The sequence below is a fragment of the Ammospiza caudacuta genome, chromosome 14, assembly GCF_027887145.1.
Source record: "Ammospiza caudacuta isolate bAmmCau1 chromosome 14, bAmmCau1.pri, whole genome shotgun sequence".
In the NCBI taxonomy this organism is placed as follows: Eukaryota; Metazoa; Chordata; class Aves; order Passeriformes; family Passerellidae; genus Ammospiza; species Ammospiza caudacuta.
Genome location: NC_080606.1, coordinates 12,818,445 through 13,048,724, shown reverse-complemented (window position 1 = coordinate 13,048,724; position 230,280 = coordinate 12,818,445). Strand labels below are relative to the sequence as shown.

General features: G+C 45.7%; 1 protein-coding gene and 2 long non-coding RNA genes across 3 annotated transcripts; all 3 read left to right on the top strand.

Moving 5' to 3' along the window:
* The first annotated feature begins 41,370 nt into the window (after positions 1 to 41,370).
* Positions 41,371 to 42,857, top strand: LOC131564084 (uncharacterized). The gene is made up of 3 exons (XR_009275356.1): positions 41,371 to 41,499; positions 41,956 to 42,055; positions 42,817 to 42,857. It is a non-coding gene; the product is annotated as an uncharacterized LOC131564084 (long non-coding RNA).
* A 49,094-nt stretch (positions 42,858 to 91,951) lies between these two features.
* On the top strand, positions 91,952 to 217,545 carry HS6ST2 (heparan sulfate 6-O-sulfotransferase 2). Its single transcript, XM_058814116.1, has 2 exons — positions 91,952 to 92,548; positions 214,723 to 217,545. Exons 1-2 carry the CDS (start codon positions 92,037 to 92,039, stop codon positions 215,423 to 215,425), a joined length of 1,215 nt encoding a protein of 404 aa, XP_058670099.1. The 5' UTR covers positions 91,952 to 92,036; the 3' UTR covers positions 215,426 to 217,545.
* Positions 217,546 to 219,644: 2,099 nt separating this feature from the next.
* Positions 219,645 to 226,426, top strand: LOC131564120 (uncharacterized). Its single transcript, XR_009275359.1, has 3 exons — positions 219,645 to 219,692; positions 225,582 to 225,709; positions 226,150 to 226,426. It is a non-coding gene; the product is annotated as an uncharacterized LOC131564120 (long non-coding RNA).
* Positions 226,427 to 230,280: the final 3,854 nt, after the last annotated feature.

Sequence of the window (230,280 nt, the reverse complement as noted above, 5' to 3'; positions counted from 1 at the left end):
GTGACACATGGAGGGGGGGAAAAGGAGAGCATGTAATGGGACTGTGATCAGAGTTTCTCATTTTGTGTTGTGTTGGTGCCCCCCAAGTCAGGACAAATGGCCAGAGCAACAAGAGGAGTCTCCACCCTCCAGGGCACGGTCCTGCTCTTCTCCTGGCTGAGCCAAGCTGGGTTTGTCCTCACAGGCAAGGTGAGGTATTCATTCTGGAGAGTGCAACCTCTCAGAACAGTGGTCATTTCTTGGACAGATGGTGCTATTGTTCCCATCACCATCCTGTAATTGCTGTGATGTCTGGCTGGACCAGGCCAGCCCTCTGGTTTGGTCCTGGCTCCTTCCTCATCGTAGCATCTGGTGTTGGGAACCTCAGAGCATGGCACATAAAAATCCCTTCTATCTGTTTGGATGCTTTTACTTACCATGTGTCCTACAGTAGTTGCCAGCCCTGTTTGTCACCTTTGTCACAATGTCACTCTCCTCCCTCCTGTGTGCAGCCCACGTAACCAGATCAGCAGCTGCTGCTTGTGCCCCTCACTTGCCAGCACAAAACCACAGCATTTTCTCCTGTCCCTGGGGGAGCCCATGCCACTGACACATCCCCACAGCCTGGAGGGGCAGACACCCAGGTCTGGCCAGTGCAGACAAGCCTGGAGCATCCTGGAGACCCTGAGAGCCAAAGACTGGGGGGTGTGTGTAAGCTGGTGGGCATTGCTGCTGCAGGATATCAGAGGCTGGATAAATCCATATGTTTATTGGAGGAAAACTTGTGCTTTTGGGGTTTTTTTAATGCTGATGGCTTTCTTTTTCTATGTAAGCTCAACTGGGATAACTGCAGTGTCTCTGCCAGATGTGATGGCCAGGGGACACCTGCCTGCAGTGGTTCATAAGCCAGCACTGCAGCTGTGGCCAGGCTATAGTAGGAGTATTGCCTGACCTCTGCTGCTTCTCTTCCTCAGAATGTTCTCTGGGACTGGTGGTAATTTAAAAATAAATGTAAAATGTGTAGAATGGGGTGAAAATTGATGCAGAAACACTGCAATCCTGATCCCAAATGGTGAAGTGTTCTGTGCTTCTTGGCATCTCTCAAATTGCTGGGATTTAATCGTTTAAGATAGTTGGAAGGCTCAGGTTGGTTAGAGATGATGCAAAAGTGGTGGTTTTAGACCACCTGAGTGTGAACTAACCCTAGTAATTTCTTGATAATGCTGTTTCAGGAATCAGATTTTCTGGGTTTGGTTTGCTTTTCTTGTTGCTTAATCCTCTGCTGTGGTTTATTTGATTGCTTGTAGCAGTGTAAATTGCCTGGGAAGACACGGCTCTTTATGGGCTTGCTGTAATGCTAGGTTAAGTGTGCTCAAATTGCTGTAATTTGTATCTAATGGATTACATGGATTGAGAGCCCTTTTATAACTGTTGGAGCAAGGAGGGGAGCCAGCCCTGGAGGAAGGGGAGGCATCCTGGGCACGGCCAGTCCCTTTGTCCCTCTGCTCTGGGAGAACTGTCCCTTCCTGATCCCAGGGGCTGGACAGCCTGGCACAGCTGAGCACCCAGCTGGGGGCAGGAGGAGCAGCAGCTGTGGCCAAGAGGCTTTTGCTGAACCCAGACTGTTTTGGGGGATGCTGATGGTGTGGTGTTGCCTTCCTCTGTTACTATCCCTGTGCTGTTGGGTGGGTAACTGCTGGAGATGTTTTTCCTCCCTGGATCTGCTCTGCCTTGACCAAAAGGAGATCCTTTTGTCTTTTAGCTTGCTCACTGCAATTTGGCCCCGTGGTTCCTTGCTGCCCTTTGCTCTTTGTGGTGGTTCCTTTTGTGCATTCCCTGTGTCCCAGCAGGAGCAGAGTGGGAATGCATCCCACCCATGGACCTTGGTGGTCTCCTTTGCAAGCCATCTCCACCCATCACCAGCCAGAGATTGCTGCAACTGCTAAAACAGAAGTTTTGAATTTAAAACCAGCTCTTACCTGCATCAACAAATCTGCTCCACTTTTTGATATGGTTTAGTGGTTGAACTGGCATTCCTAGGTTAAGGGTTGGATTAATATTCTTAGAGGTCTTTCCCAGTCTTAATGAGTCTATAATTAATTTCAACAGCCAGGTAATGTCTGTTTCCCTGATGGTTTCACAGGAGCTGAGTGGGGAGCAGCTTCAGCCCCATCACAAAATCTGGGGTGCCTGTGCCCCTCATTGATGTATTGCACCAGTACAATTCCCTACAGAGCTGTCCTGCCACACTGTCTCCCTCTATGGGCACCATTAATTTGTGTAATCCCATGCAAATCAATATGCTAAACCCCTCATTAATTGGGTTACTGATTTATACTAATGAGACTTAAAATCTTGGAGAAGTTTGAAGGTATTTGTTTCTCCTCTGACAAGCTATTGTTAGCCCCACAATGGCTGGCCCTTGGCTGGGCTGGTAATTGCCTCGTGACTGGATTTGCATCCACATAATGGCAAGGATGCTAGCAGGAGCTAAGACATCTTTTAGTCTGAGCAGGAAAATTCAGGATTAGCAAGGTGGAATGCGTTTGCCAGCAGTTCCTGCAGCCCAGTTGTGTAGGGTGGCTTCTCTTCACCTATAACTTGGCTCTGTTGGTTGTTTCCATTATTAACCTGCTTTTCTTCAGAGCTTAATAAGCTCAGCCATAAAAATCAGGCCTGCCTGAAAACTTGGCACAGTAGGAATTGGCCAGACTTTAATTTTTTCTGGTGGGAAGAACTGATGATTATTTTTAGAAGAAATTGTTTCGTCTGTGAAGTTTAATGGGTTGAAATGCTGTTTTGGCATTCACAAGCCTTCAGACCAGCTTTTTTGAAAACCCCATTTAGCATCACCAATAACACAGCAATGCTGAGGATCCCCAGGGACAGGCCACTGAAACAATAGCCGGAATGGTACATTTTTAAAGCTAATTGTTGTACATGTTCAGCCACTTCCCCCATGCCACTGCCACACACGCTCGCTGTCTTGGGCAAGATGCAGATCTGAGGACAGTTAAGTCCTCAAGAGGAATTTCACTGACGTTTACAGGAGGTGCATCTGCATTTCCAGGGACTCTTTAATGAAAGCAAGGTCACATAGCCACTGGAGTCCTGCAGCAGAAAGACAATTCTGATTAAACCAAGATTTTTCTTTCTTTTTTTTTTTTTTTTTTTTTTTTTGTTTGTTTGTTTTTTGTTGTTGTTGTTTTGGTTTGGTTTGGTTTTTTTTATGGCTGCCTTTGTTTTTGTTTGTGTCTTCGTAACAGAGTGTGTTTGTATATAATTTCCTGTGTGGCAGGGCTCTGGAGGCAGCTCTCAAGGAATGTGTCTTCACACCTTTGGGTGAGCAGCCACCCTGCCTTATTTGCAGGTGAGGAGCTGGGCGCCCTTATCAATGGATAGTGGAGTAAGAGAGTAAGTGGCTCTCACTTGGACAGTCCTAAGTGACTTTGTTGTTTGCTCTGAATTTCCTGTGTACTAACATAGGCCATGCAGTGTTCCAGGAGGGTGCTTCAGGTAAAATGCCTCTCAAAATGAGACAAAGTAGTGACTTCTGAGTGGCTCCAGGGCCTTTCATGTTTTGGGGCAAGTGGAGACTTTGACTGGTGTGTCACAACCTTCTTTGTCATAAAAAAAACCAATACAAATTTGGGTGAAAAAACCCAAACCCATGATCACTCTTTATGCATTGTTAAATTCTTTGGATGGTTGTGCATTCAAAACCACTTGAGTATTGAAGAGGAATTTGTGCTACAGAACAGTGGTGGGATTTTCAGTTTTGAGCAGGAAGAGTTGGGGGTCAGTGTTTAGTGGGTGAGTGAGGGTTCTCAGCAAGCCAGGGGCCAAGAGAGTCAGTGGTACAAAGAGGCTCTTGTCTTTGACAGGGGGCTTCTGGAGCCTGGCTAGCTGAAAATAATTAGCCAAATAAATTAAGTGTGCTCCATGCTAAGTAATTCTGACATTTGGCTTCCTAGGGGAAGGGGTAATGTACATGCAGAGATACCTCAGCTTGTCCTTTGTTCCTGGGAGAAGATGGGGCTGTTCTTTGCACAGATAGGAGCAGCCAGGAGAAGCTCTCAAAGCCTTGTGCTGACCAGAGGGATGGGGCTGGGCAGAGCTGCCCTCCTTCCCCATGCAAGGATGTCCTGCCACTGAGGGAGGGCAGGTTTAACTGCAGGCTGGTGATTAAAAACTGTAAAAATTCCACTCCATGAAGGTGTGCTCCATCATGTTGGTGCAGGCACAGCATGGGCCTCATCCAGGAGCTCCCAGAGTTGTGGGACTGGCCTGGGAGGTGCTGGTTGGAAATGAGAGGGAGACAGGAGCGCTGTGGGCAGCACCTGAGCTGTTTCACTGCCATGTCCTTGTTTCCTGTCCTTTGTTTCACTCTGTGGTTATTTAAAGTGCATTATGTGCATCTCCTGGTGTTGTATGAGCTGCTCCTTCCCTGAGAGGGGCTGGCAGCAGCGTCTTTAGGCCCACATTCCTGTGCTGGGTTTCTCTATCAAAAGACAGTGGGGGTTTCAGATTTTTGGCCACCTTTATAATCCAGCATTGCAGAGGTGTTTGCTGGTCACGCTCCCAACAGAGCCATGCCCACCCCATTGGGTTTTCACAGAGTGTTTTAATCCTGCTGCAGGGTGGGAGCAGAGCCGGTTTTATGGAGCCTGGATGGGAGAGAGATGCAGATGGCAGCCAGTCAGAGGAGCCAGGTTTGTATGTGGGTTTTGAACTGCATCCTCCAAGTGTTCACAGGAATCCAAGATAAATTTGAAGCCTCTGGAAGGGAGAAACTTCCCCCATTACAATTGCACTGCATAGGGTGGTTTGCTCCCTTCCTCGTGTCCTGCCCTTGCTGCTCACACATGGAGCATTAAAGAAGCAGGAATCCCAGCTGTGAGGAGTTGTTTAACCCATACAGTTGTGAGATGCCTGGAAAACATGAGTAAAACCATGACCAAACCTGTATATTTATCCTATCTCAATGAATAGTGAAAGCAATGGCTTCCTCCCTTGGCTTTCAAGAACATTAAAGGGAGAAAAAAGCCCACCAACACCAAAACCCCTCCAGCCCACCAGGGGTGAAGGTTGTGTTGGGGCTGCAGATCCCAGGAGCATGGCTTGGAGCTGAGCACAGAACAGCCCTGGCTGTGATGAACCCAGACTGCTGTGACAGTGAGCAGTGAAATGATGTCTCTGCCATGAGAGTGAGAATCCAGGCTCTGTGCAAAGCCCCTTCCCTCCAGGAAGAAGGGATTTCCAGGGTCTGTGTAAGGAGCCCTGTGGCTGTGGTGGTACAGACCTGCAGCACTGGCAGTGCCTCAGCTCATCCCTGCTCAGGGCATCCATGGCTCTTCTCTGCTGGGCCCTGCACTGAGACAGCAGAGTGGTTTTAATGAGAGCACAAAAGTTAAAACTGGGGTTTTTCTACTTTTAAAAATTAGTGGCAGACTGTGGCTGTTCAGGTTGCTATTTTAACTGCTCCAGATGTCAAGCATGGCTCAGCCAAGATCAATGCGTAATGCGAAGGAAATACTATTAATTTCAAAGGAATGTGGTCGATATTTAAATATTTTGGATCTTTTTAATATGTAGCCAGTGGTAGTGGTCTAACTGGGCTTATTAACTCTGCTTTTGGAGCAGTGATTCTATTAGCATGAATTAATGCCTATTAACATTATTGATTTCCATTTATTTTTACATGTGGGCCCGTAACGACGCTGGTTATTTTAGATACTCTCCGAGGCTGTGCTGAGTCGGGAGCTGTTGGTTTAAGGCCTGATCCCACAAGCTTTTATCCTTCCAGTTCCTATTTAGGGTCTGAGTTAGCTCCAAGCCTGCAGAGTGGCTCTGCTGCCTCCAGCACAGTCGGGCTGGGCCTGCTCGGCTCCTGCTCCATCCAGCCCCAGCAGCTTCAGCTCCAGCTGCGCTGGGGCTCCTCATGTCCCTGCATGGCCAGGCTGGATTTAACCCCTGGAGCACACTGGTACGCACTGGAATATCCCCTCTGCTTTACCCCCACAGCACTGTGAGAGCCAGTCTTGGCTCTTGCACCCAGCGGCAGTGAGTGGGTTGGACCTGGTCTATATATTAAATTCTATTTCTAAATTAAGCCCAGGTAGACCCATTTCCCGGCTCCCACCACCTCCTCTGACTTTTTATGCCTATTAAATGTGTAAAGCACTCAGAAGGCAAAGGGTTTGTAATGAGGAACAGAATCTTCCTGAATGTTTTGTTAAAGGTATGGAAAATACAGAAAGCTTTGAGAAAAACTTTCTTTCCTTTTAATTGGATTGAAGAACAACTTAAAATAACAGTTGGAGAATGAGCTGTATCTTACAGAGCTAGAAATGGACTCATTTTCAAACAAAACACAAAGTCCATAACTCATCATTTTCTTAACAAAGTATCTGTTTTCAATAGTTGTTGAAATATTTTCCTTGTAGAGGTCACACATTTTTAGTGAAAGACGTATCGGATTTTGGTTAAAAATATTTTTAAAAGCCAAATTATTCCCCCTTAAAAAAAAAGTTTTAAATCACTGGTGAAATTACAGAAAAGTTGCACAAGAATAAGATTATGATCAGCCTGATATAATTTTTTTTAAAAGTAGGCACTCAGGAAAAAAAAAGAGAGAATGCCACAGATTTTGGTCTGCGTCAGAGAATGCTCTCATTAAAAGGAAACCTTCAGCTCCTTTGTCTGAAGAAACCTCACCCTTTGTTCATGTTTGAGAGAAATGGTTCTAGTTACTGAGAGAGTGTTTGCCTTGCTCAAAAAAAATGTTTGTGTGGGAGATGTTTTACATTTGAGTGACGCCAGAGAGCCAAAATGTGAAGCTGTATTGGCAGTAATGACCACAGGCTCGTGGAGCTGGAAAAATTCAGCTGAAAGCCTTTGGGGAAAGGGGAGGATTTCCCCTCCCTCCCTCTCCAGAGAAGTGGGATATGTGGACAAGCCAAGCTCTTTCTGGGGCAGGCACTGTGCAGGGCTGGGGTGCCCTGGGCACATCTGGCTGCACATCTGGGCCGTGCACACCTGCCCACCTGTGGCTCTGTGCTGTTTCTGCCTGCATGCACTAGATGGCATTGCCAACTTGGCTACAGGGACTCTGGCTCCCGCTGGGGGATCCTTTGTGATGTTTTACTCCTGAGGTTCTGTGCAGCAGGGACAGCAGGGCAGAGCTGCGTGCCTGGCACGGGCAGCCCTGGTGCCTGGGCAGAGCTGCTGCCCCTGCAGGCAGGGCTGATGCCCACCTTGTGCCCATCCTGGGCACCCAAGGTCCATCCTGGGACCCTGCTTTAGGCAGGGGCTGAGCACACAGCAAAATATGGACTTTGCTGCTGCCAACAACTGCTACAAATGAGGGGCACAAGTGTGAGAAAGGCCAGGCCAGAACGAGAAACCTGAACACCAGGGACATCAAGGGTTCAGCAGTGCCTCTTGATTCCCTGTTCAGGCTGTTTATTCTCTTTTGTGGTCTCCAGAGAGAGCCTTGCCCCTGTCCTGCCTGTCCCCATTTCTCCCCTGGCTGTGCATGCTGGGCTGGGATCAGTAACACTGAGCCTGAACAGAGCTGTGCACCTGAGGGGCTGTGACCTGGTTCCTTGTCTGCAGCAGCTGGCACTGAATGCCTGAAAAATATGAAAGCATGCCAAAAATGGAAGAATTGTAATCCAGAGAGCCTTCCCAAACTGTCACTTGCTCCTTGAACTCTGAGCTGCTTTCTAAAGGCCAAAGGTATACCGCTGGCTTTTTTATAGCCCAGCACCCATTTGCAGAGAGCAAAGCAAGTCAATAAAATCAAGAAAGAGTGCCTGTGTTGGCTCTGCAGCAGAGTCATGTCCCTGAAAGCAGGAAGCCCACCCCAGGGCAGGTTCTCCAGGGCATCTGTGCACTCTGGAATGCTGAGCAGTGTGGGAACAGGCAGCCAGGGCTGCTCGGTGCCCCTCGTGTGCTCCAGGACTGGGAGCACCTCCTGCCCTGCCAGTGCCAGCCCCAAGGCTGCACCAGGACAAATGTGGCATTGTTTGCTACCCTGCCTTGCAGTTTCTCTTGAAAGCTGAATCCTGAGCAGCATTCAAGCACAACAGAGTTCCTGCTTTCCTAGATGGCAGCCAGCGAGGAACACGCTCCCCTAGAAACGTCTGCCATCTCCATCTTGTGTCCTCGGGCAGGCTGACAGCTTGTTTTTCATTCAGAGTTCCCCTCAGCTGCCTGGGGTGTCCTTCAGGGCACTGGTGTGCGGCTGCCAACAGATCTAATGATCAGCAGGAGTGTTATTTGTGTTGTGTTAGCATCTCAAAGTATCCCTGTGACTTTCCGTGCTGCTCAGCCACGTCATCAGTGCAGAAAATGCTCCTGAAAAATGTTCAGGGTAAATCAGCCCCTGGTTCCTCCTGGAACCTGCTAAAAACCAGTGATGTGGGAGACTCCATGATGCAACACTTCCCCTTCAGAACACTCCTCTATGCATGTAACTCAGAGTTTGTTTGTGGGGAGAGCTGCTCACAGCACTTTGGGCATTCAAGTTTCCATGGAGAGGGACCTGGCTGCCTTTGCTGCCTGGAGATGCAAGGCTTGGAGTGGAGCTGCTCTTGGAAAATGAAGCATTTGTGCTCAGCTGAGCCTCCCGGAAGGAGGACTTGGCCTCAGTGTGTTGTTTGGGCCATCTCAGGACTGTCACTCAGCACTTCTTGGTTTCATGCCTTGCTTTGTATGAGGTATTTTGTAGGAGCTTTGGCAAGTCTCTTCTCTATCTTTTACCCCCTCAGAGGTAAACCAGAGAACTGAGCTGGCTGTGAGCTGGAGGTGCTGCTGCAGGGCTCTGTGCTCCCATTAACCCCCTGATTTACTGCCCTGCACCGAGGGCCCCACCAGTGCCATGTGTTGACATTTCTGATGGATTGTGGCCATTCTCTTGTCAACATGAGCCACCCTCGTGTGCCAGATCTCCTGCTTGGGATGCTGAGCAAAAACTTGGTGGTTCATATTATAAAACTGAGCTGAATTTAAGTTTTGTTTCTCTTTTAGGCAAACACTGCCAAAAATTCTGCCATCATATATAAATTTATTGTTGTCAACTTTTTAAACTAACCTGAAATGCAACTCACTTTTTGGTACTCCTGCAGGCCTATGTGATGGGACATATTGAGAGAACATCTGTACCAGTGACTGTGAGGTGGACAGGAAATGTGTGTTTTTACTGCTCACATAGGGAAGAAATCTCATTAGATTTATGTGATCTCAAAGCAGTTGTGTTCCCTGTGCAAAACCCAGGCCTCCAGCAGGGCAGCCTGTATCTTTAACACAATGAAAATAAACCAGCAGCATCTGTAATGTCCTTCTTAGTGGGATGAATTAGGAGGAATGTGCATGGACACAATCCTAGAGACTATTCTAAGCATAAGTTATGGAAGGAGGGTAGGAGAGCGTGTCATTCTTCAGCTTTATTAAAGAAGCTGGTTATGCACATGCATGACTGGGAATGCCAGTCTCCAAACATTCTGATTACTGCAGACCCTCCAAGTGGAGTTCATCTGCCAGGTAAATAACCAGGGAGATTCTCATATTTATAACTGAAAATTGCCTGAGTGTTCAGATGGCCCTCACTCTGCCAGGCTGGATTTTCATTGCACTTTACTCATCATCAGTGGCCTGAGAAAATCCCTGGCCAAGACTTGCCTTGGAGCTGGCAGGACCACACGTGACTTCACTTGGAAAAGCAGGTTAGGAACTCTTCCCGAAGGTCTGACCCTGAGCTCCTGTTTAACTCAGGCAATTCCCAGTAAGGTCTTTCCCAGTCAGAACCACTGTTCTGGTAGCACAGGGTTATTTGTGCTGATTTTTAGTGATCCATTGCATTTCTGCTGTTCTGTAAGGGTATGAAACTGCATCATTCTCAGAGGATAAAAACTGCTTTGCTATGGATATGATTTTGTATGGAGGGGTAGTGTCCATTTGCTACTAAACCACATCCCCCTCCCTTGCTCCCACCCCTACAGGCAGGGTTTCTGAATGGGATCTGAGCAGGTCTGTGCCCTTCTGGCACTAGAATTAAAGAGAAAAGAGGTCTGATCACAAACTATTCATTTCTAAAAGCAATCTCCCGAAATGAAGTAATAATGCCTAAATTATCCCAGTGATGAGCAAACCTGCAAGTCCAGCTTGCAAACTGGCAGAGGTTCCTGAAGCCATATGCTGCAGAAGGTTTTCCTTTTTTGTGATTTTTCACCTATATCAGTGTGATTAACTCTGTTGTGAGAGCCAGCTCTATCTGAATTTGGGGGTTGATGTTAGTGCTTTCATAAGACTTAATACCTAAAAGTGTGTTTTCAGAATATGCTCAAGACATGATCTGTCTCAGTATGTGAGCTCTATCTTAGAATTACAGCTAAACCTCTGCGGTTCAGAATCTAGGTGAAGGTTTGATTATCTAGGAAGAAAAAAGAAAACCAAACAAAAACTCAAGTATATGGTACTGAACAGTTTTATCTCAAAGGATTTTGTTCATAACCTCCTTGTGGAACTTAACAGAAAATTAGATCTCTGCCACCAAATTCTTAAAGGCATTAGAAAACACTGTGGTGTAGACCTTGCCTTCCATCAAATTCCACTCCAGTGACTTTTAAAGAATGCAGCTGTTTCACTCATTTTGAGTTCTTGCAGACTTTTCCATAGGGGATATTTCTAGTTTTGCAGTTTCCCATCAACTCAGCGAGGAAGGAGGGAAAAAAAAGAAGAAAGGCATTTTGTCTTGAGGAAAATCTTGTGTGCTCAGCTGGAGCCTTTCCTGTGAAGCTGCTCTCCCAAGGCCCAGGGAGCTGCTGGAAGTTCCCAGGGCTGTTCCTGTGCTCTGTGCACTCCAGGCTCAGAGATGCTCTCCTGGGTGCAGATAATGTGGTTTTGTTGTGCCACATGTGCAGGAGCAATGAGGGTGGATTCCCAAGGACCTTGACCAGCAAACCTTCCCCATGCCCCAAAATCACCAAGTTTACAAAAGATAGAAGAAAAATTTTTATAGTATTGCAAGGAATATGTTGAGTACTTATTTTTGGCTGGTGCCAAAACCCAGCATTTTTTCCTTTCCAGCCCAGGAAAGCCTCTTTGGCTAGATTTTGCCACAGTCCTTGCTGTGGGTGATGAATAGATGTCCCTTCTTCCTCTGTGACCACCTGGCATGTGTGCTTTGCTTTGAGAAGCTGACCCTGGGGCTGAAATTTTGCCATATTTAGTTCTAACCAAAATGTTGTAGTCCAAATCCAGCCAAAAGTATTGGATGAGGGAGAAATACCAACGCATTGGAAGGTGTGCAGCTGGGACCATCAAGGAGCTTGCTGAGCTTGGGCACTGGTCCCTGGCCTGAAAGCCCAGACTGGGACCATGGCTGTGATGTTTTGCCATACCCAGGTCCTTTTTTGGCTCCATAAATCATAATCCACAAAGGATTATGACACTTTGTGTGACTCTGACAGCTCATGATGTTCAGCTGGGGCGAGGAAAAGTGGGGTCCAGTGGCAACAGTATGAGGAGCAAGGTATTTCCTTGTGCTTTTCCAAAATAGCTCTGTGTGATGCTGACTATGAAGTTAAAATGAAAGATGTCTTGTGCTGTAAGTTTTTCCCCCTTTCTTTAAATAAATCCATAGATATGGAGGAAGGAGAGAAGAAGAGAAGGAGGAACTTTTGGCTGGTGGCTTTGGGCAAACAGAAGATTGACCCCGCAGCGCTGCTGGCAGGGCAGGGAAGCTAAATGGAAACAGAATCAAATTATTAAAACAAAAACTGGAGTGCAGGAGAATCATGTTTCCTGCAGGGTTTTGCCTCTCCTGGGTGTGGTGGTCTCTCCTGGCGGGGTGTCAGGCTGAGCTCAGCGCCGGGCGGTCACCGCGCACCGCTCTGCTCTCAGGGTGGAGCCGTTTATTTAACCAGAAAACTCAGAGCCCCCGAGGGCTCCAGGGCTGCTGTTTATCCTTCAGAGTGTCAGTGTTGGTGCAGGGCTTCTCTCTTTTATCTGGGATATTTTTATTTAGTCACTGCTAACCAGAAGTACATGCTTTCCAGCTTCCCTCTTGCCAATACCGTGGGGTTGGTTATTGGGCTGGCAGGCAGGATAAGGGCAAAGTGAAGCTTGGGGAATGCTGAGCTCTCACCTGCAATGCCCTGGTGCAGAGTTTAACCCTCTGATCTGGGGACCAGATTCTTGGAACACAGGGATGTTGGAAAAGGCAGCTCTGATATTGCCAAGCTCCTGGAGCAGAGGCTGTTGTGTAATTTCTTCTCAGTGATTCTCATGCTGCCCCAGATGTGCTCTGGGTTTAATTCCGGTGGGAGTGCTCAGAGCTTAGGCCTGAAAAAATGGGCATTTAATGCAATGCTGCATTTTATTAACATCAAATACAACTGGGCCTTGATGTGAGCAGTGAGTCACAGGTCTGGAAAGGTGTGGGTGTCTCCAAAGCCCCCAGTTCCCAATGAGGGCCAAACACCTGCATCGTGCCCAGCCCCTGGTGCCCTTCACTGCAGCAAGGACAGACTTCTGCACTCTGCCAATGGTAGACACAGCAGCTCTGCAGGCACACAGGATCCAGAGATCAGCCATAACTCCATGAAGGTGCAGTGTGATGCTTCCTCATGTGTCTAAGGAAGGGACTTGGTGCTTTCATTTGTTTTCATAAGAAAACAGTGCTTGGATAAAAAAGGGAACACTTTTAGCTCAATTGCCTGATTCCAGCCCTGCTTGACATGTGGGTTGTTATCCCAAAGAGATCAAGCTTTTCTAAATTTTATAAAAATAAGCAGTAGAATGGTGGAGAAGGGCTCAAGCTGGACCCTTGGCTGAGAAGGCTGTAGCATGAGACTACAGTTGTTTTCAGAAAACCCACAGGGGAAAGCTGCACTAAACTGGGTTTCCTAAGTTTAACTGTTCACAGGTCTCCTTGTTTTTCTTGTATGGGTGCCTGCAAACAGACCTACATCTATCTTTCCCTCTTTCCATTTCACACATTTTCACCTTGTCTTGAAAATGGGATGTGTTGCAGGCAAAGCCCCTGCCTTGCAAAGGGACTGACTTGAGGGTAAATAAATGAGAGCAGGAGAAGCTGGAGATAGCTGGAGGAAAACCTCAGGTCAAGTCCATCATCATGGATGTTCTGTACATTCCCAGACAGGAACAGGGTGGTGTTGGGGCATATTTGGGATTCAGTTGTCTCTGAGCTATTTAGTACCTTGTGAGATGGCACAGAAAGACTGTTAACAATGAATCTGCTGCCATTCAGGGCGGCCTTGAGTCATTGTGGTTTAAAAAATAAATTATCATATAAATAGCTGCTTAGGAATCTCAGCCTGAAGACCACAAAATCTCACCAGTGCATAGCTCTTCTGGCTTGTGTAGCACCATGTGTACTTGTGGAATATTTTGGCTGTGTGTTGTGAAACCACTTCCTATTTTAAAAAGAGTATTATAGGAAAAGAATAAAGTCTATTGTCAGTGACAACTGCTGGTGGTTTCCCAGTGCCTCTCATTCCAGGAGGCTGAGCACATCATGACTGGATTTTTCCTGTCTTTGCTGAACCCGCCCCAAGATGCCTTGTGGAGAGCAGAATCCCCTGCCCTGGGTACCCAGAGGTGAGCAGGAGCATTCCAGGGCTGGCTTAAGACACTTTCTGGGTGGTTTTTGTGACAGGTTGGTGGGTTTTGAAAAGCCAGAGGAGAGTGTGGTGGTGAACAAGCTAACAGTCATACTCCTGCAGCTGGAAATACCTCTGGGATTTTGGATATTGGAATTCCCACCTCCTCCTGCTGACTGGCATCCTGCTCTGCTGTCCCAAAGAAAGGCTGAGTGTGACCCATCCGAATTTTGAGATTTTATAAAGTGAAAAAGAGCCAAGACTTTTGATGTAGGCATCTCACGCTCTTGCAGTGCTGTGGGTTGTTAATAACTACATCTCCACTGACTTTTTTTGGAGCAGGATCAGATACCAAGAGCGAAAATCCTCCTAAGAAAATTGTTCTGAGTGAACTCCAGCCAGTCGGCTCAAACAGAATCCATCCTTGGGTTTTCCCACTGCACTGGTTCTGGCTAATAAACTGCCTGTTCCTTTTAGTTCTATTTTGTGTTGTTTGCTTTCTTTGCTTATTTGTGACTTCCCTTTGGGGACCAGAAAGAACAGGCTGGGAAGTTCAGCAGTGCCACCGGAGGCTGTGGGATGGTGCACGTGGTAATGGTCCTTTCAACAGGTTTTTTTCTCAGACATTCAGCAAAAGTTTGCAGTCCCAGCACAAAATGTGAGAATGATGACTGTATCACAAAGACATTTTCCCAGCGTGCCTGAGCTGTGATATGAAACAAGCTGATTTTCTCATGAGAGGGGAGTAAATCCTTGGAAGTGTTATTTTTCTAAAGTTTTATTTGAAAAGTACTAGCATGACCTTTTCTTGATGTTGCTTTTTCTTTCTCTTTTTTCTTTGTAAAAATCCTTGTAGGATTGTGATTAGCAAGATAATGAATACCATCTGCTTTTAATCAATTCCTTCCTTTTCTCCCAAACCTTCCTAGCTTCTAATATTAATGGAAACAGATTTGAATACTGGAATAGACTGCTCTGGAGAGTGCTTGGGTATTTACTAGGTGAAAAGTGAAATTGCACAGGTTTATTTCATGGGGCAGGGCATTTGACAGGTGCAATTTTTCTTCTAGATGTGTTGCATGCCTGTTTTATGAACCAAAATTCATTCTGACACATGAGATTATAATTCTGTATTGGAGGGAAATTTCAAGAAGAGGAGGGTTTGAGCCCAAACTGGAGCTGCTGCCCAAGCTCCTTCAAAGAGATGATGCTTATTTACTGCCACAGTGACACACTGAGGGATAAATGAGGTTGACTGGGAAAGCTGGGAAGCAAAGGATGCTTCCTATGGGGAAAGCAAAGCCCATGGCATTTTGAGTGTAACTCCTCTGTTAGTTTTGTAAAATACATAAAAGCAACTTGCTAACACAGCTTTCCCCAGTGCCTATGCATTCAGATTTATATTTATATTATATTTTATATTATCTTATTTTATATTTATTTTATATTTATATTATTTTATCTTGGAAGACAAAAGAAATTTGAATTAATTTTCTGTCAAGCCTTACCTCAGATCAAACCTATTTTTTTCCCCTGGATAGGAATCAGTTTGATTTGTGCATTTCTCTTAGGTTGGAATCAATCATCCTGCTCTGATTTGAATGACCACTTTACCCCTCCAAAGGTTCACATTAACAGGCCTTCCTGGGATGTTTTCTTGATTGGGTTCAAGGCATTGTGTGTTCCCATCTGTCCTGCCTGATTACAAACCAGCTCTGCCAGCTAATGTTGGCTGGGAAACCCTTCCTCTCCTGCATTGCTCCAAATTGGGTCCTGAGAGGAGAAATTGCTGTTTCCAGCACAGGCATTTGTGACAAGGTGGTCCTGGCTGGAGGTGCTGGTGTTCTGCTGAGCCCTCTCATGGGGTGGATGCATGTCACATTCATATTCTCTGGAAAAATCCCCTCGCCCAGGATTTTTCTCCTGGGAAACTAAGAAGCCTCAGAGAAAAAATGGAAACAATAATTATCTCATTTGCTTCTCCTTTGTTGTGCTCATGTGGAATGTGTTTGGAGATTGTTTACCCACAGGTGATTGTTTCATTCAATTCTGGTGTGAGCTGTTTTGAGTCTTTGGCCAATCAGTGCCAAGCTGTGTCAGGAGTCTGGAGAGAGTCACGAGTTTTCATCTTTTTAGCCTTCTGTAAGTATCCTTTCTGTATTCTTTACTATAGTTTAGTTTAGTATTCTTTAATATGTTATAGTATCATAAAATAATAAATTAGCCTTCTGAGAACATGGAGTCAGATGCATCATTCCTGCCTTCATGGGGCAGCCCACAAATACAACAGATGCACAGAGCAGAGAGTGCCAGGGCTTGGGGTGCCAGGAGTGCTCTGTCCCAGAGACCTCTGAATGGACAAAGCAAGAGGGGCTGAGAAAGAGCTGAATGAGGATCCTCAAGGGCTTGGCATCTGCATCTGTGAGCAGTGAAGACTCTGGGCCAGCACAGGTGCTGTGTGGATGTGACAGCCTGGTCAGAGAGTGAGAAAATAGATAAGTTTGATCACTTATTATTATAAACAACCTGCAGGTGTTGTTTTCCTACACTCTATTTTCTTGTTTTTCTCAAAGATTGTTTATAAGAAAGGCGTTTAGTTAATTAGCCAATCAGGTGAAATGTATTGACTAATTGACCAATCTGGTCTGGCTGTATCCGAGCAGTGTATAAAAAGGGAGAATGCAAGGTAGAGCAGAAGTGCTGTGCCAACCAGGCTTCTGGTGGGTCTGTGGTGTTTCTTACTCAACAGCAGCAGTGCTGAGCTGCTTGGGTTATCTGCCCAAACAGTTCCTACAGGGAGTTGGATCACCATGATGTGAGTGGCTTTTGTGGATATTTTCTTCCCTTTTTTGTGAATTTTATTTACCTTTTCACTGAAACCCTGAATGTTCATTCTGCTTCATGCAATACTTGGATTTTGGGGGGCATGGGCCAGTGCATGCCTTTGAGCCTAGATGGGGACAGGCCCTCCAGTGCCCCTCATCAGGACCGTGGCCCCTGGATATTTCAAGGGGAATGGGCTTGTTTCCATCACACTGGGTGTTCTGAGTGCTGCTGCTGAGGGATCCTGCCTGCCTGTGCAAGTGTCTGAATTAAAGCAGGACTCTTACCATGAGGGAGCATGACGTGTAGAGGTGCTGTGTCCTCAGTCTGGCAGGGGTTCAGCTGGGGTGCCACATTTCTGCCAGCTGCTCTCATCTTTGCAGGGCTGTTTGGTGAGAGCAGGGCAGAGCATATCCTGAGCACCCATAGCCTTGGGCTCATGAGGTAAAGCACAGACAATGCAGCCTCTTTTCAGGAGCAGGCTGTAAACATCTTGAAACTAACTTCCAGTGAAGAGTTTTTGACTTCCCCAGCCTCTCCCCTAATCCCTTGTTACTGGAGCTTTTGGGGTGAGACATCTGAAGTCGCACAAGGACACGCATGTAATGCCTCTGATTAACTCACACAATTGCAGGAGTTAAAGCCTGGTGCTACCAAACAAGGCACCCTTGTTTCCTTTCTCCCTTTACAGGGCCTTGCTGGCGTAACATCTTACATTTCCCCAGGATGTGGAGCCTGGAGGGAGCGCGTGGGCTGAGATAGAGCCAGGGAGTGTCTGGGGCAGGGATGCAGATATTGCTGGAGGGCTCCTACAGGTGCCTGGGTGCTGTTCCCCAAAGGGAGGATGCTTTGCTCTGTGCTTTGCCATGTCCTGGGGGTCTGAATGGGCCAGACCTTCCTCCTGGAGCTGTCACTGGGAGCCCAAGGTGGGTGGAATAGCAGGGAACAATATGGAATCAATAACAGTTGATCCTGTTTGCCCCCAAGAACATGCACATGCTTTGTCTGGTCCTTGGGACTTCTGAGAGGCTCTGGTTATGGTTTGGAGAGGGCACTTTTGGGATGCTTTGGGAAAATGCCACCCCCTGGCTTGGTGCTGAAAATATGAATATGGCAGCACTTAACGGTGAAGGGAGGACCAGGCAAAAAAGGATTTTGTTTCCTTTTGCCATCAGGAGTGGCAAAAGCTCCACATCCATCCCTGCCTGGAGGATCGTCCCTGCTCTTCCTGTTGGCACCCACCTACTGCCAGCCCTGCAGCCATGTGAAGGTCAGGCAGGAATAACAGCTCTTTTTGCAAAGCTGACTTAATGAAAGCAAAAGGTAGGGGGTAGAAGGGAAATAAAATGGCTGTGGTTTGCCAAAATCCCTACATGTGGCACCTACAGATTGCTGACAGGGGCAGGCAGAGGCAGCAGTGGCTGAGGAAGAGACCCCTTACTCTCAGCAGCTGTTTCACATGCACAGGCTTTAAAAAGCTTCCTTGCTGCCCCACTCTGCTGCAGCAGGGCGGGTGTGGAGCTTGGAGATGGTTCAAATCCTGCGTTTCTGGCCCCGTTGAGGCTGCTGAGGGCGATGTCACCGTGTGGGAATGCGCTTCCCCTGCGCTGGGACAGCCCTGGCCAACACCAGATACCCTTCCTTCCTGCCTGCTCCCATGGTGGGGATTATTGCTTTTGGCTGCTCCTGGCTTTGAAAGGCATCCAAAGAGCTCAGCTCTTGCAAGCTGAGAGCAGAGACAGAAAGCCTCTCCCTGCCTCACCTGTTTGTGGTTATTCAGCTCCCTCCCTTCACGCTTTGGCACAATAATGGCCTGAAAGTAAAACAAGAGGCAAGTTCTCCCCCCGGCTCAGAGCACTGAATGAAACCCAGCCAGCAGGGCCTATTGAGACAGCATCGAGACAAATGTCAACTTTAACACAAAGAGGCTTAAATGACTGACACAGAAAGGAATAATCTCGGATCTGTTTTCCAGGCTGCTCCCCAGCATAGTTGTGCTGCAGACGGAGACAATTTTCAGTTCCCCAGGGAGATTGTATAGCCAAAAAAAGATACTTGGTGGTGATATGCTATAAGACTAGGTCATGAGAATGGATGTTTGGAATAATGACAGAATTCATTATAGGCAACCTAAATTAACAGAGTGTCTTGAGAAACATATGGGGAGGAAATTGCCACTGAAGCCCTGCAAAGTGCAGCTTTACTTCTCATTGTGCTGGGTTCTCCCAAGGCCTCCATGAAACAGGACAGGGGGTTATAGAAGTCATTTTGTGGCAGCTCTCTGAATCTGTTGCCTTTTTGTTTGCAAGATGGCTTTTTGCCTTTGAATCTTATGAAAAAGTAAAAGTAATTAAAGATCATGAATAATGGCATTGAAATGAACATGCAGCCACCTCTCCCCAGAAGTAAGAGAGAAATGATGTCCTGGTTGGTGTCCTGTTGACCTTGCTCAGACCTTATGAATCATGGGGGCTGCGCTCAGCCATGCCAGGCACCCAGAGCACCCTTCCCTCCCCTGCCCTGCATTTGCCTTATCAGGCACTGAGAGCATCCTCACCACCCCGTGGCACCTCCCTAAGAAGTTGCTAGCCCAGCTGCCTGTGGCTGCAGAGAGCTCTGATCCCATTGCAGACCCTTTGGGGAACGTGCTCAGGGTCTTGCCAGAGGCTCCACATCCTGAGGAGCTCCCTGGAGACCCTGAGGGAGAGGTGTGGGATTAAAGAACCCTTGGTCCTTTCATCAGAATTAATGAATCCTCAGTCAGTGTCCTCCCCAGGACCTCCACTGCCTGCAGAACTCACCAAAAAATGTCATTGCCTTTTGCAATTATCAGTTCAAAGATGTCTGGTGGCAGCTCCAGGAAAGGTCCCTGTGTCTGAGGTGTCTCCATGGTGCTTTTGGGTGGCAAATTCCTGAGCAGAGACCTGGAGCCATGGCTGTGGCTTCCGGCAGGGAAACAGATCTTGGTACCTGATTTCCATGCCCCATGGAAATGTGGAGCACTTGTGCCTCTGGACTATGTTCCTCTGTAGAGGAGAATGCAGGACTGTAGCAAAGAACTTTTAAAGTCAGTGAATCAATGAACAGCTAGAGTATAACAGGGTAGTGTTTGGTAGAAAAAAAAATCGGCCTGGAGAAACTCAAGATGAATGATTGAATAAAAAGAAATTTAGGGAGTTTTGCATTTTGTATTTATATTTATCCATGCACATGTATGTAACACTTATATGTAAGTGCCTGAGAAGTAATGAGGGAATGTCACAAACCCAGAGCAGTGTGGCACAGGAAAGGCAGGAGGATGCTCTGCAAGCCAGCACTGGTTAGCCTGGCATGTGACCTGTGCTAAGCAATGGCAAATATGGCCCCAGATTAAATTAGAAAATAATTAAATTGTTGAATTTAATTAATGTGGAGCATTATGAAAATAGTCTTTTATTCAAAAGAAACCTACTTCTATTCTTTTTCTCCCCAGGATCTGTAAGTCAAGCTGAGTGAGGCATGACACATTTTGAAAGATGTTTAGCCTAATATTTCAGGAGGTTCCAGTGGTAGAACGTGGCAAAGAGCTTAAGAACAAGGTAAAGGAATAATCTCAATCAGGAGCTTAACAAGCATCTACTGCAATGGCCTCCCTGGGTCTGGAAGAGAAGAATTGAAGTTTAAAAAAAAAGTACTATTGGGTTTTTGTTGTTAGCTGGTTGGTTTGGATTTTTTTGGTGGTGGGGGGTTGTTTGGTTATTTTTTGGTTTTATTTGCTTTTGGTTTTAATTTTTCCTTGAAAGCCCTCTCAGATGTGGAAGGTTTTGGGGCTTAGTCTACTGGGAATTAAAAGATAAAGATAGATATATAGAAATCTGTATATGTGTATATGTATATATATATATAGATATATATATGTATGCATAGATCTATATAGATACATATTTACATAGATATTAATATGTGCATGTATATATATATATGTATGTATGCATATATATATATAATATATTTATCTTTTTTTTGTAAATTGTTGGCATTTAACTGCCCCTGAGCCCCAGCCCTGTGGGGACAGCTTTGCCTTCTCCTGGGTGGTTTGGGGAGTGGGGCCGGGGGATGAGACAATGCACTAACCCCAGGTTTTCTGCCTGTGCTTAAAAGGATTTTCCCTCGCGGCTGGCTCCGATACGGTGTGGAAAAGGAAAGGGACAGGGAAGCTCAGAGGAGCTGACAGGGGCAGAAAAAGGGTGTGAAATTCAGCCTATCTGGTGTGTCCCCTTTGATGTGTCACGCAGAGATTGTGCCGGCGCTCAGACGGGAAGGGGTTAACGCGTTTCTCAGTAACCATTGAAATGGGGGCTGTTATGGTCTATTTAGGCAATGATCTGTTACAATATCAATGGCATTTTCGATGGCAGTGTCTCCTATTCTTCTATTGAAATCACAATAGCTTTGGAAGTTCACGGCCATGGCAGTCTCAGGGACAGATTTCTGTTCATTTTTCTTTGTTGTGAAGATTTTTCTTTTTTTTTAAGAAGTAAATTAACTCGCACAAATGCGAAAGAAGCTTCAAGTGTGTGACCTTTAGACAAAAGCCTCAGATTTGTCATTCTCTCTCCTTAACTTATGCTGTGCTCTCAGCAATGCCTGGACACAATATCCAGCCCAGCTTGGGCTACCTGGCCACAAATAGCTGGGCAAGGCTGGAGTGACAACGTGAAATCTCCATTTCTATGCTGTTGTCAGCTTCTAACACTGAGGGGAAAAACGTCAAAGTTGGGGAGAGGTTTTAGCTGCCTGCCTGCCATGCATTTAGATATAAAGGGAGCCTCCTGGCTTGGCCCCTCTCTGCTTCTTTAGAAACCAGGGGCTCATGCAGCCCCAGGACTGTCTGCAGAGGTTACTCGCCCAGCCTTCACTTTGATGATTGATGACAGTGGAGAAACTAATGATATTTTATTCACCTGTCAAAAAAATTCCTTGCCCTGGGCAAGGCTAGCATGGCAGAATCTTAACGCTGCTCTTTTGACAAAAATGCAGTTATCCCATTTTCCCTCATATATTATCTCAAAGGGAAAAGTGCTGTCCTGCCGAGCCGGCTGCTCTGGGGTGCTGGCCAGGGGAATCTCTCCAGCCTACAGAGTGCCTTGAACTTTGAACAAGCATTGGGAGCATGAAACAGGCATTGCAAGTGCATTCCCAGTGGTTCTGCCCCTCAGTGCCCAGGCAAGGAAAAATCCCCAGGGCCAGGGGTGTTTTGAAATATCTTCCCAAAAATGCAAAATATCTTTAGATCAAGAGCACCCCCTTCCCAGTAAGTTCTGTCTTAAATGCAGTAGCCCCATCAGACAATTTTCTGGTGTTTTGCCCCATTTAGGTGATTTGGTTTTACTCTGTGTTTATATTTCTTGATTCCATGTTATTATACTCTCTTCCATGCTAAGGAGGAAACTCAGTATTACCTGTTCCTGCAGCTGCCTGTCAGAGGGCTCTTCCTAGTCCAGGTAAACTCTATGTAATTGTTAGAAAAACTGTTATTTTCCCTGCTTCCTCTTAGGTATAGCTGGCTGTGAGGCTGTGTCCAGCTGCACCAGGCAAGACACCCCAAGGTTCAAAGAGGGTAAAATATGTTGGAAATTAGTCCAGCAAAGTCATGGAGGGTGTGAATAGGCAGGGGTTTTTTTGTGCATTGTTTATCAGCAGATTGCCCTGCTAGATGTTGATCTGTGCTGTTATTTCACAAGGCAGGGAGGAATTGCACTCCAGGGCCAGCTTGGCTGCAGTTGGAGCTGCAGGCAGCCTGGTGGCATGGCTGGGAGCAGTGAGTGCAGGATGAAATGGGGCTGTTCCAGGTGCTCTGGGCAAAATGCTGCCTCCTGGGCAGGGACAGGAGGAGCTGACCATGGCAGCAGCAGCAGCACAGCTGCTCCCATGGCTCACAGTGAGCATCTCCTGCACCTTCAGTGCCATTTCCCTCAAGCAGAAACGAAAACAGCGAAACGAAAAAATGGGACCCAATGCTCAGGGTCCGATTGTGTTTGCCCATGGCAGTGCACTCCTGGCTGTGTCTTGGCATGTCCTCCCGAGCCTTCAGTCATCCTCAACTGTGGCAAAATGTTTCCTCAAGGAGCCAATTGATAAAGTGGATGAAAAGGGATCTAAGTGCCTAGGCAGGCTCTGGCTCTGAAAATCTGGATTCCTGCAGCGCAGCCTAAAGTGCAGAGGTATGAAAAGGAAACATTTCCTGGTGATGCCAGGGCAGCTCGAGCTACTCAGATGGGATGCCAACTGCTGTCAACAGCTGAATTAATCTGAAGTGCCATTAAAATGCATAACAAAGAAATCCACAGCACAAGAAATGTTTTTTTAAAATAATTTTTCCAACCTATTTCTGACCTTGCTGTGGGGTGCTGCCATGGTCCTGTGGGCAGCATGAGGAGCCCCTCATCATGCAGAGAGCAAGAACCTAAAAGTCCAGAACATCTCTGTGCATGGGCAGGGAGGGCTTCTCCTGCTCTCCCCAGGATGGCATTTTAAGCTATGCAGGGCAAAGCAGAGCTACAGCCTGATCCTGGTGTGACAAGGGAGCCAAAGGAGTTCAGGTACTGCAAGGAGATGGAGCTGAGGTCTCCTTTGTCTGCTGGATGTGAGAGGGAAAGGCAGGAGCCAGTGCCAGCCTATCCTGCTGCCAGGGCTGTGCTGGGTTACTGCACAGGAGATGTTCCAGGTGCAGGAGAGTCCTTCAGGTGACTTTGCAATCTGTACCTCTGCAGCAACTGTGATTAGAGTGAGAGGTGAAATTGAGGGCTTAGGTGAAGTTTGAATATTACCTTTTATTTCAACTTGGCTTTTTTTCTTTCTTTTTTTTTTTTAATTAGAAAACGTGACTGTCACTTTGAGTTCAGGGTCTGGTTACAAGGACTTACCTCTATTTCACAGCAAGAAATTTGTCTTGACAGTAATCAATGCAGGTTATAAAAGAGAAGAAAAAAGAGAAACTTCAAGCATTTGCAATGTGAAGGCTCCAATACACTGTAATTTCAGCTCCTTCTCTTTCACCTCCACGGAGAATACAAAAAAAATAGTTCTTTTTGATATCTCCAGTGCAATTATTGAGAGAGAAATGAAACTTATGGAAATGAAAGTTGGTGTGTCTTAGGTATGCCAGACTTTGAGCACAGAGCCCCTACAGAAAACATGCAAGTTTCCTCTTTTGCAAGTCTCACTTGGCTTTTTAAGATTCTGCCCTGGGGTGGTAATTGCCTGTTGCTGTTATTGCCCCCTGTAAAGTCACAAAGCCATGATTTATTTTCACTGTTTCCATAGGAAATGTTGACATTTCAGCAGAAACTGGAAAATGCAGCTGTTTTGCTCCGGAGGAGCAGCCACAACAGTGCAGGCAAGAAGGAGCTTGGACACGTCCTCACCTCTGGCAGGGAATCCCCATGTGCACAGGGCTGGGGTTTGTGAAAGAGCTCCCTTTGCTTTGCACAAGTTGAGTTTTCCAGCAGGAACCTGCAGTTTATTTCCCCCCAGAAGGCAGTTCCTTCTCGGGGTACCCTGAGACCTGCAGAGCTGTGTCTGCCTCGCTGGGGATGGAGATGTGAGCACCTCCAGCCTGGCCTGGTCCTGCTGGACACCACCAAGCTTCTTTTATGAGTTAAAGCACTGCGAGGTGGACTACCTCTGTGATGGCTGTGATATTTTCAATGCTTTTCCAGTGGGATGGGATTTTGGCACATTACTCATAACCTGTGGAAAGGGTGTTGGGTGAAAAGTGAATGACTGAGCAAGCAATTCCCACAGCCCTGGGAAGAGTCACTGGAATTCCAGCCGGATTTGCAGGCTGTGGCTTTGCCCGAGCTATGACTTTGCGTTGCCACTAAGTGGCAGCCGAGTAAAAAACATGGTAAAATGAAACTTTCCCGGATAAATGTCAACGCGAGGTGCAGGAACAGAAAGGGAAATTTCTAAGCTGGCGTTCCTCAGCTCGGCAGTGCCCTGCTGTTTATCCTAGGAAATTAAACCTTGGGAGGGGAGAGAGTGATACAGATGCTGTAGGGATGCACAGAGGGAAGCTGAGTGTGCAGGAGACCCTGGCTGTGCAGATGGATGCATCGGGGAGCAGATGAGCTGTTCAGCCCAATTCTACCTCCTGATTTGGCCAGTGTGATGCTGAAAATTTACAGAAATCATCCAGAAAAGGGTTGGGACATCAGTAAGTAGTATAAAATGTGCAGGGTGGGGGTAAAAGCAGGGAATTGGGCTGTAGAGCTCCCTACCCCCACAAATGATGCCAAACTGAGCTCCCCATGTAGCCAGCCCCTGGGTAACGTTTGGCTCTGATGCATTATTAACCATTTTAATTTTTAAGTGGTTTGAAAGATACTCAGGTAAAGCCTCCTGAAAGCAAGGCAGAACTAGGTCAGACACAGAATGCGTTGCCTTTAATTAGTACCCGTGCAGGATTTTTAACCTTTTGTGAAATTTGGCACCTCTGGAACCTCCACTGCTCTGCTCTGGAGCCAATGCAGAGATGACCTCTTCAGGGAGAAACAGTAATTGGAAGTGTCAGTTATCTGAAACTTTCATCCAAAAAGACAGGATCCTGGGCACTGTGCCAAGGTTCTTGCACTTGGAATATTTTACAATATTTGAAGAAAGTAGCATGCATGGCATAAATTTTAATGTTCAAAGGACTCCTGAGATAACTTTTTTTTTCCAAGCGTAAAGCAAATAGTAGAAAGGGAAGATAACTATCACAAAGTCATCTAAAAATGCCAGGGGGCTTCTGTCTCAGACACCAACACAATCTGATGCTGTCGATCTGCTGAATTTCAACCAAGGCCAGCCCAAAGCCAGGGCCACAAATGCTGGTTCTGCATATGGTTTTTGTGCTCCACACTTAATTTGTGCTTAAGTCATGCAACATCAATCTTGCAGCTCCCAGTCTTGCCCAGTGTGAGGCCCTGGAGATGCTGCACTGCAGCTGCAGCAGTGAGGATGGAGGAGGGCTGGGACACAGCAATGCTGTCCCTGACCAGAGCAGTGACCCCAAACAGGTGTGGGGTGGGTCAGGGTCTCCCCTTGCACAGGATTTCCTGATGTGCTTTTCCACCTTTCCAGAGCATCCTTGTGTTGGGAGTCCCCTGGGGAGGTTGTAGCACCAACTCCACCTCATTCTGACCCATGCTAACCTAGAGCCTTCCTGAGGCTTGTTTTTCCTCTTTTATTCCCTTCACAGGGCTGAGCTCACTCCCTTGGACGTCTTTTCACCTGCAGATGCTGGTACACTTTTAGCAGGAGGTAACCCCTGCTCTGTGCTTGCTGGTGGATCTGAAATGCTCCTTGTGGGGTCAGTACCCATCCAGAGGCCTCTGTCACCCCTTCCTCCCCTTCTCACCACCACTGCACCTCATTTCCATGGGGTAAATTACACATGGGGTGACATTCTGGCAGAGCATTGCCCCAATATGACCTAATTGCTACAAGCAGCCCCAAAGGAGGCAGGATTTTCAAATTCTACTCAGGCTGCTATGTTTTTTTCAAAGGTCATACCAAGTGACCATGTTTTCAGCTTTGAGCCCACCCATTTCCAATGCCACCTTTGGAGGGGAATGGGGGAAAAAAATCACCTTGCTCCAGTAGTGATGTTTTTGGAAAAAATTAAGAAATGCAAGACAAAAGCTTGGCTGAATGTGCAAGATGTGCCCAGGCGTGTGAGCCAGGCTTCCCCAGAGGGGATAAGGAGCTGTTTGGGAGAGCAGCATTTGGAATGCTGCTTTCTCCAGAGGCTGAATATTCCCAGCACAAACCTGTGCTGCTTCCAGCCTGCCCTGGAGCTGCAGCAGTGCCTGTGGGGCAGCTTTGGGATGGAATGGGATGGGCTGCAGCACATCCAGGTGCCCTGGGAGGTCCCTGCTCCCAAGGGGATGGATGGAATGGGCTGCAGCACATCCAGGTCCCTGCTCCCAAGGGGATGGATGGGATGGTGCTGCCACCCAGGGCTGGCTCCGTGGAGGTCCCTGGGTGTGAGGTGGTTTGTTCAGCCACAAGCCCGGGGTTCAAAGTGCTGGCAGGGCTCTGTGGAGCTTTATCTGTGCTGTGCAGATGCTGCGGCCTGGTCAGAGCCAAGTGCTGGATGAGGGCAGTGTGGTGCTGCCAGGGGACTCCTCACAATGTGCTGCTGGACAGCTCGTCCTGTCCTGCCAAAATACCTCCCTCTGGAGCTGCTTTACTCAAAACCTGGCATGTTTGCTTTACAGAGCACCAGGGCTCATTCCAGGTGGTGATCCTGAGCTCCTCTGCTTCCCTTAGGGTTTTTCCCCTCACCTGCAGTCCAAGTTTGCAGCAGCTTTTCCTCCTTTTGAACAGAAACACTGTACACCAGACTAATCTATTTATTTCTGCTCTCTTCTTTTCATGTGCCGGTTCAGACATGAGGTTTCCTCTGCAGTTCATCTCGGGCTCCTGTCTGTGTTCAGTCAGATGCTGGGTCCTGCTCCCCTCAGTGAACAGGCAGTGGTTGCTCTGCCCAAACATCCTGAAGGCATCCAGGTAAGCACAAAGCTGGAGCTGTTTGAGATGTGCTTTTGGAGTGGATGGCACCTCATTTCTCACCAGTTGTGCGCCCAGGATTTAGAGAGGAGAGTGGAGCTGTCCCAGGGTACATTGTCTCCAGCCTGTGATGTCTCCTCAGTCCCCATTTCTCTCATGAGCACACCCCAGAAGCAATGTGCTGCCCTCAGGCATTTCTCCTGCACTCTCAGGTTCCCCTTTATTTGCTGAATGTGTTCATTTCCTTGGAAATCAAATGCTTGGCAAGGAACAATTTAGCCCATGTTTGGATTTCTCCTGTCACTGGTTGCAAAATCAGATTATCAAATACTTTCTCCTTAACCAACATCTCAGTAGAAATTAGTTACATATGAGGGGAAAAAAAACCCCTCTTTTCTGAGGGTGGCACAATAAATTTCTGACTGTTTTAACCTTGTCAGTGGAGTACCAAATGGATTGACTGCTGGAAAGCCTATGGCACTATTCTCTGCTGCTGAGCACAGAAGGGGAAATTGCCTTCCACTCTTAAATCTGCAACTTTTGCCTTTTGTGTGATGGCAAACAGAAATATTGCCAGATCATCTTTAAACTCAGGCATTAAGGACTGTTTTTCCCAGGAGAGGAAGAAATGTTTAACTTTAGATGTGTGATTGCCCCATTATCTTCAAAGGCAAGGAGCTGTAGCTGAAGTTAGGCATATCCTGAGGTCCCTCTCTGAAATAGAGCCTGACAACAGAAGGAATGTGAGGAGCTCAAATTTGCTGTTACAGTGCTGAGATTTTTCTGTAGGCAGCTGGGGAATTGGGTGCACACAGGGGCTGGTGCTGTGTCCCTTTCCAGACACAAGCTCAGGGGCACTCACCATGAACAGAGGGTAAATACACAGGCTCAGATTCTCCAGCAGAAAATTTTGAGGTGTTCTGCTGACCACACTAGGTCTGCATTGATGTATATCCAAGAAAGTCTGCCCTTGAAGGCTTCCAGGAAAGAACAACCTACGGATTTTATTATTTTTTAATTGTTGAGGTATCAGTTTGGTTTTGCACTGTAATATTTATTTTTGGGGCATGTCTCCTGGCTAAATGGCACTGAATGTTGGGCTGTTAGTTCATGCAGTTGGATTGATTTATTTGGGGTTGCAGTGGTCTCATTCATAGTAAGGTTTGTCTCCTCTGTTAATACTCAGGGTTAATTTTTGTGCATGTGTGTGTAGGAGATAATAAGGGCAATGTTCATGTGGAGGAATGACTTCTATAAACACAAACATCAGAGAACTCTCAGAGGTCTCCTCAGCTGGCAGCAATAGCTGATCAATCCCAGCAGGCAGAGATTCCCTTGCTGAGGAAGGGCTGTGCTGCCCCAGAGACACAGCTCCTTTTGCCACACACAAAGTGCCCTGAGATGTGACAAGGTTAAATAATGGTGAGTGTTCCCCTGCATCTAATGGTGCAACAGCACAAGGCAGGGCTTGCTGTCCAGCAGGAGACATCTAAGCATGAATGCCATAATGAATGCCTGATCTTCAGCTGGTCTCCTCCTCCCTCAGGTGCTCATGAACATGAGTGGTTTGGGCACCACAGGGTCCCAAGGCAGCTCTAATCCCCCTTGCTCAGGTATCCCCATGCAGGATGGGCAGTAGGGAGAGGAATTTGTGCCATTTTGGGGAGCTATGGATAAGATTTAGTGCAGGGAGTTACTTTGTAATTCATGGCTTTAGAACCAGTTCAATTAACAGAAGTTTACTTTTGGATGCTTTTAAAGGGAAGGATGCAGATGCACTGCTTGTGCTGCTCCCACATGGCTTTATTTTTGCTTTTGCAAGTTGGATTTACAGATTTCCTTTCTCATTAAAAGTGGTGGCAATATTAAGCCTGGGAATCCTTGATGGATTTCAGATTGAATGTTGTGAGTCTTGTATTAATGCAGGCTAGCTGCAAATAAATGAGGAAACCCATTAAGCATGTGGTGTGCCTCATAAATATTCCATAACACAGAAGTGTTAATGTAATGATGAGAAAGGAAAAACAAAGGTGTAGGAGTCAGGAAATGCCACTGTGATCATCTCAAAGTTCTGCATTAACCCTTCAGATGATGAGGGTCATGCTGGACCCCTCATGGAGCAGTGCACATTTATGATTATTTTTTTCTAACAAAATTTTGGAGTCTCATGCAATTTTTTTTTTTTGTGACAGGCCAAGTTTGAGTGAGACAGTGAATCAAATGTAACACTGAAAAACAAATCATTGCAACGTAAATAGGGATGACTTTAGTGAAGCTGTGCTCACTTTCTGACTGTGTGCTTGTCCTTTGATGCACAATTGGGTGATTGAAGCTCAAATATTGAGCCAGCATGAGTTTTGCACTGTGCTCTGCAACCACAAAAAATACACAGGAGCTGTGGTGTGACACCACAAAGCTGTGCCTTGTGTTGCATGGAGACCATTCCAAAGTGTAGGTGATTACGAGAGCTGTGTTGGAAATCAATCCAATGCATCTGCCTTGGAGTCTGAAACCCTGAGCTGAGCATGGGGAGAGCTCAGGACAAACACAGAGAAGTGCAGTGTGTCACTGAGGTGTGGATCCTCTGCCAGCCACAGAGACAAATGTTCTGGCTGGGTTTTAACAGGAGCATCCATTACTTGTGCAGTGGTGCAGGCTGAGCAGAGAGAGCCCAGCAGTGCCCACCCTCCTGTGTGCTCAGCCTGCCAAGCTCCCCATGGCCAGCACTGCATTCCCTGCATGGCCAGGAGCCATGCTCTGCTCTCCACCCCGTGCACCAGAGGGTTTTCTTCTGGATAATGCACAGTGAGCTATTTTCTCAGCTTGTTCTAGTGAGGAGCTTGGCTCCTGGTGCTCACCCCCTCCCTTCTGTACAGTTTTGTGACCTGTGTTGTCACCTTGCAGCTCCTGGCAACCCCCAGAGTGGTACAGCACTCAGTGTGAGCAAGGCAAGGAGGCATTTGTGGTGATTTCCAAACTCTGCAGTGATGGAGGTGGGTGAGGAGGTGCAGCCAGACCTTGGCAAGCAGCTCCTGCCTGCTGAGGTGTTTCTTGAGCTGGCAAGCACCACACAGAGGGGAATTTGGCCAGGCAGGGGGCCTGGTGGGGCAGAGGGAGTGTCTGGCTGTGAGACACACACCTTTTACCAGGGTTCTTCTGCTCCTTGGGTGTGAGCAGCACAAGAGCTGGGCTCTGGGCTGGGGTGTGCAGGTGTCACTTGAAGCCTCCCCCAGTGCCCCAGCAGGAATGCTGCTGAGTCCCAGGGAGAGGTCACAGAATTCTGGAATCATAGAAGGGGTTTGGGTTGGAAAGGACTTTAAAGCTCACCTGCTTCCAACCTCCCTGCCATGGGCAGGGGACACCTGTCTGAACACCTGGGCAGGGTGCTGTGGATTTCTGCAGGCAGCAGTTGGGCTTTTGGACAGGAGTAGGGCTCTCTCCTGCTTGCTCCAGGAATATTTTCAGTTTGGTTTCTGGTCCAAGCTGATGACTGGGTGTCTCTTTAGAACCAGGTGTTTGGAGTGCCATCTCACTTGGCTGAATGAACTGCTGACATCAGGTTGGTTGGAGGAAGCTATGAAAGATCATGTCATGGCTTGCTATAGATAATCTGAGACCCACAATCATCTGAAAGATGGGCAGCAAGCCCATGATAACCTAATCCATTGGATCAGCTCAATATTGGGTCCAGTGGTCTGGTTTTCTGCCAAATGGGAGTTGTTTATCAACTCTAGTGGAATGGGATCTTCTTTTGGAGCTTTTGTCGGAGACAGAGCTGTAAGAGGAAAAGTCCCTGGCATGGGGGCAGGTGGAGATTCCTTAAAGCACCTCCTCAGACACCACAGTGGAAGAGGAGAGCCTGTTCTCAGTGCATGAAAATGCAGCACAGTTTTATCTGAGTATCAGGCTTGCAGAGGCAGCCAAAGTACTCAGGAGTTTGCAAACCTCATCATGTTCTGTAAAATTCAGCTGTCAGATGAGGAGAGTTCTGTCTCTGAGTTAACAAGGCGCAGTTTTGAATATCCAGGGGAAATACCAAGGAAGGAAGGTTTTTACCCCTGCTCTCTATATGTTAAACCTGCCCTGTGGCTCTGTGGGTGCCTTGCTGGGATGTGCTGGCTGTCCTGGCCTCTCTCAGCACTCCTGGGCACCCTGGTGAAGGTGTGGGGATGTTTGCTGAGGGTTTGGTGTGCTCAGCATCAGGATCTGTTGGAACGTGAATCTGATCAGAGGGGGAGCAAGGGGCTGTGTCCAGTTGTGGTCTGGCTGCCTGGACAGGCTCACACACAATGACAGGCAGAGTTTGGATGTTGGCTCACGTGTACATGGCAGGCACGTGACATTTACCCTGACCCTGCAGGGCACAGACCCTTTGCAGACAGTGTCATGGAATTAGGGCACAAGCAGGTGGCCTTTCAGTCCCTTACACAGCACAGATGCCACCTCTCTCCTATAGCTTTTTTTCTCCAATAAATATTTATTTCTGCCCACAAAGCAAGCCAAACCAGGTTTCCCCTGCCTTTCCCTTTGTTGCTGCCCCTCTGTGGCTTTTGAAAGTGCTCTTGCTTGCTGGATTTGGGACATTCTGGTTTTCAAATGTCTCCAGGCTATTGAGCACCAAGGGATGAAAGGTGACCTTTCCCTTGAGGATGCTTGTGACCATGTTCACAGGGGTCTGAGGATGAGGGAAGAGATGAGGATCTGATTCCATGTTTCAGAAGGCTTGATTTATTATTTTATTATATATATTGTATTAAAACTATACTCAAAGAATAGAATAAAGGATTTCATCAGAAGGTTGGCTAAGAATAGAGAAAGATGAATGATAACAAAGGCTTGTGGCTTGGACTCTCTGAGTCAGATCACTGTGATTGGCCATTAATTAGAAACAACCACATGAGACCAATCCCAGATGCACCTGTTGCATTCCACAGCAGCAGATAATCAATGTTTTCATTTTGCTCCTGAGGCCTCTCAGCTTCTCAGGAGGAAAAAATCATAAGGAAAGGATTTTCCATAGAAGATGTCTGTGACAGATGCTCATCCCAGAGCATCACATCCATACAAGGCTCCAAGTGCTGCCTCTGTTTTGTGCCTGGAATTGTGTGAGGGGCAGGAGGGCAGGTGGTGCTGCCCTGGCCTCAGCAGAGGCAGAGCAGCAGGAGCTGCTTTGTGAGACTCCTTGAGCCCTGCCTGTGGCTCCAGCTAGTTTCTGCTCAATTCCAAAGTGTCTTCATAGAGTGTAAAGAAATTCTGTACAGAGAGATAAAAATGGTCAGATGTCCTGCACTCTTGACTGAAACACAGCTGCAGTACACAGCTAACAAAAAGCTGTGCAGTGTGATGGATAGCTATGAAACATGAAATGTGACAGGTTTCTTTGGCAATAACATTAGAAATCCTTGGTTTATTGGTATGAAACAAAAGAAAATAATATAAATCCATCTATTGCAGAGTTTTCCAACAAAAAAGTCAGTAGAGCTTTTGCCATATGTGCTATTTCTACATAACTGACACTTCCTTTCCCAGAAGGAAAAGTTTTTGTGTCTTGGTCTTCATTCTGTGCCCAGAATCTGTGTGGAAATCTCATCAGATGTTGCATCAAAGTTACTCAGTAGTAGAGGAAGAGCAAAGTTAAAACAGGGAAAAGTAGCAATGGTTTGATAACTTTGCAGAGTGGAAGCTGCTAATTTGTGGTAGATCAATTATCAAAGCATCAGGAACGGGGATGCTCCAGCTCAGTTTGCTAAAAGCCAGCCAGGGTCCAGGCTCATCATGTTTGTCTCTCTCTGAGCATTTAGATTCCTTCTCTTAAAGGACATTTTTCCAAATGACACTGTTTAACTAATGCAGAATTCCTATGTCTGAAGGACAGTCTGTGATCCAGTCCATTGACTCCTGATTTCATTTAAACTGCAATTCATTATTTTGTTCCTGTGCTCATTCAAGAACCCATTGTTCATTACTCTTTCATCACTCTATGATTGGAACAATTTGTATCTGTCGTTCTTACATTGGCCAGATAATGAAATAATCATTTGTGCATCTACACTGTGTTTTACATTTATTTTTCACAGTGTAATTCACTTTGTAGGGTCATTTTATCATTCTGGAACAAACTGTGATTTTGTTTAAGCATTTGCTGGTTGGTAACAATCTGCAGCTGCCAACATCAGGAAGTGTGTTGGGATACTGCTGTCTGCAGACAACAGTGGTGAAATTACTGCTGATCCTGCAGCTAACAAAACCAGCCCACCTCCTAGGAGGAAGGATTCTGATGTCCAAAGTACACTGGTTTTACTGTGAGTAAAGTCCTGCACTCTTTCCCAGGGTTTGGTCACCCTTTCAGAGAGAGATAATAATAAGGGGTAAGATTACCTTAATAAAATTGAAACTAGATGATAATGCACCCAGAACACAATTATGGTGCTATTCAAATGAGCTCCCATACTCAAGGAGGTCAGCAAGGTTATGATTTCTAGAGGGGTCAAGAGATTACGAGAATAAACTAATTATTCTGACATCAAATAGATAGAAAAGTGATTGCTGATTGGTTAATTCATTTTTCTTCTGTGAATCTATTTCTGTTCAATTAATTAAAATGACACATATGTTATACTCTCCAAATATCACCCACATTATTATGTAAAGGTTGAGTTAGTCATTACATTGGAAAAGGTCAGGGCTTGAATTTAATGCTGGAGGGAGATACTTTCTTCCATTTACTTGTCATCATTACCATCCAGTTCCTGCTTGGCTGTGGTTTTCAATGAACTTCCTTATCCTAGGAATGACTCCCATTTCAAGTTTCCTGGCAAGGTGATGGTCTTGGTGCTTCTGCTTAATGGGTGTGTGGAGTTGGATCTTCAAGGGACTCTTCTGTCCTCATGGGCTCTTCCTGCAGGGAAAACCAAATCTCCTACAGCTGGGGAAGGTCAGATGGATATTTACAGGCCTTGTAAAACAGCCACAGAATAGTCCAGGTTACTGTCACATAAATAGTTTAAACATTTGTTTATGCTGTTTGCAGCAGGAGTGACTGAGGGGACATGTGGCCATGGGATTTGCCAGAGTCTGTAAACATAAATCTGTGGTTGCATTTATAATTTTAATGCTTTATGTGATACATTTGACTCTAATTTTAATGGTCTAGAAATATAAATTTTTTTGTAAATATATTAATTCTTCTTAGTTATGCTCCATTAACTGGCGGTTAGTTAACATGCGTGCAGGCTGTATCAGCCCTTCTCATAGAACAGGATGGGGAAGAAACGCTCTAAGACACAAGCTGGCATCAGATTCATCTGGAGAGACAAAATATGAACAGAAACAAACTGTGGCAGGATGTTAAAAAATCACCTGCTTCTTAGGGGAGATGCAACTGGGTAACGATCCATGGAAACATGAGCATTTTGGATTCTGTGTCTCCCATTCAAATTTATGAGCAGCTGTCAGGGCGCCGGTGCCGCTCGCTCCACGAGGGGGATTGCTCTTTGCCAAACCATAATGAGCAGATTACGGGTGGTAGAAAAAGTGTGGGACTCTCTGAGAAATTGCAGTGCATCATATTAACTTCTCTCCGATGTTAGCAATTCCCCGTCATATTGTATTACCGATCACTGTCACTAATATACCATGAAATTCAGATGTATAATGTAGTGTACAACTCAACCTCTCATTTCAGAGGTTTGTTACCCATAATCCTGCATGAGCCATTAGCAATGTCACTGAACAGAGGAAAACTCATTCACTCCTTACAGGGCTTCCCCTGCTGGCAAATAAGTGACATATTGCACATGGGCACAATGCTTGATTCTCCAGAGAGTTTTGATTGTGACTTTGTGGAATGTGGCCTCTCTAATGGGCAATCAGGCCTCCACCATCTCCAGTCTATGGGCCCTGCTGGATGGCTGAGCAGCTGGGTACTCTCATAAAGCACCTATTTGCTTTTCTTTAAATTATTTATCAGTTGAAATGTTGTTTATGGTATTTTAAAGGCAGTATCATGCTAAAAGGTAAAAACATAGGCTCACCAAAAATGAAAGAACTGAAGGGCAGGGTTAAAATGTGGGAAAGAACTTTGATTTTTAGTAGGCTCGGTCTCACTTGCAAAAGGTTTGTGGCCCGAGTTTGGGGATGAGGGTGAGCACCCAGGTCCCTCAGGAACCATCAGCACAGGGCAGGAGTGAGGCTCAGCACCATCCATCCACAAATGGGGCACAGATGAAACCCAGCTGCCACTGGAAAAGCTCTCTGTTTTAATTGCAGGGAGAATCTCTCAAGGCAGGCTCAGCAGAAGGTTTCACAGGGAAAGGGACTGCCTCATCTTCCAAGGAGCAAAGGGATGACTCTAAGGAGCCTCCACCTTGGGTTGTGATGTTCCACAGGTTTTTGTTGACCTTCACCATGGGGATGTTGGGTGAGGTTTTCTATCTTGAGCTGTGATGCTGTTACCCTGAGTGAGGAGCCCCTCTTTCAGCCATGCATTTGCAGTTCTGACAGCAAACCATGGGCTACAGGACAGGGCTGTGGTTGACACTGAGCTGCAGATAATAACTTTGAGAGTGTAGTTTTGTGCTAAATTTTCACTTAGCTTCCATTTCCTCATTTTGCTTGTGTGAAATTTAAATGGGATGGTGTCACAAGCCTTCCTGAGCCAAGATGTATCACATCTACCTCTCCCCTTTGCCTCTGTGCTAATTATCTTGACAAATTGGTTTGCTGTGATTTGCTTGGAAATTCTGCTGGTCTCTTCCCACACTCTTACTGTCAGACTGCACCTGTAGTGCTTGGCTGTTTTACCTGGGGTCTTCTTGCGGGTTTGTCCAGAGGGTCTGTGCCTCCTGCAGTCATGGGGCAGCATCCTCCACAGAAATTCAGAGAATGGGGGGGTGGGTGAGCTTCAGAGCTGCTCCTGTCCCAGCAGGGAAGGTGGGATGGCAGGTTAGAGCTGACAGAGGAGGAGAGGGAGCTCTGCATCTGCAGCCTGTGTCTGCTGAATGCCAAGGTCGTGCTTCCTTCTGGTTCACCTTGTACCACAGCCCAGATAAAATGTCTGGAAATGTCACTCCCTTCCTGACCTCTAGATCAGAAACACGTTAATAGGTTGCCTATTTGTTCAGTTTCTTGTTTAAATTAAGTAATTACTTTTACACATTTTATTTTTAGTAACATGTAACAGTTTTCCTGTATGGTTTTTTTTGCTATTCTTGCATCAAGACCAAGGTCAGGCCAAGAGCTTTTTGGCTGGGAGGTCATTCTGTTCAAGAAGGCACTCTGACACATTGATGCTGCAGCCTTTGAGGCTTTTAGAGAGAAAACACACATTTAAATGGCAGGTGAAACACACTGCAGGCTGAGTGGCAGCAGGGCTGTAACATCACCCATCAAGGTATGGCTGAAGTTTCTTAATTTTGCCTGAGCTGGGCTATGAGGAGGTGAGGCTGCAGCTCCAATTCCAGCTCTCACAGCTAACAAGGTGCTTTGTGGGTTCTCCCAGCAATGGTGTGACAGGCCCAATGGTTCCTGTATTGTCAGTTCAATACTCTGCCATTCCCAATTTATTTCATGTATTCTCTGCAATCTCCATGTTTTCTAATGTCACAATGGTGATGAATCTATTTCTGTTCCTGAAAGGATGCAAAAGAGGGACATGAGAGCCAGCACAGCTCTGTTAAATACCTTGTTGTCAGGACATCTCAGAACTCCAGTCTGGCTTTTAAACACAGCTTGTTGAAAAATCTCTTTAAGGGAGTACACAATTATTAGGAGTGATGCTTGTGACAGTAACACACATGACATTTTAGATGTTTCCCTAAATGACCTGGCTGAGTGCTGGTTTATGACCTGATTTGCTCACCAATAGTTTTGCCTGTACAATAACCAGGCAGCCAGACTCAAAGTGCAATTAAAAATGAGGTCCAAGCTGTTACCAGTTTAAATCAGAGTAAGGACATACCAGCCTAGGAATGATAAACCGTCAGTGACACTATCAGTAACTTACAGTGAATTAACTTTTGCAGCTTGGCCTGGGCTGTGTCACAGAGCAGGAATGTTTTATCTGGCAGAGGCTGTGAATGCATGTCTGGATCCTGTGTGATATGGAGGGATAGCCAGAAACTTTCAGCAAAACAATTTCTCATCAGAAAATATTAGTTTATCTGGCTCACAACTTTTGGCAGGGAATTTGAGCTTCAGCAAAGGTTAAGGCAATTCACCAGCCTTGTTTGTTATCTAAACCTGATTTTCTGAAGCTCTGTGTGAGTGCTCAGATTTCTGAGACCCAGGCTACACTGGCTGACTCTCTCTCAATCCCCTATTCTTCAAAATTCAATTTTGACACTTTTGAAGTTTTGGATCTATTTCTGGTCACCTCTGCCAGTGTATCCCTGCTTGGTGCTTAAATGGCAGGTGAAACAGCAGAGAAGCCTTCCCTTCAAATCCCAGTTCAGCTCAGCACTTCTGTATATTTGAAAATTTGCATAAAAACATCAAGTCTCTCCTGCAGTTTCTAAATTGGGCTTTAGGAGAAAATGATTTTAAAGAACCTGAGAGTGGAATGGAGGGATGTCTACAAGCCTACATACATCTCACATCTACATGCCTGCTTTTTTTTGTTGACATTTTTAAATCCAAAGCCCAAAGGGCCTCAGAGATGTTCAGGTAAGCAAGATGTTTTGTTTTGCAGCTGTGGAGTCCAGGAGAAAGTAGAACATGAGCCTAATTTTTAGTCATTAATGTTAATATGAGTCAAGCTGGCGTTCTGGTCTTGTTCTTCCATCTAACAAATCTTCCTGCCCTGAAGTTGTGCAGATATAAGAGAGGCCACAAGGCTGGGCTTCCTTTGGAGCTTGAGGACCAGCAAGGGAAGGGGGGCTTTGGCTGAGTGCATGGGGGTTCTGCAGGAAAGAGTGAGCTCAGCTGCAGCTGGGGACCAGCACAAACCAGTGAGCTGCTCCTTCTCCCATCAGGCTGCTCCACTGTGGCACTCATCACTCCGGGAGGCTGGGGTGGCCAAATGGGGCTTAAATGGTGCAAGAAACAATTAGATGGATTCATGGCAGAGGGATGCAGAAGGGCTGTTAGACACCAGGGGACTGCAGAAAGTCTCCAAGCTTACAATATTGGGGCCCATCAAAGCACCCCAGGCAATTACTGTGAGTTTGTCCTGCTCCTAAGCTTTTCTGCAGGCATACACAACTGTTTGGTCCTAGAGATGGTGCTGGGCTAGAAGGACTGGTGATCAGAGCCAGCCTGACCATTCTGATAAAGCAGAAGGAGATGGCTTTGGACCCCTCTTAAAGATGTGATGTCTGTGGGGTCTCTTGGGTAAGTGATGTGAGTTTTCAGCGTGTCTGAGAGCTGTTTCTGCTATAAAGAACCTAAGCTCTCTGTTAGGAGACAACTCTGAGGAGGCTGGCAGTGATTCCTGTGTCCTGCTGGAGAGCATTGTGTCTGTGCTGGGCTCTGTACTGGCTCACATTATTAAGGAGAAGAGGGTAGAAAGATATAAAAAAGCAACAGAGGCTTATTTGGCAATTCCAGTGTCACCAGGATCTGATCCCAGCAGTTCAACATAATCACTGAAAGAGGAGAAAATTGAGGAGATTTCACTGGAACTGAGCAAGAGCCTGACAGCTGGCAAATGCTAATGTAAGTAGGCAACTGGGAGTGCGGGTGGAGGGAGGGTGGTGTGGCTTAGCATCACTTACAGAAGTGCCATTTAACTCTGAAGAGAGCCTGTAGAAAGCATGTTCCTTTCTGCTCAGCTCCCTGCCCTGTCTCACGTGTCTGCCTGCCCAGTCCTGCTAGGCCTTGGGCAGTTTTGTGCTTGTGAGTTCATCTCATGCAAAGCATCTCCAAAGCAGCCTCAGTTCACCCAGGCCAAGGACACCTGGTTCTCCATGGCAGGAGTGGCAGCACAGGGGCTGAACCTGAGTGGGAGCATCATCCTGCTCTTGCTGATCCCCTGGTTTCTGCCCCAGGGATGGGAATGTGGAGGAGAACCAGTGGCTGATACAGGCTGGCATGGAGCAGAGCTGGGTATGCAGCCTTAACATACCAGCATGTTTTTCTCCTGTGAATTGCTCCTCAAAAAGCCAATTTCTTCCAGGGGACTAAAGGCTGATAACATCTCTGTGTGGCTGTTGTGCTTTTTCTACTGGCAAAGTTCCCTGGTTCTAACCACTCATTGGTTTCTCTGGACACTCACCATCCAGTTTCACTTCTGTCTACTGCCCCTCTGGGCTTCTGGCAGGACACGGTCACCAAATGAAGCCAAATCTCTTTTTGGATAGTGGCAAATGGGGCCATTTTTGTTGTATTAGAGGTATAATTCTCACATGAACATCACACCCAAAGCAATGTTCTTGCAGTAACAAGTCAAGTGTCCATGCTGGTGTGTGGGTGAGGTGTCCTCCAGTGCATCAGGGTGGAGTGCACAGCATCCATCCAGCAAAATTCTCTTCTGCTCCTAGGAGCATTTTTCTGGCTAGTCTTCCTTCCTGTACAATTAACTATTTAGCACTTTACTGCTCAGAAAATTTGATTGTACTCTAGCAATGGTCTATGAGCACCTTCCACAACCTGATTTTCCAAATTGCTCCCTGGCCTCTATTTCCACCAGTATTCTCCAGAAACAATTGGGCCATGTTTCATTGTAATGTCAAAATTGTACTTTTCTGCATCTAAATGATAATTTTGTTGTCTAAGGATAAGGTTTTCTGATTTAGAGTTGCTGCTTTGGTGTTTTATCTCATGTTAAATATCCATGCTGAACACTGTGCTTTCCTAGAGGGATACAAAAAATAGTGAAGGTTGCAACTGCAAACCACATTACTTTCTGATTTCCTGAATGGCATTGGGCTATTCAGAGTTTGAGATATCACAAGTAGAGGTCCTATCACAGACCTTATGTGCCATGGGATACACTCCGGTAATTCAGACTTAATACTGAACAGATAAAAGTAATGTTAAATAATCACATTTACAGGAAACTGTTTTGCTTTGTTGACTGTGCTAATAATAAAGTTCTGCAGGGCGAGAACATCTGGGTTTCTGTAATCCAGCCTGCTTTTGTTCAGGTTACTTTTTGTTTCCTGGGAAATGTTCAGTCTTAAAGGTCTTGATGATGACTTGTATTTGGATGTTTCTGCAGTTGTCCCTGAAGTGACACCCTACAATGATAGGCTTCAGGAGCTCGTGGGTGTGTTAATTTGAATTAATTATAGCAGCTTTGACTTGCCTTTGCTATGAAATTGACTTGCTTAATTCACCCACTAGACACTGTCACTATTAAATCCAGAAGGTTTATGAGGATAAAGGTTTTGGGATTCTGGTGACTCTTGCAAACACTTAATCAGAATAGAGCTGAAGTCATTCAAATGCAATGTCCCATGCCTGCATTTAGGGTTGATGGTCATTCATAAATTCAGGGCCATGCAAGTCTCAAATGTTTTTATTTGATATTATTCTAATTTGGAAGGTGTGGGGGTCTCTCTCTTCTGGGGAGCTGCATTAACCATGGATTTTCACTCTCTGTTCCCAAAACCAGCAATAAGTGGTCCTGGCGGGGAGAAGAGAGATGTGTGTGATAGTTGTCACTTCACTAAGTGAGAGCCACGATGGGGACAAGTTCATCAATGACAGGATGGCTCTGGGGGTCTGGGCTGCAGCTGGAGACCCTGGGCTGGCAGACCCTCAGGACAAGCACTTATCCCATGGCACAGGACCAGCTCCAGCTGCTTTGCTAAATTAACATGTCCAGCACTTTTCACAAGACTTCTCAGCTCTTGGGATATCCCAGTCTTGGGCAAGGGGGAGCAATCTTGTGCTGGGCTTGGAGGCACTGGAACACCCTGGGCTGGGAATGCTGGTGTGCAGCTACAGAGCTCTTCCTATGGTGTGACAAGGAAAAGCCTTAATCAAAGGCAACACATTTCTAAGGGCTCTTTTTTACCTTGTGTGCTGATGTTTCCCTAAGGAAAATGCTATGTTGAAATAACAGTGCTGAGCTAGCAGTCTCTGTTTGTGCCTTTTAAATCTGAAATCCAGAGGGGATGGCAGTCAGTGTTCATGGGAGGAGCACATCAAGGGGGGTACAGTGGCAGAAAGAACGGCAATTAAAATATTACCAAATGGAAATACAATTTTAAAAGGAGAGAGAGAGCAGGAGTCCTGTGTGCTTTCCCTGGGCTATGCTGGCAGGAGTGTGCCCCCGCAGATCCACTGCCCTTTGTGCTGGAATAATCACCCAGCTCTTGTGCAGTACTGGCAAAGGTCTCCATTCAACTCTTCCACCTATTTTTTTTTTTCCTACCTGAAGAATAAGTAGAGCAGGAAAGAGAGATGAAATTCTGTCGGCAGTTCCTGGATGAGCTGTAATGTGAGGCTTTTTGCCTTTCAGTGAGAATCAGAGAATTATATACTGCCCTGTCGAGCCAGACTCCAATATCCTGCACACACAGGGGCATGGATAATTTCTCTTTTTATATTCTTAACATTAAGACACTTCACCCCAAGATTAAGACTGCTGGTAAGTCAGCTTCATTGGTGCCTGGAACACTGCACTATGTACGCTGAATTTTTGTACCTAATACATGGAAGAAATTTTTTGTCTTTTCACATGTGCTTCTCTAGGGCTTTGTCTTCAATATTCTCTGAGTATGGCTGGAATGGTAAAAAAATCTGCTCCTCTGTCCTGAGCACAGCCAGGAGAGTTTCATGGAAGCCATGCTGCAGTTTTCCAAAGAGCTGCATTTCTTCTTCAGAATTAAATGCTTGATTAACAAAATGTGTTAATTTAAATCCAGTTGGAAATTAAATAAGTGATGGGAAGAACAAAGTGCCAGTTCAAAATACATAAGAGCAGTTTTGGGGACTTTCTACTGTATAGAAGGCACAGGGGTTTGCAAATGTGATGTATGAAGCTCTCACGGATCTGTGGTGAAACCATCTCATCCTCACAATGATCGAATTATCTGTGTGGCAGGGACTGTGCATAGAAGAGATGGGCACAATCTGAATGGAATAAAAACTGGAAACAGTTCATTGAATCCTCAGGCTCTTTTGCATGTGGTAAGGATACTAAGGTAAGAGCAAGATACCCTCTAAAAGGGTTAATTAGAATAACTTAAGAACAAGCTATGTTTTCCATAATAGTATGTGGTGTTCAGTCAATGTAGTGTTGAATAGTTTGGCTGCATCCTGTTTTAAACAATCATTGTGGATCAGCCTGGAATTTAAGGACAAATAAGCCATGGGAAAATAGAATCAAAGAAAAAAAACTTCAGTTAAGTTCACTGAAATTGAATTGACTGGGAATAGCATGGAATGGTGGAATTCAGGATGGATGAAATGTGATAAATAGGAAGAGCAGCCTGAGAGACCTCACTGAGCTCCTGCTCCTCTGTGGCAGGGAGAATGCAGACCTGAAAGTATATCCAGGGATAACTTTGCAGAAGCTGTTCCTAGTGATAGCTTTCCTTGAGTCTTGCTGTATCAATTAGTAATGATTTGTGGTTAGAGTAGTTCCATATTTCATTTGTTGTGTTTATTGTACAGGGCATTAACATACTGAGTAATGAACCTGGAGCAGCTGAGTGATTCAGCTGAGGGTTTGCTCACATGATGGAGCTGGTTGGTGATCAATGATGTTTTTGTTGTTCAGGAAAATGCTAGTTTTTACGAGCATTCCTTCCTCTGTGTGTAGTTACAGTGGAAAGCAGCATGCTTTAAAATGATTGTATCCTAAGTAGTCCTAGAAGTCCCAGTATTGAAAAAATGAAGCCTAAAAGTTATGTTTCCTATGGGGTTTTACATTCACTTTAATCATATTATTCTTCCTTTTAAGGAGCATCTCCAGGTGGTCAAAAACCACAGAAATTGATATAATCTCCTCTGACTACAAGTTTACATGGTAAGTCATTAGATATAGAATTTGCCTGTTTCTTTATGAGATTTAACACCTGACTTTGTCTCGGCCCTAAGAACATTTTCCACAACTCTGCACATAGAGACAATCCATTCCCTGCTCTGTGCATCCTTCAAACCTGTCAGAAATGCACATACAAATCAGGTGTCAGATATCTCAAGATCAAATCAAATAACCCCACAACCACATGAATGCAATTAAGATAAACATGTTCACAAACCCCCAGCAGATTCCAGCCAGCTCAGCCAATATCCTGGATGATAATTAGCATTAAAGGTGGGTACTTGGCTGTAGTCTGTGTGTTTTATATAAAATTACTGAGGTTTTTAATTTCTGGGGGCTTTTTCTTCCAAATTTCTTTTAGGTGTTTGGTGTGCATCAACTCGTTTTTTCTTGTCTTAGGAGTTTTGTAATTTTGCATGTGTTTTTGGCTGTGTGTCCATGAGCTCCTGGGCAGGCACACATCCATTCCTGATGAAGATCTTGTTTTCTTTAGGCTCCCCCAGCAGCTCCACCTTTGGCATATGGAGCTTGTGTTAATTAACTACCCTGCTGGCTGTAAGAGAAATACCCCTGCAAATCCAGGCTGATAATCCACATGAAGAAAAACAATGCAAAGAAAAGCTTACAGATACAATGAAGGAAAATGCAACTCAAATTTGGTTCACAGGAATGAAGCAGTGGTTTAGTTAATGACTAATTGCCAAAGGAGCTACACATATATGCATAGATGACCAAAACCAATATAGTTGATGAATCCCCATTCTATTTTACAGTCAGAGATAATTCATTTCTAATGACCCTCAGTATTTATGTCTGTGAGCATCAAATAAGAGAAAGGACACTAACTGTTCCAAAAATCTGGTTTATGCAGAAGATCAGAACACCTGTTTCTTATTGTTGGGGCTTTCTGAACTCTCAGAAATGTAAGAGAAAAATTGAATTGAATACACAGTTGAATTGCAAAAAGAAAGACTATTTTATGTATTAAAAAGTGCTTCTAATGACATCTATTTTCATAATAGTGTTTTGTGGAATGAATGGCTTGGACAAAAGCACTGGTAAATCGCCTGAAACAAAACTGCCTGAGAGCTGCTAATGGTAGGTAGCTCCTTGACTCCTTGTTATATTTCTTTCCTGCATTTAATCCTTCTCAGATCATTATGCAGAAGGACACTGCTTTGCTTAAAGGGTTATCAATGTCACCAGGCACTGGAAAAGATATGGGGGGCACTTTAGCCACCTTTTTGCAGATGTCCTTTTGAGAGCAAACAGAGTCTCACTGAGGCTGGAAACCCTCAGACAGGATCCCTGGAAAGGCCTTTCCACTCCTTCATGGTGGTGAATCTCCCTGGGTGGGTGATCAGCAGTGACCCCATCACTAACCATGCAGGAAATTTTCCATTTTAACTCCTATTTTTGCAACTTTTCCAGTGAAATTGTATTTACAGAGAGGGAGTTAAAATCTCCCTTAATCTTAACAGTATCTTTTGGCTCTGCTGCCCCAATCTCTCCTTGCCTCCATTGGGTGTTTCTATAGCAACTCCCCAGGGAGTTTTCCTGTTATCTGGGTGAAGTTAACTGGAAACAAGTAAATATACTTGAGATGAAGTGGTGTTGGGGAAGACTGATGAGGCCTTCAGAGCATGATCTGAGAAAGAAGCTGAACAATTTGCAGAACCTTCCTCGCTGTAAGAAGCTTGAAGCTCCTGCAGTCAAAGATTTTACCCAAAGTACACTTGTCCTCGGTTGTGCCAGCACAGTCCCAGGTACAGGAAAATTTTTCTGCATTAGTAATAAAGCATATGGAGCTCAAACTGGCCAAGCCTAGAGGTGCCTTCTGGGGAATGGGATTTTCACAGGCAGTTTGAGAAGATCGATTGTCCCTGTTCCAACCAAATTATAACAAACCTGGTGTCATGTCTCATTAGCAGGCATTTCTGTGTGGTTTCTGGGGGTGAGATCCATCTCCCAGATCATCCAGGGTGAAGCAGCACCTTCACCACCATCCATCAGCAGCATGGGGAGCCAGAGCCAGCAGTGCTGGTCAGAGGAGGGGGAGGATGGGCCTGGCTGGAGGGATGCTCTCCAGGGAAAGAGATCCTTTCTGCAGCTTTCTCTATTTAGGGAGCTTGGTAGCTGTTGTGGCAGCTTTTCTCTGAATGAATAACCCTGATTACAGAGTCAGAAGGTTTGTGTCCCAGCTGAAAGCCCATTCCCTTCACTCCACCTCCTGCTTTCCAGGCCGTAGACCAGACTTTCCCAGGCTAGTGGTTGTAGCTGATTTTAATGGGCTTTTCCTTTGCATTTTAGACAACCACAGACCAAGCTGTTGGCAGGCCAGCGGGTATTTGAGAGCTGCCAGACCTTTGCTAGACGGTGAGCATCTCTCTCTGAGCTTGATGAGTGTTTCCTGTGGGCAGCTGTGACCTCCTACTGCTGTCACCCTGGGGAATGGAGACCCTGCCTCCTGTGCAGCCTGAGCTGCAGAAACCAGCCAGCTCCTTCCCCTGCTTTAATTCTTTGGATGCTAGCCTTGTGTTGCTTATCATTGGTTCTGATCCCTAAAGCCAAGGTGCTGATTCTTATCTGCAGCTTCAGCTGGGCTTAAATCTTTATCTTCACTCAGTGAGTCTGAGCGCTGAGTGTGCAGAGACATTATTAGATTATTAAATCAATGACACTCAGGTTATTAGTCACACTCATCCGCATTACCTGACACTGTAATGACGTTCTATTTTTACTTCCAGCCTGCTAATGTCCCAGAGGTACTGAAATTATGACCAGAAAATTAATTTCTATACATTTGAACAAGGAATAGAAGTATTGGAAATAATCCCACATCAACAGGATAAATCCTAATGGAATTGTTCAGGAAAGCAACAGGGAAATGGAGAGGGTGGAGAATGGAGTCTGACATGAAGCCTTCCCTCTGTGCTGCCATGCCAAACTGTTATGGGTATGATGGTTGCTGGTAACTGGGCCAGACTATTTTAGCTTGTAATTCATTCAGGGCAATTAGGACTTCTGAGCTGGCATCAGTGATTTTCCTCACTCAGCCAACACTTTCTTGCAGAATCCCTCCACCAGGATGATGCAATAGGCTTGTTTCTCAGGCGTGAAATCAAACCCTGTAAACAGAAAAAGGCTAGCACATGGCAAGATGTTGTTTACATTTTCAAAAAGGACTCCTTAATCTCAGGCAAATCACCATCCCAGTCCCCAGGCTGAGCTAAGAAGCGAGGTCCAATCTGATGACTCTTGAAGATTGAATTCAATGTTATTTCTGCTTTGCATGACTAACCATCTGCAAGCTGGGAGGAATCTGTCACGGTGGAAAAACACCACGGGAAGCGCTCGAAGTCCGGCCACTCCCTGGTACAGCAGAGCAGTGCTGGGCTCCTCTCTCCCCTGCAGCCAGGGAGATGCAGAACTGGGGCTCTGAGAGCTCTGCTCCTCACTGGGAGCTGCTGTGGCTATGGGTGCTGCCAGGGTGGCTGGGCAGGGGCTGGCATGGGCACAGGTGCCCAGGGCAGGGACTGGCATGGGCGCAGATGCCCAGAGCAGGGGCTGGCATGGGCACAGATGCCCAAGGTAGGGAGAGGCTGCAAGAGGCAAGCTCTGTGTGGGTACCACAGCTCTCAGCCAGCAGGGACAGCTTCTGTGGGGGATACAGAGGGGAGCAGATGGTGAAACACCCCACAGGGAGAGCCGTTCACACCCCTTCCCCGTGCCGCCCACAGCCCCAGAAACTTCCAAGCTCCCCGAGCTTATTGATTACCAGGGACAAATCTCCATATTGCTTAATTATAACTCGGTTTTAATGCACGTCTTCACGCTGTATTTATTTCATGCTGGCAATTAATTCCGAAGTGCTCGCTGTGCCAGAAATGGTGAGCACTTTCTGAGATCTTCTGCTGAGGGATTGCCACTTAAAAATGGAGAAATACATGCAAGTATGGGTGTGGGAGTAAGTATTGGTGGTACCTGCTAAATGCATGTTGCAGGATGCTCTTGAGAGCAATGTTTGTAGTAGAATTATAATGAGCTGACTTGTTTAGGTGTAATTAAAAGATGGGACTGAGAACTTGCATGGAAATCCTTTTCTCTAAGCTTTGGGAAGCCTGCTAATAAGATATAAACATTTAGCAGCTCAGCTGGAGTATGGTGTGCTCTTTGGTTAAACATTAAAGGGGCATTGTTGAGTGGTTTTAATTAATTAGCTATGTTTTAAATTAAATCAAATCAATTTGGAGGAGTTAGGCTCAAAATTAATGTTGTTTTCAACTGGTAGGGAATGTCCTTTAAATTATGAACATCTTAAAGACAATGAAAATTAAAAATGCCTTTAAGAAATCCCATCCCCATGGTTCCCTTTTCTCAGAGAATGGTCAGTATTCTGATGATCTGGCATTGCTGTCATTGCTAGAAGAGTAAAACTGGAGCCTTTTAGGCTCTGTCTGCTACAACCAACATTTATACATCTTTTGGATGTGCAACACCCATGTCAAATCTGGCATGTAGAATCTTGAATGTACTGTTTTCCCTTTTCATTAAGGCTTATCATGGTGCAACATAGAACTTGCACTACCAGGTAAGGAAGGTGGGCAAGAGAGTTGGTTTAATATTGAGTGCTGAACAGAATTGGAATTTGGGTATTGTACATTCAGCCTCCAGCATCTGTGAGATTCCTGCCCAGTTTTAACCACTTTGGGCAGTGGGACAAAGATCTCAAGGTTTGTAAGAACTCCTACAGGTGTTGTGAAAATTCACAGATGGGACAGGGAAGGCGAAATGAGTGCCTGCACTGAAGGGAGATGGAGCACAGTGAGATCCAAGGGGGAGGTGATGGAGGCAATCCAGTTCTCTGGTTTGTGGGGGAAAGGGGTTTCTGTTCTTATTGCTGCCTAGATGCCTTAGGTTAGATTTAGGTGGGGGGAATCAACACAAACTCCCCATGCCACAATAGGCTGGAACTGCTGGAAGTTATGTGCTATTATGTGAAGCCTTTACAGTCTATTGAGTAAATAATCTACAGATTAAAGCTTTCTGAGTACACAGTGACTTGATAGGTAACCAAAGAAGCCATTACAATATGTCATGTCAATAAGAGGAGGATTAAGGTCCCTCACACTTGCTGCAGTGACAGAGTCTATCTGCTGCCAACCTCTGTGAGACAAAAGCCATCACCTTTAAACATCCTGCAGTGCAGGTGTGCTCTGGGGCTGGGGAGCAGCCATTTGGACAGGGGCAGCTGTTTCTGCTCTCATTTATTGCTACCCAGGGATGCCTGAGCACATCAGTGGTGTCCTGTCCCCAGCCTCACCTGCTGCTGTACCCAAGGGTGGCTGCAGCCAGGGCCATCTGCCATGGAGAGAGGAACAAACCTGTGGGCTGGGAGCAGCTCCCAGTTCTCTTTATGTAAATAAAGCAGAGTGTTTTCTGTCTGAAATCCAGGAGCAGTGTGTGTGTGGAGAGCTGGGCTGTGGGGCAGCAGGACAGGAGGATGGAAAGCCCTGCCAGCCCATGCAGGGGGAGATCAGGGTGCTGGGAGGGAAGCCAAAGGTTTTTCCTAAGGCCAGAGAGGTTTCTGCCTTTCTCCCTTGGACATCCATCCACCCACTCAGCACCCTGGCCACCCAAACCTCCCCTCTCCTTCACTGCTCCCAGCTCTGACCTTCCCCATTCCCAAGGGCACCCCAGTTCCCTTCCTGACCCTCCTCCTTTTGCAGGGCCCTCCTGGCTCAGGCACATCCAGCATCCTGCCTCCCCCCACAGCATTAATTACTCCAGGTTTCCAGTCGCTCTGGTGAGTTTAATATGAGCTATGTAAATTCCTCCCAAGAATGATAGGATTTTGACAGCCTGATTTGCCTCACAGGCATCCTCAAACCAGCTCATTTTCTCTTCTCTGGAATTTTTGAGTGGTCGGGTGGCATTTGATTATCATTGGCTGGCATATCTGAGCTCTGGGGTTGAGCATAAAGATATTTTAAATTTAATAGGTTTAAGATGTCATTATTTCCATGCTGATGAATTTATACTTGTAACCAGAGAAACTTAGAGCATTTAATGAACTTATTTAGATATCATGGTGCAAGCTTTAAACCCAATCCCCAGTATAAAATTAAATCATGTTGGATAAAAACTAACACCCAGAAGCAGAAACTGAACTGGGTAAATGGACGAATTTCAAAAGACAGAATAAATACAGATATAAGGCACCTAGGGGACAGATTTACTAAGAGTTTTTGCACTATTTTCAATGGAGCTTGTAATAGCATAAAAGTATTAAATCTGATTTACTAGAAAGGATTTGTGTAGTATTTCACTGCCTGTTTCCCAGTGCCATAGCTCCTTCCCATCTCCCCCAGGTCTCTAACAGGAACTCTGGACACAGACAAACACTCAGTGGAGTGTTTGTGGAGTGCAGCACTCTCCAGCTTTGCTGAGGAGCTTGCAAGCAGCCAGAGATGAAAATCATGCAGCCACTCAGTGATCCCACAGGATTAACAATGTGATTCTATGGAAATCAATTCTCATTCCAAACAAGTCAATAGAGAGAAGCCCTGCCAGGCTGGTTGGGAGGTGGATGGAGAACACTCACCTGGGACAGTTCCCATGTTGTGGGGCTTGGCTTTGCCAAGGTGAGTGTGAGATCTCCTTCCTCATGCCAGGGCTTTGATCAGGATCTTTTAAATCCTACATACTTTCAGAATTTGTGTGAAGGTAATGTCCTGCCCTGAAAGGGAGACTTCAGTTTTCACCATAGTTGGTCATGACACGTGGGGTGATCACTCACAGACCACGTTTGTAACTACCATAAGTATCCTCTTTTTCTTTTTTAGGGGGTCAGACATCAGTTAGAGAGCACAGGTGAGGCGGATCAGCTCTTGATTTATTCCTGAGGACCTTATTTGAGATGTAAGTACTGATGAACTGCTCTAGTACTATCTGTGGTTATCAAATTCAGCATCCCTATGGAAAAACCATCCTACCACAGATACATTTCATTTTAAATGAAGAAGCTGGAGGAGAATGAGGGAACAGATTTAGATGAAATGGAAAGGGATTAAATTAAAAAGTTTAAAATAAACCAAGACAAGTGACCTTTACTACATTACCTACAAGCAGAGATTGTCTATTTAATGCTTCCAAAAGCAGGCAAATGCACCAGAAAGCAGCCAGCAGGGCTAAAGCACAGAAGAGAATCACTGAAAGGGCTTAATGGGACTAGATTTTCACAAGATTAATCTTCTATGGACTGATTACACAGGTAGGAAACAAGGGTTAGGAAAAATGTCCTATATCAATTTTAACAGTGTGTGGAAATTAGAATAGCGATCCCGCAGGTGCCTGTGCTGGACACTGTCAGCATATTCCAAAATGACCTGGAACAAAGAGATAAGTAGTGAGATGGTGAAGTTTGCAGCTGGCACACATTTGTCCAGAGTAGCCAGACCTAAAGCAGAGGTTTGCAGAAGGATCTTACAGAAATAAGTATCAGGGTGATATAAACTGGCAGGTGAAATTCAGTACTGCTAAGTGCAAATTAATGCCCTTGCTAAAACAGGTCTGCCCACATACCCAGAATGATGGGCTTTGAATTAGCACTTGCCCTTAAGCAGGAGAATGTGCTGGAGCCTCTGCAGCTGCTCCTCTCCAGGGGCTGGCACCATCCCCATGGCCATGGGGAGGATGGAGGAGAGCTCCAAGAATGGGGAGCACCACTGGGCCAAGGCTAAATCCCTGCACACCACACCTCTGGTGACCCATTGCAGAAAGACTGCAGGAGAACAGGAGGAGGAAAAGGGAAGGCAAGAACTTTTGGGCATAGGAACCCCCTCTGTGACCCAGAAAACTCCATATGGTCAGGGCTCTTGCTTGGAAAGGGCGTGGCCAAAGGGGACAGGGGGAAAGACTGCACCATCCTGAGTGATGTGAAGGTGGATGGGGTGATCATTGCTTGTAATTAATGAAGAGAAAGACAAAGTCCTCTTTGGGGAGGAGAGGGCTTGTTTATTTATTTCTTGTTTTATTCGGAAGCGCAGCACTCAGCTCAGAGTGTGTCCAGGGGAGGGAAACCAGGATGGTGAAAGGCTCTGAGGAGCATCTGAGGTCACTTGGTTGGTTCAGCCTGGAGAAGAGCAGGCTGAGGGGAGCCTCTCCACAGTCTGCAGCTTCCCCAGTGGAGGGAGAGCTGCAGCTGTAGGTCAGGAGGAAACGTGAGGAAGCTGTGCCAGGGGAAGTTCAGAAAGGAAAGGATTCTTCACTAGGAGGTCAGCCAGGCCCTGGGACAGGCTCTCAACACCAGTCCTGTCAGAGTTCAGGGAGCGTTGGAGGATGCTCTGAGTCCTGTGATGCAGTGTTGGGTGGTCCTGCAAGGAGCAGGGCTTGGACTCAATGACCCTTAAGGTCCCTTCTGATATAAATCTATGGAATTATTCTACAATCAGCAGCCAGTGAAGCATGTCAACAGTTTTCCATCAGAATAGTTTCCCCAGCTATTTCTGTTGGAAACACTGATTCAATGGCATCAAGATGCTCTGTGGGAACACATCAATGCCACCAAAGCCAACAGCAGAAGCCAGACATCTGCCTGGCCTCCTTGCCTGCTGCCCAGCTGGCTGCCTCTCTGGGACAGCTGGGCCCCTGCACTGCAGCCAGCAGCCCATTTGATTTTTCTTTACTCCATCGTTATTCTATTTATATTGCATTTCCCCCCTACATTTCCATCTTTTTATTTTAAATCTAGTGTAGCTACAGCATTAAAAAATCCCCTGTTGCCCATCAGAACATCAGGTGTCAAATCAAAGTGCAAGTCACTCAATGAGAATAATTTATATTATAATTTAAATGAGTTTTAAACACTCATTTTGTGGGATGAAAAGATACAAAAAATGAAGAACACATTCAGGAAAGAGTTGGGTTTGGGTTTATTTGTATATCATACCATATCATATATTAGCATGAAGTCATAATTTCTGACGTACAAAGATTGAGCCCATGAAACCAAGAGGATACTTTATATTTAAATCTTTTAAATATATATATCTTTATATATATATGTATAATATATATATCTTTATATTTAAATCTTTTCTAACTCACTGGGCTAAATGGAAATGGCATTTTTGCAGTATGCAGTTTCAGAATTTCCCTCGCTGTGCAATTTCACCATTTTGCAGTGTTTGGTTGCTTCGTTTCACAGATGTTTCCATAAAGAGGAAAGAATGGATGCTCTCCCTGTTTCAATGGAAATATCTGTTCTCAGCTGAATCAAGGGTAATGTATTGCACAAAATGATGGGCTAGATTTTAGAGAGGTAGAAAATCCCATATCTGGGGTAAAATGAGCAAGGAAAGCCCTTTTCCTAGTCAGCATGTCACTAGTGCAGCAGTGGGAGAAACTATGTAGAATACTCATCTCTGTAACCCATGGTGGGAAGAAATCAGTAGAAATAGGTCACTTTGTGACCTGGAATTATTTCCAAAATTTTTTGTTGTTGTTTTGCCTGTAACAGCAGACAGCAGAAACCTTCCCTAGGTGAATTTTGCTATGGATTGGATTGCCTCTGGCTGCTGGTGGTACAAGCTCTCCCATGAGATAACCAGCCTTTGCTCATAACTAGATAAACCACTCCTTTTGAAAGGCTCTGCATGCTCATTTTCATTGGAAAGCCCTAAGTTTGGCCCTACAATTTCATGAATGATTTGAAATGTTGATTTAGAGGTTGTTTTTCTGGAGAGCTGATGATGCTGGAACAAGCCAGGGCAACTCCTGTGTGCAGTGAGCTGCAGGAGGGCCTCTCTCTGTCTGCTGTCCTCCAAAAGCTTTTGAGACTCCCCTGCCCTCAGGTGTTCGTGGTGATGGAGATGGTGTTTCAGGTCATATATGATAAACCACACTGTTGTCCCCGGAGCTGATGGTCACCACCAATATTTTTCTCTTTCTGGGGTGAATATTTTCAATAAACTTGAACAATAGGCTGAGAACTTCAGCACAGGGAGCTGCTGCTCCACGGGCCACCATTAGCAATTAAAATTAGATGAGTAATTAGCCTGTGAACTTGGCACTGGGATGACTGCTGCCTGGACAGCTGCAGGTACAGCCCAGTGCTCATGGGGTCAGAGCAGTGCTGTGGGATGGGATGCATGGGATGCCCAGAGCCAGCACCAGTGAGGGGACTCCAGGATATATGGTGTTATTTATTATGCCTTCAGCTGATTTTTCTTCTCCCCTTCTTCATCAGGGCACTGGAAGGAACAGGAACATGATATCTAATTTCCTAATTTTCCTGTCAGCTTTCTGGTTTTCAAAATGATTGCAGCAGAAATCCATAAAATGAGGATGAGGGAAGCAACCTTAATACCATTGTAAATCTCCAAAATGGATGCAGAAACACAGTACTCAAATAGGAGTAAATAAAAGCAAGGAGAGATTCATTCCAGTTTTCTCCTCTGTAAACCTACTGGCAGCCTGGAATTATTCAGAAAACAACATTTAACTGAGGAAAAAAAAGGAACCCTGTAAAATAGTAAAGATTGTACCGTAAAGCTAAGCACCCTCCATAAATCATGGCTGGGAACATTGCTAAGTTATAGGAACCTGCAGATGGCTGTCATTAAAGGGAAAGAGCCTCTCCCAGCTTGGCAGGCCCTGCTGTGTCCTGTGTACAGCTACAAATCGAGCTGCCTTCATGGGGGAGCTGCAAAAGTGGTTTTAAAATAGGAATTTCATGCAGAAGCTGGATGAGCTGTTCAGCAAGGCTCAGGCTTATTGCAAATCCACAGTGGTAATTTCAGGCCTGATTTACAGGGGATTCTAATAAACCTCCCCTATTTAAAATGATACAGCAATAGTTTATCACTAGTGCCTGTCTGAGGCAGGAGGAGAGGGTGTGGGGCATGGTGCCTCCAGTTCCAAGCTGGCATTATCTCCACCACGAACCAGTACAACCCCTGGCTGGCAAAGACAGGGTGAGCTGCTGTGGGTCCTGTCTCCAGCTGGTGTTTGGGAGTGAGTCAGGACAGACCAGTGGGCTCTGAACACGTTTCCATGTGCTCACCTGGGCCAGCGCTGTTTTCCCTTTGGGATGAACTCGTCTGGGGCTTCAACTCAAGGAACAGCAGGAGAGATGCTCAAAACAAGCCTGCAAGGCTGAAAATAGCACACACCGGCTGCTGCTGCTGCTTTCAAGATAAAGATGTCACCAGGTGAGCTCTTTTGGGATTATACATTAAGCCACACTGTGATGCAGCATGAGGACACTCCAGAGCCCCAAGCTGAGCAAGGCAGGTGTGCAGGGATGTCTGTGCCGGTGCTGGGGGGCCCTGGGGCTGTGCTGGCTCCCCAGGAAAGGCTTTGCTGTGCTTCCCAGAGGGAAGATCACACTATCTGCTCTCTTGCCAGAGCCTCTATGGAGGCTTAATCCTCAACACCACCCTGAGGCACAAGCGCTCCCTGCCGTGGTCCTGCATGGCGGGATTCAGCTGCAGGTCTGGCAATTAAAATATCCAGCATGTAACAAGACCTCCAGGAGCCTACCCTTCTTTGGAGGTTGGAAATGTTTTGCCCAAATCAGCCACACTTACCAGGGTTCATGGTGCTTCAAGGTCACCACCTCTAACAAGGACCTGATAAAAAATGGCACAACAGCTGATGGCACTGATTTTAAATATCCCCACCTTCAACCTTCCCATTTCTGTTAGATCATTCTGATTTTCTCAGCATTTCTGCAGGACCATACCTGCAGGTGCTGGGCTCACTGCCCACCAGGCCAAGGGCTTTCCCAGGTGCTAGTAAGACTCCCTGCAAAAGCTGTAGTCAATGATTTCCAGAAATGAGGCCAGGAGGAACTGGATCCCACAGTATTATTTTTCTTTTCTGTCTCCGGGTGAATTGAAGAACTGCTCACTGCATCTTTAACAACTGTGTTTAGCTCCTTGTCACGACCTCCTTTGTACATCAGTAGAAAAGGCATCACCAGCAGATGCAATTTCTTTCAGAGCTGGAATTGTATTTATTTTACTGGAATTGTACTCCATTTGTCTGGTGGCAAAGGGACTGAGCAATTTATACTGGCAGCACTGAATGTACTGAGATTGGCAGTGCTTGGGCACTCATGGCTTGTTACCCAAGGAAAGTTCAGAGCATACTAATTCATCCCACCACAGAGCAGCAGTACAGGAGCTGTGCAGATGGTATCAATCAGTCTTACATTAGTAACACTCCAAACATTTTTTAAGATGGTAAAAGATCCAATATATCTGCTTTATTCTGTTTCATTGTGGGGTCCAGTTCTTCCTTTCCATCATACAAACAACTTCCAGGTAATGGAAAGGATATTGCATTCTCTATTCACAAATCACAGTTTGACCTATTATTTGTAATTTTCGGTGCCTGCCTTCTTATGCAGTGCTCATAAAATGAGATTAGAGTGATTTACAATAGTGAGAAATGGAACAAGACTAAGAGGAGATGTGACTCATTAGACATAATCCCGAGGCTGTTGGAAGGAGCCTGCTTCACTCAGGAAGATGTGCTGCAATTTTCCAAACCAGTCTAGGGGACTTAGATGTACCTTTGAGGGCTTTCAGCACTGAAAACATGACCCAACAAACCCACCAGTCCTAATCTTATATTTCATATAATCTATCAAGAAATTCAGATGGAAAGCTCCCAAAAGTCCCCTCTGACACTCTGGTTTGCATGATGTTGTTGTAAAATAGTGTCCTTTAAATACTGTGTCACCAAGCTTTTCAAAATGGAGAAGATATTTTAATGTGCATTCAAAATGAGGAAACTATACCTTGGGTGTAATTTGCAGTGCTTCAAAATTATCAATATTAGTTATGGCCTGAGTGCTTAGCTGCTGTATCTGGACTTAGAAAATGCTTACTTTCCTAATCCAAACCAAAAATCATCTGTCCTGTTAGCAGGTATGAATTGGGCTTCACCAAGCATATTAACAGAAATAGGGAGAGCATCCAAGGGTTTGTTTTAATGAGCAAGGAAATGAACTCCAGCAGAAGCCAGTCCATCTCCTGGAGTCATGGATGGTGTTGGGAACAGGTGCTGGGCTCCTGTTGGGCCATTTGGAGATTGCTAATAGCCCCTCTGGTTTAGTATCTCCCACTGCTCGGTTTTCTTGAGCACCCACATATTTCTGCCAAATTGTTTAGTGCATCTCCCTAAAAAAAAAAAAATATTGCTTGTCAAGAAGCAGTGCTTGCTTCTGCTCTCTTGGAGCAGACAGGATCTGTAACAAATGACTCACATGCAATAATTACAGTCTATTTCTCCCTATCTTGCATTGATTATTCAGATGTGGAAAGAATAGCTCTCTCTTGAATTAAAAAAAGCTCTGAAGACCCAAACACTGGATCGCCGATTTTATATTTTTTCCGGTTTTCCCCCATTTCTTTGTTTTTCAAGTAATATTTACAGACATGGAATCCTGAAGAGATGAAACATTTATAAACAAAGCCTCCTGTCAGAGTACTTGTAGTTTATGTTTGCTTAAAGGACAATTTTGTGTCACCTCTTTGTATTTTAATAGTCAAAATAAATTTTGCATAATAATTCAGCTTCTCTCTGCTGCCTGTAATGACTATCTGCATTTTTCTGATGGATGTTTGTATTTGTTTCCTATGATTTACATGACCTGACATCTCATATAATGAGCTTCCCAGCGCAAATGCCATTTGTGATACTCCATGCAGCACTAATCTATCATTTGATGACCTTACAAGTGCTGGGGTCATGGATTCAATCAGTAAAATGTTTCAGGGTGTAATTAATTAATTTCCCCCCTCCCCACTCTACAACTGTTCACTTAAAATTTGATGAAAGGGATGTTTTTCTGTAACACTTCTCCAATACATACGGTTTGTTTGTGCAATCAATCACGCTAAGTTGGGGAGTTCTTAGTATTCATGGCTTTGTCTTGCTCAAAACTTCCAAATGTTTATTTTCCAGCATAATTTAATAGTTTAATTAACCAAAAAACTAGCTACTGTACTTTTTAAAGTACACTCAGGTTGTGATTTAATGGCATGGTTTTGTCTTTGCTAAAGCAGGGCTGGATTGCTCCGCACAGGCTGTGGAGCTGGTCAGGCTGTGAGTGACACTGCTGAGCTGGCTGTGTCCCATGCCAGCCTTCCAGGACACTGAGCTGTGCTGTGGCAAGCCCTGATGGAGCTGCTGGCTCTCTGCTTTAGGCTTCTCATTAAGCAAAAAGGGAATTTTGTGGTCTTGGTGCTCAGCATCCTTTGCCTGCACTCGCGTTGCTGAAGAGCTCAGTGGGCATCAGGAGGGAGGGCTGTGGGTGATGGGATTTTTCAGGCCACCCTCTGGAGATGTATGGCTCTTTTCAAGGAGTCTGTGTGAAACAGCTAGCAAAAGGTAAGCTTAAATTCCTGGAATTAGCATCTTAGAATCATAGAATCATTAATGTTGGAAGAGACCTCTAAGATAATTGAGTTCAATTGTTCACCTAATGCTGTCAGGTCCACCACTAAACCATGTCCCTAAGCAGCCCATTTGCAGGGTTTTTGAACACTTCCAGGGACAGTGAACAGCCTGCTCCAATGCCTGACTGCCCTTTCAGTGAAAACCTTTCCTAACATCCAATCTATACCTCCCTGGTGTAACCTGAGGCCATTTCCTCTTGTCCTATCACTTGTTACCTGGAGAACAGACTGCCTCCTACTCATCTGCAACCTCCTTGTATGCTGTGCTTTGTAGAGTTTTTCTAGTAACAGCAGCAGGTGTATTTTTGTGCGTAAGCAGTCATTTTTTCACCTAATAATGAGAAATTCTAATGAACAAGTGGCCCTGGAACAAAGTCCTCCAGGACCCTGTTGGGAGAATGAGATTTGATCTTTGCCATCAGCACTCAGGGCTAAGGCTCTGAGGCAGCTTGGAAGGAGCAGAAAGCCCTTGGTGGCTTTGAAATGAAATCCCTGAGATGTTCTTATTATGTTAACAAGTTTTCTTTTATCCTGGCAAGGTCTTAGGGAGCCTTTCTATTGACCATTAAGGCAAAGCAAGACAAAATATGCTGAAATTGAGAACTGGATGCTTACAGACAGAAATCCTATAACGTTATGATTCAATTTCTTTTCAGATAAATATGATTGTTTCTGCAATCCTGCTGCTTGGCTTACTGAAGCCCAGGAAAGAACTTGGAGGGAGAGAAGACACAGACGTGAAGGAAAACATAAAAATTGGGACAATATTACAAATCCACCTGACAAATTTGGTTCGGAAGAAGCACAGGTATTTCTTTAAGGAACCGTAGTAGAGTTTGGAAATAATGCTCGTGGCATCTCCCAGAGTTTTATGGCTTCTGTAAAGGGTTACACACACATGTTGGATGAGATTAGGCTCTAACACAGTTCCTGCTGTTTGCTGGACCAGGGTGGAGATGCCCCCCAGAAGCCTGGCCAGTGGTGGAGGAGGCTTTGGGAAGAAGGGAGCATGGGCACAGCCTGGGAGGTGATTCCCTGGCAAGGCTTCAGTCACTGCTTCCACAACTTGCTAGAATGATCTTTCTCACAAATGGTGTTTTCTTTCCATGGTTTTGAACACAGTGTGGGTAGTAAATCCCAGTGCTGCTTGGTTGGAATAGTGGACTGAAGTGGTGTGGCAGTGTGGTTTGCTCATAGTCTGCGTCCATTCCTTTGATGGAAAACAGGGAATGCAATGTTCCAATGTGCTCTGGGCTAGCAGGTTAGACACATGTGTGGCTCAGGTCTATAAACACACATCTGCCATTTGCAGAATTAAGGTTTAATGTGATATTTTACTGGGAACTGGCTGTATCCAGCGTGAGACATGGTCAGTATTGAGAATAATGCATGCAGCTCTGCTGTATAGGCTACAGTGCAAAAATTGCTGCTGCTGTGCACAGTCTGACTGCAGTGGTGTCTGGGCTATGTTGGCTATGGAATGTTAGAGGACAGCAAGGACCAGTCCTAGCAAAGAACTAATTGCCTGGAGCAAAATTTCTTTATAGAGAGAGAGAGTATAGAAATAGTATCTGAAACTACAAGAAAGTTACTGTGCTTTTTGCTATATCAGCAGACTTTAATGAAATTTTAAGGGGGAAAAAATTGCTTCTTGGCTTAAAGCATGAGCTGTGTTACTAATCTCTGCAAAGGAGTTTTATAATTGAAATGCTGATGGAACAGCAGCTCTACTGACTCAAACAATGACCTCACAGTGTCTAACATAGGCATACATGGAGCTGCATAATTCTGTCGGGATCATGAGTTCTGGATAATGCAGGCAGGTTGGAAACTGGGGGTTATACTCTTACCTAAATTCGGTTTCTTTTAAATTGTTTTTCATGATCATTATGGCATCTGGTTTCTGTGTGACACTGTAAGGACTCAGACTGGCTCACAAAGACACCTGCTGCAGGCTTGGCTTTGGGAGGCACCTGGCATGGCTTTGCTGCTGATTGGGAACAGCATTATCCTGGGCTGTCATTATGAAAAAAAAAGGATTTTGAAAAGAAAAATTATTTTAGTACTTATCTGGACAGTGTTTGTGGTCTCAGGTGGGTAGCTGGCCTTTAGGAAAGACAAGGGTGCTCTTCATACTGTTCTGCTCAACCTCTCTGCCAAACTGTGTGTTTGAAAGAGAGTTTCTCAGTCAAGTTAGCTTGAGGGCCTCTGAGCCAAGCCAGGAGCTCAGCTTTTCCCAACTTATCCCTGTCTGCATATTTTATTTTGGGGTTTTGTTCTAGTTTGCTGGTTTTGCTCAGGTTTGCACAGCCCTGAGGAAACCGGGACCTTGCAGGGCTGGCACCCTTGGGGAGACCTGCTCAGATTTGTTCTCTGAAATGTAGACATCTAACGCTAATTTTTATTCTGATTTCTCTACATTTTTCTCTTCCTGATGCTTAAAAAAAAAAAAAAAAAGACAGCTGTGAAGAAAGAGACATATAAATTACCTGTCTCAGCCTGTGCCTTTCCATGTGTGTTTCTGACGAATACACACCAACATGCCTTCATTATCTCCCAGTTTTGTACCTACCTGTCAGATACGCCAGTATCAGAAAATCTCATCTTCTTTTTCCCTTTGTTTGAAAGTAGGTGAATGTATAAGCAAGGTATATGTATAAAAGCACTGAAAGAAATAGCTTTGGGGTTTTAGACAACAATTTCCTTCTCCAAAATGGAAATGCCAGTGTTTAAGCAGACAGAAATGCATTGTGCACTCTTGCTGCCTCATGTTTTTCATCCAGGCACTGTGGAAACTTTAGGAAGGTAAAGAGGAGGTGGGGCAGAAACCCATCTTGGAAAGGAGGCTGGAGGCCTCAGGGAGCACCTGGCTGGTGGGAAAGGCAGGGGAGGGCACTGCACAGGCAGGCAGGAGCTGCCATGCTCCTGCAAGATGTGAAACAATGCCAATCATTGCTGGCATTGCCAGGCTCCCACCTTGGCTCTTTCGGACTATCACTTCTCCTTAAACACAGCTCATGTTTCATTCTCCAAGTGGATGCATCTCCGTGTAAAGGACGGTGCAGGGCAACCAGACCTTCTGTGGTGCCACAGAGCATCCTTGCTCCCACTGCCAGGGTGTTTCCCCATGGAATAGTGCTCTGATTTGGACTCCTTATGGATGCTCAAACCACTCATCCTTAGAGATATTGAGGAGCCATCAATGTCACAGAGACCCACGTTTTGCTGCTATCTCCTGATCCTGACAGCTTATGAAAAATGATGTCCTGGTTGTATTCAACTGGTTTAATATTTTCACTTTATATTTATAGTACACACAAGTCTTTCTGTGCCTTTTAAATGTTACATTAAAATACAGATTGCCACTAGCTTGAAGGAGCTGGAGCACAAAAGCACCTTTCCTGCTCTTGTCTCCTATTGTGAGGAATTCTCAAAGCTCTCAGGGAGGCTCTTGAATTATGGCTCTTCCTCTTCCTCATGATGCATGGAGAAATTAAATGTATTATTAATCTGCCCACTGTCAGAGATCTCTGCTCTCTCTCCCTCTCTCTGTCAGTACACAAGGAGACAGATTGACAGGAACAGCAGACATATGCAGGATTGCTCAGGCTGGTGAATCACCACATGCTCGGGGTGATGAGATGCTCAGTCTGAAGGGGGTTGTAGAGCCCTGAAGGGGTTTGGTGTAGGAAGGAAACCAGGATAAGGGTTTGGTCCTGGGCAACACAGTATCCTTCAGATGTTTGCAAGAAGCTCTTTCCTTAATTTTTGAAAATTTTGATTTTTTTATTAATGTTTTCAAAGCCTGCTGGTTTGAGGGAAGGTGGCTGCAGCACATTTGGGAACAGCCTGTCTGCAGTGTGTGGATGCAGGGGAGTGGGAGCGGGGTGGGTGCAAGCCCCAGCACCTGGTGGTGATGCCAGGAGCAATGTGGCCCTAAAAATCTTGGGGAAAAGGAACATCCCATCCCTTCCTTGGTGTGTGCAGAGCAGCACGGTGCCCCTGCATACCCACCAGCTGGACTCAGCCCTCTTTTTGCTTCAGACCAAACAGTGTGGCTCCATGCCACTGCCTCCATGCAGGAGCAGGGCTGAGTGTGCCTGGGATCTCACAGGGACTGAGGAGAGCAGGAGCCAAGGCAGGAATCCGCAGACATGAGATGTCTCAGTGTGACTCAGCCCCGTGGGATGGAGTCATCCCTCCTTGGGGAAGCCCAGCAGCACAGAGCACACTCCTGTGTCTTGCCAAGGCTCCTGCTGAGCTCTGCCTTGGCTCCCAAGTGAGGAGGGATTTCGTGAGGATGTGTGAGCATGGGCTTTCCCACAGGGGCTGGGAGGTGCCTCACCTAAGAGGAGTTTTGCTGAGAAAAGAAAGAACCTTGGAGAAGCAGGGAGTGACTTTCTAAGGTGAAAACCCATGGCTGGAAGGTGAGACCCAAACTGTCCCAGCTGCTGGGTGCCCCTATAGAGGAGAGAGCCCTTGGCCATGCTCTGTTTAGACTGTCCATATCCTTCTAGCTCGGGGCGCTGGCACTGCCCAGTGACATCCATGGGTGTCTCAGCATGGAGATGCTGTTTGCTTGCTCTGCTGTCCTTCTTCCTCCCATATGGAGGAGGGTCCCCCATCTATGCCTATCTCCAGTGAGAATGTTCTCACTCCCAAGTGATACTCAGAAGGAATGGTTTCATATTATATCACTCAGCTCCTCGGTGGTTTGATTTTTGCAGCTCCCTGAGTTTAGCTGCGGGGATTTACAGCTTCTAGAAAGACTAGATTTATCTTCAGGCAGTATATCTCACCTCCCTACTCCCACAGATTGGAATATTTTCTATCAAAAAGCCTCTTGGAGTGTCTGGGGGTAAAGCACTGCCATGCTATGGCAGCAAAGGTGGCCACATGCGTCACACCTACAGTGTGCAATGGGATTTCAAGAGGCATCCAGGGATCTTTAGCATCTCCCAGTGCCTGTGAAGCAGACATCCTACCACCTTCTCAGCCCTCCCCTTTATCATACAAGAGTTTTAGCTCTTGATTCTGGGTTCCAGGCAAAGGAAATTTTGCTTGAGTGCAGGACAGTGACTGCAGAGAGTTTGGTTGCAGTGGGGTTGGAGGAGCCAGGTGTGGTGTTGTGTGCAACCCTGACCAGGCACAAAGGAGGGAGAAAAGCTGTGCTTGCCACATGAATCCATAATGCTGGATTCACAGCATTATGGATTCACTCACACTCATTTTCACTAAAACAGAGCCATAATCCATTATGGCTCTGTTTTAGTGGTTTTGTGCTGTTGTTATTCTGCTGGTGCTTTGTTAGTTCTGTTCAGTGCTCAGTGAGGCCCTCACACTTCTCAATATGTGCAAAGAAATTGTTTTCTTCCAGAAGTTCCCATCTGTGTTTCCTCCTGGTTTTGGAACCCGTTTGGAGGACACTCAGGGTCTGTTCCCTCCTGAGCACCACGGGGTGTGGAGAGGGAAGGTCGTTTGTATCTGTATGAGCAAGTTAACAGTCTGGAGACATGTATTGATGCTAATTGATTTCCTGTCTCTTTTCCATGTCCAAATGATCTGCTATATCACTGCTATAAATATCAATAACCTCCTGGATGAAAAACATGGCACAAAGTCGTAGCCTTGGTGCTGCATGTGCAAAGGGCAAGAGGAACTCCAGTGCTGATCATCTCGTGGGTCACGCACCCTCGAGTGTCATCAGAGGCAAACAAAACTGCTGACCCTGTGCAGACTGAAGTTTAGAAGGAATGCAACATATGAGGGATGTGAGAACACAGCATGACTTGTTGTGAGCTGTCTGGAAGCCCTTTTCAATAGGTGGGTAAGGGTGAGAAATGCCTGGGCTTTAGATGAGAGCCCTCTTGGTAGTTTGGTCTGCTCTGGAAATCCCAGGGAGAGGATGGGTCCTTCCACTGGGCCTTGCATTGAACCAGATTTCTTGTGCTTGGCCAAGAAATTACTTGACATCTCTTGAAGTGAAGCTGTAAGGGTTAGGGACTCACCACAGCCTTTGAACTGGCTGGTAATGACCATACCTATTAAAAATAGCTAAGAACCACAGAGCTGCTTGCTCAGCCCTCCAGCAGGATGGTGGGGAGAGAATTGGAAGGGGCTGACATGAGAGCAGCTAAATAATTTAAGCATAATAATAATAATAGCAATAATAATAGCAGTAATAATAATGGTGATTATTATTATAATAGTAACAAAAATTGTAGTGAAAAGGAAAATAACCAAGAGAGAGAAATAAACACCAAAAAAGACAAGCAACACAAATGAAAACAATTGCTCACCAATTTGTTGGCAACCCTTCTGGTGACCTTGCCCTAGTTTTATTGCTGAGTTGGACATCTCAGAGTATGGAATATCCCTTGGGTCAACAGTCCTGGCTGCATCTCCTTCCAGTTTCTTGTCCATTCCCACAGTTCAGCAATAACTGAGGCATGCCTGTATTATCAACAAATAAATCCAAAGCACAGCCCCATAGCAGCTACTATGAAAGAGCTAACTAGCCCAGACAAATGCAGCATGATGGCTTAGCTTCATAACAAAGAGAAAGTTTTGGAAGCTCTGATAAAAACCTGTGCTCTTTCATTTTTCATTTTGTTAACTTCTTTGGTATCACACGATAGAAGGGAAGATAAAACTTTGTCCTAAATTCTCTGTCAATTAGCAAAACCTTGTTGACAATTGTAATAACAATCCTATGTCTGATACTCATCCTATTAAAGTTGAACTGATTTCCTGTCAAATAACCATCACCATTGAATGTGGAGGGAATTCCCTTCTAGGAAGTGGTCCAAGGCTGTTCTGTGAGAAACAGGCAGGCTGTGAGATGGTGCAGGGTTTCTACCAGGGCAACTTTCATGAGACCATTGCATGAGTGGCTGCCTAATTTTGCAGTGTAGGAAGGGCCACCAGAGGCTGTTGTGGTGTTACTGTGCTGATCCAAACTTAGGAGAGAGATTTTCACACAGATATCTTCACTGTGGCACTCCTGGTTTCCACAGAGTAAGATTGTACTGGAGGAGCTCGGATGTGTGGAAATTACATCTCACCCTGATGGAGGGTCCTAAAAGGAGCTGTATTTCTCAATTCTCTCAAAAATCTGCTGATTCATTAGGCTGAACAGAAATTATTAATCTTAAAATTGGGGACAATTTGAGGAGCATGGAGAAAAGCCTTCATCTGTCCAGTGTCCAGGGGAGGTGAGGGACAGGATCTGGAGCTGACATTTGGAGTGGGAAAGCAATGAAGGGCAGATTCTGGTGAATAAAGTGCTGAAGGAAGGTGAGATAATTTGTATCAGTCAATGCAGGGCTGTGAGAACATTAACATGATTTTGTTTTCTCATTAGATTATTCCTGGGATCAATAAAAGCAATAGTATTGACCTAGTATACGTTGAGGTCTGTAAGCATTTATGATTTTGCAAATTCTAAGTATCAATCAAGAATGATATTTAGTCATTAGGGCACACATTAAATGGTTTAAAGAGTGACCAGCCAACAACAAGAATGAACGTTGCTTCTCTAATTTCTCATTCCTAAAGATCAGCTTCTGTTCCTAAGCTTTTTTGCAATGTTTTTATCTACAGCATGGAGAAAAAATAGCCTGAAAGGGCCGTGATAAGGTTCCCAAGTGATTTGAAGATGGGTAATGTGGTAAACAAAGAGATGATCACCGACAGCCAACCTGGGCAGCTCACCAAGCCAAGGACAAGCAGGTAAATATACATTTGAAGACATGCAAATACAGGGTCAAGCACTTAAAAACAAGGAATGCAGGTCTGGCTGGTGGAGGAGGAAAGAGAAAGCCAGGAATGGGGCTGTGGAAAGCGAAATGCATATGAGTTCCCACTTGTGGCTGCAGCTGAGGGACCAGTGAGATTCCCTGGATGGATGGCTAAGTTTAGCAGGCAGTAGGAGGGAGGTTGGATTACCTCCGGGTCTGGCACTGCTGCACAGCTGCTGGGGGCTGCGCTCATCTCGGGTGTCCACGCTTCACAAAGTGCAGAGAAAACTCGCAAAATGCTGCAGGAGAGGCACGAGGGTGATCAGAGTGATGAGAAACTGCCCCGTGGAGTGTGTGAGAGTTGTCTCATTTCATTTACAGACTGAAGGTTAAGGAGAACTTTGAATTACCGTCAGTGGATGTGTTGGAGGAAGGCAGCTGTGTGGTGTAGGCACAGGGACTCAGGCAGATTATCTGGGAGTGGGATGGTGTGGCTGGGATCTGTCTGTGGTGTGCATTTCCTTAAGTGTACATCAACCTCCCCCACCATGCCCCCTTCACTGGCTGATTTGACTCCTAGGTATTTTTAGCTGTTAAAATCTCTTTTTGCATGCAATTTGCTTTCTCTTATCAATTCATCCCAGGCCCACCTTACACTTTTGGAGGAGTTATTTATATAAAACAACCTCTTTTCCCATAGGTCTCTCTGCCTAAAGCAATGCTGTAACCTAGTTCCCTCTGGTAAGCAGTCTTATCCAGACTTTCCACATTCATCTAAAATCCAGCAGTACAGTATTTGGAGATCTGAAGCACCAAGGTATCATGCTGGGGCAGTACAAAAGATCAAATATTGAAACAGAAGGGTCAGGATGCAGTTTGATGCACCACAAGGGCTTCTGAAGCTCCCTGCAGTGCAGCTGACTTGTACAGAGCCCACATTATCAGATCCCATTTTGCTGCACACTTGTAATTATTACTGCATTTGGTCATTATTAAGCTTTTAGTTTTTGGTCTGCCTTTCCCTTTCAGTGCCTCTGCACTAACATTGTGTAAGGAGCATTGCCAATAATAAATAACTCCTGGTTTTAACACAGTGCTGTTTCAAAGGTTAGGTTATCTCTGTGGCAGCTTGACATTCAAGGATCACAAAGCTTCCCCATAACAACAATGCTTGGAATGATCTAATTATGCTCTGACAGGTCATCCCACAAAACAATTAGGAGGGACTGGAGATATTTTATTGTGTTGCTCTGTGTGCTACACGTCAAAGACACAATGGTAAGAAAACTTTTGAATAAACAAAGCTTCCAGGGCTAGCAGTTGCTCCTGGGGTAACTTGTCTGATCCCTTCCCTTCCTCCTTCCCACTCCTAGATGTAGATGTGTTGCTATGTGCATAGTGTTGGACCCAAAGGTCTCCACCTTGGTGCTCTTGTGGGGATGCCTGCTTTGATTTTGGAGCTAGTCACACTTGTTTGCTAAATCCTGACTAAATTCTTCACCAGCAAGACCAAGCTCATCATTTTCCCATGAATTGTACCTCTCAGTTTGTTGCTGCCTCCTCCATTTTAGTTCAGAATGAGATATTCCCATGTTCTTGGCAATAATTACATGTGTATTACTATAAAGGTCCTGCTGATTAAAAATCTAGAATGCATTATTTCAAGTAGTTCAGATATTGTTTCCATTCTGATAAAGGGATTATTTACTATAACAGAATGCTGCTGAGCATTTATGTGGCATTCTTTCTCTTCAAAGCACTTTAGCAATGTTAATCCAGGGAAAAGGTCTTCTATAAAAACTGGAAGAGAGCACTTGGATCGGGGGGACAGCTCTCAGAATTTAACATTTTATCACCATCTGTTGAAAGACTGGAAAGCTTCAATAAGGCCTTCCAAATAATATTTTGGAAGAATTTTCCTGGTTTCACATGCCTGCTATGCAAGAAAATGGTCCAACATTCTGATCAGACCTAGAGGATGAATTGTTGCTTATTTTAGAGAGTCTGTGCACCAAAGTTTGGTTCCAAATTCTGGACTTTGCACATTTGGAAATGTGCTGTAGAAGGAGAAGCACTGAGTCATCCTGAGCAAGAGGGGCCATAGGCTCTGCAGCACCTTTAAAAGGCACTGGAAATCTTAAAAAAGGTACCTTTAATTGCTTTTCAAATTACTATCCCATTGCCCTTGGTAAATGCCAGATTAGAAGATGCTTCACACAACAAGTTATCTTCCTTTTTAAAATAAAGGTTAGTTTAAGCTTATCAAGAAAATTAATTGCCATTGCAATGTACCGTGGAGAAAACGCTTTCACTCTATCCTGAAGACAGCTGTGAGGCTGTAATTCTCCTTCTGGATACAAGAATAAGTTCTCTGCCAGGGTAGTAATTATCTCAGCATCTGTCTCTTTCTTCCTCTGCTCCGAGAGAATCGAAAGCCTCTGACAAGTTTGCAGATCAGCAGACACAGGGGAATTCTCAGCCTCTCTCCCCAGGGACTGGCATTTACGTGCTTGCACTCCTGTTTGCTCTCTCCCTTTCCTTTGCTCCAGCATCAGGACCCTCATGAGTGTCCCTTGCCCAAGGCTGGGGCTGTTCCCCTCTGCCAGCCCTGGTGATGGGAGGGTGATCCGAGGGTTTCTGCATCATCCCACAGGCTCAGGTGGCTCTGGGGTGGCTTTCAGCCCTGCAGGCAGGAGAGATGTGCATATGGCTCTTCCAGAGCCAGGGAAATATGGCCTTTCCCCTCCAGGGGGTAAAGAGGAACAGAAAAAAAAAGGAGAAAACTTGTTTTATCCAAAATTCTTTTGAGGAATCTGCCTAACCAGCAACACCCCCTCTCTGCAGGGCTCTCCTGCAGCTCCTGTGGTGTAGCCCTATTCTGGTGCTTCCACCTTACCCTGTGTCCTGCTCACCTGAAGGCTGACATTGGATGTTCTTGGGCACAGAGGAGGAGCATGAAGCCCAATTCTCCTCCTCCACCAGCACCATGCCCTGTCCATCACATCTTTTGGGAATCACAGGTCAGTCTCCCAGCTGCTGTGCCAGATCCTGGGGCACTAATCCTCACTGCTCAGCCTCTGCTCCATGCAAACATCTCTAAATGTGAGTTCTTTTTACCTTTGATGTGTCATTTGTACTCTTCCCTATATGAAAAAATCCAAGTCTGCATAGCTGCAGGATTTGTCCATTTCCCTGCTGACACCAGCCCATCTTTCCCCCTTTTTCTGATGTGGCACACCCTTGCAATGTGCCTTTCATGCACCCTGCATCCAAGTGCTGTGCTTGAGGGCTGAGCTTTGCTCATTATTTCTCTCTGTTTTGTTGTGTGAGATCACTGAGACAGATCCTGACTCTGGTTGCTGTCCCTACCAGAATTTCATGTGCTCTTTGTATGCACCTTATCCCAGTCCAAGCTGAGAGCCTCATCCCACCTTTTGATGGCTCCTTTGTGATTGTTTTGTACCAATAACAAATTGCATTGCTGTTCTGTGCCTTCACCCTTCCAGGTTATTGATCATATAAATTAATTAAACTGATTCCAGTGCTGTTCTCAGTGGCAGTCTATATTTTGCAACCCAAACTGCTCTCATTTAACCACTCATTCCCATCAATATCACAGCCAGTTCTTTCTCCACTCCAGCAGCTCCATCTATACAACAGCCAATACCCACATAATGACCTTCCAGAACAGCCTTTTCCAATTCTTCCTCTTGTCCAAATCCTTTTCTCCAGCTTTCTAGGTTATGGTCCATTTTTCTTGTGCTCAGAGCAGAAAAAGAGGGGCTCCACAAAGGTTTTAGGTATGGAAATAATCAGGATTGGAAAGAGGGAAATCATTCTCTGTATCACAGCAGCTTTCACTTTAAAAGGCAGCTCTTGTGTGCTGATTGTGGTGCAACTTCCCCAGCAGAGCTCCCCGTTCCAGGGAAGCAACAGGCAGGGTCTCTGGAGATGTCATGCCTCTCCTTCTCAGAGGATAAGGCAATATTTGTCCTCTCCAATTGCACTGACCTTTTATTGGCAATCACCACGCTTGTGCTTGGCAGATGTATCAGTCTGAATTCATGTAATCCCAGGAGCTTGATACATCTCTCTTCTCTCGCTTCATAACTTTAAAAGAGTCTCTCTGCCTGTTTCCAGTTTATCATGATCCTCTGCCTTGGGACTGACACTGCAAGATCTATTAATTTCTCATTGCTCTGAGTTTAAAGTGAAGACCCTCTTGTAACCCACTCATAACCTTCATGGGAGAGTGGAGTATCCTTGCCAATTATCTCAAAGATAGCTTTATAAACTCATTCCCTCCAAATATATTTTACAGCAGGAATAACTCACATGAAAAAAAGATTCACCTTCCTTTCAGCAATGTCACTGGAGTCATAGCAGATTCAGAAAAAGTGGAAACACTAACAGGAGTCATATGAAATCACACACGCTTCTTCCTTGCTTCTTGTTTTCCCTCTGCTATCCCTCCTGGCTGTCAGAGCTCCCAGTGATATCTTGAGCAAAAGAATCTCCCTCTCTAAGTCCTCCTGCCCTTTGACACAGTCAATTTGTCCTTACCTCCCTTTGGACCATAAATAAATGGGAGAGTTCTTCATTATCTTCCAAATGAGATGTGAAACTGAGGTCCTGACCACTTGTGATCATTAGAAAAATCCCATGGCACTTCTTGCAAGAACAAGACCATTAGCCCTGATGTCCTGGCAGAACTCCAGTTTGGGTGATTATAATTACATTTTGCCTGCTTTTGTAGCTTCAGAGGGATAATAGAACTTCCATGCCTTGCTTTCCCAGCCTGCCATGCAGGGCAGCAGTGCCAGCAGCTGCACTACCCCACCCCTGTGCCCAGGGTTCCTCTCCAGGGTTAAACAGGGCTTGCTTGGTCCAGGCCAAGGGAGAGACAGGTCATGTCATTGTAACTATTTCCAGTGGCTGTTAAGTGAAACCCTAAACCTGTGAACAGCTTGGCCAGAGCTTGAACCATACCAAGGGAGAGAGAAAAAATGGAGAAATTATCCTTCAGAGCTGCCTCAGTGGGAATTCCATGTCACTGCTCCTTTGAGGATGTGTTTCAAAAGCATTCATGGGGCACTCTGAGAAAAATATCCCAAAACTGAGTGATGCAGCTGACACCGTTTGTTGGCTGTGTCACAGTGTTAGAAGGGGAGCTTTGGGAAACCCAGGACATCCCAGCCTAGGTATTTATTGAAGATTTTTCTACAGCAAACATCAGCTTCTCTGGGAACAAACCAGCATGTTGAACCCTGTAGTCAGTGGTAGCTGGGACCCCAGTGCATCTTTGCTCCTTGGAGGGGTGGGATGAGCAGCTCTGCTGCCCTGGAGGTGCTGCTCACCTTCACTGCTGCTGTGGCTCTGGGGCAGAGCTTGGAGCTGTGATCTGCTGCCCTCTGGACCTGCTTGGAAGGAACCCATCTCTTTAAGTCCCTTTCAATTTTCATTTTAAATTCAGAGCTGGTCTGAGTTCATTTGGTCAGAGGCTCTGGCTTTTTTTCTCTGTGTTTATTTGCCTGTTTGGCTGGCTCAGTACGTGTTTCATTTCCCTGGCTCCTTTGGCATTTCTTTGAAGTCTGATTAGAGTGAATATGCAAACCGCCTTTCCTAGCGGGAAATTCCTTCTACAAACACAAGGGTGCCAGTCTGGCTGTGGAGCAGCAAGCCCAGCTTGTCTGGGGGAGTGGGTTTGGGCGGGTTATTGCTGCCTCTCCATGCATGAGCCAGGACCTGCAGTGCCCATTCCCATCATGGGCAGACTCCCACGCTGAGCCAAGCCACTGACAACTCTTCCCAACAGCATCACCCTGGCCACTGAGCACTGTGGGAATGAGCAGCAGCTCTGCTGGCACCTGGAGAGGGCAGGATTGGACCCAGGGCAGAGCTGGCACAGGCTGGGGAAGAGCAGCTCACAGTGGCTGCATCCCTGCAGAGGATGAGCAAGCATTTCACTAGAGGCTGCCTCTCACTCTCCCAGCGCCCCTGTGCTCCCTGAGGAGGCTCCATGCACCCAGACCCTCATCCCAGGCTGCCACACAGAGGTGAGTGTGCAAAGTCACCATCAATCTTCCATCAGGCTTAGGAAGCTGCTGCTCACATTGTGCAGAGGCACATTTTGGCATTATTTCTCCCTGCTGCATCCTGGAGCAGCCAAATACTGCGACAGAGGAGAACTTGTAGAAACAAAAGATATTTCTCCCTAAGCCAAGTGCCACTGGAAACAGTTCAGGCTGCAGCAAGCTTTTACTCTCCTATCTCTACTTGTAATTAAGCTTTGCACTAATACCAGATGAAATTAATGCTCAAAGCTTGTTCCCTATTAATAGGGAGGGTGGTAGCTTTTGTGCATATGTGTTTAAAGCAGAGTTGTACCTGCTGATCTTGATGAATGGGTCATTTGTGCTGTGAGTTTTCTCTGAAAATGAGGAGGAAAATACACAGCGCCAGTGCTGATAAGGGATGCTGTTATTTTGTGTTCTGTAGCCATTTCTCCAGGAAGCTGTTGCTTCATTTGTATTGCTTTTTTAACCTTATATGCTCAGTGGGCCCAGGCAAGGCTTCTTTCTTCTTGAATTAAATGTAATCAGGCTGAGCAGCGAGGAAGAAATGATGAATGAGGACATCATTTTGGAAAACACATATCTCCTGACTGCTTATCTCAATGACATAAGAGGACTTGAATACAGTATGGAAAATAAATGCAGATGGGGGCTCAGCATATCATGCTGGAGCATAATAGCTCAGACCTGGCCAGAAACTATTTGTTATTTAGAGTATTGCTCTTTTAATTTATAAAGGTTAATCATTAAAACTTTATTTCTCCTGTAGGAAACTGGTTGAAGAGCTCTGGCATTAATCATGCTTGCAGCAAAAAGGGACCATGGCAATAAAAGGAGCAACCTTGCATGGAGAGGCAGTGCCTGGGCTGACCCAACAGGGCACACTGTGCTTCCTACTGCAGGCAGACCCAGCCCCAGCCCTCCATGGGAGTCATCTGGGGTAAGGATGGGTGGAAGGGAGGTTGTGTGCAAGGAGGAGAGGTGCCAGTGATGCACAAAATGCCTTGCAGAACTGTAGTTACAGCAAGGAGCCATTGTCCTTCAGGGAAGGCACCAAAACCTCCCCTCCCTTCATCTCCTGGCCACCCTCCCAGGCTGGCAACAGAGAATCAGAAAGTGCTGCAGAGACACGAAGTCTCCAGAGGGCAAGAGGGAAAGGGGACTCCGAATAAAACTTCATGAAGTGGAAAAGCAGTGAGGTTGTCTCTTCTATTCTAAGGCTGCATTTTTAGCCAGGGTGAATTTGTTAATAGCCCTATAAACCAGGTGACTAAGAAGGAGAGGGAAAAGGGGAATAGTTGCCAAATAATTTACTTTTCTCATACTGCAATCTACCAGTGAAGTAATTTATTTGTGATGTAACTTTCTTTAGATAGAATAAATCTGATAAAGTCTGGCCATGCTGAGATAAAATAGCCTTTGAGCTGCCTTGTTCAGCACAGGTCAGTGTGTAATTATGGAAACATCCAGAGTTTTGTCTGAAGCAGAACAGGCCACTTTGCTATGAAAATGAAGGGGTCTCGTCTTGCACTGATAATCAGGTTTTCATGAAAAACAAAGTGACTTTGCAAATTTGAGTCATCAAGTCATGGCTGTGCTCTGGCAGGGGAATGCTTCTCATCACAAGAAAAAGGAGTATGGCACATCCCAGAGGTCCAGGGAAAGTCTCCATTGAGGGAGTACTAAGTATAATAAATAAAGGTGACAGAAAAACAAATGTTTAGAAAATAATGGAGGTCTGGCCCAGCTGAACCTTATACAACCCTCAGACTCTGAATATCTGAACTTTGAGGCTGGATACTGTCTTCGGTGCTAATTGGGAAAGGCTCCTGAATGCAGCACAGCACAGTTTACCTGAGCTCCATATCAAGCACATTTCACTGCAGAAAGGTCCTGGGATGTCTTGGGGACCCTGCAGGGCTGGGCACTGCAGCAGTTTCCATCACAGCTCATTGCCCAGGAGCTGCCAGGTTCCTCCTGAAGCTGAGGGAAAAGCCCAACCTTGCTTGAAGTTATGCAGATGTGAGGGAAGAAGAGCTTTGGTTAGCCATCTGAGTACTAAATGAGAGAAACTGACTTGGTATTAATTAGCAAATCTGTTTATTGACATTGCCATAAGTGGCTGTTTTGCATTGCTCATGAAATCCAGGTATCAGGGCTCTCCAAATCCTGGGGCTCAGCCCTTTTCAAGAGCACCCCTCAGAGCACCAGTGTGCAAAATGCTCAAATGCAACTGCTGGAAACAAGAGGGAAACAGCAAAGACAGATCTAAACTCATGTATTTACTGTTGTTGTTGACCTCCCTCTCTCCTGGGAAGTGTAACTTCTAGCACCCCCAGCCTGGTGGTGTCTTGTCCTATCTGTGATGCTGTGGGGCTGATCCAGCCCAAAATAAAGAGGATTTCTGGATGTAAAACACAGATTTGGCCATGTGCAGACTTCAAGCTTTGGTTCTTCCAGAGAACGGGGAGCGGGCTGGGGTTGAGCTGGGGAAGGACTCAGGAGCATTTCTGTTCAAGGCAGCAGCAGCAATCATCCAGAGCACTTGGCATCCCTCCTGACTGCAGCCCATGAGGGATGACTGGAGGTGTTCATTCAGAAAGCCTGCAGGTCCCTAACAAATGGATGCCTGGGTTCATTGCAAAATGATGGATCAAGGTCTAGCAATGCAAACTGAAAACTGAGACTGGACCTGTTTTGGAAATTCTATAGTGATGTCCTTGATGAAAATGACAATTATCCCGATGGTATTTGTTTCTCCTCCTTTTTACTTTATTTTTAATTTCACTTTTAAAACATGTGATTTCCATTTTTTTGCTAGGTCTCCCCTTGTTTCTGATTTACTTCAGCAATTATCCCTAAGTAGGACTGCAGTGCCACACAACTGAGGTGCTCCTCTGCCTGCTGAAAAGCCACTAAATCTTGGAAACTGACCATGAAATCTAAAAACAGAACAGAGATGATGGCTGGAGCAGCACTTCTTCAGAAAAAGAGTTGTGGAAATGTCAGACACAATGAGCTGTTTGCCTCTCAGATGATGTGTGACAGAGGAGATTGTACAGCACGGGGCAATCCCAACCTGCCACCCCAGGCTCAGAGGTGGCTGCAGCTCTGCCAGCTCTGACATTCAGTGCATGGAGATGCTCTCAGGAAGGTCACAGAGCCATGGAGTCATTAAGGTAGGAAAAGACCCCCAAGTTCATCAAGTCCAGCCTTCCAGCAAATGCCACCATTCCCACTAAACCATATTGTGAAGTGCCACATCTTCTCGTTTTTTGATCACTTACAGGGCTGATGATTCCACCATTTCCCTAGGGAGCCTCCTGCTGCCTTCTCCTGCCTCTCTTTCCAGCTGTAAATTGGGAATAGAGGTAGTGCCTGCTAACTGAAGTTGGGCAGGGGATGCTTTTGGCTGTATTTATTTTGAAGACCACTGTGTGATATCTCTGTGATATCACAATTACTGTGATTTGATATCTCACAGATCACACAATAAATGGCAAAGCATTCTGTATGACAAAGGGAACCTCTGGCCTGTAAAACAACCCTGTTTGGAAGTGCCATAGAAACCTCTCAGGGCTCATCCTTCACAGGCAGCTGCTGCACAGGCCAAGGGCTCCTCACTTACATGCAGAACAAAAACAATGTCTGTGAGGTAAGAAAGTGTGAAGGGGAAATAGTCTTCCCCTCCCCTTGTGATATTTGCACACTGGTCTTTAAATTGCATCATATAAATCAGCCCCACCAACTAAATGTGGCGTGTTCTGAAATACTGTATTTGCTTTGGATCAGTTCACAACCAGATTGCTTTTATTTTGTTTCATAAGAAGTTGAGTTTGGAGATGTATGGACATGTTACTCTTTATGTTTGCATCTGCCACCCTGGCAGGAGAAAAATGGTTGCTTTGGTTTTGCAAACATTCTCCACTTATTTTCCTAAAATGGTTTGGATGAAATACTGTTGGTTCATATAATTAGCTGAAATAATAAACTGGAAAGGGTTTGGTTTTGTTTCCTTTTGGAAGGAAACATGCTGCAGTGAGCTCAACACCCTATAGTGCAGTTGGCACAACCTGTAATGCCATGATGTGAACGGGTGGATCACAGCCTGCCCCCAGCCCTAGGGATGGTTCTGTGTGAAGGGACTTGAATTCTCACTGCTCTGTCTCTGTTGTGACCATGAATTGTCCTTTCAGCTCTTGCAAAGGCAATACTGCTGGGATGGATGGGATATCCTTGCAGAAAAGGAAGTTTTCAGGGAGGCAAAGGGAGCTGCAGATGAGTACAGAACGTTCCTACATGCCAAATATGTAGGTTCACTTTCTCCTTTTCTTACCAGCATCCTTACTCAGACAGACCAAAAACTGATTTCAGTGAGTGCCAAAGGACAAACTCCTGATGCACACAAGCAGAAAGGAGTCATGTTCCCAATGTGCAGCTATTTGTGAGCAGGAGAGCCCTGCACCAGACCAGACACAGTGGGCCAGAAATTCCTGGCATTCCAATGGGCAATTCAGTTCTTTCCTTAATCCTTCCTTCAGCCCTTGAAGGAGCTTGGTGATTTCATCTCTCCCCTCAGGAGGAGGGATGGGTGCACTGGGCACATTTGGATTTGCTCCTTGGGGCATCTGCAGTCTTCACACTGCAGCATCTGCTGATCCTGGGGAATAAACAGAGATTTCTCTGTGTCATACACAAAACTCTTCTGGCTTCCATTGCCTATGTCTATTAAATGAAGTAACATTCTAAGTAACAAATGCTGCAAAGTACTATATTTAATTTTGAGTCAGGTTTGGAAAAGATGTGTGGGGTTTTAAAATGTTTTTGAGCCTGATAGTACCAATTTTTATCCCTGGCCTCTATAGCAACCCTGCCTCCTTTCCCACTTCTCAGTATATCCTCCCTGTGCAATAACCTCTGCTCCTTCATCCTGTATGAGTTGTGTACTCTTGGATAGTGGATCAATCACCATAACAGTTGTTGTCTTTAAGGTTTATTAATGCTTTCCAACTGAATTCCTGTTTCCCTGCTAATAACCCTACCAGTGGAACACTTTTCTGGACACACAATTATTCATGTGGCAAACTTGCCACCTGAGTGCTGGTGGGAAATTAGTAAGCCTTGCATCCAGCTGGAAGCAAGTCATTTGTAATTTCTGCAAAGGGCTTGAAATTGGGATTATCCCACTGCAGGTCTGTCTTTACTCCAAGCAGTACTCAGGAAGGAAGAGCAGCTGATGTGTGTGGAGGGATGAGAGTGGCACAGATAGTACACATGGGGATTTATTTGGCCCCACTGCTCTCATTATCTTGGATTTGTGGAGTGCAGCTGAAAGGAGAGGACCGAAGTGAAGGGAGCAAGCAGAAAGTGAGGGCTTGGCCCAGCTGCTGCTGGTAGGAATGAGGAACAACTCTGTGGAAAGAGACATGTCCTGGTGCTGGAGCAATGAAATTCCTATGTGGCTCGTGTGGGTCAGGCTCTTTGGCAATAATGGGCTGGGCAAAGCCTCAACATAAATGCCTCTGCAGCAGCACTGAGGACTTTGACTAAGGAGAAAGCCAGACTGGGTTTATTTATGCTCCTCTTGTTTAAGCAAAGCTGCAGATGTCCTTTTGGTAGCTCAGCTAATAGCTGCTACCTGTCCCCAGCAGTTCTCTCTAGTTTTTGGTAGATAGGCAATGCTTAGGACTAGATACCACTGCTGGGCACAGCTCCAGTTCCCTGTGGGAGAGATAGAGACTGTATGTGATCTTTTGCATTGTTATGCTTTATCATTTTAGTGTATATTATATTTGGCAGTCAGAATAGTTGGCCAAGCCGGGAGTCATCTCTCTGCTTCAAAACAGTGCAGCTTGGCAGTTCTGTTTATCTTTTACCAATTCATTTTAATGGAAGCTGGAATTTGAGAAGTTTAAAACTTAAAAGGAAGAGTATGATTGCTGTAAAGCAAGGGTTTAACTTGTGACTTTCTTTTTTTTTTTCCTTACACTTTCTTTATTGGCCCCAGGCATGATAACAGAGCTATCCATACCAGCAGTGTCAGTATTTTTATGCCGACTGTAAAAATACCCTGAACAATTTATGCTGAAGAAACCAGCACCTCTCTCAAATGCAGCATTGCTGGGGCCAACATATTCCTCTTCCAGACAACTGAATATTGAAAAGAATGCAAAACACACTGAAAAAGCAGAACCTGTCAGTCATCCCCTGGCAGCTCTCAGCACTGGAAAGGATGGATGAAGAAATCAAACATGGCCATCTATATGCAGTCACTGGAATGCTGAGCTCAGAGGCAGCTCCTTGGGAGGTGAGACACAAACTTTTCTCTGGGATGGGCTCTAAATGTCTGGGGCTCTGCAGCTGGATGGACACACTGCGCTGCTGCAGGGCATAGCAAAGCCATTCCAGCACCTGCTTGACAAAGCCATGGCAGGATGCAAGGAGAGAGGAGTCCTGCAAGCCCTGCCAGGACCCTCAGCAGCAGTGGGACACCTGCAGCTGATGCAGGTACAAGGTTATCTTTGGGAAGCCAGGCATCCCTGCTGCTACAGAGTATCCCTGGCTGTGGCTTCTGAGGGGCTGTGTGCTGGACCTGGCCCCATGCTCCATGAGGATTTAGGCGGTGGTGGCCATGGTTCTTCACAAGCAGGGCTGACACTGAGCCAGGTGTGCTGTGGCAGCAAGGGGCTGCTGGCAATGGTTTCCACCTTTCTGCCCCTAACTCATAGTGCCAGAGAGTTCTTGCAGAGCTGCAGAGACCCACCCTCTTCCTCGTCCCTCTCCCCCAGCGTGAGCAAAGCATGACAAATGCAGAGCCATGCAAGCATGGGTACAATCTGACTGCTCCACAGTCAGCAGCGTGCCCATCAATCCACTGGAGTCACTTTAAACTGCTTTTATTCTATTTGTTTCATTATGCTGTTACGGCTCTCCTCAGACACAGTGCTAATTAACTCAATCCCATCCTAGCAACTCCTGGCTCCCACATCATCTCCAGGGTTTCCAGTCCAGGGAATTGCAACAGATCATTTATCCCAGGGGCTTTAAATGGATGCTTTTCCATGATGGAGCTGTAGGCAGAGGGACTCATAATTGCAGAGGTGCATTCAAGTCTCTAGCTCAGTATGCAGCATCAAAATTTGTATAGATTTTAAATAATTCATCACTAGGCTTTGGTATATTTAGTCATTCAAATTGGGAATCTAGAGTTTTGTTCTGCAGAGAGCTGGTGTGTGTCATTGTCAAAGGTTAGCTCTGCTGCCCGTGTCCATGCAGAGGAGTTCAGGCAAATTAAGTCAGAAGAAATGATTGACAGCAAAAGATACAGCAAAATCTGTGGCACATAATAATCCCATGAGGGCCTGCAGGCAGCTGTGGGCTGGGTGATGCTCGCTCATTGTCCAGCAGGATACACCCTGCCGAGGTGTTGGGAAATTTAGCAAGGAGCAGTGCCTGGGATTGCAGATTACACCCATGTGCATGGCCTGGGAAAGGTCTTCAGGCTTCAACCCATGAGCTACCAGCACCTGGGAACAGCCTTCTTCTGTTGCTCCCTGTTCTGTATGTGGATTGCAGAACACTGGAGGCAGGGAGATGCTCTTTGCTGTGTCCTGTGGCTGCAGCACAGGCGAGCGGGTGCTCATATCCATTAGCAGTGCTGGGCTGTCACAGCTGGCAGACACCTGGCGTTTGGCAGACTCCAGACCCACCAGGCAGTGCTGAGTCCCACTGCAAAGGGCTGGTTTAGAAGCAGGAACCCATAACTCCATTTTATTTCTTCATGACCTCTGGCCTGTCCCCCTCTCTTGACTCAAAGAAAGTCTTGGAAAGGGGCTCCATTAGAGATGATTCAGGAGGGGTCTGAGCTCAGCATCTCCCAGACAATGAAATCTGCTCAGGGTGTCCAAAGTTATCCTGGCCACAAAGCACAGTGCAGCCTTTAGCCCACAGGACAGGCTATTTCAGGGAAATGCTGTTGTTCAGGAGGGGGCTGATTCTGCAGGGTCCCAACACCACTTGACAGGAGAGAGCAGGAAGCACTCAGCACCTCTCTCTAGGATCTCAGACCATGCACAGCATTGAAGCCTTTTTTCTACCTCTTGTTTTTATGCATTACAGTCACATTATAAAGAAGTCCTGCAGAACATTCAATTACTTACTGCACAATTATAATCGTATTTGTGTATCTATAAGTAGGTCACCAGTCTCTTAGGTTAATCAATTATAATGGCATTCACACCGGTTTCTTTCATAAATCACTGATTTTTAGTGTATCCACTGAGATAATGGAGGAAAACCATCTAATTTTGATCTAAGTAGAATGAAATGTGAATGTGCATAATTTGCTCTTACAAAGTGTATCTAATGTTCTCTACATCTGTATTTATTTGTGCTGTTTCATGCTGCATATCGTTTAAGTGGCAAAAAAATACAGAGGCTGCTGCACTTAAAATTAAATGACCCAGAATAATACAATTTATCCACATTTATTTTACATTGTTCATCATGAAAGATATTTTAATAACCTTGTTCTGATGCCTGGTGCACTCATTACCAATCACACTGAAATCTGAGTCCTAACAGCAAGATTGTTTGGTGTGCCACAGGGATATTTTGGGAAGCTGTTTTGCCGTGTAAACTGGGAAGTTAAGTGGAAAGGGTGGGCTTTAGTCAGGCTGGAGACTGAGAAGGCTTTAGGACATCTATTGAGCCACTGAGGCTGTAGCTGCTTTAATGCCTGCCCAAGCCACAGTTTTCAGACAACTCAGTGAGCAGTACAAATAATAATTGAATGGTTTCTGTTTTCTGCCTGCTTAGCATGGATGCCTCAGCACTGCTGTTGGAGAACATGTGTGGAAGAGCTTTGTGCCTCCCTCAGTGGCGTCCTGAGCAGCTTTGCTTGGCTGGGTTGAAGGGACTGGGGTGCATTTTGTGAAGTGCAGACCAAGACCTGGACTTCTGCTACCAGAGCTGGCTGATCCCAGAAACTGGAGGGCAGGGAGATTTCTGGGGCTTAGGATGCCCTTCAAGGTTCTGGCTGAAGTGCCTTGGGCTGGTTTGGGCTGCTGAAGGAGTGAGCTCATGGAAACCTACAGCTGCCTGCAGAAATGACAGAGCCAAACTCTTCTTGGTAAAGGCAAATGGTGTTACAAAGGGCAGGAGCAGCTTGGGAGACCCAAACTGGAGATCGGGAAAGCTCTGTGAGGCAGATGCATGGTCATCCAGTGAGACTGTGGACAGCCTGGAAGGTTTTCATGCTCTGGCCAGACAAAGCCATGGCCAAGCTGATTTTGTGCTGGAGATAACCCTGCTTTGAGGGGGAGGCTGGATGAGAGGCTCATCCCATCAACTTTGCTGTGGTCCCACTCTTCAGGATCCCTGAGAGGGAATTCAGGGAGGGTGACACAATGGGGTCTGAACCCTTGTCTTCACAGCAAAAACATCTAAAGTTTTGATATCACCTAAATGAGAGACATGACTCTAGAGGCAGAGGGGGCAGGGGGGTAGAGGGGACCTGCCTTGAGCATGGTGGAACACTCATTGCAAGCAAACTCTGCCTGAGTGATGAGCTCAGATATTTTGCCTGGGTGCAAACCGTTGTTCTTCATCCTGCCCCTCTTGGAGCAAATGTAAAGCAAAGCAGCTTTAGCTCTCTGTCTGCAGGAATGTCTGCCTAAGCATCCCTTTGGCTGTCAGCCTGGAAAATGCCAGCGTTGGAGGGGAGGCGATGCAGGGACTGCATCCTGAACAAAACCAGTGTGCAAATTAAACACAGAGAGGGCTGCTGGGACTCACCTTGGGCAGAGTCACTGACTGCTCTGGAAATGAGTTATTGCTTAGGAAATGGATTCTGCTTCAGCGCTGTCTGTTTGCAACTGTGGAGTAACTTTGTGCTGATTTCCAAACAGGACCTGAAGGAGCAGGGAATGTTTGCGCTGAGCTTTGTGAGAGGCAGCTCCGGGATTTCCCCACCTGGCAGCAGCTCCCGAACCCTGCAGGGCTGGGAGCTGCAGGTTTGCTGTGCCCTAGGGCTCACTGCCATGCTGAGAGCCCCATATCCCCACAGAGCCACAGGATTCCCTGCTGCAGACACCCCCTTAATCCCAAAGCAGCTCATGAAGGGGAGCTGAAAATGGAGACTAATGAAATTATGCCTTTTTATTTTTATTTATTTATTTTTTTAACCTCGGATGCAGTCTTTTACTAAAACTCTTCATCTTTTCAAAAGAAGCTGCTACTTGAGGAATAATCAGTGTTTTCAATAATCAGTGTTTTCAAATCTTCTTCTGAGGGTTCTTATCTGTGTTTTGAGCAAAAAAAATTTAAAAATAACCCAAGAATTTTTATATTGAATTGTTTCCTGCTTTCCCTATGGAGAAATAGCAGCTTTTATCCAAGGGATTTCTGCTGCATGAAGCTGTTTCATTTTGACAGAAGGTTGCTTGCTTTTTTTTTAATCTGAAATTGTTTAGCAAAAGTGCCCCGGCTCCTGTGACTTGGCCAGCTGGAAGGTCTGGCTCATTATTAATGTAATTATTTACTCATTTGTTGGGGTAGAAGCAGAGCCCTGGGCCCATCCACGTCAGCCTCGGGCATTGTGGAGGTTCCCGTGCAGATTTGGTGACCGTGTCTGGGGTGAATGGGATGGGGATGGCTCCAGAGAAGCATTCATGAGGATTTATGTGTGCTGGACTCCTATTTTACAATGGAAATGTGTCAGTACATCATAAATATTCCGAGTGATTTACGCTCACCAGTTAGGGTGCCTTAGCCCCAGAAGTAGATAAATTGTGCTTTAAGGTGTTATTTACACTTTCAGGGAATTGAGAGCCTTTGCAAAGCACTGGGTCAAAAGTCCTGGAGGGAAGCTGACTGCTGGTGGGATGGATAACCAGCAGGAAAGATTCTGCCAGGTCCCAGGACCTGCTTTGCACAGGGCCCTGTGGGAAGTGTTGAAAAGCCACTTCTTAAATTGTTTTAAATCTCTATAGGTGAGTTTAATCCCTTTCTATTTCTACAGGAGTTTGGAAGCCCTACATGTCTGAAATGATAGCAGGTAACACAATAGAGGGCTTAGCTGAATTTTAGGTATGTAGATGAGCTAAATTAATTAACAGTAGTCTCTTTCAAATGTACAGCAGAGTAATACCAGTCTAGTCTATAGAAAGATTCTTTGGGACTTAATAGTGAGCTGGGAATAATTGATTATGCCATAACCCAGGGTTAAGCAGATGATATCAGCAAGTCAGTGGGTAGGGTTTGGATTTGCCATTTTCCAGCAAGGATCCTTTGTGTTTGCTCTGTGGAGTCAGTCTACAATGGTGTCTGTGAGGGTGCCTATAGTTCCTGAAATTCCCATGTGGATCCTGGGTGTGATAACCCACCCTTCACTAAAGGAAAGCTATTATAGCATAAAGCTTGCAGGCTCAGAGCAGGTACAGCTGAAAGGGAGAATTGAGTATTTTGTTAAGAGCAGATAGTTGGCTTAGGTTCTCATAAGCACCTATCTAAGCCCTGTTCAATTAATGAAACACAATTTAAAGCAAAAAGGATCGGTACTAACCAAACCACTGCAATATAAGCTCTTCTAATTATGCAATAAGATAATGTCCACCAGATTAAAATTTTAATTAGCTTAATTTAGAAATAGAAAAAGTATTAGATTTCGAGTTCTGGAACACCTATAATGACCTCAAGGGGGAAAAGAAATTGAAAATCATTTGAGCATTGTGTGTGTGCTCACGTCTGTTGTTTGAAGAAAGATGTCAGCAAATCCCAGTGGGCTTGGGCTCCTGGCTTTGTTTGCCAGGACCTGTTTGGGGAGTGTGGGAGAGCTGGGGGAGCTCTGGGAGCAGGGGCAGTGCAAACCAGCGCCCAGCACTCATTTCTCACCCCAGCTGCCTCCAGTCCCTCCGGCTCTGCTTTCAGAAGGCAGAAAGATGCTGGCTATAATAGCTATAATAGGGACTTTTGGGTTTTTTTGTTTTCTTTTTCCTCTTTCCTTTTCCCTATTCATGGATTTAAAGGCCAAAACAGACCATTAAGTCCGACTAATCTTACATCCTGCATGACAAAGGCCATCCCGCCCATCCCCTAATTCCTCAATGGCCCGGCTGACCGTGACCATGTGATTATATCCGTGTGATTATTTACCCTTCTGTAAATGCACCAGTGTGACCCAGGCACAGAGCAGGACCCCACTGAAAACACCCAGCCGTGATTTTAAGACTTTAAGTGGCCGATGATTTATGACATCCCTCATGAAACCATTCCAATGTATAATTAACACTTACAGTAAAATAAGTCACTGGGACTGAAAGCACAGGGAGCTGTAAGACACAGAGTGCACAGTGTACAGTTGTGTTATTATGGGGTAAGGAGTCCAACAAATTGCTTTTATGTTTTTTCAGGGAAGAAACAAAGATTTTTGAACCATTTGCATAGCATGGAAGCTCTCCAGCCCACCTCTTGAAAGGGCTAGAGGTTTGCTAAGGAAGTTTTGAGGAGATGGAGTAATAAAGAGGATTTAATGATGCAAGGTCGAGTAAGAAACTTTTATTGGAAGGGTTTGGCCAGCTCCTAGTCCCATGGGGAAAGCAGGAGGAGTTTGACTGTAGTGTGTTTCCCTTTTGGAAGGTCAAAGCCATTCCATACAATTGCAAAGCAGCAAAAGAGAGAAACATTTATTCCTCTGTCAAGGCTGTCAAAAATGGAGGAGGGGAGGAAGTCCCAAACACTACATTTCATCAAAGCCCTGAAGGTAAAAATGATCTGCTGGCTTGAAATTTATCTTAATGAGCAAAATCCAGCCAATGAAACAGGGTGCAGATGAAAGTGACAGATGGAATCATTTAAAGTTTGATTCTTTGCATGGAAGAAAATAATATTTTTTACAAGTTATTTTTCTTCTGGTTGTTACAGTGTTCTGCATAGTGTCACAGCCAGATTAATTATCCTAAGTCTCTCAAAAATTCAGAGTTAGAGGGAGCTCTTGGAAAATTATTATATCACTTGGGACTTAGGCAGGTCTATAAAGCTCTGCGCAGTAGGACCACACATATTCTTGTAGGGAATCTCCTAAATTTTGATGCTGAGAGGTGCTGTCCTCCACCCCTTAGTGTGCAAGGCCAGCATTATGTGTTGAATATCTTTAATAGGGAAAGATGAGCAGGAAAATACATTATAATAATATAACCACATCATCTCTTTGGAGAGGTAACTCTTGCACAGACACCTAGTGCACATCTGTGAGTAACAGAGCACACACACAGCAGTGGCCCTGTCCCTGTGAGAGGGCAGGAAACAAAGCATCGACCCCCACTGCTCTGCCCACTCAATTCAATTTCTGGTTATGTCAATGAGCAGTTAGAAAGGTTCAAGACCCAAAGGAGGTCATCTGCTGGCTCCTCTGATTTAAGCAGTGCTGCACTAGATGCTGCAGTACACACAGCAGGTGTTGGACTGTGCAGCCCGCAGCATGGGCCATGAAAAACTCACCTTGGCATCAGATGGGTGAGGGGCTGTTGAGGCTGTGGTGAGCCTCTGCTGGTCCCCAGCCATCCTTTCCATGGATCCAGCATTCCCAAAGCTCCGAGCAGGAGGCTGAGAGCAGGATGAGAGCCCATCCCCTGTCCAAGCAAGGAGAGGAGGCTCTGGCCAGACATGAGCTGCACCTGCACTCCCTGCCCTGGGCTCTGTGTCAGCTGGGAACAGGAGGAAGGGATTGCAAGGAATTTCTTCAGATGTGTTGCAGCAGCAGATGGAAATAGCCGCTACTATTCTGATCCAGTGAAGTGGCAGCTCAGGCACATGCAGGACTGGCAGCATCTCCACACAGAGAAATTCCAGGGGCAGCCTGGACTGCAGGGATGCAAACACAGGGCTGGCCCAGGCCAAGGTGGCAGAATTTAGGATCAGGAGGTATCAATTCACACTGCCCCACTTTTCTGTGAGTTATTGCAAAGTGTTGTAATGCTATGAACCCTGAGTGTTTTTGGGAAACTGCAAGAAATTGCTGCACTCAATATCTGTAATTTACATCCCGTCCAGCTGGGGATTTTCTACTCAATTCTGTTGTGATGAAATTTTAAATGTTTAATTGCATTTTTGTTTTCTTTTCCAGAAGTTTCAGTGTAATATAGCACGAATATTCTGTTTCCCTGTGGACTCATGGCAGCAGTGTGTGTGGGGGGTGGGGTGTAGAGGAAAGGGAGCTTTTTCTTTTTTAGGAGTTTTTTTACACATAACTGGAATGTGAAACTCCTGTTTTGTCCCTCATTTTCTATTTTATAGGGGGATGCTTGCTGTAGGCCTTTAGCAGCTTGTCAGACCTAGATTTGAAGTAAAAGAAAGAAAATTTATCTCTGCATCCTCAGAAACTGTGAATTATTTATTTGCTATTCCTGGTAAATCTGCAGTTGCAAAACCTCACTGCAAAACGAGCATTTCTTTGTTTCACTGGACTGTGGGATCACTCCCTGAAGATTCATCAGCCCTGCTGCTGGAAGAAGCTGTCCTCAAAGCTTCTTTTATTATTATTATTTGGTAATGCTTGAGATTATTTTTGCTTCACCTTCATTTATTCTCGTGTTCATTTTAAAAATTAGGTAATTGCATGAAGTCATCTGAAATTTAAGACCTCCTCCAGAGATTTTTTTTTTGCACCTGCACCTGATCCTCTGTCACATAGGTTAATTCCACAACACTGTGTCACCCAAATTCAGCATCAATTTCAACAAGCAAATATTTATTCAGCATCCAAGATGCAGTCTGTACACAGAATGACACCAAATTAAGATAAATTGATACTAACTGATCTAGGATTGAAGAGTGTGCAGAAAAAAAGGTGGTACCAGTTTAACCAAATCTGTTTCAAAACCAGTGTTGTTAAACTGGAATAATTTCACTGTGAAGGGCAAATTTCACCTTTCAGATGTCTTGAATGCCTTTGGACCAAATTCCACTGCTTTCACTCCACACGGGACTACCTATTGAGATAGTGTGAGGTGATATTATGTCTTTTCTCACTGCTCTTTCAGGGCTATGTGCTCCCCCTGGGTTTTAGGAAGATTCAACAAATATTTATATGAGTCTTTTAATAGCCTTTTTCTTCAGTGTAAAACAACTGCTGAAGACCACTGTACATTATCCTAGTCTCTTACCCACCTTAATCAGGCAAGTGCTGCAGGTTTTGTCCTGGACTAGGTCAGATACACCAGTTTTGCATTATATATCTTTAAAGCGGGCACAAAGTGTCCCTTGGACCATGTGGTCTGCAGCCCTGGGCTTTGCGGGCTCACACTCCTTCTAATTCCTCCTAATCTGCTCATAAGCACCTCCAAAAGGGTTCTTCACACACCTCTCCAGTAATCTCTATCAATGCCTGCTTGCTCTTTGGATCTGATGCCAGATGGTATTAATATACCCATCACTGTAATTATCCAGACAAGCAAAGAGTGGCAGGAGCAATCCCAACTTCTCACTTTTCCCACTGATTCAGAGGCATACTTGAAAGAGCCCTTTCATCCCCATGGATCCTGTTCCCTGGAGTTGTCCCAGGCTGTCCTCATCAAAAGGGAATTTGATGTTTCAGCAGTTTCTCAGCCAGTTTCATGCTGGGAAAGAATCAGTGGTGATGGGGCAGTATCATTCATTCACCCTCCAACTGTTGCCCAGACACTTGGGACATGGCCAGGTGTCAGTCCCACATCAGGTCCTCCTTTAAAACCTTTCACAGGGCCGAGATCTATGTGTGAAATGGAAATTCTGCTGATGCCTTGTGACTTGAAGCCAGCCTGCCTTTTGTCTGGCTCCAAGATTTGCTGCAGTGAACAGCCTGGACAGGAGATTTCTGATGCCATGTGTTGGGAAGGAGGCACTCCTGAAAGCTTCCTGCACCCAGCTCTGTGCAAACACCTCCTGCCAAGTCCATCTGAATGCCATGTGGCATTTAGACGAAGTTTATTTAGCATCAGCCCACAGCAAAATGAAACTGTAAGGGATTATTTTGCAATTATCTTGCAAGTTGGGTCCCTTGAGTATCAGGGTCTTTGGCTCAAGCTTTTAAAGGCTGCCCAGTGTACCACACACCCAAAGAGCTTTGGGCAATGTTTGTATTCAGGGAGGCAAGATCTATAAGTAGAGATAAATGCAAGATCAGTTCAATAGCTGGAAAAATCAGAGCTCTTTTGAGCATCTCAGCCTTTCCATCTCCTATTATGGAGCAAGATGTTACACTTGCATCAAGTGTATTTGGATTTAGGAATGAACAGCAGTGATGCCACAGTGACAAGAAGGAAGACTTTGATGCCCACATCACAAAGAATATGCAAACTTGTTTTATTCCTTTGATTAGCTGCCCTCTGATATGTCAAGTCCATGAATAATCAAGCCTCATTTTCCAATTAGTTTACTCATCACCCCACTGCTCCATGCCTTCATTCATTTGCATACCCTGTACTAGATAAGGGTCTTATTCCATGAGGGGCTAGCAGGGCTTCCACCTCTCTCCCACCACAGCATTTCTTTGCTCCTTTCCCTGATATTTCCTTGCTCTTGGCTTTGCTTCTTCTCCCATGCAATGACCATCTCACTGCTCTGTGCCTTTCCAATCATTTTAAGACTTGTTTCCTCAGGGAGTAGAGTGGTGTCTTCCACACTGTCTCCTGGTGATACCTTTCGACTCCATAATCCAGTTTTACCCAGTCTCAAAGGAGAAGTCAAATTACCAAAGTTGCTGGTTTGCACATCTTATGGAAGTGGTGGAGGAGAGGGGCAGTTGGGGACAAAGCTGGAGCATCCACTTCATCTCTTTGATGACAAATGATGGGAAAAGTGGTTTTAAATGCCCTGGCCACAATCCTGTTTAGCCATCAGCTATTCCAGACAAGACAGACAATTCCATAAAGGAAAGCTGCAGCAGTTGGGCTGGTGATGATTGTGTTTGTTATTTTAATAAATATGTTATTTTCATCACACAGGAGGCTTTTCTGTGCTTATTTCATCTATCTTCTCCCCCTTCCTGCACAGATACTATAAGATGAATCACATTACAAGGAGACAAAGCAAACATAATGGCTCGTTTGCATTTCTTTTAATCAAGTTATTCTAATTGTGCTATTGTGCAAATAAGGTTTTCCCTCTCATCTGAAAAAGGCTTCATCCTGCCAGCAGCTGTGGGTGCCTCAGCAGCAGGGGTTACCCCAGCCCTGGCCAGGCTGCCACAGCCCAGCCTTGCCCATCTGCCCCAGGGGTTCAAGCTGCTGCACTCCTGCCCTTACCTGTACCCAGCAGTGACACTGGGACCTCCTCAGGCTGAACTGATATGAGACCTTGCTCCTCTCAGTAAGCTGGAGGCCTCAATACCTGCTAAAGCTCTGTTTTACCCACTGAGAGCCTGCTTATCTCAAAGCAGACGTGTGTTTTCTTTTTGTTGGAGCCAAGCAGTCACCATTTGCCAGCCAAATGCAGAGGTGAAATTCAGATGCTGTGGAAACAAAGGTTTTCAGGAAGTACACAGGGATGTGATGAGCAGCCCCAGCTGATGAGCTAACAGCAGTTTCCTAAAGCAGCAGAGATCAATCTAGGGCTTGAGGCACAAGGTGTTTTATTGATCTGTCTCTGGGCAAACACCCCGTGCCTTTGCATACCAACCCCTGATTTTCTGAACCTTCCCGTGGGTAATAAGAGAGGGTCAGCCCAAAATGAGATTCTTTACCAGCTCAGCTTGGCCCTGCTGTACTGGAGGGAGGCAGCTGCTGACAGGGTGGGCGCAGAGGAGACCAGCCAGGGGCAGAGGGCACTTGTGGGAGGGAGAAGAGGAGCAGTGGCCATACCCATGTGCTTGTCTGAGACATGGGTTGAGGGCATCCCCTGTGCCAGCAGAGAAGGGTCATGTGTGGGGAGTGGGAACAGGGATCATGAGTTTGGGGTGTCTGGGGATGCTGTGTGTGTAGAAGGGAGTGGAGATTTTTTTTTCACTGCTGTTACTGGGTGCTCAGTGCTTTTGCTTGACCTCTTAGCTTAAACCATCTGCCCTGCCAGCCATCGAATCTTGCCCGTGCTGTGAAACCTTAACAGCTCTGCTCTGTCCTACTTTTATCTAGTTCAGAGCAATTTTCATTTCTTTAGTGCCTAAGCAAATGTTTTGGGTCCCTGGATCAAAGCTGGAGAGCATCATTTACATACTGTGAGTGAGAAGGCAGCAGACTGGAGACCATCACTCATTACTGAAAGGATGATCATTGTTTGTTTAGCCCATTCCAAAATAATGGCTCTGCTGGGAACACCAACCCAGTATGCATCATATCTTTTATAGTATATATTAATTTAGTGTAGACATTGGGCCATTGTTATCCTCTCCATTTAATTCCCAGGTATTAGCATTGAGGATTGCTTTTAACTCACCACGCAGGATTGCTTTTAACTCACCACGCACCTTTGTTATTTCATAATGTAAAACAAATAAAACTCGAGGCAAACATTTTTAATATGAATGACTGTGAGAGAGCGATGGATATAAAGCACAGAAACATCTTTATAATTTTAAGGCTTGAATTTCAGAACACTGAGTTTTCATTAAATGGTGCAATCCATTCATTTTGGAGATCCAAATGGAAGTAAATGAACTCAGTAGTTCTCATGCCTAGAATCTTTGTGATAAAATTGCCTATTATTGTGAGTGTAAATGTTTTCAAAATATTGTGGACAACTGGAAAAAATACAGAAGACAGGAGAGGTTGCTCAAGGATGAAAACCGTAAAGAAATTGCCTCCAAACACCACATGTACCTGCTGAAATTATTTAGAGAGAATTGCTTGAGAGGAGGGGAAAAAGAAGGCAAGTCTTTTTATTTTTAGGTTTTATGATTAATAAAGGTCTGGGGAGAGTGTTTACAAACTATTTTCTTTGCTGCCTGCTGTGCATAATAGAAAATTCAGCTCTAGGCTGATTGGCCAGGCAGAGAAGCAGAGGCATCACAAGGGACAGGGAAGCAAAAGCTGAGGTGCTGTGATGGGGAGGGGAAGGAGAAGCTCAGACATTTCCAGCCCTGCCTGAGATTGGGGGTTCCTGTGTAACATCAGTTAAATATTGGAGCAATCAATCAAATTGGGGGTGTCCAAACTCATGGTCCTGCCCCAGCTGCTTTTCCAGGAAGGACAGGACACTGACAGGAGATGGGGTGAAAACCTCCTTTAGCTAGAAACCTCTTCTTTTTATTATTGCTTTTTTTCTTGCAAGGCTGCAGTTGCCACAGGCATTAATTGCCTCAACATCAGTTGCACCAAGAGGGAAAGGAAAGCCTGAGGGGCTCACTATGTTGTGCTCTACGGCCCTGCCAGGTCCTGGTACATGGTGTGGGGATGTGTCCCTGTGCAAGGGCACGGGGTGAACAGGGGGTGAGCACCCATGTGCTGCCACCCACGGGCCTCATTGAACAGCCACCAGCAGCTGGAGGGCTAAACAACATTTGCATACAAATATACACAGGACTGTAATCGGAGATAAATCCACAGAGTCCTTGTTGTTATTGTTTTATTTACAGAACACTCTCCTTGCGCAGAGAGGTTTTGAAATATGCTGACAGAGATAGCGCAGGTATTTGCCACCTGAAACAACAGAAACCACTTGGGGCGTCAAGAAAAGCAGTCGGTGCGCTACCTCTGCACCCAAAAACCCCAAACAAAACCAAAACACGGGGTGTTGGTGGGAGGGGAGGAGAGAGAGCGGACAGCTCGGTGCCCAAGGATGGGAGTGAGTGTGTGGGTGTGTGCGTGTGTGTGTGCGTGTGTGTGTGTATGTGTGTGTGTGTGTGTGTGCGTGTGTGTGTGTGTATGTGTGTGTGTATGTGTGTGTGTGTGTGTGCGTGCGTGTGTGTGTGTGTGTATGTGTGTGTGTATGTGTGTGTGTGTGTGTATGCGTGTGTATGTGTGTGTGTGCGTGTGTGTGTGTGTGTATGTGTGTGTGTGTGTGCGTGTGTGTGTGTGTATGTGTGTGTGTGTGTGTGCGTGTGTGTGTGCGTGTGTGTGTGTGTGTATGTGTGTGTGTGTGTGTGTGCGCGCTGGGCGGACGGGACGGTGACTCCGCGGCCGCTGACCGTGACCTGGCCGCTCCTTGCGAACGGCCCCGTCCGTCTGCGCCCCGCGGGCACGGCGGGCGCGGGGCACGGCACCGCTCCTGGGGCCGCCGCTCGCTCCGGCACGGGCACAGCAGGACGGAGCATCCCGGAGCGCCCCGGGCCGGCCACGCTCAGAGCACACTCGGTGCGGCCGCAGGTCCCGGTCCGTGCGTGGAGCGCGGTGCCCGTATGATCCCAGTCCTGGCGCCGTTGCCGGTGAAGTCAGAGTCCCGGTGCCGGTCCCATTCCCCGTCCCATTCTCGGGGCTGGTGCGGAGCGGCCTGGCGGGGCGGGGCCGTGCCGGTGCCAGTCCCGCTCCCGGTGCCGTCCCGGTGCCGGAGCGGCCGCGCGGGGCGGTCCCGGGGTTAGAGGAGGGGGCGGTGCCGGTGCTGTCCCGGTGCTGTCCGGGTGCCGGGGCCGGAGCGGCCGCGAGGGGCGGTGCCGGTGGGGGGGAGGAGGCGGTACCGGTGCTGTCCCGGTACCGTCGTCGGAGCGGCCGCGCGGGGCCGTCCCGGCGGGGGCGGGGGCGGGGCGGGGGCGGGGCGGGCCCGTGAGGGGGCGCGGCCGCGGCGGGGCGGGCGGAGGAGCGGCGGGGCCGGGCGCGGGGGCTGCCGGGAAGGGCCGTGGGCAGCGGCGGGCGATGGCGGCGGCGCGGGTCCCGCCGCGGCGGAGGCGGCGGCGGCTGCGGAGGCTCTGAGCGGGGCGGCGGCGGCGATGCGCGGCGCTCCCGGCGACGATGGAGGACCGGTCCCACAAGGTGCTGCTGGCGCTGGTGATGCTCTTCCTCTTCGCCGTGATCGTGCTGCAGTACGTCTGCCCGGGCACCGAGTGCCAGCTGCTGCGGCTCCGCGCTCTCAGCCCCGCCGCCGCCGCCGACCCGTACCGGGCGGAGGACGAGACGCCGGCGCGTTTCGTTCCCCGCTTCAATTTCTCCGCCGACGACTTGCTGCGGCGGGTGGACTTCAACATCAAGGGCGACGACCTGATCGTGTTCCTGCACATCCAGAAGACGGGCGGCACCACCTTCGGGCGGCACCTGGTCCGCAACATCCAGCTGGAGCAGCCCTGCGAGTGCCGCGCCGGGCAGAAGAAGTGCACCTGCCACCGGCCCGGCAAGCGGGAGACCTGGCTCTTCTCCCGCTTCTCCACCGGCTGGAGCTGCGGGCTGCACGCCGACTGGACCGAGCTCACCAACTGCGTGCCCTCCGTGGTGGACAGCAAGAAGGAGGTGCGGCTCCGGCCCTCCAGGTGAGGCCGTGCCCGGGGGGCTCCCTGCGCTCTGCGGCGGCGGGACGGGCGATGGCCCGCGGGGCGCAGCCGTGCCGGAGATGCGGCGGGAGGGGGACGCGGTGTGAGCCCGGCATCCCGGCACGGAGCGGCTGGCACCGCGGGGTGGGCACAGCGTGCCCCGAGCTCTGCACAGCGGGCAAAGCTGCCCCGCTCCGCCGGCAGGGAGGTGATGGAAGGGTGATGGAAGCGATGTCCCGCCGGCTGTCGCGGTTGTGACCGCGGGCCGGGGGTGATGAGCCCGGTGACACAGGAGCAGGCCTGGCAGCCCCGCAGCCTGGGGACCCCCGAGCGGCTCTCGCAGGAGAGACGGTGCTTCGTTCGGCTGCCTGCGAGCTTCCCCCAGAGCTTTTCCATCTTTGGCTGTTCGGAGCTCCTACAGCTCCAGGGTGCGCCAAGAATTAATTGGTTGGTTTTGGGAGTGTTGGTGAGCCGCGGTATCTCCTTGGTGCCTGAAGTTTGGCTTCAGGATGGCGGCCATGCAAAGTAGAGGTTACTGTTATGGATGAGTTACTGCAAATATTTGCATTGTTCTTCAGCCCTAACCTTGACCATTTTGTGCTTGCATTTTGGATTTTAGTGGCACTGCTCTCTTTTTATCCCTGGATCTTCGAAGTTGCCAACCTCCCCTGACCATAGCAAGGGTGTTGCCTAAAAGTTGCCCCTGCCTTTGAGAAGCAGTGAGGACCTGCTTCCCCCTCTCCCAGAGCTCTTTGATCAGAGCCCACCTTCGGTTGTAACAGACTCAGGAGCTTGTCTGTGGCCGTACCGTGTAGCAGAACTGCTCAGGGTCTCAGCATCTTTTCCCCTTCTTTTGTGGGAATTTAGAAACTAGAGTATCACTCCTATTGCACTGAGACTAACGGCAGGTCCCTTTACAAAGAGGCTGCTGTTATATATCATGCTATCTGAAGTCAAGTCTAAGCACAGATTCACTTGTAATACAAAGCAATTTCTTTCTAGAATTCCTTTCATATAGTGTGACACTACACTGCCATCTAGTAGAAAAATGCTTAGCATCATTATGGTCCTGTACCCAAGGAGCAGCTCTTCATCAGACTTGGCTATTGTGATTCCTGCTCTTTTGTCTTCCCTACTGCTTTAAATTTTAATTGTCTAATTTTTGTGACATCCCATTTGCTAACATCAGGACCAATTCCTTGCCCTCTGGATCTATTATTCTCCTGGTTTCAGGCTGCTGAGCCTTGCAGCTATGCAGTTTATTTTACCTGTCCTATAAACATGTTGTTTGTCAGCAGAAATGTAAATCACATAACATGTGCTCTGTTTTGCTGTACTGCTTCCAGTGTTCCTCTTCCTCCAGAGATGGGCCTGGCCTGCAGTGTTGTACCTGTGGGTCAGGGATTTCCTTCCTTTCCTGTCTGTGCTTTGGTCTTAGCTGTGCTCTCCAGAAAAAGGGGAGGCTCCTTGTCCTGAACCCACCACCTGAGGGGAAAGGGAGCATCAGGCTCAGAGAGCTGGGACTTTGTCTGCAGCTTTTGGCTTTGTATTTTTTTTCCTTTGTTGGATGCCAGACATGCTTTCCTGAGTTGGAATGGGAGCAGTGCATGTTCTTGCTCAGGAGTTCAGAGTGATGGCTTCTCATTCTATAAACAATGTCTGCTGTCACAGCTGACTTCTGAGAGGTCGCTGGGACTTGTGGTTTGGGATTAAAGCCAGGAGAGAGGGAGGAAAATGAAGCTTTGATGATTTTGTGTTAGGTAGAGGTCTACTCTCTCAAAGCCTTCCAAATGATATTATACTTTTAATAGCCTAATTACACAGCTTGCTGAATAGCTACAGTTATTCTCCAAAAAAATGTCTTGACAAGCAATTATTTGGACTGCAATTTCTAAATGTTTAAAAAATACAGGAAGAGAAGTTCTTAAATGAACAATAGTCCTTTCAAGTCTTTCTGCCCATTTTAATACCTCATCTTTAATTTTAGTTTGTGCTCTCGATTTAGCGGTGGTTCAGCTGACAACTGGTTAATTAGCAGCTCTACCTACTGCCAGTAGCAGACAGGAAGTCTAAGCCCTTTCTGGGCAGATAAAAGCTGCTTTCAGAGCAGCAGTAGGTGTGGGATGGGGGTGTCTAAGCTGGGGAGCCGTGCTGGCTCCAGGTGGGGTCAGCCTGGCTATTCCTGAGGTTTTTAGAGGGAGGCCTGACCATCCTGGGTCATGTGTGCTGGTGGGAAGGGAAAGGAACTCACAGCCCTGAGGGAAGAGGAAGCAGCTTGGAGGAGTGCAGGGCCCATTTGGGGAGCGTTGTGAGGGCAGGGAGAAGAATTCTATCAGGAGCAGAGAAGAATTTTCTCAAGCGAACCTTGTCTTGATAAGGGTAGGAATTTACAGATAAGGCATTTATAGTTGAGGTGATTGAAAAGTGAGACCTGTTGTAAGAGTGATTTGAACTCCTTGGCAGCTGCATCGAGCAGTCTGTAGTTACTGTCTTGGGGCTGTGTAGCCTTGTCTGGAAATACCCAAATCTTCCATCAAACCTTTTAGCTTGCACCTATGTGTGATTACTTTGCACAGGTGTTTGTCTTTTCAGGTGTGGCGAGTCTGCCTGTCAGATTGCTGGTTACTGGGCTGGTCTCTAGGGGCCTCTTGTTTTCTTTAAAAGTTGAGTCTTTGTTACTCTAGAGGAAGCTCTGTCCTGGACCATGCAATGCTCAGCACCAGGTACAGAGATCTCTGTGCCAGGATGGGATGGGATCAGCCTGGAGGGTGTACACATGACAACCTTGCTGCCTGCAGCAGTCATCCTGCAGTATCTGCTCTTAATTCTGTTAGTAGCCTGCTCCATCAGCCCTGCTCACCACTGCAGCATCCAGAAATTACAGAAGAGGGAAGGGGGAAGGTATAGGCAAAATTGATGTTTTCTGTGCTCTGGGTCTGCCACTTGGGAGGTGCGTGGAATGGGCTGATGGTGGTGGCAGAAAGGAGGGGTTTGTCTCAGCTTCTTGGCACCAGTGGTGAGAAAGGAGAAATGTGCTTTTTCCTGGTCATGAGTGACTGACTTGGGTCACTTGATTGATTGTGGAAGTCTCAAAGCTTTTGGCACACTGAGCAGAGGCGGCATCCAAAGTAACTGTGCATCACAGGACTGAGATTTCTCTCAGCTCTGGCTAATTATTATGGGAAGTGTCTACTGAAGTTGTCTATAGCAGTAAATCCAGTGGCACCATTGCAAGAAACAAAAGGCCTTGGGGTTAGACAGGAAACTGTAATAAGACATAGGAGCAAAAACAGGTACTAGGATTCTTAAGTGATGTCATGGCTTTGTCTCCTCCTTGGGTGAGAGATGTGCTTGTGGTTGAAGGTCAGGCTGTATTTGATGTTCCTCCTGGGTGGCATTAAAGGAAGGAGATGTTCCCTGTTGAAAGGAGAACGAGCTTGTAGAGCTGCCTCTGGAGCCAGAAAGTCTGAGATTGGAGGAAACTGTGCTGCTGGTACAAGCCTGTTGGACCAGGTTGGTGCCTGCTGGCTTTTGGGAGGCCTGATGTTGGCACCAGGCTTTTTGGGAGGCCTGGTGTTGGCACCAGGCTGCTGTGATGTGGGGCAGAGGCTGCTGGCAATGCATGGGTGTTCTTATCTTGTCCCTGCATGTTACTGCAACCCCTCCAAGCTGAGTCTTACAAAAATCTGAAAAAAAAAGGTTGAAACATTTCCTAGCAAACTGGAAACACAGTGTGTGTCTCTGTTGGCTGAACAGATTAATCCACGTGCTCTTGAAAATGTGGAGTCATCTACTCTGAGCTCTGCACTACTGGCTCTAACTGAGGTGGGGTTAGTTTAGTTTTTAGTTTTCCCACAGTGAGTTTTTGTTATGGTGCAGTGTGTAGGTAGCTACAAAGGTCTTGGTAACAGCTTCCCAGTGAACTGCTTTGGTGTGGAGGGGGAAAACCATCCATAGCACTGCCAAGGGAGAGAAAATTCATTTGTAGGATTTGGTTCTTAGCAGCCTTTGAGTGTGCCTCTCCCTGCTGCAGAGGTGTTACATAGCTGTGCAAGTGGATGAACTCAGTGTTTCACCTGCAGTGGTGGAAGTTGGGGAATAGTTAAGCCCCATAGATCAGCACTAAACCCCTTGTAGGCTGAAGAGATGCTTTAGGGTCCCGTGGTGCCCCAAGACTTTGGGTGGATAATGTAGGCCACAGCAGGAGCAGGACAATTCAGAACCTCTGGAGCTGGTGGAGCAGACACCATTTCCCAGGATAGAGTCCCCCAGTGCTGGGGTGGAGCCTGGGGGGCTCCTCGGGGAGTGAGGGGAGCAGCCCAGCTGAGCTGGAGGGTGAGTGAGCAGATGGGGTGACCTGCTGGAACTTGGGCTCTGGCCAGAGCACCAGGAGGGGGCCTGCCCTTGAAATACACATCACGAAACTCCCCAGGAAAAACTGAGCAACAATTATAAGGCAAAAAAACACCAAAACAACAAATCACCAAAACCACCAAAAAAACCCCCAAAACAACAAACAACCGAAAAACCCAAAACCCAGAGCTTTTGCAGAGATGCTGCCAGGCCTGAGTGGCTCTAAGCTGCTTCATTGATCAGCAAGATTTCCTGATGCCCCTGCTTGTTTCAGCCTGCTGGTTGCAGGGTGGGATTTGCTATCTTACCCCCCATAAACCTGCACCTCCAGCAGCTGAATTTTCCTGCATGGCACCTGTTGGGACCAAAGCAATATGAGCAGTGGCCCAGCCTAGAGGTGAAAAATGGGTTTTGAGGAGTAGGGCAGGGCACTATTTTCATAAGTACAAGTGTTTCTTTCACCTAATCCCATTACAAGGACTAACCTTGAAAGGCTTGGTTATAAACTTAAGTTCATGGGTTTTTTAGATTTGGACTGTAGGACTTGTAAAGCTCTCTAAATTGATATTGCTGGTTTTGCAGATAAAGGGTTGGACTTCTTAAAGGGATTAAAAAATAATTTTTCATATTAGGTCTCTTCAGTTCTCTAAGTCTTTAATAAGGTGCAAATTTACTTCCAGTTATTTGAAAGTATATGTTTCATACTGCCTTTAACTTGAAATTTGAGAATTTCTTGTGGGTAGAGGGAAGGCATTAATTGTTGCAGGAATAACCCCCAGTGATTGCAGTAGAGCAAGATACGAGGCACAGGTGTTATACCTTAAATTGTTTATTCCATATGTTATCTGAGCTGATCCTCCCTAAAGAAGAGAGTGGGAATTTGAACACTGTGGCATGGTGCTGCTGTACTAAGAATTGATAACTTTTTATTAAAAGGGTACTTTTCTGTTAATTTTTCTTTTGGAATTTATAAATATTCAAATTAAACTATAAATAAATGCTTTGACTGTATTAAAATAGACACAGATTGTGCCTTGTGATGCCTCTTGATAACTTTATAACCTTTAATAAAGGTTATCAAAGGCGCTTGGAAGTCAGGCGTTACCAATAAGTTATTTTTATTAAAAGACAGATTTTTTAAGTTTAACAAGTCGAGCGTTGGTTCTGAGACATATTAACTGAGATTAATTTGTGCTTCATTTATTTAATCTGAATTGTCAGGAATCATGTTCTCTACTGATGTAAATGTCGGCAAAAAGGACTTATTAGTAGATTTGATTGCTTTTTAAATTTAACTAGCAGAGATGCACTGGCATGCCTAAGAGAATTGGTCTGTTTCTGTGAGCAGTTCAGTGCCTAATGAATCACTTCAATGTACTTTTCTGAAGGAAAGCAGAGCAATTTAAATGTGCAATGCATTGATTTACCTCAAATGGATTAGGCCTCTGTGTGCAATCCTTTGCATTAATTTACTTTCTCCACAACTGTAATAATAAAGGCAGCATTTCTGTACGGCTTCAGCCCAAATTAGCTCACGTAACTTGCTAGAAAGCAAAAATCATTGATATGTGGCTGAAAATGGGATGTTGGAATGGGTCTTTCTGAGAAGACATAGGCTTTGGGAATTGCAGCCAAGGGCAGGACGACTGGGCTGGATGGAACCCATGTCAAATGAACCTTGTGTCAAAGGTTTTCTTGACATTTTAATGGAAAAAATTTATATGTATATATATATGAGTTTGTGATTTGGTGCAACTCTAAGATTTTGGTGATGTGGACAAGTTTGTCTTTTTTAAGTTACTGAAGAAATAATACAAAATCTTGTAACTCCAGCATATTCAGCTTATTTTATTCCTGCAGTAACTTTTCAGTCATCCCTTCCCCTCCCATAAGCTCAACCAGCTGAGCAGCCAAGTGACCAGGCACAAAACTCTGGGTAATTCCCTTATTTAACCACTTTGCTGCAGCAATGGTGCCTGGGCTTTGTTTCACTCTGCAGGGATTACTGTGGGTGAGCAGCCCTCAGCCATTTTTGGAATTATCCTTGTAGGCTCCTTACATACTTGTGAGGATTAATCTCCTTTCCCTTCTCGATCAGTTAATTCCCATTGCTGGAGAGCTGCCTGCCCAGATGCAAATAGGCAGGGAAGCAAAGCTGTGGAGCATCCCCAGCTGCTGCCTTCATCCCTTGGGAGCCTTTTTCGCTGCTCCCAGTTTGGGGATGGAATTCTTGCCTGAGCAGTGCCTGTCTCTGCAGCATTTTGGGTGGCAGCAAAGCTGATAAGGAGAGGAGATGTGGGACTCTCCTTCTCTATGGGATGATGGAGGCAGCACAGTGACTGGGGTGGGGGGAAAATGCCATTCCTGCCTCCTCCTTCCTCCTCCTCTTCTTCCTTGGCAGCTGGCAAGCGTGGATTATTGTTTGTGATTGACTTGCTGATGCTGGCAATTGTACATTGTGTTCTGGGACTAACAGGGTAGCACCGAGTTATTCAGGCGTTATTGAAACGAATCACATTTGTGATGAGTAATAAGTAGGAGACTTTGGTATTTATGAATAATTAACACGGTAAAGTTTTTCTTAGACATGAAGAAATTATTTAATTTCTACTGTGAACACTCTGTAAAATTAATGAAAGATAATTGCATTTGCTAATGTGAGACTAAGAAGCCAAAGCAATCCATTCTTTTGCATTTAAGTTCATACTGCTGATGTAAACAGCCAATGTAGATTTCCTTTAATATGTTTTCATTGGGTGGGACCTGTGTTTAACATCGAGTGGGGTGGGTTTTGTGGAAATAGAAGGTCTAAACACTTAATGTGCTGTTGCCTTTTGCATCCACTCCCATATCTCTGGGGGGATAGTGAATATATGCATATAACAAGATAATGTTTTTGAATAAGTGGCAATTAGGACCAGCTTTCTTTCTTCTTCCCTGACTTTAGCCTTCTTTGTCAGCTGTTCATGCTTTTAAAGACAGAATCCATTTAAGCTATTATATACAGCTTTGAGTGAAATCTCCTCTTTTTTAGTCTTGAAAAAAATCATTAGTCTTTAGAGGCCTATAAATCATAAGATCCATTAGGGGTGAGACTCAAATCATGTTACTTCTTGCTTCTCAGCTGCTTATCCAACTCTGAAGGAGCCAAACTTTTGATGTAATATAACTAAATATATGCAGCTACGAGGGAGATAATCTTGCAGCATAAATGACTTTGCACATCTCCATAAAGGCATGAAGAAGAGTATGCCTTTCATGAGATCCTTGTAGCAAATGCTCCTAATTTCCTGTAATCAAAAGGATTGTGCAGTTTTGATGCTCTTAGAGGTCCGAGTAGCTGGAAGATCAATTCTGCCATAAATCCATTTTTTTTGGCTAAGTTAAAACATTGCAAAGCTCCCAGCAATGGCAATCTGCTCATTCAGTGCTGTTTGAACTGTAAGATCCTTCGGCAGACACCCAAATCGAGTGGCTGAAACACTCTCTGCCACTGATTATTTCCTTCAGCCTTCCTTGAGGTCGGAGAAAAGCAACTATTTTAACCCCCCCTGTTGAGCAAAACAATGTTTCCTTGGTCAGAGCCAGAGAAGCTGCTTTTGAGAGTTTCTTTTTCAGGGTAACTGACGGGAGAGCATTTCCTTTGGCCTGTGGGAAAGTTAGTCCCTGGAGCAATCCCAACCATTCTGAGGTAGCGAGTTTTTTTTTTTTTTTACTGTGGGTTCAGAGAAAGTTATTTGGAATAAGCTTTGCTTAAGCAAAACCTGCCAGGTACTAACTCTATCATGTTTTTTGCCAGCAGTTAACTCATTGTGATGGTGAAGGTGCTGTGGGGGTTCTCCTCCCCATGGAGGATGCAGAGGGGGCTGTCCCTGCAGCACTTCCAGAAGAGTGGCAGGTTTTGTTCCTCCTGGAACTAATTTCACCAACTGTAGAAGATGGTTCTGTGGCTTCTGCCTTTCACAGAGCTGTTTCTTTTTCTTTGGGGGGTGTTGGATCTAATCAGAGCAGTGGTAGCACAGAGAAGGGAGAAGACAAAAGCCCTCAAGGAAATGTCAGACACAACAGGATGTGCCTGCTGGATGGTAGCTGAGTGACTTGCAAGAACATAAATGGCATAAATTAGTCTTTAACTCCTTCAATTCTTGTGTGCTGCAAGTCAGTCTCTGGTAAGAGAAAAAGCTTGTCTTGGCATGGTCACCCCATTTTCTCTTTTACTAAATGCACATCTTTAGCCAAAACTTCAGTAGGTTTGGGGTTTTTTTTTACTTTGGTGATTTCCAATAACTATAGGTCAATAAAATATGGGGTAGAATTTTTGCTTTCAAATGCAGCTGACTATAAAGGTCAGTTGTTTGGGTTTCATGTGGTATGTTTTTGCTTAATTCTGGTCAGCTTGAAGGAAAAGTGGTACATAAACATGAGAGTGGGATTTGAGAAGCCGAGACTACCTGGGATGAGTCCTGTCTTCATCACCAAGTCTGTCATCTCCTCTCAGCCACTGCCTTGTCTGTGTAATTCAGCTCTTTGCATGAGGATATCTTTCCATCTGTACATAGAATAAAGGATGTAGCATTTCCTAGCCTGGTTGCATGTAGTAACTTTGCTGCCTATATGTGACTAGTCCTAGGTAGAGGCAGTGGAAATATTGTGTTCAGTTTGAATTTAGGGAAGCTGTAGTGTTTAAATAGAAAACCAAAGTTCTGTAGGGACAGGTGACAGCAGCCTGGACATGCTGGTGTCCTGGGAGGGTTGTGGTGTCCCTTCCCTTCCCAGGAAGGTAAAAGGGAAGCTCCTGTCCATGTGGCTGCTGCTGTGGGCTCACACCACTCAGTGCTTCCAGGCCAGACCTCTTGCATCATGTTGGTTTCACCCCTTTTCATGGGTGAAGCAATGTACAACTTTGCTCTTTGAAATTAATAACTTAGGAAGATCCTAAGTACAGTTGTTCTAAAGTAAGATCTAATCAGGCTCTAAAGGTGTGTTTGTGGTGCTCTGACTGGAGGGTGTAGTGAAAAAAGCCAGGATCTGCCTCCAAACAGGAGACTTTGGGTGTCTGACACCAGATGTCCTGACCAAAGTCAGTAGGAATGAAAGTGCTGTGCTTTAAGCTGCTGCTTTGTCTGGTGTCTGTCAAGGCAGCAGCTGCTCACAGTGGAGGGGATCAGACCATCAGAAGGCACAGTGGCAGCAGAGACCTAGGAGAAGCTTCAGTTCTTTCACATGAGACTTCCTTCAGAAGTCAGTTCCTTGTATCTCTTAAACTCTGTTAATTTGCAAGACTGTTGTATTGTCATTTAAGTCAGTCCTGCTTCAGATAGACCCCAGGTGAGCCCATAAACACAACTAATGGGTTTGGCAAAGCAGAGTTATGAAAGCCTTTTTTTCATCCCATTTCCAGAGAAGAGGCAGAAAACAAATGAAAAGAGTAGTTGCACCTGCAGCTGCCTTTCCTGAGATGAGGCAGCCTTCTACTGGCTCACTTTCCATGCTGATGGTTGCATTTTGGATGTCAGCAGTGTTCTGGGTTGGAATACGAGTCCTCTCAGAATTTTATGGATGGAGACAAGTTCCTTACTGAGTTAGATTTATGGGGCATTGCTGATAATACCTGCTGGAGACTGGAGCTCACAGTTTGCCAGCAGTGATGCAGAACAGCTGAACAAGAGGGCAGTGGCTGGGGATGAGTTTGACTTGCAGTTCTGCAAGCTGCTTTATCACCCAGTATCTTGTGGTATAGTTAACATGTTGCCATGTGCAAGAAGAAATTACAGTTTTGCTAGAAATACAATCAGCAGAAAATACTGTACAGGAAATGGGTTAGCACTGCCCTGTGTTTTGAATTACTGAGCTATTTTGTTGCTTGCAAGGATGACAGTGCTAATTGCATGTGGCCTGGGGTTTGGTACAATACAGCTTTTGGAAAAATCTGCCATAAATGGTTTTAAATTTATTTATTGGGACAGTTAAGTGCAAGCACATAATGGTGCTGATATTTCTGGAGATGGGATCAGAAGGAGGTTGTGCATCACTAGGTTTAAGAGGCACACAAACTATGTCTTGTCAAGCCTGAACTCTGTTGTGCTACCAAAAGTACTTAAATATATTGCTTAAGCTTAGGCTCAAAGTGTTTAAATTTATTGCTCAGGGCTTTGCAGAATAGGGTTCAGTAATGGTGTCAGCAGGTTTTGTTGCCTTGGAGTGGCAAACAAAAAGTGTGCTCTGCAGACTTGGGCTTTTGAGTGTTTTCTCTCATGTTTGGGATGCTGCAGTTCTTGTTGTTTTGTACCTTGGGGTGCTCAGTGCTGCAGCTGTGTGTGCACCAAGCAGAGGGTGCAGGGTCCAGAGGCTTGCTGAGACAATGAAAGTTGAGATTCCCTGTTACAGGACCCAAAGACCTGCGGAGAGGTTGGGTAAATTGATGGATCCGTGTGATGTTGTCCACCCTGGCTAGTAGATCAGCCTTGGTTTAGGGACCTGGAGAATCAAAAGCAGGACCTGATTCAGACTCTGTAACAGCCAGGCCTCTGCAGGAGAAGGCTGTGGGAAAAGATGCCTTTCCTGGGCATCATCCTGGTTTGTTTGAGGGTACAGGTGAAAATGGGAGTTTTAAATCCATTTTCCATCAGCCTGTGAAAGAGCACACTGAAAAGGCCAACTCTGTTTGACCTGAATCCAGACCTCCCGTCAGCCAATCCGTTTTATAAAATTGGTCAGTGTATCAGGCAGCCTGGAGAAAAAAAACACAGAAAGGACTTAAGAATAACTGAGCTCATGGTGAGATAAAAATTTCTCAGAGCCTGGATTAGGGAGGGATCTGGTTATTTGTAAAATATATAAGCAGATTCTCTGGCTCGGCTGCGGAGGCTCAGCAGTCGTGCTGGAGGATTTGATTGTGTGCTCAGCCCATCCTGCTGCTCTACCAGGTACAGCTGAGTCTGGAAATTGAGGTTTAAGGCTGATGACAACTTGTGTATTAAATGTTACAAATTAACTGTGCTTTGGAAATTGCAATTATAGGCTTTTTTTAAGGAATCTAAGGCTCTCTTGTTTATTCTCTGAAGAGCTGGTTTTGCTTTTCCCGTCATGTTATGTTATTTTTCTGAAATTAGCAGAGCATTTTTGATTCTGCTTTTTCTTCATGTATCATCTGATGTCAGGAAGGTGAATTGCTTCCTGCAATAAACCTCTGTAATCATAGAAGAGTTATGGGTATAAAGTGCAGTATCATACTTTATTTTTTCCCTTACAGTAAAAATATTTAATGTCTTATAAAATGGTCCATCAAGATAAGTGATATTCTGGTCTCTTTACTCTTGTGATTAAAACTCTTTTTAAGGATATTTGTGTGTCTCAGAACATGTGTGAGTTCCCAGTACCTTTAGGTGTTTAGAATGAGGGTTAGGTTGGTTAAACCTGAGGTATAATGGTGATGATGGGCACTGAAGCTGAAATCTGATCATCAAGAGAAGGTAACACAGTCTGTGAAGTGAGTTGCTCTTTTTTGGCAGCAGGTGTTACCAAAATGCTTTCCTGTGACTTCCATGTATTTGGCTTCCCAAGACTCTTATTGAGAACAGCTTTGGGGTGGGAACCTCATCTCCTCCCACCAAGCACTTGGCAGACAGCAGTCACTGGACACATGAGCATTTACAGATGCCTTGCCTATGTAGGACTGTATCTTATAAGGTATGGTTAATAATTTTGATTACAGCAGAGGACTGATGTAATTTCCTATGGAAAGGGGAAGCAGGCATCTGGGGTGCAATGCAAAGGCAGGAATTGCAGATCTGGGCTGCCAGAAGTCATTCTTCTTTTTGTATTTGTGGAAGTTTGTGTTGGGCTCTATTACAGGACTTGGGAGATGTGCTTTCTTTTGGATTTAGGTTACTGTAGGATTTATGGAAGCTGAAGAGTACATTGTGTACTTGTGTACAAGGGCATGATCTGTGCTTGTGTAAGTGATCCTAAAATCTGTGGTGTGATAGCTGTGGAGCCAATCTTGGATGTTTGGAGAAGTGAGGAGCAGAAGACAGACTTTTTAGCTCATGTGGACGACATTCTTTTATTTTGCAAGAGGTTTTTCATCTTAGCTTGAGCAACTGAGATGAAACATCCCTTTCTGTTAAGGACAAAAGCAAAACCCTCTGCTTTAATGCAGGGAGCAGGGCTGGGATGTGCTGCAATCACTTGGCTTTGATCCTTGGTTGTGGTGTAGGAGAGCACAGAACAGCTCAGGAAAGTGGAGTGGGGAAGTGTTTGAGTCCCTGGTTTAGACTGACGCCTGTGCTGCTGGCCCAGGGTGAGATGAGACCACTCCAGGCTGCAAATGCCATCGAGCTCTTTGGGGTCACCTGCGGCAGCCCCATCCCAGCCACCTCTTCCTCACCTCCTGTCCCCCCTCCCAGCTGCCCTCCAGGCAGGGAGACTGGAGGAAAATTTTCTGAGAGGATTGACAAAAATTGTCTGTTCCCTCCCTGCTTGAAGATTGGGGTTCTCTATGGCCTTTTATTTCATACACAGTTTTTGTGTTAAATGAGCAGCCTCTTTGCAAGCTCCACTGCTCCTTCGGCTGGGAGCAGGGTTTCTGCCTAGCAGAGGTTTTGTGGTAAAATTTATTGTGCTGTACTTGAACACTAGTGGGTTTTTCCCTTCTCTCTTTAAACAAGCTTCCCCCCCCCCTCCTTTTTTTTTCACTAATGGGAAATTTCAACTTGTCCTCTGCTCAAGCACAGTTCAAGCTTTTCCAGGAAAATGGAATGAATCAGTAATGCTTCCCTCTTCTGCTTCTTGTATGCTTAGCTAATTGTATTATTTTTATTGAGGTTTTGATTGCATAAAGGCCTTTTTCTGGCATCATTTTCTGCATAAGAGAGGGTAGACAAGATCTCTAAGGTGGTGCTTCTCCCTCTGTGTTATCCCCAGACCTTCAGAGTTTGGGAATCACAGCTTTAGGAAGAGGTTGAACCTGAACAAGGACAGACAGTTCTTACAGTGTGTTGTTGTCCTGTGGACTGAGGGGTTTTCATTCAAATGATGTGCAGGGATGAGCATGCAGGAGCACAGGATGACTTTGAGCTTACCCTTTGGCAGCAGGGAGAGGCAGCTTCCCTGCACAGCTCCCAGGCAGCCCCTTGGTGCTCCTCATTTCCTTTGCTGCCACTCACTCTCCTTGCAGATCCCAGCACTGTCCCAGAGGTTTGTTCTTAATTGTTTCACCTTTCACATAGACTTGATGCTCTCTAGATTGATTTCTTGAAGCATGGGTTTAAAAATCAAATAGCAAATGACTGCATTCCAGTGGATGCTATTGCACCAGACATTATGTTTTAGAAGTCACTGTGGTTAAGTGGAGTATCTCTGGAATCTTGTTTTTATCAAGACATTTATGTTCCCATCTAATTTTTGTGGAGAGTCGTTTAGACATCTTCCAGATTAGAGCATAATGGAACTGCTAGCTATAAATGTTCAGAGGAATCCATTACACATGCTGATTTAGTGGTTAGTCACAATTACTTTGGAGCTACAGTGTCACATTTAACACCAACCTTCAAAACCACATATTGTGAAATCTGGTCATCATTCCTATGAGATGTTCCAGCCTCCCTGAGAAGAAAAAGACATTTTGTACAGCAAGATGTAAAAGCAATTTGGAGGGGACAGGCTGATGCTGGAGGAACAACTTGGTGTAAGAAGCAAACCAGCAGGCAGCTCTTTCCTGTAGAGTTTGAGCCTTTTTCTTTCTGCACCATTGAAGTCCAGAGGGCTGTGGTGGCAGTGGGCTGGTGTGTGCTGATTTCCATATATGCTTCACTGAAGTCCAGAGGGTTTTGGTGGCAGTGGGTTGGTGTGCTGATTTCCATGACTGATGGAGCTGGAGCAGGACAGTCCCATGTGCTGCAAACCTTTCTCTTTCCTGCAGCATTGCAGGCTTCTGGCTGCTCCCAGACAGGTTCCCTTGAGGTCAGGACTGGTATTTCTGTTAATGGTAGTGGAGATGTTCCTGCAGGTTCTTTGGAGAAGGCACCATGGGTCTTGGAGCTGTAGTTAATAATTAGAGCGACTCTTGAGTAACACAAGTGTCAACAGATATTTTCACTTACTCTAACTGTATATAGGTGTGGGTTTAAAAATCAAATAGCATCTGCTTTAAGCAAAGCCTGAGAGTGGAAACTGTTGCCTGTTTTGCTTCTGAAACATCACCTTTTCCCTGAGATAACTCCCTGCTTGTTGCAGTTGGCTGTGTGTTCCCACATCCCACAGTGGGAGCTGTGTGCAGTGTCCTGAGCTGCACCTTCTCTGCCTTCCTGGGGTGGGAATTACTGCTCTGAATTGAATGACCTGCATCTTGCTGGGTGTTGTTTGCTGAGAAGAGGCTTATGGCCTGCAGGACTGAGTGTTTCTTTGCTTTCAGCCTATGAGTTGAAAGTAACCTCATCTGAAGGTTGTTAGAGCACTCTGTCTTGGGTTTTAAGCCAAGGATGGAGGTGGTCAAAATGAAATTAACCCGAGATTTAGAGGATGAGCAAGTAAGTCTCATTGAATTTGTGCATGTTAGAGTCTCAGAACAATATTTATGTTAAGGGATGAGCTTGTGCAGTTGGGCATCCTGAAGCTCTTTTGTTTCCACAGTGGTTAATGCTAGAGATGCTCACAGGATACCTGAAAGCGCTTCACTTAGTCAGTACTTTAATAGCATGATATAATGGCACATTTAAAAAGAACATTATTGGTGTTGCTAAGACTTGGCCTTAGTTGGAATTTCTTCTTGATACTTGGAGGAGATGTTAAAATTCTAGGTTTGTGCAAGCTTGAAAGGGTCAGTACTCTGATCGATAGCTGAGTTTACTGGTAAAGCTTCCTAAACACATAGGAATTTTTAGATATTTTAGGTCAGTTCTCCCTTCTTACCAGTTGCCCAGACATTAGAGCACTTTAAGACCTGTCTAACACACAGATCATGTAACCGTTTCATGCCCTTGGGTTTAGAACTTTATTTTTGTTCTTGAGCGCAAAGTAAGCTTTTAGAAGAGGTAACATTAGAGGACTGCAGTCTGTCTTGAAATTAAGTTTTCTGGGAGTTAACAGCAAGGTTACTGTGAGTTTAAAGTACCTGGGGAAGGAGTGTGTTCTGGCTGTTATGCCTCTGGCAGCTCACCCTCAGCCTGCTCCTGGAGGCATCCACAGGGCATTGAAAATGTCAAAGCAGATATTGTGCCCTGGGGTGCTGCCAGGTCTGATCTTGATTTGATCTCCAGAGCTGCCTGGTCTGGCTGCTGTGGAGCCAAAATCTGCAGGCTCCCCGTTGTGTGTGCCCTGCACTTGGCAGGGGTGGTGCTTTCATGGCCCAAATCACCCCTGTTAAAGACAATGGTGCTCATCCTGTTGATTGCATCAAAAGCCCCCTTCCCTGGAGAGGCTGCCTGCCAGGAAGGGAGATAATTCATGCCCTGCATCAGCCCTGTCTTAAATTGGTTGAAGATCAGGATCCGGTTAGCTTTAATGATAAGAGCTGGGATTCTGCAGTGTCAGCTCTTTGCCACAGGGTTTGTGCTGGGACCACAAAACTCATAGGAGTTGTGTGATGGGATGAGAGGTTAAGAGCCAGTGTAATAGCCACAAAATGCTCCAGCCTTACAAAGAAATGTCACTGCATCCTCCTTGGATACTCGTAATTAGTAATTCCTGATTTGCCCTGGCTCTTTAGAGGAGTCTGCTGGGAGGACAAGCCTGTGAGCTGCACTTGGCTGCCTGGTTAGGGCTGTTAAACCAGAGTGCTGTTTCTGACATTGTTCATTTGTAGGACTGGTTTCCATGTCTTGCTTTAACTGTTGTCATTAGCAATTTGCTGGGCTTCATTTTGGGGATGGGAGAGCACTTTGTGATCTCTGAAGCATTTGGAAGTACAGCACTGTATGACAGTGACAGTACATAAACCAGAACAATACTATTGCTTTCTAAGTGTATTTTTTAAACTGTTTTCTCTTTAAAACTAATTCTTCTGGGCAACTCAACTGAGCATATGTATTATTGCTAACATTTTCTTAAAATCAAATGCAGTACCTACAGGATTTTTACTGTTGCTTTTAGAGGACTAATTTTTTTTTTCTTCCCCAGTAGACTGTGTTCATCCTGCTCTCGTGACTTTTTTCCCGTTTAATTGCTTTAGCATTGCACTGAGTTCTGCTTTCACTCTTTAATTGGCAATCGTATCGTGTCCATGGTGAAAGAGAGGGAATTTCACTGTGGAATTGAAGGCAGAGACTGGGACCACTGTGTTTTCATTTAATGAGGAAGGTACTTAGTGCTTCTCTTCAGACTGTACCTATTACACCAACAAGTGGTGTCTACTTAAGTGAAGCCTATCAGATAGATAATAACACTCTGTAAAGAATGAGAAATTAGGGCATTGATAGCAACTAACCAAGACTTTGCAATGGCACAACCAAGGAGGAGCCTGTGGTGCCAGTGTCATGGGAGGTATGGGCTGACATGGCTGGTAGGGATGTGGCCAGAGCAGCCTTTGCTTCTCTGCCTCTCAGGTGGGTGAGTCCAGGCTGAGTCCCCCTTGACTGATGGACAGCCCTGTGCCCCCTTCTGTGCTCGCGGGCTTTGCATGGACGCTGTGCAGCCTCGCCCTAGCACTCAGTAAAATGGTATCATTGAGATGATTTCTTCCCAGTGGGTTGAGATACCCCTGATGCCTTTATATTCCTCATGTATAAATGCTCAGTTGCAGCTTCCATGCATTTTCTTTCTGTTGGTTGCTCTGGGAGCTGGCTCAGTGTAGAGCTGCACCTGATATGGGGCAGCAGAGCTGCTCAGACTTCTGGCCCTGGGTCCTGTTTAAACCAGCCAGCCAATTTTGTTAGCTCTGCTGAGTTAGTGTATAAATAGCTTTTATAAATGCCGTAATGTCTTGTCTGTGAGGGTTCCTGCACTTAACATTTTAGGGTTCTTAGGGTATGGCACAGACTATTATTGATCGCTTCTTATAGGTGCCTGTAGTTAGCATAAAACGGGAAAGTACAACTGGAGTTGTGGGCACTTATTCATAAATATCTTAGAGCAGCCAGGAAGCCTTGGAAGGCTCAGTTTGTGCCCCTTGGAGTGGGGCTGTGCACTTGGGTCACCCCAGCTCCTGTACCTGGGCTTCAGAGCCAAACCCTGCAGCCTGGCAGCAGCAAGCACCGTGCACCTGGAGCTCCCTGCCTGGGTAAGGAGGCGTGAAGGAACAGCACAGCAAGTTGTACTTTTGCATAATAACTACGAGTCTCATCCTGCCACCTGCCCAGGCATTGTGGCTTTGAGGTCACATTGATGCAAATACGCTGTGCTGAGTGCTGGGAGAGCATCTTTCCTGCTTCTTCTCCCTTTTGAGATGCATGCCACACGTCCTGGAATTCAGATTAATCAGAAGCAGGGATGTTTGTACCAAGATTGGCTGATGTATTTATTTTACCCAGGATTCATTTATAAACTCTATCTCTACCTGGAGAAGTTTGATTAGCATTATAAATCTAACGTGCAATGGATGCTGAAGGAATTGAGCTTTAAAAAAAAGGAGATGGGAAATTAGAAGGAGAAATTGGATTTAAATTGCAAGGCTGCCTGTGGTCCTGGAGGAGCTGGGTAAGGTCATGTTCCCTGAAAAAATGTAGTCTGTGTGAAATCTACTTGTTTTATTTATTACAGGTATTCAAAACGTGCTTAACCCAGATCTGGATGTGCCTTAATGATTTAGAGCTGATAACAATAACAGAACCTTTTTTTTTTTTAGTTGCAAAACTACACAATATTTATTCCCTAACATGGACCATAGAAATAAATATGTAAATCCCAACTGGCAGCTGTGATAGTGGGTTTCATTTTTGTGATGCACAAGATTTTGAGCCAGCGCTAGGACCTGACTGATGAAACTGTGCCCATGTGAACGTACATAGCCAGATGTCTTTCAAATCCGTGGTCAAGCTTCTTGTGGCCACCCTGTGAACATTAGTGGAGCTGATGCTTGCAGAATTTATTTCTACAAAGTCCATAACACTGGGATTTTCCTCCATGGGCAGACAAATGGCTTAGGAGAAAAAAGATATTTTCCTGAAGAGTGGTGACCAGTATTGATAAAGTTTAGTATTGAAATGGTTTTTAACTGCAGACCTGTTTGAGGGCAGGGGATATTTCTATAGAGTAGGAATGTTTTTTGTGTTGTTCCCAGAGTGTTGCTCCTTGCAGTTGCCTCTAGGATTTGGGAGTCATTGGAGGAGGTCGTGGTCTGATTGTTTTTGTTTTGGTTGCTTTCCCAGCTGTTCCCCTCTATGTGCTAAATGGGTTTTGTAACCTAAATGGACGCAATTGCATGGATGAAAGAAAACAGCAAGAGAGAGAGGGAGAGCAAGAAGTGAGGAAATATTTCATGAGGCAGTTGAAGTGAATGATTTTGCTGATTGGTGAGGTGGCAGGCGGCCATCTGCTCGCTCTGCATCCCTTCCAGCTGACCTTAGCTTTGTTCTGGTGAGCTCCTCATAGGGCCCGTCACTATGGAGAGGGAAGACATTCCCCACAAACAGATTCACAGGAGGTCACTCCTTTGTCTCAGACCTCCTCTCTGTGTTCCAGGTTGCTAAAGCCACCCTCGCATCATCTGTCCTTATCCCCGAGCAGCCGTTAATGGCCGCGGTGTCTCTGTGCTGCTGACGCAGGCACAGGGTCCTTGAGAGCAAGGCAGTGACAGTGCAGAGCTGGCATTTTCCACTAGGTCTGCTAATTAATTAAGGTCATATGTCCCAGCTATTAGTTTGGCCACTGCTTTTCTCCGTTAAGCAGACTGAAGTGCCAGGGAAGGGAAGGGCAGCTCTCCCACAGAGCACTCCCATGGCTGGGGTGATGGTCACAGGGTGCTGTTGAGCTGTGGGTATGCCAGCCTCTTGATGAAGCAGTATTTACTGCTTCAAATAGGAAAATTTGGGTTATGTGGTGAGAAATTCTGCATGCTGGAGTGTTTCCCTGATTTTTCTAAGGGTCTCCTTCACTGAAGGCTTGCTAGAGAGTGAGGTGCTGCTAGCTAAGCTTGCTGAGTGCATGCTGGCAGAGCTGAGAAGCAGGCTCTAGTGTTTTTAAATAAGCAATCACTGCCTTGCTTAAAAAAAAATAATTCTTTTAATCAAGACTTATTGCTAATGTGGAGGACATTCCAGTGCAGAGTACGTCACCACTGCAATTGTCTAGACAGGTTACCAGTGTCCCTGTTAAGCAACCTCATTATTTATTTATAGTTATTTATTATAATAAATGTGATTGCCTGCAGTAAGACGCAAACTCCACTGAGTCATATTTCAGATCTCACAGCTGTGTTGGTTGAATTTTCAGAATAAATAAAATGTTTGCAGCTGCAAACAGAGCAGCCTCTTGCACTCTCGGGTGACTCCAATTGGTGGTGTTCCTGGTAAAGGTACAGGAGGAGGAGATGCTCAGTTTTGAGGAGGAGGAGGAGGCATCCTTCCAGTCCCCCACACTGCCTGACCTTGGATGATGTCCTTGTGGGGTATAGGAGCTGGTGGAACTTTGTCATTGCTGACTTCAGCAGGGCATCTCAGGTGCTGCATTTAAATGCTTTAAATGGAAAACATCAAGTCTGTGTAAGAAAGTGGAGAGTTTATGGATTTGGTGAGTTATCACAGGGATCATGTTCTCTGCTGCAGGCCCATTGACTTCAGTAGAATTACTTACTTAAGATTTGCCTCTCTCCATGGCTATGATGAAAATATGGTGTGGTTTTTCCCCCTGGCATTTTGTTGGTGTCGCAGGAGCTTGCCAGAATCCCAACAGCTCCAGTTTTCTGGGAGAAACAAGAAGCTTGCACATATCTGACTTCTGTCCAAAGGGAATGACTTCCTTTTTGACCATTTACCCCAAATCTGAAGTTCTCTGAGCTGTCCAGCCAAGGAGGGGAGGTTGTTCATGAAGCTGGAGACCAACGCAGGAGGGAACTGACCCGAGGGGACAGGTTCCTTGCTCATCCTTTCTGATTGCTGCTCAGCCTAGAAATGGTCCTTGCTCTTTCTGCCCTTGGAGTCTCAGGTCTACATACTTCTGAGAGTGCTCTGGCTGCTGTCCTGGTTGTTAAGCATATTTCAGAAGCTTTCCAAAGCTCCTCTGTACGAATTCCACTAAGTTTTGGGCATGTCCTATGTGTACCTGTCCTTCTGGATTTATTGTAATTACTTCAGCTCCTTTGCTCTGAGGACAAATATTTATCCTAAATGAAGTTTATCCATCATACCCACCCACCTATTCTGCAAAACCATATGCAGAAGATAACCTTGCATGCTGCCAAATAATGGTGGAAAACTTATCCAGTGGTATATTTTATATATATACTGAATGGCAGAATTGTGTATATTAGATCTGTGTTGGTAAGGTTGGTCTGATGGCAGAATCTGGTCAAAATGGTTGAGCTTGTCTAGATGTATGTTTTCTTTCCTATAGAACTTCATTTTATCAAAGTATGAAAGAACATTAAGTTTGGCATTTTATTAAATGACTTGAGGGAATTGAAGTTAGTTGTTCCCTGTAGCATTTGATAAAATACACAAGGGCCAGAAGGAATGAATGATTCACGTCTCGACTGTCAGCTGTGGTGGAAAAATGAGGTGAAGCTGGATTCGTGATATAAAAATCTGTTCATCAGCACTGGAACTTGTCAAAACATAATTTCATCTTGTTAATTTTAGTGAGTTATTGACTCAAAAGTAAATCATAAAGATTTGTAGAAGGAGAGCAAAACAGTGTTTTAGAGTGAGTACTTATTTTTAGCTTGATTTTTTTTTTTTTTTAAAGGAAGATTTCATAAAACTTCCTGCTGTTATAAAGTTAACATGTTCTTGCTCCAATAATGCCTGCCTGATTGCAGAATTTGAGGTTTAATCATGCACCATCAAATTCTATTTTCAAATTTAGAGTTAAAACAGTCTTTCAGGCTTAAGTTAACGTGCTCACTTTCATTTCAGTGCACATAGTGGCAGATAATTATTGTGTGTGCTGTATTTCTCTCATTAGTAGGTTAGTATTACAGCTTCTGCCAGACCACAAATAATTAAAGGTTACTTCAAGTATGACTAAAAAAAAAAAATAGAAAAGTAGTTCTGAGGAATCCTACACAGTGAGGTAATGAGTGTCTGCAGCAGAGACCACATAAATGACTTAATGTGCCCAGATCAGCTGATAGTCAAACATAAAACCTGCTCAAGCTTGTTAGCTAATCTCATCCATAGAACTAACTGCCTGTTCTTCATGGATGTTAACCCAGTTATACCAACTTTTTAAGGTAAAAAGCCTACAAAAGTGGAAAAATTACACTTGAAAAGAGAATAATAAATGAGCCTTCCTGCTGTAATTAAATAGACCTGTGGACTGATTCAGACTCTGCTGTTCACCGTGTGCAACTGGCTCTGTTCAACCACTGCTATTGAATGTGGTTGAGCAGCCACATCCTAAGCAGAAGCTGCTGGGATGGGGACTTCAAAATTTCTATGCCAGTGTGTGCATGCAGCAGATGGACTTGTAGGAGAGAGGAAGGAATAGGCTGGCTGTGGGGAGGATGTCCATGGGCAGAACGAGTGCTTACACAACTCTCTTGTATCATTGACTTAGATGAATGGGTTTGTGTCTAGCAACAGATGCAAGTAAGGCAGCATTTTAGGTCTGGAAATTCCTCTAGGATGCCTGGATGAAAAAGAATCTATTGCTGTGAATTACTTTTAAGTAGTTTTGCTGGAGCCCTAATGAAATAGCAAAATTTGGGCTGTTCTTGGGCAGTGCAGGTGTGCCATGACCATCCATCCTCCTGTCTCCAGAAACACTGTATGGTAGAAAATGCATAAGGGTCCAAAAAGCAGTGGGATGTGTAGGAAGTAGTGTTCATCTTCAAAACTGGCTTGGCCGTCAGGGTCCCTCTGCAGTCCAGATTTGTTTTTCAAGTGGTATTTGCTTGGTTTTTTACTGCTAAAAACAGTGAAGTCCTGGGATCCAGCTGGTCTTCCTATTCTTTTGGAAGGTGCTCCAAGGTGTGTGATGTTCTCACCTTCAAAATGATGTCAGTGGATACAGGAGAGCCCAGGACCACCAGGTCTGTTGGCAACATCAGCAGAGACCTAAAGGAGCTGGAGCTCCTGAAGATACTTCTTTATTGAAAGTGTTCTTGTAGAAGAAGCAGAGCTACCTCCAGGTCTTTTTCTTTAACTGTATGGAAGATCTTGCTGTGGAAGAAAGCTCAGAGGCTGGTTGTTTTGCTTGGCTTGTGGATGGTGTGGGTGGCTTGGAGGTGGGTTTCAGCTTTTCCCAGCAGAACTGGGAGATAACAGTCAGGAAAGGTGGGAAGGTTTTCCTTTATCTGGAGCCAAACAGCTGGCTGAGTGGAAAAGCAGGAATGGAGGACTGTATCAGTGGAGATGCAGTTGAAATTGCTGGCAAGGAGAAGGATCTTCTCAGCTCTCTAAGATTGGATGTGAGCAGGGCAAGATTCCATTGCAGAAGTCAAGAAATGTGCTGTAATTGAGTTGTGCAATGAGCTGTCCCTGGGTGGAAGTGGCCGGGTAGGGAAAAGCTGTTCTTTAAATCTTATTCAGAAAGAATCAGCAGTCCTTACATTCAGGCTGGCTGTGAGGATCTCAAGTGGTTTGTTAAAAGCATGTTTGATGAGTGTAGAGGTGAAGGGAAGATGGGGAAAACAGCTGGAGAGACAAGTGCATCCAAGCCTGGGAGGGAAAAGTTTGCGGAGGGTGAGGGAAGGAAGCAGGTGGAGAGCAGGAAGGTGGGCAGAGCTGGGCTGGGAGTCTCAGGTACATGGAGGCATCACTCTGGCTACAGTGCTGCTCCCCAGAGCTTTCTATTTATGGTGACAGATGTGAAGAACTAATGTGTTGTGTTGCAAAAGGGAACAAAAATCCTAGTATTTTGACACTAAGGATGCAGGGTGCTTGTACAAAAAGCTGGAGGAAAAGCAATGTGTAACAGTGCAGGTAGTCTGAACCACTGATGGTTTTCTGCTGGTTCCCTCTCACTGGTTTGCTGGATTTTAGTAGGACTTTAATAAATGACTGAGATACTGTAATCAATTTGCCTTGCAGCTATTTGGGATCTGATTTGTGGTGGTGGTGACTGCAGCTGGGGTGGGCAGGAGAGGGAGCCTTCAGCAGAGAGATGCTCCTTGGAAAACCAAATCAACCTCCCTGGTAACCAGTTTTTCCTTCCTATGCCCTGCTTTCAACCTCTGATTAAATTATGTTTATTTAAAAAAGGAGATGGCTTCTAAAATAACTCAACAGTGTGTTAGTGAAACCATTTGGTGTTGGCTGTTTCTGCTTTATCCTTTAACAATGCTATTGAGACAGAGGTCCTGTGATTTACTGTCTCAGATTCTGCATAGGATAGGATTTGCAGAAGTAGGGGGAATTGTTAACTGCTTTCCTGTTGGCTTTTAACATTCATGCAGTTGGTATTTGGCAGGATCTTCAATACATGTAGTCTGTCACAGAAATATTCTTGAATTGCAGGTGAAGACCTGCAGTAGTAATTTGAGGGAGATGCATTTCTCCCCTTCTGCTTTTGGGTTTTGGGTTTGGTTTTTTTTGTGGGGGAGGGACTTTTTCTTATTTTGTTTCTGGTTTTGTTTTTGTTTTTTCCCTTGGTGTTAAAATCAATATTGAATGAGTGCTGCTTTGAAAAAAACAACTACATTCAGGTGTCCAGAGCCAGTAACCAACAGACAGCAGTTAAAACAGTCTGAACATGGCCAGGCAGAGGAACAGGATCATTCATCATGCTTGCAGTTCGTTACAGAGATAATGTTTGAGGAAATTAAAGCATGCTACAGAACTGCTCAGGGGTGCTTTTCCTGCACTGTGCATATGCTCATGCTTTATTTGCCATTATTCTGCTGTAATGTATGTTTGGCTGCTAGCAAGCACATGAAAACCTAATATCAGGCTCAAACTGTGCCTCCTTTATTTATAAACAGCTTTTCTTTTGCTTTACGCCGATGGAGCATGATACAGAGACATCTTGCCATAGACTATGTCAGTATAAGGTGCCAGAAATGAAGAGGAAACATTTTATGTGATTAAACAAGTGAGACGTTCTGACAGATGTTTGCCTGACAGAGTCTGCAGGAGAGGCAGCGACACTCAGATCTGGTTGGTGCTCCTGCCTGTGTCTGTGCCCCAAGTTCAGGGGGAGCTGTTAACAGCTGGCTGTGTCACACAGGCTCCTGGAGCCTCTCCCCGTGTGCTGTGCAGGGGCTCTGAGTGTGGGCTCTGTTCCCAAGCTGGGCTACCTGCAGATCCTTCCCCATTCCAGCCCCAGCAGCTTTCTCTCCTCTCCACTCTTCCTTTTCCTTATCATCAGCGCTTTTGTGTTCTGGCTCCTGACTCGGTTTCTTTCTTGTACTTCAGGAAGTGTTTACTGGTTCCACTGAAGGCTTTTGACACAGATCTTGCCAGAATAAAATCACACTGAAGGTACAGGTTGTTACCTCTTGGTACTGGCTCTTACCTCTTGTACTGGTTCTTACCTCTTGGCTGCAGCTCAATGTCCTTCCACTTTAATTCCCAGCCATATGGGTGTCCTTTAAGGGCAGTTTATGTTGGGGCTTTGACAGTTTTTGACTATTAAAATAGCTTTAAATTGAAGTTTGAATTCAAGGTAATACAGCTATGGCTTTGGAAAAATTGCTGTCGATTATTTCGTATTCTGATGTAGGTGGTAGAAAGGCTCTAAATATTTTGAAGTTGCATTTGGAGAAGTAATAAAAATTAATTCAGACCTGTCCAAGCTAGTCTGTTTGGCTTTTTTTCCCCTAGATTAATAGAGCAGGATGGATCTTTTTGTGATGGTTATCAAGATGGAAATTTGTTTTGAGTCAGACTGCAAAGATGTAATCCCCTTCAAGGATTATGGTACATTTTGTATATTGCCTCCAAGTGACTATCCAGGGTTTCAATGGATGCTTTAACCCTGCTGCTATCTATAGCACTTTGGAAAGCATTCATTGATAAAACTGGATTTTACCAACAACATTGCAAAGACCTGAAGGAAGGCAGGGATGCCTGGGAGAACATGGAACATTATTGCCCATGAAGATATTGTGATTCTGTCAACTGCACTGATGAAAAAGGGACACCTACCTTGTGTTCCAGAAGTACTTAACAACTCCTTTGGGGTTGAATTCAACCCCAGCAGCAAGCGTGTGTTTGATTTTCCAGGCCATCTCTCTGCTTGTAAAAAGCTGGTTGTGTTGGAGTTAACCAATCATGGTTTGCCGTTAAATCTTGGTTAGTTAACAAATGACAATGTGCTACATTATATCTGTTTAGTCTCATTTGCATGGGGTGGAAGGCAGCCTGAAGACTTTATTCGTTGGTGCATGGCTAAGAGGATTAGATGTGGCTCTGCAAAGGTGGGGGCAGATGATGGGGAGCTAGGGTGGTGGAAGAGCATCTGCCATAGTACTGCTTATTCCATAAACACTTATTTGAAAGAAACTCTTTCTTTATCCTGCTGTGTTTGGGTTGAAGGAAGTACAATTATTACTTTGACTTTGGGAGAATGCTAAATATTTGCGTCATCCTACCAAAGGCAGTTTGCAAACAGGGTGGAGAGACAGCATAAAGGCTAAAGAAGTGTAAATGGTTTAAGTGTTCCTAATTTATGGCACAGTGCTCACAGGGGAATATGCTCAGTAAGACCTGCAGCATCTTTCCTGTTGAATGAACGGATTAATGATGGCAACATTTGCCATGTGAGGAACGTGGGTGAGGGCACTCCTTGCTTTGGCTGTAGGAAATACTTCAGCTGGAAAAGCCACCATTTCCTTGAGGCTGCCTTGGATTCTGCTTTTACAGTTGAGAGAGCAGACTCTCTTTCTGGGATAGTTTTGGAAAATATTTAATTAAGCGGCTCTAATGAGGGGCCATTATAACTGCAAATGGAATTATTGTTATCATCGTTTCAGCTGTTAACATTTTAAGGGCAGTTGTTCACAAACTGTTCAGTAATTAGGGCCCAATTCACTGTGGAGAAATTGTAGCTAGGCTGCTGCTGCAAGTGTAACATGAAAAGGAAGTCATTCTTCACAAGGTGTGCAGTGGACACATGGACCCATTGCTTTTCAGCAGAACATGTTCTTCTATAAGTGCAGGCTTCAAAGGTTCAGCTCCCAGAAGTGGTGTGGGCTGCTGTGCCATATGCACAATAGGTTTATGCACTCTCACAAGTGAAATGCAAAATTGTCATGGTCCTTTTATAGGTGTGCAGAGCAGAGTTTTGGGACAGAACTGTGGAAGCTTGTCCTTGTGGCACAGCTGTTCTAATGATCACAGTCTACAGTAGTTCTGCAAACTCAGTGGTATTGTGATATTAATGGCCAGGTGAGCCTTTGAGCCTCCTAGGAAATTAAACAGCACGAGGAGGGGAAAAGCGCAAATTACCTCTCTGTTCTTGGTAAGAAGCAGCACCTTACACAGCTTGATGCAAATTGTTTCTAGTTAAGGAATGTCTTAAAATGCAACTCTGCAGGGTTGCTGAGCTGTAGCTATAGTTAGAACTGCAACTATAGATAGCATTAAATTTATTTAAGTGCTTATGAAGTGAAGTTTGCCATTTCCTCCGAGACTTATTTTTGAGCAAGTCTAGCAGAATTTTTGAGCAGCTTTGTGCACCTCATGTTCAAGCACGTTCGCACTGCTGAGGCTGGGCAAGAACACAGGGCTCCGTCAGTGTCTGGCTGAGTGGGTTCTTTGCTTCCTCAGTCTGGTTTGGGATGGTCCTGCAGAAGCTGTGTGGTTGTAGCAGCCTTCCTGCTGGTCCTGACAGGGTGGCCAAGTGTGGCTGGAGCTCTGCTTCCACAGACAGCCCTGTATTAAAATAACTTTGTGTGTATTTCATGCCGATTCATGTTTGCTTTCTGGATTAGAATGTATTCTGCAACTCTTGATTGGTAAACCCTCTTGCTAAGCAGGGGAGGAAGAGCTTTAGCTTAAGTGGCTTGGTGGCAGCACCAAGGAGCTCTGGAAAATAAATGTTGTTTGCCACATCTAAGCCCTGAAACTGTGAATTTTCTTGTATTTACTCCTCTTCAAGTTAAGTAAATGTCATCTCTCCTGAGAGGAGATGGATAACTTTTATTGGACCTGGGCAAGGTTTTTTCCAGGTAGCAGTGGTTTGATCATGGCAGAGGACATGGTAAAAGTCATTAGTGCTCCAGAAGATGTGTTATCAACAGGCTGTCATGTGGTGGTGGGAGATCACAGTGTCCCTATCCACTGACTCTGGGAGCACATGCCCCGTTGTTACAGGACCATCCCTTGGAAAGTGGGTCTGGGGGTTGGGGTCAGGGTCCCTAGATGGGTTTCTGGATGGAGAGCTGGTTTCCTGCAAGGCTCTGCTATCCTGCAGAGGTTCCTGTTTTACAGGTAGGAACCACAGATAAAAGGGAATTCTCTTTGGCACCATGTTGGAGCTCTGGGAGAGGCAGGCAGTGCTGTGTCATTTTGGTGAGAGAAGTGGTGTTTTTCCAAGAGAAGGGGGATACATGTCCTGCCATGAACAGCAGCTGATGCAGAGAGAATTAGTGAGAATCCTTCAGAGACCTGTGGGTCAGCCAAGGACAGTGGCAGCCCCAGAAGGTGTGCTGGGTACACAGGGAACTGGTGCTGCTTTGCTTCCTTGCAGGCTCCTTCCTGGAGCTAAGGCAGAAACATATCTAGCAGTGAACTGAAAAACCTGTTTGGGTTAACATTTCCCATCCAGGGAATACCCTAGGGCTGAAATCTTGCTTTGCCTTCAGGATAGAGTCAGGACAGGCACAAGCATCTTGTGTGAGAGCTCCTCCACTGCTGTGCTACAAGAAACAAGCCAAGATTTCCAGCTCAGGAGAAACTGATGCTTTTTTTCCATTCCCGTCCTAAGCAATCTGCTAGCAAAGGAATTTATGATAATGAAAATATTTTTTGTGTGAAGTGCAGTAGCATAGAGCAATAAAACCCCATAATTGCAGCGGGAATACTCCACGTAAAACCAAACTATCAATTATAGTTTGCACAGAGGTTTGCTAGACTAAAAAGGTGGTGCTTTCATGTGAAAAAATATTCATTATCTTCTTTCAAACACACCTTAATTGCCAACATCAAAATTATTAATTAAGCAATACATCTTGCAGAACTGGATTGGCTCACCCAGTGCATGTGGAGTGTGGTAAGAAAGGTATGGAGAGCATACACATCCCTGGATCCTTGCAAGGGAGAGCTGTCTGTGATGTCTGCACTCAGAGTTGATTTTATGGCAAATGTAATTTTTTGGGGTGCAGTGTATTTAATTTGGCAGCAAAGCTGTAACAGAAAGAGTGACAAATTCTTCAGCCAGTGCTTTTCCTCAGGTTCCCTGCCTGGCAAACCCTCTGGTCCTGCAGCCAGCTCTGGGGGTGGCCAGGCTTTGTGCTGGACGTCGCTGCTGCCAGATCTCCCTGTCCCTGGGCTTAGCCCCAGGTGCTCCAGGTGGCCCAAAATGTGATTTTGAAATATCCATAATTAATGTAGTTGGAGCAAAAAATTCAAGGAAAGAACCTTAGTTCTTAGTTCTGTTTTTCTTGTCTGTCCCCTCCCCCAGGTGTACCTGTGCTGCTGCCTTCCAGTTGCTTCCAGTGCTGTTCTGAAAAGCACAACTGCTTTGAAGAACAGAGCTATTCTACTTGAGGCATTCCACATTTTCATGCTAGCAGAGGCCTTGGACAAAATTAAATTTTAAGACTGCCGGTTGAGACCTGGAAATTTAATTTCTTTAGCTTCTGGTAACTCAGTCCTTGCTCAAAAATGGCTTTTCTGTATAATGAGGTTGGTCAGCATCATATCTTATTAGTGCAAGGAGAATCTCAGACCTGCTGTCTTGTGTATCAGATGCTTGTTATCTTTCTGTTTTCCTTCTCCTTTGTTTTATCACTCAGGAACGTCCCCAAATTAATGCTGAAAAGCTGTCGCACAGAGTGGTCCTCACGGCTACAGGTGAGACTTGAGAGTACAGCTGGATCCCTGGGTATCCAGCTTACACTGAGCCAACCAGACCTTTCCTCTCCAGGCACCTCAGTGCACCCTCCCTGGGCAGAAACTGCCCTCACTCTTTGTTGATGTTGAAGCCCTTTATGTGCTTGACCCTAATTTTGTTATATGTGTGAACTTGCCGTGATAACGATGAGTAAGTTTTTTTTTCCTCTATATATGATTTTAGAGAATGCTATTATCTTCTGTTTCCCACTAGCTCTGGAGGAAACTATGCCTCTAAAGTATTTGTCTCATCAATTTGTAAAGACATCTTTATTGCCCTTGGTGGATCATAAAGGCTGCTTTCCAAGGGGATGTTTACTGTAAAAGCTAATGAAGACATCATTGCTTTCCGTGGCATCTTGTAACTTGTTCTCCAGCAAGGGTGATTGACTTCTTGTTGTGGCTGTATCTTAGCTTCTAGGTGTGTGTTTTAATGATTTTTTTTCTCCTCAGGTTGTTGATGGTAGAGCTGGCAGGTTGGACAAAGGCAGTGTTGTCTAAAGTGGCAGGGCTTGCAGCAGACAGGGAGGATGTCAGGGTGCTCTCTTTGCTTTCCAGGTTTTCTTTGCATAAGTGCTATTGTGTGTATCACTTAAAATTATATATTTCATAGTTTTTTAAGATTTTCTCTCCTACCTCTCAGTGCAGATAGTGTTCCCAATTACACATTTATGACTATAGATTTTGCACTTCTCATTCACAAGAGCATGGAAATGTGTTTAATGTAAAAAATTGTCAAACAGCTTTAATCACTGTTGATGTCTTATTGATTCCTGCCCTCCCTTTTCCCAGAGAGCCATTGTGCTTACACTGGCCCATCAACTTGTGTGCAGTGAATAAAATCTTACACCTTTCTTGGTGCCCTCTTGCCCTGTGTTTAAAAGAAGTGCTGTGAAGAGCCAGGAAACTGCTCCTCTGGGATTATTGGGAAGCTTTAGTCACAGTGGAGAGAAATTATGGGACGAGAGAATAAGCATATTCTATTTTGTGCCGTTGCTTTGCTGCCACATGTGCTAAACTATTCACACAGGACAAGTGGTTTTACATCTAATATATATTTTCAGCTGGGGTGGCCTTTGTGAGACATAAGTGACATAAGGTGAACAAACTGCTTATTAAGGTAAGACAATGAAGCCCCAATCTTAAAAGGTTAAGATGTACTAGAAAGTATCAGAGCATCCTCCAAGTCATTAATGCTGTACAGAATGCACAGCATGTGGTATTTTGAAAGGCCACTGTAACCTTTTCAAGCATGAAGCATGCTAAAAGGAATCTATTTCCTCACTGCCTTGAAAAGGGAAATCAGTCTTAAAAAGCCTTAGATTTTATTTGTTTAAAAAAAGAAACAAATTTGGTGCATAAAGAGAGAGGGAGGATCCTTAAAGCTAAGTGAGCAGTGAGCTGTCTGCAGCAAGGGAGCAGCCCTGGAAATCCGTGAGCGATGTGAGATGTGGAACTTCATTTATGAAAGAGAAAAATATTCTTGCTGTTGTATTTCTTCCCCAAATTCTTACCTGTGTTTTAAACTTTGCACAAGCTTGGTTACGGCTCTGTTCAGAGCAGAGAAATGCTGTGGTTGGATTGAATATATGGTGTGGGACCTCTGCACCTGTTTGCAGTGGGGAGCAGAGGTGAGGAGGCTGCAGGGTGGAGCAGGAAGGGGCAGCTTCACCCATCCTTTGTGTTGGCAATGTCCTGAGCTGCAGAATCAAACAGCATTTAGTTCTGTTAGAGGGGGAAAAAAATCCACAAGTCTTCAGGCAAATAAGCTACAAAGACATGAAAAGGCTTTGTGAATTCCATAAAGCTTGTCTGGTCCTTTGAGTTAGTGTGTTTGGTCTTATCTAAAGGAGGACAGCTCCCCGCAGAGCCAGCCTTGCTGTCCTGTCCTGTCCCCACCCAGCAGGTCTCTGTGCTTCCAAGCCCAGCAGTCTCCATCTCCTTACCTGCCACAGCTGGGAGCAGGAGCAGCCCATTCATTCCAGCCCCAGGGAATGGATGCTGCAGCCTTGTACCCATCCACTCAGTGTCTTGGAGCAGCAGTGGTGCTGAACAGTGGTGGACCTGCTGCCTCACTTCAGATCTGTCAGGATGGGTTGGGCACACTTCAAATTGCTGTGCAAGTCCAGTCATACCTCCTCCTGGCATGGTACAACTTGAGGACTCTTGTTGGGGATGGTGATCCCCAGCCTGCTTTGAATTTTAACAGAAAAGGCTATGAAGAGTTAACAAGCCTCCTGAGACTTGAGGAAACCCTCAGTTTACCCTTGAGGATACCCTCATCTTACCTGTTAGGTGGCCATGCTGCATTGAAGCAGCTGGGCTTTGCAGCAGGCATCTTGCTTTTGTTGCTGAGGTCTTCATGAAGCAAATTAACCTGATGCAAGTTCTGACTTAAGCCCACTGGGAGCTGGGAAGATAACAGACAGTCTTGTGATTAAGTTAAATATGAACTCTATGAAAGAACAATTTAAGTGCTCCTTGTTGTCTGTCCTTGGCATCTGTTGGCTAAATGGCGTCTTCAAATATGCACTAGAGCTCCAACCTTACTTGCTGTAGCTAAACTCCTGATAGCAGGATGCTTTTTACTCCTGACTGTTCAGCCTTTGACTCTTGCAGTGTCAGTGGAATTAGAGAGCATAAAGAGCAGGGTTTTACAGTCAGTGCTGCTGCTTTTACTCCTGAATCCTGAAAGCTGCTCCGGAAGAGCAGAGGTTTTGTGTGTGGAGGGAAGAGATGAATTAAAATGTTTTATCCCCTCCTGAACACAGAGAAAGAGAGTCCTTATGTTTAGATGATCTCATTCAGTGGGTGTCTAAAGGCTGAGTGATGTGCACTGTGCCAGGGTTTTCAGTACATGTTGCATGGGAGCAGGGCTGTTCTGCTTTTCGGAGGGGATGGGGGAGATTCTGGTCTATTGGGGGTTTCTCCAAGTTTTGGATTTGGTTTGCAGGCTAGGTTGTGCAGACCGATGCCCAGGCAGCTGCCACCCAGGTTGTCACCTTTGATACATCCACCTCTAGTTCTCAGTTTCCTGAAAACCAATGGCAATTTCAGTGCCCCTGTGTTGGGACTCCTGTGGGACTGCTCCCAGTGTGACACATTCAACAATCAGATCATAAAAGTGAAGTCTAGAACATGCAAGGAAGGGACAAAGCAAGGATCTTGGCAGCTCACCAGCCTCGCTATCTTTCTTGGCTGGGGCTTGCAAGCATCAAGTTGCGCTCCTGTGTGGAGGAACAATGGTTTAATGTTTGATAGTGATCAGATCAGGAGGAGAGCAGAGCACCAGGCATCCGACAGGTTGTCAAACCTGTCACATCCCAGCCTTTTCTTCCCCTTGACAAGGTTAGCCACTGACTGACAAGGGTACACTTTGCCAGGATGGCAGCAGAGCCTTTAGGAGGAAGAAAAATGCTTTCAAAAATGAGTTCGGCTGCTTTCCACGTATCGCAACATCTCTGCACAAAGCTGTATTCTCAGATGTGCCTTTGCAATGACTTTGAATCTTTTCCTTTCTCCACTCCCCTGTTACTGGAAAAACAAACACACACAGAGCCTTTCCACAGGCTGCAGGTGCCTGTGGGATGAGGTGTGGAGCAGGATTGTAGGGCCATAACCGTGCCTTGTTGTGGCTCCTGGGTGGATGTCTGCAGTCTGAGCTCCAGGTGCACACAGCCATGAAAACCCACCTCTGGTGACACTGGTCTTAGAGATGAGGCAAGCTTGGAAATGGATGAACTTGTCTGAACTGGAGGGATTTCTCTCTTGAGGCTTTCCTCCCCTACCCACCCTTGCCTCTCTTCTGTTTTTCAGGATATTGAAGGGGTGAAAGTGCCACAGTCTGTCCATCTATTCACTTCCCACAGTGCTGACTGCTGTGTTGGTAAAACAGTTCCAAGTAAATATTTTTTTTTCAAATGTGCTTTTAATACTCCCTCACCCCTGAGTGTCTGTGACTTTTGCAAGGCAGCTTGGCCCCCAGGATTTTGTGATGCAGCCCAGTGTATGTTTGTGTTGCACACTTTCCCTGTGGTGTGCACATAATTGTGCATAAATGCTTGTGCCCTCAATTCACTTCTCCCAAACTGTGGCCAACCTCAGTCCCATTAATATTAAAGCTATAGGTTGGCAAAACCTTTGTGAACTCTGCATTTCCTGTAGGACTGGAAGGATGTTTGTTAATCCTCTTCCCTTGACGCACTTTATGCTACCTTGGATCTGGTGTAGTTTTCGCACTTTCAAATCAAAATCATAAAGATGATCGTCATAAGGTATAAAAAGTTAGCATGCTCTTATCTATTTTAATTTTGTTTGAATGATGCCATCTGCTTTTCTGAATATGGCGGGTAGCTGAAGCAGGAGAATGTACCAGTTGGGAACAGCAGAAACAAAACAGCAGTGTATTTCTTACGGCTGATGGATCATTATTTTATGTACTGGTTAAGTGAGAAACCCTTGCATCCCCGTAGGTCCTTTCTACAGAGTTCATCCAACAGCCTTTCCAGGCTCTGAGCTCTAATTGCAGTCCTGCTTTTCTCAAAATACCAAATGCCTGGTAATTGTAGCCAGAAAGAGGCAGATATGGGAGTGCTTTTGCAGGATAGGTTAGTTGCACAAGTTTCCTATTTGGGAATAAGTCATGCTTGTATCTTCTCTGTTGATTCCTTGGGAGAATGAAGGTTGCTCTCCTGCCTCTCTGCTGTGGGGAATGCCACTGGGATGTTGCTTAACCCATGAGTGAGGATGCACTTGCTATGATCTCAGCTATGGGGCAGATCCCAGCCTTTGCATGTTCATTTTCCCTCACCTGCATGGGTCAGTGCTTGGGATTAGGCAAGACTTTCAATTATTGTGGTTATTCTTCTGCTGAAAGTGATTATTTTTCTACTGAAGTATTATGGACAACAGAGTGGGTGTGTTATGTAGAAAGCTTTATATTTGGACTACTCACTGTTGTTTGCCATCAGATCCAGAACGAAATAAACTGTTTTTGTTAGCTGTTTTATTAGAAAGGCAGGAAGCATCTGCTTAGCTGCACATTGGTGTGTAAGTTGGTTGTTTGATATTCATCAAGGTGTTATAAGCATCTGTTGACAGGTGGGAAGAGCTCTTTGGAAGCAGGCTCATGGCTTTGTTGCCTACATGGGTGTAGCTGCTGCCCAGGCTAGGCTGACAGGTTAGGAGAAAATCACTACTTTGTGCTGTGCAGAAATCTGTCAGTATGGGTGGATACACACTGACCCAAGCAGCTAAGACAGACATTAAATAAATGCCCTCGACTTGAGAATGAAGGAACTGAAGCTGAGCTGCTGTCATGCTAATGGTGTGCAGGAGGATTATTTTAAAAGTGGTAATATATGGGAGTTGTTTCACTAGGTTTAGTTTCCATGTCATGTTATGGTTTCAGTTTGACTCTAGAAGCTGATACTCATCTGATGAAACTGGAATTAGTGTCCAGCCAAGTGAAATAACCACCTTTGGAGAGTGGGAGGATATTGGCCTCTGTAAGGTATTTGCCATGAAGTAGGGTAGCTTCTTTGTGGGGATAGAAACATGAACAATAAAGTGAATTTCAGGGTATCTTGGTACTTCTCAACTTTCCATGTTCTTGGTGACTAAATAACCTAAAAGGCTTTAGTAAGAAAAAAAGTTCCTCTTTTGACACAATGCTGTATATCTACTATATGTCTTCAGAATGTATGAAGACAGTCTTTGACCTGCACAAATATCAGAGGGCCGTACAGTTGCTTTAAGGTCACTCACATAACCCTGTAGAATAATATGCTGGCATTGCCTTTGACAGATTGCCTGGAGATTTGCTTGCTGAAGCCAGTCTGCAGAGCCACTGTGTCTTGGTAGCAAAGACTGTAATAAAATTGTTTGGTTCAAAACAGACCGTTCTTCATTTTGACTCGTAATCAATAACTGTCTGTGGCTGGTGTCGCCTCGGACTCTGTCTCATGGGGACATATTGTACAGTGGAGTCCTGTATGCTAATCTGTGTCTATAAATAAAGATCCATCTCTGTGAAGCCTCCTACATCCTTCTGGGGCTGGTGGAGAGCTAGGGGGTAAGAGGGGAGCTCTTGTTTAGAGCCTTACTTGGGTTAATTTGTATTCTGGATCTCCTTTTTCCTGAAGGGAAACAGGATTTAGTACTTTCAGCTGCACAAGTGGTATGTTTGCCATGTCTGTGGCAAATGTCTTTGCATTCCTTGTGGCTGAATAAAACAACAGCCACGGTGTTTCTGGCAAGCATGTATAGATGAAAAGTTCTGCTAACCCTTCTTGAGTGTGGTGGAGTAACAGCACAGGGGGACTCGTCCCTGCAACCCGGGAGGCCAAGTCAGTGGCACTCAGTGTCATCTTAGTTATTGATGGGTACACAGGGATGTGTTTGGGGACAGCACAAACCTGTGGCAGTGCTTCCTCAACCTCTCTCCTTGACGGGACTGTGTGTCCCAGTGGCACCCACTGCCTTCCAGTGAGATGCTGGTTGGTGATAAGGATTTATTTCGGGATGTGGCTAAGTGCCACAGGAGTCTGACTGGTTCCACGTGTCCCAGTTTAGCAGGGTAGATGCCAGCAGGGAGCTGTGCGCAGAGCATCCTGGATGAAACGTGAGGCTCGTGTGGGATCTGCTGACTTACAACTTGCTTCTGCTCTGCCGGAGTTGTGCGATTTTTTTTTTAAAGATGCCTGCGAAGGCTTCTTTATATGGATGTCTGAGGGAGAGGCTGGTGGCGTGGTGGGAGGATATTGAGTTACTTTGGGCTGCAGGACACAGTGTCTGTGGAGCAGACGAGTCTCTATTTATACACGCAGCTGATGGTGGGTGTGCAAAAGCTCTCGGGCTCCTGCGTGAGCTGTTGTCTGTGCTGATAGGAAACAGCCAGATGGATCCTGGGGAGGTCAGAGATGCTCTGTCTTCCCAAAGCGGGGCTCTACGTAATACCTGCTGTATTTGCTGTCCTGTTGCTAACTCTGGCTGCAGCACGTGCAGGATGCGACTTAGATGGAGCAGAGTACTCACCTCGAATGCCACGCTCTGACCAGGCAGGCTGTAGCTGTAGGAAGAGGGTGGTGTGATGGTGCTGTGGGGTTATTCCTGCAGAAATAGAGGGGGTTTGGGCACAGCCCAGCAAGGAGGGAGGCCACGTGCCTCATGTGCTGGGGAGGGAGCAGGGTGGCCATGCATGGCTGAGCTCCAGGAGAGCGGGCGAGTGCGTTGGTGGCTGCTGCTGGATGATAATGAATATGAAACAGGAGCAGCAGAACATGGATCTAACTCACTGTCTGCCTACGCTCTTTCAGACCATGGCTTAAAGAGCATTTCTCTTCATCAGCTGAAGCTGCCTCTGCCCTGCTGCTTTCCTCATCATGGCTCTGTAGTGAACCAGGCTAGGGAGTCAATGCAGAGTGAAAATGACTGAGCTGGAAGAGAGAGTGCAGCTATGGCACAACATACCACTGAGGGAAATGCCTGCCAAAATGTGCCTACAGGGCTGGAGCAAGAACATTGCATGTTTTGAGTCTTAGATGGCACGTGGAAACCAATCAAGAGCTGGTTTTACACTTTTTCTTGCTGTTGCTGGAATGTCTCTTCCTTTGAATGAACTCTCTTTCACTGCAGGGGAGGCTTAGGATTGGTATATTGAGATATCCTGCCTCTGGAGGGTTATCTTACAATGTGGGGTGATGCTCCAATATGTGCAGCTTTGGGATCTTTCTCCCTTTGGCTATTAAGCTTCCACGCTTAAATTGCATAGCTGGCAGTAAATGCTGCCAAAATGTCATGTAGATGAAGCAGCTTCATAAGAGCTTTAGTGCCACAACCTTTCCCAACCCCTGCAATTACATTTTAATTCAATATTTCATTGGAGTTTTCAAATAATTCTAAATTAATAGGGACCAGATTGCAGGGGGAAGAGCTGGCATCGCTGTCTGTTTGCTTACAGAGTGTTCTGCACTGCAGATACCCGGTCGATACACACAGCTGGGAAACCAGGTTTTCTCTGAGGACAGTTGAATGATTCCTGTTAGAGCCCATCCAGAGTTTAAATGCTGAAACAGCTCCTAGGCAGGGAGCTGCCTTGAGGGATGTGTTATGTGTTGGTGGGGTAGGTGTGGGGAGGGAAGGAACAGAGAAAAGCGCAATTTTGGTTCCATCTTTAGTTTAAGAGTGTTGTTAACAAGCAGCAAAGCAGTTGCAGGAAAAGTCCTCTGCTGTCATGCATGGCTCTGAGCTTTTGAGTTAATGGACTGTGAGCAGGCATGCAGTTATTTTGGGTGCCTGTGGTGCTTCTACCTTAGTCACGAGGGCTGCACCCAGTTCTGCATTTGCAGGAATCCTTGAAAGCTCATCCATGGGGAGCTGTGGGCACCTTCTCCTTGCCCTCGTCACCATGCTTGTGGCTTTGTCCTGGCTCTGGCCAGCTGTGACTTCTGTCCTGGCTGTGGCCAGCTGTGCCTTTAGCTGAGCCATCTCCTTGCCCCAGGACTCAGTTACCCTCCCCAGTGTCAGGGCTGAGGGGTTTGCTTGCTGCCAGGGGCTGGCTGGGGGTTGTGCATGGCTTGAGGCTGGGTTGGCAGCTTCCCAGACAGTCCTTGAGCAATGGGCATATAAAAAAGGGTGGTTAAAATCCCCTGGACTCCTCCAGAGACAGGATTTCACCCCTTTTGCTTAGAAATGGTAAGGCAAGCAAAGCACAGCATCAATAGTCTGGTGATGGGCAGACTTGTGTAAAACTTCAGACTTGGGCTTGATGGATTTAACCACTGGGTTTAGTCACAATAAATGAAGGCAACAACCTTCATTTAAATAATTGACTTGAATATTGGGTTTGCATTTATATTTATTTAAGTGATTCTTACGGGCTGGTAGCCATAAAACATACTGAGGAAGAGAGGCTGTGTTAAATTGGATTTGGGGTTCCCTCTTTCTTATCCATGAAAAAAATCTAGTGTCCATGCATACATATTTAATAAGTTGTATAGATTTACATGTGTGTGTTAGGATTTGTAGCATTCTTGATATACTAATTACTGTTGTTTTGCCTGTGATTTTGTCTCAAACTCTCTTTGAAAAGAAACTGGAATTCAATTACTATGCACAAAAATAGCATTTGCATAGCTGTACTGAAATATAATTATCTAAAGCGTATCAGATGCACAATATTGTCCTTTGCATTAGGGCTGTGCTTCTAATGAGCAAGTTTAGAATATGAAAAATTTGGTCTGATGGCCTGTCTGTACCATGCTTCTGAAAATCTGAGGATTAATAGATCTCACTGTTTCTTCCTAAGAGAAGACTCTACTAAGCTCCCACTTTGTCTAAATCCAGTTAGTTTTTCAAGTGTGAAAAGATGAAGTTGTTTGAAAAGTCTAGGACTAGTGTAGTTCCTTCTTACAGGGTGGATCTGCTGAGCCCTGCACACAGAAGTCACCTTTAATCCAGTTTGGTGGCATGGTTTCAGTAAAACTTTGTCACCAAACCTATTTTTAAACAGTTTTCTCTTTGAAATCTCATTTCTGGTAACAAATAACGAACAGAAGTGTTTGAAATCTTTAGCTGATAGTGAAAGAGTATTACAAAATGTATAAATGTATTTGTGATGTGGTTTGAGAATTTTTTTTTGTTCAAAATAAGCCAGCCGTGCAGATGCCCAACGCAAATTGCTGCTTCAGATTCTGGTCTTGGTCTTGCAGTGACATTACTTTCACGTAGGAGACCCACTGGAAAATTTGTTGCCCAGATGTAAGTGCAGGCTTTTAGCCACTGGAAGTATTTCTAATAAATTTACTTTTCAGGCAGCTGAGGGAAAAGCAAGGTTCTGTCAATAAAAATCTTCATTATCTTGGTAAGTCAGTTATGAATGGAGAAACCATAGCATCATCAAAATGTGTAAGAATAAATAAACTGTATTTTGAGTATTTACTAAGGAAAAGCTTGCAAGACAACAAACTAATGTTCTTTAAAACCTAAAGATAGGAACTCTGACTGTGAGAGTGAAAAATGGGCCATCTCAGGGCTGCTGTGGTTTCTGATATGGGAAGGAAATCCATTCACTTAATTCAAAAGGGAGAAAGTTATCTATAAGCAGTTTCATTAAGTTTTCACGATCAGTAGATTGGGAATAAAAAACAATAGCTGTGTGACAGACTTGTCTGAGGTCAGAAATTTTGTAATTTTAATGGTAATGAAAACACTGTACTTCTTTGTTGGAGTGGCTTGACATAAATTGGGCCAGACATTGCCAATAGTATTTAAAAAACTGGTAATGCGATTAGTGATTTAATGCTGGCTTTGCATAGGAACGTTGTTAATATTTAATCAAGTTAAACACACTTTGTGTCTGCTTTGCAGGCAGGGCTGGTGTGAGACCTTGCAAAGCTGCCAGCACGTGCCAGCTCAGTGCAGGCTGCTCACAGCCTGCCCAGCTCTGCATGGAAAAGGGGCTCCTCTGCCTCTCCAGAGCTGCCACATCCTTGTCTGCCTGAAATTTGAGCAAATTTGGTCTTTGATTGCCTCCAATATTAGAGATGCCCCAAGGGGTGGTTGTATCAGTCTGGCCCTTTGCATCTCTGCTCTGTCCTTTGAGGCCTTTTGGCTGCTCCTCTCTGAATGTTTTCTATCTCAGTGGTGCCTTTCTGGTACCTTTATTTGCACTGAAGCTCAGCCACCCCTTATTTTCCACATTCACTCCACTTTTGAGTTCTCTCATCAATACTCAAGCCAGCAAGAGAAATGTTTGGAGTCAATATTTTTCCATCTTCCAAGTTAAATTGCTATTTTAAAGTAATTCTCGTTTATCAATGGACAGAGTACTAAAACGTGCTATTTACAGTTGTTAGCATTCCTGCTCTAAATTTGTTGTTACACTTGCTGAACAGGCAGGCACACTCAGAGCTAGTATGTGGCTTAGCACATGTCCGTCTGCACGTATTTTTATGTTGGGAATGGAAATGCCATGGCTCGTGTTTACTATGAACTGCTTATCTTGGATGAGCACCAAGCTGCACGGGGGTTGGAAATTCATTAATACAGGAATGTGGGCTTCATATTTTTTAATTGATGAAAAGTCCTAAATTTGCTAGGTGCCTTAAAAAACCCATGTTTAATCATTGTTTTCTCATGATTTACTAAGGAAAGGAATGGTGGGATCACAGCAGTCACTGGAGTACTTTTCAAGGGACGTGGGTGCCAAGCCCTGTTTGTTAGACCTGTGTGAGGACTGGCAAGCCTCCTGTGCAGCTGGTGTCTGTGGGAGCTGGTGGCTGACTGATTTTGGGATGCATGAAAGAATCCACTGAGCTCCTGTTGATATTTTTTGGGTCTAAGAGAGCTTTTAGTGTTCCCGGGTTCCTGATGGTTGCCCAGAGCAGCTGGCCCTGGGCAGCAGTGCTGTTGTGTTTGGTGACTTTTCTTGGAACCATAGAATGATTTGGGGTTGGAAAGGATCTAAAAGATCATCCCATTCCAACACCCTGCCCTGAGCAGGGACACCTTCTACTGGCTGGATTGCTCCTTGCCCCACCCAGCCTGGCCATGAGCGCTTGGAGGGATGGGGCAGCCGTAACTTCTCTTGGCAACCTGTTCCAGTGCCTCACCACCCTCTGAGTAAAGAATTTTTTCCTCATTGCTCATCTTTTTCATGCCTATGGTCCATCTCTCTATCTGGAAGGATGGAGATAGGGTCCCTCCAATGATTTTCTTGGTGTCTGCTACATAAAATTCACACGATTGGCAATTAGGTAACAGATTTTAAAACCTAACCTACCATTAGCAGATAAGAAGTGTCCTTTTTAGAAAGGGAGTCTGGTTTGATGGTGGGTATTTGCAATTTAACACAAAATGAAATTTAAAGTCTTTTCCTCCTGGAGCTTCAGCTGGCTGTGGCCCTGGGGTGGCTGGCTGAATGGATCCTTGGTTACATGGTGCAGAAAGGCTGGGTTTGAGTTGGAATCCCTCAGATGCTGGGGTGGATTTGCCTGGGATCCCTGTGCTCAGTGTGTTTGAATCCCATACACAACAGAATGCAGGTTAGAGAAATCCTGAGTGAAGCCTCAGATGCTTTAATATCCTACCTCTGACTGAAACAACCTCCCTGTGTGGGAGATAATAAACATTTCTTGTCTCTTAAGGGAAAACCATGCACAGACAGAGACAAGCACATATAAATAATTTACAAAGCTGTAATACACTGTAAATAACAAGCCTACTGAATAATGAATTAACCCAACTGCTGATTCATAGGTAAATATCTCTTGTAAAGCAGAATTTTTATAGATTTTTACAGCTTAGTTAATATCCCCTCGTATTTTATTAAGGCTGTTCAGGTGAAGTATTCTGGTAATAATATGTATATCTTTGGAAGTGAGACGGGGTGCTTGTGGGCTGCTGTGCTGGAGGCAGAGCCTTGCTGGGCGTGGGCACACTCTGGCTTTTGTTAGTCAGGCTTTTCTTCCCCACTCAAGCAGGCAGCAGAGATTAAGCAGGAAGAATTTTGATGTGGCCAAAGAACTGGAGAGCTACAGGGAGGAAGGAGTCTCTGAGCATCTCTTCTTTTTTTTTTTATTCCTCCCAAGCTTCTGGTAATAAATAATGCATTTGCTCTACTTGGGCTGTGCTCTAGACGTGGTGAGATTATTTCTCCATGCCTTCGAGGATGAGGGAGCAGCAAAGCTGCTGGGCTGGGATTGCCGCTCGCCGGCACCGCATCCTTCCCGTCCCCAACAACCACGTGTCCCTATTCCCTCTCATCAGCTACTCAGAAAGAAACCAAACATGACATTTGCTTCCTCCACGCTCCTTCAGCCCCCTCTTGCCCCTCTCTCTCAGAGAAGCCGTGAGAAATAAAAGCAGTTGCTAAGTTACTGGGTGCGGAACATCGCGGCGTTCGCTGCGGTCCCGTATCAATGCGCCTTTCTGGGCGCTGGGGAAGTGGCAAGGGCTCTCTCATAGCTTGAGTTGTTTGTCATTTAAAATGTGCTCCTAATGCAGATGATATTGAATGTGTAAATTTAATTTATGCCTGAAAAGGTGGGGGCATTTCTCCCTCCCTTTCCTCTTGCTCCTGTTAAATGTAGGCTAGTGGAAAAAAGGTATTACCTGCTTTTTTTCCATCTGTTTTGGGGCATGGAGCTTGTCAAGTGTGTTGTTGCTTTGTTTTATTTCTGATAGCTTAAATAATTGCTTTCATAAAAGATAACTAGATTTCTTTCATCTGGAAGTATGGAAGTTGTAAACTGCATTTTCTGTTAAACTTAAAAATGTAGATGTCAACTCTGATTTTTCACTGGCAATGTACAGTGCTGTCACTGAAAGCATCTATGGCAAGGGAACATCTTAAAGGTTGAAGGAGATACTTTATGAATGAAAATTATTTCAGGATGATATGTGTGGAGTACTTGCCGTGCTAATAGGATGGGTTTAAGGTATTGTTTTGTAAAGAAGTGGACATTTTGCTCAATATGCAAGGCTTTCATAGAAAAAAATTCTATACCCATTTGACTCAAGAGGTGGGATGTACCAGCATGAAAGTATTTCCTCTGTTTAAATGCTGTCAGTCTTCAGTTCTGGCCTGCCTGGTGCACCTTGCCCTGTAAGAGGAGAGTAGATCCCAAAATATTCACTGCAAAAGAGAACACTGGTGCTTCTTTTCTAGGTAGCTCAGGATGGGATTATACCTGACCTTGAACCTATTTTCAATGATTGTAGCTCTTTGATGTAGAGTTCCTTTATGTATGATGATAACAAGCAACTAGTGCCACTAGGGATACATTTTGTATAGGTTGCAGTGAAAGTAAATCTGAAATACCACCATATTCTGGGTTCCTTTCTCCTTTTCCTGTCAAAATCCTGCCCAAATCCTTGCCCCTGCCTGGTGGTGTGTTTCATTAAGGGAGCCCTGGGTTCAGGGTGCCATGTGGGGGGCAGGGAGGCACAGCCCCATCTCTCCCTGCCTGGGGAGCAGGGAAATGCTAATTAATCACACACCCCCCTCTCCTTGCACACCGCTGCTCCGTGTGCCGTCGGACCCAATTAATCTGGAAAGTTGGTGCACACACACCATTTCCCACGTTGCCCTTCTGACAGGAGTAAGCGGCTGGATTTTTGTGCTCAGAATGTCACAAAATGGCATTTTAAAAGTCTCACAGAATTACTAGGAATTGGGCTCGAGAGGAGGAGGGTGTATACTCAGGCTCATGGCACAGTGTAGATTTTGTTGTGCGTGTGAATTTCAGTGTGGCTTGTTGAGGCTGCATGGATCAGAAGTGGAAGTAATTTACAATGCAAAATGCTATTTTTTCTATTATTTCTAACAGCCTAATTTGGAGGAAGGAAAATATGTGAAATTAGTTCTCTAACATTTGCAGCTTGTTAATACTTAAATGATTCTTTATTGAGAGAATATAAAGTGTTTCTGTAGAGCTCTGCTTTTTTTGCCCATGAAGCATTTTCCTTTCTTTTTGCCCTTCTGTGTAGACAGATTTCCTGGGGGCTGAGGAATACTTTCTATTCTAAAGAAAAAGGAAAGAATAACCACAAAGAAGACATCCAAATTGCTTGGGAGGGGAGGGGAATCTAGAAGCAAAACACTATCTGGACAAAGTCTTTCAAGATTTTTATGTCTTAAACAAAATTCTAAATTAGGGATGTTTATAGTTTCAAATAAAGTTTTTATTTATAAAACGTAATGTGCCAGAGCTCAGCTGGGGTCTGATTTTTCACCCTGCCAGGTGCTGTGCAAGCACCATCATGTGATGCTTCCCAGGAGAAGGCTCTGTTCCTGCAGAGGTGGGGAAATGGAAATTATAAAGACTAAGTCATTAGTGGAAAATCCTATTTAAAACCTTTGTCCCCACCACTCTGTATTTACTCATTATCTTCTATCTAAGCAAAAAACAGTCTTCTGTTTTCCATGGAAAGCACTGGACCGGAGCAATGTTTCTGGCATTGTTTCTTGTAAAACCTTTGAGGCCTGTTGCCTTTTTCCCTGGGTGAATTTCATGGTGGTTCCCTCTGCAGGCTGGCTGCAGGTCAGGCTGAGACCCCAGCAAACCTGTGAAAAGCAAGACCTGCTGGTGCTCCTGCCCAGTCCAGGCTGCAGCACGGGAGGGTTCTTGTCTGTCCCACCATCCTTGTTTTTGTAAGGATTCAGATTTTATGCTGCCGCATGTGTGAGAAGTAATCTGTGAGTTTTATTTCTGAGGGGAGCAAAACTTGTTTTTTATGTAGTAAGCAGCCTGAAGGACAGGTTACAACTCTGCTGGTTTCCCCTTCCCACAGGATGCTGCTGAGCATCTCATACAGCCGTGTCTTTGGGCTTCAGTTATGCAACTGAAGTAAAAAAAAAAGATGAATAGATTTGATCACAGGTTAATTATTCTTTTTTGGCATCTTACCATCGTCACCTTAAGCCTCTCTCAGTTAAGGAGACTTCTTCTTTTGGCTTCTGAATGTCCCATCCCTCCCAGAACCACAGCAGTCTCTGCGCACAGGTGACACCCCGTGGGGAGCAGCTGTGACAGCTGTACCGCCAGCAGCAGGGCTGAGCTTCAGAGCTGCACACAAAGGAGAGCTCACACTGCCTGGGAAACTGATGGTGGGCAGGGAGAATATGATCAAAACCTGCAAAACCACGTATGGCTTGGAGGGACCAGACAGGATCACTGGCTGCTGTCTCACCGTGCAAGGGCCAGCAGGCATCAACTTCAAACAGCCCGTGGGAGGTGGATCCTCATGACTCCCCTTCACTGTGGGTACTCCAAATTTATATCAGCTCAAAGACTGAGCAAAATCACCTTAGGATTCTGGGCTAGAGAGATCTTTGGCCTACACAGGTATCACAGTCATTATGTTTTAAAGAAGCTTTATAGTTTCGCTGCTGAAATCAGCCATGCTCTTCTCTGTGTTCTTCCTTGAGAGAGGCAAGCTGTGCCTTCAGTGATGTGCAGCCTCCTGGGCAAACCCAGGGATAACAAGACAGGCATTTGTGGTATTTCCTTGATGATCTGTAGTTGTGGCAGGGTGTCTTTAAAGCTTGGTCTGTCCCCAGGGCATCCATCCTGAATTTACTGAGTCCTTGTTTCAAGCATGTTGTGCAGGGTTATTGCACGGTGCTGTTTGGCTGCAGTTCCAGTAGTTCTGTCCTGGAAAAGCTCATATCAAAGTCTTGTAGCAGCAGTAAAATAAGTTTAGAGACTTGCTGTAGCTTGAACTGGGTTGATGACAGAGCCAGGCATTCATACCTCCCACTTTGTTTCACCTTCAGGTGTACAGGAGCTGAATGTCTTAAAAGAAAAATCTGTAATGACTGATACTGCTGCCAGATGAAAGGTTAAGAAAAGACAAGAGACTGTCAGCAAAAGCTGCAAGTGTTAGCAATTGAGAGGTGTTCTTGGGTGGGAAAGGGTGAGCATTGCCCATGAGATACACACTGACAGCTTGGCAATTCAGGTGGCCTCACAGGATCATTCAGCCCTATCTTCTCTGATTTTCTGCTGGAGATTACTTCTGCTTTTAAGGAGAGGCTCTGCTCCCTGTGTGATCTGAGCACATTTCTGTACTGCATACTCTTGCCCTCTCAAGAGATAAACTAACAGAAGTTATCTGTTAAGACCCTTGGGTTCCTGAAGCAGATAGAAGGGATGAGTGAAGATGCGGCTCATTTTTTTCAGCTCCACATAGTCTGAAGTCTCCACTCTGGGATGGAAAGGAGGATGGAGAGAACACATCTTTCCATATTGCCTCCCCTTGGCTCTGACTCCAGAGCTCAGTGACTTCTTTCTCTAGATCTTGGGATAATGAAGAACCATGTTGGGAAGCAGCCCGATGCACAGATGTGCTGATAGATGTGACAGTCCATAGGAGCCCACTACACCAGCTTTCTGCATGGAGTTTGTTAATTTTAAATTTGTTTAATGACCTTAAATTGCAACTGACTTTAGGAGGATTAATGTGTTGTCTGGAGCCTCCTCAGCAGAGCTGTTTATCTGCAGGGAAGCAGATGCATCTTCATCTGCTAGCAAGGCTTCAGACCTGAAGCTGAATGCTTATGGGCAGTGTATTACTGTGGGGATGAGCTGCCCAGAAACACATTTTGGCTAGAAATTAAGGATGTCGAAATGTTCATTAGACCAAGCAGTTGTTCACAGCCTCCTGGGGAAGACAAATCCTGCTTATTTTCAGGATAGAGCTTGCTTATTTCTTAGAGGCAGGGAGGAAGCCATGCAGCTGCTTGGGAGAGAGCTCAGTGTAAGGATATGTTTCCAGGCTGGTGTCCCAGCCTTCCTACAGCATCCCACGGCAGAATAAGATTCTTGTTCCAAACCTTGTAGCCTTCTTTAGCATCAGGCTTCTCATGCAGTGAGGTAACAGGGAGATTTTTGATGATGGCACAGTGAGATGGTACACAATGATAAATCTTCTGTTTCCCTGGGCTGGCACTTTGCCCCCACAGCCCTTTGTGCCCTGCTGTGCATTGTTAAGGTACCAGCATCCCACCTTGCTGGGCATGTTTGTGCTTGCAGAGGGAACAATGGGATGAGGATTTGCACATGTACAGATCCACCTGCCTGTGTGCTCTGTCTGCCAGTTTGAGGAGGTTACACTGGCCCCTGTGTTTCCACTCTTCCTTTTGGACTGAGCATTTCCCATGGTGAGCCTGCCTCCTCTTCTGAGCTCATCAGGTGCTTCTGGCCTTGGGTAAGGCTTGCTCTCAATGGAAAACACTCAGTTGTATGTATGTGGCTGTGTCAGCTCCTGTGAGCGTGGTGGTGTTTCTGGTGACCTCAGCCACTGCAGGAACATCTGCTAGGATATCTGGGTTTGGATGAAGGAACGCTCTCTAGCTCCAAATTATTTTCCTGGACATCTTTCTCTGTTTGGCAGTATATTGCTTTATTGCTCTTGGGCGAGGGCTCATCTTACAGTGTTTTCTGCCTGAAACAGCCCAATCATCTATCATCCCTCTCTTTTTCAATGCTACTGAGGGAGGGCAAGTGTGGGAGGCAGCCCCAGCCAAGGGCACTGCAGGGTTGTGGGTTCTGTGCCACCCCAGCACCTTGTCCCAACGAGAGCAGGGAGATGCTTGGGACCCTGCCTGCACCTCACAAACCCCACCAAGCCTCCTCTTAAAAAACCCAGCAGTGGTTTCAAGAGGAAGCTAAGGAGAAAACCCATTTGAATATACCAAGATGAGTCTGGATTTCATCTTCATCATTTTTATAAGAGGTTGTAAGACTTTCAAAAATCCTCTTTTTATGTTGTCCATGACTATTTTCACTAATTTGACACTCTGGGATGTTGTTTTACATTTCATTTTAGTCTCTAATCACAGAAAATTATAGCTGGCCGCACATGCTGGCTTTGCATTCTTGCATCTTGTTTATGTTCGTTTGTACTAAGGGATAGCACTCACTTTGTCTGCCCAATTTATTTTTCTCTCCAGCAGCAGGAATTTCCAATACTCTGGAGCTTCATTACCACGTGCAGGAAACTAAATTCAAGGTTATCATATTTGAACTTTATGACTTCTTGATGTACAATATTTTATTTATTTATTTAAGGTTTATTAAATCTTTCAAAAAATAAGCCCTTTAGAAGGAGTGCATGATGTGTAGCTTATTAAGAAAACTTAATTTAATTTTGAGATTTAAGAAGCTTGAATTATGAATGTCCCAAATATTTGATTTCTGCCCTGAGATGTATGGAGGGGAGAGATGAGCTATTTGAGCCAATGCCTTGACTTCTCATGTCTATGAGCCAGTGAAAAGCATGTTTTCAGAGGGGGATGCATGCATACATTTCTTGTAACGTTCTCCTTGGTGTGTTTTTGAGGTTTTATTTTAATGTTAATGTTTTACCACATGACCTTGCAACACCACCTTTTACTGATGTCCAGAAGATAAGAAATCTTTTTTCCTCCACTTTGATTAGTAACCATTTAATGAGTCACTGCTGCTTGATTTTTGGCACTTGGTTTGTGTCTTTGTTTGAAAGACAGGTGTCTGCTAAAGAGGGCGGGAACCTCCCTTGGAATGGAAAATATTATCTCCTTCCCTCTGAGTTATTATAGCTATGAAATTAAGGGGCTTTCAGGCAAGCAGATGGCAGAAGGAACAACAACTCTTTACTAGTATATATATGTATAAGAAGGCAAACAACAACAATGGAGCCCCTCACCCCTGAGCCAAAATGTCAAAGTATCTCTGCCCTTCCCAAAAGAAAAGCCCCCAGCTAAGGGGCTGCAGCCGGCTGCACCCCTTCACCCCACCGTGGCCACTTCTTTCATCTCTCTTCAATACTGGTGGTTATTATCCCTTAGGCTGCAGATAGGAGAAAATTCCGTGAGAGAAAAAGAAAAATCCAAACTTCCAACAGGTTCTTTTTAACAGTGAGACTGTTTCTTAATTCTGAACACAGCCTATGGTGATCAGAGCAAAATCTCCAGGTATTTTCTAGGGCTTGTACTTAACAGGAGTACCTTTGGTTTATATTTTAAAACCTTTTCTTGGATAAAAATCCCCATGAGATAGGTTTCTGCTGTAATTACTTCTTTCCACAGGAGATGGTCCTTTGACACTAAATCCACCCTTTGCTCTAACTCACAGCATTAAAGGTCATGTCCTTGCCAACATCTCCTAAAGCAGAAGAGCACTTTTTTGGATAGGCATAGTAAATATAATCCACCTTATTTTTTTAGTAGTGCCTGAAATATTTTTTCTTCCTTTTTTCTTTTCTTTCTTTTTAGAAAGGTGCCTAAAAAGCTTGATGTTTAACTTATTCCAGCTGTTGGCCTGTGGGCTCCTGGAGTTGTTCCTGTGGTTTGTGTTGTCTTGTTTGCCTTGGGTCGTTGATCAGTGTGGGTGGATGAGGGAAATGCCTGTGCACTCTGAGATCTGTGTGACCCACCAGTGGAGTCTTTTTGGAAGTCAGCTGGGTTCTGGAGTCACTGGAATTAGAGATTTTTGCCTCGCTGTGGTTTGAGAAGCACCTCTTGGCTTGGCTTTGCCCTGCCGTCATCCACATTCAGAATAAACTCACAACACTGCTCAAGAGAGCTGTTGTGCATCAATGTCTCCTCTTCTTGCTCATCATCCACCAAATAAATAGCAACTTGAGCACTGAATGATGCTGCTTTCAGAAGAAGCCTTCATGCATCCTCCTCCTCTGCAGGGAAAATGCTGTTGAATGTTCTAATGAATGAGTTTATTTTGGTGCTGTGGAAAAGGCGTGGGTGGTGGCTGCTGGGGGGGCTGTGCTGGTGTGAATGGCTGTCTTGTGAAGCCTCTTGAGATGGCAGTGCTGACGTCTGTGTGTCCCCACAGCAAGTGCACGACGGGCAGGGTCTGTGGAAATGCTTACACTGCCCTGCCGGATTGCCCCGGCTGCATGCACAGGCAGCTGGGAGGAGCTGGAGACAGATGGCCCAAGTAAGGAGAGGGATGAGCAGCGTGCTCAGACCTCAGGATGGGGTTTCAGACCCCAGTTTGGACATGTGGTTCTGGTTGGAGCTGCTTGCATCAGGACAAGAACTGAGATTTTGTTTATCTTTGCCATGTGCTCAGGTTTCTCATTATTTTATGATGCAGCCGCAATTATTTATTTAAGGCAGCTGTACCCTGCATGTGCCACACCAACCTCCCATCTGCATATGGAAGCCTAAAGGGTAACCTGGTTCAGTGGTGGGGTTGGCAGTGCTGTGTTCATGGTTGGACTCAATGAGCTTAGATGTCTTTTTCAGCCTTAGTAATTCTGTAGTTTCCCCTTTCCTGGTTTTCTGTGGCATGGCCAGTTGTGCAGCCTGCAGAGGAGGGCCTGGTTGCTCCGTGGTGTGGCCCTGCTGCCTGTGTCCAGCCCAGGGCTGGGATGGAGCCCAGGATTTCTTGCTGGTTCACACCCTTTCGTGCCTGGTGTGCAGCAGGTCCTGTGCTTGCATTACTTTGTGGAGCTTCCCATCAGTTACAGAAACTCCCAGCTTCTCTCCTCTGTAACATCACCAGGCGCTGATGAAGGATTAGTGAGGATTTTAATTTACCACAAATAATTGGATTAAGATGGAATTTGCTTCCCATTAGTTTTAGATGGCCAGTACAAATAGTTGGAGCTTGATTTTGCCCAAGCACAACAGGCCACAGTGCCACATGGAGCTGAGCAGGGCTGCCAGGCACTGCTGATCCATCAGCTATTGGTTTCCTGATTTGTGTGTGTACATGATGGGTGGTTAGACATGACAACCTGTTGCAGCAGCTTATGAAATTGAGACAAATGATATCTTCAAATTAGATATATTTTATAAACCAGCTAAACAAATTAAACCAATTTAAGCCGCATCAACATGTAAGTTGATCACCGATTTGTGATGTCAAAACTCATTATGTCATTCACTTAAACATTCTCGTGTTTTTAAAAAGCATAGCCCAGAATGTGCAGTCACTCACCCAGTCAGGTGAGGGCTTTCAACCTTGGGAGAGTTATCTTAGGCTGTGTTCCAACCCCAGAGGAAAGTTGCCTTTGGCAGACCAGCTCCACTGACCCTCCAGCAGGGCTCCATCTATACCCAGCTGGGTCTTTTCCAACTCCAGATAAGGTCAAATTAATCCTCCCTGGCTGGGCTCTGACCTCCTGCCCCAGCACAGCCACCACACAGAGATGCTGGGGGACTGGTCAGCATTCCATGCCTGCAGCCAGCCCTGGCATGGCAGGGGTCAGTCTCAGGTCACATCCCTGCCAGAACACACGGAGCTGCCACACAAATGTGTTCTTCCTTGGGATGCACAACCTGTAGGTGCTCATTCAATCCATACTAATCACCAATCACACTTTATCAATCTCTCGCTCAAGTTCTGTGATATCTTCACGTCTGTAGATTTCAACAACAAGGGAGAAGTTCTGTGTGTGTGTATTTCTGGCATTAAGGACATTGTCAAAAGCATGCTGGTGGAGGAGCTGCAAGGAAAGCAGGAGAAATTCCTGGATGCAAAGTGCTCACAGCAACCTGCTGTGCCTCAGGAGCTCAGAAGCAAGAGGGCATTTCTGGGCTGTGGGAGCACAGTCATCACCCCCAGACTGTACCAAACAGGAGCAGACAGACTTGTTTTACAGCCCAAGAGACACAGTGCATTCATTAGTGGTCTGTTCATGGCTATCTCATCTCTTTGCTGGAATCTTTCTTCTTCTAAAACTTAGCTTAAATCTCCTTGAAGGAAGATATTTTTTGTAGTACCAGCAGCCTGCTAATTTTTTCCAAGTAGCTTCAAAGCAGTACCTTAAACAGTCTTACTTGCAGTCAGCATTTGTCCTGGGGATGAATTTTACAATGGGTGCTTTGTAAAACTGTTTAGCACGTGGAAGATCTTAGCTTTTTTATCTCTTTCTTATGCACCGCTTCATTAGATTTTTTTTTTCTCTTATCATTTCTGTTTAAGGGTTTGTGAGCTGATCCCTTTATTTTTGGAATAGAATACCAAATAAACAGTGATTAGCATGAAATATGACTCATGGCTTCCTAAAGGATGTGCTTTAGAACTGGTAAACAGTTGTAATTGCTGTTAGATGAAAGTAGCAAATTGAATACATTCTCATAATAATTATAAAGAGATAGATAGACTATTCTTTCTCTCAAATCTAATTGGGATTAGTACAGTGTTCAGTTTTCCTAGTAGAGGATGATCTGTGTGAAAGTTAAATGTAGTTATAAATGTATTCATAAAAGCTGAGATTAGGTAGAAGAAAGCTGCTTCTACGCAGAGGCCAAGGAAGTAACTATAGTGTGGGTTTTTTCTAAGGAGAAAGAATTGAATATAATATTCTATGGCCTGGAGATCATCTCACCTGGAGTGGTGTTACATATTTGCTGGGGTTGGGGCCGAACTACTAAGGATTTGTTTTCAGGAGACCCTAAGCATAAGCCTTTGAAGAATCCTGAGATCTCTTCTGTTTCTGCCAGTCACAGCTGAGAAAGGGTAGGAGTGGGGTGTTTTTGCAGTATTACTAATTTAAATCAGAAATCATAAAAGAAATAATAATACTGAGTAATTCATTACAGAAAACTCTACTTCTCTTGATGGAGCTGTGTACTATTTTACAAATCACTGGTTCCTCTGAATCCAGTTAAATCTTAGGGAAGAACCTAGGATATCTGTATGCTCTGGGCATTCAGCAGCAGCACTGTGCAGTGTGTGGAGGTCTGTCAAAGAGATCTACCAAGAAGAGGTGTCAGGTCTGTTCTCACTTTTCCTTTGGCTAGGACTGGCTTAGGGCTGTTCAGACATGAGTCTCTGCTGGAGCTGTCAGGTGCCTTCACTGCCCTGTGCTCTGAGCGCCGGGGTGCTCCGGGGGATGGCCTCCAGCATCCCGGCCCTGACGGGCTTGCTGTGTGTGTGCTGTTCACCTCAAGTGACAGCCAGGAGGAGGAGGAGGAGCTGTCCCCCTGTGCCAGTGTGACATCCTGCCACACTGTGCTCTGTGCACACGTGTTCCAGCGAGCCTGGGGGAAGGCAGGGAGGGACATGGGAGTGTTCACAGGGAGCTTTTCCTGCTCTTCGCTGTTGTTAAGTGACTGAAATTCTTTCCAGCTACAGGTGGATTTGGGTTCTCTGAGGTTGCCCAGCAGTAAATCACTGTGTCAGAGCCATGCAGGCAGCATTGATGTGATCAATGCTGGGTGTTTCATCAAACAGCACATGTGGGGAGTGGACAGGACAGCAGGGTTTCCTCCCTCAGATGCACCATTCAGGATGTCACCCATGGGGAGAAATGCCACATGTGCCTGTGGATTGCTGCTGTTTCCTAGTGCTGGCAGCACCCAGCTTATTGCTTTGCCATGCCAAACACGACCAGAGGCTCTGCAGTCAGCTTCTTAACAAGGAAATTATTTTAAAAGAGCCTGTTTTGTAGCTAAACTTAGTACCCTTGGATGCCATCCAAAACTCCACAGCAATAACGCAACAAATATGACTGTTTTAAAGTACATTAAATATGCAGGTTGGCTTATGGTAGCTAAGCTCTTGCAGACAAAGAGTAGGTGAAAAACACTAACTTGCATTGTGTGTATATATGGGGTGGTTAATCATTTGCAAATAAACATCTATGTGGGGAAAAAAATAATAAAACAAACCGTCAAATTACAATGTTACAGGAATGTATTCTTGGCACGAGTTCTTTCGCTTCTATACTGAAATTCTTACTCAAATCTGAGCTGTAAAATATAGGAAAGGAAAAAGAAATGATAAGCCTGTTTTAGTTAAACAAAAGCAATGGATTCAGCATTTGCTAGGGGCAGATTTTAAAGAGAAACTCAGGCTGAAACTAGCACAGGAATCCTAATTAGCTTGTTTTCCTAACAATAGCATCGTCTTTCCAAATGAACAGGGGCGTACAACTGAGTCATTTTTAGCAGAGTGATGGTTTGGTTTTGAGGCACAATCTGATGAATCTGCACTTAGAGCATTCCCAAAACTCTGGGAATCCTGATGCGATTCTTCCAGATTTCACCTTCTTAAGTGCATGGATGAGCACTGATTCACCTGAGTGTTCAAAAATAACAAAATAACAGCCATTGGGCTCAAACTGATAGCAGGCAGATGATTCAGGTTTTTCAAGGTTATTTGTATCAAGGCACATATTAAAAAGAAAAAAAGACCTCATAGCTATTAGTAATTTTTGTATGTGGCTATTAATAGAGATTTTAGTGCATGTTTTCCTAAAAATACCAGAACCAATCTCCAGAGAAACAACTCTCCAGCCCTGCTCTGTTAGATGGGTTTGGGCTGAATGCAGTCTTTTAAACTAGATGTGCTGGACCATTTTTATGGTACTGAGATGAGGTACTACTTTTTAATTAAACAGTTATTTGAGGGGAAATTTGTATTTCTAGGCCAGTTCAAATCACGTGAATGTCTTGTGCAGATGTAGGTATGTGTTATTTTAATTTTCTGCTATGGGTTATGTTGGCATTTGTAGCTTTATAAATATTTGCTGAGAGCTTATGGGTCAGGATCAGATGTTGGGTCAGCAAGGGGATGCAAGCAGTGGGCAGAGGTTGAAAGGGAGGAGGTAGGTGAAGCTTGCTCTAATAGCTGGAAGATTCCTAGCTGCAGTCTGAACTCATGGTGGGGATTTGGATCACCTCAATGCCAGTTGGACTCTAACCTTCTGCAGCATCCTTGTAGCCAAACTAAGGAGATGGGTGCACTGCAAGATGGGAGGGAACTGGCTGGATCATCATATGCAAAGGAGAGTTGTTAAAGGCTCTGTTTCAAGTGGGATTCCTTTGGGATGGGTAGAGGGACCAGCACTGTTTAGCAGCTCCCTGCAATGTGATGTTACAGAGGTGATGGAGGCAGGTTTTGGTCTTTTCCTTTGTACTGAAGATCCAGTTGTTTTAATTACCCTCTCAGCCTAGCTAACATGTGCAGAGAGGATATTTTCTAGATTGTATTTGTTTGAGGTTGAGAAGTTGCTTAGGAGCTGGGAAAAAAAGAGAAATTTGGAAGTGATGGTGATATATATTCCTCTCAGACCCTTCTTACATCCTTGTAGTAATAAAAGTGATCAGCAGACCTGACCCCAGGCCCTGTGACCCAGGAGGAGCAGGGTTCCATCTTCAATATGGGAATATGAACATTGATTTCTGGAGCAGTCCCAGTGAGCACCTAATCAACTCCTATATTGAACTGCAGCTGATTCCAGTAGGAAATCTGTTTGCATTTAGAAATGCTGGCCTAAATTTTGGAAATCTGATTTGTAGCAACTGGAGACAAACCTGTCAGCTTTGCTTTACCTACATTTATGTACCTTTCATTGAGGCAGTTTGAAATGGAGGTATGTCATTAAAGACTGACAAAGCAATAATCATCAGATTCAGCTGATTAAAGGATGCAGAATCTGACCACTGTACTAACAGTTTTCCCAAGAGAAACCATTGTCTCTGTGGATTCTGTGGGGTGACATAGGCTGGGTTATGCTGTTGTTTTTATTTTGGTCTAGACCTGTGGTCACACTGTGAAAAAAGCATGGTTATCTGATAATTGCAAGTAATATCTCTTTTTCTTGAACAAGTCTAGTTTTCTGGGGCAAGAAAATTGCTGGTGGCAGAGCCAGGGTTTGTGAAAGGTGCCTGGCAGTGGGTGCTGCTTTGCTCCCCAGGAGGATGGGGACAAACACAGCATTTTATGCTGAGGAGTGAACAGCTCATTCACAGCAGTGAATCTTGAAGTGAGGCTGATATAATATCACCATCACTTCCAAATTTCTCTTTTTTTCCCATAATGCCTGACAGATGCCTCTGTGTTTGGTGTGGTGTTGAGGTTTTTAACAGCCAAACAATAAAATGTAATGTTTGAAGGGAGTGGGAATGGATTGATTTTTATTCCATCAGAATGTTTTCTTGGCTGCTGTTTCAAGACATTAGAGTTGTGTAGGTTTTTTAGGACTGTCTGGCCTGAATGAGTTTTGCTTACTATAGAAATGATGACAGGAAAAGGATTTTAGGAAAGGTAGGTTTTAAATGAAGGTGCCTTAATGAAGCTTATGCAAGTGCTGTATTATGACCTGTGCTTCTAACATTTGTTGAAGACCTCAGAGAAATTTGCAAAAGTGCTCAGATAGGTCCTTTCATGTTTTATTTGAAGTCTGACTTCTCTATCAATGTGTGTCAATGTGGGCAGGCAGTCACTGAGGCAGCAGGGAGGAAGAAGAGGTTCACTGTCTAATTGGTGATATTTGCAAAACAGGAAACTCATTTTGTACATTCAGCTTTGGCCTGGGCTTGGCTTCTGCTTTTCTGACACATCTTTTCTGTGTCCAGAAAGAACCTGCAGCACTGTTTTCACATTAAAATTTCTGGTTTAGACAAAAACCAGTTCTCTTACTTGGAAGTCAGGGTTTTGCTCCCTCTGGGGAAGCCTGTTATCTGGCTACAAGCTAGTACATGATGGAGGCGTGCTGGAGAGTGGTAGTACACTAAATGCTGCAGCTGTAATTGAACCACACCAAGCATCACCTGCTTTTAAGTTATTAATGAGTTTGAACTATTTATAAGCAGGAACAGTGTGAAAAGAGAGGCTTGTTTGCCTCTGGAAGAAAGTCCTATTAAGGTCTAGGAGCATGCATTTATGTTGTATATTCTGATAATGCAAAGTCTAGAAGGGATGGCACCATGGGTCTGGCACTCAAGTGTGTGGGTAGACATCTGGCACCAGGGGAGCCCAGCATCCATCATCATCTGAGCTTCCCAGCTTCCTCCTCGCTCCTCAGGAGGGCACACTGCCTTTAACCATTTCATGGGATGTTAAAATGGCTCCAGCTAGGCTTGGGTGATTGGATTGAGGTGTCCATCACTGCCAGAAATATGGCTCTGCTCAGCTGACCCTGCTGCTGCTGAGTGGCCCTGATTTACAGTGACTTGGGGGGAGCATCTTCATAATGGCACAGGATAGGTCATGGTGCTTTGTATCTCACAGTCTGGAGGAATTGTCAAGGAGGCATTTTGTCCTCTCCATTTCAAGAACTTGCTGCAAACTGCCTGATGACATTTGGTCAAGTGAAAAACTCATAGGTAATAGTATAGGTAGGTTTTGGTTTCCAAACAAGAAAATAAGAGGATGAAAAACAATGGTACAGATCAGATTTCAGCAGGGAATAGACTGCTATTAGTGTTCTCAGATGTGGCTTGATCTCAAAGAAAAACAGATCTTCTCTTCATCATTTTAAACCAATTTCATGCTTCGGCAGCTCTACCCACTCCTGTCATCTCAGCACCATGGGTTGCAAATGGGACAGGAGCAACTTGCAGGAGCTGAGGCATTGCTGCAACGCCCTTCCTGTGGATTATGTGGAGCTAGAAAGGCCAAGCAAAGTTTCTTTTGATCTCCACAAAATTGAGACCTTAAATTGGGCTGTTTAAGAGATTGCAATGTCTTATAAATCATGTATTGGAGCAAAAATAGCGACTGCTTGTCTGACTTCAGGGATTTAACTGTGAGGCTGTGACCTCTAGAGGCTAAGAATAAGCAAACAGCTTTCCATCACTCCCTGCTCCAGCAGAGATGTGTTCCTGTGGTGACACGTTTTTGTAGCATCTCATGAACTCTTGTTTCACATGGTGATTCCTCTAACTTTGGAAATGTAATTATAGTGCGCCATAAATTTTTTACTTTTGGCAAGATTATTAGAGATGGCCATTTTGTTTGCAGAGATGATTTTTATAGCTGTTCTTAAACTAATACCTTAAATTGGCAGTGGACATCTAGACTTAGTAATACTTGTGCCTAAAGTGCCACGTGGATTCTTTTGCACGTGCATATTGAAGTGCATGTTACATTAGATTTAACTTTAAGTAAGCTCTGCTGCTGCAGTGGGGCCATTTCTGGGATGTAATAGGCAGCCACAATTTGTTGTCATTGGCATTGCACACCAGGGAAGCAGGGAATTGCTGCTCTAGCTGAGAGCACTGTGTCCAGTGTGGCTTAGCTTACAAGTTCAGATGGAGGCACAGATGGTGCTGCTGATACAGCCATGGGTCTTATTGCAGACAGTGAGTGCTGGGGATGGAGCCTTGTGCACCCTGAATAACCAGCAAAGTGGTCTTGATTCCTGTCTGTGGTGCTTGCAGCATAACATTGCAGGTTTTCTTTGGTGTATAATTTAATGTTTGAAGATTTCAGTTGCTTTCTGTCTGTTTTCAAGGTGTTAATGGGACAGTCTCCATGCTAGCCCAGCAGTAAACAGAGAATTGCTAAATGGGATCAGATCCACAGTGGTTCAGAGCACTGTGCAGACAGACCATAACCTAGACCCAGGAAGATGAGATACTTGCAAGGTCTGAAACCACAGCCTTTGTTCCAAAGAATACTGGATTTTGTGGCAAGCCCAGAGATGCTGGTGATGCCCAGGGGTGGCAGATGTCTCTCTCAGACCTGTGGACATCCTTGCCTCCTCCCTCTGGCCTCCAGCATTGAGTTTTGCTTTAACCTTACATGCTGGGGTGAGAAATAAAGTTGTTGGTGGTTTTTTGGGGTTTTTTTTACTGTTCAATAAAAGTATGTTGTCATTTCAGGGCTGTAGCTGCTCCTAGCTGACCTCATTGCTGCTATTACTTGAGGTGCTGCAGACTGAGCTGGATGCCTGTGAATGTACCCTGAGGCTGCTCTTTCAATCTGCTGTCTTTGCGAGGGGGAAGGTGGTAGGAAAAGGGAATCTCTGCATTTAAAAGTGGGGGATCCAGTTTTAGTTGCTCTTTTGATTAATTCAGTGCGTGCAGCCCCTTCTTCTTTCCTGGTTGTGATGGGGAAGGACTTCTTCCTCTTTGTGGCTGTCTGAGGTTCATGAGGAACCCAGTGTTCAGGAGATTGTGCCTTTGGGGGTGACATGGTGCAAGGGGCAGTACTTTGATGATGGTGATTTTTCTTGAAACCAAGACTTTCCTTGCATAAGCAGTGGGGTGCTTGCCCTGTTTCTTCATGAGACCCATTTTCTAGCAGATGGCTGTGCTCTGTCCTTTGGTTATTGTCTAAATGCAGTGGTGTTGATTTGGTGATCATTTTTCTTCTCTTGATTCATGCTTGTGAACCTTTCTGCTGTCTGGGTTTTCCTTGATTTTCGTTTAGTCTTTTTTTTTTTTTTTTTTGTTAATGATATTGTCCTTTTCTTCTCAGTCTATTTTAAGGCTTAAATTGTTCAACGTGCTATGACAGGAGTTTCAAAGAGCATCACAGAAGGCCACTGTTTTCTTGACTCTCTTAGTCCAGATACAGAGCAGCATCTTTCACTTCCCTCTGCAGTCATGCTGGCCCCAGCACACCTGGAGTGAAGGTCTCCTCCCTGGTGGGGCAGGTGAGCAGAGTGTTTCAAAGCAAGGATCTGCTGTGCAGCTTGGAGAGAATCACATAGATTGCACAGAGGATCTTGGAATAAATGGGAATTATGGACTAAGTAGGTTTATAAGAATTAGAAAACTGTAATGAATATCCAAATAGCTTTGTGATGTGGTGTTACCATAGAAACAGAGTTTGTACAGCCCCTCATCATCAGATTTGTGCCAATACTGTCTCCTACTTCACCCAGTTGTAGAGCTGTTTTAAGCAGCTGAGAGCCCTTGGCTTGAAGCATCATGGGGATTTTCCAAGCAAGTAAGCAAAGAGAACACCCAGCTGGCCTGAAGTCAGCCTGGAGCACAGGGGAACCCTGAGTGCTTTTGCTTTGGGGAACAAGGGTGCAGTGTGGCAAGGGCTGGGACCCCCCTCATGTTTGCTGGTCCACCCTCAGCTGTACCAGCTCACCAAGAGGGCTTGGTGATGGCTCCTTTGGTCCATGGGACTGCTGTCTGCAAGGGGCACAATCTCCTCCTTCCTAACACTGAGCTCAGACCCTGTGGCTTGGAGTGTTAATGGCTGTGGTCATTATCAGTATGTGCAAATGAGGCTGGGCATTTTCTCTGTGCAATGGACCCGTGGAGAGATGCCTTGTTTTATTTTACAGACAGTGCTAAGCCATGGTTTTCCCACACCCACCCTTTCTTCCCTGCCTCCACTCAGGGTGAGTGATAGATGAAGGAAGCAGCATGCAGCTCCGTGACAAAGTGGGGTATAAGCATTCTGTGAAACGTGCTCCAAGTGCAATATTCAGCCTCCCAAAATAAACTGCGAAGCAAGTCCATTCAGGGGCAGGCAGTGAGAGCAAACATCTGAGGAAAATACAAAAGCTGCCTGGAGAGTCCCCAGGGCTGTGCTCTGTGGAGGGGCTCAGGGCACCACAGGAGCAGTGCTGAGTACCCAGGGGGTCTTTCTCTTTACAAAAAACACAGCAACCCCCCTTGTGCTAGAGTCTTAATTAAACAACAGCATGTGGTTCTTGTGCTTCGTGGTGATAACCGAGTGCCAGATGATGGGATGTAGCAGAGCTTTCCTCATGTAAGCACTAGTACTGTGCTGTGAAAATGAGACTGGCATTAAAAACAATCCTCCCAATTAATGCTGGTAGTTGAGTGCTCTGGGTTCTTATGTATGAAATTAAACATTGTGCGTCTGATGTAAAATGCTTGCAAGACAGGTAATTAATAACATTAGAAACTAATTAACTGGAAGTCCCATGTATCTGATGATGACTACGTGAGCAGACTTGATTTGAAAATCGCTCTGGATATTGTGGAGAGGACTGGGGCTTTTATTCTCTCAGGTGTGGAGGGGACAAGCCCAAGCAAGGGCTTGGTGCTGTTCTAGGCTTGTTGTAACCTTTCCTTTTCCTCACCTGGAAACACAGGGATGTGTGAGTTAGCAAACAAGTTCATGCTTCCTGTTTTCCAGTCCCAGTGATGGGGATCCAGTGGGAGCTGGTGGCTGACCCCAGGGAGGAGGATGTAGCAGGGCTGGGAGTGGGTCTGTGCTAATGAGGTGGTGCCTGCCCTGGCCCATTGCTCCCCTGTGCCCAGGTGACACTGAGTGACGTCTGCCAGGGCCACAGAGAAGCAATGCTGTGCTTCCAGCCTAATTAGCAGCAAAACAACCTCCAGCCAGGAATGCTTTGGCTTCTCCCACATTCCTGCTTCCATCCAGCAGTAGCAGCACAAGGGTGGATGGGGCTTCAGTGGGAAAGGGGTCAGTGGCACCTTGTCATCCCCATAATCCATTCCTGGAAAGCTGCTGCCTTGTTTCTTCATTGGATTTGGCATTGGTCAATTCAGGATGGATTTTGGGGGGGAAAAGCCCCAGAGGTTAGCAACTCTGTGCTCTTGCTCTGCTGTGCCCAAGGCCCCTTTTGAGTTGGCAGCATCATCTTCAGCCTTGGATGTGGGGCTTTGGAGATGCTATGGAGGGTGGTGGTGATCTGCAGGGAGAGTGCAATACACCCAATCTGTAGAAATTGGGCCCCTTGCTGCAGAGGAGTGATTGAGTTGTTCCTTACCATCCCTGGCTGCAGCTCCTGTGTGTGGAGCAAAGCTATTTTAAGTGTAGGTGCTAGTTTTAATGCAAACCCCCTCAACATGAGCACTTGGAAACCCTGATGGAAAAGGGCCAGAGACCTCAAACCAGTGAGGCCATGGGGAAAAGTTAAAAGGGGAAAAATGTAAGAGTGAGCTGTGTCTGCTTTTGCCTGGTTTGGAATGTTCTCCCAGCCATGTGGGATACTGCAGGCTGCTCCCTGCACTGCCAGTGCAAAGTGGCAGCTTGAAAGTGCCAGGAGGGAGGGAGACTCTTTGGAGCTTTTTGTTGCCCTTCTGACAGGTAGTAAACAGGGCTCTCTTCTCATTATTACTAAATCAAAACTCTATTGATTCCTTCTGTGAAAATCCAGTGTGACATAAAATGTTTTATTTATGCTTTTAACCCGGGCTTGCTGCAAAAATGCAGTTTCTGTAAATAAATGAAATTAAATTCATTGCCAAGCCAGAGGCTCTAAAAACAGTCCAGCTCTCCCTGGTGTCTCCCGGTCAATGGGAGGCTCAGTCGTGCTGGCTGATCCCAGCAGAGTTATGGGGCTGCCTTGGGCACCACTGGTGTGGGAACAGGATCCAGCTCTGTGAGCAGTGTCAGGACCAAAAGCAGTCATGTCCTTGTCTGTCCCATGTCACTGCACTTGCTCCAGGAGCTTAGACGCTAGCAAAGTGCTAAAACACCTTTCTGTTCCAAAGAGTATTGCCCTTCTGCTCCAGAAGAAGGAAGCAAAATGCAAAAGGTTTTGAAAATAAACCACTACTCAGCAACACATCTCTGCCCACTTTGCAGCTGTGTTCTGCAAAGGACGTGCCAAAAGAAGGAAGGCTGGTCACTGATGCTGTGTGCTGCTGCTCTGCTCCTGGGCTGCCAGGGGAAGTGACCCCACCATGGGTTTGGTGGGCAGGAATGTCCAGAGTTATTGGGGTCAGTTCAGACCCTGTAGCTGATTGATGCTGGGGTGGTCATGCAGGGCACTGGAGGTGAGGGCAGTGTGGCACTGCTTTTCAGCACAGCATTAACTGTAGTTGTTTAATGTGGTGATTGTTTGTTCAGATGGCTAATGTGGCTTCCAGTTAATTAGCCCCATTTGGGTGTTCTGTGATAGAGTTATGAGTACTTTCTGCCAAGGAGTACTCAGCATTCCCAGCCTCCTGGTGCTCCCAGGTACTGCAGTGCTCCTGCATCTCAGAGATAGTGCAGGGCAAGGTGAGCTGCTGGCACAGGAGTGCTGCTGGGCTGCCATTCAGAAATCCAGATGGTCACTGGTGCTGTCTCCAGCTCAGCTCCTGAAGTGTATGTGGTCTCCTTCCAGCAGGGACCTGCATGGCTTGACCTGCAGTGCTCTGTCTAATGCTTTGGGTGAAACTCTCTTAACAGGAATGAGTTTCGAACCAGAGAAGTGGCCCATGGTTAAAACCCACTGTGATGTGCCAGATGTCCTTAGCTGCTACAAACCCATCACTGATAAGTTATCTGGGATCATGTCCCTTGATTAAGACCCTGGGATAGGAGACAAAATACATCCCTTGGTGCTGAAAGAGAAAGCTATTGATTTTTCTTCCACTGGGTGAGATTGGTTTCTGGGTTTTGATGGATGACAGGTTGAAGTGTAACATAATCCCCAAGCTGTGGGGGTTTGGTGCTCTCTGGGACCAGTGCCATCTTATTCCCAAAGCTATCAGGACTGTCAGGCTGCTACAGAGTGGATTGCTCCACAGTTCTGCCCTACTCAGGCGAGGGGAGAGGGAGGCATCCAACAGCAGCTTTGTAATGGAATCTTAATTAGCAGAACAGTTAAATGTGAGATCAGATTAAAAAGCTGGGGCTAAGAAGTACCGTGGCTCTCAGTCAGGAGAGGGGGAAATGCACTAGTTTTAAGGAAATAGGCTGTAGAGTACCAGCAGCTTTCTCTGGGTGTTTGCTTGTCCCTCTATCCAAGGCGTGGCAGGGAGAGGCTCTGCTTCCTGCAGGTAATACTGGCCTGTTCCACTCCCCTGCTCAGGTCTGCTCCAGGAGTCCCCTCATGGCATCTTCTGCTCTTCATCCTCCAGGTTCCAGAAATGCAAGAACAACATTAGGAACATGTTGCCCTCTGTAAGCTAGAGGCAGCTACACAAGCAATTTGGGGGAGAAATGAGTTGTTCCTGGTACCTCAGGGGTTCTGGGCTGTAGCCCAGTGCTGACTTCAGGTGGGCTCAGGACATGGGGCCCTGGGGGGCCCAGGGAAGAGGGTCTGGGTAGGCAAGTCCCTGCAGAGGTATTTTTGATGGGGCTTGTGCCACTTGGCTGATGAATACACTCATTTGGAGAGGTTTCTGGAGGAAAAAGAATCAGAGAATTGGTTCCAAGCCAGGTGAACTGTGGTGAGAACAGTTTCCCACAGTTCTTCATCATTTAAAAACAGTGTCTTTAGATAAAGTTGCTTCTAAGGCTTCCTGATTTTTATCAGGAAAGCAAGCCGACTTTTTCCTGGTTTTAAAACTAAAACTGGAAGAAGAAAAATAGCTGCTGGCAGTAAGTGCTTGTCATGGGAAAGAAAAACATAGAGGTGCAAGAGATGAAGCTGCAAGTAGGTGTGTGCCAAGCACCCTGACGCTTCCAGCTGCCCCTGCCTCAATGGGCAGGGATGCTGGACCACTGGTATCCAACCCAGGTACAGGGTTGCTGCCTCCTCTCCTCCAAAAATCTGATCTTTGAGAGGGGCAGAACTGTTGACAAGCACATCAGGGAAGACACCAGTGCTGAGAAATGCTGTCTGATGACTGGGAGTTTACAGAGCAAGTTCTGCTGTATGTTAGTTGCTGCTTCATGCCCGGAGGCAGGGAGCTTCAAAGTGAGTTATACAAGAATTGCACGTCCATGCCGCGAGGGTGGCTGCTGGAAGGTGCCTTGCTGCACTCCCTCCCTGGCAGCCCTTCAGGCAAGAGCAGAGCTGGCTGCAGAAGAAGCACTAATTCAGCCCTGGGGCAGCAATGCTGTGGCCAGTAACAACAGCTTGGCTGGACGTGGTTGAGTGGAAATGCTGAAGTGTAAGAGAGCAGGGGAAAACGTTGCACTGGAGATGCATTCTCACTGTGGTGTCAGGCTGGGTCTCCCTGGGGGGCTTCCCTGGCCTTCCCTCCCATCCTGCACGTGTCCCCACACGTGTCCCCATGCACCAATGTTCTGTGTTTCTCCTTGGCCACCCCTGTCTGCCTGGGCTGCTGGCAGAGATCAGGAGTGTGCTGTGGCAGCGATGGTGGCCAGCCCCAGGCAGGGAGCAGTGTCAGGGGTGGCTGCATCCTGCTCAGCACTGAGGTCCTGTGGCAGGTCCCACTCTCTGAACTTTATGCTTTGTGCTCTGAACAGGCTTTATGCTCCCACAGGGATGCAGAGCCCTGACTTGGCAAGGTCTGCCTTTGCCTCTCTTTTGTCTATTGAAGGTTTCACCTTTTTTCCCAGCACTGCTCTTTTGCTAGAGGAGTCTGCTGCATAAGATCTCAGTGTTTCCCTCAGTGGTGGGAGAAGCCTCCAGAGGACATCTGGAGCAGAGAGTCTAGGTGGTCCTTTGCCCTGGGCTGTTCCTAAAACATTTATGGCACCAAAGGGTAGGGCTGTCCTGCAGAACCAGGAACAAACAGGCATCAGAGAGAAGAGCACTGCAGCAAGACTGCATCCACCGTGATTCCCTGTGCGCTGTGATAAGCTGTCTTGATTTCTTTGTGAATTATTTAAAATGCAGGAATTGCAAACAGAACTCTGGCTGGTTTTGTTGTGTGCACAGGCTAGATTAGAGCAGGAAGCTTCATTACAATGAGCTTAGAAGTCTTCAAAGACTTGGATGTGTTTTCCCCTTCATTGATAAGCAATATTGATTTCAGCAGTGGTTCCCTGCTGCTCTTGGCCACAGGAGTGTGGTACTCCTGCAGACCCAGAATTGTGCATTAGCACAAAATTGTGCACTTAGTGTTGAGCAAACTAAGATTTTTTTTCTTGCAGGCTGTCAATTCACTTGTGGGAGAAAGGGTTCACAAGATTTTTAATGGGGAGATGTGTATTTTTCTGTGTCTGGTAAGACCATCTGAACTGCTGCATCATATTGCTGCCCCTCATTCTGGCTGCGAGAGTGCTGCTCATCTCAGTGAAGATCAAAGCAGGTTATCTCAAACCTTCCCTATTCCTGTAGAGAGCTCTTCCCATGTTGAAGGAGTGTTTTCCTGCTGTCTCTTTGCTGAAAACAATGCTCTAGGTAACATGCTGCTTCCAATGAAATCTTTCTGCTTTTAAAAGCATAATGTTTTATCACATATTGTGGTGCTGCAGAAAAAAAAAAAAGGAAGCTTTCCTCCTTTTTACTGGCCAGCTAAATGCAGGATTTTGCTGTTTTTTGAAAAGGAATTGAGTGTCCTGCTACCAAGAAGAGCATCCAGGTGCCAGTGACAGAAAAGAATACGATGGTCTTAAAGGGGTTAGGAGAGATAGGAGGAAAAAATGATTCTCTGGCCCACACAGGCTCTTGACACAATTAAGGGAGGCGGCTGACAACACCAAGCTCGTGGTGTGGAGTAAACCAGACTGATGAAAAGCCATGGTTATAAACATTGCCAGTATGCAGATTCATGTGTGAAGATTTATCCTAATCAACTATTCCTCCTATATCCCATCAGTGGCACTCACCCAGGTTTGGTGATGCAGCCAGACAGTGTTTAAGGCTGTGGTCTGTGTGCCTGGAGAAAAATAGCTCCCGTGGTTCACACATGGTGCCACTGCTTTTTTGCCTGCTTGTACTTCTTACTTTTTTTCAGAAGCAAAGTAACAAGACAAAATTTTAAAAAAATCAGTGCTCAACTTCCTTTGCTGCAGAATGCACTTCCCTTTGTTGTGATTCAGAAGTTATCCAGAAAAGTATCACTAAAATAGGGTGTACCTGATAATACCAGGTCATAAATACCACTCATGCACATCTGGATGCTGGAGTGTTGACTGCACTGTGGAGAGCTCTGGGAGCTGCTCCCACTGGACTCCTGTGAGTTAAAATCTACCCAGAGCTGGGATTGCAGGAGCATGTTGGAGGTGCCTGCTGATCAGCTGTTAATGGGCTCAGCCAAGTTGAAATTCAGTCTCTTATTTGAGCTCTTGGACTATTCTCAAAGAGATTTGAGTTCTGTGAGGATTTAAGCTCAAATTGGATCATGATTTGCATGACTAATAATGTGTGTATGATGCTTCACATAGCAGCATCCATGACCTGAGCTCATACATAGCAGCTTCTCCCTGTGAAATATGTTTGACTGTAATATTAAAATCATAGGAATGAGGGAGCAGCAACTTCTTTTGTATCCTGAGTTCTTTGAATGCACTTGAATCACATTGAATTTTTGGTTGTTTTATCCATTTTTCATTTCCAGAGTGACAAAGACCCAAATGTTTTATAGCTGGAAAGCCAGATGCCAAAAGCTGAAACTATAAGAATATCCAATATTGTGAGTTATGTTATGAAGCCACATGAATATCAGTGCTGAATCATAGAGGATTGATTTTCATCTCCTTTACTCACTTAAATCCAAATTAACCCTCTTCATCTGCCTCAGGCCAGCATGGGATGGGCCCTGAGTTAGGCTGTTTCAGTCCTGAGGGTGCTCTCATGTTTGCACAGGGTTTGGAAATGCCACGCTCTTGGAAGCTCCTATCTGCATCCAAGTTTCTTTGGCATTGATCTTGCCCTTCTGCCACTCAGAGACCCAGGCTTGGAGTTTTATCACTGGTTTTGGTTAATTAAAAATTGGCTTCACTAGTGCATGATATTAAGTGAAAAGCACACGCACTTCACACCATGGTCGCTAAATATTTCATGTTGTCCCTGGATTTTTTCAATATTTTATGATTACCTCTGTAACTTAGTAATGTTTGGTGCAGCTGGAGGGGATTAGAGCCCTTCTCTCCCTTCAGCTGCTTGTTCTTTGCAGTCAAGTTGTGAACAGTTCTGTTTGTTTTTCTGCTGGTAAGTCTCAATGAGAGGCGATGATTAAATAGAATTATGATGATGGAAATGTTGACAGCCAACAGTCAGCATTGATGGCAAAGCTCTGTAGCAGGCATTTTGTACCTAGAATGTAGTAAATCAAAGGAAATAATTAGGAGCAGGTTATTTAAAGGTGAGTTGGTTGAAGCCAAGAAATACTGGTGACCTTGCAACCTTTTGGTGCTGTTCAGATTGGCTGGAAAGAAGGAGGTTTGGGGAATGGATGTGCATCCTCTGCAGGTACAGGTCAGGTGCAGGGAGCTGAGGGACAACAACCAACTGCATCTCCGCCTTTAAAGAGCTTTGTCTCCTGTTTCTGCCTGGTGTTTTTGAGGCCAGTGCTTCAAAGTCCACTTTATCTTTTATTCACAAATGCTGATGTGTTTAAATGAATGGTGCAGTGCAGTTGCTATAAATAAGCAAGTGTCAATATGAGGCTTTAGCAGATGAAAGGCTTGTTGATGGGAGCCAGGCCTGATAATGGCTCTGCAGGTTCTTTTAGAAGTCTGCAGGACAAAGCAGAGGAATCAGGCTTGCCATCTCTTGCGGGAACTTTCTCATCTTGGTGGTGGTGCTTGCTCTGTGCAGCAAGAAATAGCAAAACAATGGAGAAACCATTTATTGTTATTCTTGTGGAAAGATGGAGGAGGACTGGTAGAGGTGCCTGTGACAAACTGGTATTTTATGGGAACATTTTTCTGTCTTAACCTCTCTCCTGCAGCTGCAGGAGCCTCTAGCTGTCGATCCAAATCAGTTCTTTCAGCTATCTGCTGGGCATCCCATGCCTGCAATCGTTTCTCTGGTTTTATTTGTTAAAGTAAAATATCAGCAAGCTATTCCAAACTCATGCCTGCATCCCTTGCCTGTGGCTCTTGGGGGTGTATGTATGACACACCTCGTGCCAGAAGATAAATGTTTTAACAGCAGATGCTGTGTGTCAGGATCTCTGGATGTGGCAGGGAAGGTCTGGATTTAATAAAATCCATGCAGCCTTCTGCCTTACTGTGGCCCTGCTGCAACTGAGGAGGTTTGGCATGAGAGTGTAGCTTGGTGTTGCTGCAGAGACCCACTGGAGGATGCTCTCCATGGGAAATTTTTTTTTTGCTGGCCCCCAGTGCTTCTTCCTTTTGCATCAGGATTTAGGATGATGCTGTAGCTTAGCATCGTTGCAGAATAATTTGGTTAATTAAAAATTAACCAAATTAATGGATGCTGCAGCCTCTCACTGACAATTGGCTCAAACAATGCATCAGAATTGAGGGGGCATCACTTGGTCCTGTGCTTTGGTGCAGGCAGGTTTGGGCAAGGAAGGGACCACCATGCTGTGGACAAAGCCAGGGGCCAGCTTCCAACCAAACATCCAGGGGCATATCTTAGTGTTTATTCTGTTCAGTTTATTTGCTGGGAGCTCAAAAGAATTGCACCCAAAAGAATTACTCAGGAAGAGACTTCCTCCTTGGCAGACAATCCTCCAGACTTCTGCTGGGTTTCAGCTGGCTCCAGGCTGGCTCTGTGTGGCCAAGCAGGCAGAGCCACTGGTCTGTCCCAGTGCCTGTGGGGGCACCAAAGGCTGCTGCCATAGATACAGGAACAAATGGCTTGTTCAAAGCCTTGGCTGCAACTTGAAGGCTGTTTCCTGCAAGGACAGTGAATTTCCTTCTACGTGCAGCATCAGTTGACAAGGATGTGTTTTATTCTCACATCTGTCACCAAGCCAGGCAGGCTTGGTGGTGGTGCTTGGGTGTTCCAGCTGGGATGCAGGCACTCTCATCCTCTGGCATTTCTTGGGGTATCTTCCTCTGTAAAAATGCTGCTGGCATAGAGATGAATTTTCTTAACAAGGAGACTGATTCCTTCCTCAGGACAGGTTCTGTTCCTGGCTGCTTCACCAAAGTTATTTGGCTTCAAATTATGGAGAGATTGCCTCCTTTCTGGGGGTTCATGACTTGGCTGTCCAGCACAGTCTGTGGGTGTAATGAATCACTGGCCACTGCTCATTCAGGACTGCCCTGGAGTCATGCAGGGAGCAAGCAGCTGGCCTGTTTCTGCCTGGTTTTCTCTGCAGTGACTGTTCTTGTTCCCAGTTTTTACTGGGCCATAATTGCACATTGTGCTTTGCTATTCCTTATGCTTATTTTCCCCCTGGATTTTATTTTTAATGGCACCAGGGCTGTGATGATGGCTGTTTTCTTTCCCCCTGCTGTAATAATTGCTACTTCAGGAGAACTGAAATAGGCAGCTCTGCCTTCCTGCTGGATTGCTTAATGCATTTTAATTTAATTAATTACATTGTCCATTTTGGTAACGTCACGGACGAGGCACAGGAAGTCAGGGCCGGGAGTGGCACAGGCTAACACAGCCTTTTAGTGCTTTATAAAGGCTTCTGTTAGAGGTGTATGTTGTTTTTTTCACTCAGTGGTGGCTCCATTAATGCTGTAGCTCTGCAGTGAGGCCAAGGCAGGTGTTCCTGTTCTGGACATTTGGATTTGTGCTCTCAATGTCCTTTTTTCCAGCCTCTTTAATGGAAAATGATCCTGCAGTGGTGCTCTGCTTTCACAAGATGAAACTTGAGCTTGTATCTCCAGTGCTGCTTTGCTGAATGCTGGGATCCTGGGGGTCTTACACTTCACCCTCTGCACCCCATCTCCAAAAAGTGCTCAAAGGGAAGCCCCAGAAGTCTGGTGAACATTCCAGCAGGGCACCTGTTCAGCCTCCCCACTAAAGAACTCATGGACAGAATCTTTAAAATTGCTGCTCAGAGTGGGGAAAACAGATGGACAAGTAGAAACCCTTACTTTTGCAGATTTGGTCTTCCATCATTTGGCAAGAGAGGAACTGGCTGCAGTATGAAATGTTATAGCAAGCAGTGTGTGATAGTTCATCCATCAAAATACCCGTCCCATTAATGGCTACGGCCATTTTTCTTGCTGATGATTCCACAAAGGAGAAAATGACCAGTTGTCCTGGAATCAGTCAGGAATCATCACCCTCCCAGACTGGGAGAGCAGTGTTGGGTAGGAGCAGGGATGCTCTCTAGGTTAAACTCTGCAAAACTGAGATAAAGATCGGGTGCCAGACTTGCTGCCTTACAGACACTGCAAAGATGTCTTCAAAGAGTGGGTTAAACCAAGCAAAGGCCAGGGGAAAATGGTTGCACTTCCCAAAGTGATGGCTTGTAGGGGTCTGGTATGACAGCAGCAGTAATGGGTGTTTCCTAGGGAGAGCTGGTGGATACCAGGCTGGAAGAACTTGGCTGGCAAATTAAACTGCTTGCAGCACAGGGGAGGAGGGCAAGATCTTTGTTTGGCAGGAGCTGCTCTTGTGCAGGTCAGGGAGAGCTCCTGAGCTTCCTGTGCACTTGAGGATGAGGAGGGAGATAGCACCCCAGCCTGCTGAAGAACATTCAGTAAAGACTACAGCACATGGCTTGCTTGGTTTATTAAAGCTTTGAGATAAAGGATCAAACTCCAATTTAACTTTAAAATGGGATTCTTCAAGAACTGTTGGGGTTGGGCTTATCAAGTGATGCTGCATAATTCATTGCTGATTTTTATCACATCATTTAAACATAAAATAGCTATCAGAGGGTCAGGCCAGGAGAGTTAGCTGTCGACAGCAACCTTCTCCTTGACTCGCCCTCTCTCCCACCAGCCATGCTGCTGACTGCATCCAGCAGGCAAGGCAGAGCCCAGCAGGGCTGCAGCAGGGGAGAGGGGTGCAGGGTGGGTGTTGTGGTGTAGATTGAACAGAGAGATGAAAGGAGACTTGAAAATGATGGTATGCTCAATCTCAGCCTTATGTCCTGCAGAGTACAGAGCTGGGGTGCTGTGGTGGTGTCCAGAGAGGTGTAAAATACAGCCAGCATTAGCACATTATGGCAAAAACACAGCCCTTGGTGCTGGCCGCCTGCCGCTTCCCGTGGGGGCTGTAACTGATGGAGCCTTCTTGCAGGGAAACTTCATAAAACATACATTTTATTGCTTTGCTTTCAGGGCCTTGATACTTGGGGAGTTAGCACTTCTCCTCAGACCCAGTGACGCTCAGGCTGTGTTTTTCTCACAGTGAAAGGGCTTTCAGAGTCAGTCAATAATTCTTCAATCTGGGTTTTTGAAGCGTTACCAACGTGGTTCACGATAATGGTTTCTTTGTTTTTCTTAAATTTTGCTTGTCCTTGGGAAATCCACACAGAAAGTTGTTTTGTGTGTCTTGGAGCATCCCATCAACTAAGCTGGTGTGTGTCTGCATGTTGTGCTGATGCTGTTGGTTGTTTTTGGAGGTGAGGACGGCAAGAGGGCAACAGAGGAAAATATTTGATTGCAGTGTTAAGTGTTTGTTCCTGACTCATTTAGTAGAAGTTAATTTAGGTTCACCATGATTTAACCTTAAAAAAAAAATTAGCTGCACTTGAGGTATTAAAAATAGTATTTCTAATTGCAATAGCATCTGGCAAAAATCCTGAGTTTATAAGTGAAGTCAGACTTACTCCTATGCTGTAGGTGAGGCTGAGTCATGGAGGCAACAGGTTTTTAGTTGAGATGAAGGTAATACATTTTTGTGTCTGCCAGGTTCTCTCAGCAAATGCTGAGGCCCAAGGTCATGTGCCATGGGTGATACAGAGCATTCAGAGCTCTGGGTAAAGGCTTGGGACGTGTATGTGAAAATGACTCAATAATGCAAACAGCCATATGTACCACAGCACCAGGTGATTTAATGACCAGGTTTTTCCATGTGGATTTTAATGCTCTACGAGGTTCAGTGTGTTTTCTCCTCCAGGATGAGCCCTGGTATGTGGCAAGAAGCCTCAGTGAGCCTGTAAATGATTTGCATGGGTGGCTTTTGTTTTCCCTGCAGTCTCTCAGGAAAAAAAAAAAAATAAGATACTACTTTTCACAGTTCTCAGGGGTATTCCCAGAAGTTTTCCTCCATCCTGTTCCCAGGAATTGACCAGGGAAGCCCTCAAAGCAGCCCTTTTTTCCCCTCATTGCAGTTGCATCCCTGTGCTGAGTGCTGTGCTCTGTCCCTTCTCAGCTGGAGGTGCAAGGACCCCAGCCAGCAGCAGCAAGGTTTAAAACAGAATCATGGAATGGTTTGGGTTGGAAAGGACCTTAAAAATCATTTCCACCCCTCTGCCATGAGCAGGGACACGTTCTACTATCCCAGGTTGTTCAGAGTGTCATCCAACCTGGCCTGGAGCATTACCAGGGATGGGGCAGCCACAGCTTCTCTGGGCACCCTGTGCCAGTGCCTCACCCTCAGAAGGAAGAATTTCCAGTTTCTTCCTAATATTTAATCTTTTATGGGCTCTGATGCTCAGAACCCTGATCACTGGGTTTCCTTTTGCTCCCTGGGCCACTCCAGCTGCTGAGCTGTCCAGCTGTGACAGCCTGGAGCAAAGCAGGGATGCTGCTGCAGAAGGAGCCTCCCTGCCCCGTGCTTCTTGCTGCTCTCTCTTCACCAGACCCACGGCACTGGCCAGGGACTCCTTCCTCAGCCCTCAGGTTGCTCTTCCCACTCTGATTTGAGCCTCTCTAAATCCACAGATGCTTCCTGAGAAGGAAACCTCCACTGGTATATATGAAACTTTGTTTTCATAAACTGCTGGTTGTTCAATAGGGCATAAAACAGCCAGTATGAGACAGTTATTTGCTCTACAAAATCATTCTGCTCCCTAGCTCCAATTTTACACAGCGCTTGCTGCATTTCATTTAGTTCTCTAAGAAATGTGACACAGTAGATTAACTATTGATAGCAAAATATGGAGTTTCCTGTACACTGTCACTTAACCTTCCTCCATCCTCTTCCTTTTAACCCCAGATGATCAAGTAGTGCTAAATCCTGTTGCTTCTGTGATGAAATAGGTGCTGAAATACCTCAGTGGAGAGAAATTCTAGAAGGTTGTTTTAGACATTTTTGCTGTTTTCTGTCTCCTTAAAGCTGGTATCAAATTACCAATGCCTGAAATGACTGAAGTATTTTGTTCAGCCTAGGTAGTGGCATCTCCCTTGGTGACTAGTCAGCATTCAGCACCTTCAGCACAGAGAATTATTGCCATTGTCAACATAAATTACCATGTATTAAGTAAATTATGCATATTTAATGTCATGGCAAATAATTTATTGTGCTGCTGATCAGGAAATACTTTTTTTAAAAAATTAAAGTAAATAGGTTGAGGAAGCCTATCAGAAGATTTGACTTTTTTTTTTTTTTTTAATTAATTAATTTTAGCTCAGAAAACCATCAGTGAGAAGAAGAAAATCACTTGACCAACACCCTGTTTGTTTTTACACAGGGTGAAATCCCCCTTGTCCCCTAGCATGAGTGTGTCCCCCATGGTCTGTGTCCCTGACAAGGATGATGCAGACTAGGTGGTGTGGGGGCTGGTGGCAGCCTGGGCTCCCTGGACAGTCTGGGGGCACTTTGTCCCACTGTGTCCCACCATCCACATCAGGGTGCCATGGGGACCACCTCCTTAAAAAAGATACCCAAAAGTGTCTGCTGGAGTGGGATGCAGACCTCCTTGAGCTTTTCAAATTGCCACAAAATTGGCCAAGGGACTGTGGTTAAGTACCTTCCTGCAGAGAAAATCACTTCTATTAAAATGCTCTTTAAGCTAGTGCAGGATCCATAGCAAGAGCCAGAGGCCAGAAGCTGAATAACCTGGGCCTGATTTCCTTGTGCATCTCTGCTTTAACTCTCAGCACAAAAAGTGCAGCAAAACAGAGGAGATAAGAAATACTGATGCAGCCTCAGACCTGCCAGGATGCTCCTGATTTTTCTGCTGGATCTCCTCTTGGTGCTTTGAAATAGCTAAAATTCAGTTTTATGTGGTGGGTCCTGGGATGGGTGGTGTCTGCAGAGCCCCTGGTGCTGCAGATGCTTTCAGAGGTGGAAACAAAGCAATGGCAAGGAAGGATGAGCAGTGGGCACCAGGAGGAGTCATGAATTGTGTGTTAGGTAAAGGGCTTCCTCTCCAAGGTGCTGCTGAGGGTGGGAAGCTGAAGGTATCAACAGGAGCATCACGGCCTTGCACAGGGTCAAGTGCAAGGGGACCTCTGACATTCTGAATTGTTTTCAGACATGGTTTGTGCAGCTGGTGTCGGAGGGGAGGCTGATCCCAGGGATTGGAATGAATCTGTCTGCTTGCACAGCCCCTCTACCTCCCTAGGTGAATAAAGTTTTGCAACTTTAAATAACAGTCCTGTGGAAGTCTCAGAATTATGAAGGTGTGATTTCACCCCAGTGCCCTCACTGCCAATTCTAGTGAGAGCAGTGTAATCCCAATGGAGGAAGCATCTGAGAACAAACAAGTTACCAGTCAGTCTCAGTGGAGCACTTGACTTGTAAAACATTCTTTTACCAAGAGTGATGCAAAGTAAATCAAGAAATGGGCCAATCTTCTGTGCCAGCTGACTTTTGAAGTGGTATTGAAATAAAAGCTCTGTACTTGTAAGCTGAGCAAAATCGCTAGCAATTACTGCAACACAATGATTTTGGTGTCTTTCCAGTGCTTTTTTAGGGGATCGAACAATGCTTTTTAGAGAAGGATGCATTCACAGTGGATAAGAGAAACCTGGGATTAGAAACTCATTGTTGCTCATGGAAGAAGCTTTCTTAGGCTTTTTGGCATGGGAACAGGAAGAACACAGCCTGCTCCATGTGGGGCTGCCTCTGTACATGATTTGACCCCATGCTAGAAAAGGAAAGCTCCCTACAGAGCAGGAAAGTTTCCTCTGAAATTTTGAGGCAAACTGTCTTGACTTGCACATCTCTTTGGTGGTGGCTGCTTGTGTGCAGGAGTCATTGCAGCTCAGACATGTCTATGAGGGGCAACCTTAAATAAATTTTATAAATAAACAAATAGTGGGCAAGGCATTCAGAGAAGAAAATTTTCAAAAAAGGAGGGTTTTGATCAAGCTAAGCCTAGTTATAGAGGACTGTAGTCCTGGCTTAGCTGGGGAGTGACTGCACATGTGGGATGTCAGTGTTTGTGTGCCATCCTGCTGCCATCTGTCCCACACAGAGCTCAGCTGGGAACTCTGAGGTGAGGGGACCACCAGGGCTCCTGCTGTGAGTTGTCCTCATCACCTCATTTCTCACAAGTCTCCAGCTACCAGTTTTAATCCGCTGTAATTGAGCAAACTTTGGGGGTGAAGAGGTTGGGAGATGGCAGTGTTTATTTTATGGGCATTTTTACATCTAATCTGATGGTCTGTTTTGGACTGTGGCTCACCATCAACATCAAGATAGATGACCCCAGGAAGAATAATCCCAAACCCTTGCACAATCACCCCAATAGCTGTGCACCCTTAGCTGTGTGCAGCTGTGGTTGACACAAGTCAGTGTGAAGCATTTGAGATCACACTACTGAGTCAGGCACTAACTAGACAAGAAAATTTGGAACTATTAGGTTTTCAAGGCAGGAAGATCAAAATTTTGATTTCTGGCTTTTAGGGACCTTGCTTCCTCCTTAGAGGGCCAAGTGTAATTTCAGGTCTGTTTGACCTTTCAGCTTGGAGAAAGGCAACCTTTATACATGATACATGAGCACAGGTCTTTGAAACGTGGGAGAAATGGTTTGTTCATTGAACATGAAAACAAATTACTTGCTCCGGCCTGGAATTTAAACTGACATTAAGCTCTGAGAACATCTATATTTAATTACATCTAAGGGCTAGAAAACAATATATAACATTAAAATGGTGTAATTAAAAGTGAAGCCCTTCCTGTGGTCATAGTTTATCATAGTAAAACTCTGGCTTTCTGCTCTGTGGGGATGGAAAGTTATAAGTAAAGCAAATCATCTTCAGCACAGGTTTCTTGGTTGTGTTTTGGGTCTGGCTTTGGGTCTGGATGTAACCTTCTGCAAGAGATGGTTTGGAAATGTATAGCAGGAATAGCCTGTCCCCTTGCATGGGGTTTTTGTCCTGAGTAGCATCTCTCTGGTAAGCACCAGTGGCAGGTGGGCAGTGGCTCTCCTGGGGCAGCTCTCCCCTCTTCACCTTCAGCTCCTTCCGTGCAGTGATGCACAACACTGACCCTGAATGCTTTTTGCCAGATGTTCTTCCCATCCTGCTTTTATTAGTGCATGTAATCTCAGGCTGGGATGGGCATTGACTGAGGGAGGAATAAAATGGTTTTCCATTTTTTTGTCTTTTGAAGAGTTCCCGGGGGATGGAGATTTCTAAAATAAATATATACTTGTGTAATTAATTTTAGCAGCCTTGGCCAAGTTATGTTGCTTTGCTTTTGGTTTTGCATTTCTTCTTTTTGCAGCCACATTTTGTCCCCCTCTGCCCCAAAACATTGCCATTCCAGGCAGGAAGCTGGACTCTACCTTGGCAGTTTGCCATCTGCTGTCAGTCGTGGCAGCATAAAAAATTATGGATGCAATCTAGTGGTAGCCCTTTGCAAAACTGACTGTAAAATGCTGAACTGTAAAACCTTTTCCTCCTTTCAGAAGCAAGGCCAGGGTTATTAAACACAAAATATTGCACATTAAAACAGCATTAATCAGCCTGACTGGAAAAAAATATCTCTTAAGAATCTTGCAAACTCCAAATGGACGCTAAGGTTTGTAGCTTTGTCCTTGACTTGCTCTGTTCACTGTGTGCAGAGTTTCTCCAATTTCTCAAGATCTCTGCAAATGCAAACTCTTGACTGAGAAAAACAGACAAATTGGGAAGTATTCAGGCTATTAAAATTTAGCTTAGGCTGATTTTTCAGTATTTAGGGACTAACTTTTAATAATTCTTAATATTCCAATTTTATTGTAACATTTTTTCCTGGCCTTGTGGCATACAAAGTTTATGTTTCTAGAGAGACTGATTTTACAGAGGAATGTGAGTGCAGGTTCTGTCCTGTCCAAACTGAGTGACCACATGTGCATCCAGAGCTGTTCCACCCTGTGGTTCATTCTGGGGAGATGTGGCATTCTACAGAGGCTGCAGAGATGGCAGAATAACTGGTCTGTGTCAGAGGAACCTGCCTGTAAACTGGGGATATTGCACTGCTTGCAGTATTGAAGCACCCTGCAGCTGCATTTGGCTGGTGCTGTTCACAGTGCTTGGGCACAGAATTGCACATCTGTGTTTCTGGGCTGTGGGTTCTGCATGCTGGCAGGGGCTGCCTGTGGATGCGTTGCTGTCTGCTTGGAATCAGACGAGGTGGGAAGTTGGAAAGGGTCTCTGACTATCTTTTCAATCCTTTCCTTGTAGCAGAGCCAGCTTCACAGTCAAGTCAGGTGGCCTGCAGGAATTGCAAGGTGATTTCTGCTTTTGGGGCAAAAATCCACATGTGGACATGGATATCCCCACACTTGGACAAGTGACTCATCACATAACCTGTCATCAGAAAGAAAGCATTTAAACCCTCCTGCTTAGAAATGTCCCTTGCTAAGGTAGGCAGGAAGCACTTTAGGAAAACCAACTGCAGGATGTAAGACTCTTTAATCTTTGCGGAGCTTCAGGCAGAAATGTATTTCAGAGGGAAGATGCGCACGGATGAGTGTGAAGTCTGCAATGCAAATCATGGTGGCAGTGGAGGGTGTGTGAGGGATGGAAATGGCCAAGCTTTGCTCAGCTAATTCGTGCTCTGGATCAGGAGAGCTGTTCCTATAAATACAGGGAGCTGAGTGCTTTAAGGACCAGTATATCAGCTGGCGTGGCACGGTTAACGTTCGCATAGGCAATAAACACCATTTGCTGAAGATTTGTTCAGCAGTTCTCATCATCAAATCCACTTACTTTAAAAAATGTGATTGGTACCTTGGTGAATACATTGCTGGGGGAATGTGCCTTCATTCTCAAAGAAAGTGGAAGAAATATCGGAGTTGCTGGTGTTTATCATTGCAATCCAGCAGTAAAAACAACATTTGGGGAAAAACATGAGAAATGAGCATTAGCAAAATGTGTGTTTGTGGTTTAACAGCTACTATAAAGGAATAATTCAAAATGTAGTTTGCTAATGGCTTTCAAGTGTAGTCTTTATCCTGCTTTTGATTGCAAATAGTCAGGTTTAAAACAAGGGGATAGCAGAGGTTTAGTCTACTTCAATACTGGTTGGAAAGCACTTCAGCTTGCTTTACAGTACAATATCTTTTTTGTTCAGGATTTATTTCCTCTCCTTGAATTCTATACAGTCACTCTTTTATGGTTTTTCTTGCACAGTATCAGCTTTGATGTGATCTGCTGATATTTCTCGTTGGCTCTTTGGACGAAGAGCCGTGATGCTACAATGGATGCTTTGGGTGGGAGAGGAGCTTTGCCTTTCCCTCCTCCCTCCCCCTTTGGTTGCAGGGACCATCAGGGCTGTTCACTGTCATAGGTACCTCCCCCTGCCTTTCTAGTTCAGACTCATTAAAACCAGCAGGAGTAAAAGAAGAAGTTGCTGTTGAGTCTGGCATTGATTTTTTGATTTTCCCGTTGTTAGTAACTGCATGCAGTGACCCTTGGGGAGATGCTAAACCAGTGAATTCCCATCAGAAAGATGTCTGTTTCAAGGGCTGAATTATTTGAATTAAAAGACAAAAAAAAAAACCACACAAAAAACAGTGTTAAGCTCATTCTGAGCTCTTGTTCATAGTCACTTTCTTGTTAGCTGATTTGAGCAAACGTGTTGATTGAAGACTCATTGGGCCTCGCAGTGCCTGGAAGACATTTGAGCAAATTCCTTATACATTTTAAATTTTTTCTTCCCAAATGCTTCAAAATTTAGACAGTTTCTGTTATTTTACTTTTCAAGGTTGTAACAGCTTGGAGTGAAGTGCAATAACAATTTTGAAGGGTTTTTTCTATTTTAAACTGTGCAGACTTGAAGTGACACAGGCATGGAAGCAATATTTATGTTGAAAGCACTGGATAAAATGCCATAATTATGATAGATGTAAGTGGGATTTTGTCTTCTACATTTTTGGGTCTGCTGCCATCCCACCTAGAGACACTGGGGTGGTGGTTGATAGGTGCTCTGTCAGATCCTCCATTGAAGGTCTTCTAAGACCTTTCACCTTTTTAAAGGCTGCTGAGTAAATAATTTTATGCAAACATATTAAGCTTAGTCCTCAGCATTTAAATTAAAACTTTAGGCATTAGAGAATCTGAAATACCATTAGGTTAAGACTTAAGACCTTCAGATTTTTTTTTCCTGATTTGATCCCACAAATCTCTCATGAGCTTGAAGTTCTCTAGAAGCTCACAAAGTCCCATTGATTTTGCAAAGCTAAGCTTGTGTTTAAGTGCTTTGCAGGATCACAGCCAAACTTGGTTTTTCTTTATTTGCTTATTCCAGGTCTGTGGGGATCACATTTTCAAGCTTTTCCTAGTAATCAGGGAGTAAAAACTATTTGTGTGTTTAACAGTAGTTCATATGATTACAGGAGCTCAGGTTGTCTGGTGTCTAATCAGATGTAAAGAGATAGAAATACTTTAAGGAACTATCTGTTTACCTTGTGTTTCTTATTTTATCTTTGAGATACCAGTTCACTTTTTTTCCTTAACTTTTAAAGAAGGAGGGGAAAAAAAACCCAAACCAGCAAATAAGTACAAGAAAAAGAAATACAAATTCCAGGCAGAATTTCTATGTAGCAACCCCAGTGTGTCTCTTCGTAAGGATGCACTGCAAAGGTAGATTCCTCTTGCTGCTCAAATGAGAATTGCTTCTTGTCCAAGAGCCAGGTCAGTTGTAAGTAACTGCCCTGTGAGTTTCCATCTAGCTGCTGGGCAGGAATGTGAGCCACAGAGGAGCAGTGAAAGCCACCTGAAATTTTCAGTCTCCAGGAATAGATGGAAAGCAATGTGCTCCATCAGGTTGGAGGAACTCCTCAGCTGTTTAAATGTATGCTCAAGTATTATAAAACTATGTTTTACACAGTTCTTTTATTACAGTTATGTGAGGCTTGATCACATAAAGTTATATGGGCAACAGACTGGTGCTGGAATGAAGTTCTTATGGCTTTGTTTTGATTTCCACAAGGAAAAAGAAGGAATTTGAAATGCACCATGCAGCTGCACATAGAAATCTTGGGAAAAGCAGAATAGACTTTGAATTCTGCTTGCCACAAGGTATAAATTACAGCTGTCTCCTTTCTGGACCTTTTTGGGTTTTTTTGTATTTTCTGGGCTAGAGGACCTGTACCTTCAGGCCAAGCTTTGAAAAGCTTTCCTTGTCTAGTCTGCAATTCTGTGGTGGTTGTGTGAGCTTTACCTGAGTGAGGGGTGTATATTGGAGCCCAATATTGTGAAAAATGGTGTAAATCCAATCTGAAATATAAGCAAATCCTGTAAAGGAAAACTGGCTTGACAGCTCCTGGTTCTCACTGGTATTATGAATGCAATTAAGAGTGTTAAAAATGTGTTGCAAACACTGTATTGTTATGCTAATCAGTGTCTTTTTGTTTCCCTCCTAATGCCTTTCACCTGCAATGATTGGAAACACTCGAAATGATTGGATATTTGGTATCTTCTGGTTTTCATCTTAACCCTTGTGGAAATTCCTACTTGCAGGTAAGCTCATTGTTATCACACAATGCATGCAGATTAGCATCTTTTGTCTAACCTGGCTTTTATTTTACATTTTGAAGAGGAAATATCAATTGAAATGGAACGGTCTGTGGTAGTCCCATCATGTCCCCAGTGATTAGGTATTAATGCTGCAAAATACCAGCCAGGGTAAAACTGAATTTGGTGGGCCATGTGAATGTCAAACACAGCATAATACATTTAGGAACCTACCAAATGCAACCTCTTGAAATTGTTTTTTTGATGGGTCCTCTCTAGGAACTAAGATTTTACTTGCATTATTCTTCTTCAAGGAGCAAAATAAATTTCTAATCCTCCTGCTCATAAGAACAGCACGAAGACAAGAACCTAAATGCTACAAGCTAAAGCCAAATACAAATAACCAAGCATGGATGTGTGTTTGTGTAGCTGAAGGATTCTTGGGGGTTTTTTCAGGTTTCAGAGGCTTGATCCTGGACTGCCTCTGGTTGCTGGTTTGAGTTGCTCTCCTGCCCAGCCTGCTGTGAGTGTGCTGGGTCTGGCACATGCATGAGCACTCCCGGGCAAGGGGCATGGTGGCTGGCATGAGATGAGTGGGGTCCAGCCCTGCATAAATTTACTCTTTTACCTGCTCACCTCCAGCTCCTTGCCAGCAGAGGAGTGAGCAGCAGCAGCACCCAGGTGGGGTGGCTGCACTCTCAGTGCCAGCTGGGGGGACTCTCCAGCTGTGACCCCTTTCCTGATCCCTGCTCTTGTTGCTCACTCACCGGAGACAGCCAGGTCTGAGCAAACTTTTCTTTTTTTGAGGCATAAGAAAATCATTGGCAATTCCTCTCAGGTCTGTCTGGTCTTTTCCATTTCCATGATGCAGCAGGTTTCTGCGGCAGGACACAGATCGCTGTTCTTATTTTGTGGAAGGAGCTTTAATTACAGTGCAAGTGAGCCACATCCATCATTTCCAGTTCAGAGCCCATCCACAGCTTCTCTCTGTGTTTTGGGTGTGTGGAGTCACAGGCTTGTTTTCACTGCATTTCCCTTGGGTTTGCCAAAACAATAGCTAATTAGGGCAGAAACAGGCCACCTTCCAGACTGTTCCCTTGTGGGATTTTTGTGGATGTCACCATGCACTTTCCCCAGCATTGCAGTACTTTGTGCTCTTACCTCCATTTTTTTTTGCAGTAAGTGGTGTAAACTTTGGAATTTGGAGCCTTAAATGAAAATGATAACACATTGCTGGTTTTATTGAACTGGAATAACTGGTCTCGGAAACTGGACAGAAATAGCAAGGGTAGTGTGTGCTGGATGAGAGTAAATGAGCAGGAACTGCTCTAGGCTGGGCACGTTTGTGTCTGTGTGCAGTCTTCCTTCCTTCTCATGTTTTTGATTTTTGTTTTATGACTGTTAGGTGTTTTAAATCAGTCTCCCCAAGTGTGAAGCAAAAGGACATCCCTAAAGCCAATACTTTTCATGAAATGCAGTTCAGGATAGGTACTCAAGCTTTCATTTCATGTGCCTACTTCATCAGTGGTGAGAGGATCACTTTTTTTGGGTAGCTCTGAGCCTTTTTCCTTTCAAGCCCGAGAGCTCATGCTGCAAAATCAACACTGAGGATCCCTACCATCTCATGTGCTTCTGTCCCAGGCACACCAGGTCTGGATTTCAGACTGGTTTTGAGTGGGGAGAACTTGACCCAGTGGTGTCCTGAGAGCCCAGGATTTGAAGCCTGGCACCACTGAAAAGTGGCTGAGTACCTACCTGAGCTTAGGGTGCAGCAAGTTCTCAAGAGATGATTCAAAACCAGTGGGGATGCTGTGATACTCACTCTCCCATTTATTTTTCTGGGAGGTACCTGGAGTTTTTATTCCTGTGAGTGTGTTATTTTCCAGTATATTAAACCTTCAGTTTTGTGGCATCCCAGGGGCATATGGCTGCTCCTGGGCTGTAACACCCACTGTGCCAGGCTGTGCTGCCAAGCAGTGAGCTAGCCATTGGCATGACTTTTAAAAATGCAGTGAGGACAATAAGGCAACTATTGCTTTAGCTATCCCTGTTGTACATGTGGTTGCATAAATGTGCTAGATTATGATTATCTCTGCCTCATAATTAGCAATTTGCATAACTGCTTGCTGTGAACAAGAAGTCCCATCAGTGTTATGAAGGATTTATTTAGCTGTCTGAATATATTTTTGTTATCCAGTGCAGAAAGAAAACAATCGAAATGGAAGCAGTCCCAAATGCTTGGTGTTATTTCTAACCCGCACGCATAATTAACAGGAGTACTAATTGTTCAGCACCAGGAACTCATTTGTTTCTCTGTAGACTGGAAGAACATTAATTCTCAGAGTACCTCTCTCTTTTTTTCCCCACAGCCAGCGGTATCATAGGCTCTGCAGTCGGTTGTAACCAGATTATATTTGTTGTGTTTGCAATAGTCTCGTCTTTTCCCAAGGTTCTGTCTGAGCAGTGAAATGTATGTAAATGTATGTAGCCATGGCTGTGTTTCAGACTCTCAACAATGGATCCTTGTATCTGCTGTTGTCATAAGAAGTGAGGGCTCAGCCAAGGTACCAGTGATACCTTGGGTACCTGCTTGTTGCCAGAGCATCCCTGCCTAGTGAGTGCCAGAAGATGAGACCTGCTTTTTTTCTGGCTTTACTTGTTCTGCTCCTGCACTCCAGATGATAAAATATACCTTTGGAAAAGAAATTTTGCATATCTGGGTGTGATGTTGGAAAATGGGGTGCAAAGTTGATTGTGCCCATGTGAATGACCAGACTGACCCTGTACAAAATTATGGTTTTATTTGCACTCCTGTACACTGGAAATTGTGGGAGCTGGGAAATCCAGCTCTGGGAGCAGCATTTCATTTTGAAGCCATGTAAGTGTAGGTCTTGGGTGAGTTCTCTTTTGTGTCACACAGCCTGATGTAGAGCTGGATTAGTAAAATGGAGTAAAGGATAAGCTGGCAAAGAACCTAACTGTAGGAATTATCCAATTTTTGAGTGTCTGCTGAATTCTGAGCTGCAGTAGACTTTATTTGGGAATTTTAAAAAGCACATGGCTCTTCCTCAGGAAGCTGCTGGATCCTTACAAAAACACAAGTTCTGTTTTTTCTGGTCCTTGTTTCACCCAGCCTTGTGCTGTAGGTCTGCATGGCCACTTTCTCCTTGCTGTTTAGGAAGGAGCACATCTGTCCCTGGTGGCAGCAAGTTTGTGCCCACATCAGAAGAAGGTCTGCAGAGCCTGTGGTTGAGTCTGTGCAGTGAGGAGTTAGAAAGAAAATGAGCAGCTTAGAAAAGTGATTGGATGAAAAGCTCCTTTTAAGCTTGTGGTGGCAATCCTGAAATGTAGGATCCTCTAAAGATCTTTTCCTGTACTAAGCTGCAGCTTTTTCTGTACAAATATTGCTAGAGAAAAGTAACTTACTTGTGGACATATGTCCTTAGTGGTAGCAAACATTTACAGTGTCATGACAAAAGGACCTCTGCTGCTACAAGAGCCATGAAGCACAGGCCACCGAAATCATGGGGCCCTCAGTATGAGGTTGAGACTGCTCCTAAATGGTGGCCCTGATGCATGGTGGCTAAAAGGGCAAAACAGTGTCTTTGGAGAACTTGCTTGAAATGAGAATATTGTGTAATCCAAGAGCAGAGTGATTTAATATGCAATGAACTCAAAATCTCATTTAAAGAAGTGAATGTGCAGGCCTGAACCAATGTAATTTACTTATTTTTATGAGCATCTCCCATGCACTGCTAATAAATATGAACTATTAACGGGTTTTTAATCTGATCCGCGTTTATTACAGGTTGAGTGTGAGGCTATAAATAATGCTTTCTTAGAGGCATGAAGGGTAAAGCTGTGTGAGTGGGTCCCTCAGCCCCTCCTGGGGCTGAGCTGTGCAAGGCACTGCCTATTTGCAATGCAGATGAGCCACCAAGTCAATTCATCAGGCTGTGAGGATGCTCTTCTGGAGCATTTGTACCATTTCCTCTGAAACAGGGTCTTGCTCTGACTGCATGGGTTTGAAGCAGGTATCCTGGGGCATCACCTGTGTTTCTCTGTTCACTGGGAACTTAGAAGTCCAACTGGGAAGAGAGATCTTGGAGATACTTGTGATGTTTTCCAGGGTCCCTTACCCTCATCTATCTCTCCCACCTTTCCTCAGCCATCAGGTAACACAAGTAATATGAGTAATAAATGTTCATGTGAGGAGAAGAGTTGGGCATGAATCGCTAGAGAGAGAAGGGAAGACATCTTAAGGGCTTCTTTGCTCCTTTTTAATTTTTTTCTCCTTTTATGGAGCCATTTTCTTGTACAAAGTTGGGTCCCCAAAGGGATCTCTCTCTGGAGGGGGTTGCAGATTGGATAAGAACAAGAGAGAAGTTGCTTATTGGAGTGTTCCCTGTTTCCAACTGGGAGATCTTGACTCAATAAAGGGAAGAAATTAGCAACTCTGGAATAGCAATAGCTAAGGCAGGTGAGAAATTTGTGTGTGTTTCCTGCTGGAAATCTAGCTTTTATCAAGGAGAAGATATGAAACAGGAATTGCAGAGAGGCTTTGCATCCTTATTTCACATCCTTCTTCTCACCATTTGCTTGTTGTGTCCCAAGGGCCAGAAGAGCACTCCCAGCATGTGCTGCACAGCTCCTCTTGCTACTGCAGCCTGGTAAGAGATGCAGCCCAAACCAATTTGTCCAGAAAGAAGAAAATGCAGAGACAAGGCAGCTCTAGGACTGCCTGTTGAGATGTGGCAGCACAGCTTCTCTTTGTGGCTGAAAGTTTTCTGATTGTTTTGTCTCAAATGTTTACCTTCCCGATCTGTGGAAGCTCCCTGAGGAACAGAAGCAGTTTGCGATAAATAGTTTTGTCAACAGCAGAGTTTTCCTTCAAAAGTCTTCTGATGGAAACTTCTTAGGAACATGCAGCTTTGGTCTTACTTGCCCTTTATTTGCAGAAGCAGGTGTGATTGGTGTGATTTATTTTGCCCTTTGATGTATCGTGCAATTCCCATTGAAAGCAACCATGGTTGTGAGTAAGTTGTGGGAGCAACTCTTTGATGCTTCCCAGGATTTCATTAATGAGTGGGAGCAACCCAAAGTCTCAGGGACTGCTTGGTGGAATTATAGCTGGCAGAAATTAATTTATAAGCCTCACTCTAAAGTACACAATGACATGGGAATGTTCTGGATGTTGTGTAGCTGTGTTTGTTGGTGCATTGTGCTTTTCACACTGGTTTCCATTCTGTTACATGGCTGATAATAGTTTAATTACAGAAAGGAGAGGCCAGTGCCCTGGTTTGATGGAAGGGCAGAGAAGGTGTGTGTCCACTGAGCTCCATCTGAAGTTTGTATGGCATTTCCTTTAAAAGCTGCATGCTTGCTGTACTGGACAATATAATAAATATTTTATTCTGAGATGTTTTTGTGTGATCTGTGTAAGGTCATCCACTGCAAGGGCAGGGAGATTGTTCAAAACTTCCTTAAGCCATCAGCTTGGTACTGCTTAATGCTTTGTTCTTTTTTGTCTTCATGTTCCTTGCCTTGCATGAAAATCAATAAATAAAACATCAGACCTGAACCCCCAGTCTTTCCCCTGTACTCGACAATGGTGAGGTCACACCGTGAGTGCTGTGTCCAGGTCTGGGCCCTCAGTTTAGGAAGGATGTTGAGATGCTTGAGCAGGTCTAGAGGAGGCAATGAGGCTGGTGAGGGGCTCAGAACACAAACCCTGTGAGGAATGACTGAGGGAGCTGGGGGTGCTCAGCCTGGAGAAAAGGAGACTCGGAGGTGACCTTATCACTCTGTACAACTCCCTGAAAGGTGCCTGTAGTCAGGTGAGGTCAGTCTCTTCTCATAGGCAACAGCTGACAGAACAAGAGGACAGAGTCTCAGGCTGCGCCAGGAGAAGTTTAGGTTAGGCATCAGAAAAAAAATTCTTCACTGAAAGAGTGATTGGGCAATGGAATAATCTGCCCAGGGAGGTGGTGGAGTTACCATCCCTGGACATGTTTAAAAAAAACTGGATGTGGCACTTGGTGCCATGGTTTGGTTGATGAGGAGGTGTTAGGTCATAGATTGGAGTTGATGATCTCAAAGATCTTTTCCAACCTAGTTCATTCTGTGATTCTGTGATTCCTGGGGCCTAAGAAGGGAGGGATTCCCAGCCCAGCTGTTGTGATGGCAGCTGATTTCCAGTGGGGGCCGCAGAGATGGATGAAATCCCAGCAGCATCTGCAGGAAATGCACAGCAGAGGTCAAGCACAGCACTGCAAAACCTGGCTCTGCACAGGATGGGGAGTTCTTTTGGTGCCTGTGCTGCTTAAAATTTGGCAGCTTTGTGTGGCTTCAGAAAGTGCACAGAGTGCCTGCAGATGCTGCCTTCCCCTTGGGCTGTGGCTGCCCTTCAGGCCTTGGGGTGTTACTGGTGAGGGCAGCAGTGTGGCCATTCAGTGGTCAGGGCTGTGGTGAGCAGTGCAGGCACTTGTCTGTCTCAGATGGCACCTAAATGTCCAATTTTTAGTATTCATCCTGCTTCCTGCTACTGGAGGTGCTTATTGAATGCAGCCTGTATCCCAGGCTAACTTTGCTGCCCAGACATTATTAAAGGAAATGAATTTGCAGGGCCTGCAATGCTGTTGGCTGCTTTGTTATGTAGTCCTCGAGTAAGAGCAGGTCAATACTGCATTAGTTCTGGCTTGATGTGACCTATCTGAAGCCACCAAAATAAATTCAATTTGTGTTTATTTCTGTGCTGGAGTCTGTTCTTCATGGGCTTGACAAGGAATTAATCTTACCTTGCTTTTACTTATTTTGAAAGGAATAACAGTGGAAGGACTTAATCCTGGAAAGACTTTGTGCTGGCTTTCAAATACTCCTTGTCTAGTGTTCCTGTACAGTTCTGGCCTGATGGTGCTTAGCTAATCCATCTGATCGTAATTCTCACTAAGTCCTTTGCAGTCTCCACTGCCCAGCCTCTGATTCCCAGGAAAGGTTTTTATAGCTGAGACAGTGCTGTAAATACTGCAGCTCTTAGCTGGGATTTTTTTCCCCCCAACATAATTCATGGTCCTCAGTAATGTGACTTCCCCAGTGAAAGGGCATTTATAGATTTCACTCTCTAGTGCCTGATCCGTGACCTGCTGGAGTCAGCAAATGTCTTTCTGCTGACCCTATCTGGCTTTGGATCAGGTGATAGGGAGCCTTTTGAGTGAGAGCTATCTGCTCCTTTCTAATGGCTGTATCATATGTCATAGATTTTTCCTGGTTAGAAAAGGATATAAAAGCTGTGATGTTAGAAACCATAATACTTCGTTAATTGGATTGCATTAAGGCACGTTAATCAAACTGAAAGGGAATGTTAACTGGATTTTCATGTCTGCTACAGCAGCACTTAGAGCCTTCTGCAAAGATGAGGGCCTGTTTGGTGGTGCTTGAGGACAGGGGAGTCAAACCAGGGTTTCTTTGCAAGGAGCTGAGCAATTCCTGTGTGATTCTGTGGGTGTGAGAATTAACTGTGGGATGCAGGATCATGCACTGTGATCCCTTCCAGCCTGGTGCACCACCAGTCCCCAGAGACCTGAGCTCAAACCAGCTGAGAGTTCAGGCTTGTTGAGGATCTTAAATATGGGAGATGCAACAAAATTTTCATGTAAAGAAAAACTGGAGCCTGTCCATCAGCTTTCCTAGTTTTAGAAGCTGTTTCTCCCAAGCCTCTCCTGGCATGGATGCCTTTTTCTCTCTTCCCAGAAAAGTTCACCAGGCAGAAACAGCAAATCCAAGCCTGTGAACACATAAGCATCCTCACAAATGTGCAAATGTGCCATCATTGCAGGTTTATGAAACAATGCTGGTAGGTTTTAAGACTGCTTTTATGTAGAGATAAGTGTGTTAAAAGACCTATGGGTCTTTTTCTAGGAATCAGTTATAAAGGACCACAGGTGATATGATAATGATTTGCCTTCCAGGCTGCTTTTTTGTAAATCTCTCTGTCTTCTGGGAAGACTGTTGGCTGCACAGTTGTCACCAGTTGCTCAAACACAGCAGTTTTGGGTTGCTGGGAGGTTTTTTTGCAATAAACTATTTTTCATTTCAGTAGCAGATTCTCATTATGCAAAAGGAGAAACAGCCAAGGCAAGTGTTCAAACCTTTTTAAGATTTGGACTGCATCATCTGTATAATGGAAAAGCACTGCTTGGGTCATTGTTCTGTTCCAGATTTGCTGCTACTACTTTGGCAGATTTTTTAAGATCCTTCCTGATGCTGAACCTGGCGCAGGGACTTGACCTTAATGTGTTACAGGTCCTCCTGCTCCCCCAGCAGACAGACTTGCAGCAAAGGGAAGGGGCTACAGCTTGATTTCCCCCAATACAGCCACCCCACAAGTAAACAAGCATTAATCATCCATCCCAATGCACTGCTCTTCAATAGAAAGGGGTTGTTAAATTCCTGATTGTAATTGTGATTTGCATTGCCAACAGCACCTCGGGTTTAAATAATCAATGTTTCATTTTCTTGTTCCGTTCATGTGTGCTGGTGGTGTCCCTGAAGGGAGCTTTGCCCTGATTGTTTGGTACCTCTTGGTCCCCTTGTCTTACCTTTGCAGCTAATTGGCTGGGTTTGATTTTTGATTCGCCACTTGCCTTGGGTTGAAAGGCATTCCAGAAAGTCACTTAGAATTCGGTGTTAATTGACTAAAGTGACCTAAAAGTAGGAAAACTAATACAGTGCTTGAAACATTCTTTTCTTGCATTCAGCTTTGCCTGGGAAAGGAAATATTGTTCACCGTTACACTAAAACATGGTCATGGCTGGTCATCCCATCCATTGTACATGATCATACAAATTTTGCATCTTATTTTCATTCATAAACTGACAGAAGAACAAAAGCTGTCATCTTCTGTCTCATTTTGTTCCACTGCTCAGCCCTGAATGGTCTGGTCATTAGCAGACCTACTTGAATAAGTAAGTGGTGAAAATTCCCTCCTTCCTCTGCAGATGGTTCCTAAGCTGATCCTGCCCCATCCAGCAGAGCTGATGGCTGGGAAAGGTGAAGGGTGATCATTCCCATCACCCAAAACTCAGGTCCTGGGCTGCTCTGGGCTGCAGAACAGACAAGGTTTAACCCAAGGCAGGGCAGTGATCATAAGGAGAGGTGAGCCCAAGTCCCTCCTTCTTAGCTCATGTGCAGTTTATCAATGCAGAATTGCACCACTGTCTTGGCAAAGTGTTTTAACACACTTGTGAGAAAGACATATCCCCCCCAGTGCTGTCAATAGTGTTAAAGCAGCAACAAAGCAATATGTTGTGTGCTGTTTGTGTACTTATCAAATAAGTATCAAAGCCAGGGTAAATCATCAATGCAGTGTTGATGGTAATTCATCAAATTAGTGAAATCACTATGTAAGGATTGATTAATTTGGCTACTAATTTGAAGTCTTAGAGGGTGACTCTCCTTCTGAGGCAGGTGGTCTTCTGGGATTTCCAGTAACTCAATCAAATCTATAATTGCAAGCTGGCTAAATCATATGGAAAATAAATTATCATCTGACACTTAAGCCACTACAGCAGAACCAGCTGCACACATGTGGTGCAGGATGGCTGGGAAGGACTCTCCAGTACCTTTTGTTTTGTCACACAGTGTTCAGTTACTAGCAGGATGAAAAGTCATCAGGGCTCAAGAGCAGAGGGCTGCTAAGCTGTGGAGCACATCTGAAGTGTGGTCTGTCCCTCATCTGTGGCTGTAGTTGGCCTGTCAGCATGTTCCCAGGGATTGGGGATGTGTTTGGTTTAATGAGAGGGAACTAAAAGGCCTGCTGCATTTTTAGATGTGTTTGCATGGCTCAGAGTGCTGGATGCATGCTCTTTTAATGTTGCTGAGGGAAGTCTTGCTGACTTCACTGCTGCTCCAGTTTGATCACGTTGCTTTGAAGATAGGGTGAGAGGTTACAGAAGGTACTGTAGCTCAATCCTCCTCTGAAAGAAACCAGGGGGTGAAGGGATTTTCTGGGAGCTGGTGATGCTGGTGGACTCCTCCTCTTTGCTGGTTCTGTCCAGCCCTGTTCAGGCACCTCACCTCAGTGTGTTATGCTGCAGGGCCAGGGCTGTGTTTCTGGTGTGCCCAACCAGCACAAGCCACCGGTCCCTGGGGAGCTGATCTCACCCAGATGGCCACTGCCAGGAAAGCTCCAGATGTGAAAGGCAGAGAATTGCTTTCTCTAATGGCTTTTTATCCAGAAAAAATATTTTGTTGCCTTACTTATGACTTCTGTAGCACAGGAACCTGGGATGAAAAAGCTGAAGGCTTTCTTTTATTTTTGTCTGCAAACTCCCTCTCACTGCTGCGGATTTGCAAGTTCTTTAGTGGGATAAAAGTTGTGGCTGAGGCTGGCCTTCCCCTGAGTTGTTTCATTATGCTGTTGACATGAACACTAAATCCTGCTTTCCTTTGCTGCGTGCTGAAGGTCACTGCTGCAGTATGATCATAATGAGCCTCATAAGCCAGTGTCTCATCTTGGCAGAGCTCTCTGCAGATTGCCCAAAAAACCCCAACCATTTATTCTTTAACCTTATCAGTCTACAGATGCCAAAGGCATTGTGTGAGCCTGAGTCTTGTAGCTCATCGATGTTGGATGATGCTTTGATCTTATGGGACTTGGGGGCTAGCAGAAGGAATAAGGCAGTGGAATAAAAGTAGGCAGTGTTTCAGGTAGTAAATGCAAGACTCAGCATCAGAGTGCCCACACTGAAAGTGATGATCCTTGTGCTGTGTATCCTATATAATCTGGCAGGAAGAGGTGGCCATGCAGGCCAGTTCTGATTTTTGACTACACAGTCCATGGAGGAGTCATTCAGCAGGATGCAGATCCTGAAGCAGAGGGAGAAGTTGGAAATGAGCCATTTAAATAAATGCACCTGCAGCTTCTCCACCCTCTCTCTGATCATAGTTTTCTAGTTAAATACCTGCACATTTAGAACCCATTAATATAATAATCTCATGCTCCACTGACCACCCTGGCTATTAGAAACCTGGAGGGATAGTCTGGGAATACCCAAACAATGTTCTTTTGAGTTGGTCTGTTGTTGCATAGACTAAGTTATGTTGTCATTTAGATTGTATTTTTAATCAAACTGAACTCACACAAAGAGAGGGAAGAAAAATCACACAAATTTTGGAATAAAGCAGCTGAGAGAAAATGTTTATCAGAGCCTTTATTATAATCTATACAAGGTACATAGAACAGACTCTATCTGTCTTTGGATGTGAATATGTTTCTTGGGGAAGCAAAAACACCTTGTTGGTGTGGCATATCTGATGTTGTGTTCCCTTGCACCCTGCCACCTACACCATGGGCTGAGATCCCTAATGGACATCTGGGTGCCTCTCTGGATGGACACAGGAGTGTTGGTTTCCATGCATTTTATTGCTTGGCACATGGCTGCACCATACCCTGAGTGTGCAGATAGAGAGCTCAGGGACTCGCTGGGGTCAGCAGCTCTGGCATTCACCTTTCTGACACAGCTTCTCTTCTCTCTGTTGCTCCTCCATGTCCTCCCCCTGCTTGTAGAAGGAGGCTGAGCTGGTGAAACACAGACTGTCCCTCTTGTGCCTGCTCCTCTCACAGGTGTCACTGTCTCAGCCTGCAGGTTCACTTCTGTTAAACATGATTACTGTTGAATCAATCTCGGGTCAGCAGGAGGGAGTTCATCTCCTCCGTCTTTCAGATGTCTGAAAATTATGTGGAATTTAAAGCCTGTTGGAGTGAGGCTGCCATTGCAGAAAAGGGGAGGAATGGGGTTGTCTAAAGGCTAATTCCTTTCTCCTTTCCCTTTTCTTCAGGCAATAAGCCTGGGAGACTGCCCTGCTGAACAGAGATGTGCTAGCGAAGGAGGGGAGCATCCCACACTCTGGTCCAGGGCAGAAGCTTCTGGAAGCTCCTGCCCTACCTGGTGGTCTGCTCTGATGCTCTGTTCTTGGTCAGGCTCACTGTGACATGATACTGGCTGTGCTTGCAAAGCCCTGCTCTGTGTGACCCCAGCAGAGTTAATTCACTCCCCCTCAGCCACCTGCATGAGCCTGGATAGCACAAGCTGTCATTAGAGTGTGGAAATTTTCCTTTGGATTTGTGAGCTGAAACAAGGATCCGGGAGCCTTTATGGGGCTGTATTTAGAGCCATATTTGCTGCTCAGCACAGTGAAGAAGAAGAGATTGCTGTAAGAGACAAGGGAAGGTGCTCATCTGTGATCCAGACAGTGTGTGACAGCTGATTCAGCCGGGCTGGGGCAGCCGAGCATGCAGTGGGTTTGTGTATCCTGCTCTGATCCCTGTTACAAACTGTGCTGGGCAGGAGCCCTTGCTGACGGTGCAAACACCCCTGGGGCAGGGAGGGAGGCAGCTGCAGAGCCGGTGCTGTGCAAAGCCAATTATCTGGATGTGGTTTGCAGCAGGAGGGACTTCCCAAAGCACGGGAGCAAGGAGATTTGCAAACTCCAAAAGCTGCCTTATTCTTGGGTTTTGCTTTATTTTAAAGCTGTATCTGCCTCACTAGAGATCCAAGTTTCCTCCTCTGTGCTCCTGTGCAAGGCTGGCTCTCCTGTGCCTTTGCCATCCTCAATGTTGGTAAGAAGTGTCTTTAAAACTGCAAAGAGCAGGAGTTCCTCCTCTTCCCTGGGCAATCTGTCAGTGTCCTGGTTAGTGGTACACTTGCCCATGGGCATCATTCTCTGCTGTGCTTTGCTTGAAGCTCACTCCTCTTCGTGGCCCTGATCAGTGAGCAGAGAACTAAGTCAGAATCTGACTGCAAAATAAGGGCATGGCATTATTCCTCCACTGGAGCCCTCAGAAGTGTCAGCATGGTTTTTACATTTATAGCTAAAACTGGCTCCACTGTGGATATATATTCCTGCCAGATTCATGTTCTTTGACACTAACTTGCCCAATTCTTTTATGATGCAGCTAATTTGTCCCATGATTTCATACTGCAGAGCAGTACACAAATCTGCATGTTGTAGTCTGTTTAGCACTCGAGTGTTCCCCCCTTGTTTTCCTTTGCATCTACTACTTTTAATTGTCATCTGGACAAAGTAAAAGTTTTTTATTGTGTTAATAATTGCTGGTGCACTGGTTCTGGAGCAATGCTTTCAGTACCTGTGACACCTTCTGGATAGGAAGGTGGCCACCAGCAGCCCCCTGCTGCCAGCATCACACGCTCTTTCAGCCACATGATGCATAGCCAGGCTTTGAGTTGCAACCAGAAGAGAAATGTTAAGGCAGGCAGAGGTGTAAAATCAGCTGAGGTTTAGTCTGAGTTTTTGCAGGCATCTAGTGGGAATAAAGGGACTGCTTCTATCATTTGGTCTCTGGAAGAAGAATGGGCTGACACAAACCAGCAGGCAGTTTTCTGGCCACATGCTGCTTAATAACACGTTCAGTATTGATTAACTGTAGTTTTAAGCCTGTTTGGACAATTCAGCCACTTGACTGAGGGGTTGGAGCACAGTGGAAGAAATGTTAATAAGTGTAGTTCCCCATTTGATCATAAGTTTAAATTTTAAAATCCTTTGTGTATGAATTGAGTTACTGTATTCCCAGAGAGAAGCCAGTTTGATTTATGACCTTTTGATGTCCCAAACACAATTAGCACTCCATCAGTATGCAGATACTATCACGGGGTCCAGTGACTTGAATGACTTCCAGTTACCCCTCTATCGGCAAGAGGTGTCAGAGCTAATGAAATTCTCTCCAAAAATTATTGATTCGTTAGACAACACAATCTTTTGGCTGTCCTTTGCCCAGTGAACTGTCAGGAAAAATGCATCTTGGGATGTCAAAATGTTCCTCCTGTTTCTTGTCACAGTTCTTTCTCCTCTCTGATGCTCCCTGGGGTCACACACATCATACACTGCTCGTAGTGACACTCTGGGGGCTTTTGAGCACCCAAAAAGTGTGAGCCAACCCTCTGCCCAGAGTTGTGCAGTGCAGATCTGCCTGGCAGAGCAGATGCGGTCTCCTGAGCTGAGGTACTCACATAGCCAAAGTCCAGGCTGAAAGACAGCAAGTGCATCTTGGAGGATGTGGGACCCAGTGGTGACTTGCAGAAAACCTTGTAATTCATGTGTTTGACTTGGCACCAGGGATATTCTTAACAGATTAATGACAGCCAGAGCCCCACAAAAATATTTTTAAAAAGCCCTTGGTGACAGCATCCTAACCTTATGTAAACAAACCTCTTTCCCATGCTCCTGCAGTATGTTAAGACACTCTTAATGCTCTTTTTTAACATGCGAGGGAGTTGGAGAACACAGAGCCACAGAGCTTAGCCAGAACTTAACAGAACTTCACATTTCTGGTTTCCTTTCTTCACTGATGCACTTTGGGCTGTTTTCCCTTCATTTAATTACCACGATGATAGCTGCAATGTTTCCAGATGCTTTTTTAATTTATTTCCCTTCCCAAACAACCGCTGGAATGGCAGGAAATGCTGAAATAGCAGCAGACAGCCAGGGTGCTGCACAGCTGAGGCCAGGCTCGGTGACAGCTTGTGCCTGCTCGTGTAGCACGGAAGTCTTTACTCACCCAGGATCCGGAGCAAATGAAATCTGATGAGCCTTCTGCCTTTTCTGAGGGGGAGCTGCGTGGTTGTTTTCTTGCCCTCTTCACACTGCCGGCTCTGTGCACCAATTAATCCATGCTAAAAGGACTCACAATGAGCTTGTTATTCTGTGGGCTCGTGAAGTGGCGGCTGGCCAAATCTGAGTTTCAGATGTTTAATAGATAGAAAGTTGATCACTTGGCAGCTGAACCCACACCCTGGAGACTCTCCCAAGGCTGTGGAACACTCTGGGATCCAGCAGCTTGGGAAAGGCCAGGTATTTATAAGATAGAATAACATTTAGCCTTACTAAAAACAAAGACCTGGATACCTGCCTGAGCTTCATATTTATTGAACTCTGTCGTGGATGCCCCTCTATTGATGCAGTGCTGTCCTGTTTCATCTCCCCATCAATACAGGCAGTGATAAACAAATAGAAAGATAATCACTCGCAGATTAGCTGTTGCTTTGGAAGATTATGCTTCAAAGTTATGCAAATTTTGCTCTCTTCATTGAATCTAGCATACACATAGAACTGAATTTTCTTGTTTTATTAGCCTTGTTTGTAATAAATAAACGCAAGCTGAAAAACATATCTGGAGCCTATAAATATGGATTTGTTTGAGGCAAGATGCTTCTCAGGCAAGCTTAGAAGGATCCTTGCCAGCAATTTATGAGGACAGGCTGTGTGTGATCTCAGGAGAATATTTTGCTATCAACATCAGATGACACCTTAAAGGACAGAAGGAAATCTTGGCTAAGGGCAGCAGCAACCTAGGCATGAGGAGATTTTTTTATTCTTGTTTTGCAGATTTGAGATACCTCTTTTTTAACCAAACTAGTACAAAAATAAGAACATCCAAAGTATCACTGGGGACAGGGTTAGAGGTCATAGTTTGTACAGAAAGCATCAAAGCAGGCTTGCTGCAAATGCTTTCTCCATAAAGCTTAAGGAGGGGCTGTCCAGGGGAGGAATATGGGCAATAAATTGCCTGCAAGTTTGCAGACTGCAGAGTCCCTCAGTGATGGCAGATGCTGTGCAAAATAGTCTGTTCCAGTGTTCTGAGTGTTGTGCCAGAAAATCAGCAAGACAGCAGCAAAAGTAATGAAATTCTGTGGTTGAAAGCAGCAGGGGGAGAGTAGTTTGTGCTGGGTGTCATTTTTTTCTTCCAGATTACTATTTTTTGAGTCTTCTGGACTCTGTTGTGCTTTGGTGGACCTAGGCAGTTTGAGCATGGGCTAAGTCAGGCTTTTGCAGACTTGGTAGGTGCTTTTGGTTCATCTGTTCTTCCAGAGCCTGTACATAGCCCAGAAGATGGTGAAATTAATGAAAATTCAGTGTTCAGATTGCTGCCTTTTCCTAAATCCTTTCACAAGCCCTTGAAGTATCTGATCTGAGCCCTGTTCCTGTCTCTTCAGTTTGTCTCTCTGCAATTTGTCTTAGGGAGACCTTAGATGGTGATGACAAAAAGCCACAAAAGAAATATAAAAAGGCATTAGTTTGACAGGAGGGCTTACACCTGCTTTTATTCTTTGATATCTGGTGCACAGGAAACAGAATTTTGGGGAGTTTGAGGTTCCCTCACTAAAACACATTTGATCCCACGGTGCTGTCAGAGAAGCAGAACCCACTTGCAGCTGTCTCTGGTTCAATGAGGGAATAAAGCTGAATCCAGATGTTTCGTAGCCCCAAGTAGAGTGTTGGACTCTGGTAATGTTCTACTGTCCCCCACCACAGTGAAATTCTCTTCAGTGGCCCCGTATCTGCTGCAGCAGCATGTGGAGAGGTGCCCAGCTCTGGCTCCTGCATCATTCCACCTTCCAGCACAGGAAAGTGACAAGGTGTGACTGCTGTGGGCTCTTCTCTGGCAGCAGATGAGCAGGTTGGTGCATAAATGCTTGTCTCACACCTCGGTGCTCAAATCAGCATCACAGCCGAGCCCGGAGAGGTCCAGATGCTCTGCAGGATTAACCGGGATTTAAACGCGTTTGGCTTTTTTCTCCATCCTGGCATGCAGTAGGTTTTGCATTACCTGTTGGAAGAGCCTGCATGTGCCACTCAGATCCCTCTCCTGCCTCTGGAGCCTATTTTGGGATGCCTATTTTTGGATTGCAGCACAGGTGACGTGCCTGGAAAAGCGGCGCCGCTAACGACGGCTGCGGCGCTGCTGGAATGGTGACACCTTGCTGTTCCTCTGAAGTGAGGCCTTTCAATGAGTCACTGCCTTGTGATTTATTGGAAAGTCTTGGTTGTCATGCTGGCTCTCAGCAGCTGACACGGAGAAGGAGAACAAAGTCCACCCCACAACAAAACCCTCCTAGGGAAGAAAACTGAATGGTGTGTTCTATTCATTGCAACCTTTGGTATAGGATGGTGTGATTCTTACACTAGGTCAGATAAAAATATAATTCAGTTGCAGTTGTGGATATGTTTGCTCTCAAAAATGCGAATGTTAGGTAATTACTCTTTTTTCTTCACATGTATCCTGCCTATCAAGTGAGATCCAGCATTAGAGCATTTGATTAGTACCTTCAGTGTTCAGCTCAGTTAAATCTCCTGGTTGAGAGCTGTTCCTAAAAACACTTATAAAGTTATGTCTTGTTATAATTTATCTAAAGCCTGTTATTTAGCTGTGATTGGTATGTATGTGTGCAGAACAGAATGTGCTTTGTTTACTGAGGCTTTTATTTCCCTAACATACTGCAACTGGATTCATGTCCCACACCCTGCCATAGTAAAGGCTGTCCTGTTTGTTCAAACATTCTGTTTATTGGCCATAGCTTGGTGGTTTGCTAAAAGCAGAAATTAAGATGTTTTCAGTCACATTCCCCTAAGTTGTCTCAGGCTAAGTGAGGCTTGCAAATGATGTGCTGGAATTATATCCCAATTACGTTAATAAGGAGAAAGCAATTGGAAAATTGCACGTGGGTCTGTGCTGGGGCACTGAGGATGTTGAGTGTCAGCAGCAGGCACAGGGCTGAGGCTTCAAGAGCCCTTGAGCTTGCAGAGCTGTTCCTGTTAGTGCTCACAGGAAAATTTGTCCCTTTGCTTTAAACTGAGACAACACAAGAAACTTGAAATAGGATAGAAAAGCAGGAGCTGTCCTGTTACTGCCTTACCATGCTAGTAAAGAGCATTTCCCCATGGTGTAAGGATGGCAACACATTGCTGCAGAAGAAATCTTGGAAGCAGAAGGAATATTTATAAACCTGTGCTTGGTGTGAGTTCAGCACAGCCACCCTCTAGCCATCCCTCCCTCCCTGAAATCCAGAGCTACTCCTCTCAAATGAATCCATCAGTGTGGCTCGAGCTGTTTTGGCTGCAAGACCAAAGCCTGGAAAGCATATGTTTCCCAGAGTAATTCAGAGAACCTATAATGTATAGTGTTCACAACTGGTCTCCAGTTGTGAATTTTTAATTATGCCAGATCATTTTCAGTAAATGGGACTTCAGGCTCAATTAGGGCTGTCAGATCCAATTTTTCACTCACCTACTATTGAACTCATCCTATGTTGTTTGCAATAATTGCCAAATCCACAGGAAAGATGAGACTTGCAAAAAAGGAATGTCTGTGGTGTGTTTCCCATTCTCACAACCTCCTTCAGCAGTGTGATAGGACCACTGGATGCAAAGGAAGGTAATGTGCTTGGAGAGATGTTTAGACTGTTGAGAAGTATTTTTGCCTGAAATAGCAAGAATAGAAAGTCTGGTCTTTGTTTACATGAAGGCAGCTTGGCTTGCCAAGTCCAAGAACTTGCATCTTAAAAAAATCAGATCATTTTCTCTAGTGGGAGCACAGTTTTGTGGGGCACTGGTCTGTTGTGGGATTTGGCACGGAGACACCAAGCCTGTCCCTGAGATGTGATTGTCTGGTTGGAAGGGCTTGACTGCCAAGCTTGCAGGGAGCTTGCACTGGTGCTGAGGGGAGCAGTTCTCCTTCCCTGCTCCTCCTCAGGGCTTGTCCCCCCCTGGGGCTGCCCCACCTCACTGGAAGTGTGCTTGCCCCCTGCCTTTCTGTTTCTTCAGCTTGCTCTAGCTGTTGTTCCTCTAAAGCAGAGATAAGGAAGATGCCTAGATAGCAAAAAATGCTGCCTTTACTGTATCGATCCATGCAAAATTTAGTTTCAAAAACAAATGGGCATCTCTGTGTGCAGTGACCTAGAAGAGGCTGGAGATTTCTGTTTACCAGGCTGGAGCTGTGCAGGGGCAGCTTTCCTCCTGCCTTTGGCTCCTGGGGCACCACAGAGTCATGAATGCACAGAGCATCTTCTAAAATAAACCCTGAGCCTACAGAATGGTTTATCCCCCACAAGCTGCCTGGTGCAGGTACCTGTGGGGAGGCCCTGTCTGCTCACTACAGGGAAGTGGGGTGTGTATCCAGACTCTCTGTCTGGATGCAGAAGAGCATGGAGAGGTTTATTTGGAACAGAAAACAGCACACAGAAATAGCAAACTGTCTTGGGCCAGCCAGCTCTGCAGTGGGATGCTGGGCTGTTTGCAGACAAATTGCACCCAGGCTCTTTGCCATGCTCCTTCAGTGTCTCTCTCATGGATAATGTGAGCCTCTCAGCCACATCTGCCAGAGAAGTGTTGGAAGCAAAGTCCCTAACAGATGTTGAATGGTGCAGTGATGTCCACTGCATTCCTCCCTCAGCCAAAGGCAGCAGGGAGCCAGACTGGCACTGCTGTGGGCCTGCTCTGAAGAATGAAAGCCTGAGGATGTGTGTGAATGTGCTGGGTGTCCTTGGGGACTGGCTGCCCTTGCTGGTCCCAGAAGGTTTGGAGAGGTTGTACTTATTTTTTACTTAAATCCCAAAGCAGAACAAAAGCTAAGGAATGGGAGGGAAGGGGATAAAATGAGCTGTGTGAGTATGCAATGTGCCTGTCCTTGTCTGCTCCCTGAAGGAATGGGTACATGAAAGGAAAGGATGTAGATGGAGCCCTTTCCTGACCATCCACTTCCCGGCACTGTTTCAGTCTGCTCAGAGACTGCACTGGAATGAGAGCTGGGTTATGAACAGCAGCATCCCTATGGATTGCTGTCCCTGCTAATGGACAGGCAGTGCTGGGCAGGGGGGTGTGTTTACCCAGCCACCTACCTGAGCTCCAGCAATGCATTCTAACATCACTTAGCCCTCTGGCAAACTAATGGCCTGCAATCTCTCCTCGTCCTCTTAGTAAAACTCTGATCCAGGTGGAGTTTGTGCTAACTGGGCAGAGAAAAACTGTTTCTCCCAGCCAAATGCTGGCACCCACGGTCTGGTCCTGGCTCCAGCCTCTCTGCTGACTGGCAGCTGTACTCCTGCACCCCTGTTACCTTGCAGCCAGTTTCCTCACCCCTTTCTCCTGTGTGTGTACTCTTCTGACCCATGTATTTTTGTTGCTGAGCCCTTCTCTGTTTGATGCCTTTTCCTTGTGACGGGGAGCAGCCAGTTCTGTCTGCACACTTGTATCTTCCCCCTTGTTTGACCCAAGAAAACCATTAAACAACAATAAAAGTACATCAGCAGTGGCACTCAGCAGAAGTGGCTTTTCCTTCTCTTCTGGCATTTTGCATCTTTGTCCCATTTTTATGCCTGATTTGAGGTGACACATCAGCTGCTCTTGGCAGGAGGTCTGTGAAACGTCACTGGCACTCTTGGGACGTGCTGAATGCTGCTCTTCAGCAAAGCCATCAAGCAGCACCTCTGTGTTCTGCCCCTGCTGCATCTGCCAGCCTTCCATGCTAAATATCATCCTGCATGTCCATCTCATGTCAGGCACAGGTGACAGGAGACACTGCTGCTGTCAGGCCAACTGCAGCTCCCAGCAATTCCTGCACTCCGTAGCCAGCTGGGTGTTTTCCCCTAAATCCCTTCTCAATGCTTATTTATCTTCCACCCCAGTTTGACAGAGGAGTCTCCAGATAAAGGAACCAATTAAAAAATTATGGGGAGTGGGGTGAGAGAGGAGGGAGGTAGACAGTGTGCTTGTAAGAGGCTGATTTCTTTAGAAAATTAGACTAAAAATAAGTTTAATAATGTTTTACTGAGCTTTTGCTTCAAAGCAATCTGCTGAGTGTGTCTCACTGCTTCCTGCTCTGGGCTTCTAACTGCTATCACGTTCTTGGCTGTAATTTTCTCTGCACTTTGAGAGAGGCTGTGAGATCTTTGCTAATCACAGAGGGCAGACAATCCTTCCATTTAAATCCTTAATAAGCAAAAAAAGAGAAGGAACTCATGCAGTAAAAGGCACAGAGCTCCAGTGACTCTGCCATGGAGAGATGAAAGCTTGCACTCTGGTAGCCAACATTTGAAGTGGCACCTCAGAAGTCTCTGGCAGGGTGTTAAGGTACCAGTGCTGGTGGTGTGAGCCAGTTACCTGATAACAAAGAGCCAGCTCCCCCTGGCATGCCTGATGTGGGGGTGGCACAGCACCCCAGAGCACCACACATAACCAGGGACCAACTCCACAAGTGCAGTAGTGGTGAAAAGGACATGGCTTTGAGTTCCCTTCATAAAATTAGCCATATGGTGCTGGCTGAGTCTCCTGCTTGGTGGAAATAAGGATCCAGAGAAGCGAGGAGTCAATTGCATTTTAGAGATTTGAACAGCCTGGTGTCTGTGTGCTTTACAAAGCAGAGCACAGCCCCAGTGCCCCTGCACCCAGACCCTCAGGGATGGCATCCTTTCTCACCAGCAGCCAAGTGGTGCTGGGTGGTTTTTCATGGAGCATCTTGGCAGAGCTGTGCTGAGCACCATCAGCCTGACAGCCAGGCAGGAGAGCACTCTGGTATTAATTAACTCGTCCTGCCAAGAGCAGCTATTGATTTGCTTTTACGGGACTTTGATGAGTCTTGATTATGATTCTATGGAGGTAGGAAGGTTTCCTGCCCTCAGAAGACTAGAGCAGCCATAATTATAAAATAATTGTGCTTGTTTTCTTCTAAAGTAGTATTTTATTTGATGAATATCTTGTTTGTACAGAGTAGACAGTACGACTTCACAAACGACTTGTTTACTGTCGTGCTTTGATTTATAATTCTCCCTTAAAATTTTAGAGGGTGGGGTTTTTTCCCAGATATGCATTCAAATTACTGTGAAAGTAGGTCACATCATATTCGTGCAGCTGTTCCCCTTCCCCTCTCGATCCAGCTCCCCACTGGTGTGGTGTGGGCTGATGATAAGTTTGTGCTGATGACCCAAGGCAGCACTTTGCAAAAGGTGAACCAATCTCATAAATCTTTCACCGTGATCCTGCTGTGTGTTAAAGGCTTACGTGCAGTTCAGAATATTAATTAAAGACAGTTAAACGGCACTTTTATTTAAACTGTGTCCTTAGTGTCTCCTCCCTGGAAGAGAGGCTTGCTCTGCATTTGCCTTCACGCACAGTCCCCTGAAGTGCTGGCTGGGTTTGGGGAGTGGGGCTGGTGTGGGAGGGTGCAGGTCAGCCTTGCTGCTGTGCCAGCTCCGATGTCCCCTCTGGGACTGTCCCCCAGCTCAGGGGAGAATTGTGAGAGGGATCTCTCCTGCTCTGCTCCACCAGGGCTGCGACCTGCCATGGAGCTGGGGAGAGGATTTATGTTGGTTTGTGTGTGGAGAAGGGCAGCAAAACCAGGGGAGAAGCACAGTAAAATAAGGCAGAAGCTGGTCTGGCAGCAGCTGCGAGAGCAAAGGGGGTTAGATGGAGCTGGAAGCAGATTTATACCACTGTTTCCTCTGCACTGAATAGGAGCTTTCCCTTAGGAGGTTTTTGTGGAGAGGTGCAAAGAGCTGTTAAGTCATTAGTGCAGTTTCCCATTGTGGCAGCATTATTCCCTGTTATCTCCACTTTATAGCTCCTCTTTCTCACCAGTGACTACTGACCCAATAAATATTTGTCCTGACTGTATTATCTGCATCCCAAATGCTTACCTTGTCCTCTGGCATTCAACTTAAAGACATTACAGCCCCTTTTTCTACCTGACAGGGAGAGTCTGGTGAGTGCTGGCCGCTAATGCCTGCTTGGGAAACAAATCCCGACCTTGGGTAAGGGCTGGGCAAGTTTTCCCCCACAAAAGCACTTTCTTCCTTCAGCTTTTAGACCCTCGACTTGGAAGACGTCCTTGACAAAGCAGCTTCTAAAGCAGTCTCCCTATTTCACAGCACCAGCTCTTTGCCTTCTTTTTTTTTTTTTTTTTTTTTCTATTCCATTAACTCAGTGTTTTGCAGCCAACACTCCTGTTAATTAGGTGCTAATTTATTATTCCAGCCAGCTGTTATTACTGTGTATCCCACTCCTCCACACAGATAGACCCCAGCCCTGGCTCAGGTGTGGGTTTTGGGTGTTCTCCCAGCCGTGGCATGACTGTAGGCTGGGTGACCAGCAGCCCCAAATGAGCATCCAAGGGAGACACCAAGGCTGCCCTGGCCATGAAGGAGGAAAATGAGGTCCTGTGGAGACACCAGGTATGTTTTTCAGTGTTTCCTTCCCCAGCTCAGCACCATGCCTGTGCCATGAGCCCTTTCCAGGCAGACCATCCCCATGAGCACTGACAGGATCTTCTCCTCGGGGGTTGATGTCTCATGGTCACTTGGTTTTAAAGAGGTGTGATTGCTAATTGGAGCACATGCCATCCCTCTCCCATCTGGACTCCCTCATGTCCATTAAACCTGACAGCATCTCTGTGGGGGAAAGATGAGCCGAACTGGCAAAACTGGAGAGCAGTTTTCTTACTTCACTCTTACAATTTTTTTTCTTTAAATATTCACAGGAGTTTTTTTGATGGAAAAATCAAACTCCTTAAAAACTCCTGAAGAGAGGAGTAATTATCCAGCTGGCTCTTGTTAGTCCATTTCATAGCTATCAAAAGCAGTGTTCTCCTAGCTCCCTGCCCTTGCTTCAATTCATTAATTAGTGATATTAATTAGTTGTATTAATTGCAAGCTGATACTTCTAAAGCAAAGGAGGCTGAATGCAAGAATGTGGTTCATAACCTTTCTGTGGATGAGTAAAGGTTTCTTTCTGAATATTGGAGGTGCCCTGGAGAGTTGTGGAAATGCCTGCCAAGTAACAAAGGTGGCTTTGTCCATTGCTGCTAGCAGGAGCATCCTACAATTTACTAGTTAAAATACTGATTTTAATGATGTTGTTTGTATGTACAGGATCACAGCTGCTGTGCTGCTGTCTCCCAGCTCAGTGGATGTTGTTCTTGCCTATGTGTTGAGGACACTTCTGTTGCTCAGCATCCTGGGGTGCCCTTCCCACCTCCCCTCTCTGGCTGTGGTGCTCTGGGGGTTTGTCATGCTGCGGTGATCCCTTGTAGCTTGAGGGCTCTGCTGGCTCAGCTCTGCAAGTGGTATTGCAGAAGGTGGTGAGTCCTCCTGACTCCACACCACTGCCCTGGGAGATGTTTGTCATGGCTCCTTTTAAGGAATATCAGATTGAAAGCCTGAGTCAGCCCCAGTTCCTGCTCTAATGCCAAAAACAGATCTGCTATTGCCCATCCTGAAGGGCCACACTTCAGTTCCAGGTTTGTTGCCAAAACAGCAGCCTCCCTTCAACACGACTTTGTGGAATCCTTGTGGTGTGGTGGCATCAGTGGTGTCACTCGAGGATACAGCACAGTGTCATCCAGCCCTGCAAGGACTCAGCCTCAGCAACGTGGCTGAGGTCATTTGTGTAACCAGATGTGCTGAGGCTTGAAGACAGGTTGGCGCTTGCTGTGAGGATGTAAAGGGTTTATCATGTAATGTAGGCTCTCAGGTCTTTTGCATGTGTGATAATTGCAGGTCTTTTGCATGTGTGATAATTGCTTTAGAGGATCATTTTGGTCAAGGAGAGCAAGGCACTGCCATCAAGGAAGAGAGCTCTGTGGAGATGGGCATGTGAGGAGACAGGTCACAGTGTGGTGGCAGAAAAGGCTGAAGCTGCAGATTAACAAAAATGGATTGGTGTTGGATTAAGCAGTTCTTCAAGCAGTTCTTTTGTCCATGTAGATTAATGGCCCTTTAGACCAGGCATTTGTGCAGATTTTTGGGGGTTTCTTTGCATGGGGCTGCCGAAGTGGGACCGTGCATCTGCAGAGTGGGGCTGCCTGTGGGGTGATCCCACTGGGCCATGGTGTGATCCTGTGCTGTGACTGGGGGTGTGCTCTGACCCCAGAGCTCAGTAAATGTTCCCCTGACTCCTTTCTGTGCTGATCTACAGGCAGAGGCTCACTGGGTAGTTGACACTTTCCCCCTGCTGTGCGCTCTCACAACTTGAGGTAATTTGGTGATTTGACAGCGTTTCTCCCTTGTGCTGAATAAAAATCAGAATTTGGCACAGTCCTGCAGGACTGCAGTGCTGCTGGGCAGAGCAGTGGAGAGAGTGCTGTTAGTGTGCAGCCAAGGTGCTGCTGGCATGCTGAAACCTGAATTTCTGCAGTGTGCCAGTCTCAGGAGAGTCATGCTGCAAACAAATCCTCTTATCCTCACAGACCCTGGGCCATCACCTGGACCAGACAGTGGGTGGCTGCTCTGCCCTTCCAGCTCATCCCTTCTGCCTTGGGGCCCAGCTCATCCATGAGCTGCCCTGATGGCCTGGTGTGGACACAGGAGCCCGAGCTGGCCCACAGTTAATTAACTAAGAGAACCATGAATTCTGTAAGGCTTCACAATTAATTTCTTAGTTTCTTTTTTCTTGCTGTTTTTGTTAATCAATTCATTCCATGTGCTCATGGAAGTATCCTGGTGAGGCTTAAAGAGCTGAATTACAGGGGGAAAAAAGCCTCTCATTTTGCACCAGCATTTAGCTGATGAAATATAAAGATGCAGTGAGCTGATTAGTGATTCTGGTAATGTAATTAATGCCTCTGTTCTTTCATACGTGCAGAGCTGGAGGTCGAGCTGAGCGCTCAGTGAAAATTTGCCCTGAATGTGCAGTTCAGTGTGCTCAAAATTATTGCTCCCTCGTTATGATTCCTCCAGTAATTCCAAATTAAAGTTGATATACTTGTAAACGAAAAGCGGGGCATGCCTGTGAATTGCAAGGGCTGGAGAATTCAGTTGCAGGATGGGAATGTTAATGCCGTGATCTGCCACAGGCTGGGCAGAACAAACACCTTGGTGGCTGTCACTGCTGCCAGATGCAGAGCTGGTGGTGGGGCCTGTCTCAAACCCTTGCCTGCACTTCCCTGGCTGCTACAGGCACCCAGCCTCGTGTGGTTCTTCAGTTACATCTTCTTAACATCACAGCCGTCATAAGCCATTAACGTAATTCCCAGTCTGAAACCAAGCTCGGATGAGCTCATTTTTCCGTGCAACATGATTTTAACATGCCTTACATGAAACTTTTATCTTTTTTTTTTTCCTCCCCCATTTTTAATAAACATCACATTATCAAAATATTAGTGACGCTGGATTTGCCACCGTTGGTTTACCATAGATAACAGCATGGAGTGTTCTTCCCGTTCTGATTCAATAGTGCATGACAAGGGAATCCAATTTGTTCAGATTTAGATGACATGCCTCCAATTATGTAATTCCATTAGGAGGTGCCTGCAGCCAAGTCTGTGCTCACAGTCTCAGCAGACATAACTCTAATGGGACGTGTTGCAATATTGCTGTGTGGTAAGCACAACTTTGATAGAGAGCACGACCTGTCTCTCCCAGTCGTGTTTGTGGGAATGGAGAACACAAAAAATGACCCAGCTGTACTTGGGGCTCTAATCTGGCAATAAGTTATGTCACTACAAGAACAAAGCTTTGCAATGAAAGGTGAATTTGCAATGGCTATATATTTTATGTATTCAAAATCAGTCAGTAAATGCAGCACTTTGAATATGATCTTATATTCAATTCCATAAATGGAAGATATATTGGTTGCAGTTTTTCCTCTTGAATACCATCTCAGATTCCTATGTACTTGGGAATGTTGGATATTTATGAGAATATAAAGCAGTGATGAAAACATAAGACTAAATCTCAGCACAGTTACAACTTGCTTTAAATTATTAATCTTTAGGAAGCATGATAAAAAATTCTGCTATGCAAATTCTGTGGTGCTGGAGTTGGTGTACATATCCATTACCACAGAGCTATCTAAATAGTGATTTTAAAATAATTGTGTAATGTTGATGCAGAGTTACAGTTTCTGCAGGCAGGAAAAGGCAATTCTAGTGGCAGATCTGTCTCCCCAAGAAGTGGGATGTAACACCACTCATAAATAAAGCTGTTTAGATGAATTTAGCATCTCTTGCAAACCAGAGATTTCTGCAACGCCTTTGGGTAAAATGGCTCAGGCAGGGTTTTGCAGGGCTCAGCTCTCCAAGGGCTGGGAAGGAGCTGGATGGACTATGTGGGGTATATTTTTGGTAGAGGGTGCTAGACCTGAGAAACTGAAGAAATTAAAATGCATTTAGTAGCCATAAAAAGGTCAAAGTTCTGACAACTGTGTGACATCTCTTGCTCAGTCTTGCCCTGTGTTTGGCTGGACCTGCAGAGAGGTTTATTCTGCAAAGCAGGGATGTGAGCTGTACCTCTGTTGGCCAGTACTAACTAGGGTTTGGCCAAACAGATAGTATTTAAATATATCACTTTTACTAAGAAGAAAAGCTCCCTAATCCTTGCTCTGGGAAAGTATGAGTGATAGCATCTCTACTTTCATAATCTTTTGCAGTTCTCACATGAATACATGAAAGAATTTAATAATGTTCTAGGTTAGAAAATGATCATGCATATGCATACATCTTTAAAATCTGTCTTCTCTGACTTTCTTTCCCCTTACTTACGTCAAGAGAGGAAGCCAGCAAACGATTTCAATGTATGATGCATCCAATATCACCTTTCACATAAACAGAAAAAATATGCTTCCTCTGTTGATGAGATGAGACCAGGATGCATTTAAGTGTCTAGAGAAAGTGTCATTTTGTTTAAAATAATGTGAAGAGGAGCCTAGTGGCCGTATGTTGAAATGAGTTATGGGGGTGCTGCTATTTTAATGACAGGATGGGTGAGATGCAGCTGAAGATGCTGCTGATGTGCCTGAGCCCTGGCCCAGATTGTCACTGCTGGGATCCCTTCTGCACCTGCTGCTCTTGCCCCATCCCTGCACAGATGCTTTGCCAGAAAAGCCCACTCAGGTGGTGTTTAGCTGTGCTTTAATCTGGCCCCTCAGTGGATTGCTTAGCCTGCAGATACAATGGAGTATATTAACCTCAGTTCAAAACCCAGTGTAATTTTGTGGGAATGAATTGTTCAGATAAATTTGGTAGAGCAGAGTTTCTTAATCTGTTAAATGGGGAAAGACACTGCTGCCTGCAATTTGGGAATAAATTAGATTATCCTAGATTAACCCCTCCAGGGATGAAGACATAGGAAGAAGCTGTTGCTGCTCAGACAGTCGATTTTCAGGTTTATTTATCGCAGCAATCCAGCTGCCAGTGTGACTGAGAGCAGAGCCTGAGCTGCTGCCATGCACTTCACCATGCTCTGGAGCTCCTGTTTGCTGAGTTCAAATGCAGGAGCATCAATCTGCTGCCAGCCATGCCACGTGCCCCAGCTCTGGACCCTGCTTTGGCTTCTCTCCCTGGGGACGGAATACCCAGGTGTGTTTCCCTGGGGGTTCAGGAGTTCAGTGGAAAGTTTTGTTAAAGCAGCTGTGCTCCAAGACAAGCTCAGTCCTTGGATCCCTTCTGATCTACAAGGGCCCTGTTTGGCTCCCTTTAGGAAGAGGTTCCCAGGTGGGCTTAGAGAAACACCACAGATCTTGCACCTTCACCCTGGGTGCCAGCGTGGTGCTGGATTAAGTGGCAGTGAGCAAACCTGCACACAAGAGGCAGAGCCCATGTTGCAAATGCTTTTGTGACTGAGCATCACTGCCTGTCTGCAGAGCTGGCTCTGGCCCTTCCACCTCCAAAGCTCCAGTCCATTTCAAAGCAAAATGGGAAAAGTCTGGTGTCCAAAATCTGCATGCCTTGGCCTGTGAAGCATCTCCCTTTGTCTGATCCTGGCAGGAGTACTTCCATGTCCCAGGGGTGTCTGCAGAAGCTCAATGATGAGAGCAGAGCTGGTGGTCCCAGCCCTGTGCCAGCACAGGGGCATGACAGGAGGGGTGCCCTTCTTGGAGACCTGGCTCAGAGCTGATGCTAATGGTGAGAGGAGTTACTGCTCAGCACTGTGAGTGGTGAGAGGAAGTGTTCAGTATATTACTTTCTGGGACACCTTCCCAGAAAACGTTTCCTTGTCATAATTGCAGCACTGATGCCATAAGCCCCAGCAGCAGCTCCCTTTTAGTGGAGATGAATGGAGTGGAATATCAGGAAAGCTTTCCAGGATTCAGTTTGGTCACAGCCTGTTAAATCAAGGGCCTGTTCAATGAGGGCATCATGTGCTGCTCAGCCTGGCCACACACAGCTAAGAGGAACCCCTGAAAACTCACTGTGTTTGCTACTTAAATTTGGGGATGCTGCTGCATCTGTTCCCCAGGAGTCTCTAGACTCACACTCTCTCTTGGTGTGCTGTCTGAGCTGGATAATAAAGCTCCTCCAAGCAAGGACCACATTTGCCATGGTGCTGTCAATCCAGGAGATGAGTATCCCCAGGTGCTCCTTGTCCCCATCCCCATGTGTGGCTCCTGTGTTGAATTCTATTTCATGTTTTGTGAGAGGGGGAAATAAACATGAGAAACTGCAACTGATCTTAAGCACTGAGGGGTTTTTGGAAGGATGGTAGACCAACAATTAATGGAAAAGCTTCTGGCTTTACTATTCTTTTGTTCCCTGGTGATGTGGGAGTTGGCACTGGTGGATCCTGAAGGGACACTCATTCCATCCTGTCCCTTCCCCTTGGGGACACCCTCTGAGGGGGCTGCTGAGTACTCCAGAGGGTAGGGAAGGAAATCTCAGGACTGATAACTGATATGAGTGGAGTTCACTGAGGAAGAGGATGAGATAAATCGGGTCCTTCATGGAGATGGAGGTATCAAGATCACCTCTTTGCTTGCTTGAGTTGGGCAGTTCCTCAGTGCTCTCCCCCTCCTTACCTGCCATGCTTTCCTGATGTGCGGGACTGTGCTCCCCTTTGTTTCCTCACTGGGAACATTTGCTTGGAGGGAGACAGCTTGGGTTGAATTTCCCAAAATTTCCCAACTTTCCCAAAGCTCTGCTCTCAGCATTGGAGGGTTGTGGTGTTTCAGATGGGTAAGGGAGATGCAGTAGAGACAGAACTTAAAGCTGATGATTGGTGAACTGTAAATTTGAGCTGGAAAATGTGGCCGTACTGTAAAATTCAGGACACCATCTGTTTCATTGCTTACTTGCAGTAACATTTGTACTTGATAATTAAAATGTCACACACATTTTTAGCCAGAATAATCCATGGAGGAGTAGAACTATGTCTTCTGAAAATCTTTCAAAGATCTACAGATAGGAACTAAACTGTTTTGAACCATTCTTGCTGCTGATAGGAGTGTTTTGCCTCTTGTCTTTTTTGTTTGTCTGTTTGTTTGTTTTCTTTTATATTTTGAGGACAAGGTTGGGGGAGTGGCAGATCCTTTTGGAAGGAGCTGTGACCTTAGTGAATAACCCTACATGTCATGTGGTTTATTTTGCTTTAGGTTTATCATACCAGGTTTATCATGTCCCTTCTGGCAGGGGTAGGTTATCCTTGGCTTCAGCTGAAATCAGCTTGGTTTTAAGGGTTTCTCAGCTATCCTACACAAGACTTCCCTGCAGCTGAAGGTTCCATGTGCTGCCTGCCTGTTTGGCTGTGGATGGTGAGGGCTGGGAGCTCAGGGCTCAAGAGCTGCAGTGAGAAGCTGCTCAGAGAAAGGTCAGATCTGACCCAAGCTTGTGATACTCTCACAGTGACCCAGCCAGAGTAAAGGATGAAGCAAGTAGCACTGTTTGTGGGCAGTGGAATTGGGTGCTTTTTGGATAGCAGTGCCAGTCCTTCAGCTGGCGCAGAGGGGAGCTGGACTGCTCTCCTTGCCCAGCCCAGGTTGTTGCCTCCTGTGGTGGCCTCAGTTCAGCTGCCACTTTGGCTGGAGTTTGTTTCATGGCACTGAAAAGATGGAAGAATTGAATTTGCTTTTGACTGTCTGCAAGTAGGGTTTTTAATGTCTTAATGCTACAAATTAATTAAAAATATAGGGAGCATCTGAAATCCAGAAAAATGCTACAATTTAATTTAAAATATAGGCAGCATCTGAAATGCAGAAAAATGCAATGTGTCCGAGCTGATGTCAGTGCTGAATGTGCTGTCACTGATTGCCAGGAAAGCATCTGATGAGGTTTTGCCAGCTTAGTCTCCAGTTTCCAGGCACACCACGAGTTTGGACTGTGTGGATAGTCCTTTCTAAGCAAAACACAATGGACACGTCCCTGGGTTTGTTCAGGGTTGCTTTCTAAGGGCATTGTCCTCACTGATTCAGACTGAGTAAGATATACTTAGATATACTTTTTCTAAATGTTTGGGGTGGAACTAGCAGGGGGAAAGAAGACATTCTGCATATCTTGTAATGTTTACTTAGTCTTGCTTGCCTAGCTGATGTAAAACCCCTCCCAGCTGAGTTTTGACACAACAAATGCATCCATGGAGTTTTACTAGAAATGCACTCTGCTGTTCCATGAAAATTTTAAATCCAGTTATGTCAACTGTGTGTGAACACAAGTTTTAAAATCCTGGTCTGCTGGGAGCCATTTGGAGCTCAGAGTGTTACAGTGCATCAGAGTGTGCCATCAGTAACAAGTCAGGATTAAAGATGAAGTCTGCAAAGAAACCACAGCCAGTACCTCAGAAAGATTTCCCTGCCAGCCAGGTGCTTTCAGGGCTGTCTCCCATCTTAAATCAAACATCCCAGCATCCATGCAAACCTTGTACATCACAGCTCAAGATGTATCCTTGCAGGATGACGTCCTGTGTTTCTGTATTGTAGTGTGTGAGGCAGGGCTTAAAATATTCTAATTGTCTGCTATGAAATTGCAGTTTTGTTCCCTGGAGTAGAAAAGTGAGTTTAAATCATTAATACCACAAGTCTCAGTGATGATTATGGAAATGTTTGCAAGTGACTTAATCAGTATAGTTTGTCTGAGTGGCCCATTTTAATATTATTGCACTGATTAAGTTTTCTTAGCTAATATGTGTTTCATTTCCAATTCAATTAAATGAGAATCCCCTTCCATTACATGATATTACAGTAGTGCCCTAGTGGGGCAGGAGCACACTTGGTATTTTCAATTGATACAGATTTCTTCATTATGCAGTCTCATGGTGCTCAATGGAATCAATGAGAGCTGAAATTAAAACTGTAGAAGTTGCAGCTGTAAATACACTGTCCCTTCCTCTACCCTCTTTTGGCAGCAGGCTGAGAATTTCATTAGTATCAGTTCATTAATTACATTGCAAAGATGTTTTCAATAGATGCTTGCTTTTGACAAAATTTTAGAAAGACTGGGAAGGATTTTCCCTGGATTTCTGTATGAGCAATAGTCATGATAAGCAAAATGTAAGTTGCACTAATGTGCCTTTTTCTTGTGCTATATATCCTCAGTTTAGTTTTTAAAAGCACTTTTGTATAACCTATCGTGGGATGTATTAACTGGAGTAGGGAAGATTATCTGCAAATGGCTTGTGAAGGAATTACGTTCTTTCGTGTGAGCCAAACCTCCTCCTTTTATGTATTATTGAAGAGAATTGATTGAGCTCTGATATAGTAAAAAATGATTTTATAAATACCTCTCTGGAGTTAATTTCCCATTGTGGGAGATGCAGAGCTGTTGGGGCTGATTGTGTGATCTTTTCCTTGAGAGCTCCAAGGTTTCTCCAGCACCCAGGCATGGATGTTCAATGGCAGCTACTCTCATGTGCAGAGGAGCTGGGAGGAGCTGCAAATTCAAATTATGAATTTGCAGTGAGTACTCAGGATACAGGATAAATCACAACTTCTAAATACACATTGGTGTGTTCATAAAGAAGACAAGTGTGCGTGCCAAGCTGAGACTGGAGCTCTCCACGCCCATTTCCTCCTGGATCGTGTTAGCCACAGGACTGGCAAATGAAGCACACAGGGTTCAGTGATCTCCTGCTTCCTGTGGGTGGCTGGTGGCTGGCAGGACAAGTGTCCACATCCCCTTAGGGACCTTGGGCAGGTTCACTGTGACAGCCCCTATCTCATTTCTCTGTTGTTGTGCAGCTCCATGCAGCCACGTGTCAGCTCATGCCCTCTGCTTGCACACACAGCCTGTCTAAAACACTGGTTTTATTCAATTATTATAAGTATTTTAATCTGGTCATAGAGAATGTGGCTTTGTGCATTTAAGACATAGCTAAAATATATATGGATATAAGGGTAAAGCTTTTTTATTGCTAAATATATGCTTTTTATAAACAAGAAGTTGGATTTTTTTTTTAGAATATAATAAATATTTTAGCATAGTTATTCTGGCTCCATAAGTGCAATGAAAATGTTAGCCTTGGCATATCAATCGCACTTTACAGATGACTGTAATTTCCTGAATGTCAAAACTCCAAATTTCTCTACTAAGCAAACTTTTCAGTGGCAAAATAGATTGCCTCCATAATATATCACTGTGTGCAAGAAAAAATGAAATCTTTATGTACTGTATTATGAATCAATGAGGCATTAAGATTCTTGGAAGGGTGAGTGGACTCTGGAAAATGAAAAACTGCCACTATTCCATCTCTGTAAACAGCTGCTTTTGGAGTGCAGGCTTTGCAAACCTCGATCTTTGCCACCGCAGAAATATCAGTTACACGTTGAAACTAATTCCTGCAGCAGCATTTAAATGGGGTAAATACTGTTGTAAAGATCTGATTTATAGCAGCATCCTGTGGTTATTCAGCAGCTCTGTTGCAGTGGCCTCCTTTTTGCTTTGGGATATCTGCCATGCTTTTTAATGAATCCGTAACAGCTCTGTGATTGGGGCCGTGCTGTACCACTCCTGGGAGATGTGTGTGGTGTGGCTCCAGGAGCTCCAGGGGACAGGGACAGCTCCTCACACCAGGATAGGAAGGTGCTCCTGGCACTCTGTCGGTGCCAGAGCTCAGTGTTTCAAAAGACATCGCTCATACCTTAGAAAACCTGAGTTTTCTTAGTGTGCATTAAGAGCAAAATTCAGCTCTGCCTCTGTTTAAGGGATAATCACCCTAAGCAAGGAAGGCACTTTCCAAAGCCAAGGCCTTGCTGCTGAGATCTCACAAATTCAGTGTCACCTGTGCTCAGGTTGTCATCCAGCACGATGGAGGCATGGCACACACTGATCCTCCTGTGACCTTGCTCCTTTCCTTGTGTTTTACCTCCCATGTTTTACCTCCACACCACTGCTGCCTCCATCCTGATGCCTCTGTCATATAACCAAGCTCATGAGGTGGGAAGCTTTACTGCTCTAGATGGGCTGTGATGGAAGCTGGATGTTTCCAGAGGGCAGCTCAGTCCTTTATCCAGCAGGTCAGGTGGCTGGGATGGCTCTGGGCCCCATTGCCACCCTTTCCCATGCCAGACTCCAGGGCGGAGGCAGAGAGTGGGAATGGCACCAGCAACTGAGTCACTCTTCTGTTTGCGGAGTCTAAAAACAGAAACTTGCTTCTCGTTTTATGCACTGCTGAAAAAAAAAGTAATTTAAAAGGTCACTATTCTTGCTGAATTGGTTGTGAGCAGGGGTGTCCTGCAGAGATCTTAATAATACAGGCAATTATGAAATTAATACCACTCTGGCAGTCTGCAGGGCTGCTCTCCCCTCTGCAGGCAACACTGTGGACAATTATTTTGTGCGTGAGGGTAGTTGGGAGCATGTGTGTGTGTGAGGCTGCATATTTTTTACTTGTTTAAAGCCTTATTTTCATTATCTTTGTTTGCATATGCCATGCCTGCACATATATGAATGTGTACCTTGACCTGCTAAATCGCTGCCTTCCTCTGTGCCTGAAATGCTTTTTTCCCGCAGATCTTTCATTTTTGGTAATTTCACGGGCAATGATGGGCTGATGTAATTGCTGTTCTTGAAAAATCCAGCTCCTTTTTATGGCTTTCTCTGGCACTTCTCCCCTGCTGCCGTTGCTGTGGGTAGGCTGCTGGCTTCCTACCCCCACCATTAGTGTTTCTAGACAAAACATCTCTGTGATTCATTGGGTGCTGATAGAAGTGAAAACATAATGATTACTTAGAGGAAATGTAAATTTGCATTTGCTAACAGCTTTAATTCACAGTCCTGAAATACTTATCTCCTTTCCTTCCAGGCCCTTTTTCAGAGCTAATGCATTATTTGCTTCTGCCACCCTGAGACCCAGAGTAAAGGAATATAGTCTGGGTAGTCTGCAGAGGGAAGGGGTGTTTGTTCCTCCTTCTCTCCCTCCCCATAATCTTTATCCATCACTTCTTTCATGAAGAAGGGATTTGTTCATCTAGATTTTACTGTACTTTGAATTTTGGATGAGGTGAACCTGGAAGCTTGGTTTCATTTAAATGCCTGAATATAGAGAGGTCTCGTAGGAACAAGTATAGCCAGCCCAGGGTGCAGCTGGGCCTGAGCTGCACTGAGGTCTTTGGGGAGAGGAGAGAAGGGGATCAGTCCTGTTCCAATACCCCTGCTCCATGGTCACCTCCTTGCATGAGCTGTGACAGTGCCAGGGGAAGCCCTGGCATGGGCAGCCAGGCTGCAGATCCACATCCAGGGCATGGAGGCAGCCATGGAACGGTGGGCATGAGATCTCCCTGCAGCTCAGGGGAACTCAACAGCCCCCCTTGCTCCTCTCCCACTCTGAGATGGGGTTTGTTGCTGCTGTCTGTGGGGCTGGGAGGCCTTGGAGCAGAGCAGCACTCTGGGGAGCCCATGGGCCATGAATGCATCTCCACTGCTGCCTGTGCCATCCACATCACTGCTGGGAAGCATCTGGAACCAATCTAGAGTGGATGCAAACATTTGATTCCAGCACTGCCCAGTAAACTTGCCAGATATTTTGGCCTCATCTCTGTGAGTTGTGCTGCAGGAGCAGCTCTTGGCAGGGAAGAGGTGTTCTCATTTTGGGGGGAGCTTCCAAGCAGGGATGGTTGAGGCAGGAGAGGCTCTCACAGGATGCCCACCCCTGTCCTTCTGATTGTGTCTCTAGGTGACAGAGTTTGTTAAGAACCAGGATGAGTCACAGTATCAAATGAACGCTTTGCCTCTCTCTGAGTGATCTCCAAACAGATGCCTGACTCCAACAAATTAGGCAGCAGTGGTATTTCTCTTGGAGGAACAATTTGTGGTATTAGCAAATCAAATTCTCAGTGGGCCACTCTTGATGGGAATTAACCTCAACTTCTGGGAGCGAGGCACTCGGCGCCCAGCATGGCATAATTGAGTTTGACTTCTCAGAGAGATGTGGTGGCCATGATTGATGGGCTGGAGACCCTCTGCCAGAGATTAAAATCCATCAGCAGCTTTGGAGCCCACAGGGAGGGTTCCTCAGAGCACAACAAGGAATGTGAGACTCACACCCATCGCGTTCCTGACCTTCCATCATGGTCTGTGACTTTGCTGTCAAAATAATCCTGAGCAGGGTCAAATAATCCTGAGCAGGGACGTTTTCCAGGTGGTGTGGGATGAGGGAGAAGTGCAGGACATGCCTGTGACAGAGTTTCTCAGTTTCCCCACAGCTGCTGGGAGCAGTGGAGGAGAAGGAGATGGGATCTCAGATCTGTGCCACAGTGTAGGAGCATCTTCCTGTGGTCAGATGAGCTGAGACAAGTTGCCATCTCAAAAAAACCCTAAATTGCTCAGCTTTTAAAAGAATGAGTATGTGGCTACTCTTTTATAAGCAAGCTCTCTAGATTTTTATTCAGCAGCATGAGCAGTTTGTGTGGAGGGGGGTAGGACATGGATGTCCTTGTGCTGCTTGCTGGCTCTGGTGATTGTGCATTGTTTCTGGTGCTGAAGTGCCAACCCTATGATTATTTTTCTTTTTCCAGTAGCTCCATCCTTAATCCTTTGCATCATATGCAGAATCTCTGTTGCAGGGTTTTAGTTTGTTTTATTTGCATTTCTGCTGGCACAAATCTGGTCTATCCCTTTGCCCCTGCACCTTCAGAGCGAACTTTTCTTTCAAAATATCCACCTCCACCTGGAGCAAAACTTGGTTTCACACTGGCCCATTAATGTACTACAAAGTCCATGAACTGGGGAAAAAAAACCCCTACAGATTTGGAAACTTAACAAATTTCCTTGCCTGCCCCATCTCCACTCAAAGAGATGGAGGCATTGTATAAAATTGCCTCCGATTCACTGCACAAGCCCCTGTCTGTGACTCCAAACGTCCTAGCCAGGCTTGCCATCTGGCTGAGCTTGACCTAGATACAAATGGGTGTGTTTGAGCCAGCTTAAAGCTTGGCTTTACTTTTGCATGGTGAATGGGACTGCCCCAGTACTTTCCCTGGAAATCGTAGCTGTGCTTCCTCAGCCCTGTGCTGAAGCTGTGTTTTCCTGCCTTAGTTTGCCCCTGGGAACAGCCTGTGGGGGAGATGGGGATGATTCTGGGGCTGCAGTGCTCCCTGTGCAAAGGCTGCAGGTTTCTCACCCTCAGTAACCTGCAAAGCCCTTCTTACTGCAGCCTCATTTCTCAGCAGAAATGGGAAAAGGTCACTCAGTCCCTCACCTACTAATCCACTAATGGATGTAATGGTGAGTGCATGTTCAGCTTTCAGCTCCCCTCTCCAGTCCTTACCTCATAGTTCCATCAAGCCAGGCTCAGGTTTCCAGGCTGAAGCCATGGCAGCTGCCAACATCTGACCTCTAGCCTCCCTCAACCTCAGCAGGCCATTAAAAAGTGGGGCAGCGGGGTTGGGCTGAGATGTGCTCTGACTTTGGGAGATTCTGACCCATTTTGATGCATAATTAGAGTTCCCTGCCCCTCACCTCTTTAGTTCTGCACACAATGAGCCCCCTGAGCACTGTGGTGTGAGTACCTGCATATCCCTTCTCTGGCAGCTTCTCCAGACTCTGAAATCTCTGGCTTTACTCAGTGTTGTCATCCCTTGGGGTTTCACAGTTCCTTACTTGAAAATCAATATTTTTTCTTTTTTTTTTTTTATTTTGCAATTCAAAATTTGATGCAAGGATTCTTTAAAAAACAGATTAGGTTGAAAAAAAGGGAATCTGATTCTGCCCCAGTGTTTGGCAGAGGTGGGGAAAGGGCTGGCAGGAATGGACACTGTGACCACAGGATTATCCTTGAAAGCAAACAGGTGCAGCATGGGGAACAAACTCAACATTGTGGGACTGTTCAGTCCCCGTGTTCCTCAAGGAACAGCACTGCTCAGGGAGAGACCAGAAGCAAGTCCCTGCTTTGTGAGTTGCCCTTGAGCTCCCTCTCTCTGCTTCACGGCCCCCCAGGTGCATCAGAAAAGCCACGTTCTGGTGAGTGCAGCTCTGAGTTGGGAGGGATGATTCACAGCAGTTGGAGCTCTACCTGCAAACGTGTTGCTTTGGGCTCTGAAGCACATGCTTCAAGGAGCAGGCAGGAGCTCAGCACTCCCTTGGTAAGGCAGTAGAAAGAACAAGCTGTTACCTACAGAGCTAAAAATAATTGCAATGCTTTAAGTTTTCCTCAGTTGCAGCAGAATGATGCTCAAAGTGCTGATGGCCGAATTCATCTCTGGCACAGCTCTGAGTTGAGGATGCATTAACGCTTTTCTGACTTTCTGAAGCTCAGTTCAGATGAACACAGAGCAGCACAGCTGCTTTCCTGGAGCTGCCATGATTCCTAACTCAGAGGAGAGGCTTGGGGCAAAAGCTGATGTTCCCAAAAGGGGCAGTGCATCTTTTGGTAACATTTTAATAGGCTGGAGAGAAATGCATAAACTGCTGAGATTGGCCCAGCAATTGACAAAGCATCTCTCCCTAAGACATGTCTTCTCATTTTCTGAAAGCAGGATTCATCTGGAAAATAACAAGGTGGAATAAGTAACAGCTGTGAGCCTGTTCCAGCCAGCTGTGCTTAGGCCAGGGAGGATAAGGGCCCTGCCTGGGCCATCCCATGAGTGTCCCTGCCTGGGCCATCCTGTGAGTGTCTCTGCCTGGCATCCTGAGCTCAGGCTGCTGGAGTGGCCCAGACAGCTCCATGCTCACTGCAGAGTCCAGTGAGCACCTTTGCTCAGCCTCATCCCCCCAGTGTCCCTGGACTGCAGCATTTCCCTGGCAGGCACAGATGGAGGTACCTGCCCAGGTGAGGCAGCCCAGGCTGACAGGGCTCTGTTACAGCACAGCCTCTTCCCTCAGCCTGAGTTTTTATTCATTCTTTTGGTTTTTACAACAGCAGCCAAGGGAGACGCTTTGTCACCGCCTGTGACCAAGGAGCACGAAGGGAGAGTGGCTGAAGAGCTTGGGCTGTAATAAAACGCTCACTGCATCGATCTTGGCTCAGGATTTGTTGCCCTTCTTGCATTAACTCCCCATCGATTTCTGTGATGACCTTAGAGCACACAGTCTGCTTGGCCTTCTCCTCCAGCTGGTAGCTGGATTCTCAAACATATATGTTTGTGAAACATATATGTTCTCAAACATATATGTCTGTGCCTGCACCCTTCTCCCCTGAGCTGAGCTGCTCATGGCCCAGCTCCTGCAAGGGGCTCTGGGGCAAGCAGGGCTTTGCTTTTGTCCCCACGGTCATCAGAGGTTTGTTGCTGTAGTTAATGTAGAGGTTAGTGCTGTATGGTTGGGTCATTATTTCAGTGCAGTGTTCCAGTAAACTAGATCCAAGGCTCAGGAGTCCTGGCAGAAGGTAAACAAAGTGCTTAGGTTTATCCCAGAGATGTTCCATTTCCCCTGCTGGGGATCCTGACAAGGCTGGGTTGCTGCTGCATCAGAGGAGCCTGAGGCAGAAGCATTGTCAGGGACAGCTCTGGTTGAGGTGGTGCTCATGGAAAGCCCTTCCTCTTTGCCAGGCTGGGTTCTCCAAAGCTACCAGAGACCTGCTGAGATAAGACAGAGCAAAACTCTCCCTATCTCTGCAAGGGACAGTGTGGGGTTAGCAGCTGCCACTCACTCCTGAAAGTGAGCTTTATTCTTGCTCACTCTTACCCCCAGCTCTCACAGTGAAATTACTGAATGGCACTTCTGTGGATAAGGACCTTCCTGGGGGTTGTGGTGGGGACTTTTGCTCCTTTTGCCTGTGTGAATCTGTGGCCAAATCCCTCTGAGCAGAGGGGTGGTGCTGATTGTGGTGTCCCAGCTCCAAGTGTTGAATGCTGTTTTTTCCAGCCACTGATTCTGTTCTGGGCTCATTGGTTTTATTTGGCTTTGCACATTTATTGTACTTTCTACTTACTTAATTATTCATGAGTGTGGATGCTCTAAATAGGAAGAGGAATGGTGATTCTCTAGGTTTCCTTTCCCTGTGCAGTTGGATCCTTTTTGTGCTTGTGATTCACATTTTAGTCCGTTCAAAGATGATTTTCTGTAAAACATTGACATCTAGTGGCTTTTCTGCCAAAGGAAACAACAGGGAACGAAAGTTTGACTTCAAGGTGACCAGTCACAATGTCACTTGAGAAAGCAAATTAATGTCCTTCTCCTCCTTGCACAGCACCAAGGACATGGCAGTCACACCCCAGGGGCTCAGGGCTCCTGGGCACACACTCCTTGGTGTCCTCCTCCCGGAGGAGTGGCCTTCCCTGCAGCACAATTTGCTTACTGAGCTACTTTAATTCCATTTGCTTAAGCAGATGGCTGATATCCTGATGGTGTTCCTCCAGCATCATCCAGGTGAGGCCATGGTCATGTTAGTGGAGGTTCAAAGAACCGTGTCCATCCTCAGGCTGTGATGGTGGATACCATGGTGTTTGATGGTGGATATTAATGTGCAGCCCGGAGTGAGCTCTGGGTGAGTTCTGTGGTTGAACTTGCAGCTTTTCCAGCTGGTGGCCTGATGGATTTCCAGTGGCAGGGTGACCCCCACGTGTGCTGCTATCCTGTTGCTTCAAACCAAAGCCAGAACCTCTCTTGAAAAATGTTTTCTCTTACAAAATGCTGTAATGTATCCTTTAATTTCTTTTTAGTCACTTAGCTCTCCTCTCTCATCATTTCAGTCCTGTATCAGATGAAGGCAGTAGAGTAAAACAGGATTTTATATGGGCTTTGCCAAAGTACTTGTTAGAGTGGAAGTGGTTTGGGGCTTCTGGGCTCACCCCATTGATCTGCAAAAGGAAAGGTCCTGTAAGAAATACCTTCCTCAGAAGTGTAATGCTGCTCTGGGGCTCGTGCAGCTGAGACCCACAACTGCTCATCAGGAACACAGCACAGGCAGCTCTTTGCTGTCTGTGGAAACCTGTCAGTGCAGCTCTGTGGTACAAGGAAATTAAAAGAGCCAGGGCTACCTGTGTCCTGCTTGGGTCATGGCTTACATCTTGGGAGATACTTCAAGTATTCTCCCAAGGTCTGGGGCAACCATCAGTTGTAGCACCAGCAGGAGGGTGTTACCACAGAGACAGCCCAGCACAGAGGGGTCTTGGGTTCCCTTGGCCTCTGTAGAGACACCACCAGGTAACAGCGACAGCTCTGTGTGTGTGCAGGTAGATGCAGCCCCTCACGCTTCCCCCAGGGATTTATTGAGCCGTCCTTCACCCTGTGGAGGTGAACTCACAGAGGAGCCTGTGCAGCAGGGCTGCTAAAAGCCTCTTAAGTGCCTCTGCCTGTTTGTATCGATTGTGAGCGTTAATGCGCTCTGTGCTGGAGACACACGGGACTGAACGCTCTGTTTTCCTCTCCCCTTGGCAGGAATTTCTACTACATCACCATCCTGCGTGACCCCGTGTCCCGGTACCTGAGCGAGTGGCGCCACGTGCAGCGCGGGGCCACATGGAAGGCGTCCCTGCACGTCTGCGACGGCCGCTCCCCCACCACCGAGGAGCTGCCCAGCTGCTACAGCGGGGACGACTGGTCGGGCTGCTCCCTGCAGGAGTTCATGGACTGCCCCTACAACCTGGCCAACAACCGCCAGGTGCGCATGCTCTCCGACCTCAGCCTGGTGGGCTGCTACAACCTGTCGGTGATGCCCGAGGAGCAGAGGAATAAGGTTCTGCTGGACAGTGCCAAGGAGAACCTGAAGCGCATGGCCTTCTTCGGCCTGACCGAGTTCCAGCGCAAGACTCAGTATCTCTTTGAGAAGACTTTCAACATGAACTTCATCTCGCCGTTCACGCAGTACAACAGCACAAGGGCCTCCAGCGTGGAGATAGACAAGCAGACTCAGCAGCGCATCGAGGCCCTCAATTTTTTAGACATGGAATTGTACGATTATGCAAAAGACCTGTTCCTGCAGCGGTACCAGTACATGCGGCAGAAGGAGCACCAGGAGGCGCGGCGGAAACGCCAGGAGCAGCGCAAGATCCTGCGGGCCAAGCAGGCGCACCTGAGGGAGCAGGGCGAGAACAGCTCCAGCACTGACTACACGGGGAACGTGGAGCGCTGGCGGCGATAGTGGGGCGCACCTGCCGGGCAGAAAACGAGCAGAGCCCGAGCCAGCCTGCAAACCCAGTGATGCTTCTCGAGGGTCTGAAGCAAAAAGAGGTCAAAATGTTGCCTTTGCAGTTGCCTTTGCAGTAAATGTTGTACTGTACGTGGAACACTTAATCTTAGCGTGTAATTAAATTGTTGGTTTGTTGGGTTATTTATGAAATACGGGAGCCGTCTCGGCTCATCGGAAATGTTTGCTTGGACATTTATTTAAAAGAAGTGAAAGAAAAAAAAAATCCTTAAATTAGTTATGAGTACAAAATGGGATGCTGGAAAATGTTTATGATGCTCGGCTGAAATCTATCTGGGAAGCAAACTCATTTCCTAATAACGAGCATTTAGCATACTCTCACAATACAGTATATGAACAAATCCTTTTCCTTTGATTTTATCTTAATTTTATTTTAATAATGTGTTTTCAAGGGCACCAACTGCTTATGATATTTACCAAGTTAATGAGTGAATGATGAAGGGAACAGTAAAGGTCTAGAAAAATTATCGACTAGTTTTATGTATAATATTGGCTTTTAAAATGAATAGAAGTAATTTCTCTAGCTATATAAATATTTAAAATTTTAAACTTTTTCTACCTACTGCTGTTTAGAGTTTTAAGCTTGGTCTATCTCATATAAAAAAAAAAAAAAAATACATGCATACTTTTCTGAACTCAATGCCAACGTTATAAGACACTGTTTCCAGAATTTTTCAGGGCAGTATGATTTTAACCATTCTGGAAAAGTTACAGCACATTCTCATATTTGTTTCATAAAGCCTTCTCCAAGTTATAATCCTGTGACAGTGTCTCATTTTAAGTCTTTCTTACCCATTAGAATACATAATGCTGAATTTATCATTCCTTAATAATTGGTGGTATAAACTAGATGAAATTATGTTGCTGATATTTGTGTAGTGTCTTTAAAAAGTCATAAAACTCTCTAATCCCAGCAATATTATAAAGAGAATTGCTCAATGGAAGTAGATTTGCACTTGAATTAGGATTTACTTCCAGTAAATCTTTGCTACACCAGATAAGAACAGGGCTTTTTTTTTTTTCCTATGCTCTTGAGCCCTTCATAGCGATGACGGATGAGGACTGGGAATGAGGGAAGCCAGTTTTTCCATAGCCATAGTTAGAGGGGGAGAGGGAGGTGTGGTGCATGGGGGGCACAGTTTGCTCCCCAGCAGGCTCTGCTGGGCTCAGGGTCAGAGCTGGAGCGGGATCCTGCAGCCCTCCAGCCTCCCCGAGGCCCACGGGACAGCAAACGTAGTGTGAGGGGCTCCTACAAATCTCTATGCAAAAAAAAAAAAAAAAAATACAAACCTCTGCAAGGCTTGGGCCAGACTTTCAGCAAGCTGAGCACATTTGTCCTGCAGTGCTGCCGAGCTTGGCACTGAGCTGCGAGGGCCCTCTGCGGCCCCGGGGACACGATGCTCACGAGGCTCACTTGCACTGTTGCCTTTCACCTGTAAGACTCTATACACCAGGAGGGCAGGGGGGGAGGAAATGAGGCAGAAGGCTTTAAAAACATCTTAGGGCTCCATGCCTAAGTTACCTGGAAGTGGTTTTACATCTGATGATGTGTGGCTGCCTGGGGGCAGCAACCCTGCCAAGGGCAAGGGGAGAGCAAAGCAGCAGCAAACCAATACCCTGCATTAGCAGCTTTGAGAAGAGAATAACTTCATGTACAGCAATTTTTTTTTTTAAATGAGAACTGCAGTTGCCAATATGATGTCTCAGTTGTATTTTGGTTTTCATGGGGGAAAATAATTTGCTCTTGAAACTGAAAGGCACTGCTGTAAACAGGACTTAACTGTGGGCAAGCTGGAGGCCTGTTGCAGGAGGTGCATCTTGTTTTTATGCTGTGGTGTGCATGGTTTACAGAGACTAGTTGCATTTTCTTTGTGTATACTGTTTATTGTATATAGGGGATGTACGAATATAAGGATACCATTTTGTCATAACCATATCAAACTCTACTGATTTCCACTGTAGACGCTGTCTTATTGTGTAGATTTACAGGCCAATCCACTGACTTTGATTGTGTCATTTAACAATAGAACTGATAAATAAAATTTAACTACAGACTTCTGATTTTCATGTGATTATTTCTTTCTCTGACGATGTGCTGAGAGCTGCACAGTTGAGAATGGATGGTAATTCCAACATGAGTGAAATAGCAGTTGATAGCAAGTATGTGAATTTGAAGTCATAGCTTTTCTGAATTGTATTTAAACTACAGCTTTCAAGGGCAAAACCACTGGGATGTTGTCTGGTTCAGGAGTTACTGCAGAGGTTTCAACTTATGAGCAGCCCTCAGAAAAACAAGCTGTGGTTTCTGGTGATTTTAAATAGGATTGTTAGTGGTCTGAAGCATTAAGGAGTTCTTTCTCTTCTGTGTACATATATGTGTGTGTATGTATATGATTTATTTTTATCCTTTATGAGATGCCCACCCTCTATGTTGACTCTGGAGGATGCTTCCTATCCACTGATTTCCAGTGCATCCCACTGTATCCCTTCTGGGGACACACAAAAAATTGACAGGGACACTTTCCACTGTCCCAGGTTGCTCCAAGCCCTGTCCAACCTGGCCTTGGACACTTCCAGGCATCCACAGCTTCTCAGAGCAACCTGTGCCAGGGCCTCACCACCCTCAGAGGGAGGAATTTCTTCCTGATATCTTAGGTATTTCTTCTGTCTTTCAGTTTAAAGCCATTCCTCCTTGTCCTATCCCCCCATGCCCTTGTCAAGACTCCCTGTTCAGCTCTCTTGGAGCCCCTTTAGGCACTGGAAGGGGTTCTGAGATCTCCCCAGAGCCTTCTCCAGGCTCTGGATACCCCCAGCTCTCGCAGCCTGTCTCCAGAGCTGAGGTTCTCCAGCCCTCTGAGCATCTTCTTGGCCAGAGATGCCACAAAGACACTTTCTGACAGTTTGGATGGAGGCATTTTTTCTTGGTGTCTATAAAAGGCCCACAAGTTTGCCAGGCTTGCAGCAGGACAGTTGTCATGAAGGTGTGCACGGGAGACTTTGCCTTGATCTGCTGGAACTCTCCTGTGAGGACAGAGCTGCCCTTCTCCTGTGGGTACCTGCAGGGGCATCCTACCTCTGTGAGGCTTTCTGAGCCCTGGGAGCAGGGGTGGAGGGGTCTGCCAGCAGATCTGCATTGACTGGCTTTATTTAACAGACAGGTCTGTTAGTGCACTGAGAGGGTGCTGCAGGGGCTGCTAATGGGATGGAGGTTGTGTGAGAGGCCTCCCTGCAGCTAAAAAAGCACCCAGCAGTGAAATTGGCATTAAACCAATTGGGGTTGCCTTTTGAGGGGAGTCATTTGACAGCTGAGAAAACTCTTACTGCAGGAGGGGAAGGATGAGGGAGTGGGGGATGTTTGGGCAGACAAACTTCAGAAGGTGAGGAGCTGCAGCAGTGAGTCAAGAAGCTCTCAAACCCTCTGGTGAGTTTTGAAAAGCCTGGAGACACATTAAGAAAATTCTTTGGAGCACTGAGATGCCTCTTAAGTTTCCAGGGATGGAAAGGGATGTCAGCACCTCTGGCACTGCCAGCACCACCTGGGCCAGTCAGGGTGGAGCCCAGGGCTGTGAGGAGATGGTGATGGGCACTGCTAAAATTCATGTTAAAGAGAAAGTCTTGGTTCCTTTTGCCCTCCAAAAACTTGGGATGTTGGTAACTGTGAGACCTGTGTGGCCTTGCAAAGGGCTGTATTTGGGTCTTAAAGTGTGGGACTAAAGCTTTCCTAAAGGGTACCTGGTATGTAAAGGCTGTTGGGCATGAACTGCTCTGCTGATTTTTGTTAATGACCTTCGCATCCTCTTTATATGGCAAATGATGCATTTTAGATGCATAATAAATATGCTTTCAGTTATGTTATTTTTGAGTGAAAATGAACTAATGGGCTTGTTTGTGTAGTTTTTAAAATTCACCCATTATCCAAAATATCAGAGCCATGGGTAACACCTGACATACCAGTGCAATTGCTATTTCAGCTGTTTCTGCTCATGACGAGAGGAGAAAAAAACCTGATCCATCTCCTCTCTTAAATTTGAGCCAGAATTATCAGGTAATTGAGGAAACCTGTCAAACAAATGCAAACCTTGAGCTGCAGCCCTGAGCTGCCAGGCTGGCCCAGTACTGCAGGGAGGCACAGAGAGCAGCTCTGGGTGGAGAGGGCATCCTTACAGAGACATCTTCTGCCGGAGAGGTATTTTCCAAGCAGGTAAATTTAAATCTTCCAATTAATAGAAATCTCCCTGTCTCCAGAGCATTTGGGAGGAGCTGGGGGTGGTTTGGTATTGCTGAACCCTGCTGGGGTGGCAGTGCCTGAGAAGGGAGAAGTGGAGAGTCCTTCACAGGTGGGAATGGGGATGCTGGGATGGGATTGTGGGATCTCCTGCCTCCAAAGTGGATGGAGCACTGCCAAAGCCAGCAGTGATGTGAGTGAGGGTGGCTGCAGGCTCTGGAGGGAGCTGACACCGTGTCCTTCCTGCCCTCCTGGCAGCTGTGGCTCCAGGGAGGAGCAGCCTGCCAAACCTTCCTGAGCAAATAGCCCAGCATCTGAACTCTTACCTATGAAATTCAATTCTGGGTTTCCTAAAGCAATCTCCCTGTTCCACCAGCCTCATCAGGGAAGAGTGTAATTTCATTTAATCCATTTCTTGAGTTCAGAGTGAGCGTTGCCATCATGCTAATATCACTGCTCTGCCATCTCCAGAGACAGGCTGACGAGTTTGGGCCTGAAATCGAATTTAGCTCTGAGCTTCCAGAGGATCTATCAGCCAAATTACCCGTGGTCTCTACCCAGCAGCTCTGTCATGCAGTTTAGCTCTGTGAGGATACGTTAGGGCAGGCAGGAGAGGTTATATCGCTTTTTGTTTGGGGAGCAATGAAATGCTGAAACAATATATATGCAAAACAATCAAAATAGTTATAGTGAGAGCTGAGTGTTCATTTTCAGGACACTACAACCACTGCCTTTTGGTATCTCAGCTATTTTAATCTGTTCCCTCATATGACTGCAAATAAGGCTTTCACTTGATAGGATGTGCACAAGCAGTTGTGGACATAAACCTCTATATAAGCTAGAGATTAATGTCAAATATATGTATTTTCTGCTGGGCATTCATGGGCAGAGGGATGCACATGGGTCCTGGCACAGCACTCACTTGAGCCCTCATTCTGATAACTGTCTCAGCCCCACAGTGTCAGTTGGTGGCCAATGGCACAATACTTGTTTTGCCAGTGAATAGCAAACTCTCTGATACATGAAGTTTGGGAATTATGAGAATTATAGTTGGAAATTGATAAGTTTGGGGGATGTTTATACCAAAGGAAAGGTGAGATTTTGGAATAGCTCTATGGTTTGAGGTTGTCAGCTCACACTTCATTGTCCCTCTTTGAAACTACATTCTTCTTTTAAATGCTGTCTGTAGATTGTAAAGGCAATCTGTAATGAGCTCAAATGATGCAGAAGCTGAATGAAACCTTTGATTTCAGATTAAATGGTTTAGCCTGACTTGGGATAAAAATATTGTGACCTTTACCTTTCAAAATATCCCACAAATACAAGATGCTGGGTTTTGGGTGGGCTGTGGCTGTAAGGGATCTCTCTCCCCTTTGCTATCATTGCTTGGTATTTGATACAGCAGCAGCTCTGTAATGTTATTAGTATTAGGTGAAGCACATGGAAAATGTTCTTTTGTGCCACGTAAGCAGGTGAATAGGGGGGTTATGCCTCGTGGGAGATGTGATCTCCACAGGGGGAGATGGGAATTTCCCCTCTGGGCATGGCAAGCTGGGAAGAGTATTAATAGACATCATTACATTAGAATAATTGCTGTGGAATCAGCAAGCGCGTACATAATCTTTAATGCCTGGGAAATCTCACACAGTTTCAAAATAATTAAAAGTGGGATTAATCTAGATGCCAGACAACGCCTGCCTAATTGCTAATGAATAAAGCTGTCTGGATGGCTGCAGCACCCTCAGCAGCAGCAGCCTCTGGAGTCAATCCCCTGCTAATGGGTCCCTGTCCCTGTCCGGGCTTGGTGAGAGCCCACCGGGGCTGCCCTGGGAGGAGCTGCTGGGGATGGGACACAGGGGACAGGGGGCACAGCCCTGCTGGAGCATCCTTAAGGTGCAGGTGTGCTCTGCATGTGGCTGAGAGCTGACCCCGAGCCAGCCCCACAGGGATCTGGGGACAGAGAGGGTGCAGAAAGCAATTTTATGGCTGGGTGAGAAACCACAGCTGGGCAGGGGCCATCAGCAGCAGCTCCCATCCCAAACATCAGCTCAGAAAACCCCTCCTGTCCAAAGCCCAGGCTGGCTGTAGCTGGTGCTTGCTCAGGGCCCACAGCCTGGGCCAGGCAGGAACTTCTGCTCCCAGGAGCAGCTTCACAGTTTTCTATATAAAACCGTGTATTGGGCTCTTTGTGTATTAATAAATACACAAAGAGCCCAAATTCTCCGTGCAGGGAAGGTGCTGTGGTGCAGATTGCCCCTGGGAACACAGGCTGTGTGTCCTGGTCTGGGCTGAAGCCACCACATCCAGATGGGCCCCAGGTGCCACTGCCTGGTGCCCGGTGTGCCCATGGTTGTTTGCAGACACCAGCCACAGATTTACAGTCATTACCAGGAATTTTGTGTTCTCTGAAGAAGTACCACACCTGGGGTAACTCCTGCTGCTGGACTGAAGGGCAGGAATTCCCTTTCCTCCGTTCCCAGGGCTGGTGATGATGTGGAGTAACCTCTGCTGCTGCTGGGAAGTGCATTTACTGCTGCTGCCTTTGCCCCATTTGTTGTAATCCTTTGAGGTTTTCTTATGGACATGTGTTTATTTTGATTCAATGGAAAATCACATGGTTGGCCCCTCATATCAGAGGGGTTAATTCCTGGGGTGCACAGATGGATGCAATGAGCAGGTCTGGGGGTATTGCTTATTTATATATATAAAAGTTACAGGTGCTTCCTGGAAGTAATGAATTGAGAATAAAAAGTAGTGATATGCTGTATTTTTAAAATATGTTCTTAAAGTACAAATGTATGGGAATAATGAGGAGGGAATCACAGAACTGATTCCCTCAGGTCCTGTGCTCCAGTGCCTGAGCTTGCACAGGGAGGACTCGCACCTGGAGGTGGCCCAGGTGGTGCCAGGCCCCACCATTGCTGGCAGGCAGCTGATCCAAGAGGTGACACACGGGCAGCTATTGCCAGGAGGAATGGTGGAGAGCTCTTACCCCGGCCAAGGAGCCTGGAATGTGAAATGTGACCATCATTCTGGAAATCACTTAAGGTTCGTGAGCTGTGAGCTGCTAATCCCCTCCTCAGCAGCCACGTTTGGGACCTCACATCTGGGGCTGCTCAGGGTGGGTGAGTGTGGGCACAGGGACGGGCAGTGCCCGTGGTGAGTCCTTGTCACAGCCCTGTGCCCCTCTGCCCTGCCCTGGGTACCACTGCTCTGTTTCAGCTTATCCATTCTGGGATTGCTCACAGATCCTCAGCCCAGCCAGATCCTGCCCTGGGAGCCCAAATGCCCCAAGTTCTGCCAGAATAATGCTGCCTGCTGGGGCTGCTCTGATGTGCCAGGGAGGCACTGCCAGCACCACCCCAGGCAGGGGGGAAAGGTTGGCAGCAGCAGCTTTCCCAAACAGTCCCTTCCATCCTGTCCTCCAGTTCCATCGTGGAGAGAGCAGAGATTATAATTAAGGATGTCCTGCCATCCTCTGGTGCCCTTCAGAGCACATTGTGCCCCGTGGCTGCCTGGCCATCCGTGCCCATGGTGTGTGGGTGGCTCTGCAGGGTCCCTGTGACTCACCCATGGTGCCACTTCCCCTCACCAGCTGCTCACACCATTGCAATGCTGCCTTTTTCTTTTTTTTTTTAATTTGCTTTTATGGCCTTGCAGAGAAAATGCTGCATTGGCATCAGTGTGTGCAAAGTGCTGCCTGCAGAATTCCCAATCCCTTCCAGGGCATTTCGGGATGGCACTGCCAGTCTGGAAGGAGTCGTGCTGGCTCTTTGTCAAACATCACATTGATTTTAAAATTACTCTGATGGCTCTTTAAGGCAGTGCACTTTTTGTGGCCTTCTGCATTTGTCATAGCTGATCTCTCCCTTTCTCTGGAAGGGCAGAGGGGTGGCATTATCTGGTTTGGCTGCATTGATTTTCTGGGAGTGGCAGGTCAGATTTTGGATGGAGAGAAGATCAGAGCTGAAATGTCAGACTCTGCTTTTTCCCAGTGGTGCTCAGCTCCTGAGCAGGATGGAACCCACAGAACTCACTGTCAGCAGAGTTTTTCCTCCCAAGACACCTGGCTGGTGGATAAGACAACAGTGCTTGGGCTGGAGGTTTGTAAGGCACAGACCATGAGCTGTGGTAAAGTGGAGTCAACATACTCCTGCCTCCTCCTTCTTTGCTGAATCTGCCAACCCACGCCCTAAATCCTCACCCCTTTGACCTGGCTGCTTTCCTGTCACTTCTGCACAAGCAAGAAGGCCAAACCAGAGGTTGCAGAGGCAATGATAGAAATTAGAATGTAAAGGTAAGTCATTCTGCACACTGCAGGACAGCCTTTCCATGAGAGTAGCTGCAATCTCTGTATCTGTAGGCTCAGCTGTTAATACTGTAAATGAAGTACAATGTTTTTCAGATTACTGAATCATTGTCAGTAGAACAAGCAGGCTGCCAAGGCAGGAGATGACAGAAATCATTAATTTTATATTTCTAGTTCATGCACAAATTTCTGAGTGAGGGTGATTAACTGCTGGAACAAGCCACAGAGGGGAGCAGGGGATCCTCCAGCTCCTGCTGTCCCCAGATCAAGGCTGGCTGCTGCTCTCTGAGGGACACTTGGGCCAGATAAAGTTGCACTCTGGATTGTGGAGGGAGCCCACCTAAAGTGCAGAGGCCAAGTGGAGACAATCCAATCATCTCAACCACCCTTAACACTTGTGATGTGCTCTTAGAAAAGGTCCTGCTGCTATGTGGGCTCTGAATATTCATGGGTCACTTCATTCTGTGCCCTTAAGGAAATAGCTGGCACCAGCTCTGGGGCAGTGGAGCTGTCCCCTGTGCCTGTGGGATGGTGCCAGAGCTGCCAGGTTCTGTCCCCTGCAGGATGCTGTGCAGCCCCAGAGCCTTCCCTGGAAGGGACACCCGGGCATGGAGAGTGCAGCACTCTGCATTGGGGTGGCAGGGAGGCTGCCCTGGGCATGGAGAGTGCAGCACTCTGCATTGGGGTGGCAGGGAGGCTGCCCTGGGGGTGACAGCGTGGCAAAGCTGCCTTCCATCAGTCAGCTGCATGACAGAGCTCTCCTGCTTTGCAACCTGTGACTATTTTATATATTGGTCATTTATATACTGGTTATGATAGAGGCCAGTGGTCTTCATCTGACCCTGGCACTGCTCATCTTCCTCACAGACCTTGTGTGGGAGTTGGGTGCATCCCCTGCAATTGCAGCACCATAGCTGGTAAATTGTTCTGATTAATTCTCAGGGCAGATAGTAATTAAGCAGGATGCACCTTGGATTTGCTTGACCTAAGTGTTGGGGTGTGGCTCATTTATTTTGCTTTGTCTGATGGTCAGCCTGGCTCCTCAAGGGAAGGCTCAGCATGCAGGGAAGCAAAGAAAATGCGGCCAGGATAGGAGGGGACTTACGGAGCTCATCTCAAGGTTGGCCTTCTTGTGAGACCTCAGGGAAGAGCCCATTTCCCAGGGCCCCAAAGCCAAGGATGCTCCTTGCCTTAGGCTGTTGTGTGAGGAAAACTTTCCTGCTGATCATGGGGAGCAGAATTTGGTGTTCCCGCCTGCCAAGCAGCAGAGATGCCTGGACATCACAACCCAGCCTGACCTTGGCCCTCTCCCAGTGCCAGGATCTCTGCCCTCAGGGCAAAGTTCTCCCCTCCCTGGCCCCATCTGAAGTCCAGGGGAAAAATAAGCATTTATTGAAAGGATTTCTATGTGCTGGCCAAGTTCTGCTTGGTATTCAGAAGTGAAAGAAAGTAGGAACCGTAATATTTACATCAATGCTGATTTAGGCTTTAATTTAGGCACTATAATGCAATCTTTCTCTGGACTTTAATAGCTTTCCTATTATTTTGCTCCACAGCTACTTGGAAATGTGAGCTCCTTTACTACGTGACCACTTAGCCCAATAAAGGAGCTGTTTACTTTACACATTGGTTTGCAGGCAGCCTCCTGCAGGTCTGCTGGTGGAGGCTGCCTTTGTCCATGGCTGTGAGTATGAATATGCATAATTAATAAATGTTATTTGCTGGACATCTATTCCTGAGTGTCTCAGCTCTCCTTGACCGAGAAATTCTGTCTCTTTGAGCTCTAATGAAAGGTTTAGACTTTCTAATTTATTTTCTTAGATTAGTCTCAGAAAATAACCCTATTATTCTAGAAGGTAGATCAGTCCCTGAGGAAGATATGAATAAATGAAAAAGCAATAGGGGAAAAATAGGCCAGAGCTGCTATTACAGAAGAGTCTTTCTGACCTTTTAATTTTTGGTTCAGAAACACAGGAAATCAAACTGTGAGCATGCAAAATTCAGCCAGCTGCTCCTGCAGCCCCAGTAGCTGTTTTTCTGTGCAGGAGTGGCAGAATTTCTCCTAGAGCAAACATCTCCTCTGGAAATACATTTTAAATGCCTGTTGTATTAAATCTGTTTCAGGTTGCATTGAGTGCACGAAATTCATTGTCTGTGTTCAATCCCATTTTGGGTTGTACACACTAGAGGGAGCCATGGAAAAACCAATCCCCAGCTGCTGCCGGGCTCTTGCCGTTCTCCCAAAGCCCCGGGCCCTGCCTGCTCCTGTCCCTCCCCTGGGGAAATTATGGGTGTCTTCGAGGAGCAAACCCTGAGGAAAAAACCAAAAAACAAAAACAAACCAACCAAACAAAAAAACCCTGTATGAGCAGTTAGTTGAAATTAAAGTGCATTCCTTGAATATGCTGGTGTTGGTTTGATTTTTAGAAGGAAAAAGGCATTTATTTCAATATATATAAGTGTTGCCTTTTGAGATGGTCCCAGGTTAGGTGACCTTGATCCTTTTGGATGTTGCTCTGTATTCCTCCTCCCCACTGAAACATTGTGTGTACACCCAGGAGATGCTTTTACACAGTATCCCACTCTCAGGAGCACAGCCGTTGTTGAAGGTATCCAGAAGTCAATTAAAATGTTTCAGGAGACAGGAAATTATTTTTGCAGCTCTGTTTCATCCGAAAGTCCATGTTTCTCCTGCTTCCCAGATTTTTGTGTGCCCACCACCCACAAATTCACCTGATCTCTTCTTGAAGTCCCCTATGATCCCAATATTGATTCCCAGAGAGGGGAGTCCTTGGGGCTGGGGGAGAGGGAGCTCCTCTGTTTTCCTTCTGCCTGAGCCCTCTTTGCCTTGGGAAACAGGGAAAGGGAGCTCCCAGCAAAGTCCCAGACTCTGGCAGCCTCCTGACCCCCCATTTTCCTCAGCTAAGTGATGTTTGTTTATAAGGCATGCTTTAGGATAGCAGATATTAATTTTTGCCTCCTTTGGGAGCTGGTGATGCAATCTCTGAGTGCTGATGGATCCTTGAGGAGGTTAATGCACTGTGCAAGGCCAGGAGGAGCCATGCAGGCACTGCAAGCCCTGCATTTTCACAAATAGTGACTACTTGCCCTGGCAGCTTTATGGGAGAGAGTGGGGCTGTTGGTAGAACAGAATCAGAGCAGGGATAAGAGAATTTAGCCCGTGCTGTTGTTAATGGTGGCCACAGCTCTGAGTGTGTGAAGCCCAGATGATAACAGGAGCAGGCTGTTTGCTTTGCTGCCTTACAGCACAAGAGCAGCTTTGTTGGGGCTTTGATGAGCTGTCTCTGCTGCAGCTCGGGTGCAGGCTGCTCTTCTGTCTGCAAGGAAACATCAGCTCTGTTAAGGCAGAAACGTTTCCCTCTGAATGACAAGAAAAGAAAAGCCGAGCAGTGGTCTTGTCAAGTGCTGTTCCACTGATAAAACAGAAAATAGGACAAAAGTTTTCTCCCATCAAACAGGGTTATTCTCAGCCAAGAGCAGACATCTCCCATTTATTTATATCTTCTTGCTCCTGTGCTCTTTTTGTTCTCCCATCTGTATAAAGTTTCAAAGGGGCTCCAGGCCTGACGCTGCAAGTCCCCAAAAGCCCTGTCACTGAGGTAAATAAATCCAGCAGCAGCCACTGGATAACTATCTGGGAAGGCTTTCCAGGGTTGCAGCTGAGCCCTGGCACAGATTTGGATGCACAGCTCAGTGGGTGGGATACACACACAGTCACGTTTGAGGGTCAGGGCTTGGAGCTGTGGTGCTGCAAGGAGTGGCAATCCTTGCTGGCCTCTCCTGCTCTCCCACAGTGATTAGTGCACCTTTTATAAGTCACGGAAAAAGAAATATTAGCTGAGTAATACTTAAACAAAGCCTCTGTGTGTTTGGGGATGGTGGGGAGTGTGCAGGCTGGGCTACCAAGAGCAGATTTAGAGCAGCTTTTAATTTCTGATGAAGTCTGTCACATACTTCTGCTTGGAGCAGTGACCCTGGAGGAAGAAATGAGAACCCATTTGGGAAAGGGTGATAGCTCCATAGATCATCGTATCCTGAGTCCCCCAATGACCCAGGGAGGTTTGCTTCAACCTAAGATGGAGATATAATCCCAAAGTGATCTGCAATGCACAGCAGACACAGTGTCTCTCAGTGCTGAGATCTGCAGGGAAAGGCTCCAGGGGGATGGTGCTGGTTGCATTTGGAGACAATTCAGAGGGACACACCAGGGACAGAGCATGTCCAGGTTCCTCTGCATGCTGGACATTGTCAGGAAACAATTTTTCTGCTTTTCAGATGCCTCTCAGGCTCTCCAAAGGCACAGCTGAGCACTGAGGGGCAGAGTTGTGTCCTGTGTGCTGTTCCTGACCATTGTACCTGGTTTTATTTAGAAAAAAAAGGCAGCAAGGCTGGCAGAAGCCATTCTTTGTGATATGATGCAGCAACTGAAAGGAGAAACCCTGCTTTTTATGGCCCTCAAGGAAAGGCTTCCCATTTAGCCCAGGAGTAGCAGCTGTTCTCCCAGTTTACAACACACAAACAGACGGCATTGTTTTCTGATTTGCCTTTTTTATTACAGCTGATATTGGATGGATAGCTAGCAAAAAAACCACAAACAAACAAACAAATCCAGCAGGGGAAGACCGGCCCAGCTGGTTCACTGTATGGCATTGGGAGGTGTAGGAGCCCAGCACATCTCTTCCAGGCAAACACCACCCAGGTACACCCATGATCAGTGTTGCTCTCTCTGGGTGCATGGGAAAAGGGTCTCCTTAGGGTGGGTGGGGCAGTGAGAGATGGTCCTGGGGGCTTTCTTGTATATGGGATGTATGCAAAAGCTGGCAGATGCCCAAGATCCAGCCTGTAAGGGTGGCTCTGCAGCCTGTTGGGAGCACTGCAGTCAAAAGGGACTTTTCTCCCGCAATTCATCAAACACAATTGCATTAATGTGAGGGAGCAGAGCACTGAGTAGGCAGGGGCCATTTTAACAATGCGGAGATGTCTTTTTTATTTATTTATTTCACCAGGATCACACCTGCAAATGGCTGAACAGATTTCCGTAAGTCAGGCTCCCCCGTGTCAGGTGCTCGGCGGGTATTGCTGCCTGGGCTGATCTTTGTGCAGGCAGCGCTGGATTTTTGTTACAGCTTCCTCAAGCTCATCTGCCCTCCCGGCTGCTCTCAGGGTGCAGCCGAGCAAAGGCGCTTCTGCCAAGGCTTGCCAGGCCGGCCGCTCGGCAGGGCTCTGCTGCGCCTCGGGGTGACTCGAACGCTCCTTAATTGGCAGCAGCTCTTCCCCTGGCTGCAGGCAGAGGCTGTGCCAGCTTCCTCCAGCATCGCTGGCTGATCACAGCTTGACTCAGCCTCGCAGCGCTGCTCTCCTTCCCTTCGGAGCCTCTCCCGGGAGCCCGAGGTTCTGGCAGGCGCTTCCTCGGTGCAAGGTGTCTCTGGGGACCCGGGTTCGCTTACCGACACTGTCTCACATGTGCCCAAACTGGCTGCAGCTCCAGCCGTGGAGGGAGAGCAGCGAGCGCCAGCAGCCAGTGAGTCAGTGCGCTCCCATGGTATTTGCTAGGCTTGGGTGGGGTTCCTCAGAAATGCCAGTTCGCTTCCAAAGGAACATAAATCACCACATTTATACAAGCTTCAGTTCCACAGATCCCTGTTTAGCAGTCGGGATGGGGTTTACGGTTAATTAAAAAAGCAAAAAAGAAGAGGGCATGTGAAAGCAAGACCCAAATGTCTTTAATAATTATCCCAAGAGCGAAAACTTTCACTCCTCTTTCGGATGATGACAAACACCGGGGAGCAGCCGCCCCCGGAAACTCGGGTCCCTCCTGCTCTCTCCCTTTGAAGCTGGGTTTCCTTCCCCTCGGCGGTGCGGGGACGTGACTGGGGACAGAGTGTTCATCACTCGCTGGCACTCGGGCCCTCTGCTGCTCCTGCAGCCGCCCGTGTCCTCCTGCAGAGCAGCTCCTCCCGGGCTGGAGGAACGGGCGAACGGGGCTGCTGCAGCCTTTGCTGGCTTTGGAGAAGGGATCCCTCCTTCCCCTTCTTGCCTGGCTCTGCTCATCTCTCATGGGGCATTTGTGTGGGCCAGGGGGGACAAGAACGCTGCCTTGCTGGAGGAAGGGAGCAAGCATTTTCTGTGGGTAATCCACCATAACAGCACAGAAAAGCTCCCAAACCCTTTTATTTAAAACGACTGGACCTCCCTTATCTGCTCCACAAATCGAGAGCATCTTTTCCTGCCCTC

What these genes read in the sequence shown, in the direction of transcription:
- HS6ST2 (XM_058814116.1), top strand. Translation starts at nt 92,037, where the DNA reads ATGGAGGACCGGTCCCACAAGGTGCTGCTGGCGCTGGTGATGCTCTTC. An exon ending in GTGCGGCTCCGGCCCTCCAG is followed by an intron (nt 92,549 to 214,722) that starts GTGAGGCCGTGC and finishes TCCCCTTGGCAG; the next exon opens with GAATTTCTACTACATCACCA.